We start from the raw sequence: 202,628 nt of genomic DNA on the forward strand, positions 1-202,628 counted from the left end.
TTTAACATGCAATATGCTTTACTGCCCAATTGTTTCTTAAACTTCGGTGTTAGAAATCTCCCAGAATGCAGCTCAAAGGAACCAAAAAAAAAAAAAAAGCAAAAAGTTGGAACAGGGTTTTGATTCTTCCTCAAGAATATAGATAAAGTTGGTAAAAATTACCAAAGAAATTAAATTTTCCCCTTCTTTAATAAAGAAAGGTTTTCAGGAAAGGCATTTCTTGACCACAAATATCCATTTAAGAGACAATGTGAAAAACTACTAAGTGTAAAATATTTCTTTCTCTCTTTTCTATAACTTCTATCAGCTGGAAATTAACCTCTGGAGATGCCCTTTCTATTGGTTATGTCTTATACAAGATCAGATTTTGAAAGTACCTTGTTCATTTGATGATGGTATCTCTGGAGGTTGGGTGGATTATCTATAATCTAAAGAAGACATTAATAGCATCTTAATCAAAGGCAATTTACAAAGGCAAACAAGCATGTTTTTTTGTTCATATATCATCATTTACATACAGCAAAGTGAAGCCTGTTACAGACACATTTCCCCTCCCACCCACAAGCTTGTGACACATATTACAGTAAGAATTACTTTTTTGTGCCTTCAAGTCAGTCTTGATTCCTAGTGAGTCAAGTCCCTGCAGTTTCCTTGGCAACATTTTTGGAACTGGTTTGCCACTGACTTCTTCCTAGGCCTGAGAGCGACTGGCCCCAATCACCCATCTGGTTTCTTACCTAAGGTGGGATGAGAACTCATGGTCCCCTGGTTTCTAGCCTGGTGCCTTAACTACTATACCACACTGGCTTTCTAATGGTTACATAGGAAGCTGCACATAGTAGAGTGCTATTCAGAGGAAACAAAGTTGCTTTGGTGATGTTCAAACAATGTATTATGAATTGTGGAGAAAGGATCCCTGAGTGTAGAGGTGTGTAGTTTCAGCAAGGGAGAGGATGTTATGGAAGGCACAAATATTGTCTTCCCAATAGTATGGTTTTATTGCACCTATCCAAGCTGTAAACTATGATCAGAAGCCACAGAGAGGCAGGTAACCCAAAGGAGCAACTGGCCATTCAATAAACAGTTTAAAAACTAGATCTGGGATTAGTGGATGTCTTAAGAGCAGTATTTGCTTACCTCAAGACAGCCACCATGTATTCTGATATTACTTGTTTTTTAAACAACAGCACTTACTAGAAACCCAAGTATTACTTGCTGGATCCTGCCTTAGTGGAATCAAGTTGATAGCATTCCTCTAAAATTAATATTAATTTCTGATGTATGCTATTCCAACCCAGCTCATTACCTGAGAGCATTTCAAGAGTGCATGGGCTTTTTTCAGACAGGCATTGCACTCAGGGTCATTTTGGACCCCAGCCTAGAAAATGAAAAAAATGATTATGCAATAGATCAATGCCAATACATTAAAGAAAATCCAGGTGACTTACAGAAAAGCAGAACCTTATATAGCTACTTAATGAAATCCATGTTTTTCAGTAATAACAAGAGAAGAGAGTAGCAACTATGAATGGAACCTTTTCTTTGTTAATGCCCTATTTATTGAATAAGATTCTCAGAAATACTTCTATATCAATAAGTTTACTATTTTTTAGATATTATGTAAAAGTGACATGACTATCATGGACTGGGACAATTCAAGGATAACTTGCAGATATTTGCATTGTGTATATCTGCCTTTCCCAACCAGATGCCTCCAGATATTGTTCAGACTGCAGCTCCTATAAACTCAGTCCACTGGACCAATGATCAAAGATTCTGGAAGTCCAAAACAGATGGAGGTCATCAGAATATTTCTTCCATAGCCATTTGAACAGCTCCGGCCCTTAAAGAGGTACCCTCCTTCCATTAATGCAATCTGGCCTGTTCTCTGGGCATTGTTTCCTGAGGCCAGAAACTGTGAAATATCCTGTTGGTCTCTTTAAACAGATCTAACATTGAAGATGAGATTGAGATATATTACACATGATGTTAATAGCCAGAAACCTAGAAAAGATGCCTTTTTAAAAACCAGCACTACAATTAAACAAGATTAAAATAGGAAAATATATCTCTAGAAAACCTTGAATTATAAATGTAGCATCCCAGGTTTGAGATCCCATGACCTTAGGTAAGAAAAGTAAGCACTGTTTAATTTTTTTAAAAGGCAAGTCTTCCTCCAGCCATGTACCAAAGAACATTGACATCATCAAGCCCAACCTGTCCATTCAATGCAAGAATCCAAACATCTAACTATTCTCTACTTCAGGGTTTCTCAACCTTGGCGACTTGAAGATGTGTGGACTTCAACCCACAGAATTCCCCAGCCAGTTCTGAATCAGGGTGTAATTCAAAATTTAGAGCGCTTCCACATTAATGTTGTATCAAACATCCACTCCTCTTCAAGTCTAGGCCTTTGTAAAGTAGGGACAAAGTCAAAGCAGAGCAAATGAAAATGGGAAGAGGACAGAATTCCATTTGGAATTCAGATGGGGCAAAGGTAACTTTCGCTTAGCTTACCTTGTGGGCAACTAGTGAGTCTTTCTTTTCCCCCCCCCCCCCACCAAAAGTGACTACACATGTTTGAATCAACATGTGTTTCCTCTTCCATCCTCCATCGTCCTCCTAGTTGGAAAATGGTCATAACAGTGCATGGACAGTGATCATTTTCTAACAAGGGAGAGAATAAAGGAAATAGCCATTCCTGCAGGCAGTTCAACAAGCAAATCTAGCAATTGGCAGATGGAAATTGTCTTCCAGGATGATTTAGAAAGGCAGTAACATGGCTGCAAACACAGGAGGTCTATACCTGGCCAGCCACAGGATTTTAAACACTCCAGCATTTGCACCTCTGCCTGACCCTGTCCTGCTGCTCCATGTATTCACTGCAGTACTTCAAACTGTTTCTTCCTGTCATTATCAATAATTACTCTCTGCTTCTTCAGCCAGGAGAAGACTGTACCAGGATAAAATTTGTTGCCTCAGTTGTCAATCCCTATCCTTCTGCAGGCCCACTGTCAGCAAATGATGCCAGATTATCAGATTTGAAACAATATTTCATTGTCTTCTGGGTTTAATGACCATAGAATAAATTCAAATAAGAAATGCAAATTAGAATAAAAACAGAAGCTGGTACTAACTCTGTTAAAATGAATCATGTGCCCCTTAAAAATCAAAAGGTTTGGATGCCAGTTTGGATGGGTTCGTTTCCACGTACCAAATCCACTGAGGATCCAACTAGTAGAACCATCAAAGCTACAATAGCCTTTGCTAAGGCCTAGGGCAACATCTGCGTTAATTATTTGTTTTTTCTCCCACACGACAGCCCATGGAGGAAGGAATCCAATATTTCTACCACAAAAGGAAATAATAGTACAACAAACTGGAGATGATGGGGTTAACAGGATTATGCTTCCTGCATGAAGTGGATTATGATTTGTGAAAGCTTCTGCAATACTAAATGTGCTCAGCTTTAAAATGTCACAAAGCCCTTTATTGTTTTCTTCAGAGAAGAGATGAACTAACCTGCTTTTTGTCCTGAGCTCACAGAAACACCTTCTAGTATCAGAGACATGCTTTTAAAATACAAAATAAGTATTTCAAAAGATTTTATTTTTAATGTTAAATTGTGTGCCTTAGTTAGAGATCTTTACTGAATCACAAAAAATGCTGATCCATCACAATCGCTTTGCATTACTCATCCACGATAGCTATAAAATAATCCGGGCACCCCCACAGCAGTAGGATTAATCACTGGGAGTTTTTTTTAAAGGGTTTAGGTTTAGGAAAATCTACTCACAGAGAAATTTAGAAAGTTTCCATCTGCAGAAACAGATACTAAATACTAAACCTCGTAATCAGTTGAAAGAAATTGATACTTCACTGGTAATTTAAGAGTGTAAGAAGAACTGAGGCCTGATCAGATCATAGGTCCATCTAGTCTAGCATTTGGTGGCACGTGGTGGACAACAGGGTGCAGTAGGGAAGTTCATAGGGCTTGAGTAGAAGGTAATAATTCCCTTCCACTCATTTCCCAGCGCAGGAGAATTCTTGAGTTTGTTTAAACCAGAGGTCACCACACCCTCAGTGAAGCACAAATTGATTTATTGGTCAGTACCAGAGGCAAAGACAAGCCTAAAGTGGTGGAGATTAGAGTCCCTCTTTATAGGTTTATAAAAATAAAATGCATTTAAGTTGCTGAGTAAGCCTCCAAAAGATTCCAACCCATTGAGTTCAATACTGTAGTTACTGTTGTGTAAAGCTATTTTTGTATCTCTATAAACCTGTTTGCAGATCTGAATTTGTATTGCTTCAGTGAAAGCAGCGAAGTCAAACTGTACTTTAATTCTGGTTCTATGCAAGTAACAAAGTAAAGCTTTTTGTCTGTTTGTAATTAGAAAATGAGCTTGGATTTTGTTGGGCTTGGCGGGGGGGCATCCTTTAGCTCCCGCTGTGGGTTGGAGAGTTATTGGTTCAAGAGTTAGCTTTGGTTCAAGGGTTTTTCATAGGAATTAGATAAGAAATTGACAGGGGCCCAATGGCTGCAAATTTCCCCTGGGAACAGATTTCTTGAACTAGCCAACGTGAGGGAAAAAAACCAAAGCTACTCCAAAAAGCAACATTTACCTAAGTTAATCATCTCTAGCTAACTCTGGGGGTTAAGACAGCTCTCTAAAATAGAGGTTGTGGGAAATATTTGTTTTTGAAGTATACGACAGAAAAAGGCAAAAGGAAATAAGGTGCAGTTCAAATTAAATGTTTCATTTGTTGAGGAAAGTCCCCTAGGACCATGTGGTATAGTTTCTCCACCAAAATCAAGTAGACACACAAAGGAACAACATTTGAAAATCTTATATCAAAAAACCTATTCATTTGGAAGTGCTAGCACACTGTAGACAAATATTTCCAGTTCAGTCTTTTCATGTCTTGTAAGTCTTCCACGTATCATGAAAGAGATTCCATACAAAAATCCTAAGTGTATCTATCTTAAGTAATATTATAGTCCTGTTTGGGTACACAATGAGTGAGAGAATATGTGAATATTGTTCTCTTACCTGCCTGAGACCAGTTCATCCTCTTCTGCATTCAAGTGGTTGACTTGGCAGTAGGTTGTTGCAAGCATAATATGGTGGGCATGGCACCAATAAGTGGAGGGATGGCCTGGCACCCAGGTAGGTAACAGCCTGCCTCAGAATGAGGGAAGCAACTAGATCATGAAGAGATAACAGGAATCCTAAATATAGTCGGTAAAACTGTTGCCTGGTTTGCAAACAAATCTCACAACATTTGATTTCTCCATGTTGCAATCCCTGGGCTTCATAAAAGTGTTCCAACAATTTAGAAAAACATTAAAAGAGAGCAGAGGCTCTAAGACAATTTGAAGGCTGTGGGTAAAGATGGACTTTATTCATCTATGGATATTGAGGCCTTTGCCAATGATACAGCTATGCTGAAGATGGAATCAGTAGGTATAAACAAGCTTGTGTTGAGTTTAGACCCTGATACCTGCATCCACAAAGTTTTCTTGGCAGAAGTATAAAAGCTGGAATTCTTAGGCAATCATGTATCCTTACATTACCCAAGCCAAATCTTGTTTAGCTTCTGACAGAAACTAAAGTTGGCTAAGTATTGTCAGCTGCTGAGGCAACAAATAACAAAAGTAGCATAATAAGTTTCAGTCTCTTACACCAAAACCATCACAGCATAGCCACTGTACATTAGTGCTCTAAAGAACAGCAATCACATCAAATGGAAGACATTATGAAATGTTCATTTGTGCAATGTAGTACAACCTGAATTTGAAGATGACTGAATATTCATGTTGTTAAAGTCAAGTTCCCATTTCCACCCAAGGCTGAATTGACTCTTTTATTAATTCATGGAATTGAACAGAAAGACCAGTCATTTTCAGCATTTGCCCCCCATTCTGAATAACTCCCCCAGTTATTAATTTATTAATTTATAGTAATCTTTTGTTCAAAGTAGTTAAACATTGGGCATTTTATTTAACATTTCTCAGTCTTGCTGGCCAGCATTAGAGAATTATTTGCTGACAATTTCTGCTTCACACCACGTGCCCCACCCAATATGCATGTTAATCATCAATCGGACTGAGCCATGCTAAGTTCTTCTGAATCTTCTAGCCTACTGCAATTTGACTCCTGAGTTAACTCTTATGAATTGAGAAACTTGTAAACAGAATCCTGAGAGAATCAAAACTGGGTCAAAAGCCAATATAAAGCTGCAAATATAATGCAGATATCTGATTCCAACTTGGCATCTGTTTAGAATCCTTCAGGGCTTTAAAGATTAGTCAGTGTAACATGGCATTGGCTAATTTTGTTCAATGGCTCACTGAAAACAAAACAAAATGCAACACAACTTTAGAGTGCATACCACAATTCAGAAAATGCTGCATTCAGTCCTTCCCAGCTGAACACGTTCATAATAGCCAACCAAACTTTCCCCAAATGTGGGGCTCCAAAAACACCACCTGGAAAGAGAATTGTCAATGGGGTGAGAGGGAAGCGGCATCCGCTCCTATTAGAATCAATACAAGAGCCACAAATCTTCATGAGTCTATAGATCTATTCAACTTGTTGATCTATTACTTGATTTGCTTTAATAATTGTGCATCTGGTTACTTTTTTACTATCCTATGGTTAATAAACCTTTATTTAGATTTTGACTATTAGGTTGGCTTTGTGCATTTAAAGACAATACATCTCTCTTATAGAGTTAGACAGCTAAAGACTGTTACGCTCTACGCTATAGGGAAGGGAAGGATAAGTAGGCTTATCTCAGAATGATCAACAGGGTTAGCATTTAGCTGGCCATCTCTCTACAGCCAAGAAAATGACCTTTAAACTAGCAGAAAAGTTGCCCATCTCCTCAGCTTCATTGGCTTGAAGCAAAAGGCATGTATACTCAATGGCTAACACATTGCCAATAACCCTCTGGCCTTGACAGAGATAAAGGGGATTCAGTGGCTTCAGACAGAATACAGGAACAGCAGCCACTATAAGAAAAATGTAAAGATTCTTACATATGCAAAGGCATAAAAGTTACATATGTGGGAGGCCTTCCACAACATATGGGGAGGGATCATTTTCATGGATAAATATCCCTCTGGATATTTCTGACTTGATTCTCACCTTTTTTACGGAGACAGATTCAAGTCTGCACTATATCTGGATGGTCAGGTCCGTATCCAAGGATTCGCAAAGCTACATAGTTGAGGGCTGTGCCAAAGATGGTTGGTTGTTGCCCCTTGAGATGGCTACCACAAAGAGATTTTTAAAAAGCCATTCAGAAAAGACACAAACGTCCTGGAAATCTAAAACCCCCGTCCGCAGACTAATATACAAATTGCCTGTCTTCTTTGGCCACGTTCTATCACTCTGAGAGTAGCTGCTTGTATCGTCTGACTAATGAACTACAATACCCAAGCTAGAATGTAGATGGAACAGGAGGGGAAACTTTAGAATTTAAAATGCTTTCAAAACTTTAACTACTGCTTTATTTGACAGTGTGAAATAAAATTTTACAGTGTAAATCTCTAGTGTGAAACCTACAAGGTCTCTCTAAGAACGCCTAAGTGGCCAATAAATGTTGAATTTTTTGAAAATAATGCAGCATTACAACAGTGAATCTAGCTGGGGAATTCTGGGAGTTGAAGTCCACACATCTTAAAGTTGCCAAATTTGAAAAACACTGATCTATTTGGAAAAAAAGTTTTATTTTCCATGTAACTCAGTTCCCTTTCTTGTTCCCTCGCACAGCTAGGCAGCAGCACCTTGCCAACTTTGGCTGATATTGATAAGGCTAAGCACAACTGGGCCTGGTTAGTGTTTGTATGTGAAAGCACCAGGAAATCCCAAAGCTGTGGTCAATGGCAAATCATTTCCACATCATTGCCAAAGAACCTACATGAACATGTCCATGGAGTCATCAGGAGTTTAGCTCCATATGAGGAAGACTTTACTTCTACCTGTTACCCGTATAGTTCCAGTGGTACCTGCCTGTTCAATAAGATCTGGAAGGGAGGGCTCCCTGTGGACCCTACACCAACAGAGTGCAATTGCCAGGGGCCACGGGGTATTTTCTCCATTAGTGACCCCCTTCTCTGGAACCCCATCCCCCCAAGATTAGACTGGCACCAATCAAGTTGGGGTTTAGGAAAGCCATTAAGACCTGATGTTCCAAGAGGCCTTTGTGACAACTCTTCCTGTATTTAGGTTTTTTGGTATGAATTTCTGGATTCTTCCTCCTTGCTGTTATACAATATTTGAGAATAGTTATTTTTGTTATGCTTATGGTTTTCAACTTTTTGCTGTAACTGGGAACATAAGCCTTTAAGAGTGGGTCACAATTGAAGCAACCTACAGTATAAGCCTAAGTAAAACAAAACAAAATAAAATAATTCAAGAACTAGCATGGGTAATTGTAGGTGCTGATAGAATAGCAGTAAGGGGCGTGGAAAGTTGCTAGCTGTTATTCCAAAGTTAAAGTTGCATTTAGGGCTATCCTTCGGCCATTGTCTTGATCTGGAAGTTATCAGAAATTATCCCCAGCTCAGGAAAAAGAAAATACAAAAAACCAATACAATCTTTTCACTTCACTCACAGACCCCAGCCACCATCTGGAAGCTGTTTTGAACGTATATATCGTAGTATTTCTTTCTTTACCCCTTCTGGCAGGGAGATCTTGGCAGCATAGCATGCAATCAAAAGACCCATTTGGTGAAAGAGCCATGAATAATGAATAACATCTGAGTTTTGATTTCTTGTGCTCACAAATGGTCTTCTTGGTCTGATAATCTAAGGGAAAATTTGTACTTTTATTCCCCTTTTTAAAAGGCCAATTAAGAAAAAAGAATATAGCAAGGTTTTGCTATCAAGATCAAGCAAAGAATCTGAGTTATCTCTTTTTACTAAAAGTTGCCATATCACCGTGTTGTGTTATTGAACATGTGGACAAAAGTTAAATTCTGACTCTTAAAAAAGCCTAATAGATAAACTGACATAGGCAAATGTCTACTTCATCAACTCAGGTAGTCCTCATTTAGCAAACACAACTGGGACTGGCAACTCGGTTGTTAAGCAAAGTGGCCACTAAGTGAAACTACGAGTCTGCTTATGATCTTACTTTAGCTTTTCTTTGCTTTACACATCTTCGAAGGTTGTAAATGCGAGGACTGGTTGCAAAGTTACTTTTCATCACTGTTGTAACTGCAAACGGTCACTAAACAAAGCAGTCACTAAATGAGGACTACCTGTAACAGATTTGTAATGGAAGGGCTGCCTATTTTACTGTCATTTAAGATACTCTTCTCTGCAATAGCAGCCCTGATGCAAGAAAGGCAAATAAAGCAAAATAAACCTTATTACAAGCAAACAGATTAAGAGGAGGGTTGTTAACGTCTTCCTAATGCACATTTCCTTGCTCCCATTTGCCACTTTGAGATCATTTGGAGTGGGAAAACAGCCAATCAGGTGAAATGCTCCTGCCATGTCTTCTTTACTTTTAACTGTTTGGTCTCAAAAAGACACCAACTTAACAGATGCACACTCAGTACAATGTGTAGCCTGATCCTGAAATGCATCGTATAGCTATCTACTAAAAAAAAAAAAAAACTTGCCTCTGTATTTTCTCAATAGTAAGTTCTCCAATATTCCTGGAATGTATTGCTTTTAAGTAAACAGACAAAAGTCTACAGAGAGATATCCATCATTCCAGCAGGAAAGAAGCAGACTGCCGTATCCAATTCCTCCTTAAATATTCTGTAACCTGCCAGAGACTGGAGGAAAGAATACTTTCTCCTTCTCAGAAGTCATCATCAACCTATTATTCTGGAATATCCTTTCCCTCTGTACTTCATATACAAAAGAACCCACATTTAAGATCCTAAGTTCAATCTTTGAAATTTCTAGGAAGAGTTAAATGAGAAAGGCTGGATACCACACGGCAGCCTTTCTTAGCCAGGTATTCTCCAAGTGAGGACTGTAACTCTGTGTATTGCCAGCAGATACTGGTTATGCTGGCTGGGAATTATGGGGGGTAAATTCCAACACAACTGGAGAATATCAGTTGGGAAAGATGGGCAACACCAAGCTAGCAGGACCCGTGGCCTAAGTTGGCCATGCATAGCTGAGGAAATTTCTCCCATTTTCCTACCCCTGTGTGCCTATCCCACCTGGTGAGAAGAGACATTAATTCACAGCACAGACATAATATTAACTGGTTGATTTACACAGAGTGAATTTATTGGCGACACCATGCCTGCAGCAAAGGTGAGCACCCCAGAGCACTCTGCAGGCTGATGGCCATCTTCAACTTATAGACCCAAAAAAACCTTCATTGCTTTCAGCACTGCTTCCTGGGCTGTGCTGGCTTTGGGCAAAAATGGTAAAAATGTACTCTATAAAATGAAACTGTGGAGATTAGACAAATATTTTGCATTCCTGCAGGGTTACATTTTTCAATACATTCACTATATTTCTCTCATGGACATTTTATCTAAATCAACAGAGAAGGCAATGAGGTCTGGAATTTTGGTAATTGGGAATAGAAATTAATGCTTTCCATTCTTGCTATATTCCCTTTCTAAAGCACTGGAGAGAAATATTTCTTACCCATCTTTCCAATTAAAATGCTTCAGGGAAATTTTCTACAACCAGATGGAAAATGTTACACTGTCAGCATCCCAGTCCAGTCTCAAGTTGGAAGGAGTCTTCATAAACTTGCTTTTTAAAAAACACAAGTCACATTACTTACAAACATTCATTTAACATTATCTATAGTCTATATGAGTTGAGAGAGAGAGAGAGAGAGAGAGAATATATGAGTTTTATATATATATATATATATAAATAAAGGTGGGGTTAAATATAATAATAATAATAATAATAATAATAATAATAATAATAATAATATAGTATGCCCCTAAGAATCACTTTCTGATTTATGGTTTGTAACCATGTCCTGATTCTGGCATGCATACATCTGACTGTCTAATGAATCGCAATTGTTTGGAAATAATAATAATAATAATAATTATTATTATTATTATAATTATTATTATAATTATAATAATTATTATTATTATTATTATATTGCCAGTCAAGAAACCTTCCGGGAGCACATTATTTGGGTGATTTGTTTGCCTGATATATTTTATACACATCAAAATGATTCAAGATATGCATTGCTCATGAGTCATGGAAGTGACTAGGGTTATCAGAGCTGTTGCACCAAGGAGCAATCATTTGACTGACTGTTGGCTGTTCATAGAAACCTGATATCTAAGCGTCCAGAAGATCATATAGGCTGATCAAAACTTAGGACAGATCCTCTTCTGCAAAGCTCTGGCCAACTCTAATCAAAATTCACTACAGAAGGTGCTATCCAAGCAAAATGTGTTTGAAAGCTTGCTGCAGCCTTCCCCAAACATATGCCTACCAGAAGTCTTAGACTACAGCTCCATCATTCCCACTGGCTAAGGTAGTTGCAGATGATAGGAACTGTAAACCAACACATCTCCTGAGACATAGGTTGAGAAAAGTTAGCTCAATGCAGGTGAGCTACACTATATACAGTACTGTTGAGAAGATAGATACTGGATGAAGTCAAATGGGGAAATTGCTTTGCCTACTCCAAATATGTTGACTAGCCATTCTGAATACTAATGACACTCACCCAAAAGACAAATGGTGTAACGGTATGTGGGAATGACCTTGGGAGACAGGGTAATGAGACACAGCCAAGGGAATGGTCAGATAAAAGGCAGCAGGAATGTGGGTGAGGCAGGAGGCTCAGAAAAGGCCCTCCCTAGTTGCTTGGGCTGTAAAGGGACAGCGGGAGAGAAGTACTTCCAGACTTGCAAGATTCTGTTAATGTAACCTTACAATAAAGCAGAATTAGATCATCTGGTTGAGTTTTCTGCTTGATCTACCTAATAAGGCTGACAAATAGGGAGAGGGGATCTTAGTATTTATGACAATTTGGTCCAGCTTGTGGTTCTAGTCAATGTGCAAGAAAAGAGACGTTGGGGTAGTATGTACACAAGACTGAGTTTCAAGGGCCAGAATCCTCTTTCTCACCATAAGAAACCCCAAACCATGTCAGAATGGAACCCACAAAGGGGAAAAAGACCCTCAGTGCTTGCTGAACTGCAGCAAGGCTGCCCTGCATTGGTAGCACTTATGCTTTTCTCTGCCCTGGTGGACATTTTGTGTGTACTTGTAATGATTGCCAACCACTACAGTGTTCAGTCCTAAAGTATATGCCCCAAGTGCATTCTGTTCCCGGGCACATTCCTCGTTTTTAGGCACATAATACCATTTCTGTCGCCCTTCCACAGTGCTCAGTCACCAGTGAGCCAGATCTGTCTCTGGTTCGATTTTATCTGCACCTTCTCCTTTGTGCAGAGGTTTACCAGAAAGCATGCTAAGACAGGAAAAAGTTTAAACAGTGGCATCATATCATCACTTTGTCATTCAAATTCAGGAAGGAACCCATTCTGAGCTTACTTAAGACAGCAAGATGCAAAATATATTAAACAGTAGAGCAAGTAAAATGGAAGCCTCTTTGGGCAAATAGGTTTAGGGAACCAGGATTTCTGTTTAAAGGCTTTTAAAACTATATTTTGATATCTTTAATTTATTTGTTTTATCAACCACCCCAATATTCTGAAAAACTATCATAATTATCAATATTATAAAACTGTTCAATAGTATCTATAGGATGATGAATCTATTCCCCTTTATTATAAACATGTAAAAACAAAATATATTACAAACAGAATGCTTAAATACCAATTTAATATATAATTTATATAAATAATCATAAAAAACAGCATCACTATAACATTCATCTTTCAAAATGTAATGTATGCAGCTCATTGGTTTCTTTAAATATTGACAGCAAGCTATGAGTCCACAATTATTATCTTTATTCCCTGTTTTTTAAAAGTACCCTTTTATCATTGCATCAGGCATTCATTCTATCCATAACTTATATGCTTAATACAAGTAAAATTCAATGATTTCACAAAGAATAGTCTACAGTTCTATATCTACAGACACTTACCTGATTTTCATCTCATCCTAAGCCATCATTTGTTTAATTGTAATTTCCTGAGTAATGCACCATTAGATGGATCCATATAACATGTTAAAACAAAATCAAACTAATTCCATAATGGCTTAGGGCAATGTGTAAACCCATCCAATTAGTAGACATTTGCATTCTTATAAGAAGTGGAATTTTAAGCGCAAAGTTTATATAACCATTCATTTCCTAATGGTGCAAAAAATTGCAATCCATTCTTCCCAACTGTTATTCTACATCAAGAAAAGTTCAAATTGCCTTCTTTGTACTTTTCCTATTTTTATAGTATACATTTATTCATTTGGGTTAATATGTTTCAAAATATATTCTTTAGTTAAGCTTGTTTGGTCCACCTTCAGCTGTATAACACCTGAGGACCTTTTAGATTTTAGCCACTCCAGATACACCTGCATTCTTTCAATCATAATATACAAAGAAATTGCGCTTACATGCCATCTGACATCTCTTTTGCTTGATTTTGAAATCACCTGTCTTGAATGATCTGAAGATGTTTTTTTGGACCGGTCAAGGTTGTCAAGCAAGACACTGGTGATTTAAAAGCTAGACTTGAGATGTGGCCTCTGAACCATCACAACTCCTAAAATACTCAAGTTCTCATCCATCAAAAATTTGAAGTTCACTTAAATGGATCAAGGTCAGGTGAACAACAAGGGGGGAGGATCCAAGAGGCACCTATTCAGTTTCAGACTGATGTGAACATGCCCTTCCTTCTGATCCCTGGACAGGTTTTTCTGCCATGATTCTGTTTTTGTCTCCCCAAAGAACTGGACACAGTCACTGGGATTTGGGTGGCATATACATTTAATATATTATTATTACTGGGAGCTGAGAAAGAAAAGTAAAGCTTTTTTTAAAAAAACAGAGATTCCTTTTGTCCTTCTCTGTCAGCTCTGCTCTAGCTAGCATGAACAGTTCCCTGCCACAAGCACACACCTATCCAATAGCACTGCATAACACAGATGTCACCACTTTACATCCTGCATGATGGAAGCAATGGCCAGCCAGTAAAATGAAGTCTATCAAAATAGCACTGGACTGTTCAGCGTAACTGCTTTAATTCTTACAGTTTAAAGCAAGACTGAAATAGTAAGAGAGTGGAATGACAGGACCAACCCTGATCTCTGTTGCCTCCTGAGCAGAACAGAGGAATTTGGAAGTCAGCCCTTGGTGCCTATGTAAGGGAAAATAAGGGGAAAGAAGTCCTAAATAAATATACTGCACGTGATTCATTTCTCTTCAATCTGTTTTTCTTTTTGTTTTAACTTCATTCAATTCCAGTCACAAGAAATGGGATGGAGGTTGAGGGGCACAAGGAGGAGCCTAGAAATGGGTGGACGCACTCTTGCAGTTAGACCTGCCCCGTTTCTGATGTGATCTGATGGACAGGTTTTTTTCCCCCCATCAGCTGGAAACGTGGGGAAGAGGAAGAGCAGCAAAGCCAGAAGAATCAACCAACCTCTTTGCCTATCACGCATTGTGCACACATAATCAGGACGGCACCATTCAGCAGTGACTCAGAACAGGCACCATACAGGCTGGATAATGAAGCCGCCAATCTCATGCGGCAATACTTTTCGGCTGATTCACAGATGAGCGGCTAGCCCTTCAATCATGGTTGTTAAAATTCAAGAATATTTGAATTTGCAATCTAATAGGCATAAAAACGAAGCCTCTTATAACCGGGAAACCTGGACGCAGGCATAACAGCATTTCGTTCTGACCCCGCATATGGAGTATTCTATCAAATAAGTTTAAAAAGCCTGGCAGAGGAGTGTGCTTTTGCCGACAAAATGAAACAAAAGAGCTTTTGCACTGCCTCCTTATATGTCGCATGAGGGAATGTGGATCAGAAGGATTTTCGTTATTCCTCCAAGAGTCTCAGACGCGAGAGAATTAAAAAACAAAAACAAAAAAAACCCCTTCCCGATTCTCTTGTTCCGGAAGCGTTCCGAAATCAAAAGGAAACTATTTCTGCGCACGCGTAGGTGCAATCGAATTTCTCGCGTGCTTTGCGCAAGAGCTGGAAGGCATCGGTGCCGTAAGTGAACGCTAGACGGAAGCGGGATGGATCATTCTCAGGGTGTTCGTAGCATGTTTGCTCACGGGCGTGTTGTTTTGTAGACACCGAGCCTTCTGTCTGCAATTCGGGGAGCGGTGCAATTTAAGCACACGATCTTCCGTGTCCGTTGCGTGCAGCGCGACTTATTTGCAAGTAAGGATTTCTCTCTTTGGGCGCTTGTCGCGGATGATCTTCACAAAAACGTCAGGATGCACTTAATGTTAAAACAAAGTAGGCACGGTACTAGCCTCCTCTAAATGTGTTAATACAGTGCTGCGCTCCCAAACTTTTCCAGAAAACTGGAAGGCACCAAGTTGGGAAAGGCTGTAATGGAGCAGAGGTAGAAAACCTGCATTATTCCAGATGTAGCTGACCTACAGTTCTCACTAGCCGTCACCACCGGCCATGCTGGCGGCGAGTTATAGCTGGTCAACAGGGCTGTGCAGCGCTTGATATCCAACACCCCCAAAGTGCTTGGAGTACACGAGGGGGTGAATGTAACACCTGTCTTTAAAGCAGCCCAGTCTTTTCCCTAGGAGCCTTGCAGCAGCAGTGGGAAAGACTGAGTCAATCCTGGGGTAAAAATGTGACTGTGAGTTACAGACAGGTGTTACATTCATGCCCTCATGTACTCCAAGCACTTTGGGGGCATTGAATACAAAGCAGTGCCCAGCCGTATTCAGCAGTATATGGAGAGCTTTGTTCCCTATTTGCACTTTACACAGTTGATTGATTTATGATGTTCCATCAAATCAGTGTTGACTCTTATCAACCACACAGACCAGTGTTTCTCAATCTCAGCAACTTTAAGATGTGTGGACATGCTGGCTGGGAAATTCTGGGACTTGAAGTCCACGTATCTTATAGTTGCTGAGGTTGAGAGACATTGACATAGACTTTCTCCAGGATGATCTGTCATCAATCTGGCCTTTCAGGTCTTCCAACAGTGTACCCATCACCGCTGTAATCAAGTCCATCCACCTTGCTGCTGGTTATCCTCATCTTCTCTTTCCTCCCACCTTTTCCAGCATTATGGACTTCTTAAGGGAGCCAGGTCTTTGCATAATGTGCCCAAAATATGATAATCTCTGCCTTGAGTGAGAATTCTGAACTGATTTACACAATTACCTCATCATTAATAATGTTTACTTGCTTACTTGTCCATACTATAGGATAACATTGTGAGCAGAATAATGAGTAGTATTAAATAACTCATGGTTTCTTTCTGCATCAAAATGATGCAAGACATAATATTACAAGAATTTTTTGCCATGTAAAAACAATTATGTATGTACAGAATAGTCAAGAAATGTAAACTTTTACCAACTTTTAGGTACATTTGAATGGACTAATGTTTAAATAGGAGTTAGGTTGTTTAATATTAAATATATTATTGTTAGATTTTATTTATTTCAGAGCTGCTTAAGGGAGGGTTGCCTTTCTTAATCGAACAGAACAAAGAAAAATAAAACAGTAGTGAAAGAGAAAGGAAAGGGGAAAAAAAGCAACACATCAGTCCAGAAATATATAGATACATAATACAATTTTACACCCAGTTTCAATAAAGGATTGCCATATTTTATTGTGCCCATCAGTGCATAATCTAGGTCTGTTCATAAGTTGAAAGTTATATCAATCCACTGAGTATTTTGGGCCATTAATGTATCTTTCCAGTGTTGAAGGACTCTTGGCAATCAGAAGGACATAGAGAATTCATTTCTATTGTCCAGCCATCAATTTCCATGTAATACATATGTAGTTTAAAAAAAAAGGATATCCAAAAATATTAAACCTTTACTCAAAGTCAAATTAATATATGTAATTTCTTAGGTCCTTTTGAAGTTAATTTTTTCTGCTACTTCGGCAGCTACAGAAGCTGGCTGATTCCTGCATTATGTTTTCCTTGGAGTCCTTACTCAATTTAGAACATCAGAATGTGGTTTGGGAGATCTGGATTTCTGTCTGTGTTGTTCAGTTGGAGTTCAGGATGGATCTAGTAAAACTAAACCACCAGCTATATTTTTAAGGTCCAAACTCTTACTTGGCTAAATAAGCAGAAGCTGTTGTAACAAGATTATACCATAAAATACAAAAGGAAAATTCCACTCCTCTTTACCCACTTTCTCTCTCTCCTGCATATTCCAGAAGGGTTTTTAGAAAAGAAAAATGTTTAAGAATTTTTGTTGTTGTTGTTTAGCTAAGAAGGTTAAGGATATACTTGGATTTCTTTCCATTTTTCCTATAGTCACCTGAAACACCAATTGGTTGGGGATCTTGAGAAAATTAGCCTCTATAGATATACTTAAACTCATGTGTAAGGATTTAACATGTCTATTTTGCTTATTGTATATGTATTTAGAAGGTGGTGGGTCACCTCTTCTTTGAGACAATCTCTGCAAACACATGCTTAGTTTGTAAGCTTTTTTCTACAAACATCTCATTTTCATACAACTCATCCAGAATAGTTCTTATTTACTTGTCATTCAGTGCAGTGTGGATTGTCTTTGTCATACAATGGCATACAGCATAGTGTAGCTTATAAATGTATTTATGTGAAATTAGTTTTTGTTACTTTCTCTTTTCCTGCAGATTTGGAGCTGAAGCTTCCTCTGTGAATCTTAAAATGGATCAACTTTTTAAAACAGGAAAAACAGTACTACCTAGTTTGGCTAATTGGGTTGTGTGCTGTCAAAGACAGAGTTACAGATCTTACTGCAATTTTCATAGAAAACAAACGCTTTTTCCACAAATGAACCTGCGGGATGACATTGTGGCATCCCAGGAGAGCAAATCTGGAGAACTGATGTGTAAAAGCCAAACATTGATGTTACAGACTGGACTGATTTGTCCTGCCAACCCTGGATGCTATTACTACATGCCTTATACTGTCCGAGCATTAGAGAAGCTTATCAAAGTGTTAGACCAAGAAATGCAGGCCATAGGTGGTCAAAAAGTGAATATGCCCACATTATGTTCAGGAAAGCTTTGGAAAGCCAGTGGAAGATGGGAACTGATGGGCAAAGAGCTTTTGCGAGTGACAGACAGGCATAGTCAAGAATATTGTTTAGGGCCTACCCATGAAGAGGCCATTACATACCTAGTAGCCTCTCAAGGCTCCTTGTCCTACAAACAGCTTCCTCTCTTGTTATATCAGGTAACAAGGAAGTTTCGAGATGAGCCGAGACCTCGTTTTGGGTTACTCCGTGGCCGAGAGTTCTATATGAAGGATATGTATACTTTTGATGCCTCTGAGGAGGCTGCCCTTCAGACCTATGCTCTTGTGTGTAAAGCTTACAGCAACATATTCAACCGGTTGGGGCTTCAGTTCCTGAAAGTCCAAGGAGCAACAGGAAGCATTGGAGGGACATTGTCTCATGAATTCCAGCTACCTTCTGATGTTGGTGAGGACCGATTGGTGATGTGTGCCAACTGTGACTTTTCAGCCAATCTAGAAATAGTAAAGTCAGATGAGATGCATTGCCCTATTTGCAAAGGAAGACTGGTAGAGAATAAAGGAATTGAAGTGGGCCACACATTCTTCTTGGGAACTAAATATTCTTCTGTTTTTAAAACTACTGTCCAAACTGCTGACAATCTGCCTGTTCTAGCTGAAATGGGATGCTATGGATTAGGTGTCACTCGTATCCTTGCGGCCTCCATTGAAATACTCTCAACAGAGAATGCCATTCGTTGGCCAAACCTCATAGCACCCTATCAAGTCTGCCTTATTCCCCCCAAAAGTGGCAGCAAGGCACACAAAATAGCAGAGCTTATAGAGGATTTACACAGGTGTATTGCTGAAGCTATACCCCAACTTAAAGAAGAACTTGTATTGGATGACCGGACCCAGTTCACCATTGGAAAAAGGTTAAAAGACGCTGACAAACTTGGCTACCCCTTTGTTATAATATGTGGGAAGAAGGCTTTGGATGAACCTCCTCTGTTTGAAGTGTGTAACCAAAACACTGGTGAAACCCTATTCCTTACCAAAGAGGCCACAATTGACTTGCTACATAAAGTCCAAATTCCCTAAGTGCTGGATTGTCAGCTTGGGGCTCTGAAATATTAAAAATTTTCATATGAAAACCTACAGTAATTTTGTTATATTGGATTTTTTATTGTTTTGATTTCTATTTTGTAACGCAAGCATTGCAATGAAGGTAGTATGGTGATGCCTCTCATTCTGAAGCCCTGTGTCTGTCAGCTTTACTAGGTAGACCAGACAGGAAACACGACCAGATAAGCTAATTCTACTTTATTGTAAGGTTACATTAACAGAATCCTGCAAGTTTGAAAGTACTTCTTCCCCCCACCCTGTCCCCTTTCCAGTTGAAAAACTAGGAGAGTCTCTTCTGAGCCTCCTGCCCTGCCCACATTCCTGCTGCAGGCTGAGCTGCCTTTTATCTGACCATTTCCTTGGCTGTGTCTCATTGCCCTGTCTCCAAAGGTCATTCCCAAATACCATTACAGTGTCAATGAACTTTTTCCACTGATTTTGATGCCATGGATCTCCCCCATCTTTGTCATCCAGCTGCATAACATGGAGATTGTCACTGAATGCAGCAGCTCAGTCTTTATTTGTGCAAAATAATGTGCTTCATTTAGGTGAATGGGATTAATATAAAAAAAAAAAATTAAATGTTTTTACTGCAGTAGTTTTGCTTCAACTGTTAGAAACAGTTCTAACACAAAAATGGGACACTTTTGTCTGATTGCAGCAGATAACCCAGTTTTCCTCAAGTTTTTTAATAACCTATCTTTGAAGGTTCACTTGATTTGTGTGCTAAACTACATCCCTCTGATTGTCCGTTGCCTTTTTCAGAAACTGTTACTTGTAGAATAATGGCGAGCCTCAATAATCTATCTGGAAACTACCTGAAAAGAAAAACCATGTCTTTTAAAGCTGTGGATATCCCAAGCTGTGTGTTGATTTGAAACAGATTTTCCACTTCTAGCTTTAGAATCAGCTTTTTAAGAATTGATTATCATGAAATGAATTTCAAACAATAGAATAGAAGAACATGAGTTGATGCTCTTTACGCCAGCCTTCTGAATGAAACGGTTAAATAAGTAGAAATCCTTACAGACTACTGCTGTTTCTCCCATTTTGGAAACTGTATACTTTAATCTGTGTAGTTCAGTGTTTATAAGAATAGCTGATGATGCTATAGAACATGGACCTCTAGGGAAACAAGCAGGGCATATCAACGCGATCAGGTTCAGTTCCCCATATCATTATCTTCAGTTTCTTGGGTGTTGTCATGAGCGCCTTGAGTGATGACATAAACATATCCATTATGACATTGCTACTGGGTCTTTTTCCTCATGACAGAAAAAGGAAGGTTAAACAAGTGAACAGCTGTGAGCTTCTCCCACAGAGTAAGCTAGTGAAATTATTTTCTTCTCTGAATTTTTCAGTGATGTCTCTTGAGGTTGAATCCATCCATTCTTGGTGTCACGTGGAGTTCTTTCATCAGCAAATATGGCAGGGTTATTGTGGCAAAACTGGCATGATTTGACACAATAAACATTGTCTTTAGCCCCAGTAAGATGTGCTAACATAGAATAGATAGTTTGAGGTGCAGTTCCTATAAGCTCCAGCTTGGTTGGGAATTCTGAGAATCATACCCCAAAACAAAGAGGGGAACAAGTTGACTACATTTGATATTCCATGTTTCAGTGTAATGCAATCCAGTTTCAAGTCTTCACTTAGCTAGGCACTTCACTGGATGTCCTTGTCGATGTAGCTTGCTTTCAGGCTGGTTCACAGAACTTCCGAAGCCCCCCCAAACTAATAAAACTGCATTCTTACAGGAAGAAAAACTGATTTGGTACTAAGCCATAACGTAATAATATGTTAATATGTTGAGTGAATTCAGCCATTGTGGTTTATAAACCATGGTTTATGGCTTACTGATGTGTGAATTTAATCAGTTGTGGTTTATATAACAAACCCTGAGTAAACTATTGCTTAGCCTACCAGAAATACTAATTTGTCATGGAGAGAAGGCTTCTTAGCATGTTTAAATATGGACTAGCTAGCTATTAGAAAACAAACTTTGTTCGCTACTCAATAAATGTATTAAAACCATGCATAGTAACACTGTCTCAAATGATCATTAGTCTGATAAACAAGCTCATCTCCTGGTCACTATGTGGATACGTACTTGTAGTCTTCTTGGCAACAATATGGAAGTGGTTTCCTTTTGGTCTGTGGGATAGTTCCCAGTCAACTTCCTAGTCTAGCCAACTTTCTGGTGGTTTCCCATCCAGGTGATCTTGCTTACCCAAAGTTGCGTAACTGCTTGCTGCTTGCTATAGAGCAGTGTTTCTCAACCTTAGCAACTTGAAGATGTGCGGACTTCAACTCTCAGAATTGCTTCTTCAAATTGCCAGGGTTGAGAAACACTGCTATAGAGAGTGGGTCAATTTTTTATATGATCTGTAAAGTCATTTTACTGGAAATAATATTCTGCATGCTTCCTACTGGTTTCCTAATACTTCTTCTCAATATATTAAATAGTAATTAAATAGATTTTTGTCAAACAGCAGATGGCCCTATGTTTTCTCTAAAAGGAATTATTGCTCTTCTGTTTGAGGAAGAGAGTATCATTTAAAGGTTGGAAGGGAACCATCATTTTCCATTATTGTCTTTTGAGATGAGGATTGGGGAAAATAATAGATTTATTTTGTGTTGGTAAATCTGCAAGGGCAAATGTTTTGAAGTCGTTGTGAAACAACATCATACAATTTTGGCCCATGTACAGGAATGCTTATCTAGTTATGAACATCTGCCTTCAAGACTTGGAGAAAGTGAATCCAGGGATCAAAAGATGGGACACCTTGTTTTGTGACTGAGCTAGAAAAGGAGGAAACATTCTCAGCTGGTAAATAATTAGATGCACTTTTGATAGTTCAAAAATCTCCCACACTAAATCTATGAATATATTTAAAACCACAAAAATCAGACAGCTAAAGTTCTGAAAACATAAGAGTGCTCTGAGAACAGAGAGTAGTATCAGAGCCTCTTATTGGACCACTGTATGCCATTAGCTTTTCCTGAAGGTGAAGAGTGGCCTTTAGGGTCTGGAAATTCAGAAGATACACAAATTACACATCTTAAAAATACATCTTTTATCAGTTGCCTTGCTGTTCATAGTCATAAGAGTTGGAAGGACCATTTAGGTCAAGTTCAACCCAGCTCCTTGCAAGAATCTATATTAAAGAAGCACAATAGATGCCTGTCCTCTCTGAGTGATTAGTTTCACTGTTCTTACTATTAGGGCAAAATTTACCTAACGTTTACCCAGAACCTGCTTTCCTGAAACTTAAAATCATGCTCTCTGGAATGACAGAAAACAGATTTTGACTTTCTCCATTCTTTTGGGTACCTATCATCATTCTTCTCAGTCTTCTCATGGCAAAACCTGTCCAGGTCCTCTGATCTCTCTTCATAGGACTTCATTTTTGGTAGAACTGTACAAACCATGCAAAAGATGCAGTCTATGTCAGTGTTTCTCAACCTTGGCAACTTTAAGATGTGTGGACTTCAAATCTCAGAATTCCCTAGCCGGCAAAGGGCATTCTGAGAGTTGAAGTCCACTCATCTTAAAGTTGCCAAGGTTGAGACACACTGGTCTATTAAAGTTATTATCCCAACTAACAGAGGGGAATTGTATACAGTCAGAGTCAGCTATAATTGGAGTGGTCCATAAACAAAAAGGGTGTTAGTATGAAGCTGTTCTTTGTTCTCTTTGAAGCAGCTACATCCTTTGCAAAGCTGCTTTGAAAGCTGCCCCAGTTATTTCTATATATGTGCCACTTAGCTTTGTTGGTGATCCCAGCAGAAGCGTTATCTGTATATGCAAAAGCAGCCATATTGCAAAGCTCCTTCAATACAGTACTTCAGAAACAGGTGCTTGCTTTGTGTCAATGCACTTTGTGAAGCTCAGATGCTCTGCATGCACTGGTTTCCAGCCTCTTGATCATCTTCAATGTCTTTCTCTTAACTTGTTCCAATATGTCTGAATCTTGAAAGTGTGGTGCCCAGAAGTAGACACAATATTCAAAGTAGAGTCTGGCCAGCACAAAATCAAGAGGAATGGTTATTTCTCATGTTTGAGAAACTGTACTTTTGATGAGGCAGCCTAAAACTGCATTCACACCGCTAACAAGTTCAGTGTGCAATCAACAACTATTCCAAGATCTGCATTAATGACATTGGTACTGGGTCTTTTTCCTCATGACAGAAAAAGGAAGGTGAAACAAGTGAACATCTGTGAGCTTCTCCCACCAGGCATTTCTCATTCTATACCTGTGTTTTTTATTTCTTTTTTCCGTGCATTTCTCTCAGTTACATTTTGTGCTGTTATTTTAAGCCCATTTTTAAATCTCAAAAGACTGCTATGAATTTTATTTCTGTCTTTGAAAAGTTTCAGGCTCAAAACAAGATGTTTAGACCTTGCAAGAAGTTTTCCAATGCTGTTCTGATTTTACTAGAAGTATTCCAGCTTGGGAATAGGACAGCCAATTTCAAACTTGAAACAAAATGGTCTGAGATCAAAACACTGGATTCAAACTCTTTTCTATTATTAGCTATCCCACCCATTTATTTATTTATTTATTTATTTATTTATTTATTTATTTCTATCTATCTATCTATCTATCTATCTATCTATCTATCTATCTATCTTTATTTAATGAAACAGAAGAGAAGAAATGCAAAAAAAAAAGTAAGAGAAATGCAATTGCAACAAGATACATTGGGACTTCTCATGCATATATAGGGGGTGTTTTTTGGTCAACCACAAATGTGATAAGTATTCCACCCCAGTTATCCAAGTCATTCATAAAAATAATAAAGAGTAGAAGGCCCAGGTCTAAACCTTGTGGTATCCCAGTTATTTGCCATGAGCTACTATCCACCGCTTTTCAATTGACTAGCTCTAGTCATGTAGACTGAGCAATTTTTCAGGAGCAAGACGGCTGCAGTAACTTCTGTGCACTCTGACCTTACAAAAACCAGCATAACATAGTGGCACAGCAGTGGGGAAACAGGCCAGGAGATAATGGAACTCCCTATACTCTTTGCAGTGGAACCAGAGTTCCCAGAGTTCCGGTGTGCATTATTTGGGGGTTCCAGCTCTATTCATTCTTTCCTGTCTTTCCAGATGTCTACTCTACTAGGTAGATCAGACCAGAAAATCAACTCCACAGGAAGGTTAACCTCTTAACAACTATTTTGTGAATGGCCACTACCAATAAGCTAATTATCATTGCCATATTGTATGCATTTCATTTCTTTCTAACTTTTGGTTTGCATTTCATATGCAAACACAATCTTAGAATAAAGCTTCATGCAACTAATGAAATGGATATTCACCCTAAATTAGAGCTACCATATCTGGCTGCAAAAGTCTGGATGTCCATTAGATGAGAGCAAAGATCTATTATGCCTACACACTTTATGCCATAGTAAATTAATTATTCTTCAGTCACTTTCATTGTCATATCCATTTGGCTAAATTCATTGTCTGAAGCAACTGTGCCAATGGATGCTATAAGTCCATTGAATCACTCCTCCAAGAATGCCATCCCATATTTCATTTGCTTGTCCTTCAAACTCTATTGGTTGTTTTTAGCAACTGGTGGGTAGTTCCCTCACAGCTTACTAGGCCTGGGGGAGGTGCAGTTCCGAAGTTTCCAGTCTTCAGACTTTCCCTTAAGTTATTCTTCATAATATTCTAATTATTCTGGTAATATTGTGACAAACTAAAAGGGCTATTTATCCCCTGGGAACTGGACTCTATAGTCCCCATTGAACTTTCTAAATGATTGGCTTCATGGAACTTCATGTACTTAATATTGCAGCCCTTATACGTCTGGAGGACATCAGGTTGCGAAAGACTGTTGTAGATTAGATGGCTCAACAGTTTGTCAGTGTAGGATAATTTCTTCTTCTATGCATAATCTTCTAGCCTCAAATTTCATTAAAACCATATGAAGTTTGGAGGTATCATCTACCCTGTATAATTCAAGAGTCTGATCTGGGGGATAAATTAAATTTTACCAGCTCATCAAATTCCCATAGATCTTACCAACAGAATGAAGTCAGATGAAGATTGCAGCTGTAAGTTCTCCTTGAATGCACAGAGAATCTCCTCGTAGCAGGTTTAACTTGTGCTGTGTTAAATTCACTGAACCCATGTTTTAACTTCTTCAACACTTACCTGAATGTTGGAGAAAGTGGAACTTAACCTAAATTGCCCTCAGACAACTGGCTGACTTCTAAGTCTTTAAAGAAATTAGTATAAACAGAAGCTTTTAGAATGTTGCTCACCTTTTCCCATCTAATCTACAGAGCTGCTGCGTAATCACAGAGACTGATTTCTCACTACATATTGTTCAAGAAGGTTAGCAGAAAGCAGGCCTTGAAGGAAGCAAAGTGAAAGTGCTGATTTTCAGTAAGTGTCCCTATTTCCACAACACACTTACCTGGTTTGTAAGGTATTATTATGTAAAGGGAAGACCAAAAAGGGATCAACTGTTTATACTAGGTCTGTGATCCAATCTTGTATAGATTTAACTCTTCTCCATCAATTTATCTTGGGTATTCCAACAGTCCCATTTTGTCAACCTAGTCCTCCAGGAGAAAACATGGCTAAAAAATCAATCCTCTCGATTTCAGAACACTGTGGCTCAGTGCTGTAGCAGCCAAATCATGCCTACTGCTGCTTGCCTGATCAAGGGGAAGAAATTTGTGATAGAATCCCATTGAAGCTCCTTATGCCAGGATACTAATGTCATAGCATCCTTATGATGGGGTTCTCCTGGCACAAGGCAATTCTGTGGAATTCTATATACTCCCTGGAGAAAATGGATCAGGACTTTATATTCCCCAAATGGTGATTTATAACCCAGTTTCTGTGCTGCTAGAAACAATAGTAAGAAGATTTAATGGGGTTTACTGCTTGGCTGGGTTAAGTGTGTTGTGGGAATGAGGCTAGTGAGTCCAAATTTTAACAAATTGTATTCTTCTTTCTATATAAGTTTTTTTTTCCCACATCACAATATTGGCTCACAGTCTGGCTATACCATGTATGTATATTTATTTATTTATTTTATTAGATTCAGGTGCTGCCTAAGACAAGTCAATCTTTTCATGCATTAATGGGCAGAACCTGGAGCAGTTGCCTGAGTGATGAAGACACCCACAAACTGCTATCCAACCAGCTGTTATAATATTTTGGCTGGGTTCATGTCATGCTAAATTATACCATGATTTGTTTTTTGTGCATCACTGGATTTTGTAATCAATTATTTATGGTTTAATATATTATAGAAACCTGGCCAATTGTGGTTTATTCTATTAACCACAACATTCTATTAAGCAAAACATGGCTTAGTGTAATTGGTAAACAGTCTTTTTGGAAGGCCATGGATCCTGGAAACTGATGCTGAGCCAGTAGAGTTACATGTATGCGTGCACCATAAAACCTTTCACTCTTTTCTTGCAGGTCTATAAAAAATCAGGTCAAACATGAGTGGGAAGACTCATGAAACCTCTAACCCAGGGAATGAAAAGTTACAGTTTGTTGACCAGATAATGGTAAGTCAGACATAACCATAACTTAAAGCTTTTAACTTGGCCAGACAGTCTTGGCTGAAACACACCTCCAGATAAACACACCATTGTCCCAAGAAAAACAGGACTAAAAGCCCAATCCTTTTATATGTTTATGGGGAATGCAGGGAGTCCCATTAGCAATGGGACCAAAGGGCCATCGCATTTAATAATAATAGCAGCAGTAGTAAGAGTAGTAGTAATAATGAAGTTTTGTATCATATGAACCACCTTGGCACTATTAGAGAAATCCTGATAAAAAACAGTCAGGATTGCATTTGTATTTATCTTTTTAAGTCCTTATAATACGTATTTTTCAATTATGACCAGGTTTTAAATGGATGTTCCCAGCAGCACCCCTGCTGTATTCTTTCTGTTATTATCTAGCTTTTTTTTTTTAACAAAGGAAGAGGAGGAAGAGAAGTTAATTGATTCAAAGGAGGACAGGATCTTCTAGGAAGGCTCTGCAACCAGCCTGTTGCAGAAATGAAGGAGGAACTCTGGGCTTGGTAGCAAAGGTTGATAGTCCCCCCAAAGGGAGGTATTTAAGACAGTGAAGGCAAGTTTATGTACACAGCTCAAATTATCTGTGGGACCTCTGGGAAGGGCAAGCAGGAAGGGAGCTAATGAGAAAGGACAGAGAGCAGTTTGCCTGGTTCCCCTATCCCCTTCTAAACCAACAACCAGCCTTTTCTGCACCTCTAACCCTTTGCAGTAGAAGTGATTTAATTAGACATACATTATTTCATCCTTGCCTCATGCAAATGAACCCTTGCTAAAATCCCCTTTTCCATTGTTGAAATGGCCTCAGTCCTCAAGTGACTAAGAGATAAAAGTTGTGATGAATAATTTAAGCTGGGTCTCACGTTTGTAGGGTAGGGTTAAAGGTGGGTGCTAGGTTTGACTAAGGTTGAGGACTGCTTTCCTAGAATGTAGAATGTGACCGCTAATTTGGTGACACATGGATTTCACAGCAAACTGCTGTTCTGCGGTTTTTATTTATCATTCTCCTGATGGGCAATATTAAGACTTTGTTTTCTTGCTTGTTTACCTAGGTGCAGGTTTCAAATTTGCCACTGGATTACCTAGACTCAGATACCATGGCTTTGCGCTGTCAGGCAATGCTTCTCATTGAGGACCTAAGGTATTTGGAATCTATACCCCAATATCCTCTCTCGTACAAATGTAAATCTACAAATATTAAAGAAACGCATAGACTTCTATGGATTCTTAGAATAAAGATAGATCATTTAATTCAGAAGGGGACAATCATCTGTCTAGAATTAATTATACAGGTAGAAAATCAGGATTTCTCTCAGCTCTCAGCTCTACCCCAAAATATTTATATTGCTAGACTTTTGAATTATCTTGCTGTGTTGTTTTATTGCATTCCTATTCATTCATTTAACAGATTTATTTATTGTGTGCTCTGAAGTGCTGCAGAATGGACTTGAGTGATAATGCAGTCACAGCTAGCAGCTAAGAGTAGTCTTATTTAATTCCCTTGTCCCATAATGACCTGTCTTATTGACCTATCTTATTAGGCACTTCCTACTTCTTTGTAACCATCCATGCATTCTTATACCAGTAGGTTATCTAACATTGCTCAGATCAGACATCATTTCCAGTCCTTCCCCATTATTCCAAATGGATAAATATTTAGCAAGGCATGCTACTTCCAAAGAGTGAATGGCATGTATGTCAAATGCTCTCTCTGCCTTTCTTCCATCTCCACTGCCCCTCAGTCAAGTGGAACCTTCTCTGTGGGCAAAAGACAAGTTGCTCTCCACCTGCGTTGCCAGCATCTTTGCCCTGCCTTCAGTTGATAACTTACAAAGTCAGGATGGAACCAACGTACAGGTATTTTGGGGACAGGGTGCTGGGAAGAACAGGGCCTCCTTTAAAAAAAAAAAAAAGATAAAAAGAAAACCACTATAGATACTTGAAACTCCATTCAGGTTTGTTACATTATGAGAAAAGTTATTTGTAGTAATTGTGTCAGATCAGGGGAATCCATTGGGAGAGGATGTCAGAAAAGTCAAGATGGTGGCTCCATGCAATCAAAGTCCAACCCTTTTTTATGTGCATTGCACATGCGCATGTAAAAAAAAGGAACAGGGTTTTGATTATGCAGTTGCAGCTGCTATCTTGACATTTTTTACCTCCTCCTGTGGTCAAAACCCTAACCTGAGACATATCTCAGCAGGTGCCAGCAACAGGTAGACCTTTTCTGGGTGTAGAAACTAAACAGGGTTGGGCCTCATTAGTATTTGGATGGGAGAACAGTTGGAAACCCCAATGCTATAGGCTAGACTGGAAAGTTGACAAAGATCCTGGAAGGAGGCAATGCAAATCACGTCAGTACCATTATAAGGAGAATTGCAAGAATGTGTCCATGTGGTCACCAGGAACTGAGCTTGGCTCAAGCAGTGTCTTCTAAACTGAGACACTGTTTGAGCAGGCCTGAATTCAATAAGTGTATCTTGTGCATACACAGTGCGTGTTAATGAGCATCAGGAGTAGAAATGGTGCCCAATTTTGAATCATCATTTATCACGTAAGTCATATGCCCTTTGTGTAACAGCACAATGATATAATGCTATGTACTACTACTACTTTTATTTCCTTCTCAGGAATTATATAGTGAGACTGTGGAAGCTATGGAAGCAATGCTGAAATGCTTGTTATCAGAGAGGCCAGACACAACTGAATTGCTTCTACTCTTAAATGTAAGCAATTATGATCAATTCATGCCATAAGAAACCTGTTTCTTCAGGTAAATAGAATTATAGCCTTTTCTCCTGAGAAGAAACCTATGACTTGGTACATGAGGTTCATGGCTAATTATTGTTAGCAAGCTTGTATTGTTTGCAAGATAGTCCAAGGTTACCCACTGAGTGTCCCGGTTGTGTGAGGATTTCACCCTGGGCCTTCCCTGTTGTAAACCTACATTCGAACCACAACCTACTAGTACAGATATGCGCTGCAGTAAATTAGCTTCTCCAAAGTGGCCAACAGGAAGATTATGGCAGTCACTGAAAAACCCAAAGACAAAAGCAGAGCAATGAAAAATGGCATTGTGATTTCCTGGAGATGGAGAACAGTTCTCATAGGAAACATTCCTTTCCTTGCTTCTTTAAACCTTAAAAACCAGGGAAGATGATTGGATACAGGAGTTAAAAAGATGTAGGCTCTCTATGTATCGTACTCCGTCTTTGTTGTTATGTAAGGCAGATAAGTTCCTGAAAGAAAACAAGCAAGGAGAATCAACAGAAGTTTGGTAGCAGAGATTGCTTAAGAGACCCTAACAGATTTTCCTTGTAAGTCAACAGGCTCAGCTGCAAGACCAAGAAAGGAACAAGAAGTAATAAAAGTCTTCTGTTAGTGGTGTCTTAAAAAGCAGGCGGCAATATGACTGAACAGAAATCTGCAGTTGTGCCTTGAAATGATTGTGGCATATTTTATACTTCTTCCTTTATGCTTTGCAGCAAGTGCAAGCTTGTAGCAGGGGTTGAAGAAAAAGCAACAGGAGCAGCAGGAGGACCACTGAAGAGAGAAGATGAAGATTTATCAGATCAAACAAAGGAGGCACTGCAATGGAAAATGACAGAAGAAGCAACTCTTCATATGGAAGGCAGTCAACCAAAGGAGCAAGTCCAGAGGTTGAACATGACAACCAGAAGCTGGAGATACTCTGCACCACTGGAACTCAGAAAAAACGCTCAGGCCCTGTGCACAAGACACAGGATCTGAGCCTTCAGAAAAAGAAAAGATACACTGCCGAAGAGGAGGCTGGAGGGTAGATCCCTGAGAAGGGGGGATACTTGACTTGATAATAGTACTTGTGAAAAAGAGCTTTGAATGGTCATTGATTAGAAACTGAATCTGAGCAATCGGGCTACAAAACATAAATTGCAGTTTTAGGTTTCATCTTTGAAAGTAAAACAGGACGTCATCGTTCCACTTCATTTTGCATTGGTCAGTCCCACCTTGAATATTGTGCCCATCACAATGAAGGAGGAGTCAGAGAAACTGGTTCAGAGAGCAGCAATGGGGAAGATCAGGGCAGTAGCGACTAATTTCTACGAAAAGAAAGGAAAGAAAATGGGAATGTTTGGTCTTGAGAAGGGAAGAGTGCAGATTTCTAATACATGAAAGGATATCACCCAAAAGAAGGTCAAGATTTGTTTTCTCTCGTTTCAGAATGCACAACCTGGAATGATGGATTTAAGTTACAAGCAGCCAGATTCCAACTGAGTGTTGTAAAAAAAATTCCTAGTAGCAGAAGCAGTTTGATAATGGATTGAATTATCCAGGGAGGTGGAAGACTCCCCTTTATTGCATGTGTTCAAATGTTAGCTCAGTGTTTCTCAACTGTGGCAACTTTAAGATGTGTGGACTTCAACTCCCAGATTTCCCCAGCCAGCCTTCTGGGCATTGAAGTCCACACATCTTAAAGTTGCCAAGGTTGAGAAATACTGTGTTAGCTAGATAGCCCTTGGTTTGGAATGCTTTCATTGGTTTCCTGAACTGGATTTGAGCAAAGGATTGGACTTCCTGACCTAGAGGGCTCCTCCCAACTCCGTGATTCCATGAAGTTGTGTAGTGGAATACTACTTTAAAAGGTATTACATCTGAATCAGGTAAAAGTGAGAGGAGTTACTTGTCATGTCTTGTTATTTATGAATAGAAAGCAAAACCTGATTACTTACAATTATTTAATTATTTATTTAAAAATTAGATTATTTTAAAAGCAGAGGTTATAAAGAAGAATCTCATTTTCATCTTAAAACCATAAAATGAAAGACAGGTGGGTCTTTTTCATTCCTACAATCATGGAATGATAACAAAGAGACAGAAATAAAAATTATTCCAGTAACCCAAGGGCATGTACCTTCCATCGGGTTACGCAGCATGTTGAGGGCCACACTCCAAAAATGGATAGGGCCAGGCCATTTTTAGCTTGGGGCGGGAGTTTGGGGATGAAATAAGGACTCTAAGTGTCTGCAAAGACTATGGCACCTATTATAGAACCACCTTTCCCTTCCTAAAGCGAACCAAACAAAGTAAAAAGCTGACATTTGGGGCCCTACTCACTTGGGGGAAACCTCTAGGGGCAAAAGTGATTCAGATGGGGTACAGGTGGCCCCTGAGCCACACTTTTTGCATCTTCATGGCTGCATGTACCTTCTCTTATCCTAGGTTAATCATTTATCTCAAATGTCTCTTCAGCACTTGACTCCCTGGATGACCTCAGGACAAGCTCATGAAAGAACAAGGGCAATGGACACCTATGTATTCCTATTAAAATTCGCAGCCACTTATCCCAGGTTTCAGGTGAGCATGATATGATTTGGGGATGAGAATAGGATATATTCTGGGAAATTTAAAAGTGCTGAGGTTGTGTTAGCTTTACAAATATTTCAGATAGAAAATGGAAGTAGAGGCTAAATGGACTTGTTTGATTAGGAAAGAATGGAAACCCTTTATCAACTTTTTGTTGAAAATGGAAAAAAATGAACTGGTGATCTCTGGATTTACTGATTTAAAAAGGCTATGTATGGGGAAAATGTTATGTAATGTGGGAGGGCGGAAACAGTATTAACTATGTCTATAACTGTTGTGAAGAAGAGCAGAAGCTACTTCTTTAAATATTTCTTTTTTTCTTTCTTTTTTCTGGATCCATACAATCATTCACTTTTTCTTCTATCTTTCTTTTTTCCCATCTTTCTTTCTGTATCTTTTTCACTTTTCTATATTCTTTTTTTATTTTTCTGTAGCTTTTAATTTTGTAAAAAAAATTGTTCAAATGTGTGTGTATAGGTGTGTATGTATAAATGGAAGTAGATATATGTGATTTCAACTTCTGTGTGACATTTTAACATTTGTTTCAGTGTTGTGAAAATCTGACTCCTTAGCCAAACTTTCAGAATTTAGGGTCTGCAGCTTGTTTTTAACTATGCTGTATTATTATTTTGATTTATTATTTATTATCTGTACCAGAACCAATGATACATATACTGTATAGGACTATAAAGATGAGAATTTTGAAAAGTGAATGAAACAGCTGTGGTGGTTGTTGTTCTCTCCCTTCAGTGTCAAAAGCCAACATTGTTGGTTTATCTCCATTCAGATGTCACATGAATTTCCTAGATTGGGGCTTCTGCTTGGTCAACTGTGCTTGCACCTCAATGACCCTAAAACAGAGATTGGTCAACAGACCATGAACGGCATCTATTGCCTCTACTCCCTTATACAGCAGCAGATGGGTAAGACAAACATACTCAGAACAGACAAACTATATAATTTATTAAATGAAATGTTACTGCAGCTGCTGTCTTTTCCATCACATTTTATTTCATTTTGGAATTTTATTATCCCGGCAACTGATAGTTTCTTTGAGATCATTCTTGTTGAAAGGTATAAATTCTAAAAAGGATAATTGTAAATGCATAAAAGATCATCCAGGATAATCCAAACTGTAATACAGGACATGCTGAGGGTGCAACCCTGAGCAAAGTCTGTTTATCTGAAGTCTATTCACCCAAAGAATGTTGTACAGGTAGTCCTCACTTAACTATGGTAATTGGGACCAGCAACTGTCTTGCTAAGTGATGTGGTCATAAAACACCAACTCACAATGGCAGTTGTGGCAGTTCCAGTTTTTGTGGAGTCCTTGGGGTTCTCTGAGCTTGGTTGTTTTCTTGCAAACATTTCATTACCTGGCTAGGTAACATCTTCAATACTAGAATGGAGTGGGGTTTGCTCTTTGTTTATATACAGTGGCTTGCCCTGCCAGTGTTGGGGGGGGGGGGTTGGGTTTTTCCCCCCCTTCTGGTAATTCTACCAGGAGAAGAAAAAACTAGGAACTACCAGGAGAAAACCACACACACCCCCGCCCCAACACTGGCAGGGCAGGACACTGTATATAAACAGAGAGCAAACCCCACTCCATTCTAGCACTGAAGATGTTACCTAGCCAGGTAACGAAACGTTTGCAAGAAAACAACCAAACTCAGAGAACTGCAAGGACTCCACAGTTCAACCCTAAGCTACATATATTCTCTTCTATTAGTTCCAGTTTTTATTTATTTTTTATTTATTGTATTTATATAGCCACCCATCTCACATAAAAGTAACTCTGGCCAGCGTCATTGCCATCCTTAAGAGAATCCCACACAGTCGCAGTGTCCCACAGTCACATGATTGGCATTTGCAACTTCCTGCCGGCTTCCCCGTTGACTTTGCTTGTTGGAAGCCAGCAGTGAAGGTCGCAAATTGTCAGCCTTCCTAGGTAGACCAGACAGGAAACACAACCAGATGAGCTAACTCTACTTTATTGTAAGGCTACAGTAACAGAATCTTGCAAGTCTGAAAATACAAATCTCCCACTGGCTCCTTTACAGCCTGGGAAGCTAGGAAGAGTCCCTTCTGAGCCTCTTTCTCTACCCATTATGCAGCTGTGGGCTATGCCCTCTCTTATCTGAGCATTCCCTAGGCAGCATCTCTTCACCCCATCTTTCAAGATCTTTCTCACATACCATTACACAAATGACAATCACGTAACCACAGGATGCTGTGACCGTTGTAATTGGCTGCAAGCTGGTTGCAAGTGCCCGAATCGTATCACATAACCATGGGGAACCTGCAATGGCCACAACTACAAGGAACAGTTATAAGTCCCCTCATTCAGTGCTGTCATAACTTCGAACAGTCACTGAACAAGTGGTTGCTGAACGAGGACTACCTGTATTTGCATTGTCTGGAACATCATGAGGCATGAGGGCAGAAAGCAAAGCATAGATAAAAAATTATTTAAAACAAATAGGCAGCTTTCTGACCTAAGATTTGTAATAAGTAGGCCCTTTAATAAAACACCTCCCAACAACCATAGGAGACATAGCCTGGATATTATTGGATTCTCTCTTTGAATTCAGATTTGCGATTGAATTCAGCAGAAGCCCTTGTTAGAGGATATACTCCTGAACATAAGCAGAGTGCTCAAAGAATACTGAATAGTCAAATACCAGAATGTCCCATTAAAAAATGTTCAAAATATAGATGCCTTGGATGCAAAGAACGTTAATAAACATTCATTATATTTGAAGTAAATGTTAGATTTATTAAGAAATACATGAGGATAGAAAAGTCTCACTTCTATCTCTAAAGAGAGAGAAATACAAGAAAGAGAGAGTGAAATAGGAAGTCCCCATCTCTCCTAAACACAGACTCATTTAACTAACAATAGGCCAGGTGAGAAACCATCACAGGGCAGTGTGTGAAGATTTTTTTACGTCTCTCACTATTTGTCCTACTAGTCAACTAGGTGCAGAGATACCACTGCCTCCAGCTTTGCAATACCAGTGCAACACTGAATTTAGGAAAACTTATAAATGGAATGTTCCTGATGCTACTAGAACAGATCAAAAGGAATTTTGCAGGTTTACCAAGCTGGTTATAAAAAAGATGGAAGAAGCCTTGGGTAAACATGGGGGCGGAATCTTCCAATCTGGAGAGAAGATAATAATTTCCCAGGAAGAATCTGTGAATGAAGAAGGCTGATTGCATGTTAAGTCTGAAGTATGCAAAGTATTCAGACAGAATTATCATTCTGATTAATTGGGTAATAAACAGAGGCCCTTAATGTGGATGGGAAACTAGATGTGGTTAGGAATTATTATTATTATTATTATTATTATTATTATTATTATTATTTTTATTATTACTATTATTGAATTCCAAGAACCAAAATACCCAGTTTTTCTAGCGTTCTAAAACCATTTTCACACTAACAATTTGTGGCATCATCCAGTCTTTGCTATGATGGTATGAAGCCAGCTTCATTAGGGATTTATCACCTCAGCTATGGCAGGATAACACTATAAACAGCTAATTCACTATAAACTCAGAAAACTTTATTCAATTACTTGCTGTTCTTTGTTATTCTTTTTCTGGAATTGTACTTCATTGTGAAATGGTATTAAGTAAAGATAACAAAAGGACCCATATAGCAATCAAATCAGATCACTAAAGAGAAATAATTCCATTGTTTTATTCTAATTGTCCCTCAAGCACATTGTCCCCCAAATATAAAAAGGATGTTACTAGTCAATGAAAGAGCCTTAAAAACAAATCCTTCTTTTTAGGCACTGAAATGAAAACTGACACCCTGAAAGCAGAACAGCACCAAATGTACCAAAAGATTTTGGGTATCTATGATCCTACTCAACCCCTGCAAAATATCACTCAAATTATTAAGGTAAATCTTCAGTGTCAGATGTGATCTGCAAATTATCATCAAATCTGTCATTGTTAAGGATCCTTTCCTTACTAATTCTGATAGCATATAAGGAGACACACAGATTATTTGTTTCTTTGAAATTATAGTTAGAGTGATTATTTCCGTCTGCTTTCTCTTATAATTTTAGGCACTAAGCCTTATAGAATCCAATAGCACTTCCTAGATATAGATGATAGATATAGATATACAGATATAGATACCGCCCAGAGTTGCTGGGAATTGGGCAGCATATACATTTAATAAATTATTATTATGATATAGACACGAAAAGATATTTACCTGCAGAGGGAGCATGTCTATTTTCAGTATTCTTAAATAAAAGCAAATGCTTATTTATTTTACAGTATTTATAGCCTGCCCCAGCCTGCCACACTTCGCTGCAGGTTGCAACAAAGGCTTTTTAAAAAAATAGCTTTAAAGCATATATAAATATAACAATCAACAATTAAAAAGAAGCAAATTAAAAACCCAGACATATCAAACACGTCATGCACTTAAGCCTGTTTTCAAAATACCTATAGAGTGAAGGCCATCCGTATCTCCTGGCGCAGATCATCCCATGCAGTGGAGGCCACGCAGAGAAGGCCTGTTGTCTAGCCCAGGAATCTGGCATCCGGAAAACCACCATTTGTTCCTTGCAGATTTTGGCGCACGTAAAAAAGGGGTAGAGCTTCAGCTGCATGCTTGTGACTGCTATTGTGACTTTCTTGACAAACATAACAAGAGCAGGGCTTTGATCTCATGGTTGTGGCTGCCATTGTGACTTTTTTAACCCCCCTCCCTCCAGACACTCCTGCTGGCTTGGCAGAGTTCCGCACAGTTCTGAAGATCACATTACTTGCCCACCAGCGCCTTAGGAAAAGGACCTTCAGGCTGAGCTTTCCTTACTGTTCCGCTTCAGAATCACATTGTGTCTCCTCTTTAGGAATTTGAGCCTCACCTCACCTCACCCCAGACGACAGAGCTTTTGTTAACTGCTCTGGGTGGCCTAAAGGAAGCAAATCGGAGCACCAGTGCAGCATCACATGCCATCTCATCTGCCATCCTAGAGAGTTACAGGCCCAGCTTACAAAAGCAGGTAAGAGACTATTTTTCAGAGACTTTTTTGCACATTCGTAGTCTTTGCAGATGTTTTGCTCCCTCAGGCAGAGCTGCAAATGGTACCTTTCCCCTTACCCCATCCCCAACTATCACCACTACAATGCCATCAACTAACTTGTAGTACTTAAAGCCAATCAAGTTATTTTGGCACTGAAGACAGAAAATCCATGCTCATTGGCAGTAAAACCACAAAAAAACTCAGTTAAATAACTAGACGCTTATGGCTTTTCATGACCTGGAAAATGTACTAGCTGAGGAAGCCACCTTACTCTGCTGGTGTCCTGGGAGTATAATTCTGCCTGTATAAACATGGCAATAAATCTGTTAAACCCCTGGAAAGGAGCATAGCCATCTCGTAAAATTTTCTCACTGTTTCTTCTATAATGGTTGCTAGTATCCCATTTAATTTGGCATTTCTTCCTTTTTCACATTCTGATGTGCACCTCGTTATGTGATGTCTCATACGCTATTTTCTCTTTTAGCACTTCATTTAAATATGGCTGTTTTCTTCCAGGTGCCTGAAATAGTGGGTAAGATTTACCAACAGCTTGGTTTCATCTACTATTTCCAAGATCGACAAATCATGATGAGGGTCATGTCCCAGTTGGCCCATTCTTACATGGCAGAAGTATGCAGTGCCCTTCTACAGTGTCCATTCCCACTGGACAGGTACATCGTGCCATGATCCAAAGGATGCAAAACAGCTTCATTCTGTTGATCAGCTTTGACTGTTTAGATCACACATAAAAATGGGGTGGGGCTTTGATTGCATGACTGTAGCCACATCTTGATTTTTTTCACACACACACAGCAGACACCCCTGGATCATGAACATTCATCCAGCTCAGCTCCAAAACCCAGAATAAAATACAAATATAGGAAAACATGCTGTTCCAGTCCAGTCAACACACAACCCTTTTTCATTGAGCTACGCCCAGACATGGGTAGAGAGCTGTTATCACACATCTTGCTGGTCACATCTAATTTATATACTACTTTGTCCATTTTACAGAAAGCAGATTAGGGCTTTCTCGTCATGTTGGATATCTTTTTCTTTGCTTCCCCCCTCCCACTTCCCTGCTAACATTCAGCTTAACAAGAAAATCTGGACATTCAGAAGCTCACTCAGAACTGTGTCTGTGGCTTCCTTTATTAGAAATGCTTTAACATGTGAGCTGGCTTTATAATGGTGTTGTGTTGCAGCGACTCCCATGTAGCATATCACTTATGATGAACTGTCATGCTATACTTCTGTCTCGGCTGCTATAGCCATTATTGTTCTATTGACTGCAGTTAGTGGGGAAGTGGAGATTTGTGACTGAATTACAAATGCATTTTCTAAAATGTATCTGTTCCCTCCCCTCCCATCCTAAACCTGCAGGTTTGGTGCTGAGATGTGGTATGCATTGACCAAATCATGTTCCCATTATGAATTAGATGTCCTTGTGAATGTACTCCTGAAAGAGCTGCAACTAAGTCCGAAGGCCACTGGAAACTATACCACACCTCTGGCTGTAAGGCTTGTTTGAGCATGCATTTCTTCCTTTCCAATAGAAAATAGCAAAATTGTTCCAGTAACTTTAAAAACTACTTTCCAAGGGAGAAAACAGGAAAAGGCACGTTGCAGAGCTTCTCATTGGTGGGAGTAACAAGAAGCTTATGTGTGATATTCCAGGCGACACACTGAGTGGGAATTACAGGAGTCAAAGCCAGACATACCTGCATAGTCTGGCTTGGAGAAGGATCAGCTTCATAATACATAATATTTGGGTATCCAGTTAACATTAATTATTCCATTTCTGTCTTTGACAATAAGAACAATGAATTCCATAATGACCCTTGATTTTATAAGGGTTCTAGATTTGGAATCCTCAGATAAAATAAATAACATTGTTTGCTTGCTTGCTTAACATGTATTTACATTTAGCTACTTCCCAGTAGAAGACCTCAGAGAGAATATAATCTCAGTGGGACCCTCTTGGACAGCTTGACCAGTTTACGTATATATAGAAATAAAGAAAGATCTGGCGCTTTTACTCTCTTCTATTTCTTAGTTGGGGATTTAGAAACTACCTAAATCAGTTCTGAGAGCTCTGTGTGACCAAGTCAAATCTGTTATTAAGTCCATATCATTAGTATCCTTTTCCTAGTAACATAGAATGCTAACATTATGTAACCTATATTCTTAGTTTCTGGATGAACTTTGTTTTAAAGTTTTGTATTGTCTTCTGTCATGTCCTTTATGATATGTTGTTCATCATTTAATACTTTAGCATTTTCTATAATTGGCATTCATTATCACATAAATAAGTAAAAATTTCTGAAACTGCAGACCTCAGTATATTTCACAGCAGTTGACCCCTTCAATTCAGAAAATGCTATTCCTAAATCTGCAAAATCAGATTTGATAGCATCCAGGAATGCCAGGGGTGGGAGTTGTCTTAACACATGCAAGATGATGGATGCCAGCTTGCTTTTTTTTGATACCCACACCCCACGGATGTTGCTGAACAGATGCACAGAGAGGAAAACATACAAAATTATCTTGTTCTCTCTTTTAGGCTGCCAGTGCCTTCTGCAAATTGTTGTCTATCCCCAAATGTTCTGAAGTGGCTCTCAGCATCTACCCCCGGCTGCTAATGTCACTGCTTGTTCAGGTGCACTATACCATCAGACATAAAGAAGGAGGAAACTCTGCTTTCCAGGAAGAATTTGAACCTGAGTGGTAAATATTAAAGTTGGGTGCCAATGGCCTTTTGAAATTCTCAACCAAATTTATGGGCAAGAAAATTGGCTGGACAATTTCTTCCATTTTCTTTAGGAGAAAGAGAAATTCCCCAGCCATTTCTCAAGGGTGGGTGTAATGGTATGTGGGAATGACCTTGGGAGACAGGAGCAAGAGCCACAGACTGGACAACTGGGTTGTAAAAGGTGTATCAGCCCACAGAAGGAGAGGGGCATGGGAAGTGTTTCAGAAATGACCCTCCCTAGTTCTCCGGAGAGTGAAAGGAGAGGAGGGGAGAAATACTTTCAATCTTGCAAGATTTTGTTAATGTAACCTTACGATAAAGATATTGCTGGTACTCCTGGTTGTACTTGTCTGGACTACCTGGAAGAGCTAACAGTGGGATTCCTTTGTAGTGTAGATAATACTCCACTTCCTCTGGAAACCCCTGCTTCCATGAACTTACACACATCTCTATATTCTTCTGTAAAAAATCCAGCTCTTGCACTCTCTTTAATTCTCTCTCTCACACATATTCACAGGCATATAGAGTAATTTACTGGTGGGAAAAAAATCTGGCCTAGCCTTGTATCCACACACGGGTCTGGAGCCCCAGCAAACCAAATCATTTTTTGTCCTTCCCCACTAAAAAAAGTGCCCAATTTAAGTACTCATAATACCTCTGACGTAGAGTTGCTCTAGGGCAATGCTTCTTAAAGCACTGCCCTGTGGTACAAAGACCCCATGAAATGAAAATTATTTGCCAGCCTATGTTGAAAAAAATAATACAATATTAAAATCCCATTGAACAATCATGAGAAGCAGTAGTGGCAGCAAATGTGTCAATTTTAATTTTTAATAGGTAAATATCGATAAATATAACCCATACAAACAAAAGCTCTTTTGGGGTCCTCCATAATTTTTAAAAGTAGGAAGGGGTCCTGAGAGAAAAAAGATTAAGAAACACTGCTCTAGGCATTGTTGGAAGTTGCAATCATTATCCCTAGTGATCCAGAGTGATGCTCCTGCTTCTGCTCCACTCTAAATCTGCCAATCCAAGTAGGACGGAGCTAACCAGGACAGCCTCTCAAACTGCAGCTGACAATGGGAATAGAATTGTTTTACAGGGCAGGACTGACTTGTCTTTTGCACCTGCAAAGAGAGTCCCTTAATAGGGTTCAGCTTTTGTGTGCATGCGATTCAAGTCAGTTTTTGACCCCGGCGACTGCCTGGACTTGTCCCTGCACTTTTCTTGGCAACATTTTTCGGAAGTGGCTTGCCATTGCCTCCTTCTTAGGGCTGAGAGAGTGACTGGTCCAAGGTAACCCAGGTGGCTTTGTGCCTAAGGCAGGACTAGAATTCATAGTCTCCTGGTTTCTAGCCTAGTGCCTTTAACCACTTCACCAAAGTGGCTCTTAAGGTTTGGCATAGTTGTACTTAATAGCAATTAAGTCCTAAGTATTGAAAATGCTTACCAAATTTATCTACAGGGTAGCCTGGTATTATTATTCCCTTATTGCAGAGGGAAGCTGAAGCTACAAGATCTGTGTTTTGCTTTACAGAGGTGATATTTAACTTGCAGGTTTCTCTGGATATGTCTCATTTTGCTTTATCCTCAACCCAGTTATGTTGTGATGGCCCTGAAGACACTTCTTCTAGCCATGAGATGCTACTGTGAGAATGCTATGACTGAAAAAGAACAAGGTTGGGAACTACTCACCAGCTGTGAAGATCATCATCGGGGGGTTGGCCTCCTTGCTAGGTGAGTATAACATTACATAAGACTGAGCACCAGTTGTTCAAAAACCTACCCAAGCACATCATTAACCAGTGACTATAATGAAATGCATCTATGTCCTCACCAGAGCCATGCTTCAGAGTTCCTATAGTTTTGACCTTCTGAGGATCTTATACCTCCTAGTTCCCTTCCTAGAGCGAGGTGATGAAGAACACCAGATCACAGCAACAGCTTTCTTCATTGAAGTAAGAACCACAGATTTAACTTCTGCTTTCTTAAATTATAGAAGTCTTTGCTGAGAATGGATGAAAGGAACTGGAAGTGTTTATATGAATAAACTGATAATATGAATCCATTGTACATTGCTAGGGACTTATTGCTAGAATGTGAGGGGCTTGAATTGGATGGACTGCATTGATTATTAAGGACAAGCTTTGTTCTTATTGTATTATATTGTAGGTAGGGATTCCAGATCATAACATTAAATTCACAAAATGAACATTAGCTGTAAGCAGTAAATAAATAATGTTTGGTCTGTGAAACTGATCACATCATTTGCAACAATCGGCTGTTGCAAAATACATAATAAACAATAAGAGAACGAGAAACATTTAAGAAAGCACAAATGTTCTCCTAGATGCCAAATCCTAGCTATCATTTTAATTTTAGCTAAAATTTTAAAAACATTGTTCCAATATCCAATATGTCTTTACACTAGAAGCATTGTGAGGTTAAATCCTTTCTAGCTTTGCTGCTGCTTTAGTAGTTAGTATCTGAAAAAACACCAATTTTATCCATGGATTTCAGGTTTTTTTAGTTATAGTATAGAAAAAATCATCCCAAATTTTTAAAAAACCCTAAATTATATACTGATACAATAAATCAAGATCTAGTTGATGAACATCATATGATAATTCTCTGGAAGAGACTATAGATGTCAAGAAGCAAGTGTTTTCAGATATTGGCTGAATGTACATATCAAGCAAAGCTGTAAGTTTTATTTATTAATTCAATTTATGTGACTGCTCATCTCAACAAGTAACTCTGGGTGGTGAATAGGATTAAAATAAAAACAATTATAAGCATTACAAAAATTAAAATACAAAGCAGCCAAGAAACATCAAACCCAAATTACTCATAAAACCAAGAAGCGGGTCCCTGCACACACTCAGGGCCCCAGACCCGGGCACAGAACCAGCTCTTTAGGGCCTTATATAAGGCTAGCAGGGTTGGGGCCATCCTGATCTCTGGAGAGAGAATGTTGGCTGGGTTTTACTTAGCAAGTTGTATGAACTGAGCTATTTTGGGTTGTCATGGTTATCACGTATCATGTGATTTATGGTTTGTTCAATAATTTATGGTTTGTTTAATAAACCAAAGTTAAGCAGGATATTATAGGGTACTGGGTTATTGTTACTGTTCATTCATTAAGATCTTGTATTGTTACTTGATTGCTTGCCTTGGCCTTCCTAATAAGTTGTAATTCTTGCAGACTCACTGGAGAACCTCTTCTAGAAGTTTCAGTAATGCAACCACCAGAAAAAAATACCCCTGACTCTAGTATTTATTGTTTGCTCAGTAGTAAAGATACAATAGATATGTAAACCCATAGTAAAATAACTATAGACTACAACCAGATTAAGTAAATCTTTCATAAAACTGGGTTGACTGTGAGTTTTTCAGCCCAGCTTTCAGATAGTTTGTTGTTGTTTTCAAGACAATGGACTAAGCTGTGTTACAACATTTCCTACCTCTGGCTCTGTATTCCAAACATGTGTGCATGTGTGTATATCAGGCTAAGCTAAAGTGTACATTAGAGCTGAATGTAACACAAAATATTACAAAGAAATTCCCCTGAAGACCAAGGAATGTTTGAATCTGCTCAACCATTCCTGGCTTTAACATGGCAACTTTAACATGGACCAAAGAACAGGTTGCAGGTTGACCGTTGTGTGGTACAAGTTTGGGTGGCATTAATGATCAAGTGCTGGAAGGAAAATCATGCTTTTTCAGCCTTCAAGTATTTTCTTGGGGATATTTCCCCTATAACAAATTGGACCAGGCAATTACTTACCACCAAGCTGTCCTTTACCCTACAGCTTCTTTGCATGCCAGAGGCCAAGAGACTTCCAGATCAATATGCCTTTCGACGTCTGAAGCGAGGATTAATTAATGAAAATCCAGTTCTCAGGGCATTGTGTATCAAAGGATTGGTTAACATGGCAGATTGGCCTGGGAAAGTAAGTGATAGTGTCCATTAAGTAATTTCACAAGCTTTTGTGAGATCCCTTCATAAATATTATCTTGGCACTAGCAGATGCTGGTGGACATGGTGAAGTTGCTCCAGATCTCATTCTTGCAAACCAGATCCAGCATTGGGACATGCCAATGCACATGAATCAAAGTGTGAAATCACAGACAGAAGGTAAGTGTGAATGCTGTGACCACCAAGAAAGGAATTAATCTGATCTGTATGCCTTGATATAAATTACTATTTAAATTATTACTGCCTTGATATAAATTACTATTTAAATTATACTTTATGTATCTAGTTCCTTAGGAAATATTCATGTAATCCTCAGTTTGCAGAGGCTGAGATTTTGGTCTCATGTTGTAGATATTACCCTCAATATACTCATGTTAATTGTGCTAGCTTGAGCAGCTAAACAGTGGAAGCCTTTTCGGTGTTCCCTTAGCATGATCTCCAGCCCATCTGGATAGACGAATTAGATAGACAGACAGACAGACAGACAATTGAGGCTATGAAAAACCCTTTTAGTGTGTATTTCTGTGCATGTTTATGTTTATCTGGGGCACATTACATTGAATTCAATTCAGTTTACCTTCTGAGTAGAGATGTACACAGTTACATTTTTAATCTATTTTCTCAGCTGGAGAAAGTGTATCCTTAGCTTTTGCCAAGAGTACAAAAATATACAAAGAGATCTCAAATTCCCAGCAATTTTCTGGAGTTCTACTGTCTTGTCTCAGAAATTTTGCATCTAAACTAGTTTCTCAGTGTTCCAACTTAATATCTGAATAGTTTATTAGTAGTGTGGTACATCAAGTAGATGACTAGAATTTCAATGACTCTCTCCTACACAGGAAGTAAAAATCTTATTGCCACTCATGACCAAAAGCCTGTCTGGAATGGATGGGAAGCTGTTTGTGGAGACAGTTGCTGAAATTGAGAAGATCCTTTCAGGCCCCGAAGGAGGAGATTGCATTTACAATATCATTCTTTCCCTTGAGGAGTTCTTCAGTGATGTAAGAAAATAGTGGAACAAAAGTCAACATTTGTTACAAGCCAGGAGACAGTCTTATCATTGGACTTGTTCATGCATAGCATTGAACTATAGTTTGTTGAATCACACATCACATTAAGCCATGCATCCTGGTTTACAAACCACAGCATGCTAATGTACTAAGAAGAACATGCACTAAGCTTTGTTTGGGAATCCTTCTACCATTAAGTCCACTAGGTGACCTTAGGACTCTCGGTGTGTCTTTCTCACACTTGGGAAAACCAGATGTGTCCCTTCTTATATGGAAAAGGATGAAATTTAATGAATAATTATCCTTTAGGGCTAAAACTGGAAAGGCTGGGGGTAGAGAGTCTGAAATGAGACAAGACCATTATCAAAGCATTGTGTAGGTACCTGGAGCATCCAAATCTGAGAAGGAGGTGGCTAAAAGTCTCTTATCAGCAGGAAAAAGAAACAAAGCTTGATCCCTGGAGCTGGCTTGTCAACATGGATAGATCCCTATATTCTGCAGTAGCTGATTATAAGAGCTTCTCTTGCATCTGCAATGAAAGCAGCTTATCTGAGAATTGTCCTTGAATCTTAAGCTGCTAAGATCAGGAGTGCATGTTTGTGTTCCTAGAGGGAAATTTATTGTTCTGCCAGCCTGAAACTTGGATGCTGTCTGGCGTAGCTTCAGTAAGAAAAAATAGAAATGGCTTGATATATCTTGAAACCTGAGATAGAAAAATGTTAAAGACATCATCCTCATCATCTAGTTTTATGCGAAAGGGGTCAGAGCTAATCAATGTATTTTAATCAGGCTTAGTATACATACTGCTCTCCACTAAGATTTATTTCCTTTCTTTGATTAGGAGAGAGAAAGTGTGCGTGCTTCTTCCATATACCTTTTTGGGAAAATGGTGAAAGTGGCCCAAAAAACCAAAAAGCATTTTATAAGACATCAGATACTAGAAAACATCATTCCGTTACTTCTGCATTTTCAGGAAGAAAACTCTGATGTCCCCAAGGCAAGTTCCTATCAACATAGATCACTTTGTTTAAAAAAAACAACTAGATAATTCCAAGAGAATCTGTAGTGTAGCTTCTTTCAACCCCTTACCCCCATTTGCTCTCTTCCATGTTTCCTTGAAAGGGAGTTTTCTCATCTTTTCTATCTGTAAGCAAAGCCTGTTCTTTCTAGGGAGTATTTCTGTATCACCACTGGTGCTTCTCCCCAATCTCTCAAAGCCTCAGTATGGCAGTTAGACGCCCTTGGCTAATCTCAGAAGGTAAAACAAGGTCAGCCCTAGTTAGTATTTGGATGAGGAACTACTTGGGAATTCCAGAACTGGGAAGTTGAAAAAGACATAGAAAGTAATAGCCTTTGTAACATAGCCAAGAAGGCTACATTCAAACATTCAGGAGCTGAATTTGCCTTGAAGGCATCTTTCCTTTTTTATAATCCCTCAGAAGCAATGTGAAGGCAATCTGTGATTATCTCCATTTCTGCTAGCCTTGAAACCCTGAAAACAATAGTATTGTGGCTGAACATCTATGGCAGGGAGAAAAAAGGAGCTGGGTGTGGGGTGAAGCAAGAGTTCCTGCCAATCAGAGAATAGACCATCCACAAGTGAAAAGATAAGGGCGACAGAATAGGGCAGTGTTTCTCAACCATGGCAAGAATTCTGGGAGTTGAAGTCCACTCATCTTAACGTTGCCACAGTTGAGAAACACTGGAATAGGGAATTGAAGCTACAGGAAAGTAGATTATGCATGTGCTGTGATTTCAGATGCACCAAAGCTGAGTCAGCAGTAAATCGACTCAGCTTCCAGACCCAGCTCATCATGTAAGAACGGACAAGTCTGGAGCTGATTCTGAACTGGGAGAAAGAGCACCCGGAAAGGGCTCTAAATTATTCAGCAGCTGCCTATGTTTGTTGGTGAATGGTGCAAAAGATCTCCTCATGTCTTGCAGAACTGTAAATATGCCTTGGAGAAATCCTTCCGATTCCTGGGATGGAAACTTCCAAAACAAATTGTTAGTGGAAAAACCTGGCATAAGCATGAAGAAATTTTGGATGAAATCTGCCAGTATCTTGTAAGTTGTCTATTAGATTACTAATAAACATCATCATGCAAAAATCACGTATTTGCAATTTTTTAAGAGGTGCCTTTTAAAAGAACCAGGCTAAACAAATTAATCAGAGGGCAAGTGTAGAAAAGATTTACATGTCTTTAGATCATCAAATTTACAATGACTGCTCACCCAGTGATGAGATTTCCATAGCCTGATCATGGCCACCCAAGCTGCATCATGCATGTACAACTTTCTTAATTTCATTTGCTGTAATCTTGGTAGTGGAACCTCTAAAAGCCAATGCTAAAAGTGAATACTGTATTTTTAAGCAGAACTTTTGCTAACTGTGCAGAATATTTCATATGCATGATCTGAATAGCCCTTATAACAGCCTTATTAGATAGATCGATATTATTCATTATCCCCCTATTAAAAATGTGGCAGTGGATTATCTAATGCCTTCTGGCATGTTCAGTGTCAAGGTAAGATTTGAACAAGGAGTAGTGCCCAGTTTATTTATCAAGAAAGTAAATCAGCTTAAAGTCTTGATTTATTTTTTGGATGAAGCTAGTTGTACATTTCAGGTACAGAAACAGCAGGCAAACCTACCAAGATTCTTGTACCAGGGCATTTTCTACACTGAGAGTGACCTCCTTCCTATAAAAAGGGCTTCCATCGCATTCCTAGGTAAATGAAAAAAAATCAGCTCCCCCCCCCTTTCTTGAATGAGAGTAGACTAGCTGTTTGTGTGGGTTGCCACAATGTTCTGAGTTCCATTTTTATTTTGGGAATAAAAACATCAAAAGGCACAAAGCTGCAAAAGGGATGCGGTAGAAATGCTTTGCATTTCCATTTGATCAAAGTTTCTGTGAGAGCTTTTGCTTACCATCCTCCATCATTAAAGGCAACTTCTTCATTTCCTTCAAAATGATCTGGTGGATGGCTTTTGTCATTAGTAGGTAAAATAAGGATGGGGAAGAACCCCCAAATAGCTGGAAGTACCCATTCTTTCTGGTACCCCCTTTTTATCACTCTGATTCACCTTCCCCTTTTTCCTCTTTTCTTCCTTCTCCCATAGGAAGCAGGAACTATCTGATCATTCCAGAAATCCAAACTAACCACTTATAGAAAATTAGTTTGAAGACCAAGTGAAATTAGTCTGAGGTCTCTTTGTGGCACTAAGGCCATCCTTGTTCTAGAGCTAAGACCCACCCCTGTTCTAGAACCTACCCATAAAGTTACGGTCTTAAATATGCTCCCTTGGAAATGCCACTGAAATCATTAGGGTTATTTTCCAAAATATACCCTAAGATCTACTATGAGAGTCTCTACTAAGAAGTGTTAATTAACTACTTGTCTGGTATCTTTAGGTTTCTTAGTCCTACATATGGACAGCAAGGCAAAAATAATAAATTTGGATATGATCTTTCAAAGTAAGTAACAAGAGAAAATGTAAGAACCTTGAAGTAAATGTATGTTCAGTGAAGATACGAATCCCTTAGTATGTTAACTACTCCCTTTCACTTTCAGCTCTTGAAGGCCTGATGCATAATCCTGATGCAGCTGTGTGCATAGCTGCAGTCCACACCCATGAGCTTGTTTCTGCTGTTCTCTCCAAGCAGAAGAACAGGCTGAGTGACAACAGCAAGTCAACAGTCAGGGATGCTCTGGTTGAAAGGCCTATCTGGAATTACAGAGACCAGCATGGTCTCCGCCGCGGCTCTTCCAGACTTTTTGGCATTATCAATCTCTGGAAGCTGGCCAACAGAAATTAATAGTTAGCTAGAGCAGGTGGGGAAAGGGAACTTGATTCACCAGTGATATAACACCCAGCTTCAGCAAGAACACAAAAACAGCTCACAAAAGGAAGTGTGGATTTACTGATTTCCAGGATAATAAACAACACTTGTTTCCTGCAGCTTCCAGCCTGTTGGACATTTCTTTCCTAGATTTTTATAAAGCGTTTTCCTGTACCAGAAATCAAGACACGCCCCAGCCATTTCTTAGCCTATGTATACCAATCCTGTATGGTCATTTTAAATAATAGCAAGCCATTTTGCTACACAGAGACATGTGTGGTATTGCCAGGGCTGTCCATGAGGAGGGTCAAAAAAGTCAGTATGGCTGCTGTGACTGTGCAGCTGAAGGCCTACCTCTTTTTTATGTGCATCACACAGTTGTGTCCATCTTGACTTTTTTGTCCCAGTACTGCAAACACAGACAACCCGACATACAGAGATGCCCCTTAGTGTATTCATGCCATACATTAAGCTTGGTTACCTTGAGGTTGAGTCTTTTGTGGCTCAGACTGATGTGCAAACCCAGACCTTTTTGGTGAGCTCATAATTCAATGTATTCTGGGAACTTAGATAACAAATTAATTTAGTAATAGAGCCAAATGTGTTGTGCAAATTATGCTGTACTTCTATCTTGATAAGCAATGCTGGAGAGAGAGAAAAAAATTCGCTTGAGTCACATTCAACTGCTGGTAACTACACGGACATGTTTTAGGCAACAATGTGGATTTGGCATTGTCACCTTCTGGTGATTTTTAAATTTTAATTTCACCTACAGCCCTGAGGTTTTCTGCTCGTCTCCCATCCTAGTAGTATTAGCCAAGGTGACCATGCTTCATTTTATGAAGTTAACCAAGGTTGTGGCTGCCACCTCGCTGCCGAGCAGAGCGAGAGCAGTCACACTGAAAAATCTTGCAGCCGTGAACAGACTCAAGAGTTCATGTACAACGACACTGGCACAGAGCTGTAATCTACCCCAATAGCAGAGCCGTTGGGCTGACGGATGAGGGAGGGAGGAATACTGCAATAGACAAGCGCTGGGCTAGGTGCGGCACGCTTAAGGATGGGGAGGCGGGTTATATAGCACTGTTTTCTTTAGCCAGGTGATTTCCAACTACGGCGAGCATCAAGGTAAGGATAATGGGAGCTGTAGTCCAGCGGCCCTGGCAACCGCGGGTCGGAAAAGGCGAGGAGGGAAACCGCGGCCTCGCACCCCAGTTTCACCGCAAGCCCAGAGAGCTCGCGCCCGCCTCTTTCGGCTGCAGAGCCGCCTCCGGAAGGGCGGAGCAGCCGAGCGGGACGGTAAACCTTTCACGCATGGCGGAAAGCGAAGAGGCGGATTTGGATGCCTTCCTCGACAAATTTCAGGGCCCGCAGCGCTACGAGGGGGCCTTCAATCCGACGACATGGGAGCAGGTGCGGCTGCGGGGCGGGGGGCCCCGGCGGAGGCTCTGCCCTCGCTAGGAAGGCGCCGCTTGGCTCGCGGACGTCTCGGGTCTCGGCGGGGCAGAGCGGGTTGGAAGGAGCGGGAGCCGGAGCAGCGACGCTGCGGGGTTGATCCGGGACAGGATCGCTCGCGGCGTCTCTCTCAGAGAGTTATCCAGTTCTTCCTCCGGAGGTCTCAAGGCGACGTTTTTACTCTTCCGAACAGCCCCGTGAAGTGGGCTGGGAGATAGGGACACGGCAGGCCGCCCTCTGATGAACCTTCCAAACCAGCATGGGCGCCACGGGCGGGATGCAATTCTCCAGCGATTCTTCCTGGTAATACCGCAAATTGGACGTGTGAGCGGCCTGTGCCCGGCGAACCCGGTCTGCAGGAAGCCTCGGTGGGGATTTAGGTCCATCTTTCCACCTATTACATCCTCTTGCGTGTCAGGCTAGTCTGATCACAGACCTGCTTCGTTTAACTGATTATTGATTATGGGGCCGCAAGTCGGTGTTGACTCTTAAAATAGATTTTCTCCATGACAGTTGTTTTAGGAAATGTAATATTTCTTAACAAAGGCTGTACTAATTCAGAAAGTAGTTGACAGCTGAAAACTTCAAATAAATAAAACTTCTTTTAAAAAAAATCAAGTGCATACTTAAATTCTTAGGCCAGGTGTGAAAAACCTATCATCCTCCGGGTGTTGCTTAATTGAAACCCACAGTATTGGCCATGCTTGCTGGATGAATTGCAACATCTGGAGGCCCCAAAATTTTCAGCATAAGCAGAACTTCCCTTCCTCTAGATCAGTGTTTCTCAACCTTGGTAACTTTAAGATGTATGGACTTCAACTCCCAGAATTCCCCATCCACATAGACCCTCATGGCTGGCTGGGGAATTCTGGGAGTTGAAGTCCACACATCTTAAAGTTGCCAAGGCTGAGAAACACTGATCTAGATATTTCAAATAAAAGGTGTATTTTCAAAATCACATAGAAATTTTGAATTCTTTATTTTCTTCCATTCCTGCACCTTGGATTACCTGCACCTGTTCATAGGAATTTGATCAGATTCCAATGTTCATGAAGGATGCTCCCTCTGAAATAAATCCTAAGCAGAACCCTGATCTGGCATGCCTTCAGTCTATCATTTTTGATGAAGAGCAGAGTCCTGAAGGTACTGTTTTATACTATTTATAATATTTGAATACTATGGGTGTTCTATTTTATTGTTTAGCCAGTGCAGAGCATTTGTGTCTTTGGATCTACATGGGTGGCTGGACCAACTCAGGCACTTTCTAAAAGTTGTGATGTCTGTTGTGTTTGCTTTTCTTACCAGAGCAATCTAAGACTTATAAGAATGAAGGTAATGATTATTTCAAAGAAAAGGATTATAAGAAGGCTGTGATATCTTATACAGAAGGACTAAAAAAGAAATGTAATGACCTGGAATTGAATACTGTACTTCATACAAACAGAGCAGCGGCCCACTTTTATCTGGGTAATGTGCTATATTCAAAGTTATACCTAGATTCTAGATTAAAAAATCAAAATATGTTTCTTTTTTTCATTTGTTCTAATACTCATTTACCTCTTCAGAGGATAAATTTTAATGCAGCTTGCTTTAGTAAAGTAGGCTGTAGTATTACAGTGGAAAATCAAAACATCAGAAACGGCCCTGAATTTCTGCTACAAAATCAAAGCGAGGCTTACAAAATATACCTTCCCCCAACGTTAACATGGGTAGTTGGGGGGAGGGGTCCATATCTTACTTTTAATAGTACTTTCTATTTTTTTCTGCCCTTATAAATTAAAATGATTGTGTTCCAATACTGAATCTGTCTTATAGCAGCATGCTTTAACTTTTCCTAATGAAGATCTCATTGCACGGGTGAAACTTAAATTCAGGGTATATTTTGTTTAGGTAACTATCGCTCTGCTCTGAATGATGCTATTGCAGCAAGAAAACTGAAACCCAGCCACCTCAAAGCAATAATAAGGGGTAAGAAACTCCACTCTTATTTTCATATCCAATTGTAGCAGTATAATAATAGTTTCCATTAATTAAGGGAGTTCTGTTATCAACATAAAAAAATATAGTGCATAAATACTTATAAATTGCTATGTGTTGTTTTGTGGAAAGTTAATAACTTTCAGATATTAACAATGCAGTTTAAAGGGCTGTGCTTATTTCTGATCAGCAGAAGGTGAAACAAATAGAACCATGATCATTTATGGTAGGTTAATGATGAAAAATAGTCCCTCTGGCTTGGATGAGTGGGTTTGGCCCCTCAATCATTGTGCCTTTTCATCCCATCATTTCTTTTTCTGATACTGCACTTCCATCATAAAAAAAAACCTGACCAACATAACTACATTGGCCTGCTTGAGTATATTGTTTGCTATTGAATGCAATTATAAAGAAATGTTGTATTTTATAGGAGCACTGTGCCATATGGAACTCAAGCATTTCTCTGAAGCTATGGCATGGTGCGAGGAGGGTCTGAAATTAGATCCAAAGGAAAAAAAACTTCTGGAAATAAGAACAAAAGCAGACAGATTTAAGGTTAGAAAGGATTAAAAATAAAACACACAGTTGTTCTGATACAGAGTTTGGTGAAGCATTGGCCTCCCCTACACAATTGCTACATAACTTTATTTGTCTTGCAGCGTACTGAAGAGCGAGATTTGAGAAAAGCAAAATTTCAGGAGAAGAGGGAACAGTCTCAGAAAGAGGCCTTATTTAAAGCTATTAAGGTAGCTGTGGTGAAAAGAAAGCAACCCTTGAAATATGAACACATCAAGATGTGTTTTAGGTCTTTGCCTCAAGCTGGATTGTTTTATTTTTCTGACATAGGATCGAAACATCAAACTGTCTCCAGTGCCCTCTAAAGATGAGATGGCAATATCTACAGACCTCGCGGAGATGTCTTTAGATGGACTTAGCTCGGAAAGTAGCATTGGGGCCAAAGTCTGTCTAGAAGACAACGGCAGCCTTACCTGGCCAGTGCTGTTCCTGTACCCTGAGCATGGACAAACTGACTTCATCTCTGCTTTTCATGAAGAATCCAGGTTAATGTTCTCAAAGAACAGGATAAATACAAAATAGCAGATTCAGTTGTAGGTCTAGTTTGTATGATTAATTCACAGTATTTTCCAGTCCAACACTGTTGAGTGGTTACTCCAAAGATACATAGAGGAGTGAGCTTATGCCTGCTGGCTTGACCTGCTACACATGTGGGAGTAATGGTGGAATAGCAAATGTAACCGGTTCTAAGAACTTCAACAACAATACTGTAGAAATAGAGTGGTTCTGATGAGCAGAGCAGTCCTGTCATTCTTGAGAAACTGAAAGGGAAAATGGAATGTTTTCTTGGATCATTTTCAGCCATAGGTTTTTGTTTGTTTGTGTTTTGGTCTGTTTAAAGTTGCATTTGGAACAAGATAAATTATGTCATTCGGGGCAACAGGAAGAGAAAACCTTTGTTCTTTAGGGTGAAGTTTTTTCCTCCATTCTGGGGAATGTCAGGGAAGCACTTTTAATCCTGTAAATCTCCCTTGTTTTTATGCTCTCTTCTATCAGAAAATGGTGAGGCAGTAGCCTTTTCCACCATACCGAACAAGCTGCCAAGATGAAACCTCATTTTGATGGATGATGCAGGAGTTCCACCATTTCTCTGATACTTAGGATACTTTTGACTTTAGTAACACAGCCTTAATCTCAAATTAAAGATTATGGGATTCTGATCTTTCCCTGAAATAATTAGTAGTGATAAAATATTGAAGAGTTTGGCACCAGTTATCAGCTTTTTATGAAATTATGTTGCTTAAAAGCATACACTGTTAAACATTATTCAAGTTGAACTGGAGAGCACTTTTAGTGACTAAAACAGTATTTTAATTTAATGCATTTTGTGTTTCAGATTTTCTGACCATTTAGTTGTCATGTTTGAAGAATCACCTGCCTGGGATATAGAAAGAAAATATATTCCTAAAGAACTAGAGGTACAAAGTACAGTCAGTAGTTGAACCTTTTTTTTTTTTTAAAGATATATTCTAATAATAGCCTTCTTTATTATGTGGGTTAGGATATTGTCATATTAATTTACCATGGCATTAGAATTACTTTGCATTTGTATATATGTATTATATTGTCTGGATTCCTTGCTTACTCTAGATTGAGATTTTTAGAGAAGGGATACTTTAAATTCTAGGGTTATATTGCACGATAGGCCCTAAAGAGAAAAATTTATAAAATAGCAATAATGTGGCATGTTAATTAACTTTGTATAAAGACTTCTAGGGCAGTTTCATAGCATGAACAGTTATTAAATCTTGGAAAAGCCAATATGGTGAATAGAATGTTTCTAAAAAATTCCTTCTTTGTCATAAATACCTTTTATTTCCAAAAAAAAAAATTAACCTTAGAAAAAATAACTCATTTTGAATTTGATGTATTTCAGTAGAGAAGTTCCAGGAAATAAAAAGTTCCCAGGGAAATGAACGGGTGGGATTTTCTGCCATCAGATGTGTGATAGCCACAAATTTGGGTGATTTTAAAAAGGAATCTGGGCAACTTCATGGAAGAATGAGCTATCAAAGACTGTTACATTCTGATGGCTGTGTGTTACCACCTGAATCATAGGTAGCCTACCTTCAATATCAACTACTAGGGACCAACCAGTGACAGAACAAAATAGTTAAAAGTCTTTGGTGTCTTATCAGATGATTAATTGCTTGTTAGTTTTTCAAGTAATTTCTGCCTCACCTATAGAATATGTCAACAAGTGTTTTGTTCATGTGTTAAATGCGTATGTTTCTCCTATTATAATGCACAGCTTTATTATGAGGATGAAGAAAGAGGAGATATATACCAGATAAACACGGAAACCACGTTGTTAGAAGTGCTGCAGCACAAAAGGTGAGATGTTGAACTATGACCTGTTTGTTTGTTTGTTTGTTTTTATTTATTTAAGTTTATTGGCCACCCAACTCCAAACTGGGCAACGTACAAAACTAGAAATAAACATAAAAACAACTAAAAACATGTTGTTAATCCTGACCCTCAAAGTGACAAGGAACTAATATTGAATGAATAGGGTCATGACTTCAAAAGAAAAATAATAAAATTTTATTCAGGTAAGAGCACTTTAATTACTGCCATTCAACACCCCTACTGTTGAGAAGCACAGAATTATCAACAGTATCTTATTAAAAGTAAAGGAATGGTACAGAACTGACCATGTGTTATTCACTTAGGTTAGACACTATGTACCAGCTCCAGTTTAGCTAATCTATTTCATTGTAGTTTTCTGGACATAGTATTGACTTAATGGTTGCATATCACAGCACTATAATGGCTGGGTGGTCTCCCAACAAGTCTTTAGTTGCAAATTAGATACAAACGTAAAAAAAGACCAAGAGAATCCTATAGTTTTGCCTACTTAAATTTCTGTAGGTAGACCTTGCCACACAAGGAATGGTGAGCAGCCCCTCCCTTTGTCAGCTGCATTGTGATGTCCAACACAAGCCTAGAGTGAGGAAGCTTTTGGGTAAAGGGCTATACGTGCAAATGCTTCCCTGTGATCTCACATTTTCATTGAAGACATTTATGCTATATTTGTGGATGACTAGCATGCCCAGGTGATTTACATAGGGGAGGAGTGCTCTCTTCACTTTTCACATGGTAAATCTCCACCTGAATGAAGCTATTGGACCCTCCAGATATACTGGACTGTAGCTCCCATCATTCTGCTGGCTGGGGGTTATAGGATTTGTAACCTAATTCATCCAATAGATAACTTTTCTGTCAAGAGGTGAGACATCTCTATATCCTGGGATAGCCTATTAGTTTCCTCCAAAAGGTGGAACCACTTGCTTATATTCTGAACTACGCTGTCAAAGCGGACTGAACATCTAGAGCAGGTTGAAAAGCAGATTTTCCCACACTAATGCCCCTTAGAAGTGTTGTAGTTAGGCTCCCATTATGCTGAAATCAACGCAGTCATACATCTTCGGGATGGGAGTTTATGGGAGCTGAAATTCTACACAATCTGGAGGCCATCCAGTTGGGAAAGGTCGATCTAACCTGTGAGATTGTAGTAGTGTCTACCAATTTTGAAATTAAAGAAGTTACATAAAGCAAACATGTTCAAACAATCTAGATTTTCTTGAATAATTATATATAATGTAACTAAGACTAGAACATGACTTTCTAAATAATATTTTGCAGGTACTTTATAAAAGCAGGGACTCCTGCCTTTTTAGTCCTGGTGAAAGATGCTCCTTTCTCTAAAAACTATTTATTTGGGAAGAAAGTTCATCAATTAAAGTGAATTAGGATGACCTCAGCAAGAAAGCCAAGATGAGCAATAACTCTCGTCTGTTGTACAGTTTATGCAGTGTCCTAAATTGGAATGTTTTCTGAGTACATATTTTTCTGTAACAATTAAGATTAATTTACTAGAGCTCTGCAGAGAAGATACACACATATATCAGGTGTACTAGGCCCAAGGACTTAAGGAGTTTTGTAATACTAGCAGTTATAGTTTTAACTTTCCTTTTGTATTTAAATCAATAAGCCACCTTATTCCTCCCTCTGTTTTCAGTAAATAAAAACAGTGAAAATAAATATGTTGCCCATGGTGTTTAAAGTATCAGCCTGTTTTCCTTGAGAGGCAACTTTTTGGATGGTAATAACTGACCTGTTGAAAATTCTCAGTATCAGAACTTACATTTATAGATTTATGAAACCATTTGGATCTGGGGGAACATTTTTCATACTTAAATTCAGTCTGCATCACTGGAAATAATAGACCCTTACTGCTTCCAGCCTTCCTCCTGTTACTATGTAGCAGATTCATGCTGATTAACAAAAGTCCACTTTCTTGTAATAGCAGGGATTAAGGTACAATTTATCCATGTCTGGCTTTTAAAAAGAAAACAAAATTTTATTGGATTTTTGCTCTGCTAAGGACAAATGAATATACTGCAAAAATATAGGTTTCAAAAAAGGATGGAGCGTAATAATTTATATGCCTCGTGGCTGCACTTGCGGCTCTAGGTGACTCACAATAATAAAATTCAAAGGAACAAATTACTAAAACCTATCTAAGAAACTTAAACCGTAAAAACTCTAGGTTAAAAGAAGCCTTTTAAATCTCCTCCTAAACTGCAACAAGGAAAGTCTCCGTTCCAAAGACAAACTGTTCCAGAGTTCTGAATTCTGCAGGAAGCTTGTTAGAGGATGTGCTCCTGAACATAAGCACTGAAAGAATCCCGAGTAAGTGAACAGCAGAGCATCCCATTGAAAAAGTAAAATAATACAGTTGTCTTGGATGCAGACTATTAGCTTAGCCGAGCTATCAAAAAATGCTAATATGTTTAAGAACGAGTTCTGTTCCCAAGGTCTGTCCTTAAGTCGAATTTGTATGTAAACCAGAACAGTATTATTGCATAATACTGTAAAGTAATAGTATGTAATTAACTCAAACCATCGTGTATGTAACTCGAATTATGCTACAGTAGGCTCCGTTCTTAACTACGGGTCATCTGTAACCCAGGCATTCTTAACCCAGGGACTACCTGTATTCATTATATCTGAAATAAAAGATGTATTAAGAAAAGCCTCTTTTTAAGAGAGGGACCAAGAGAGGAAAATCCGGAAGCTACTAACAGGCCAACAAGGTAGACCAGACTAAGAAACCAGTGCCGTGTAGGTCAGGACTACTTTTATTGTAAAGCTATAGTAACAGAATCTTGCAAATCTGGATGTGTTTCTTCCTCCCTCCCTTTATCTTCATGTGAACTAGGGAGGAATTCTGGTATCAGATGCTATGATCTGCTAAACTGACATGGGTGGGGCAAAAGTGATGGGTAAGGGGGATTTCTGTTGCCTCCCTGTGAGTGTGTGTTTTTTTACCCCCCTCCCCAATTGCAAACAATGAGAGAAAAAAATACATTAGAATCTGCATTCCCTAAACAGCTAAAAGGCAAATCAGCTGGAGCATTTTTCCTAGGTAAGAGGAATCATATCTGTAGGTATGATGCTTCAATATACATAATCATTTGCAAAGCCCTTGGTCAAACTTCATCCTGGGAAACTCTCTTACTTCGTCTGTTCAGAGCTATCAGTAGGAAAGACAAAATATTTTATCTTCTATATTCTGCACTGAAGCAACATTCCCCTCAGAATTCAGGTGACTGCTAGAAAAAAACCCAACATATTGACAGCAACATATTCTTTGAGGTACATGTTTCCTAAGGATCTGCAAATCCCTTGCTGGATGCTGAGCAGGAATTAAAACAAATCAGCTAATGGTGCTTAAGGAGGTTCAAGCACATGGCTCCCAAGAGAAGCCCATTCTGAGCCATCTGTGAAGAGTGACACAACCTCTCCTGAGTGAATTGATACAAAGATGGTTACAGCAACTCACCATATGTCACCATTAAGACAGGTTCAAGTTTTAGCGGCTTCAGGCAACATCTGGAGCCATTAACATCAATGAAAATTTAACCACTGGTTGCAGTAGGATGTGGATTGCATACTTAGAACCTACAAAATGAGAGATTACTTTTGTAGTATTTATCCCAGAGTACTTAAATGTACAATGGATGGACAGCTATTATATGTTCTTATCCTTAGTTAATTCTTGGACTAGGGAAAAGAGGATTATGTATATCGAAATCATATAGCTATTTTCCCATTTTACATATCACTAACTTCAATAAGTATTAAATGAACTTTTTACAGCTGTGCAGCCCTTTGGACTCAAAAGCAAAAATGTGCTTTGGAATGTGGGGGTGATAATGTAGCACCAGACTCTTTAAAGCAGCTGTGCCTTTCCCCAGGATAAGGTGAAAATTTGACTTTCATGTAGGGGAAGGGATGGGAAACCTGTAGTTCTTGAGATGTCATTGAACTACAATTCCCAGAATACCTCATTCTCATGCTGGCTGGAGCTCCTGGGAGTGTTAATTCAGCAATATCTGGAAAAATCACAAGTTCTCCATCGTTGGCAAAGAAAATGTGATCAAGTGGGGCCAGATGCTCTAATATAACTGTTAATATATGGATGAGAATTAACAGAACACTTAAGTTAACTATGGGTAAGCCAGTCATACAATCACAGCTGTCTGTAGTTTTCCAGGTGAAAATCTCACATGTCCTTTCCACAACTGGTAACAATAATTTCAACCCTTTAGTAAAGGTGGACAATCTTTTAGTGGTCAAGCGCCCCTCAATTTTTTTTAGAGCCCAGGCTACAATTTCATGTGTTTTCCATTCAAAATAATAGCAAATTGCCCCAGTAGCAAATTTCTCCTAACTGTGCTTATAGGGCTCCATTGGCTACAAAAAGGGGGTTGGGGAGCGAGTTGCCCACTACCTACTGCTTGCAGCAAAGAGGAGGCTGCAATTACAGTCTTGCAAAAGAAAATGCTTCTAGTCATCAAAATGTATTTGGGAACTATTTTCACCAAGATACTGCAATCCTTGGAGGTTTCAAACGATGCAACGTCCTGATTTGAATAGAACACAGTCAACGGGGAAGAGCAAGACAGGCTGGAATGGCAGCTTTTCAGGTTTTAAACATCAGAATGCCCCAAGGGAATTTTGTCTTTACCCTGAAACACAAAGTAAGCTGTGATGCATTTTCATATCCACTTTCCTGTTAGTCCTGCACAGGATTGTACTCCGAGAGATGAGCAAGAGAAGATAAACACAGCCTCTCCAAGGATTTCTCAGATAATAAACACATCCTGTTTGACAATTAGGAGGACCTGAACACTGCTGTCTGTGTGTGTGTTTTTTTCCTGGAAAAGTTATTTCAAAAGGACTGTAGTTCCTATTTCTGTAATAATACAAAAGTGAAGCATTCTAGTTTAATAAAAATACATTCAAAAGACAGAAATAATACCACACCAAAAGCCATTCATCTTTTTAGGACAAATATGCCCTCTTTGCTCAAAATGGGAATGGAGTCAAGCAGCACGACCAAATATGTTTTAAAATAAAAAGGCTTCAGTGACTGACAAGGAAGTATTTTAGCTTCAAAGCATTTCACTGCCACCAAGAAAAAAGCTCTACAGTATGTTTAACATACCTGTATTTTTCAGGGTGTAACTCAAAAACTTTCCAACCCAATACTGTAGAATAATCTGCAAAACCTTCAAAACACCGGCAGTATGCTGGCAAAATTATAAAATCTAATGTCCATACAAGGTAACTAAAGCTGTACTGTATTCACTCTCTAAGTAAGTGCATTCAAAGAATATATTCAAGAAGTACACATTCAACACCAAATATTTATATACTTTAATCCAGTGTTTTTCAAACTTGGCAACTTTAAGATGTGTGGACTTCAATTTCCAGAATTCCCCAGCCAGCATGCTGGCTGGGGAATTCTGGAAGTTGAAGTCCACACATCTTAAAGTTGCCAAGTTTGAAAAACACTGATTTAAATCATTAGCCAGATACTGGAAAAATAGAGAAAAACACATCCCAGTTACCCCATCCGTGCTGGGCTGGAAAATGCAAGTTTTTCTCTAATGCATTGAAAAGTTGCTTGTTTGAGGATCAGCTCCTATGCTAGCCTGCTTTAGTTGATTCAAACAAATGCCTTGATCCTTTGGGACCTCTGCATCACTTAAGCAGCCAGCTTTCTCTAGAGCAGGTATGTTTGGGCCAAAGGAGTTACAGGGACAAATCTTAACCCAACTTCGGCCTAGCAGGATTGTTATGAATTGGACAGCATTGGATGGGAAGCATTGAGTAACCCCCCTTCAATTTCAGGAGAAAGGCCAGGTATAAAGGTGAATAGTAACAGTAGAACATAATATTATAGGGGAGTTAACACTCAGAAGTGCTACCAATCAAAACGATTATGCAGAGATTCCATCTTGCTCTTCTTCACAAATTTTTTTCTGGTTAAAAAAAATATGCTAAGAAAACTCAAGAGGGTTGCAAATGGATAAGAACACCTGGGTCTTCTCTAAAATTCTGTGGATGCCGTAGGGTAATTACATAATCAAAACCTTGTCTAGAAGCACTGTTAAACTCACAAGTGCTGAGTTTTTCACCTGAAAATCTGTACGCTGTAAGTAGCTATGCTGTTCTAGTAGCACATAAGTATGCTATGGTGTATTATGCAGGTCCTCTCAGAGATCCAGAAAGACCTGGGCTACTTCCAGCTTTTAAGGCTCTAACTACAATAGAAGTAAGAAAAAAGGCAAAATATAGAAACAAAACAAGGCACTGCCCCCATCCTAAATGGGACTGAAGGCATTGGCTCCTGTAAATTCAGACTCCAGTTGACAATTTTCAAGTACCGAGGAGAAAAGTCCTACTGTAAGCCACTAATGCTCAAGTCATATTTCCTCCACTTCCTCTAAGTCAGATGTGGCATTCCTTGGCTCTGGGATGTGGGGAGATGTTTGAACCTAATCCAGTTCCCTGATCCTCCATCCTATGCTTCCCCTGCAGATGAAAATTTAAAATGTTGCTGTACTACCATTCTGGCTGGGCCTGCTGGGAGTTCAGAAGCATATGGAAAGCTATAGGTTAACCATATTTGGAGGGTGGTGGGGCTTTCTCCCAATCTGGCTGCAAACCTCTGAACAGCCACTAGATGGCAGCAAAGCAGTTGTCTGAATGTTTGCAGCTCAGATTGGGTAGCACTACCTATTCTTCCATCGATGAGGAGTCATTTATAAGAGGCAGGTCGCGTGGTAGGGATTTGATCAAATAATGTTAATATTTCTCAGTTATTAGGAATGTGCATGTTTCAAATATGATTTGGAGGAAATGCTCCAACCTTATGTGAAAAGAAACATCTCTCTTCTATTTGTCAAAGAAGCCCAACTTTTTTCAGATGCTTTAAAGAATTGCAACTGCTTCAGGCATGGTTCTTTGGAGAGCTTCCAAGAACAGAATCTAGAATCCTCTGCATGGAGAGCATGTGCTTTATCACAGACCTGTTATCATTTGCAATCATTCATATCTGGTAATTAGGAAGACACACAATGAAGGTTAATCCTTTGGCAGAACTCTCTGCTTCAGAACTTGAGAGAAACGTATTAAAGAGTTTTTTTTAGAAAGAACAACGTGCGGGGGAATTGGTCCATGCCAGTAGCTTGTCCCGATATGATTGCCAGAAGATGGCAGCATAAGGGAGCTTTTGGGATGCCTGGCAGTGCCGATGCATGGAGGGCTAGAAAATAAATTAAAACCAACCTGCTCAGGAGCCCTCTGCAGCCCATCAATCATGGATCAAGCTTCCTTTCCATTCCGTCTGATTGGGTGAAATGATGTCATTCCTCACCACATGCAGATCTACTTGTGATATAAATTAAGGGGCTAGGTGACAGCAGAGGAAAAAGATGTGTTGCAGTTTACGCCTGTCTCCTCTAGCTTGTGTGCATTAGTGAAGCTAACGATTGCTGGATCATTGATAATAACAGCAATATTAGAAGAGCAGAGAAGACTGGGTCAGGCAGGCACAGGACTAATTATTGGATTGTTAATGGATATTAATGTTGTCTCCAGCAATGAGTTGCTGCTTGTATTAGACACCAGTTCTATTGGCATTAAAATAATCAACTTGTTCTTTGTTCAATAGCCCTGCTGATACATACACCCACAATTTAGCTCTGATAGAGTAGAGGGAGGAAATGGAAGCAGGGCTATTTCATCATCTCTGCTGGGAGACCCCGTATCTTCCTGAGGTGTTATCAAGTGAGAGACGTTTTTTCAAGCTTCTGAATTGTTCCTCCTAGCTAGACCCTCTAAGTTTTAAGAAGGGAACCAGGGTTTGTTTTTAATATTCTTTCCCCCAGTTTCTTTCTCATTGTGAGTCATATCTTTCATGTTACAAGCTTAAGAGAAGAGTATTGCAATAAATTTGCTCTGGGATCCTTTGTGACTAAAGAGAAGGGAATGATAATGATGATGATGATGATGTTAACCATGCGGAAAATCTTTTATTGTAGGATGGGATTGTGTCAGTGCACTGTAAATTGAAAACAAATCTGGCACCCCAACAAAAGTGTGGTCAGATCAGTAATGATCTGGAAAACAGCGCAGAAATGTTCAGGAAGTACAAAATAAGGTGCTTAACGAGAAATTAGAACTGGACAAGGTGATCATACTATGCTGTATGCTTATTGTATCATTTTCCATGGCTCCCAGTTCATTTTGGAGTCCAATTCAAGTGCAGATACCAGTATCTGATGCCTCTTTTATATTTCTGCCCAAGCCCTGTGGTCATCAACAGAAACCCAGCTTAAATGTCAAGGTGGGGCAAGGAGTGGGCCTTTTCAGTTTTGACCCATATACATTTTCATTACCCAAATGCATATTTATTTTCCAGAACTTACATGTCCTGCCCTTTTGCTGTGTGTATTGTTTTAAGTTTGTTCCATTTTTAGCTGCTATTATATTTATAATTTTATTATGTTTTGTATTATTTACTTTTGCAGCATATCACCCTGACAACAATTCCTATACAGCGACTAACACATTTTGGGAGGGGAAAATAAAATAATTACAGAATCTACTTCACTGAACATGTGGCATATTCATAGCAGAGTAAAAACTGGTTCTGATATACTTGGATATAACTGATATACTTGGATATAACTATAGTGCTCTAGGCTTAATAATGGATCAAGTTTGTTTTTAGACCAGCTCAAAATAAGTATCATAGAATTCAGCTCTCTCTCACTGAAGGGGAAGCAGCAGGAACGTATGGAGGGGGAAACCAAAGAAACCAAGTTCTATCTTTGTGATCCTTAAGAGTTGACACCAACTTGATGGCACATGGTCAATGCAGCAGGTGAAGCATGTGGGATCTTTCATGATGCTCCTTTTTCATGTAACCTCCCTCTCTGCCTGTGACCTGACAGCTGGGCTACCATTGAATACAAATTTAGTGCTCTCAGAAGAATGCTAGACCCATTTTCAAAAACAGCCTAGTAGGTCACAGCCATGGAGCACTTCTGTGCCAGCAGAGTGGCTTAACCTGTCTTTATAAGCACCCAACCCCATACTACATATTAAGGAAAGCGGTGGTTTCTTCTGCTGGCACGTGATGCTTGGTGGGAGGAATAAAGCCAGAGGAATCCATCAGCTAATTTGTCCAATATTAAATCTATAAAGACAGGCACCAGTCACTGGCCTCATTTCTGTGTAAGAAGAGGGATTAGCAGCAATAAGGGCAGGACAATTTAGGCTGGCATACTTTTCTGCCAGATGATCAACTGGAGCATAGCAATTTAATATTGTCATCTGGCTGTGCCCTAAAACCCTTCCTCCATGACGCTCTTGTATGATTGCAATCTGGATCAGCTTGAGCTGGTTGCCATGGTTCTAACTTGACAAAAATGAGAGTGGGCTGAGGAGCTGGCCCAGTATATAAACTGTAAGCCCATCTTCACCTTGGGATATGCAAAGCCAGACAGATTCTTAAGGGCTTTATAGAGATTTGCTAAGGTTTGCCTCACGTCTCCTGTATGTACAGTGGGATAAGTTCAATTGTTATGAGATCTTGAACCTCTGCATTTCCCAGGGTACACATAGCTGTAGATTAATATGTTTTCTTAAGCTGGCAAGGATAGGAAAAATGAAGATGTGATAATATCAGTATTATTTCTAACTTGCTCATTTGAAAATGACAAAATTTTCTTTCTGCAAGATTTGATGGGACCCAATATTTGTACATGGAGTTTTGAAAAGCTGTCTGGAGTAAACTCTCAACCATAACTTTCACATGCATGGTGTCAGTGTAACAAATATTTGATAGGAAAATCTTCCATTTGCAGTTGTTGGAAAAATGGACTTTAAACTCAAAACACTGATGTGCTGATAGACATGGAACAAAGGAGGGGCACAAATTCCATATAGGCATAGCCTGAGGGACTTTCTGCATCATTCTTTCTGAGTCACAGAGCGTACAAGTCATTTTTGTTTGTGTTTTCCTTATGAGAAGATGTTCTGTGGCTACTCCAAGTTTTTCATTTTTAATTCTAGCATGATGGTCTATTATTACTAGGAAACACATCCTGCAAGGAATTGAGCATCTGTTAAAAAGAATTTTTCTGTGACAATGTCAGGTGATCAGAAGATTTTCAACCATGTTGTAATTCTTCAAGAAAGCATAGAAAAACTGACTGCACAATAGTGAAATAATATTGGAGTAGGATGAAAGTACAAGAAACTTGTTCAAGGGAATGCTCTATTATTAAAATTGTTCAAATAACTAAGAAAATATTCTAGATTTTAAAGAAGAGACTCCATCAAGAAAAGACTCACTCTGACTGTATCCTGGTTACTTTGTTTTGAATCCTGATTTCATCAACCAGGGTTTCTGGGTGGAATGTAATCCTTCAAAATCCCTTTCAACTTCCATTGATTTCTTGTCTTACACTGGAAAAGAAGGTGCCTTTTTTGAAACACAGATGCCAAGTATCTTTTGCATATCAAAAATATGATGATTTCCAAGATGGACTGTTCTTGTGGAAGAAAAGGAGCAGTTGCTGCTTTGATCAGTGCTGCGGCAGTGATTTCTGTTTGCGTAACTCTCATGGTGTCTCTAGCAGTCAGAAAACAATCTCTAGAAGGTAAGACGCCAAGCAAAACAAAGCTTTTTTGAATTGGGAGCCAACGTTTTGTACAAGTGTCTGGTTGCAGGGTTAGGAATTCATATTATTATTCGTGTTTGGATTAGTTTATTTTAAATATAATCTGACTTTTACTTTAGGTATTTTAATCCACTATGTTCTTTCTTATGCACAGTGTTTTTTATTATTGCAAATTGCCAGAGTCTGTGGTTGATTCAGCGGGTTATAAATGGGATTTTAAAAATTACATTTTTATAACATGTCAGTCCTATAAAAACAATGTAAGTAAGCCATTCCAAATCTTTTCCTGACAAAATCTTGGCACATAAGAATCAGTTGTGCTAATAAAGAGCAATGTAATACATACGTGTAATACTTTTACATAATTAATTCTGCTACAGATTATATATATCAAATAATTGTACAATATTAACTTTGCGAAGGTTCAGCTGAAGCTGGATTGATATATCGTTTTGTTTTCAAGAATTAGGTTTGGGTTGTGTTTCATTTATTTTTTCTAGCACTGATATTAGAGATTTATGCTTTTCTGTTGAATCTCAGTATTTTTATTAACTGTCAAATTGTTTTAATTTGCATCTTGTTCAGAGCCTGTGTGTTAAGATTCCTGTTTCACAGAACATTTCAATTAGCAGACGATTCTAAGCGAGAATTCTGTATGATATGAATGCTTGCACATTGTTTATTGGACTAAGCTGTTGGTCTAATAAAACATACCACTTAACTTTAAGTCTGGAATAGGATATTCCTATAAGGTGTTGGCATAAAAGTTTGCCCCATTGAGTGAAAGAATGCTTATTTCAGTTTAATGATATAGCTTCATAGAGACTGTCCTGGAGCTGAGTTCACGAACAAAATAATCAGTAAATGCAGAAAGTGCCTGGTGGTAGGAAATACAGACAGACTCAGCTACCAGCCATGGAGAAAGTTAACACAATATAAGTGATTCCAGATGGAGGGCTCCCATCAGAAGGTACCTGTACAATTCCATCTTTTCCTCCTTGAAATATTTTATCTGGAAACAAAAATGAGGGAATAACTGTATGTAAAGATTAGAGGGTTTCACATGAAGGACATACTGTAACCATTTTGATCTAATAACATTTTGCAAATAAAGCAAAGTGATTGCATGCAAACATCCTACTAGCTTATAATGCTACATTTGAGTTCCTTCTTTTCCTTTGCTCAGTCAATTCAATTTGCATATCACTCTGGGCTATATAGGCTCTGAAACTTTGCAATCTGAGGGCAGAAGAAACTGAAACCAAGTGCTTATGAAGCCAAGATTAGAATTCAAGCCTAGATCCATTTAAGCCACGTAATATTCCCGTTGTTAACACAGCTCTGTAATTTCTTCACACATTTGAGATCCATGACTAAATGCGTGCTCATTTCCAGAAAAATGTACCTAACTGAGGAAGAAAAAGTGTATTCTTTCCTGACCGAAGTGAATGAAATATGATGTGTTTCTATAACAAAGATAAGAAACTATGTGTTAATAGATCCCAAATATTGATGATATCATAGAGGTTGTAGTGTTCCTTAACTGTTTCTCATCTTGGTCTAGACCAGGGTTCCTCAACCTCAGCAACTTTAAGATGCGTGGACTTCAACTCCCAGAATTCCCCAGCCAGCATGTCTGGCTGGTCTAGACATTAGCGTGAGTTGCACGTATTTATTTCTTGTACAATGTCCTGATTGAATCTTTCAGACCTGGCACCAAGACCGTCCTTTTATTCAGGTGGAGACGTATTAGATTATTTGCTTAATCTGAGGAGAATAGACAGAAAAGATGGATTGTTGGTCACATGGTATCATGCTGCAAATAATAAGAGTTCCATGGAAGAGGCCTTAGAAGGTAAGATCTGTGTTTTCTTTCTAGTTTGGACATACATAGTAAAGAGCATAAGAATCAAAAGTAAATCCCAGTTAACTCAGTGAGATCTCTTCCTAAATACAGATGTGTATAGATTTGCAGACTAGATGCACCAGAGTAAGAGTGAGCATCAGTCTTTATATTTTAGGACAAACAACATTCTGAGTCTTGAAATTGCTTTAAAAACAAGCACAACAAAAGTCTCCCTCCAGAAAAATAAATCTTGCAACCAGAATAAATTATGTAAATTTTGCTCATATTTTTTCATTTTGCATTATCTATTATTGCCCAGTTTTTGTTCACGGGCATTTTGATTGTATTCACTGCATTTAAGGTAACTGCTATGCCAACAATGCTGTCAGAGCACTGGAAGCTCCCAGATGCTCTCCAGTTTCTTTCTCTGGTGTGCTTTCTATTTCCCACTCATTCCACTGCATATTCTCCCCAGCCCTCCCCCCTGCATTAGTTCTACCCACCTGCCACTTTCTTAGCAATTCCATCTTTTTCCATAGCCACCTACTTCAGTACTAGTTCTCGTTCCCTTTATCCTTCACTACACTTTTTCCAACCAGTCCCTATCTAGCATTTGCCCTACCTACCACAGTTCCCTCTGCCTAGCACCAACATGGGTCTCCTCTCTAATATGTTCTTTGTCCTGCTCTGATGGAGGTGGTCATGGAGACACTTACGTACATAGCAACTGTACTGGAGGACATTCCAAGATGAGGGGCTTAGATGTCTGTTAGATGGTTCAGATTTAGCAATGTCATTACAGTTCAACCAGGCTAGATGACATGGGTCAACCTGCCCTCCTCCTTCTTGTTCTCCTTCTCTCTCTGCCATGATATGCTTCATACTAAAATCTACTGTAAATCTATATAATCTTTTTTCCTGTTAGTCTAATGCCGCCACCAAACTCACATATTTTCCCTTGTGGGCAAATAATGTTCATAACTCTTAGCAGGAGTAAATCTACCATCTTCATTATAGCACTGAGGGAGGGAGGGCTGGCTCTACAATTTGGAAGAGTGATAAGGCTGTCTCAGGTAACAGTTGCAGACCCTGATGGTGATGGGATGTTGAGCATTCCACAAACTGTTGTCCAGCGCCAAATTAGACTATTCCCTCTATGCATAGTAGAGGGAACTGTTCCATTATCAGCCTGGAAGTAAGATACAGTAGATTGTCTAGTCAGTTCCTGAAAATGGAATAAAGAAAGGGCATGTTTTTGGCCAAATGTCTTGGGTCTGCCCTTATTGGCAGGAGATAGAGCTCTGAAATTAAAAATTGTGGTCACAACAGGCAGTTTCATCTTCTACTATATGACCTTGGCTTTACAAACTATTTACACACTACCATACTGGTAATTAGAGAGCCATGTGGTGTAGTATTTAAGGTGCTGGACTAGGAGCAAGAAAACCTAGGTCCTAGTCCTCTCTTAGGCATAGAAGCCAGCTAGGTGACCTTGGGTGAGTCATTCCTTTCTATCCTAATCAGTGTCAGGCTCTGTGACAAGCCAACTGGTAAACAAAACCTCTTATTGCATCATTCACTGATAAGCTTCATTGTAAGAATTGGCAAGTGCAGTGCAAAAATAAGTATTGTAGACCCTCAACTATTGGGATAAATGCTAAGAAAAATAATAGCAGCAACAACTTACTGGAAATCAAAGGTTAGACTGAACTGGCAGTCTTCCTTGTCCCACCCCTCCTTTAAGCAGGCTGTCCAATTCCATTTTCCCCCTAAAAGTGAAGTGATACATGGTCCATTTATTTTTGCATAATAAAATTTTTGCAGAATTGCTCCAGGGCTGAGGAAAAGGCTAGCAAATGATGTCACTTAGCACACACCAGCCAGCTGGCATAGTCAAACTCCACCATTTCCAAAAGTTACAGAACTTTTTATAGGAGAGAAGGGTAGATTTGCAATTAGGATTGTGAAGATGCTGCCAAACCTGTCCCACTGCTCTGCAGTTTGTAAGGCTGGGAGGATGAAGACAGATCTAACAGTTCAACAGAGCTGTTGAAAATAGCTGAAACCATCACTGTCTACATCGTATCCTTGATTTCAAATTTCTATTAATGAACCACAATGAAGAAGCCCACAGAAAGTGTAAAGAGGACATTGTATGGAAGCCTCTAAACCAGGGTTTCTCAACCTTCAACTTTAAAATGTGTGGACTTCAATTCCCAGAATTCCCCAGCTAGCCATGTAGCACCTTAGTAAGAAAGAGTAATAGCAGAAACTGGCAAGTTCACCTAGCTACAATTGCTTCTGATTGTATGTATAATTCTGGAAACAGATTATAAAAGAAATGCCTCCCTCACCATCAGGTGACCACACCTGAGTGGACAGGTTAGTGGCAGTAAGTAAGCAAGTTGTTGAAAGTGGTGTGATATTTTTCTACCTGCTTCCTGAAAAATAAATGCCCTTCCTCTTCTCTATCCAAAAAAAAAGAAGAGTCCAATGGAGGGCGGGAGAGGGGGGAACGACACCTTGAGTTGACACCTTGAGTTCCAAGATTAAGGCAGCCTTCAGTAATGTAAAGAGCAGTAGATATGTTGGACTGCAAATACCATGTTGGATTGGCATGATGAGAGATGCAGTTCAACAGATTTGGAGTACATGACATTACGGGAGGTTCCCTTCCTTGATTGTGCTGTTCACAGGAATGCATCTCAGGAAATCCATATTAAATTATTGTTGTAGAATTAGGAGTTATCAACTCATTAATGGGAATAAAAAATATAAATAAGCTTTAATTAATAGGCAAAATGCCTGCAATACTTTGCAAATTTTTCTCAGTGTGAGACAAGTCATTTCCTAACTTTCTGGTTTAATTTTAGCTTTAAAGATATCAATTTAAAATTTCTTCAGACAACCAAGAAGTAGTTTATAAACACCACAACTGAAAAATTCTGCTATACTTTAGCAGATGAACCACATTATTTTTTACAGTTAATCAAGGCCTTGAAATCTGTAGTGCAGATAGCTTAAACTGGAATGATAAAAATGAGTGAATGGTTTTAGTTGCATGAGAAAAGCAACTTCTAGAGTATAAAACACTGCATTTTGTATGGAATGGACAGGAGGGTAGAATCCTGCACTTTGTTTATCAAATTTATTTATACCACCTTTTTATGCACATCAACACTTTATTTGGGTGAGAGGAAAATCACATGTTTTATGAAGAACTGAAGAATTCAGGGGGGACAGGAGCAATTGAAATTCCCTCCTCACATAATAGACATGGTATAAAGAAAGTCTCACTGAGATGATGATTAGTTAGCAAGATTGCAGAGATGCCCAGTGTAGAAGAATCAAAAAGTCCACTCCAAGCAGAAAATCAATGTAATTCCACCTACTTAGGAAATGATTATCCTGCAGATTAAAACTATACTATGTAGTTTTTAGAATGAATTTTTAGTATTGTGTAAATAATCTTTAAATAGTCATACTTCTTCCTTTGTAATTTGGTTCCCCCCTCCCCCATGAAAAAAGTCCTTTGAAGGATTTGAAGAGCAAATTGAAGAGTTATATAAGACTGGCCAAACCTGGTTCCCAGATAGACCATAATTCCTAACATTTCTGATCATTGGCTATTCTGGTTGGAGATGATGGCTGTTATTAGCTCAGAACCACCTAGGAACACTGAAAAATTAAATGCTGATTTTAAAAAGTAGGAAGGTATCCATTCTGGGGAATAGTGAGATGTAATAAATGACAATATTACTGGACTGAAACTGTGACAATTTGGTTAAAAATAAAGACCAAATGTCAGAATGTGTGGCTGTGTAGTAAAAGCAACCAAGAGGCTTGTGTCATCGTCACAGCTTGTTAATGCTACTGTATTCACCCAAAAATCTGCCAGTCATTTTACTTAAGAAAATTGTGCCATCCTGTAGCCATATTTGCTGAATATTTTAATTTTAAAAATAGCCAAGAATAAAAGTTAAAAGAGAAGCACAGGCTTTTGACAGCATCTAGGAACACATAAGCAGCTACCTTAGAGTTGCTCATTGACTTATCTAGCTCATTGATTGACAGATGTTCTCAACAGTTTTTCCAGCCCTACTTGATGCTAATAACTGAACCTGGGATTTGATATGCCAAAATTTGCTTGCAATTTCTCAAAAGCCCCTCACACAAAAGAAACTTTCTGATTTTCTCTCTCTCTGTCCTGCTCAGGGTGTTTGAGAATATCCTCTGAATTTCTCTTGGTGGTGTTTTTGAGTTTATTGTTGGAGGTGGCTGAGAATATAGTTTAGCCCACATTACCAATATGAAAAAGACTGATGAGAAAGGTTTGTTCTTATGTCATCCCTTGAGATTTCAGTTGAAGCATGGAAGCCAAGGAGGCTACAGATTGTTGGAGAGATGTTGGTAGAACGTAATGAATTATTGGGCCCAATCATAACTAAATAAGTACAGAATCACCAGAATTCATCCTTGAGAATTTCACTGAGATTTCCTCTTCCTTTGAAAAAAATCTAAAGCAAATTCTCTTCCAGGGAATCACTGTACTATATACTAACAAAAATTACCGGATGTTTTTCTACACAGTACTACTTTAATCCTTGTTCCCATCCTTTCCCAGCTCCTCAAATCTGAAATGAAGCTGTTGGTAATTTCTATGCATATAAGATGTTCCACTGTGCCTACAGAGCTTCCATGAAAGGGCTCCCTTCATTTTCAATGTTCTCTCTTTGTCCCTCTGTCTGAGGACAGCTGATGTCATGGCACTGGAATCTGATGTCACCCTTGAAGGATACAATACACCCAATGAGACAGAGAAGCCCATTATGGCCCACCCTCCTGACGTGTACAGTGATAATACTCTTCAGGATTGGCTGAAGGCAGTGCTCAGGTTATCCAATAAAGGTATAATAATAAAAAAGAGACACACATTGTAATGAATGGGCAAGGGAAATAAAGCTTTCACAAGAATTTCTTGTTCTTCCAAATAGTGATCAAGCTGGATTTCAAAAACATCAGGACAGTGGGCCCATCTTTGGATATCTTAGTAAAAACATCTTCTGAGTTGATTATTGACCGACCTGTGTGGTTAAATGCAGATATTCTGAAAGGCCCAAATGTTCCTTTTGATATTGCAGTTAATGCAAGCCAGTGAGTAAAATGAACCTTTATTACATTCACATAAAAGTATATTTTACACTACTTATTTCCAAGGACCACAGAAAGCCACCTTAAGTCAAGACAAACCATTGGTTCATTGACCTTAGTTCTGTCTATGCCAGCCTTTTTCAATCTGGTTCCTCCTAGAATCTTTGGCTGGAGATAATAGGAGTCATAATCCAAATAGCTGACACTAAGTTAAAAAAAAGACTGGCTGACATTGAATGGCAGTAGCTTTCCCAAGCCTATCATGATATACCAGGATTGAATCCAGGATTCTTTACCACTGAGCTATGACCCCTCCTTCTCTGACACTATATATTAAGGAAACATTTCTTTTATAGAAGGCATTTATTTTTATTGTTGTGGCCCTTAGCTAAGATAAGAAGCTGAATATTGTGCTTACAGCTGATCGGTAATAGGATAACAAGCACAATCTATAATAAAGTTGTCCTAAAGATCTGAGATAGCAGTTTGATTAGAAGTTTACATGTGCAAGCATGTGCCAGACACTTTGGCTACCACAGACAGAAAGTCACATGTGATTCCCACAAAGCACATGCCAAGTCTATCTTTCCCTAATGAAATGGTGGATTTATCATGTGAGTAAGGTGTTCCTGATAAACTTTTCTACAGGGTTTTCTAGATTTTGGATTAGAACCAGGAAGATTTCAATTCAAGTCCTCACCCTGCTGTAGAAACTCACTGGGAGCCAGACTGAGTCTCTGGACATTAATTGCTATTTCTAAATCAAATTGTCCAACAGATATTCATCAAATCATACCTAGCCCAGTGTGGAGAAGATTTACAATGTCTTTCTTCTTCTAATGTGTGTGGAACTGTGACTGTATTGCTGTTACTGATTGTTTCTTAGATTCCTGACTCTCGTTCAAAAGAAGTTTCCAAACTGCACTATCTCCCCAGGATGGACAACCCTCTATTTACCTCTCTTTCCAAACAAGACTTATACACAGAATATGGTTGAAGAAATGCATACCCTTGTGGGAAAACTGCCTCAGCAAATCACTTTCCCAGTAAGAGCTGTCATGGCAAAACCAGCCTGGACTCATTTGAGTTGGCTTCTGAGTCAATCCAAAAGGTGAGAGTTTGACAGCACGCCATATCTTGATGTACTCAAACCAGCTTTCCTCACTCATGTATGTGCTCTGTGTGTAATTAAAGAACAGTTCTAAGAATTCTTAGCCAAATGACCATGTCGGCTGAGAGTTCTGGAAGAGGCAATCCCATCGCATCTGGTTTGACAGGGCCGATTCAGAACTGGTTTCTTCTTGAAACTTGCAGTAGAAATAAATAATAAATCAGAATTGACAGAACAAGCCATTATTACTTTCTCATCTGCAAGACTTACCTTGGTTTGTTCAATAAATCATGATTAAATCAAAATTTGGGTATGTGTGAAGACAGCAACTATGTAAGTTCTGCCTTTGACATCACAGTTTGAGAATCTCTGTTGAGACCCAAGTATCTGCTCTTTCTAGGTATAGTCTGACTTTGTGGCAAGGGAAGACTGATCCAGTTAGAGTGGAAGATCTCCTGTTTATTCGAAACAACAGCAAACCTGAACAAATCTATTATGACCTTTATGAGCCTGTTTTGTCTCAGTTCAAAAAAATAGCACGTGAGTATAAAAACTGTCCTTTTTTAAACAGCAAGCTTCAATGTCTCCAGCAAGATAAGAACATCTTGTAAGACATCAAGAACTTATTTGCACTTCATATAATCAAACACTATTACCCATTTCCCCTCTTCCAGACAGTTGATAAAAAAGCTTTGCAGTAACATACATTCCAGGAACCAAATAAGTGAAGCATTCCAAAATGTTATTTTTTAACTGTATTTAATCAATAAATGATGAAATCAGAATACTTGGGATGACTTCTGTGGGCTAATGATTCAGTCACAGAATTGTACATCAGAGAAATGCATATTTTAACTGGTATGGTTGATTTTCTTTTTCTTTTTCTTTTACTATAACCTCAAAGTCTACCAACCAGAGCCAAGTGCAAAATACGGATGGAGAAGCTAATGAAAAATGTTGGGAAAAAGAATGGAGCTAATTAATGTACTGCCAATTACAAGAACACAGGGAATGGTTGACAATTTAAACTGGACTTTTCTATTTAAAATTTTGGATTTTGGAGAAAACTTTATTATATGGGTGAAATCAATATATACTTCACAAATGGCACAAATAATTGTGAATGGGGAATTGACCAAGCCCTGTGAAATACAGAAAGGAACGAGGCAGGGACGTACATTTTCTCTATTGTTATTCATTCTGGCACTTGAAGTTTTGAATGGAGCCCTAAGACAAGTTGAGAAAATTGCTGGAAAGTTAAAAAAAAAAGTTTACAAATTAAAGGCATTCACCAATGATTTGGTTTTAATTCTGGAGAACCCCTTAGGAGGGATAGATGTATTAATGGGAAGACTAAGGGAATTTGGTGCATTGGGTGGATTTAAAATTAGTAAGGAAAAAACAAGGATGTTGACAAGAATATGAAGATGGAAGACCAAAAAGAATTTTCTGTAAGAACTAGATTTCAGAATGAGAAAATAGTGAAATATTTGAGTATTACTATAACTAACATGAATGGTATGTTATTTCAAAATAACTATGTTAAAGTATGGAATGAAATTAAGAAGGATTTATGATTTATCATTGTTGGGAAGAATTTATGTGATAAAAATGAATGTGTTATCTAGAATGTTGTTCTTATTTCAGACAATACCTGTTTTGAGAACCAATGTACCATTTAAACAGTGGAAAAAGCCATATCCAGATTTATATGGCAGGGGGGGAAAACCAAGAGTTAAATATAAGATTCTCCAAGATGCCAAGGAAAGAGGAGGACTGGATTACCTGATTTTAAATTGTATTTTGCTGCCTGTTTGGCTTGGATGAAGGAATGTCTGTTGTTAAGAAATAAGAGATTCCTAGTTTTAGGAATGGTCAGAGGTTTGGGTGGCATGGTTACTTATGGCATGATAAAGTTAAAGTAAATGTAGATTTTAAAAATCATTATATTAGGAATGCCATACTACAGATATAGAATTGATGCAGACCCAGGTTATGCTGAAAATACCTTTGTTGGCCTCAGCAAAGGAAAGGTTTTACAGAAAAGAAACAGCGGGCATGAGACAAATGGTTAACATATACAGATTTGTTAGTACAGGAAAACGGGGAGTTTAAGATGAAATCAAGAAAAGAATTGACTGCAGAGGGATTTAGTTTTCAATGGTTCTCATATGCAATATTAAGAGATTTATTATAGATAAGGAATAAAATATGATAAAACGGAATTTGAAAATGAACTGCGTACAAATGATGAACATGTGATTGATAAAATGTACAAACTTTTGCAGAGATTTGAAATGGAGGAAGAGCAAGTTAAAGAATGTATGTTAAAATGGGCCAAGAATTTTGGATATAATATTCAAATGGATTAATGGGGAGAATGTGCTTAAAAGGTCTGAAATTCACATTGTCTTACAACTTAAAAGAAAACTTTTTAAAAATAATGTATCGTTGGTGTATGACACCAGAGAAATTGTCTAAGATGAATAAAGGTACCTTTAATCATTGTTGGAAATGTGAAAAACATGAAGGGACATTTTATCATACATGGTGGACTTGTGAAAAAAAGCTAGAAGATATTGGATACAAATACATAAGATGTTGCAGGGAGTTCTAAAAATTAACTTTCAGATGAAACTGGAACTCTTCTTATTAGGACTTATGGACAGTCAACTAGAAAAGGCTCATGAACAATTGGTTGAATATGGTAACTGCAGCAAGGCAGTGTGCAAAGTTGGAAGATTATGAAGCACCAATAATGGAGGAATGGACTGTGAAGATGGCTGAGTTTGCCAAAATGGCTAAATTGTCTTGTTTGATTAAGGAGGGAACTACAACTATTTTTATAAAAGACTGGAAACCCTTTATGGACTTTTTGCTGGAAATGGATAAAAATGAACGTGATTTCAGGATTTATTGATTAAAAAGTTATTTAAAAAGTTTATCTATGGGAACAAGGGAACCATGACATGCAATATAAGAGGGTGGAGATAGTAATTGCTACGCTGGTAACTGCTGCAAAGAAGATAGGAAGTCGCTTCTTTAGATATCTTTTTCTTTCCTTTTTGTTTTGCTTCACTTTTCCTATTACCCTTTTGCAATTTCTTTCTTTTTCTACTTCTTCTTTTATGTTTCTGTAGTTTTTCAAATCTTTGCAAAATCTTCTTTTAATAAAAAATATTTTTAAAAAAAGGGGGGGGGGAAAGAACACAGTGAATGGGTGGTTGTAGAAATTTTAAGTTACTGAAGATTAGAAGGACCACAGATCTAACACAGCTTTAAACCTGGTTAGCAGAATTACACAAAGGCCCGATGAAAGGTAATAAACTTCTAAATAAGTAGCAGATTTCTCATCTGGGTAATACAGTGCAAATCTATCAGTAGACTACAATCTACTTCCTGACTACACGTATTGCATGAGTAAGTACGCATTTCCATTTGTAAGTGGGACAATACTATATATAAAGAGAACACAATGAACTTAAGCAATGCTGGTGAATGTTTAAACTTCCCATCAAGAGTTCTTATGACCATGAGTGTTTTTCAGAGAATTAATTTGTTCACCCAGTCAACATCAGAGCTGAAAGCCCATCTGCCTTTTGTTTAGAAAGTCATTCATTCCCCTAGTGACTCTAGAAATATCCAAATCTGTTTAAAATTACACAGGCTGATTCAAGACATGACTTAACTATGAACTTCTTATATGGCCATAAGCCACTGTCTCATAAGACCATACTGATTTACAAAATAGGAAAAATACCAGCACTGTACAGTTATTTCTAAGTATCCCTAAGGTCACCTATGCAAACTGCTTTAAATGCTGTAATGGATTTTATAAAAAGTACTAAAGATGCATCCTGTAAACGGGTAGATGATTTTGTGTATGCCGATGTAAAGCCAAACATATCAAGACAGAGTCATCCAACTAACTGGAAAGGTGGAGATGAAGTTCATATTCTAAAGCCTCAGAGACTGTTTCTTGCTTTCAAGCCTTTTTAATATCAGAGCAAGTGAGCCAATGCCAAGTCAAAGGATTCAGAAGCATCTTGAAAGCTTGGGCACTCTAAAACACAAACTGGATTTTCAGAGCCCAAGCCCACTCCAGGTGGCCATTTATTTAAGGGCTGATAACTTGGAGATTCACAAGATACCTATTCTGTATGCAGTTGTGTTGTATATTTATATATGTAAATATGAGTTGATACAGAATGCAGCAGCCCACTTGGCTGTGGGTAAGAACTGCTTCACTCAACTGTGTTGGTTGCCGGTATGTTTCTGAGTGCAGTGAAAGATGCTGCTATTAACCTTTACAGTCATATATGGCTTGAGTCCAGGTAACCATCTCCTCTAAACAGAAGACGACCATCTTGTTTGTGCAGCTTTGGAGGGAATGTCATAGGTCTCCCATCTTTTAAAGTGTAGGAGGATGGAAGCCCAGAAGCAGAATCCTTAAAGGGTGGGTCTCATCCTCTGGAATAATTTACTTACAAGATGGCCCCCACTTTGTTAGCATTTCAGAAAGTGGTGAAGACCTGACCAACTTTTAGGGCTTTAACTATCTGGAGCACAAGGCTACTTTAAAACTAGGTTTTAAAGTATGGGTTGATTTATATTTTTAGACAGCAATATAATGCGAGAGGCAGAGCTTGTTAAGTGATAGAAATGAATAAATTAAAAATTAAAATAATTACTTGATTTTAGCTAAATTTAATAAAAGGCAAAGCCAGCCAATTATCTGTCCAAATTATCCCTAATAAATAAATTATTATATTACTTTACAGCCCCACAAATATGAAAAAATGCAGAGAAAATAGTGTCTGTCCTTGCACAAAGCCCTAACAATGTCACCTTTTCTATCAAACTGAAACATCAAAGCTTAGCTAAGCACAAATCCAAAAGCAGGCAAAAGACAACTCAGGGAGTAATCTGTCATTTCTTTCCTAATTTCTAATGATAATAATAATTTATTAAACTTGTATGTCACCCAACTCTCAACAACTCTAAGTTTATGCTCCAGATTAATTCGCCAGTTTATTAGTTACCCAGTTTATTCATCATAATTACTCCATGAATTAAATGTAAACTAAAGTGTTGCAAAATTCCATTGTTTTGGAGAAGACCGTCATTCTTCCCGACTTCCTACTACACACACACAAAATAAGGTTGTAAAACACTCTCTCTAAAAGGTGCTCTGAAGCACACAGAAGCATGAATGTAACCCCTCTGTAACACCTTCATCGCACCAAACATATTTTTTCCTACTTTCCATTAGAGTGACTCCACACCTTCCTGTGGCCTTCTGTAGCAAGGTTCTTCTCACTATGGGTATATCTCAAAATGCTTCCATATCTTCTTTCTCTACACCCACTTTGTATTAAATCCAATATGATGATGATGATGATGATGATGTTGGAGGATTAATTTATCTTGAAATACTTTTTCATACACAGCTTCTATTTTCACTCGTTTCTTTCACATCTTTCTTTTTCTTTCATACTCATTCCCCCCCCCCCCAAAAGCCATTCTTGGCACTATCCAATTATAATTTCTCCCACATTCAGAACTTTTTATCACTCTTAAATCCTTCACTGATTCTTTTACTATTTCATCACAGATATGCCTTTTAATTAATTCCTTCTTCAGGTGCACATATGAAAGGAGTGCAGTTAGGCTTAAACCATGTTTTAGAAACAAACAGAAATTCAAATAGTCACCATTCTCATTCTTGAGTCTCCAAATAACTGAATTGTTTTTTCTGTATGTTTTCAACAAGTTCCCATTCATACCACCTAACAGAATGATTTTCCCTGGATTATATTAATTCAGAATGTTGCACATTTCTCCATCATTCATCCCTAGTTCTTCCATGATCATAATTCTCTGTGCGGCAAAACACAACTTTCACCAATCTGTGGATTTCTACTTTCCTACTTTGATACATGCTTACCTAGACGATAGAGTTTCATACTTCTGACCTACATACATACATTTAAGCCCGTTTATTCATTAAACCTGCACTTCTTTACATGTATTCACTCTACAAGATTATGCTACCTTCATTCACATCTATTAATCCTTGTCCTTTCATTTAGTTTCACAGACACAAAACTCTTTTTTCCCCCTTTTCCTTTTCTCGTGCCATTATTCCTCTTATATTCAAAATTGCAATCTTCCATGGGCTATGGTCATGGTGATTTTGGCCAATCCAGAGAAGGTATACCCTAGGTTAGTAGCATGTCACTTTCCATAATCAGTTTTGGCACATTTTGGCTAATAAAAGCACAAAGCAAGCCCACTTTTTTTTCCTAGCATGCTCATGTTATTCTATGCAAGCTAGGGTCTCTAACCTAGACTACTTGCAAGACAACATTCTGTTGTCCATACCCTATCAACTAGGAAGTACATGCAATGTACAGACGCACACTTGGGATACACTGATTTTTTAATAGTATGTTTTGAATTGTTTTCTTAAGTCACATTAGGTCCCTTTCTCTGTTGATGGCTGACATAGAATTTATTTTATAAAGAAAGAAAAATTAAGAGTATGTTTAGCCATTATGCCTCCTGTCTATCGTGCACTAATCTTTGGTCATTATTTCTTGACTGCCATACGTTACACTTAACCTGAATCTAGTCTTCAGTATTTCTTCTTCTGCGCTCATGTGTGGTTTCAGCCTGACTCTTTAAAGTGTTGATCTGTTTCTTTAAAACTGAAGGTAAAAACTTGATGTATGGAATGCATAGCATAGCAAATGAAATTTGGCAAAGGAGCCAGTATTCATTTTTAATCCTCATCTATTCTATTGAATTCACAAATAACACTAAGCAGTATTTTAACAAACCATGACAGCCAGATTTGTGCATATGTTGAGCCTTAATGCTGAGTTTGCATATTAGTCTAAGCTAAAAACAACCTACATGGTAACCTTAGTTTAATATGTGAGCCAGGTCAATCTATATACTACTAAAACTCTCATGTCTGTAACCATCTATTGGGTGAAATGGTGCATCATATGGCAACAATTTTTGTACCAAGGTACCTCAAATGGGCTTACTTACAGAATGCGTCCAAAATCTGGGGCCCACTACTCCCATGGGACTGAAATTTGGGAAATTTGTGGCTGCTTCAGCACTGCTGTGCTGCTGTGCCACCGTGGTCAGCCCAGGTCACATAATCATCATGGGCATATCCCTGAACTCTTTCCCACCTCCCTCTGTCCCCTGCACTCAATCGGCTGGCATCGAATTCTGACAGGCAAGTGGTGATTAGCTGCTTTGGAAACAAAGCTAAAATCTGAAATCTCTTAATGGCTGTGGGTGTTGAGGGAAGGACGAGGGAGTGACTTGGATGCCTGCTGGTGAGGTAGGGCTGGCTGGGGGGTGCCGGTGTTCGATGGGTGAGCCCTCTTCCTCCCTTGAGGGAGGGGACCCTTGGGGACATGCCAGAATGGAGAGCGGGGATGCAGTTTTCCTCATGGTCTACGGCTCCCTTAGTTCCACCTCCCCCCAGCAAAGTGGCAGACAATGTGCTGGTCAGCTGAGGAGGAGGCTGCTTCATCGGGGCTCTTCTGAGGGTTGTGAGGGGAGGACAAATGGCGCAATCCTATATTATATGGAGGGAGGGAGGGAGATTTCTGATGCTCCCTGCCAGCTTCCCACAAGCAAAGTCAATGGGGAAGCCAGCAGCACATTGCAAGTCGCTCACCCTCCCACTGCTTTTTGCCCTTGATCATTCTGTTTCTCTGTTAGGTAAGGAAATTTTATTTATTTATTTAACTTGTCCCTGCCCATCTCCCCACAACGGGGGACTCTGGGCGGCTTACAACAAACTAAAATCAGAAATACAATTATCAGAAATACAAATATCAGAAATATCTCTGAAACAATGACCCAACATGTCACGGGTTGCCTAGCAGGTTATATGAACACCATAGATCCATCCCAATAGATCTGCCACTGGAATTTACTCCAGTAATAGATTTACTGATAGACCACTTTGAATGGGATCAGAATCCAAGAATACATGGAGGAATATAAGCCAGGGATGGGGAGCTTACATCCTTGAGAGGTTGTCAGACTTTGATTAACAGGCTGGAAAGTCAATGTCCCTTATCCCTTTCCAGTTAAGCTGTATTTGTACTAAGAAAAAGAACATATGAATACTTGCCACTCTTTCCAGACCGCAAATAAGCAGATGCAAGATTCTTTTTCCTTTTACATATGCTTTTATTGCCGCTTATTTCAATAACCTTCCACAGCTGTAGAAGCCATTAAAAAATATGGGAAGCTGGGCATGGCAAAATTTGTGCAAAGCCTAAGAGAAAAGAACCATCTACCAAAACAGATAATGAGGTGATCAAAGAGGAGAAAATGTCTTCCAAAATACCAAAGATAAATCTGAAAGGTTGCAAAATAATCAAATCATGATAAAACATACCAAATTTCCTAACATTCAGTAAAAAATACTGTATGCACAAAGAATGTTTAAAATTTTTCCTTTACATGTGACATTATTTCAATACTTCGCTATATTTGTATAATTTGTATAATGTGCTTTGAAGTTCTATAGATATTTAATGGTATGATAATCCACCACCAATATTATGTTGTAGATTCTCCCATTAAAAATTTCTTCCTATGACTTTTCACTCTTTTGAATCTTATTCCCTTGATTAAAAGGCACTTTAAAATACATTTCACTTTTATAATTTGCCTAAGCTGAATTTAACACAAAATTGCAATCTGTGCTTTAATTCCTAGTGTCCTGAACAAGGCAAAAATGGTGACAGAGGACCCTCACCAAAAAGTATCAGCTTTGATGTCCTACTCTACATCAGATTTTTCTGACCATCATAAATATAGGACTTCAACAGAAGCCAACACAAAGGCAAATAAGGACTTGCAAAATCCTGGAAGAATCTTCATATGTTGCTCATATACACCATGATTACTAAAGCTTTCAACATTAAGTTGACCTGGACAGAAAAATCTGATTCAGATCATAAGCCACCATAAATGGGTTTTTTCTCTAAGACCGGGCTATATAAATTGATGCACTTGAACAGGTCTGTTTCAATCCTCCTCTCTTTTCACATACCCAATGGAATAATTTCTAACAGTATTTACAACAAAGTTCATAATGGGACAGTTTTTAAAAAGAGAAAAAAAGATTATGCAGCTAAAGGTTCTGAAGCCCAACTGAGACATTGTCTTTGTTCTTCTGGAGGAACTGTTCGCAGTCTTGAAATGTGCAATAGAAACTTGAAGACAGGCCAGCTACATTCGTTGTGATATAGGAGAGCACACCTGATGTGGCCTGATGATAGTATGACACCTAGAAACAAACATAGCTTATCAGCTCATGGTTTGGAAATTCTGGGCCCAAATAAACACTATCAATTTTGTCTCTCAATATAAGCATCAACTGTAATGCCAGAAGATTTATTTTCTGACTTAAGCACAAGAACATGCTTAGCCACCTCTGGAAACTGCAAATGTTTTGAAATAGCAGTGCTCAAGAGCGATCCATTATATTGGCAATGTGGTAGTGATCAAGAATTCAATTCATATAAGCATTTTGCCATATGTGAAACACTGCTTTTAACCTATTTTAACTACATATCCTAAATTTAGGAAAGAACTTTTGAAGTTAGGGATTTCACAGTTGATGCTTAGTCATAATGTGGCTGAAATGTTTTTGACTGGATGCAACATGCAAATGAGACCAATGAATAAATCATGGCATGCTTAAAACAATCATAGTTTGTTGTTGGCTTCTGCCATCCCTTAACAGTATCACTATAGCTTAGCAATAGTCATTGTCATTGGTTAAAAATATCTATAAAGCCACATGTTGCTCACCCCCAACTTTGAACGATATATACCCTTAGCAAATGAACAGACATTATCTGTAAACTCTTTTCTCTGCATAACTTATAGAGAAAAACATTAATTTAACTAATAACATTGAAATACTTTTAAGGACCGTAGAACCTGATAGCATTCTCATTATGAATTCATCCCATTAAGAATGCTCAGAAAATATCTATGGAATCTGAACAGATATTTTAATTATTGGAGAAATGTGGAAGGACTACAATGTCCAGTCAATCCTATACTGAATAGCAGAAGAATAAAAATAAAAATCGGAACAGGTAAAACTCATGAATAGAAAGGAAATCCCCAAGTAGTTCATTATTTAACGGAGTTCACTCTATGAAGAATATGCTAGGAAACTGAACTGAAATGCTTATATAAGTTGCAATCTACAGCACAGATATCAGTTCAGAGATTTGTTGGCTCAAAGCTTCCATACGCACCTCACCATTTATCCTCCACCTCACAATTCCTCCATCATTTCTAAACTTGACCAAACTTCACAGTTTACATACCTTATAACCATGGTATAAACAATAGAAAGTTATGTTTTCAGAACAACAGCTTGGAGGTTATCAGAAACTGTGGTTGGTCTGAATTTGGTGCTGCAGAAAGCCAGAATTAGACCAACTGGGAGTGTGAAAGGGTTTGCAAGTATGAAGAATTTCATGAGTGTCTAATATGCTATTGTTGTCTGCTACTAAGGTAAATGCTTACCTTGATAAGTTCATCTGTTTCCTGCCAAATACAGAAGCCAGAACATAAAGTCTCCCCTCGGGTATACTCTGGCTTTGCTGGGTGTGTTGGTAATGTGACTGATCTACATGCTAAAACATAGGGGTCCCTGGAAGAAAAAAAGAAAATGTGGTCAGAGCAAGCGAGGACAATCAATGCATCCTTACTCCATTTATCAAGTGGACTGGAACCTGACACATTTTTTTAAAAAAAGGTTTCTAGCAGATATCAAATGTTCAGCTTAGAACTAGCATAACATCTATAAATATGTGGGCACAACGCTTTGATTTGGAGAACTAGTGGCAATTCAACTGAATCTCAGAATTGAATCAACTTTTCAAAAAAGATTGACAATTCAGACTGAACTGTTGAACAGAATCAAATAATTTGGAAGGGATTTTGCACATGAGCAGCAGTCTTTGTTTTTCAGTTCAGAAAAGTGAAATGAACCAATTCAGTCCTTGAAACTGAAGTGTCTGTGAATCAAACTGATTTTCCATTGATTTTTTTAAAATTCAAATCAGATTGGAGCTGATCCATATACTCTGAGGTATACAACACTGAAGCCAAAGATAATTCCAACCTTCACAACCTGGTGCCCCAAATGTGTTTGGGACAATACCCAAGTGCAAATTCTGAAAGCTGTAGTCCAAATTCATCTAAAAGACACCAGACTGGCAAAGCTGCCATAAAAACTGGACTGTTGAGGAATTCCTAGCCAACATACCCTTTGCTGCAAGGTTTTCTTCGTGATACCAGGAGAACAAAGTCATGAGGCTTGTTTTCCTCACTGACAGTATGAGTAATTACATGATAAATCATGTCATCTTTGTCAACTTGCTGGACAAATTCACAGCTCCTACAAAAAGAATGCAGATGTATGAAATGTACATATTAACCCCAGGTATAATATTTGTACTTTTTGTTCCTTTAAAGGTTGAAAGATATGGATGTTTATTAACCTTTAACCACTACCAGGGGAAAAGCAATAATTTTTATTCTTGCCCTCTAATGAGTAAAAAATACTACTCCCACCCAAAATAAAAAAAAAGTTGCCTATCTCTGTTTTAGAATTACAATAATCACCAGCTCAGATACTTACTTACTTACTGATCTGCATCTTGAATTAACTCATTTTCTGGGTTGGCACAAAACATTAAACCAGAGATTAACCAAATGGCCTATGTTCACACAACATGCCAAGCCACAACAAACTAACCAATATTTCAGCTAAATAAACTTGACAAGTTGTGTAAATGCAACCAGTAGGTTTGTAATTGGCCTAATAAAGTGTGTTGCGTAAATACAGGCAATCAGATGTCCCCTGGGTTAGGATTCTGCCAAACACAAAAAAGTAATAGAATTGTAAGACACAGAATCTGGATTATGAGAAACTCAGATCTTTGCTGCTGCTATTAATTATTACTACTATGCATTTGGGCAGAAATGTCTGAGACAAAAAACTGAAGTCACAATCCCCAACTGAAAAAAGGTAAGACATCTTTTCTAAAGTACTTACGCACAATGTCTATCCCACTCGGGCCTGTTCCGCAGATCTGAGAGCAACAAGAAAGCCTGCAGCGCATCAAAGCAGATGGTCATCTCAATTCGGACAGAGAGAAACTTGTCCTCTTCCAGGATGTACATCTTGACCTTAAAATGACCAAGCTCAAAATGTTACTAGAGTATATCGCAAGTGTGAAAATATGCAATCATTGTTTTGTTATCCATGAAATGGATTAAAAAAAAGTAACATAACAAAAGCATCATCTGAATTCAACAAGGACCAGCATTTCTTGTCAAATAATGTCCCCTTTAAAGAATTCATCTCAACAGTAACAGATGCATTAGAGCAGTGTTTCTCAACCTTAGCAACTTTAAGATGAGTGGACTTCAACTCTCAGAATTCCCCAGCCAGCCATGATGAGTTGAAATCCACTCATCTTAAAGTTGCTAAGGTTGAGAAACACTGCATTAGAGGAAGAACATTAGAGAATCATTAGAATATCTTCAACGGCTATGTATTTCCATGATGGTTATTTAAAATGCTCACAGTTAAAGCACTACTGCCCTACCAGTTGCTATCAGGGCACTTCCATAATATCACCCTCACTTGTCCATTTTTCTCTGTCACTATTTAAATCAGGATATACACCCACAAGGATTCTCATCATTGCCTGAACACAGTCCTGAAGTGGAATGCAATAAGAAATGTTAGCAACTACTGCTAGAAATATGCAGCCAATCTTTCTCCATCTCACTGAAAATTAATGATTTCTATTGTTAAGGACATCACTTGTGTTCAACATGAATTTGATTGTTAGAAATGGAAAGAGAGGACTGGCTGTAGATATTCATGCAATGGGCATGAGATCTATGCAACCATAAAGCTCTCTAAGACAGTCAATGAAAACAATTAAAGACCAATTATCTGGATGTAAAATTAATTAAAACGAAGATAATAACAAGGTACCTAACTTCTAAAGATGATTTTGTGAAAAAAGAAACTGGCAGTGAGATAATGAAAGATCCAGTGAAATATTTAGGACCTTATTTGACAGGATGTAACAAAGACATATTTGAAAACAATTGTAATAAACTATGGGGGGAAAAAAACAAGATCTTGAAATGTGGAAAAACTTAATTCTTCTTTGGCTGGGAATTACAGCAACAATAAAAATGAACATACTGCCCAAGATGAACTTCCTATTATAAATGGCACCAATTCCAATTTCAGACAAAAGATTGCAGGACTGGTGAAGAACAAGTAACAGATTCATATGGAGTAGGAAAAAAATGAGAGTAAGAATCAACATTTTGCAAGACTCAAGAGAGGCGGACTTGCATTTCCAAACTTCAAATTATATTATTAAGCAAGCAATCTATCACAGACAACAGAACAGATACAATCTCTGAATCGCAGAACATCAGTTATAGTAGGAGTTGGCTTGGCCAATGGACTTCACAGGTATTTATGTTACAAAGAAACAAAAGAAGAAAAGAAGTTGAAGGGACATATTATAAGACAAATTGTCACCATGAGCATCACTGTCAAATGCTTTTTATTTCAAGGATAACTACAGTAAGAAAGATCTAATTATATATGCTAATATGAAGATTCGGAAAACAAGCTAAAAACATAGCAAGAATTGTTTACTGAAGGTAGGAATTTACCATAGCTAATGTCTTTACAAATCACTGGAATAATTAAAAAGTGTCTTGAAAAAAGGAGAGACTTTATGAAAGATGACACCATTTGAAACATGCATACAGAACCAAGATCACCTATTGGGTTGCATTTACAAATTGTTATTGAAATATATCACAGAGAGGGAACAATTTAAAAATTGCTTGATACAATGGATGCAAAATGTCAAACAAATAGTTATATTTGAACAATGGAAAGAACTACGGAAAAAATCAGTAAAATTCATTCCAAGCAATACTCTAAGGCAGGGTTCCTCAACCTCAGCAACTTTAAGATGGGTGGACTTCAACTCCCAGAATTCCCCATGCTGGCTGGGGAATTCTGGGAGTTGAAGTCCACCCATCTTAAAGTTGCTGAGGTTGAGGAACCCTGCTCTAAGGGAAAATTGGTATAAAATGTTTTACAGTTGGCGTATAACTTCATCAACGATTACCAGTATGGACAAATAATAACAAATGTTGGAAATGCCACAATTTGGAAGAAACATCACATGTGATAGTCACACAAAAAAATCAAGAAGTGTTAGAAAGAAATACATCATAATACTGAAGTCAGAAAACTTTAAAAATAAAACTTGAACTGAAACCACCAATATTTTTAATGGGAATAATTCCAGAAAACATAGATGAAAATTATCACAACTTATTAAGATATATGCTGACAGTGGCAAGAATGACTTTGGCACAACAATGGAAAGTGAAAGTCTGCTGAAAATACAAGACTGGAAGACCAAAACTGGTGAATATGCAGCAATGGCAAAACTGACATTATATATTCATAACAGAAAATTAACCACATGTTAAGCAGGAATGGCTCTCCTATATACAGCGTGCTACACAGCAAGGCAGATTTAGTCATTTGGAATACAGCTTCTAGGAAAAGAGTCAAGAGACTAAAAACAACAGATGAAATTACTTAAATGGATATAAGCAAAAATCTCTAACGTTTAACATTAAATATTAAAAACGTAGCCTAAATATTTAAGTACTGGTTAGTGGTTGGGGGAAAATAATGGAAGGGAAGGCGAGAATGTGTCACCAAATTCTCTTTCACCATGTTTTTATTTATGTTCTATTTTTCATTCTGCCTTTTGTATCTTTATTCTTCATTCTTTTGTACTCTTAAGCTTATGTGATATAATACATAAATAAATACTTTTTTTAAAAAAGGGATGGGGATGAAATGAAGTCAGTGTCATGGGAGTCCTACAGAAAAAAGATGTTGTCAAGGGATGTTGGTGTCAGATTAGGTGAAAGTGGGGAAAGGCCCTTTGAATGGAACATTGAAAGATTAAGGCTTCCATTCATGGAATGCGTGGGCAGACTTTAAGCAAAGTGAGAGCTTAGTTGTTGGGTGCAAAATCTGCCGTTTGTTTTGATTTTGCTTTCTAACTTGGCAACTAAAATCCAATTCACTGTGACCTCCAGTCAGCCTTGCAGAATTCAAAATGACAGTTAGGGATTATATGCTTGCACTAAAGTCGTTTAAAATAAGTTGACAAAACCTTTAATTAAAAAAAGTAAAGTTTTTATGTTTCCACTTCTGCTACTTAGCAATCTTTATGCATTAGCTACATCAAGCAGTGTTTCCAACAATAAAAGGGGACCGTGATGATCTTACTGATGGAAATAATGCTAGGTTTTGATTGTATAATGGGAGATACGCGCTCCATTAAAGCAAAACCAAATGCCAGTCTCTGTGGTGGGTACTGAGAAGAAAAAATCAGCCTGAAATACCAAAACAATACACAGAAAAAACTACAGCACTAAAATGTGTCACAATGTTTTCCAGGAGGCACAATGAGGTTAACACTCGTGCTCTCCTTCACTACTTTCAGCTGTTTACTAAGCAAAGATCACAGTATATCAGTCAACTCAATTTAGCAATCTAAATTTTTGGAAATCATTATCTCCCACAACGCTATTGCCATCTGGGCAACTGTCAACTAGGACAGTGGGGCGAGGAACCCACTGCTCTATAGATGTTTTGATTTGAATTCCAACCAGTTTCAGCCAATACAGCCCATAGCAAGAGTGGGTGGAAATGGTAGTCCAAACAATCTATAAGGTACCAAGTTGCCTTACCTTAAACTTGGACAACTTTCCCCAGCCTGATATCTTTAATCTCCAGAGTACAATCAAAATGGAGAATTCAGGTGGCTGTAATTTCAAGACACCTGGAAGGTACCCAGTTGTGGAAAGGTGATCTATGATGATATTCTGCACAGGGGAACTGCTGCATGGAAAGGCTCTGAGAGCCTAGACACTTGCTAATAGATTGTGCAACTGGGGCTGAACAGGGCTGCTTGAAGATGGGTTAATACCTTGTCTCGTTCAGACGCAAGTACCCAGTTGGCTTTAGCTACCAATGTCTTCAGTGCTGTAACGTTGTTGTAACTCAGATAAACCTGCATTGGATATATATTAAAAAAAAAACATAATGAACTTCTGGTTTTCTTCTGATTGTTTTTTAACACATTGAGCAATGCTACAAACTTCTTCAGTGTCTTCCCCTCATCAGTGCTTTGCCTGTATGAAATCAATGGACCATGGGCCCAACTGCACATTTTAATGAAAGCACTAAATACCTGTCAAGTGCTCTAGAAATAAGGTAACATTACATTCCCTGGAACAGTTGCAGTCTGGGGTTTTTGAGGTTCTAAAAATCCCAGAAAACTTCAGCAGAATGTGTCAGTGTTCTAAATTTCTAAAATGTCTTTATAAACTACAGGCAGTTGGATTCCAGGATTCAGTGTGCAAAACTAAAGTTATCTCTGCAATCATAATCCAGTGGGAAAGAAGTAAACTCTCCACTTCTGAATATTCAGTTTTGTGAGACATACGTACAAAGTTATGCCCGGCTCAGGTCAGCCTGCATTCTTGATAGCACCATTTCTAAGACACCAGAAAAAGCAACTTTCTTGGTTGATAAATAACAATTCTAGGGCCTTTACATCTATCTGTTGTGTGGAGCTCCGTACTGCTGGACTTGGACATTTTGTTGACAGCAGGCAATGTAGTGCATGACTTATCTTGAGACCCCCTACAAAAGTATGCTGTCCTAAGAGTATTTGAATATGTCATCCGATCAACTCCAAATCCAATCAGCCTCTGCATATGAAAGTGGCTTAGCAGCAAAATATCTGTAAGTATTTGAAGTTGAAGCTTCAAAGAGAGATGGACAGATGTTTGGATCACTGCAGTGTTTGAAAGGAATCGGATGGAATGGAATCCCCAAGTCTAAAACTTCTAAAACGGGCAAACACAATCAATTGGCAAGTCATACAGGCAGATGGAAGTTTACCTTGTTGCTCTGGTCCCAAGGCACAGATAAAGGTACTTCAGTATATTTGCAGGAAACAACATACTTTCTGTAGAAAGCAAATATAACATATTAATCGAATATGACTATGACAAAATGAATTAAGAACAGTTGCTCTTACATGTGGAAAACAACACACGTTTTGACTATCACTTTCCCAAAAACAATGTGTAAGAAAAGTCTTGTTTCCTTTAGGGAGCACTAAGGCAAGTTAAGTGAGCCCAACTGGTATAGTGGTTAAAGACACCAGGCTAGAAACTGGGAGTCCATGAGTTCTAGTCCTGCCTTAGGCACAAAGCCAGCTGGGTGACCCTGGGCCAGTCACTATCTCTTAGCCCTAGGAAGCAGGCAAGGGCAAACCACTTCCGAAAAGTGTTGCCAAGAAAACTGCAAGGGCTCGTCCAGGCAGTCTCCAGGAGTCAAGACTGACTCAAATGTATACACACACACACACGTGTTAAGATCTCAGATACCCACTTTTTATCTCTAGCATGGAGCTCAACTGCTGAAAGGAAATGGTATATTGTCTAATTAAATATACTCCTTCACTCTGGTGGAATGCATCTGATCTATAAGGTTTTGGTAGATTCTTCAAAGCAATTAGATAGGCAGAAACCTAGACAGAACTTAGTGTCACTCTGGTTCAACTTTACTCCAGTGTGTTGCAATGAATTCTACCACCTTTTCTTATGAATGATCAAAAGGCCCACCCTTGCACAAGGAACTACGGATGCAATTTCCTGTCACCTCTCCCCAGTCTATTGCATATCTTGGCACTGAAGATAACGTCACTGTAGAATCCTGCCCAAGAAGTAATCTTGAGGTTATATGCTGATTCCAAAAAAAGCGGACACCAGCTTAAAGACACTTAACTTCATCAGCTAGGGAAGCAATCCTGCAGATTTTCCACCCTTTTCAGCAACTGTGCTCATAGATATACTGTATGTAAATATATGCATCAGCCAGAGGCCAGGTGCCAAACAAGAGTGAGGTCAGGAGAAAAAGTTAAATTAATAATTGATGACTACTGGTTAAATAAAACAAGGCACCCTATTTGTAGAATTCATGGCTTTCCTGTCTGTATACATGCACACAAACTATTATTTCACAGACAAATGCACAAGTACAGACACATTCACACAGAGAAAAAGAATTTATTCTATATAAATTGAATGAATGAATGAATGGAGGGAGGGAGGGAGGGAGGGAGGGAGGGACTGACTGACTGACTGACTGACTGACTGACTGACTGACTGACTGACTGGAAATCTGGGCTTAGCAAGCATAAATGTGTGTATGCTTATTTACAGAAAGTCCCCCAGTATTCAATTACTCTTATGCCCAGTTAAGAGCACACAGGCAACAACTATGCTGTGGATGGATCTATTTATCCCAGCTTATTTCATGTAAGTTGGGGGGCAAACTGGTAAGACATCTTTAGTAAATCAAGCTGTATTTCCCTTTCCATGTGCAAAAATAAAATAAATGGATAAAAGCCTTTGTTTCGATTGAAGAGGATATATGTAGCTCAGGGTTGAACTGTGGAGTCCTTGGTACTCTCTGAGCTTGGTTGTTTGCTTGCAGACATTTCATTACCCAACTAGGTAACATCATCAGTGCTAGTGAGTATGGGGTTTGCTCCCTGTTTACGCAGCCCAGCATAAAGGCTGGGCTGCAGGCAAAAGGATGCTTACTCTGTAACAAGCCCCACTAAGTTTAGTAGCTCTTACTTCTAGATGCTTAGGAATTCTGTTCAGTATCCTCTTTTGAGGATCCTGATTTTCTACAATCTTCACTGTAGTTATTCTACACACAGGGTAGGTTCTCCACTGGAAACCCACACCTTCTATGCATGGAGGATGGCAAGAGAAGGGCAAAAGCTCAATTGCAAAGACAGCAGCTCCTGTCTTTCTTTTAACCACTGATTACATCTCCCAATCTCTGATCTTCCTCTATTGCCAAATTCTCAGCAAATGTAAGATGAACCCACTCTCCAACCCTTACAGATTTGGGTGAAATGTTTCATTATCCTTTCAGATAAATAAAGTCTTAATTTGGGGTTACTTCCAGACAGGATTTACTACATGAAAACAGAATCTAATGAGATTCCATTTGGCAACTAGAAGCAAAAGGAAACAGGCTGCATGCTGTGTGACTCAGTGCAAGAGTCCAGTAATAACCTTGGACTCAAGGAGCACAAAGTTGCACAGTCACAAGAGGCTCCTATTAACTGCTCAACCATCACTTCTTTACAATTTCATTCTTGGGTCTTAGATAAAAAAATGTGGATAAGGAGAGATCTGACTGATAACAGGTATCTATCACCTTCAAAAACAGCCATGGTAAATAACCAAGTCTCAACCTGGCAAACAACATCAACTAGACACTTTTTAAACTAAAGATCTTAAGAAGAGGGAAAGAGACAGGACAAAGTTCACAGGCAAGTTGAACAAAGAAAGGGATTAAGGTATGTGTGTGAACTGCATGCATCTATCTGGACACACTGGTTCTTAAGAAATATATATTACTTTCTGTTCCAATACAGAAAGCATTATTTAAGGATAACAGGACCTCAAAGTTATAGAACATGACCGTGTGCATGTGTCCCACAGCAGCTAGAGCAGTGTTGTCCAAACTTGGCCACTTTAAGATGAGTGGACTTCAACTCCCAGAATTCCCTAGCCAGCATGGCTGGCTGGGGAATTCTGGGAGTTGAAGTCCACTCATCTTAAAGTGGCCAAGTTTGGACAACGCTGAGCTAGAGGTATGGAATGACACAATTCAGACACTAATACACTACCACTGATACAGCAAACACAGACTCTCTCTCCTCCTCCTCCTCCCCCGCCCCGCCAAGGGCTAGATGTTTAAACTTTAAAGAACTATTGTCCCACATAGTGGCTACATGACAAAGACCAGAAGGACCACTGTCATATTTCTATGTCCATTTACCAAATCCAAAAGGCTTTTTACGGTGATTTACTTTTATCAGGGAAATCACTTTTGGGAAAAAAGAAGTGGGGAAGCAGAAAAGAGAATATTTGTAGAACAAGCTGAAGTGTCTGTTATGGTATACGGATATTTCCCTTTACAGGGAAGTTCTTTGTATAGAAAAGGAATGTTGGATCCTCCAGTGTTTCATCTTTGTCTCAGGTCATCACAAACATGAAGAGGCCACTTCAGGGAGGATCTGGCACTGCACTCTTGGGGGGATTACACATTTTCTGCTGAATCTCTCTTAGCAGGCAGGAACATCTGGTCCTGATACGGACTGTATCTGCATCCTCCCTCTTGGATTAATCCTGGGGCAAAGATTAGCCTGCAGCTGAGTTCTATGTGGCAGTATGTGGAGTGTTAATTTACTGGAAGAGATGCGGAAAAGCAAGCCACACCACTACAGTTTATAGACTTATCATATACAAATTACTGCTATTTGAAGTAAAGCATTTTCAATGTATCTTTGAGACAAACATCTTGCAAATACGCCATAAGCAGACAGCCTTATTCCTTTCTAATCCTCTGCTAGCACAGCAGAAAAATAAAGCTACTTTTTATATTAATTCTTCCCTTACAGTAGGTTTTTTTTTTTTTTTAAAGAAAAAGAAAAAGAAAGGAACTTTGAAAATTAGAAACTTTGAAAAATTAGAGAAGTGCTTCTTGGCACCACAAAGCCATTTCATGTATTCCCTCCTTAGTATTTATTTTGTGAAATGAAAAAGACATGGAAGAGCCAGTGCAAAATTAGAGGATATTTACAAATGGAAGACAATGACATCCAGATCTCTTGTAAAATGTGGTGAATGAGGCAGCATGGTGCTCAATAAAACCCCTACTAAAAAGCTGAGGGGAGAAAGAAAAAACCCTCACTTGGGGACACACCCGTTCATCATTTTTCTGAGAAATGCTGCAGCAATGTCTCTATAATATTTACAAAGTCCCTCATAGCATCAGTGTATCTGCAGACCCCTCACTTTGCACTCACCACCCCTTTACTTCCACTGATTAAAAAAACCAAAAAGTAACGTGGCAATTTGCAAACCAAACGCCACCTTTCAGCATCTTCTTTATTTCCAAGAATACTTCAGGTGCCACAAGCATTCTTGAAAAATAAAAATGATGGATGGCTTCAGAAAAATGTTTTGTAAATATGTCCAACTGGCTAGGAAAGACAAAAGTTGAGGTGGTGTGCCAGGAAGCAGCTAGGGGAGAAGGTCTAAAGCAGGGCTTCTCAACCTTAGCAACTTTAAGATGTGTGAATTTCCACTCTCAGAATTCCCAAGCTAGCATGCTGATTGGGGAAATCTGGGAATTGAAGTCCACATACCTAAAGTTAACAAAATTGAGAAACCCTGCTCTAGAGTATGGCAGTTTGCCTATGGGAAATGAGTTTTTGTGACTAGTCATTGAAGCCACTGAGTTGGCCAGGGCCCCAAGGCAGTGGTATAATGGTGAAGATACTGAACTCAGGAGACCCAGGTTCTAGTCCATTCTCAGTCATGGAAGCCTACTGGGTGACTTTGGGCCAGTCACTCTTTCTCAGTCCAATCTATCACATGGAGTTGTTCTTGTGGGGGAAAAAGGGGGAGAGGGATGGCTATGTACGTCCCCTTCTGCTCCTGAAAGAAAGCAGGATATACGTCTATAAACAATAAATAAATCTCCTGAGAGTGCCCATAATATTATCTCATGATTCTATCTGTCTGTGCTTAGCAGCTCCCGAAGACAGCAGACCCTCCGATTCCCTATTTAAATTTTGCCTATCTCAACCTCTGACTCCTCGTCACAAGTACATATTTCAGCCTAAGTGAAATATTAACAGCATTCTTCCTTATCCAGACACTCTGGATATTCGGGCAAACAATTAAGATAAAGGATTCTTTAGATTATTTTTATGGTTCAGCCTGCACCAGTTTCCCGATAGGCTGAGTACCCGCAATTCACAAGCTGGAGAATGACAGAAACAAATGATTAAGCCAGAGAGATGTCGAGAGAGAGAATTCTCAAGCTGAAGAAACCTGTGAACCCTTAAGTTAGAGCATCCTATTTAATATAGCAGTGCCTGTGATGTTCTCCCCGTGTATATTGTTCTCCATTTCTTCTCAAGCATGCTTTCTCTCACTGCTCACAAGAGGATGCATTGATCAGGCATTAATGCCCCAAGAGCTGTGGCCTCCAGGATAATGCAGGCTGTCTCTGTCCATGTTCCCGGATAAATTATATATGAGAGATAACAAACAGTAAGCTACAAATACACAATGAGGGCTTTGTGACATAACAAGAGGAACATGGGAGGGGGCTATGAGGTCACCATAAAGCAGAACAGGAAGCAGACAGAAAGAAAGAGGTTAAGAAGAGGAAATGTTGCAGCAGAATAAAAATATAAAAGAGAGAGAGATGAGCAAAGAGAGGGAAAATGCTGATCACCTACGTTCTTCACGCTTCCCTAGTTTCCTACCTTTTACTATCAGAATATTATAAGTTAGAGAAAATCCAGTACATCTGTACTGAGACCTTTGCCTACAATTCTCTTTCTGCTTTTCTGATCATTTTGATTAGTGGGGTTCAGTGGTGGGGCTTTTTTTCTTTTTCTTTTTGGTATGGGAAGATAGTAATTCATGTTCAATGTAGCTTCCTAAGCATTTTACATATAAATGTGTTTCCGTGTGTGTTTCAAGAAAACATGTTTCTGGACCCTGTTCCTATGAAAACATACTGGCGAGCATGCAAGCAGTGATCACAAACAGCTGCAGCAACACAAAACCAGGAGCATGCTTCTAAGATGTGCAACAGACTGGCCCCTTCCAAGGAAGCAGGGAAGAAAATCACAATAAATCCGCAATGTAGCAGGCCATTGAATGGGAGGTGGTAGCTGTTAAACCCAGTAGTTGCTTTTCCTGCTCACCATTCCAACTTTTGAAACCACAGTTGCAGCACTGAAGCTAATTCACTAACAAGAGCAAACAGCAATATGCTAAGATCACCAATGTAAGTGCAGAAGATAGAATGCTACTGCATGCGTAGAAGAAATAATACTAATGCATACACAGAAGCAAGAACTGTCTTGACCATTTGGGAAATAACAAACTTTGTCCATTAATTGCAGGCAGTGTCCAAACAAAGCACCCATCTAATACATCCGAAGTCCACTAAATTGAGATCTAAGCAGAAAAGCAAAAACACAAAAATCCCTGTCTCTTGTGGAACACTCACAAAGCCAGTCTGCAACTCATTAAAGCAGCCCAATTATTTTCAGGTGTCTGTGTGAGCCTGTGGGGAAAAAAAGCTGCCCTTGTTTTAAGGAATCCACTTATATGACTCTTAAAGCAGCAGCCCCTTTTTGTCAGGCTCAGCAGAAGCCAGTTTCCTCTAATGAACAGCAGCCAAATACTGTGTTTGCACAAGGTCTCAAGCACTTCTTCCAAATCATTTGCAAAGTGTGCACAGCTCTAACACTCAGCCTCCACTCCCCTGGGGGGTTAACTCACTGGCAAGTCTGAGTATGAAACCTATAGATAGGAATATTTAGTTATACATAAAGCATTTCATCCTCCTAAATATGCACATAATTCTATCCTAGGAATGTGCAGTAGGAAAAAAAATCATACTTGCTGTAATCAAAATTCTACACTCTCCCTTTCATTTACCAAACACAGAGTTGTAGGGAAGGAAAAGCGTGCTGGAAGAGTAAGAAAATGTTTCACCAACCTGTCTAGTCTAATTTTTTGCCTTGCACTAGCTTCTTTAAACCGTCTTTCTCCATCCTGTTAAAGGGAAACAAAAGGAGCAAGTTACGTTATACACACTGGCCCTTCAGGTCTTCCAAGAATGAACCTTTTGCCTCTGGATTACAGAGTCCATCCACCTTACTGCTGGTTGTCTCTTCTTTTTCTTCTCTTTCACCTTTCCCAGCATTATGGATTTTTCAAGGGAGCTGGGCCTTTGCATAATATGCCCTCTCATTTGACCATTCTGTTTAATTAAAGCCACACTTTGTCCTTGTCCATCCAAAACCACAGCAATAGTCGGGAGGGAAACTAGAGAGGCTTTATGCAGCCCATCCTGCAGTAAAATGGATGGCTCTTACTAAGATTGGTGCTGTTTGACTAAGGACCCAATGCAGTCATTATTGGTGGGATCTGCAATCAAATGTTAAAGGTGGAGAGTTTGTATTCACTGTCAGCTGTTCCCTCTTTCAAAATACTTAATTCTATTTCCCTTTCAATCTGTTTATCTAATCTCTTTCCTTCCGTAAGCCTTGAGTACGTGTAATCCTTGCTGGGCCTTAATAGGCTTCCTAAATAGCTTTGCACCTCTGAAAAACTTTGGGTCCGCCCAACTTTTCAAATACCTTTCTACTATGCAACATTGCTCCCAAGTGAACGTTGCAAATTCAGCCATCCTACTGGAAGCAGACTAGAACATGTCTGCATTGGGGAAGGCAACTCTAGAAGGATGAGGAGTGCAGCTAGCAGAAGAAGACCCTGAGGAAGAAACACAGCCATGCATGAAAAAATATCCTACTAGCTAATCAAGGCTGCTTCCATAGGGGTCTCTTATTGTGGTGAGGTACAAACAGAATTGCCAACACCTCCTACATTGGTTTTGTTAGTTTCATCTCACTATGTCCCATCTGCAAATGTAAGCACCATCCACTCTCAAGGTATATTGACTTTGTTTTTTCTTTGCTGTTATTTTGCTTTTAACAAAGGAAATCCAATGATATATAGGCTGTGTTTGTGCAGTACGCTGATCCATGCTTAATTTAGCTATGGTTTCTTGAATTAACCCAGCTGCCTGGATTTGCACATCCAGTGAGCTAAAGTACCAGCCAACCACGTTTTGGACTAACGTGTTGAAGCAACAGCATGTTTAAATCTAAAGCCAGAAAAGTAAGAAGACCTAGGACTGTCTGTCTACCATGCAACTGAAACTTTAGCTTAGTGGTACTTAAATATTCTTAGGCTAAGAGCTACTCTAAGTCTTTGAGTGCCATGGCAAGAGCTACATTTCACCAAATGGAACAAAAATATGTGGGAAAAAAATAATTAAATATAGTTAGAACATTACTCCATGCATATTTAACAGTTCTCCTCTTTTACCACATTAAAAATTACAGTTCAGTGACCACCTTTAAGTGGGTTCTGGGGCTCCACCCAAAACTTGGGGGAGAGGAGTAAGGTTTCAGATGTGCATCCCTGCTTTAAGTCGTAATCCTCATTCATTTTTTTCCATGTGAATCATGTTTTTAAAGTGGTTCCCAAACTGGAAATTTTGCACTGCAAATACCCTTCAGTCATACACCAAGTGAGTTTATGCTGGGCTGCCAGTTTAATTTCAAAGCCTTGCAATATCATTTTCGTCTTCTTACCCCTGGTTCTGGCTTCAGCACTGGAAGCGTGCGTGGCTGACCATCTTCATTCAAGACCACAAAAATCATGAAAGCACTATTTATGTGTCTTCGATTGACTTCCATTTCATGTCTATAGGCCTCTACACACACTCCAACCTCCATGCTGTAATTAAGAACAACATTTTAAAATGAGCAAACAAGTAAATGAATACATAAATCAGCTGGGATCACAACGTGTACAAAATTATGATAAACTGGAATGAATTCTAACCCATTTTGATTAACTATTTCTTTGAATTAATTTAAAAACACTTTCTAAAGAACACATGTTGTCTTAGATCTGTCTTTTGATTTATCTTAATGATGTCAACAAATTTTAGAAGTTACCCATTAATGAACTAAGAACTTGTGGCTTTCCAGACATTGCTAAACTACAATGTCCTGCATTGGGGTTGCTTGGAGTTGTAGCTCACCAACAACTGGAGGGATGTAGATGCCCCACTTCTTTTAGATACCTTATTTTTTTAAATCCTGTATCTTTCAAACTTCCTCTTCAATGCTTTTTATTAGGTGGATCATGAAATGGTCTAATTTTATACAACTCCACAGAATTTCTACTGATTTCTGGACCAAATCCACTAATCTCTGGAATGATGGCAGGAAGACATACCTGTACTTAAATGTATTGTTAACAATGGCCTTGAACAGAAGGCGGTCCCCAACTTGTGATGGTCCCCTGAAATGGAACATTTCAACTGTCTTCAGAGTGGGATGGGCATTGCACAATCGGCTAGGAGAAAACAGAAAAACAGAATCAAATCTGATCATTAAAAACATTGACCATTACCTGTAATACATGGGCTGTTGAACAAACTATCTATAAATACTGTTGCCAGTCAGTAACAGATCAGACTATAAAGTGACACCAAGATGGAAGTTATAAAATAACCCAAGTTTATTGTTACACTACAAGTGTCAAACCATGCCCAAGCTGGATTTCCACTAGCCTGTTGATAGGAAGGCTATTTGCCAGTTCAAGAGGGCCCCAGGTGCCCCAGCAATGAGAGAACATGGGAAAGTAGCAAAGCACAGATTGAACTTTCAATTTTCCTTCTTTTCCACACACTGATCATCCAAATCCCGAGAATTAATGGAGACACAGTGCCATCTAAAGGAAAACAGCTAGCTTGTCTGTAATATAAATGAAGGACAATCTGGCAGCATTCAAAGCTTCAAACAGACACACTTCCAGGAAAAAGGGAGTGAAGAAGAATGTATGCTACCAGATGAGGCAGTATGGAAGGGAGATGAATTTCTATAGCAGCCAGGCTGTGGTAACTTCTATTTTTCTTCATGAAGAGGACAGAATTTAGCTTTGGGAGTAGAAAAATCAACATCTCTTGAGAGGGGCTGTTTCTTTTTGTCCCAATGAAACTCCGATGAATCTCTAGCTAGCAGGGCCACACTTTAAAAAGATCTCTGCCTTGATTTGATAATAACTAAGGAAAATTTGATAGCCAAATCATAAAGATGAATTACTATTATCTTTGGAAATTAACCTCTTGCCTTCACAGAAATTGCAGAAATAGAGTAGAGCAGACAGGAGCTACAATTCCAGTTGCCTGGTTATGTACCAAACAAAAGATGGGGATATAAAAACCACACAGATAAATTCAAGTTAAACTAGGGTTAGAGTATGCTAGAAGTTTAGCTTTAACAAAGGCGGTAACAAGGCAGTATTGTTACCTCCATAGTTAAATGTAAATCAAGCGTAGGGGAAAATGCTGAACCATTAAGCCAGATCAACTGCAGCTAAACCTAAGGTAATGCATAGTTTCAAATGTGACCTTAAATGTGAATTTATTTCTATGGTATAAGGAATTATAACTGAAAACCTTAGAAAGGATTTAACATTTTAAAAATATTGAGTTCCAAAACTTAAGACCAGGGGTTCTCAAAGTTCGGCCCACGGGCCAGATACGGCCCGCCAGGGTCATTTATCCAGCCTGCCCTCCTGATTGGCTGCCGCTGCTGTCTGTCAGAAGCAGAAGTGTCGGGGCTGTGTCGGGAGCTGCAGGCAATGCACAAGGAGGGAGATCGCAGAGCCGGACTATTCTACATGACAGGTATGCCAGGTCCGGCGGCTCTCCTCCTCTCCTCATACTTCGCGGGAGGGATCCTCTGTGCGCATAGGAATTTGTTCATGTTTTTTTCAAACTATAGTCCGGCCCCCCAACATTCTGAGGGACCGTGAACTGGCCCCGTTTAAAAAGTTTGAGGACCCCTGATGTAGAGTAAGTAGACCAGCTGCTAATACAGCTCACGCAACTGGACCATGTCATCATCCATTTTTCAAACTTGCACAGATGCTCATCTTCTCTTGCTTACCTTTTTTTCCAGTGGTTGGGCACTGAATTCCCTTCATGACTGCAGGCTCGTTTACAAATTACACCCAAATATACACTCCCTCCCAATTCTTGTTTGATCCAGTTAGGGGGAAGCCCCCCCCCCCATTACTACTGAAACAAATACAGAAGATATATAGGATCAGGAAACCCAGATAAGGAATCTACAAGAAAAACAAATTAAGTGGGTAATCAAGAATTGATTTAGGTCCCATACTTTTCCCCTAGTTCCATGCCTCCTAGCAGACCTGGAAATTGAGAAAAATTATCCTAATACTACCTAATGATTTTAGGAAATTGTTACAATATAATTCGGAGTCTAAGAATGCAATGATACCATTTATTATCTCAACCATCAGACTGTAGTGGACAGAGAATATGTCCAAAGAAGAGCTATGTGACATAACCCTGAAATCTGTCCCAATTTCTCTGATGGCACGTGGGCCTCTCTGGGATCAGAAGAGCCTAATCCCCTCCAGATTAGCTCCATCTCCCTTCTTAAGCCCTGCGCTGCCTCTCTCATTCCTGTTTACACATTCACTACCACCTGGCAGTCAGCAGGACATCAAGCCTAGCAAAAACTGATATAGGTTATGTACTATGTTTCCACATTGCTGTCAATGGTATAACTATCAAATTTCAGTGGACTTAAATATACATTAAGCATATTTCTACCTAGGGTAGAAGGAAAGCTGGAATAGGGTAGAAAGGTAAAGGCTGGAATACTCATTTCCTATCAGTTGTCTCCAATTTTCAGAGAGCTGGAAGGAGCCCAGTGGTTAGGTAAACTCAACATTGTTCTACACCAGAAGAACCTAATATTCCTTCTGCTGACATTAGTGGCTCCAGTTGCACTTGTTTGCTTTATACTAGAAACATCTAGAGTACATGTAGACAAGCTTATTCTACAACTTTACTATGAAAAGGTTTATTAATCTGAAAACAGTGTGCTTGACAATTCCTTGTTCACTGTTGAGTTTCACATGCATTTGTGTTCCTAATATTAAAAATAACAAGTTCCAGAAGGCAATGTGCCCCATACTTCCTGAATAATAGTTCTGAAACTGTGCCATACAAAATAGTCTTTATCATCGAAGTATGATGGAACAAGAGTCCTTCAGTGAAAAAAGCAGGCCTCACAGTGTTAAATTCATCCGTTTAAATATACCTGTTTATATACATATAAAGCCAGAGTTAAGATTTTAAGCAACCACCATCATTCTATTTTTATCCCAAAAAGATACAAGCACACCACCTTGCAGCTATTGTAGCCACATTTTCCATCCATGCCATGATCTGCCCACCAAAGGTGTTTCCCTGATGGTTGGCATGTGGGGGTAAAATGAGTTCCACGCTTTCCACTCTGGTCTTTTCAGCAGGTACTGTTACATTGCATTCTCTGTTTTCAAGAACTGTTAGGAGAAAAAGATATGTTCTGTCAGAGGTGTATCTGGAGGGGGACAACCTTCTCATGATTAAACTACTAGGCAGCACTTGAAATAATGCCTAGGTCTCTTCCTCCATCCCCAATTTTATGCAAGCGGTTGCCCGGCAGAAGGGAAGAAAGAAACTGCTTTGTCATACATAGCAAGCAGTCAGTAGTATCTAAAGCATCCAACTTAGAGGTTGTGCACGTTCTATTCACTTAAGGAGTCACTGACACATACAATTGGACTAGAGATACCTAAACTTTTGCATGTGACTGTACTTAATCGTATCCTTCTATTCTCATGTTTAAATTACAATCTGGATTCAACTTGTGGTGGGATTCTGAGGCTCCATGTTGCTTCAAACTGCACGTATGTGACCTAAATGAAGCAAGCAACAAGCAAGAAAGTACCAAAAACATAAAGGGAGCTGTGACTATTGCTTCTTCTATAGCATGCTTCTCAAGCAGCTTCTCTTGCATGGCAACAGTCTGGTCAATTTCTTTCAGACACTGGATAAGCTAGAAGTCACCTCTGCTTATTTCTGTTTAGTGTTGCACCTTATGATTCTACGTGTTCCATTAGTTCCAACTCTCATAGCACCATAAGTGGAATTAATAGAACTAATAGTTTCTTGTACCTTCATGAATGAAAGTTACTGGCAATTAAGATCAGCTCTGCAGCTCAGTTGATACAAGGCATCTAACAGAGCTATTGGCACCATTGTTCACCTTCCTGAAATAGATTGTCAAGATCAGTGAATGGATTCCAGGCACATCCTCTCTATTATAACTGTGACCAGTTTCTGAAATGATGCTCTTTCAGACAAACAAGAGGCAATAAGGTCAAAGATTATCTCTGCAGTACAATTCAAGTGTATTCTTTTTTCTAGATACAAACATATACACACAGTTCCCTGTAATTACTATCACGGGAAAACTGAATGCACATCATGTATACATCGTAACTTGAAAAACAGCTGGTAGCGAGCTCTATTAGCCATACAAGCATGCATTTTGTAAAAACACATGTGTTTTGCAATGAGGTATCTGCCCTTTCTTGTGAGTCCAGAGTTTCAAGCACCAAATGATGGTAGAAGCAGTGCTATTTTCAAAGGATGAGGAATAAATACAATTTTATTTAGTTATGTATTTATTTATTGGTGCCTTTGAGTCAATGTTGACTCCTGGTGACTGCCTGGACAAATCCCTACAGTTTTCTTGGTAGGGTTTTTCAGAAGTGGTTTGCCATTGCCTGCTTCCTAGGGCTGAGAAAGAGTGACTGGCCCAAGGTCACCCAGCTGATTTTGTGCCTAAGGAGGGACTAGAACTCATGGTCTCCTTAACCACTGCACCAAACTGGTTAAATATAATTACCACCTGTACAAACTAGGAATATCCAACAAAGATTAGTTTAATATACTGCAATGAACCTACATAAACAGTGAATTCCCCATGTGACTGTGAGTGCTCCTCAATTATCAGTGAACGTCATGCTTTCCAAATGTCCAGCAGTGATAAGCTCATCTTTCAGCATTTTCAATTGCCCAGTTTTATTTCTGGAATTTGACAATTCAAATATTGACTGGATTGGCTCCCCTCTCAGGGATTTGTTCATGGCAATGAAAAGTGTTTTAAAATGTTAGAGATAAAGTAAAATCAAGCCAAGCCAAGGTAACCAGTGCCATGCAGCCAAAGCACCAGAAAGATGACCAGGGGATACTCTACCAGCCTGCACAGGGCTCTTAGTAAGCAGGTCTTTCATTATATCCGTGTGGGCCAGTCGCATACGACGACGTTCAGCAGCAATGCTATATTCAGTTTTCTCCTCTTCTGTTTGAGGATCCAGGGGCTTTAACTTTATCTAAGAGAAAGGAAAGAGAATATGTAACATGCCTTTACTCTAGACCATTTGCTTGTCTTAAGTATCACAGTCCAAATTTGCCTCATATTTATGCTAATTCAAGTAGGCAAATAACTGCCTTGCAGATTTGTTGAGCTTAGAATTTCAGAGCTTACACACATAGCCATTCAATGCACGTCCCCAACCACATTCTTTGGCTTTCACCCAGATTGGTTCTGTAGTTTGATTTCTCCCCATCTGCAAAAGTATGTGTGTGTGTGCGCGCGCGCATTTGTGTGTGTATAATTAAGTGTTAAAGAGAAGTAAAAACTAACAAAAACTAATATAAAGAGAAAAAAATGGAAAAGAAAGAAAAAAGAAGACAAAGGTGCAGGAAAAGAAGATAAAAAGATATAAAAAGAAGCAGCTTCCAATTTTCTTTGCAGCAAATACAAGTAAGATGACAAAGTTATCTCTTACTCTATGGTTACAAAAAACTCACTTTTTTCTATTATTTATTTTTTTTCTAGTCATCAAAACCACAAATCATAAGTACATTTTTTTTTGTTTCATGCAAAAAGTTTGTAAGGGGTTTCCAGTCAGCCGTAAATGTAAATTGTCTTTTCTCTAATCCAGGAAGTCAATTTTGCCATCTCTACAAGTTCCATCATCTTCACCAACCATTGGTCTATTGTGGGTAGTGGCGAACCATTCCACTTTTGAGGATACAATAATCTCGCTGCAGTTGTCATATATAAAAACAAAGTTCCATGACCTTTTTCTAGCTGTCTGTCCCATTAGTCCCAAAAGAAAAGTCTCTGGTTTCAATTGTACTTTATTCTTTAAAATCTTCTGAATTAGTGTATGTATTTGTGTCCAAAATTTTTTGGTTTTACACATCCACCAAACATGATAAAATGCCCCTTCCTGTTGTTCACATTTCCAGCATAAATTCAAAGACAATTTTTCTGGTGTCATATACCAACGGTACATCATTTTATAAAAATTCTCTTTAAGACTAGAACAATGTACATTTCAATCCTTTCAACCATATATTTACCAAGTGATCCATTTGTATATTGTAACCAAACTGTTAGCCTATTTTATCATATATTCTTTTACTTGTTCTTCTTCTGCCTCAGATTTCAACAAATGTTTATACATTTTACAAATAACACATTAATCATTTGTACATAATTCTATTTCAAACTCAGTCTTGTTCATAAAATCTTTTATCCACTTTAAACCTTTCTAATAGTTGTACATAGGAAAACTATTGACAAGTATATCCTTCTGTTATCAAATCTTCTCTTGATTTTATTTTACATTCCCCTTGAGAAAATTCTAGTATATCACAATAAGTTAACCATTTATGTTTACTTAACATTTTTCATCTATAAAATGCTTCTTATGCTGAGAGCCACAACCGTGTTTTCGGGCACAACCTGATTTGTATTTATTCCATATTCCATATTTGTATTTATTCCATATTCTCAAAATGGCACATCTAACATAATGATTTTTAAAATCTACATTAACCTTAGCTTTATCCATGCCACCCAAATCTCAGATCATGTCCTTCTAACTCCAATAGCCTTCTATTTCTCAGCAACATCCACTCTTTCATCCAAACTAAACAGCAGGCAGCAAAGTATAATTTCACATCTCATAGACCCAATCCTCCTCTTTCCTTTGTATCTTGTAATACCTTATATTTAACTCATGTTTTTTCCCCCGCCATACAAATTTCAATATATCTTTCTGCAATTGTTTAAATGGTACATCAGTTGTCAAAACAGGTATTGTCTGAAACAAATATAACATTCTAGGTAAAACATTAATCTTAATCAAAGAGATTCTCCAACAATGACACTTAACATATCTTTTTAAATTTAATTCCATATCTTAACATAATTATTTTGAAATAACATACGGTTCATATTTTTCATAGTGATACCCAAACATTTTACCTTCTTCTCAATCTTAAACCTGTTTTATTCATCAATTCTATCTGATCTTGTATTTTCATATTTTTATTAACATCTTTGTCTTCTGTTTATTATTCCTGAAACCTGCTAATACATCAAATTCTTTTAATTTACTCATTAATAAATAAGGGTCTTCCGGAACTAACACCAAATCCTCTGCAAAAGTCTTAAATTATATGTCTCTTTTTAAATCTTAATGCCCACAATCCTCTTGTCTTATGTCTCTATTCAATATTTCAAGAACTAAAATAAAAGAAGACAGGACAGCTTGTGAGATACAGAAAGGAACAAGACATGTTTTGCTTAAATCTCCATTAACAATTATTTGTGCTGTCTGCAAAGTATAAATTGATTTCACCCATTTTATAAAATTCTCTCCAAAATTCGTATCTTCCAAAAGTTTAAACAGAAAAGTCCAGTTCAAATTGTCAAAAGCCTTCTCTGCATCTAAAAAGATCAATGCAGCTTGTTTTCATTATGTTGTTCCAAATATTCCAAAATATCCAACACAATTCTAACATTATCCTTCAACTGTCTTTTGGGTAAAAACCCACATTGATCCTCATGAATAAATTCTTGCAAAATTATTTTCAGTCTTTCAGCTAGAATCGTTGTAAACAACTTATAATCAATATTCAAATAATGATATTGGTCTGTAGTTTCTTACTGAAGTCAAATCTTGTCCCTCTTTAGGTATTAATGTTATATTTGCCTCTTTCCAAGTCTCTGGCATCTTTCCTCCCTGTAAAATAGGGAAACTTTACAATCTTTAGAAGACATGTTTTCTAAAGATTGTAAAAGTTCATCTTCAAAGCACTTATAATACAGACCTGAGAGTCATCTGCTCCAAGCAACTTTCCTGGTTTACTGTTTTTAATAGTTTCTAAAACTTCCCTTATTGTTATAGGTCCATTCATAATTTGTCTTTGTCCTTCTGTAATTCTCAGTAAATTTTGTTTTCTAAGATATTCATCTATTTTCTCTAATGGAATATCATGTCCTTTATACAAATTAGAATAATATTGATACAATATTGTGTAGCCACATTGTCCATTAATATAGTATCTTCCTCTTGTAATTCCAGTATCATTTTCTTTTCTCTTTCTTCTCGCAATTTATATGCCAACCATTCCCCTGGTTTGTTTGCAAATTCAAAATTTGTTTTGCATAATTCAATTTTATTTCCATTTCTCTTATTGTTAACATGGATAGCTGTTGCTGTAAAATCTCAATTTGTTAAGAGATACTTTTATTCCCTGGAGAGTTCTTTAATTCTTCTTCTTATCTCATCCAAAATATTTTGTGTTTTCTCTTGCCTCTTCTTAAGTTCAGGATTGTGTTGTATCGGATAACCTCTAATAGAGGCTTTACTTGCATCCCAAACCATTTTGAAATTAGTATCTTTATTTAAATTAATTTTTTAAAATCTTAATTTTTTTTTACAGTCCTCAACAATCGCTTCTTTCTGTAACAATGCTTCATTTAATCTCCATCTAAAAGAGCTATATTTTCTTTTATAAACCAAACTCACAGGATTATGGTCTGAAAAGATCTTTGGTAAAATCTCTATTTTAGAAACTTTAGTAGCTAAGTCTCTTGAAATCCAAATCCTATCTATTTTTGAAAAAGATCTGTCTTTCTGAAAAATAAGTAAACTCTCTTGAACTACCATTTTTTTGTCTCCATATATCAACCAACCCTAAATTATCCATCAAATCAAAAAGGCTTTTGGTAATTTACCTTGAGTAATTTTAAGATTTTTCTCAGAAGTTCTGTCTAGTTGTGGGGAGATCACTCTATGCCAATCCCACATCAAACACCAACTTTCTTAAGAAAATTCTATTAGTCTGTCTATACGTTGTTTGTAAAACATCACTTTATTTTCATTTGGGGCATGGATTCCCAATACCATAGTCTCAACCCCTTATAAACTAACTTCTACTCCAACAAATCTGCCATGCTCATTAGTCAATACGAGTTTTGGTTTTAGTTGGAGGTTGATATACAAAACAACTCCATTTTCCTTTTTAATATCTGCTGAAATAAATTCTTCTCCCAAAGTTTTGTAAGTCAAATATTTTGGTTTTTTTCCCTAATATAAATCTCTTGTAGGCAAATAATGTCTTGTTTTAATTTTTTCGAATAATGACCTTTTTTTTCTCTTTTGAGGAGCATCTGCTCCATTTATATTCCATGTTCAACATTTGTAATCCATAATCAGGCCAAAAATTTTAAAAAGTCAATACCTGTAGCACCTAATTCAGTATCACCTTTTTCCAGTTCCTGTTGCATCTGTTGTGATTTTTGTGTAGTTTCCTCTGAAAGGTCCATTTGCATCTCCTCCAATTCTCCTTTAAAGTTTTCTAAAAATTCTCTTGCTTTTTCAATCTAAATCTCTGCTGTTTAAAAGTAAAAATCACATCTTCCAATTTATCCCATCAAAATGGGATCTTTTTCTGTTTTAATTTTTCAGCCAAGAAGACATTCTTTTCTCTTATATAAAATTCTACTAGGAATCACTTTCAAAACAGTTATATCTGTATTATCCATTTTCAATCTAGTATTAAAATGCTGCTGTAGAACTTAATCCCTTGTCTTCTTTCTAACAAAGTGCACCAAACTATCCCTTGGGACATTTCTTGTTCTAGCAAATCTTGAATTTATTCTATAAATTTTATCAATGTCTGTCTCCATATCTTCCTTTTCCCAATCCCAAAAATTTGCCAAGACTTTAATAATCCGTTCTCTAATATCTTCATCTGAAACCTCTGGAACAGCTCTAAATCTCAAACAAAATTCTTTCTCTCTCAGTTCCAATAAAGCCAGATTATCACATTCTCTTTCCAACTCTCTATCTATAACTTCTGTCTTATTCTCTAAAATTTCCACCTTATCATTGATTTGTTTTACTTCTCCAGATACTTGCTTTGTAGAATTTCCCATCTTTTTTACTTCTTTCACCTCCTCTTTCATCTTTGCAAGCCTTTCATCCATTCTTTTTTCAAAAGCTTCTATCTTATTGCCAATTTGTTCAAATAATTTGTGAAGCAAATCTGGTGTAATTGTCTTCTCTGTAGGCTACTCTAGCGATCCCCTCCTGCCCTCTATTGTCATTATTCTAGAAGTTGTCATTGTATATTATAATCCAAAAGTGAACATATCTTGAGCAAGCAAAAGGAAAAGGCAAGCCTCCCTTTTTTTCCCTTTCTATCTTTCTGTGGCTTTAACACTTTTGAACTCCATAACTTCAAGCCACAACACACACATCACATCACCATGGCAATGAAACATCACAATCCAGTTTATTACCTTATCTTTTGTTATGCAGAGTCCACCAATTAGATGCACTCTTTCACATTAAACAAAAAACATTCCCACGAAGGTCTGGTCTCTTTAACTGGCTTAGTGTAAATTTATATCAAAGCACTTTCACCAAAAGTAAAAATAATAAAAATGAAAAATAGAAAAATGACTGTCCCCTTTATCCATTTTAAAACTTCCTTAAATCTTCTTTTTGTTAAGCTTTTTGAAAAAAAATTCTTAAATCCATAAAGTCTCTCTCTCTTTTTGTAATCCTGAAAGAAGGTTTTACTCATCCCAAGGAATCGTATCTTTGCCACAAAGGAAATCTCTCTTTATCTGTAGATTAATTATTCCCTAAAGTGATTAAGAAATTAGGCTGGCAGCCATATAGGCTACACTGTTATAACTATGTGTATAGATGGAATCCCGGGACTCCTGGCTGCTCAACCCCAAAGCTGACTGCAAAAACTTCTGTTTCTGCAGTTTACCCATGGACAGCAGCTGTCCGGAGTGCAAGTGGGTTATCTCAAAATCTCCCTTTGATCCAGGGAGATTATGCTGGCCAGAATCTGCCTACCAGCTGATGTTCTTGACTGTGGCATCTCTCCGCTCCTTTGGAGACATCAGGCCACCATAATTCCACACCAGAAACTCCCCATCTGCAAAAACTTAATGAGATACAGAGAATTCTAGAGCTAGGCAGTGATCAGTGATATGGATTCAAAATGGAATATGTGATTTGAAACATGCATGGGTAGGCACCTAACACTGGTCAGCAGTACGTACTTAAATCAACTGTGTCGTTTTCTGGGATCACACAGGTCCCACTGTATGAGCCCAGAAAAAGCTACAGGTGATATTTGTATTCACAAATGTTTGAAATCACCTTTCTATCTTCAAATCTGGATCAATGCATAGTCCTAATAAATATTCTATTCTCTTAAATGGAGTAGAAGGCTGGAAATAATTTTCAAGAATCATCTTTGTGGGATGGAGGGATATCTTAGCAGGTAAATACCTGGAAAGATTAAATCCTCTTTCTGTACAACTGCTTTTTGTTAAGAAAAGGACATGCCCTGTCCTGAGCACAATATTAAAACTTGCTGCTAACATAATATGTAGTTTGGCTTTGGTATGCCCAGATATATTACTTAATGCAAGTTCAAAAAGAATTATTGATTTGGCTGCATATGAAAGTACACATTAATAATGATGGGATGACAGAAACACATCCAAGCAATTTGTGGACAGAAAAATCTGCCCTTGTAGAAGAGATATGGCTTACTTAAATCTTGAGAGGTCTACTTTGTATGTCTCCCCATGGTCTGCCAATGTATTTTAAATTCACAAATCAAGTTTATATAACCAGGACCCTTTTATAATTCAAGCATCATCACTGTTTGTAAGTGATCCTAGGTGAAGTAAAGCAAATATCTTTTGAGTCATGCCCAATTTGTGGTCACTTCATGGCACATCCATGTAGTTTTCCTTGTAAAATTACAAAAGTAATCTGCCAATCCCTTCTGGAACTCTTTTTGCTTTCCAAGTATAGCCTTAGCCTCCCTAGGATTCCTAATGATCTTCATCCAAGTATTAACCATATTTAACCTTTCAAGCTCAACCACGTTTGGGTAGGTACTTCCATCTAAGCTGGGCAAAGATTTGAGTCCAGCTTGACACCAGAAGACTATATGGACATGTCCATGTCATTTTTACCTAAAATTTGTAAGTGGGTTGCCATTGCTTTATTTGGAATCTTTTTTTTTTCCAACTTCCTGGTCTAATCTATAGCCCTAGGGTTTCCTGGTGGCCTCCAATGAAGTAGTAAACAGGTCTAGCTCAGCTTAGATTTTTTTCAAGGTCCAAGGTATGCCCCCTTAAAAATATACACACTCTGTAGGACCCACTCCTGAACCTTCTCTATTCTGTAAATATCTTTCTGGAAACATGGTGCCCAGAATCCTATGCTGTACTCCAGGTGTAGTCTCACCAATGCCAAGCAGAGAGGAATACTGATTTCACATTTCTTTGATACTCTAATGCATTTGATTCTCCCAGTACTGTGTTAGCCTTTCTAGCAGCTGTCTCACAGTGCTGATTCATCTTCAACTTTCAATGACCACACCAAAGTCCTTCTCAGATGCAATGTTTCCAAACCATGGATCCCCCTTCTTGCATGTGAGTCCTACATTTTCTCTCCCTAAATATAATACCTTAAAGGACAAATTGTTCCTCTCAGTCTTCCAGCCTGTCCAGATTAGACTGCAATCTTATTTTGTGGTCCTAGGTACTGGCCAATCATTCCAATGTTATATCATCCACAAATTTCATAAGCAGCCCATCAATCCCATCATCCAAATCATTAATAAAAAAAAATGTTGAATAATACTGGCCCCAAAACAGATCTCAGTGGAACCCTACTTGGTACTGTTCTCCAACTTGATGCAGAGTCATCAATGCTGATTCTGTTTAGTTTAGTTCCAAAAGGGATGTTTTTGCCTTTATTTACTAAAAAGGGGGGGGGGGAAAAACCAATGCATCAACAGCAATATATGTATATACACACACAGAGGTGGTCCTCACGTAATGACCACTCAATCAGCGACAGTTCAAACTTACACTGCTGAATGAGTGGTACTTACAACTGGTCCTCAGAGTTTGGCCATCACAGCATCCCCACAATCATGTGATCATGATCTGGGAGCTCAGAGACCAGCTCGCAATTACAACATCACAGTGTCCCGCAGTCACGTGATCACCATTTGTGATCTTGACTGCCAGCTTCCCACAAGCAAAATCAATAGGGAAGCTGGCAGGAGATCACAAATGGCGATCGTGTGACATCATGCTTAACAATGTCACAGGATTTGCTAAACGGAAGTGCTGGAACTGTCGTCACTAAGCAGCGTGGTCACATGATGTCACACTTCACAACCATATCGCTTACTGATGGAAATTCTGGTCCCAATTACTGTTGTTACATGAGGATTACCTGCATAGGCTTCTCATGCAATAAAAAACAGTTTCAATAAAGGATGACCATATTTTAATATAATTGTCCATACATATTCTATGTCTGAAAGTAACTTGTTCTATATAGGTAAACCTGCATAGCAGACAAAGCCACTGACATAAATAATCATGAACTGACCTCCCCATAAGACCCAAATATTATGCATGCTATGTGTTTCAGGTTTATCTCCAACAGATAAATGAAGCCAGCAATCTGCCCTCACAATGCCTGCAATGGCCTAGAACGGGGCACTCACTGTGGAGAATGACAACTGGTGCAGCTTACTACCTCCCACAGTAAATTCTGAAGAAAAAATAGTGATGTGTCTCCCTCTCCCCCAAGCTTCAGAATTTTTCTACCACTTGAGAAATTGGATGAACATGGCTTGCCCCAGTTGCACTCTCCAGAAAAATAGGACAGAATTTCAAGAAGCTATTTGTGTACAGCTCTACTGTTTTCACTGTAACCTTATACGCACTTATTCTGAATTCTCACCATGGCCAGACTTCCTCCTTCATAAAGATGCAAGCAGTTGCAATCTTGGTATAATTTTGTATCACATTTCATTTTGTATCACATCATCAATCAACTCACATTACCAATATGTTTGTCACTCTGCACCAACCTATATTTTTGGAAAATAAATGAGCCACAGCATCCTCTTTTAGTATTGCAGAACTCTTTTCAGAAATACATAAACAAAGCACCAAGCTCACCTTAGCTGATCTCAAAAAAGTGAGCAGGATCAGACCTGATTAACAAATGGATGGGAGACCTCAGGGAGATAAGCTAGGCTGGAAAATCAAAAAGCCTCTTGGGAGAAGTCAGTGAAGTATTCTGGTATACAGCCAAGAGAACTGTATGTCTGGGTCCATGGAGTCACCAGTAGTAAACTTGATCTGAGGGTATGTTTAATTTTATTTTTTTTTTACTTGAAGAGCTTATAAACCATGTATGAGTTTATACCCACTGCATCACAGCAGCGATGTTGCAAATAAATCAGGGCTTTAAGAAGGCCCTGAAGACCTGGTTCTTTGCCCAGGAACAGAGCCAGGAAGTCTGATGAGCCTGCTGTCTGAGTCATGGGTTTGGTCTGGTCTCTGGTGCAATGTTTTATGTTATTAGGTTTTATCGCTTTACCATTTTCCTTTTTCAATATTGTTAACTCTTTTAAGCCTTGATAGTTGTCCATAGTCCTGAGTGAGTGGGTGACTGTATGAACCGAGTAAATAAATAAAATGAAAACAAATATCGTGAAAAACCCCTGAAAGAATAAAAACGAATGTTATTTCTGCTAAATAGATGTTAAGGATCACAATGAATAGCTAGATGATTGACGTCTCTGTACTTTCTCCCAAAGAAAAAAAAGAGAGAGAGAAAAGAAAGCGGAGAGGGGAATTAAATACTTCCTTGGTTCTATGCCTACCTTGGCGGTTGGTTTGCCTTGAGCGACAAAAGTTGCATATGCCTTGCACACACTCCATTGCTCACCATTGCAGAGATCCTCATTGCTGACCTGCACACCAACCTGAAAACAATCACCAGGAGAAAGGAGGAAAACCCTCTATGAGAGAGGCTGATTCTTAAAAAAACAACAAAAAAAACTTCATCTATTACCTTTCCTCCATCCATCCATCCATCCATCCATCCATCCATCCATCCATCCATCAAAAAGAAACGGTACATTCCCCTTCCTCAAAGGACTACTTTGTAGCACCTGAAGGAATTGCATTGTGCAATAGCTCTGTGTTTTGTTCCAGCGTTTTGCACTGTGTTTTTCATCCTGCTTTGGCAATTCATACTTCTGAATATTTAAAGGAGAACAGGCAGTGCAATAACTGTGTTCTATACACTATCACTTTTTTAAGCAAATGAATCACAAAAGTTTGTTCCCTGAGGCAGCAAAACAAAACAAAACAAAACAAAAACTGACATCCCTTAGATCAAACTCTTCCCTTTGCTAACAAAGGAAGCCAAATTACAAATAAAAGGAGTGGAAATCATTATGCCCCCTTGGGCCTGCATAGACACTTGTGTATTATTACAAAAAAGCAATCAAAATTAAAAGAAAAATTAACATTAAGGGAGGGCTATGCATGTTCTATACCCTGCAAAGCACAATCTTTGGCATCCAGGGAAATGTTGCTTTTCTGTTTTACACTTTATCAAAGAACATTCTTAAAGTTCTAGCCCATATGGAGGATACAGGTAGTCGTCAACTTATGACCACAACTGGGACCAAAACTTCCATCACTAAGCAATCCAATTATTAAGTGAGTCGCACCCAATTTTATGACCTCTTTTGCTGCAATCATTAAGTAAATCCGACTTCCCCCATTGACTTTGCTTGTTGGAAGCCACCTGGGAAGGTCACAAATGGTGATCATGTGACCCCAGGATGCTGCAACTATCATAAATACACACTGATTGCCAAGCACCTGAATTTTGATCATATGACTGCAGGGAAGCTGCGAGGACTGGTCGTAACTTTTTTCAGCACTATTGTAACCTAGATCATTAAACGAATGGTCATAAGTCAAGGACTACCTGTACTATCACAACTCAAAAACTATGTCACATGTAGGACACTGGACTTTTACAGATGATATGAACACAAGTAAGAAAAAATGTTCTGGCCAGCTCCAGTGTTCCTGATAAGCAGTGCTTTAGGAGTAGATACCTGCACTAGCAGGGGGTTGGACAAGATGATCTCCAAGCTCCCTTCCAATCCTAACACAGAATGATTCTGCAGAGGGGCTTCTACTGGCATTATTCAGAACACAGTTTGTTTGCATGGTAATCTGTATTTGCCCTCAAGCAAATGCATACAAATTTAATAAATAAAATAAATAAATAAGCTAAAGTCTCCTTCCAGTCTCTCTGTTCAGAGAGAGCCAGAAAAGACACTGGAGGCAGAGCCAACACATTGAGCCTTGTGTCTGTGTGTGTGTGCTTGGGTGCCCTATTCAACCTGAAAAGGGCAAATAGAAACTATTTCCTACCAAAATGTGGACACCATTTTTGAAAGCCTCAAATCTTCTAATCCACTTGGGCAAGCAGAGTGTCTGTATTTGTTATATTACTGTTTCTTAAGTATTCCACAAAGTACTAACCTACTGATTTTGATTATACTCCAGGACTCACTGAAGCAAATCCCAAAAGCCAATTTTGATTAGATACAATGCCACTAAATGAATCTCAACAATTGGCTATGGGATTAGAAATACAGAAACTGTATTTAAACTACAGTGCGGTCACACACCAAGCAAAAATGGACAAGTCTGATCTACTTTCTGGCAAAACTTTTTTTTCCATTCACAGGATGCTTGATATGGAATACATATATTTGGACAATACTTTACAACTCTAAAGATGCCCATGAAGCTGCCAGACTATTGAGCGTTTCTGAGTCTGAACTTCTTCTATGACTTTGTCCCAGTTAGGTATCTCCTTCCCAAGAAACATTTCCTTGATCCTCTTCACTCAGGTTTTTGGCAATGAGGGTGAAGGGTGATGATTATATTATTTTAGTTATTCTTCTACTGCTGTTTTGAGGCTTACAAATCTGGGTTCCTTTTTCATTCTTCTGTTTGCTAGTAGTAGTGATTGTTAATGCTGTTTTTGTTTCATACAGTGTTGGTTTTACAAGTGTTCTTATAGAGTAACAAGTGCCTCAAACAATCTTTTTGTCTTAGATGGGGTGGGGGTCAGTGTAATCAATGCAATGCAATGCAATGAAATCAAATCAAATCAAATGAAAAAAAGGAAATGGCACGCAAGCAAACACTCTCTATGGGACAATCATCTCATAGAACAGTGTTGTCAGAAATAAAGTGGAATTTAAATGTACTTCTATAAGAAAATATAGACGCAGTGTAGCCAATTCCTCATTTCTGCAAAACAAAAACAAACAAATAAAAAAGCCACTGAACATCAGCAATTTGGTGCCAGCAAATCAACGAATACCTTGGAGCTGCAAAAATGGCACAGCATAGCCCAATGGTGAGTTTTCTGCTTCTGGCTTGAAGATGCAGCCTGTGTATAATCAACTCTAAGAGGACAATTTAGATGCATGCAGGAAAGAGTTTGGACACTTATGGAGCAAAAGATGCGCACTGTATCTGAAATACAGCTTCAAAAAATCAAAGCAAACAGTCATCCAAGACAGTGTTGAAGCATACATACCTCCATGCTAGAATTAAATGCTCGGTTCACTTTTGCTTTGATGTTGACAACCTGCCCGACACTAGGAATGGGGAGGAAAAAAAAGGTAAGATAAAATTTTCCAAAATGCCGTTGATAGAAAACACCTTGTAGTTCTAATATGTAGTTGATCTATCTCAGTGTTGTCCAAACTTGGCCACTTTAAGATGAGTGGACTTCAACTCCCAGAATTCCCCAGCCAGCCAACATTGATCTATCTGATTGGGAGGTACCACTTTACAAATACACTGGCAAGCTTCATTTGTTAAAAAAAGGCTGTGACTCTAAATGTTCCCAATGGCTGTCTAAAACCCACACACTTAAAACTAATTCCTGAAGTCATCTGGACAGTTCATAGAAGGATTAAGAGACCGCTCTGGACAGACAGGAGACTTATGGATAAATATTATTTATTTTTCCTTTCTCCCAAATGGAAGACTTTGGAAGCCAAGGTTTCAGCAGCTTTCAAGTTCACTGCTTAGGACATAGAGATAAGGTTTCACATGTGGCTAAATATACATTTAGTCATGTCTGCTACTCAGTAAATGAAAAGGAATGTACAGTCCCTCAAACAGTTATCTGCCAAGACTCATAGATGCTCAGGTTTCATGCAAACTCTCCTAACCAGTGTTGGCTTTCCCCCCACTTTCAGCTGCCTAGTGTGGAACTGAATGATGGGGACCTCCCACCTTCACGAAAAGGGTTCTTCAGAGTGGTGTTGGGACCTGCTTTAACATTTCATTTCAACACATTTTGTTACAGCAGTTAAGGTGTTGGACTGGAATCAGAGAGACCACGGGGTTCACCAGGTGAGTTTGGGTCAATCATGCTTGCATAGCCCAACCTGCCCTATAGGGTTGTAGGGATGGGGGTGGAGGGAAATATGAGGAAGGTATGCCACCTTGAGCTCCTGAATGAAAAGGTGGGATATAAATCTGGCAAATAAATAAATAGTTTTTAAAAAATCCTGATAAATCCTGAATTAATTCACAACATTCACTAAACACACCACAGACAATTGATACTGGAGAGTAAAGCTCCCCTCTTGTTCCATATTCATTGAAGAGCATGAAACCTGGCTTAATGTGTCCTCAAGTGAGGGTTAGGTACGGCCTTAAGAAGGATGAAGAACAGTATGCAGCATACAAAAATGTTTTAGATAATAAAGCTAAACAAAAAGTGGAACTACTGATGAAACCCAAAGGATTATTTAAAACACATACTGTATGATTTGAGCCAGAGTGTAAATTGAATTAATGGGACATAGAACAAAGCACTTTTACCTAGATATTAGCCATCACTGTATAAGAGCTGTTCCAGGTTTTGCCGAACACCTTCCACTTTAGCCTTAAATATTTTAAAAAGAGAGGATGCCCACTGAACACAAGTCAACAATGAAATAAGCCATTTAAAAAAAAAGACTAAACCAGATCTGAAGTGATCCAGACTGTAATTCCCCTAATAAGAGACTTCCTTCTATGCTGGTTGGGGCTTACAAGAAATGGAGTCCAAAATGCTAGCAGAGCAGCAGATTACCCATCCATATCCTAAACATTCAGAAGTGAAAAGCAAACAAGCTGTGTGTTTTGCAATGAAAGCTTCTGACTCAAAAGACACAAAAAATCATCATCATCATCATCATCATCATCATCATCAAAGGTCAAATCCATCCTATTAAGAGGTACTATTGTTTCCCCAAATAAATGTGTTTTGATAGGAAATAAAACAGAAGCTTTGGAGAGACTCTTGAACAAATTCCTTCTACTTAAGAATAGAAGAAAACTATATAACTCTCAACTGGATTGATCCCAAAAAAACAGACAAGAAAAATGGCTACATTAAAATAATTCAGACGTGTGTTAATAAAGTATTTGTGAATTACAAAGGATGACTGCAATCTCAAGAATTTTACCCAAAATAGTAAAATTAAATACTTTCTAATAGGATCTAGTACATCCCAACTGAATGCATGCTCATTAAGAAATGAAACAAAACATTTCCCTTATTCACACCAACTAATTCATACGTTGCACCAAACCCAGGGTAGGCAGCCTTTGACATTCCAACTATTACTGAAGTATACAGTAACTCCCAGCATCCTTAGGAAATGGCCAGTGTTGAGAGATGCTGTGAGTTGTACTATCAACAACATCTAGAGTACTATAGGTAGCCTATCCCTGTGCAATTGGTAGCCTATCCATAATGCAATTTGTTTGCTTTTATGTAGCACATTGAATAAACCCAGCAATGTGTTAACTCTTAAGGCTTAATTGACTATGCAACCCAGCCAACTGTAGTTTGTATAAAAAATCATGGGTTAGTGTGGGATGTTACCGTAGTCATAGTTTACTTAAGCAGAACTTACTCCCAGGAAAATGCACCAAACAAATCGGTCTCAGAAAAATTATGATACACATACACAATTTTTAATATTATTTCTATAAAATACATTAACTTCAGGGTTGAGGGAAGCTATTTCTAGATCCTTTTCACATGGCCAAAGCTGCAGGACATAATAACTGAGTTATGTTTCCATCAACTGACACTCAAGGAATACATTGATATGACAAACAGGTAGAAAATGTAATTCTCCATAATTGCACGTCAGCTGAGCAATGTAGATTCAAATCTAGTTTGGATGATTTGATCACTAAAAAAAATCCCAAATAGGTTTGCTTCTTCACTGGAGTTTGGAACATAAAAATGAACAACCATTGTGGGTCAACTGAATCATCCTTCTGATGTTTTAGCTGTAGTCCTAGAAAAAGGAAACCACTTCATTTTTAGAGCATCAAGAAGGAAGTTAAAGCTTATCTATAAAATGAGCTCCTCATTTGGCAACTGCCTGACTTCTAGAAGCTAAAATAGCAGATGGACAAAACAACCCTTAATTTTCCAAATAATAATTTCACAGTCACTTATGTGCCCCAAAACAGTCCATTTCTTTTAGAGCCTAGACTCAAGGAACATTAACAAGCTGCAGAAAATGAGTAGGGACATTCAACACCGCATCAGTCAAGTTAATGAGAACAGCCATGTCAGGACAACAGTGGGTTAGGAGACCAACAGCTTATTCTACTATACAAATGTGTCCTGCAAAGGTTCATACCAGACTTCATTCTTTCCATATGGGTACCAAGGAGAATCAATAAGCAGCTGTCTAACATAAAGTGGGAGGAGAAGAAAAAAGCAAAAGTGTGGGGTGAAAAAGAAGTCACCCATCATAATAAAAGGATACTTTCCATAAAACAGTTTCAGTAGGGTCCAAGGGATATAATATTTCATCAAGGAAGAATGTAATTCCATCCAAAGTTCTGAGACCATTATTAGGGGCTACGCTCTAAAGGTCCCACGTATCAGGTATGTTTTCTGAATGACACCCCTTCTTCCACTGTCCAATGTCCTCCCTTAAAGCTCTGTCCAGCAAATACTTGATCTTTTTCTTTCTTCAGGTGTTGTAACTTGTTTTGTTTTAGTGCCAGGCTATTAGTCAACAAGAACTAGTTGAATTTATGGAAGGGAACTTCATATTTTAAATTTGGAACAGTTTTTCCCAATTTGAACTATTTGAAAAAATATTTCCAAATATTTGTTGCTTTTAATATTCATTTTCTGCTTTGTAAACTGGGCTTCATGTGTATTATGCTTTATGACTGTCTATTTTCAGAGGTTACCCTGAAAGCTGGGGCACAGGATAACTCATAAATTAAAAGAAAAGAAAAAGAATGTACCAATTAAAAGAATGTGACCCATTCCTATAAGTGTATTACACCAGGCCATTCTTAAAACTATATTAGATTATTTCTGTAAAAAAAAAAAAAAGATGAGGAAGAAATTAAAAATACTGCAGAGAAAATGGTAGGAATGCCCCTTTCAATTTGGGTTGTGCTTAATCACATACCTATTCAAATAGCTACATCTTTTCATTTTTAATTATTTGTACATGCAACTTTCCCATACATACTGTTTTGGTATGCCAATTTACCCAATGTACACTAACCCTGTGCACATATTTCAACAAAGATCATCAGCATCATGAAATTTGGAGAATTCAATGGTCAGGGAACTGTAGATGAGGACTACTATTTTAACATGTAGACAAATAAAATACTCTAACAACTTGGAAAATAATAACAAGTACACCCCATGTTTTCTATTAATTTCCTACCTTAAAAGGGGGGGGGAACTACAATTAAAAAAAAAACTTAACTTCTATTATATACTTAGATTTAGATATAATAATATTTCAAAGCGACTGAAAGCTCCTGGTTGCATTCTTAACCTCTCTAATATGGTAGCTGGACACTGAAGGAGAACATAGGAGATAACTTTGGGGAATCAGACATGCCAGTTCAATACATCCAACACCCACAGCATGCTAGTCATAAAGGTAAATCTTGCTGAAGCAACCCTTAAGGTCCATTGACTCTAATAGTCTGGTTGTTTTTATACTGTTCTAAGTTATGGTGACCTGAGCAAGATACAACATAAGCCAAAACTCAAACAAACCACATTATGAGCCCCCCCTCCCCTCTATACCTATTTAATCCGCAGTGCATATCTGAGGCCAAATAGCTTTTATCTTGGGACAATCTTGCCTGAGGAATCAGAGACAGGAGGAGACAGATCTAGAATTGGGGGGGAACCCTCCCTGATCACATTTTCCAATTGCTTTGTGGAAATATTTGCATGCTTGCAGCTGTTCTGCAACAGAAAAAAAAGTGGGCCTATGCTTGTTCCTTCCATGCCTGTAGCAACAGAACAAAGCAGACCCTGTTTTCTGGATGTGATCAGGAACAACAAAATGTACACCAGCTACACTTTTCTCTCTACATTCCTCAGTGACTAGAGATGCGATCTGCAGGAGTGGGGTGTGCCTATATGTGGTGGGACACTCTCTCTCAGTGCCATGTGTGAGCCCAATCCACTTCCAGACGTATGCCCCTGGGAAGCATATAAATTGTTACCCCAGGAATTGTTACTGGTACTTAAAAATTCACTACTATACCTCTATCTATTAAGGTTCCATTCTTAGCTTTGTAACTTGTGTACCTTCATGCCTGAGGTTTGAGCATCTCCCATACTATTTACTGCATTTACTTGCAAGTAATAGTACAGGAAGATGCTGTTGAAAGGGAAGGTGAAAATAAAGGAAGGAAATGAAATCAAGGGAGATGAAAAAGTTATTGTTTTCATTTCAAGAATGGGGGCAAGCACACTAGCCCTGCTCTCATCTCACTTCCCTCCATCACAAGTTAGAGCTTGAGTGTCTGCAATGGAGAACAACATCCTTTGTCTAAAAAAGCTCTCCATGAAAATATGATCCTCAATGGGTGCACAGAAACAGACTCCATTGCAGACATTCACATTCTATTTGTGGACGGGAATGAAACTAAAATGCTGACCACACAGGGTTAGAAGTCCTAAAAATAGTTACCTATGAGTAAGAGCCACTGAACTCAATGGGCCTTACTACAAAATAAGCAGATCCAAACACCAAAACACCTATTTCCTTTACGCAAAAAGAAGGGGGGGAGATATCAATACCCCAAGAATTTCTTTCCTAATTTATACCTTAGTTAAGTGAAGTAAGCTGGACTAAACCAGTCTATTCCAGGACAGCGGGAGCCTGTGTTACCTGGGACAAATCACTGAATTCAATCAGACAAACCACAGAATAAGCATGCAACAGATTGCTGCTGAGCCCAGATTTCCACAGCCCCTCTGTATATACAATTTTGTATGCATGTGTGCAAGACAGAACTAAGCAAAAGAAGGGTTAGAATGGAGGAGCAATTAATTTTACAAATGCGGTGCTTTATTTAACAGGCAAGTAATCAGTAAGTAATTCATTTAATATTAATTTAAGAGCCAGTCTGGTGTAGTGGTTAAGGCATCAGGCTAGAAACCAGAAGACCATGAGGTCTAACCCCACCTTAGACACGAAGCCAGGGCAGTTGCCAGGAGTAAAAAAAAAACTGACTTGAAGGCAACAACAACAACAATCCCCCAGTAAGGCACTACCTTGACGTGGTTGTGGAGCTTGCATGCTGTGAGGAAGAACGGAGCTATGCCAGAGGTTCAACCTCTGTACAGGTCTCATCAGAGGAGCCGGATGAAGAGTGCCTCTCCCATAAACAACATGGTGAGACGTAATTTATAGAAACCTATACTGGATCGGTCGTCACCCGGGTCAACAAGGACTGCGCTAGGTGTTGGAGTTCCTGGACATCTGATGACAAGTGGGCTACCAGACTCAGGACTGTTGGCTGAGCAACCAGGGCCAGCAGCTGCAGGATTACTGGAAGAAAAGTTGCTTTACCCATCACAAATATACAAAGCCTGAAAACAAAGAAATAATGATCTGCTATTACAAATCAAGTCCAATGAGAAGAGGATATCTGAAAAGAATATACCAGTTCTGGAAAAACAACATCCAGAATCAGAAATGACAGAACAGAGGCTAGCAGATCAACATCAATTTATAATACAAAATAAAAGAATTCACAGAAGTAGAATTGGAAGAACTGCAAATGTCTATCCAGGACGAAGAAATTGAGGCCTTGCCAGAAGTAGCTCAGACAGTAGAGGCAAACCAGGGGGAGTTGGCAGCAGAAGAAGCCAGCATCACTACTGAACCATTCTCATTCCCAAAGCAGGCACCCTCTCCTCTGCCTTCACCTCAGAAAGAACAAAGTTTTCTAACTAAAAAACAAGAGGAACTGAAATGAAGAATATCTGAGCATCTAGAGTAGCACAAAACCAATAGAATAAGTTGTCTGCATTGAAGCTTCTTACAAAAAAACAGCTAGCACAAGTATTAAAAATTACCAATACTGTAATATCAAATATAAGCACCAGCTCACTGCAAGAAACAAACCAACTGATGTACAGCACAACTGCAGTTATAACTGAAGATCTTGGATGCAAAAGCAACAAACAAGAAAAAACAAAGAGTGCCTCACAAAAATGGAAGATTAGGTTGGAAAATAAGATCAGCACACTAAGATCAGATGCAAACAAGCTAGAACAGATGAAAGAAAAGAAGCTGAAGAACAAGAATACCTGATCAAAAATATCACCTATAGACAAGGAAGATCAAGGAAGCACTGGAAATAATAAAGCAGCAAACAACAGCCATAGCAAAGAAAATCAGCAAATATGAAGCTGAAATTGCACACTATAGGAAAAATCTCCAATTTCAGTTGAATCTGAAACGTTTCTACCAATCCATCAATGGAGAGGCTGCAATGAACCAGCCAACACCTGACGAAGAAGAAACAGTGCAGTTCTTGACACAGCTATGGGACAACCCAAAGAAATACAACAAGAATGCAGCTTGGATAAAGGAGATGGAGAAGGGGGGGGGGGAGCTGAAATGAAAGAACTTGTAATAACAGCAGAAATGGTGAAGAAAAGAGCAAGGAAGATCAAGAATTGGTCAGCACCAGGTGAAGATGAACTGCATGGTTTTGGGTTGAAACATCTGACTAGTCTGCACTCACTCACTGCCAAGCAATTTAACAACTTACTGCAAGGAGGTAAAATTGAAGATCGGTTAACATCTGGCAAAAACTACCTGATAATGAAAGACCCAACAAAAGGGGAAGCACCAGGCAACTACAGGCCAATTACCTGCTTACCAACAACTTTCAGATTGCTAACTGGTGTGGTAGCTGATGCAGTCCAACAGCATCTAGTTGAAAATAAGCTCTTTCCATCTGAGCAGAAAGGAAACCGCCCAAACAGCAGAGGAACAAAAGATCAGTTCCTAATTGACAAGATGATTTTGGAAAACTGTAAGAGAAGGAAGACCAACTTGAACGTAGCTTGAATTGATTACAAGAAGGCATTCAACTCCGTGCCACATGACTAGATAATCAAGTGCCTAGAAATAACGGGAGTCAGTAGAAACATCAGCTTTGTGCAAAGATCAATGACACAATGGAAGACACAGTTGCTGGTCAAGGGTGATACTGGGAGAGCTTAACATCAAGAGAGGAATCTTTCAAGGAGACTCACTATCACCACTATTGTTTGTCATTGCATTGATTCCTCTGTCAACAATACTGAACAAGTCAGGCCCTGGCTATCAAGCATCAAAAACATCTGCCAGGCTATCCCTTTACATGGGTGATCTGAAGCTGTATGGAAAAACACCATCTGAAATGGAATTGCTGCTCAGCACTGTCTGAAAATACTCCAAGATACTGCAGTGGAGTTTGGACTGGACAAATGTGCTACCCTTACCATCAACAGGGCAAAAACAGTGAAAACTGAAGGAATTAAGGTGCCTTATGGAAATCACATCAAGAGTCTGAATGAAGATGACCACTACAAATACCTGGGCATCCTGCAGTCTTACTACATCAAGCACATTGAAGTCAAGAAGAAAGTTAGTAGTGAATACATCAGAAGAGTGAAGAAGATCTTAAAGTCCAAACTCAGTGTCAGAAATACCATCAAGGCACTTAACATCTGGGCAATTCCAGTCATTAGATATACAGCTGGAATAGTGGACTGGACTCCAGCTGAACTAGAAGCCCTGGATAGGAAGACCAGAAAAATAATGACAATCAATCATGCCCTTCATCCATGTAGCAACGCTGACAGAATCTACTTACCAGAATCTACTTACTTACTACTTACCAAGGAGCATAGATGGGTGTGGAATGTTGCAAGTACACCAGACAGCTGAAGAAGAAAAAAGGGCATTGGAAGAATATCTGAAGGACAGTGAAGCACTGAATATAGTACACCATGAAGGCTTACTGAATACCAAAGAAACCTAATTGGCCTATAAGAAAGACCAAATGAAGAACAGAAAAGAGACATGGTAAAGCAAAGTATTACATGGCCAGTACACAAGAAAACTAACAGGCAAAGCAAATAACAAGACCTGAAAATGGCTAAGAGCAGGAAAGTTGAAGAAAGAGACAGAAGGGCTAATTCTGGCTGCACAAGACCGAGTTTAAGAACAAATGCATATAAAGCCAGAATTGAGAAGATAGCAACAGACAGCAAATGCTGTCTCTGCAAAGAAGCTGAAGAAACAGTGGATCACCTAGTTAGCTGCTGCAAGAAGATCACACAGACTGTCCACAAACAGCAGTATGACAAAGCAGCAACAATGGTGCATTGGAATATCTGCAAGAAATACCATTTGCCTGCAAGCAAGAACTGGTGGGACCACAAAATAGACAAAGTAATAGAAAACAAAGAAGCTAAAGTGCTTTGGAACTTTAGAATTCAAACAGACAAGCACCCGCCACACAACATCCTAGACTTAACAACTGTTGACAGGACAAAAAAGTCTGGATGGTGGATATAGCAGTACCTGGAGACAGCAGAATAGAAGAGAAAGAACTGAAGAAAATCACAAAATATAAAGACCTGCAAATAGAAGTAGAACGACTGTGGCAAAAGAAAGCAAAGATAGTACCAATAGTTGTAGGTGCCTTGGTGCAATCCCAAAACATCCGGAGCACCACTTGAAGACCATCAGCATTGACAAAATCACCATCAGTCAATTGCAAAAGGCAGCTTTACTTGGAACAGCTTACATCCTGCGACGATACTTTTAATATGATTAAACAACATCTGCCTATCCCAGGTCCTTGGGAAGGACTCGATAGGTGGACAAAAATGCCAAATCCAGTCTAAACATCTGGCTGACTGGGCAACCAACCATAATAATAATAAAAATAATTTAGTTTTTTGTCCTGCCCCTGCCCCTTTCTGAAATTGATATATACGTGTAGGAATGCATTGGTTAGATACAAGTATCACATATATTCACTGCTGGATTTCCAGGACTGGTTTCAACTGGAGCTGGCAACCCAAGCTGATGAGATGCCAGCTTCAGCTGAAACCTTGAAGTAGGCACAAACACATAATTTTTATGGGTGTTTGTAGTTGTTTTTTTCTCTCATCTTGGGGGAGGGGGACTGCCTTAACTTTAGAGTAACCTTCCTTTCAATAAATTGCTTATAATTCTTAATAAAGGATAGAAGTTATATATTCTCATTGTAAAGCAACCAACACTTCAGCAGCTACTGCTTCTGAAAGACATCCTTTATGAAATACACACGGCATTTGTTCACTGGTACAAGTATACCTAGCATGATGGAAACGGGTACTCAGGTTCTCTTTCAATTGTAGCACTAGAAGTTTAATCATAATCTATTTATTATTCAGAATATGTGTATCCTTTTCTCAACTGTCAAAATTAGTCAGGCTTAGCAACGAAACAGAGAATGACTACATAGTCTGGTTTCAATTAATCTAAGATATCCAGGATAAATTATGCAGCCTCTTGAAGCCTCATACAAGATTTCTCTGGCTTTTCATTTCACCTTGTACTAACCACTGGAAATGTAGCTGTTCTCATTCAACTAGCCTCTTTGTCCTAACTTTGGAAGGCAACATAGCAGAATGAATACGTGTCAAACCTATGGTTTTAGAATGGATTTTAGATGTAAGCGCTCAGAGTCTATGGCATATAAATGATGTTAAATAAATAAATAAAATTTCCAGCAGGACTTATATCAGTGTATCTGGGTTGTTTGGTCAACAGATTTTGTTTCCCTATTAATTTGTATTATTAGGAAGTTTCCAACCAATGAAATTTGCAAGCAAACTTGACAAGAGTTCAGGTTCAGCACGCCAATTTGGTTGGCAGTGGGCTTCAGGGTACCAGTCCCTACAAGTAACTCACATTCTGAACTAGTCACTGAGGTGAACTCAGCTATCTAAATCATCCAAGATGCTGTTATGCTTATTGAATTTAACCTCTCTTTTTCTCTTCCAGCAGAATATAGGCCTTCAAATAAGCAATTCTGGCTTATGCTGCTCAGTTGTTTTCCAAGTGCATGGAGAACTATGACAATAGCTTGGTACATGGATGGACTTTGGCTGATCATAGTTTGCTTGTTTTAAAGTGGCTATCGATGTTTTATATGTCTGTATATTGGTTTTTAACTTGTTTTTATTGGCTTGCTGTCTTAACTGCTGTGAGCTGCCCAGAGTCACTTAGGTGAGATGGGCAGCCATACAAGTTGAATAAATAAATAACACTAATATTATTGTTGTTGTTCTTAACATCCCAAATCAATTCACTGAAAGATGAAAAACTCTTTATTGAAGATTATGAACCATAATCTACCACGCTGGTCCAGTGCAGATTGATTGACAGATGTTCTTTGACTTCCCAGTCTACGGCTAAAAGTTCAAAGTCACCCAGCTGGCTTCCATACCTAAAGGAAGACCAGAACCTGGGTCTCCCCTCTTCTAATTCAGCACCTTAATCACTACACCACACTAGCTCTCATAATATTGTTTATATGTCCATAAATCTTTACCTTCCCGATTTCTTTTTGCTTGCCTTGTTTTCCATAAATGTGGAAAGGAGATCTATCACTGTCCAAGTCAGATGCCTTCTCCAACCCTCAGCTTTGAGAATCAGGTGTTGGAACTTGAGACAGGGCAATAATTCTCTGTTTACCTATTTACTTTCTTTTCTAAGGAACTGAAGATTCCATGGCTTTTAGCCTTGGGAATGTATATGTCAAGACCTGCTTGCCTGGGCACTTCAAGATTTAGGACCATTACAAAACCACAGGCTTCCTTCATTAGTTAACGTTATGCACAACACACATGCAGGATATACACTGGAATGCTGCACAGATCTATGGACAGCAAAGATGAAATTGCTTCTACTGTACCTGATTGAATTCAGCATATAGACTGCTGTTAGTTCAGACGTTATTTTCAAATGTCCAGTCAGAATTAAAAGAGATAAACAGCCCCACCTTCTTCTTGTCTAATATTTATATCTAGTGAAATAAGAAAGCGCCTCCATATTGAGAGCACAAATTTCTTCAATGGAACCCTGACTGTGTGTAAGCACTGAGACAGTCTCTTATGTTGCTAGCTATCATGTACCTTAATTATTGTGGGAGTCCTTTTCTTATTTTGTTTCTTCAAAATTATAGCATAATTCCATTAACTAAGAGATATTTCTAAAAGATCAACTGCTTTTCCTGTCACCACCAATCCCTTTTCTGGTTTGGAAATGATTCTGTTTTTTCTCCTCTATTTCTATATGATAATGGGAGTCGGTTGAACATAGGGAAGACAGAGAACACCACAGTCATTTGTTAATGTCTAAACAAGAATTGAATTTTTTGTAACTTAAAACTGGTTGTAAATAGGTCCCCATAAAAGTACAACACATCCTAGACTATTAGTCTTTGCCTTCCCTGGCACTAAATACATAAACACAAACATGTGGCTCTGACAGATGGAGGTTTTCATTGCTAGGATTTTGCAATCCCCCCAGACCCCTCTTCCATCTACAACTCCCAAATCCCTCTCCCTTCAGTTGCCTCTCTCTGGAATATAAACTGGGCGGAGGTGTCCTGTTTTGACTGACAGTTCTAATATCCTATCATCACACCAACACAGTTGGGAGGGGAAGGGCTGCTCATCACTCATCATGTGTTAGATCGAATAGAAAAAGGTAATGCTTGAATAGGGCTATAATTTTAAAGGAGCATGGAAATGACCTTGAAGAAGGAATTCAGCAGCCATTAGGTAAACACCTGCTTAGCCCTGGAAGAGCGAGAAATAAACTCAAGACTCCCCCACCTTGATTCTCTTGGGCGTGAGAGAGAAATGGTTAGGCTTCCATGAATCTGTTATTATATCCTTTAACAATAAAGTAGAATTGCAGTAGTTCTCTTGGTGTCTATTTCCTGACCAAAGGGCTGACAGCAGTCAATCTCCAATAGAATATAGCTTCCCAGGACTTTTTGGGAAAATTCTGCAGCTCTAGCCAACATGCTGCCAAGACTGCTCTCTGTTTAGAATGAGGATTTGAGCTATCTGTATACAGCTTCCAAATATCTTTTACACAAAAATACCGATGTATTAGCTCCTTGGTATTCTGGAAAACCAAGGAATAGACCAAGCATAGTGATAAAATCCAACTATTTAAAAGAATGTGTGCTCAAATGGTCAATATTTATTTTTTTAAAAAAGACAAAAAGACAAAATCTTACATTTACCAAATCTCCACTTGCAAAAATATGCCAACTCATTTGCATCAATCAGAAAAATTACACAGGATTGTACAGTTCGTATGAGTCTGGGTGTGTTGCATACATCTCTAAGAAAAGAGCCTAAATACACAGCAACAGCCAACTCTGGCTGATCTCAAAAATAAACAGAGTCACACTTGGATAGTACTTGGATTGGAGACCACTAGGAAGTATCAGGACTGTAAACTAGGCTGGGAAGCTGAAAAAAACATTCTAACAGAAGGCAATGGCAAAGTTGCCAGGAAAACTGCTTGGATGTGTCAATGAAGTCACCAGAAGTCAAGCTCAATTTAAAAGATGCTTTAGTTTTATCAGAAAAAGAATGTACTACTTTTTTTATCTTTCATTATATCCTGAAAGATGTTTTATAAAATTTGAAAGCCAACAGGCAAGTTGCAGATTTTAAACTTATTTGTAACTTATCAAATATACTCATGAGTAGTGGGATAACCACTATTCAGCACAATTATGAACTTTCCAAGAATCTACATCTAAATCTTAGCTGAATATTCAGAAGCCTATCAAAATAAGCAAAATACACTATGCAAAAGATGCACCACACAGGTGCCTCAAATGAATTGCCATCATTGGTCTGCAATCTTAAAAAAACTGCTGAATTGAACTGAAATTGAAATGTAAGTCATTTGGGGAAAACATGACAGAGTGCAAGCTTTGATTGCAGAAAGATTCCAGTTACGATTAAGAAAGATCATAAATGCAGTTTGTTGGTTTTGCTTTATTGTAATATGTAAACCCAACCATTCTACTTTGTAAACCATACACTGTAACATAGCATGTTTTACAAACCCAGTCAATTGTAGTTTATACATCATGGTTAAACAATCTGTAGCTTAATATGATATGCAAGTATAGCAATTCCTTCCTTATCTTACACTGAAAAGATGCAGAGAGGGACCCTAGATCAGATTTGCACGCAGAATGTTGCTGGTACAAGCCCTGGGTTTTCCAGTTAAAAAGTTCTCCAGTAACAGCAATAAATAATTCCAGACTAGATAAGTAAATAGTCTGACCTAAGAACAAACAGCTTCTTATGTCTCTTTTATGCTAGAATACATACAACTGCTTAATTGAGAAGAAAATGGACTCTGGTTAAAATGCATACATTACTCTCAGTATCACCAAAAACAACTGGAATTCCATATTTGGGCGTGGACTCAATGAGAAAAATACCAAGGCCGTATTCTATGTTCTAAAGTCATCCTTCTCTAGATGGGTGGTGCACAACAGCAAAGGTGGCATTTTGTCAATGGCCCAAAGCATTTTTCTTGGGAAGTAACTTAAACCATTCCAAAATAGATCTCTGTAGTTCAAAGCAAGATCCAGGACTGAGCTATGGTTCAAATTAAGCCCTGTTCTTGGGAGAAGCCCACCTGTATGCATTTCGATATTAAGAAAACACAAAGGCTATCATTATTTGCACAGTATTCTCAGTTAAGAGCATAAAATGCCACCACAGTTGAAATCCTGTCCCACCCTCCTGCTTAACTGATAGGTCACATGCACAATTTTTTCTTAATATTATTCATTGGCTCCATGACTGAGAATTGGCAAAGTTATCTGGACTATAAAAAGCTAATTAATGTGGCACAGATTTCTTCTGCGTTTGCTGAAAGCACCAGGAAACATCTATTTAAAAGCCAGTTGAACAGCAAAAGGCAAGGAAGTGAGGCAGTTACCTAATTGTGTGCTCAAAATAGATATCATCCACTGAAGCTGTGACGCAAGGGCAGCCTGCATGCCTCTCAGCTGAAAAGACAAACAAACCACATTAGTTATGTACATCATTGCACCAAAAAGCTCTTTTTCTTCACTGTAATTAGGCTTAGAATGGAAACAAGAAATCTTAATAGCTAGAAAACAATCTACCCCATGGTAGAAAGTGTAAGAACTATGGGGTAAGTACATGAGACTTCTACAGGACTGGGGAAAATTCCAGCCACATGAACCTGCTGTTGCCCAGAAAGCGTATTGATGAAAGGCCATTGAATCTGAAGAGATTGTTCAGCTTTTTGCAAAGCCAAGATTCATTGCTAGATTTCTACCACTCCCTTTACTAAAAGGTTACACGCGTCTTCTAATACAGTAATTACTTCTACAGTTTTATGGGCACTGCTAACCTACAAGCCCTAATTTCATTTTACAAGTGGTTGTATAAGAAGGATCATACAAGAAACTATGCAAGAAGGGCCTCTATCAACAGATGCATCAGATCACATTTAATTAGAGAACAGTTGTAAGCTATAATTATTTTAACTGACATGTTAAGGTTTAACTGATGAAACAGTAGGAGACAATTTTAATTAACAATGCCTTATTTTAGTTGGTGGGTAAAGAGGGCTTCCACACATACAATGTACCTGCTCTTCAGAAGGTTGCTAAACATGGCAGAACAGTAGGACTTTGTTCCTACCACCCCTTTCTGAAGTTATTCACCTGACAAATGTTGAAACAGAGTTCAGGAGGCAGGACAAAGAATCAATCTTGCTTTTAATCTCTGCTGTAATCCAAATACCAATTGCCAATTTCAGATTTTTTTTTTTTTTTTTTAGATTCTAGTGGCAAGTAGATGACTGAGTTTTGTACCTTTGGTTATAGTCCATCACCAGCTAATCAAATCAACTGGATCAATCAATTATAACCCTTTGGAGACAGGAGATGTGCCCAGGCTCTGATTAGACATGGAAGCTGGCAGAAATATTTGGGATATGGAAAACTGCAGTTAATGGAAAATGTTACAGAAAGCCTATTATGGCCAGATTTAATTTGAAAAGAAAGTACTTAATAGCAACAACAATGAAAGTATTTGTTTAGATGAAATCAAAAACAAAGAAAATCCTTTCAGGAAGATTGGAGGCTTATTTATTTAACTAAAATCACTGAGAAGGGATCTCAAGTATATACAGTATATATATTGTATATACCTAAGTGATATATACACACACACTGCTTAGAAAGGGTTCCAAAATCAATGTGGTTAAATAGTAACGTGAACAAAACTCATCAGTCAAATGCTGCTCAGATGTTTTCTTTCCAGGGATCAGTTTCTCTGGATCCTTATGCTACACAACTTTCCTCTACTACATTATGTAAGTATATAATTGTATATATAACTGTAAGGAAAAAGGAAGGGGCTTAAAAGACAAATAGTTCTGCACTTAACAGTTCCACTGGGGCTACTAACTATATTAACATGCTGTAATAAAATACAACCTGATCCCGTTAGATCCAGAACTCATCAAAATGACTAAGGGCTATGACATATCCAGAGCTTTTGGTCTGGAACTAGTAGGATTACCTTCCACTGATCCCATTTACTGAAATGCAATAGGGGGAAAATTATATATATCACTGTACTCTAAGCTTGCTATTGTATTATACCAACTGAGCAGCTTTTGCACACTCAGGCAAAAGAAATACAAGTTAGTCATAAGAGCAAAGAAAGAACATACAGATTAAATGGCTAATGGCATAAAAAAGTATGACAGACATTTCTTAATAGAATGGGGAGCCAAGAAGGTGTCAGGCCTGTAAAAGACAAATGACATGACAAGGAGTGGGAGGGAGGGACAGAGAGAATCAACAAAGCTAATTGAGTTCTTCATGTCAGTCTTCTGCATGAAAGGCATTTGTGAGATACCTACTAGAAACTATATCTGAACTACTGGTCTTGGCAGAACATCTGAGTAATCGTATCAAAAACTGAGGTATAGTCATATGACAATTCCTTAAAAAATAAATTGCTGAACTACTGATAAAATTTGCTATTTATCTTTTTTTTTTAAAGGAGCCTCTTTACTAGAATGGCCACCATATCGTGAGTTTTCAAATCCAGAGGGGAACCAGGAAATTAGAGATCTATATTCTTAACTTCCATTTCAGACACTCTAGTAGAAAGTGTTTTTCTAGAATGATGTTAGTATTTTTAAATATATAGAAGAAAAAGCCTTGCTGAGGAACAAATTAGTATGGCTTCTGCCCAGGGAATTTCTAAAAATAATTTCAAAGTGTCTAGCATGGAGATTATGAGCGACGGAGTATTTGCAGAAGGCTTTTTAACTCAAAAACCTTTGCAACCAGTTTTATTTATCTCATTCATAAGTGAACAGAAGTGATACAGCTAAATAAATATAAGATATTTCAAAGGGCTCTGTTTAAGCTGTTTGAACAGACAAAAAATAGCAATTATGACTTCCTGCATATATGTGTAATACACTGCATATTGAAGCAAAACATCCTGTGAGCGTGATATGATAATCAAGCAAAAAACTCAGATCTTGTCATGGTCACTCACTGAAAGAACACTTCGGTGCATGCAGTAAAAGAAATAAAACCAGGGTTGACAGCCAGTGACATTTTGGGTAAAGGTGCTGGACTGGGGTCGGGGAGACCCAGATTAAGTCTATCCTCAGATATGAAAACTCACTGGGTGATATTCAGCTAGCCATTCCCTCTCAGCTCAATGAATCTCACAGGGCTGATGTTGAGGGAAACAACTGGATAAGGGGGTACAGGCAGGTTGTAAATCTAACAACATATAATGTGAAGAATATGTTTGACATTAAAACTGGATATACCTTAATACTTTTCATTAATCAATGGTGCAATTGCATTTAAAAGATGTCCTACTAAAGTCTCGGTAAATTTTTTGTTGAGAAGAGATGATTAAGAGAGGTAATATGACAGAAGTAGGTAAAATGATGATGTGGGTAAAATGAATAGATTTCTATCCAGAGAAACTAAATGGCAATAAATTCAGGACGAAGAAATATACTGCTACCTAAAGTCACTACTATTGTGTCTGGTGATGGCCACTAGTTTAGGGCACTTTAAAAAAATGTAATAGCTTCAAGAAAGAGAAGTCCAGTACCCATCATTACTATGAGTAGCTAAAGTAAACCTCTATAGTCAAAATCAGTTTACCTTTGAATACTAGATACCAAGGAAGCTAAGAGTTGTAGCCTTCATATCCTAGCTGCAAGAAGATTGACTGGAAGCATCAATCTATTATTAAAAAATAGGATAGTTCCTAATGAGTCTGGCAGCTTTTATTCTCTTACAGATTAATCTGAAAAGAACCTCTCGGGTAGACCACCTTACTTAAGTCCTGACATGATAACGTTCAAGCGTTTGCAACCCTATGATTATTTAAAAAGTTGAGCTGGACTAGTAGAATTTGAATTCAATGTCTTTGAACTAATTGTCTTATAAATGCAGAAGCATGAAAGTTTTATGAAGCTATAAGAATCAATCCTTTGCAGGAAATCTGTGGTCCTTGAGAGTTCATCCAATTACAGCTTTCCATCATTTCTGGTTATGCTGGTTAGGACTATGGGAGTAGCTTAAAAGCAAAATGTCTACAAAAGCCACAACCAGTGACAGCTTTCTTCAATTGTTTCTGCATGCCCCACTAGATCTGGCAGAGTGGGCATGCTTTGGGTCCTGTTTATTAAGCAGGCCCACCTGGCAGGACCCATGAGGTGGGCCTTCTGTTGCAGCACCTGCCCTTTGAAACAACATTCACCCTGAGATTTGTTTGACCCTGACCCTGCTGGCATTTCATAAATCCTTGAAGACTGGATGCCCCAGACTTGGGGTTGGTAGGATGGGTGAGCCTATCGTTGTGGTCTTCTTTGATGTGACAGTGGTTGGATGGCTAAAGTGATTGACCCGAGGCACTACCGTGTTATTACTGATATGTTGCTAGACATCATTTTTGTTTTGTTGGTTTTTACTCCTATGTTCCCCATCCAGAGTTGAGATGCAGAGGTAGATGGGTGGCTGTATCAACTGATAGAATAAATAAATGCTCCCTCCAAAGATTTTGGACTACAAGCCTTATCAGGCCCATCCAGTAATACCAAAATCCAAGGATTATACACAGTAATCCAAAAATATTGGAAGAAACCAGATTGCCTATACAGCACTGTTTTCCTATTCCTATTTCTCCATCCATTGTGCTGTTTTATGGTTCTAACCTGGTGATGGTCAGAAAGCAAATGAACCGGAGGACAGAGGTAGACAGCCTATCCTCACTACCCACTCCTCCCAAATCTGGCTATAGTCATTATACTCATCACACATATAACCCCCAACTCGATCCTGAATTTGCCAACCAGGACCACGGCGCTCTTGGTCTAACCAGACCTTCGAGTGGCTAAGCCTTACGCTTGCTTTCCCAAACCTGAACTCTCCCACTGCCCGAATTACGATTTCCCTAATTCTCGCTCAGGTGACCGTGCACGCCGTTCATCGCGAAGCACGCCTGGAAATACCCAACCCTGTCCGGGGGCGGACCTCGGCGTGGCTCCCTCCCCGAGAGGGCTCTCGCCCAACTCGCTCGATCCACCTTAAGAGCGAAGCGCGGCCGCGCTCAGCCCACCCGCAGGCACACCCGTTTGATTCCGCCGAGGGAGGGTTGCCAAGAAACGCGTTCCGTTCCCGCCCCTCCGTCTGCCCGAGGCCAGGAGAGCACCCGCGGCTTACCCGAAAGACAGGCGGCCGTGTCGATCCATTTCAGCAGCTGCCCGATGCTGAGCTCCTGACGGTAGTTGGTGTGGCAGGGTTGCACCAGCTGGCTCATGTGCACCTCGGTGGCGTTCCGGTAGCGCTCCATGGCGCGCTGCGGGGGGTCCTCTCGGGGCAGCGCCGGGTTTGCTGCTGCCGCCGCCGCCGCCGCCGCCGCGGGAACCTGGAGGAGGGCGGCGCGAACGGGAGGCAGAGCCGGCCGGGAGAAAAAGAACAAAGCGAGTCACGACGGAGGAAAAGTGAACCGCGGCCAGGGCCGCCCAGCCGCCGAAGCCCCCTTGCTCGCGACTCCCGGCTGTCTCCGGGTCCAAGCCGGCCGCGAATATAAGCGCAGCACGCACCCCCTTCCGTAACGCTGCTACTGTTGCTCTCGTATTCTCGCCTCGGCAGAATCCGAGTCGAACGAAAGTCAAAACTTTGGGAATTGTCTTTTCCCAGGTTGGCCAGACCATTATTCGGCCAAGCCAGCAGAGGGGCTGGCAATTGTGGAAGTCAGATTCCAGTCCAAGGCGAGAATCCCCTCCGTCATCTCTTCCATTAGGAATGGCCCCCTACTTTATTTTTCCATGGGAAACCCTCGCTAGCCCTTTCTTGATTAATTCAAGCCAGCAGTTAAAATTACCCTGTCCATTCACAAATTTCAGGCAAAGGGAACTTCCATCTGCAGCCCTTCACCCAAAAGGCAAGATTAACCGCTCTGCGCTCGGATCCCCTTCCGGAGAGGGAATTTGCCAAACGACGACATGGGAACCTGAGCTGCTGCGGAAGTTCGGCTGTGAGCATGCAAGGAACGGAGTGGAAAAATTGAGCAAGCGGTGCTTGCTATCCAACATGTTCCTCCCGCCTTAAGAATTCTCCTGCTGAAGAGACAATCGATGCCACCCTTAATTCCACTGGAATTAATACTGGCCGAACCTGTCCTGGCTTAATCCTCCTGAGACTTTTAGGCAGGCTGCTCCTTATGCCCCTCCCACCAAAAAAACAAAACAAAAAACAAACCCATTCTGGCGATTATACACTACAGTACTTGGAACTTTTTTCACTTTTTCAGATGCCTGCATTTGTATACTGGGCGGTAACAAAGTTTTGTTAGATCCTAACGGAGGAGAATGTCACCCAAGCACTACTGAATTATTAAAAATTATCATCCCTCCCCCCCCCCCCCCCGCCACCCAAGAAGTATATATTGATGTGTTTGATTTTGACTCAAAGCACATTTAAGGTTCCTTCCTGGTCATAAGCCCAACTTGGAAAAACATGATGGATGAGAATGGAAGATTCTTTCTCCTCACATTTTATTGGTTAATGATGCTCGATACAGACTGTACAATTTCAGGAGTGTGAATGGTTAGCTCCCAGAAGACAGGTTTAACAATAGCACAACAATATTAAGAGCTTTTCTCACAATCCAGGGCACAACATATTTTCTATTTTGTGTCACAGAAGTGTGCGACCTGTGGCCAACAGCCTTGAGAATAAATTTCCAGAGTTGTTACCAGTTTGTAATGTAGCAGGAGCAGACCAAATTAAGAACCTGGCAGTCCCTCGGCACATTTATCTTTGTGGTAGTAACAAGAGCCTACAAAGCTCAGGGTTCTAAAAATATTGCCCGGATCTACATTCTTCAATACATTGTAGGGAACAAGTTGAAGTATACATATAATAAAGTAGCAATAATATCTTAAATATATTTAATTTGGAGATATGCAAATTTTTATTTTACTATTACAGTTCATATTTTCAGGGTTTATTTTTTTACTTAAAACATTTTCATAGGCCCCCAAAGTTTCATATGCCCTAAGCCCTGCACTTGTTGTGCCTAACGGATAACACAGGCAATGGATAAGAGGGGGAAATGGTAGGGCTGTGCAAACTGCTTCAATTCAATAAAAAATTGTGTAAAATATGCCTTCAAAACTGCTTTGCAACATGTGCCTCCATCTTCTAAAAGTGAAGCAAAGGAGCTGCATTGCTTTGCTGTAAAATATACACACAGTCTGGTGGTTTTAGTAACCTGCAGAGGCTGCAGTGTTGGAACAGCCAGGTAAGGATTAAATGTAACACAATGTGCCTTGACCAGGAAAACTATGTTGCCTTCCTGGTGTAAACTGCATAATTGGAATTAAGCGTAGCTTCTATTGGGGATAATTCTATATGTAAGATTAGTTAAATTTGTACATAAATAAAATGAAAGGAGGTTTTGTTTCTGTCCTGCCTCTATCCACTGTTTTTTGTTTGTTTCAGTGCAGTCCCTAATATGCCCTTCAGAGGGCAAGTTCCATCTTTGGCCTGGAAAATGTGACATCCCCTTCACCAAAAAAGTTCACAAGCACATGGTCAGATTAGATGTGCACAAAGCTTGGCACTTCCATCCACAAAAAACTGAAATTACAGATTGATCTGATACTCTAATTTCTAATATCTGCTAGTATTGTTACTCAATGTTTTTTCTTCCTAGCATTTTTCCCGCAGGTGCAGGGTCCACTTTTTCAGATCAACCAAATGTTGACCCTTTGGTTGCAACAGGAATTGACCAACCAGCTTGTCACTCGAGCCTGTTGTTGTGGGCTGAGAGAGAGTGACCGCCCCAAAGCCACTCAGCCATCATGCCTAAGGTGGGACTAGAACTCAGTCTCCTGCTTTCTAGCCTGGGGCCTTAACCACCAGACCAAACTGGCTCTCATCTGTTACTCAACTAGTGATTACTAATGGAGTACTAAACACCAGGCTAAACTGATAAACCAACTACTTTTCAGAATGAACAGTCTAGTAACTTTTTAATACTCTAACTACATTGACCAAGTAGAGCAACATTGAATGGGATTACACAACAAGCACACTGAAACCCAAACTGGGGAGGATTAAAAAGCAGTGTAAGAACATTGAGCAGCTAAACAGATTGGTCTAGGTTGGAATCAGATTAAAGAACATGGGTAGGATACTTGTTGTGTAATCCCATTCAATGGGGCAATAACAATCTATAATGATTGTGCTATCTGTAGGAGGAGGTGTCACCTTTGCTCTTTAACTATTTCAGAATGAGATAGCTTTGAAACAGTCACACTATTTCTCAGAAGGTTTGCTGACTATATGCAATGTGGCTAAAGTAAGTGTTTTTAATAGAATTGTGAAAATTACTTAATTTGTTAACAGCACAGCCAAACCTGGGCAAGGGGGGAGAGGCAAGTGAGAAAGCAAGGGTGCTTCATACAGTCTTTGTTGCATTCCTGTTGTTCAGAACCAACAAAGGTAGAGAAAAGAAGTATTTTCATGATGCTTGGGTGGGATTAAGGTAGTTTAATAGGTTACTTTTTCTCACTATCAGAGTTCGAAAAAGGGTGTGTCTTTTTGCACAAACATTGTTGGTTAAGAAGCTAAGTTTGCATATCAAACTAAGTTCATAGTATAGTTCCTTTCATTTGGGTATAGCGTGTTGCATTAACCCATGAAATGAATCCAGTTAATTCAGCAAACCATAGCTTACTGTGATAAATGAATCCAACCAGTAACCTCTTGTTCAGTATTGCAACATAATAATAAAAAGGTATTTGTTGTGTTATGTTTGGTACTATCAACAATATTGAGCTTTGTATCTGTATTTTAAAAAGCAGATTTAAAAAAAACAAACTATTTTAGGTTTCATGAACAGCAAACCTATGCCCTTCCCAAACATAAACAATTCCATTCCTGTTGAAACAGACTCCCTTTTCACATAAGCTAGGTCATGAGAAGCAAGCAATTATTTGCTTAGCTGAAAACACAAAAGCTGGGATTTACAGAGAGGTTTAGGTGCTCAACAGCCACTGACGTTCAGTGACCCTTGTAAGCCACAGACACACAAAACTGGGTCATTCTGGCTTAGAGTAATTCCATGGCATGGCCTAACTCATGGCATTTCTATAACACCTTGACTTTTAGAAGTGTTCTACAAAATGTGAATGAGCCCCATTGAGAAACAAATTAGGACCACACCATGCCATTTTAGAAACACCCTTATTTTCACTTTGCTTTTGCCTATGTGAATAAAGCGCTGGATCTTGGTTCATGAAATAAATGCTCCTTAACATTGTAGAAGGGTGTGCTTTTCCAGACATCACCTAAGGGTGAGCTTTTAAAGGTGGCTAATATTTTTAGTAGAACTATTAGAAGTTATTGGGAGTTGAGGGTACACTAACAATAACATCTTTGCTTATCTCTAAGCCTAGGATTAGAGGATTGCATCTCCAACCCTAGCTTTAAACATTTGAATAAATAGTTTAAATAGTCTGGGTGGCTACCTGTTAATAATAATAAAAAGTTAGCACAAACCATGCATAGTTTTATGTTGGTATTGAACTGCCTTAAAGGCTCCATGTGGTTAAAAAAATAGAATGAGTCTATGGAATCTGAGGTGATACATTAAAAATGTTTATTGAAACTATATGCAAAACACCCTTAAGAGATACTTGAGCAAAGGAGTCTGGAATGACTCATTTACTATTCAGTAAATAGTATGAGGCTGCTTGCCTAAAATCTTATTTCCTTTCTCGTTCTGTACAAGTTATCACCATACCCTTTGGACAATTAATAGGAAATGTATTTTTAAAAGACAATTTCTTCCTGAAAATTAAGACAACCCTACATATTGCTTCTCAGAAATAAGGCTCAATGAAGTCAACAGGGTTTAGCCCTATAGAAGCAGCTATAAAATTGCAGCCAGGATGGTTTAAAATTTGGCCACTAATCTCTTAGTGAACAGTCCTGTGGAAATGAAGTCACTTAACCACAGAGGATATGAGTTGTCATTTAAATTATTTTGGGGTCAAACACTATGGCAATGTCTACTCAAGATGGCAAAGAGTTACATACAATATGCAAACTTCACTTCCTCCTAGGCCAGTTATTAACCCAAAGAAAAATAACAACTTACCTATTTTCATCTCTTATGTCATGGTATCAGGATGTTTAAACTTAAGACCACACTATTCTGTCCCACTGAAGTAGTCATAAGTGTTCTACCCATGGACTGCCAGGAGGAGCCTTCTGAAGGGCATCAAGAGAGGGTCAAGGACTGGACTTCTGTGGAAGCAACAGGGAACTGAAGATGGCAATGCTGAGAGCAGAGCTGACAACCACAGCGGAATGAGGACCCGGTGTATGGACTGGCTTCTCGGAATTTCTCTCCAGACAAGGAGAAGACTCAGGATCGGCTGCATGTGCTCCAGAGAGCAGCTCCCCATGAAGAGACCGTAAAACAGCAGTCTCTGGCAGGTTTAGAACTCTGGGAGCTGAGGGATTGCTATCTTTGCCCAAGCCGCAGTCAGTACCTTTAAAAGGACACTGGGTTTGCATACTTCCTTTCTTAATCACTTCTGGAAATTACTTGTTAACATTTTTTTTTTTTTTTGACATTAAGAACCTTCAGAATGGCAAATTTCATTACACTGGGTGAGTTTCCTTCAATCCTTGGCGAAAGAAGTTTTATACAAGTTTAAGGACTTACAATTTTTTTACTATGGAATAAACAGCAAAAGGGTGATTAGGATGTTGGTTTTGGAAAGTTATAAATGGACTAAAGGGCCAGATGAATTTGAAATAAGATTTTGAAATTAATTATAAGAATCCTTCCTGTGAGTTGTTTAGAATTCTATAAAAAAAAATGAAGATTTTGAAATTAAGTATAAGAAACCTTCCCGCAGGAAAATGCTGTTGATTAGAAAAAAACATGATAAAATGGATCTTTGAAGGTTGGACACTAGAGGGAACCAGAAAGAACTAAAGATTATAATTAAAGGAGAAGAGACCCATTACATACAGAGTGAAGGAAAATACTCTACCTTTGGAAGAATTCAAGGATATTTGGAAACAATGCTCTCAGAAATTACTCTTAAGATTGTCTGCTATTATAAAAATGAATTTAAAAGAGGTTATAGAAGAGGAACAGGTTTTACTGGATAAAACAGAGACTGAGGCTGATTTGAATGTGGATTTAAAAATGACAGGTTACAAGAATTATATGGAAAAGATGTTACTTGGATTTACAAATGAAACCAGCTGATATCTTAATAATTAAAAGGGGTATACAAATAACAAATGAGAAGAGTAACTTGGATAACTTTCTTATTTTGGATTTGCAAAAGAGACATGTTAAAGTTTTGAAGGAGCTCCTGAGAAGAGACAAAGAGAAAATGAAAAGAAAACAAGTTCTGGGACACTAATTAAAGAGATTAAAGATCAAGATTGTTAAAAGCAAAGGGAAGGAATATAAAGTTGGTTTATTTGATCAAGGTTAAAATATATTTGTTGTTGTTTTTGGTAAGTCTTAATGGATTTTTGCTGATCAGGACTGAATGACGAGGCTTTAAAGATTTGTTTATAGACAAGAAATGAGATATGGGAAGAAGAGATTTTTTGTTGTATTTTCAGAGAAAGTGATAACTTACTATGTTAAAAGGAAAAGGAATACAAAGTTGGTTTATTTGATTGAGGTTAAATATATATATATATATATATATATATATATATATATATATATATATTGTTAATTCTGGTAACGTTTAATGGACTTTTGCTGATTAGGACTGAATGATAAGGCTTTAAGAATTTATTTATAGATAAGAGATAAGATATGGGAAGAAGACATCTTTTGTGGTAGTATCAGAGAAGGTGATAAGTTACTGACATTGTTTGTACTTGTCATGATGAGGGGGGAGTCATTTTTTTATATATTTCTTTTCTTTACTATATATTTTCTTTTCCTCTGCACTTTCTATTTTTTTTTTACTCTTTTATATTTTTCTTAGTTTCTATTAGTTTTTTTGCCTTTATATCTCTAAACTTTATTAAAAATTTTATAAAAAAAGAGAGAGTGAGTCAAGGACTCTCTGTCTTCTTTGACAAAGAGGTTTGTCCTCCTGTTCTCTTTAACAATCCACAAAGGTCCCATGACATCAGCTGCAGTATCAGGAGTGAAGCACCTTAAAGCTGCTGCCTGGGGTTTTACCACACAGGCCCCACAGGAGCAGTGAATCAGAACAAATTTCTGCTGTGCTCAGTTCAAACGAAAGGAGTAGCTAAATGTCCCTGCAATCACAAATTATGATCATCAAAGGCATTGTTTTTCTAAAATGAAGAACGTGGAGAGCATTTTAAAATACAAGAGAGATCAGGACCAATACTGAAATCTCAAGCCCATAGTTTTGCTTCCAACTGATTCAGAATCAGACATTTTCCTCAACTTGCTTTCCTCAGGCTGTGTTTTTTGAAAAGGGACTGTGAGTGCCAGAGGCAAAAATGTAGCAATGCATTAAAAGAAAGAGAGCCCGTGTTTATTTTCTGATCAGGCTCTCCTGAGTCCAAATGTCTCCTGGTTTCTTGCTAAATTCAATTTACCTCTGGAAGAAAAGTGTTCTTTAAACTAGTAGTATTAGCTCAAAAAAAAAAAAAAAAAAACAAGATAGAAAAGGTGGTATGGGGGAGGAGCAACTTGGGGAAATGTCTGGAAAGCAATTCTATCCCAACTTAGATAGTCAACTATCAACATGACTGCAGTCCACAATGAAATGTAACCATACAGTCAGCTGTAATGGCATTCCACAAATAACAGTGTGCCGCCCTTTCATTTTGCCACAAATCCAATCCAACAGTTGTGGATGATAAGGTAGCAATGTCTTGCATTCTTTGTTTGCTCTTTTCTAAGGTTTTGGCAATCTGGAATTGGGAAATACAAGAGCTCAATTTCAGGGCGTTCAGAAAAGGTACTTTGCAGGCATCCTGTCTCCCCTTCCTTAAGGAATTTTCTCTAGAAGGAAACGTTTTTAAAATGTAATAAAAAGGGCAGGAGGGTTATAAAGGGAAGATATAATCATCTGATGTTCCTATCAAATTCCATGAATAAAGCAGGGCAATTGTGCAAGGAAACCTTAATCTGGAAGGATGGATTGAAACAGTCTAACATCCACTTAACTACAGACAGATGCATTCCAAGTTTTACTTAGATATCCCCCCCCCCCCATTCCTACCCCACTGCCTGATCCTTTCAATTGCATTTGGGATTCATGAAAGGCTACAAGTAGTAGAGTTTGAAAGTCCATCTTCATTCCTTAGTAACGTGTGGGAATGTTCAAGGGGATTGAACTGCCTGAACAAAACTGCTCTTGTCACAAAAGCCAATGCTCATTTTGAAGCAAGCTTTCCCAGCTCATAACTGATAGGAAATGTGGTTCTACCAAGAAAAACGGTCACATCTTGAATCTGCAAAACATAGGGAAGAAACTTGCCTTAGGAAATGATGTATAATCAACTAGATACTTTTTACTGTGGATGTTAACATGGGGCATGACATAATATAACATCTGTTTCTCTCTGCTCTGAATGCTTAAGGGAAGGTGGACTATACATATATACCATTCTGGGAGCTTCTACAATCAAAGTGGTATATTTTCAACACATAACATATAGCAAAAACCATAAAACAAGGAAATTTGGGACACACTGCACTTAAGGCTGCAGCGATATGCACATTTACCTAAAAGTAAGCACCACTGAATATGGCCAATTTTACTTCCGGGTATATATAGTTCCATAGTTGAACCTGCACATTTGGAATGTGATTTCCCAAGGTAAATATCTTTCAATATGAGTTGGATTCCTGGTTCATGTAATAGCCAATCTAAAGTGCTAAACCTTAAGAGGCTGATTCTTCCCATAACAAAACAAAACAGTTATAAAGATACCTTCTCAGTAGGTGATTACACCTAACTGACATTGTCAAATCTAGGAAGTAGGCAGGAACAACCCTGGCTAGGAAATGGATGGGGAACCATTAGGGAATTCCAGGACTGTAGGTCCTAGAAGACAATGGCAAACTGCTTTTGTACTCTTCTCAAGAAATGTGCATGGATGTGTTCACCAGGAGCTGACCTCTAATCAAAGGTGACTTGACTTTTTTGCAGCATAACACATAGTTCTAGAAACTGGTCATGTAATTTGAACTGTATTTTTACCAAATAAATAAATATGTCAAGGCTTAAAGTAAATCACATAACCATCGTGAGAGGAGGGCATGCTGCAGTATAGCTACGTTTTGCCAGCTTCAGATTAATATGATGAATAAGTATGAGCTACTGCATCTGCGCAATAAATTGCATAAATTGTGTCTGCAATGGAATCACATGTCAAAGCTCAAGCACTTCACGTTTGCATAACTTCAGACATATTTTTAAGGGTACACACAACGGCTGCCATGTAGAATTACCAAGCTAGAAGGTGCCCTTCTACAAAGTCCATTCCTGCTCAGTACAGGAATTCAAATTAAAGAATTCCTGGCAGACAGCAGTTTAGCCACTCCATGAGTACATCCAATATGGAGCCTGCTACTTCTCTGGGATAACTGATTCACTGTTGACCTACTCCTACTATTAGGAAGATTTTAAGCAACAATTTTAGGACCCTTCAGCTTGGTTTGTGAAACCAACTGCAACTGCCATGTGGGTATTTAAAGCAGTACCACATGGCAGACATAACATATGTGCTTATCCTAAACCATATCTCATACAATCTTCACATCTTCCTACATAAATCACATTGCTGAACAATGTTATTTATGTAAAAACAACTCTATAATAATAACAGACTCTAACACAATCTAATACAGGCTTTTACAATCGATGGTAGAAGGCGGCATTTAGGCCACCAACTCCAACCCTCTAACTATATGATCCAACCATTCCCAGGACACCTTTAGATCCAACCTCTTGATTAGCCTATATAATGAGAAAGGTGGGTGGAAGCCCTTTACATAATTAAAAGTCAGATCTCTAATTCCTACCAAACTTAAATGTCACTGAAGGTCCCTGTTAGATCAGGTGACAATGGAATAATTTTCTGATTCTTGTTTGTTGGTGAATCTTCTTTGTGAAGCAATAAGGCCCTCTTCCTTTTCAGAGACCTTGTTGCTTTACTTTTGTCTGCTTCACAGTATCTCCTCAATCCAGCTTCTACAACTGTTACCAAGCTTTGGTGAGTGCTGTGGGAGAACTTGCCATTCAACTCCCCCAGCACCGTTTGCCAAAAGCACTGCAGCATGAATCTCTTTCTGGAGAGGCATCCAAATGGTATAATACAATCCTATCATGTACCTGCACAGCTTTCTGCCTTGTCTTCCAATACAGTGTTGGAACAGAGAAAGTTGGTTTTTATTTTTTATTTTTAATATTTGAATGATTGTGCTATTACATAACACACCTATGGATTTACACTGTTGCCGGCTTTTAAAAAAAAAATTACACGAAGAAACAGAAAGGGGAAATATATGAGAAATCAAGACCTCCAAGTACTTAAAGGATTAAAGGAAAACCTATTTCACGTGAAGGCAAATATCTGCTCCACTTTTGAGATTTTTTTAATGGGAACCATTGCAATCAGAGGAGGAACTCAGAGGAGATCAAGTATATGCCACTTGATCTTAGGACCTCACATGTTCACTATAGTCCTGTGCCGTAGTTCACATCTGCCTTGCCTGCTGCTTGTTAGGCCTTTGAAGGGCCAAAATCTTAAACAAGAGCTCTGAATGAACAGTACTGCTTCCAAAGATAAATAAGCTCAGTCTTTTATTTTAGTAACACAAGCCAGCAGGCCTTGCATTTTCCACTCTCAGTTTTTTTACTTACCAACCCGACCGTGCCTTTCCAAATCACCTGGCTCTTGCTGTTGTTATTTTTTTATCTAACATCTGTCTCCCTGCTCCCTGCCTAACTTCTGACCATTATGCAGCGATCAATTTCATGCTGTTCCTCTTTCTGCATCTCAGCAATACCAGTGTATAGCATATGTATTGAAATGATTCATTTGCAAGTATTTCCTAGATCAAAGATTGGCATAACAGTGCCCAGAGGCATCAATATATGACATCTGCAAAAAAAAAAAAAAAAACTTATGTAAAATTAAAAATAGTTGTTTAAAAAAGTTGTAGGAGATTTCAGGTGACCTTGCATGAAAGTATGGGGCTTTCAAATTGAGATCACATGACAGCTTGGCATTCTCAGGATTGAGACCAATAGAATCTCATGAGATTCAGCAACCTTGCAGAATTTTAGCCATTTTTTAAAAAGTCTTTTTTTAGATTTTAGCGGCAGAAAAAGTGTCATTCTGGTTTAGGCACTTAGCCAAGAATCCTCTGTGAGTTACGGCTATATGATGGCAAAGGCCTATCAGCCAAAGAGACAAGTCAGGGGCTTTTTAAATTACTCGTTTAAAATGTTTATTATGATTCAGAGCATCCCATAATGAAATGTTAAAAAACTGAGTACAATACTGTATTTTCAACTACATTAATAAAGAACACACACAGATAAATCTAACCAATTGTCATCATTTAACAACAATGTTGTGAGTTTGAAAATGCTAATGCAATAAAGTTTTCAGCATGGACCAGAATTGTATTAATGTTCAGCCAATATTATTTCTTGGATAGGGTGGTGAGAAGAGATATTACTGATAGTGAAACTTACCAGATAGCATAATTACTTCTGATTTTCAGGGTCTCCATACTCATATTTTTAAGCCAAAATACCAAAGAGGCAGTTCCAGTTCCCCTACCATATTGCAACTACCAAAAACACTCCTGAAAATTCATGTTGTATGTGTGAGAGAGATTTGAGTGGCAAGTAGATAGACTGCTTGATAGGTCTTAGGTAGCTCCATGATACCAGCTCCAAAGGTAAAAGAGAAATGCCCACCTACCAATAAAAATGGAAGAAATACAAAATGCTAATTTTTCCTGTCCAGGAATGAATTCTAACAGAGGTTTTGATCAGTGCTTGGAAGATAGGCTTTTGTTTACTTGCCCTTCAGGAAAGGAAAGCTAATGACACTAATAAATGACTATTCAATACGAACAATGTGACAGAGGAAAAGTGACAAGCTGTTAACTAGACAAGCTGTATAATTAAGGTGAAGCTGGTGGTGGAGGTTGATTTTTTCCCTTTCAGAGAACAAGGAATTTGGAGCTACAGGAAAATGTCTCAGTTCTGAAAATGAGGCTATAAAATGAAGAACATTTAATGTAATGAAGACAAACTTGACATCACCTTTGTTGTCATATTAAATTGCCATCTCCTCAATGTATTCAACTACATAAAAGGGAATTAAGGGACAGGTTCTAATTGCTTCAGCCTCCTGCAAGAAATTTCTTTTTCTTTCTTTCTAACAGTGATTATGTTGGACAAGATCTCTGCCATTAATCAGTTATCTTCTGAAGTTAACAAATCCTGCTTGGAGAATGGGTTCTAGTGTTAACATCGAGGGTGATTAGAAGGGATGCTAAACCTTTGATAGTCATTCTATTGAAATCTGGTCTACCTAAGCAGGAGTCAATCAGCTTTTTTCTTTTCTTTTTTTAAAAATAGTCACTTCATGCATGTCTCTGCAGAGAAGACATTAACAACCAGCCTACAAAATGCTGGAGAAGACACTGCAGGAGAGAACTTCGTATTCGTACCAGGAATCAGACATCTGAATGGACCTTTTTCCATCACTTGGTTTCAAGCACACGCAGGATCAGGGCAACAGACTCCCAATGTGCAGGAATGCAATTTAATATTCACGGTGCAGCATTCATAAGGAGTCGCAGCACGTCTGTGTCACCACACAAGGCCGGATATTTATGCATGGTCCTCTAAGTAATGTTGGGAGGGGGTGGGCTTCTTTGCTCATGGCTACTTTCAATTCTTCCCTGCCTAGGAGAGACAGCATGCAGATGCTGGCATTTGGGGGAGAAGAAAATGAAAGAAGATAAATGAGAATATAAAAAGCAATGCTGAAAAAACTAGTTCTCTAGTTTAGAAATTCCAGTATGCTTAACTCACACTACCCAAAATAAAAAATGTCAGAAGTCCAATTCACACATACAGATCAAAGGGAAGAGTAAGGGGGTGTAATAATATATGAAAAGTGGACTGATGTGCCCATTATCAAATTGTTACCTGTGAATATCGGATTACAGCAAGCACCCATACATTGTTGCTTCTAATATAGCCATTGTACCACAGTGTGTACACAGGATGAGAGTCCATATCAGGAAAGATGGATGTAATCTATCTTTAAATGTCTTTGGATAACCTTGAACCAATCACCATTGCTTTGGCTAAATTACCTTCATAGGATTATTGGTGAGTTAATGCTAGAAAGCCAGTTTGGTGTAATGGTTAAGGCATCAGGCTAGAAACTGGGAGACCGTGAGCTCTAGTCCCACCTTAGGCACAAAACCAGCTGGGTAACCTCGGGCCAGTCACACTCTCACAGCCCCAAGAAGGCGGCAACGGCAAACCACTTCTGAAAAACCTTGCCAGGAAAACTGCAGGGTCTTATCCAAGCAGTCGCCAGGAGTCAAGACTGACTTGAACCCCTCCACCCCCCGCAACATTAAGTCTGCCAGTTCTGTGCTACAAAAATCAGGCAGCAAGGTCTAGCTAAAAGGATTGCCTCAGGGTTCGTAGAAATGCAGATGAAGTTCCTTTCAATTCAAAGCAGATGCTGGTTGCAGAGAAATAGGAAATGATGAAATGATAAGAGGAATGTAAGAAATGATACAGTAAAAATGACTGTGATTTCAGCTGCTATAACAGCCCTGATGATGCTGGTAGATTACAGCTTCTGATGGAGAATTCCCCAGATGTCTGGTCCCTGCAGGGAATTCTGGGATCTTTCTCTCTGGATCAGGTCGCACCAAGACTTGGCTAAGAGTTAGATGATTTTAGGATTTATATGGCTGTGAATTGAATAGTTACTTCCATGTGGGTAAATAAGGCAACTGATGCTCAGCACATGAAGATGGACTGAAAGAGCTGGACCCTGCAGGATAACCCAAGGTACCTGGGACAGAACATCTGGGGGAGGGGTGGAACACAGCAGTATGCCTGTCACAGAAGGCTCTCTGGGCAGATATAAAGGAGAGATATTGTAAAAATATTAAATAAACAAACAAACACACACACACACACACTCAGTATTGAGTATGGAAAGCTGTACCGTGAAAAATTAATGCACATCTGTTTGCGGAAAGCAACATAAGTTAATAATAGGCTTTATCCTCCCACCACTACGCCTCAGTCACAGGAGAAGCCTCCTGGCTCTCTTTCAGAAGGCTCCGAGAGAAGGCTTTACAATGCCGAGAAAAGACAGACAGGAAAGGAGAACAGGGCTCACAGCTGCTGAAGGCTTTTCCTTTTTCTCCTTTCCTAGCTGCAGGCGGGCAAATTTTGGCACGGGTTGCAAATAAACAGCAGTTGTGCTTCAAGGAACGTACATAAGTAATTCCACAACAGCCAGCCTTTCTATTTCTGTGACTTGTTGAACAGTCTGCTTTGTGCGAGCAGCTTGCTGACAGAACAGTCTAAGCATTCAGTGTGTGTGTGTGTTCACGTGTGCAGGCATATACCACATACAGACACTCAGATCAAGCTAGACCCATTTTAGTTTCAAAACTTTCTTACTACAGGTTTCATTAAATCATTCTCCCTGGTATCTCTCATTAGAGCTCCTCTCCCCTTTAAAGGTTTTCCTTCCCTCAACACACACAATAAGTACAGTAGTCAGTCTTCCTTTATGCCAAATTTACCTTTTGGGACAAAAAGGAAGTCACATTCCTAACTTTACAACTCCCTCTAAAAAGTATTTGTTTGCATATCATTGTCACACATTGTAGTTAGAAAAAGAAAGTAGAAATAACATATTGTCATTATAATAATATGCAGAGTGTTCAATTTTCAGGCAGTACAGTAATACATCCAAGATTCGTTATTCTCTGATGCTTAGAATTATGCCAGCATTGTCCAGTTCACGTTCCATTCATTCTGATTTTTAAAAGGAATTTGCTGCTTTGGGAGCTGTAGAAGGACAAGACAATATAGAACTCCTCTTTGTGCACTGCAGATAAGATTGTCAGGCTTAAATGAATCAGGAGCAGTGAGGTCATGCTAGGACCTTCATCCTACAACTGCCTAATTTCCTAAGCCCTGTTGATTCATTAAATGTGGATATATTTGCAAAAGGAAGTGATTAGAGCTGAACACAAGTAGCCTTCCAAAATCCTCCACCAGAGTTAGGGTGGAAATTGGGTGAGTTCTTTCAATTTTTCAGGGAAAGGAGAAATTCTTCAACAGTTCCTAAAAAGCAGGACTCCCTTCAAGAATGACAGTAGCACTGCTACTGAAAAAGCCCAACAGGAGATATGCCAGATGCCTTCTAGTGGGTTTTACCAGGGAATCTGCAGATCGCTGAAGAGAAGACCATATAGTGAAAGTCTAGACATTCATACATGGACATATAGCAAAATGCAAGAATATCACTCCACCTGAGAGTGTCACTGAAAGCTTCTTCTCTGGAATAATTTCTAGGGTCAATTTTATTTCCTTATGGGGGAAAAAAGCAGGAGAACTTTCCTGCCCAGTACAGTTTTGAGAAAAAACTTTATTGCAGACATCCAGGCCTAACTGAAGGGTAACAGAACTATGAGACACAATGGGCAGTGCCACAAAAGTGAACTATTTTTGGTCTCCTGAGTGATTCTTATTAGCAATGAGTGAAAGAGATCTGTTTAATAGAGGATTATAGAAGCTGCTCCATTCTAGGTGACACTAACAAGCTCCAATGGCCCTGTTCCTACAACACTCTCAGACCAGGCAGCCATCAACCCAGTCCAGTTTCCTCATGGCAGTCTGGCAGCACAATTTACACTAACTGGGTCAAAAGTCATCATTTAGGGAATACAGTGTCTCTGCACATTTTCTCTAGGAATTCCCAAGGAGAGTACTGGCAAGCTTCATCGTAGCATTCTCTGATTCTTCAGAGAGGCAAAGTAGATGTTGCTTTGCCACTGCAGTCATTCAGGGTTTCAGATATAAGGTTTGTGCTGCCAGGTCTTCTTCTTTTACCTGGAGAAACAGGTATGCAAAAGAGATCAACTGACTACAGTGTTGTGAATAGGCAGGTGGCAAACTCTGAAATTATGTCTTTCGTTGGTTTTGCAGTTTGATTTTTTTTAATTGCCAGAAAGGTGAAAGCTTCTCTCACACACCAAGGATAGGGGGAAGACATCAGGGTGGAGAAGATGCTTGGAAGATTGGCGGCGGCAGCAGCTACCAAGATCCTACCCCAAAGCAAAAGATGGGGCCAGGATATGAAGACCCAGAAAATTTCTGAGAAAAGAGGGTTGAGACCTCCAGCCTTCTACTCTAGGGACAAGCCATTCCACTACAACTAAGTTTAGGTGTTCCCACAACACAAGTGACTGGGTGGGGTTAATTTAACCTTGGCCATTACTGGGTTTCTTTGGCCTTAAATATAACCCCCCTGGGGCTTATTTGACTGGATCAATTTGATCCTTTCTTACTGTTCTCACATTACGTTAATCCCCTGTTAACACAGTTAAGGATGTTGTAGGAATGTGGCCAATGACAAAAACCTAAAAAAAAACCCTGATAAATGAGAACTGGAACTGAAAAGTTCATTAAAACAAATTATTTTAGCTGTGATGAATGTTAAATGAGCTTTAAATCCAAACAGCTCCTAATGAAAAAGCATTCAGTGGCAATTTCATTGTTGAAACAGATTTCAGCACATCTCTCAGATTTGCCCAGGCCATAGGTTTAAACAATCTATGTTTTGTTTGAATTAATTAGAAAACGGAAACTACTGCTAACTTAATTAAATAGCCTCAAAAGAATTACTGGTATTGGGATATTACAGCATTGCTTTAGCCAATTAAAATAAGGCAGTGAAATGAATTTGTTTAATTGGTCAACAATCCTCTTTAATAGCTGTCGTTGCTCTTCGGAGGGGGCAGTAGGCCATCCAAGTATACAGATGAGGTCCAAAGTACTAAAATGTAAGAAAACACGGCTTGGTGGGTGCTATAATGCATTAACAATTAATATGAACGCCCAGGATAGTAAATGAGACAAAATAAAACCTGCAGTTAAAAACACCAATGTGGAACCAATTACATTACCTGCTCTGCTAGTGTAACAAAAAATACATCTACATTATCTCCAAAAGCAATGAAAAGGTAGGGCTCTTCCTGTACAAACAATCATTATTCTGAGAAGAAACAAAGAGGACCAGTAAAACACCATCTTATGACTTCCATCCAGGGTTTCATAACCAGAAGAAACTATTAAATGGTACAACACTATGTTGCTTAAATAATGTTGCTTCAGGCATCAGAAACTGCAGAGAGGGCATCTACATTATTAATTTATATTCTAGAAACATTAATAAAGTCAAAGAATATTTTCCAAGAAATTGATTATTGAAACTAACCATCCGTCTGTCCTCATTAAAACCTTCAATCTCAACCAGCTGTCAAAATGTTGAAAGCTTTGACTGATGCAGCCTTTAGGGACACCATGGCAACAAGATACATTACCTAGGTGATAGCGCTCTTATTCTGTCATCCCTTGAGTGACCTACTTCTAGCCCACCCCACTCAAAAAAGTTTGCATTATAGTTTGCATATATGCCTTCAAGTGGAATGTCCCCTACTCCAAACTGACATATTAGTTTTTCTTTGTAGTTAGAGATGTAATCCAATCCCAAATCCCTACAATGAGGAACAGGATAAAAAAAAAATACAAAGAACAGTCGTTTAATTTTTCAGGCCAACATAAAATGAATTTTTTTTTATCATTCTTGCTATATATCGTCTTGCTATGTGCATGTCTGATGAGTATGCAATAATTTAAACTTCCTATTGTGGCTTTCCACATTTCTTAGCAAATCTCTGTCATTTTCTACTTTCCTCCCAAGCCAGTAGGTCATGTAAAATTAAATGATCTTGATTACACCAGATACCCCAAAATAATCAGAAATCATCCTTTACAAGATATAACCTAGTTTACACATTGTACTAAGCTACTGATGACTTAACTATAGTTGTTGAATAAGCCACAAGTGGCTGAGTTCACACAACACACTAAGTCAAAATCAAATAATTTGCTATTTATTGTGATGTCTGATTCTTTTTCTGCATCATCTCCAAATGCATTTGGTAACTTTTTCTCACCTGGTATCTGTTGGGACTGCAATTCCCAGAATTCTCAGCCAGTGTCTATTCTGGAAGTCACAGTCCAAACATATCCAGAGGGCACCAAATCAGGGAAATCAAGCATATGTAACTGGTTTCTCTAATATGAAACTACATTTAAACAACATATTAAAGCCTTGTATGTTATTCCTATTGATTAGCAGCCCAGATGGGGAACATGGAGAGCAAAGGAGTAAATCATACCCATCAAGAATAACAAAGAAGGTATTTTCATGCTTAGAAGAACCAGACTTGCAGAAATAGAAAAAAATAAAGTAGCAAATATAGTCTAACAAAATATTCCCCAACTCACCCACCTGCAAAACAATAACAGACAAAACCATGAGGACTGAATATGCTTGGTAGCTATGAAGTACAGGTAGTCCTTGTTTAACGACTGTTCGAAGTTATGACGGCCTCGGAAAGGGTTCTTTATGGCCTGTAAAGCACTTCTGGCTTTACAGACCTCCCCCGCGGTCATGTGGCCGCATTTTGGGCACTTGGCAACCAGCTCGCATTTACGACCGGTTGCCAAGTGCCCCACAATCATGTGATCACCATTTGCAATCTTCTCTGCTGGCTTCCTCAGAAAGTCAATGGGGAAGCCAGCAAGGAAGGTTGCAGGTGGAGGGGACGGAGGGGAGCTGAAAGTTACAATGGTGCTGAAAAAGGAGATTTACAACCAGAGCTTGAAATTGCAGCTGTCGCAGCATCCCCAGAGTTACGTGATCGCTATTTAGGCACTTGGCAATTGGCATGCATTTACAGTGGTCGCAGCATCTCATGGTCCCATGATCGCCATTTGCAACTTTCATAGTTGGCTTCCGTCAATCAAAGTCAATAGGGAAGCCGGCAGGAACTTGCAAGTCGCAGTCACATAATGTCATCTTTAATGACTGCGGGTGATTCACTAACAACTGCAGCCAGAACTGCTGTTGTACGTCGGGCATAGCCACATGATGTTTCACTTTATGACCATGCTGCTTAGCAACAGAGTCGCCAATTCCCGTTGTGGTCGATGAGGAGTACCTGTAATCACCAGGAACTGAGCTGAATTTGAGGGAGTCTTATCTTTACCATTACCTTGGGAAAAAACGGTAGCTGCCAGGCTGGGCCAAACGAAGAAACAAACAAAAAGATCCTGCTTAGGCAAGGATGAGTCTATTCAGCCAGGTCCTCCATCTCAAGCGGCAGTCATTTTCAGCTGCTTTCCCTTTAGGAAACTCATCAGCAATATAGGCAATCTAAAACATTCCAGATGGCAGACGCTAATTCATTTCCTGCTATCGAAAATATATGGGCCCTCTACTCCAGAGAGGAGTCCGGCAATCTGTTTTGGAGAGCAAATTCCATAAGTCATAGCCACTGTCACAAATGGCAAAGATTGTGAAAACAATAGCCCAAAGCAACTGGTAGGGGCTGCTTTGACTACCCCAGCTCTACATACATGAGGGACCACCATTATTTCCCCAGAGCGTCCTGGAGTGACCCTTTGTCAAAGATATTTATAAAACATTAAAATGACAGTTGTACTGAAGTAAAGTATCTCTACTCCAGGCTCCTCAAACCCGGAGCCAGGTATAGGCTCAAAATCCAAAAATGTAGGATCAATGTAGGTATTTCCCCATTCCAAAACAATGGGTAGTTGTTTGATCTCCACCAGAGTCAACAGATGAGAGAATAGGGGTTGACATAAGAGACCAAAGCTTCTACAAATTTGTCACACATATTTTGTCCTATTTTAAGAGTGTGTATCTAAGCAAGTTATCTTGAAGGTCATATCTCCTTCAGATGTTACATTAGGATATTAAACAACCTTCCCGTATGGCTCCCTAAACACTTCTGGTTATAAAATGCTTCCCCAAATAGCTGTAAAAGAGCAAGCCGCTGTGGGATGCAGCAGGAGGAAGGCTGGGTCTGTTCTGGAAAAAAAAGTCCTAGACTTCCTATCTCTTTTGCTTGATATCACTGAACATTGCATCCATTCTCTTCAAAAAGGAGAATGCAGCAATCTCACAAAAAGGGGATACTGCCGAAAAAATCAGCTCACTAGCATTTGCACACTAAATGGATTGAACCTGAAGATTAAGTAGGCTAAGTCCTGGGACAAGAATGCCAGCCATTGAATATACATAGCAAGCTAGCCCACATAAGCACATTGATGGGAGACTTTAATCCAGCAGTTGTTGGGAGACAAACTCAGCCAAGCATGGTCCTTCCAGGAAATTCCAGACTTGTCTTGCTGACTTTATTTTTCAGAGGATGGAGGGAAGAGGTAGTTGAGGAAGTAGAAGTAGCAAGCACACTGAGTGGAAGTGACTATGTAACACTGAAGTTGTGGATTTTACACTAACACTGTAAAACACATATCTTGGACTTAAAAAATGTGCCTTTAATGAACTCAGAGCAATGCTAAATAAGATCCCATGGGGGAAACCCAATGGGAAAAGGAGCTCAAAATGGGCTGGCATTCCTAAAAGCGATACAAAACTCAGAACTGCAAATTTTTCCAATGAAGAGAAAAATGGAGGACAGCAAAAGAAACCAACGTGGCTATGCAAAAAAACCTTAGTGAAGATGTGAGAACAAAAAAGGATGCCAGCAGGAAATAGATGGTTTAGAGAGGTTGGAGGAGGCTGCTGGGCAGATGACTCCAGATTATAGGCAGATTGACCTGGATCATCTTTTCAGACTGGTCCAGTTCTGTGATTTCCATCACCCTTTCTGACAGAACAAAAATAAAAAATGGGGAGGGAAGGAGGTTTAAAATAGTCCAAGCAACCCTATTTGCCACCACTTGGGAGACTGTTGCTTTCCCACCTTACATCTCAACCTAGATTCTTCTTTGCTTCTTCTAATATATTCCCAATTTATACTTACTAGGAATATTTAAAAACAGAAAAAATGAGCAGCAATTGCGATATTCTCATGGGGGATTATTGGTGTATAATTAAGCAATATCCATAGTAACAAGTAAATCTGCATTAACCTGACCTACTTTGAAAACTTCCATCAGCTTTTGGGGGAATGACATGCAAACTGATAGTGTCTCCCCAATTCTGCATAACAAGGGCAGAGTGCTGAAGTATTTGGAGGCAACAAAATGCAAGAGACTAAGGACTCATTGGCACAAAAAATAGCATTGCAATTTTGGTAGCTTTATATTCATATTTACAAAGATAAAATGTTGACCTATGATGCAGGGAAACCCCACAGGGAGGGATCGAAGCAAGTGGATAAAGACTCAGATTTATATCATTTTAGATGATCAGAAAAGATGAGGTATACAAATAAATATTGCAAACCACCAACAAATAGTTTTCTGAGTTTGTTTCATAGGTAACATCATTGCATAAATGTTCAAAAGATTTAACTACTCTGCTAAAAATGCAATTACCAACAACCTTTCCAATAAATCAACCAAAGCCCATCAGCACGTTCTAGATACATCTCTCCATTTTACTTCAGCTTTTTTCTTCTTCCTCTTCCCCATAGATGAGGATTACCTTAATAATCTAGGAAGCACAGAGCAATAACATCTTGAGGAACCAAATACAAACATCATTCTGCTAAGAATGGTTCAAAGTCCCAGTTGTGTAAATGAGGGGTGGCCTGGTGCAGGGACAGGAGTTTCCTTGCATTAATGCTGAAAGAGTTTGGGCAATGACAGGATATAGGGTAAAGTTCATTGTCTGGCCAAAGTTGAGGAACATCTCTGCTTCCCATTAAGCTCCTGCATTTCTCCAGGAGGTGCTACTGAAGGGTCTTAGTTGTGTACTCAGAAACTAACTTTGCCAAATTTAGCTCTCTTCTGTGTGCTATCATTTATTCCCCCCCACCCCAAATTATGGCAGGGGTGGTTAAGGCATTCCATTTTTTAATTCTATATTTCTGTTACCATTCGCTGCCACAGGTCAAAGCTGTAATATCAATCAGTATGCAGAATTAAGATGGAGTTTTGTAGAAGTGTGTGCATGCATGTTTGGGGATGTGCTTGTTCTCACTTTTTAGATGGGTTGACTCTATTTAATGCTTTATTCTTTGTGTTTTATTTATAAAATCAATGGGAAAGTGGACTTCTTTGGTTTGGTGTTTTTCCATCAAATGTCAGTGGCACAACCTTTGAGGACTGCAAAAAGAGAGGTATGAGAGTCGGAGTCTGCCCCACTCTGGTGTATGATATGTAGACAGAATAATTGGCATTACAGCCTCTCCTTAAGCACCTCCAAGACTGAAAAAAAATGGGGAAAAGATGCCCAATTTGCATATTAACTCTCATTTTTAAACTAGGGTACATTCCATCTACACAAATCCAGAACAGAAAAGAATACCACAATGTAACATGTATATACTGGAAAGATTTTGTTTATCTGTTAAAGTTTGTAAGTGCTTTTAACCTGGTCTCAATTTTATGAAAAACCTCAGTGACTCAGAGAACTAATAGCCTAACCTGGACATCCCATATTTCCCCAGTATTAAAACAAATCCTATCAATATGCAATAGCAAGTTGGAGTTCAAATTAGTATAGGTATTCCTGTGATGGAATGGAATTATGAAGGCCAGGCTCAGAGAGATAAACATTTTCTTAGCTTCCCAGAAGAGTGTGGGAGGAACAAGAGGATGAGACTGGCACCTCCCTGAGGAATTCACACTGTTGTGGCTGGCTGACTTTGGGAGATGGGGTTTCAGTCTGGGAAAATTCTTGCTAGAGGTTGTAGCTAATAAACATAGCTGGATTGAATTTGCATTGTCTCTTGGAGTTCCTTGGGCTAGGCCTGACAAGTCCCCCATTAACAATGGCAATTGGAACTGGAATTTTTGTTACTAAGTGATACAGTTGTAAAGCACATCATGTGACCATGCCACTTAGCAACAGTTCCAGCACTTGATAAGCGAATCCTGCATCGTCGTTAAGCGCAATATCACATGGTCGCCTTTTGTGACCTCCTGCCAGCTTCCCCATTGACTTTGCTTGTGGGAAGCCAGCAGTGAAGGTTGCAAATGGTGATCATGTGACCATAATTGCAAGCTGAGTGCCCAGATTGCAATCACATGACCACAGGGACACTGCAACAGCCACAAATACGAGGACCAGTCGTAAGTACCACTTGTTCAGCACTGTCAGAAGTTTAGTCGCTGAACAAGTGGTCGTTAAGTGAGGAAGGCACTTAGAAATATGACAAATGGGGTAAGGAAAATAGAACATATATAGCACTTACAAAACAACAAATCCTTTTTTAAATAAGGAGTAGGGGAGATAAACTGTTCATGCTATTCCCAGCCACATTTAAAGCATGCTTATTGCAAGGAATCCATTAATTTATCTTCTTTGAATAGAAGCCATCCGTACTTTTCATTATTTTATCATTCACAATCACATATCTGCATATCTTATGGCAGGTACCTAAATAATGCTCCTTGAATGTCAAGTACTATTCTTTTGTGATTATCAAGATCCAAAGAAACAAGAAACAAATCACAGCTTTAAAAATCCACTCTAGAGGTCATGGCTCAGATCCTTGCTATCAATCAGCTGCAAACGGGGAAGGATCCTGAAAATATATATATTTCTGTTGTGGGATATTCAAAGTATTTGGAAACTGTTGCACAACTCCAAGAGAACATTCTGTCAAGTTTTCTTATTGCATCAAAGTTGAGGCTATGCCAAGAAACAACAGTGAAAAGGTTCACACACCTTTCAAACTCAAGTTGGCATTTTTTGTTTACAGAAGCTAGTTCTTAAAAAGAAAAGCAAAATTGCATGCCCGCCCCCCAAAAAATCTGTTTTAAGTCCTGTCCAAAGGGCCTCTCTATCAGAAAAAAATTATTTAGCCCCAATACGCAATATGTTCTTCTAGCAGTCCTCTGCCAGTAGCAGACTTTTAGAGGCAACTTTGAGGTCACCTTGCTATGCATCCTGAAATCGTAATCGTGGTAGTAAATTCATCAAAATCTAGCAGAACTGTTACTTCATAGTCTCCTTTTCTATTGCTCTCCCCCCATTCCCAGCTGCCCCCAGTCTCACCTTCAGCAGAAGCAGCTGAATATTGCAAAGAAGTTTTCTTGCGCAAGGGAGAAGTACTTGCAGTGAAGGCTCAAACCAAGCAATGGCTTTTGCCCAAGAAGAAACACCAAGTCATCTGCTTCCAGTACTGCACCATGGAAGTACTCAGCCTCAATTCACTCTCTCTGGTTCTCCCCCACCCCTGTGCGTGCCTCCCTAGAGGTTTCCAATTTCCAAGTGGAACTACAACAAGGTCTGCTTTTTGGATCTCTGGGGAGCGATATACCCGGAAGAGTTCCAGTTAGAAAAAAGCGTTTATTAAAGTCTTCTTAAGGTGGAACTTCCTATATAAACTTCTCATTAGCAATTTTGTAAAACCCTTTTACAAAAACTTGTTTCCTTCATAGATAAGAGAGATTTCTTTACCATTTTCAGAGATCTTGACCATTAGCCATGAATTCTGTTCTTATGTACTGCACTTGTTTAATTCATAGGCAGAAAGTAAAATTGACAACCTTGGTTTGGGAACTCCTGAGCACATTGCAGTTGCTGTTTCATTTTTTGCCCTTTTCGGCTCTTATTTTTTTGATTGATTATGTGCCATCAAGTAATTGTCAACTCTTAGTGACCACATAGATTGTTTCCATGATTTGGCTCTTACTAAGTTTCCCACATTTGGGATCAATCTTGTAAATCCTGTACAAAGGAAGAGGAATTTGATGATGGTAGGAGAAAGTAGACCATCTACTTCCATTTTTCCCACCTGGTATCCATAGATGTGGTTTAGGGTAAAATGCAGCGAAGGGGAAGAATTTTTTTCATTTTGATTGGGGAGAATGGAATAGGCTGACACACACCTTGCTTCTGATAAAAATTGGTGTAGGGCCTGCAATCACAGAAAAAAAAATAATATTATTGTACATAGGGCAATTCATTTGTTTGCACTTGGTCCTTTTGATCCAAATTGTACAGACAACTAAGGCATGCAGAATAAAAGACCCTCCAAATAGCCAGGGCTTGCTCCAAGCACATGCAATAAATGAGCAACAAAGGAGAGAGTAGAGGCCGCAGCTGTTGCACTTGCAGAATGATTGTGAATTCATGACTGCAGAGCTACATGAACAAGGATTCACTTGTCCCCACTTTGTGGAGCCATTGTGCAGTGTATTTTCTACACTGATTGGCAGAGGCTCTCCAGGGTAGCCAACAGGCCGGAGAAGGGGGTGGGTAAAACTGTCAACCGATCAATGATGTGCACAGCTGGCCTTGCATAAAAAAAAAAAAAAGGCAGAATCAGTGAAGGCAGGAGAGAATTGGGTTTATCATGCAAGCAGAACAGACAAGGGAACATTATCTAAAAAAAAATAATAAAGGTTGTGATATGAAGAATTGGTTTCATGGACTTTAGTGGTCCTTGTGAATACAGAAGGTGGTGCCCAAAATTGTTTCAAGCCAGGCGGTACGAAACAATTACAAAGTAGTCTGACAGTATCTAGCTGACTTTGGCTGGTTTCACGCAAGCGAAGCAAGGTTGGAATTGATTAATACTTGGATGGAAGGCCATCAGGAAATACCAAGAGTTTAGGTTAAAGTAGGAGATTGGGACAAGATTGTGCAAGCAAACAAAGGAAAGCTGCCCCATGCTGTCAGCAAGAAAACAACATGGATGTGCCCACAATAGTTAACAAAAGTCAAGCATGACTCAAAGATGATTGTACCTTTAATGATTTAATTGACTTGCCTCAAACCTTTCCAAACCAGCTTTTATTTTTAACTGAGTTCCAATTTCAAATTAAAGTAAGTGAGCTGTATCTCAGCAAGTATTCATTGCTGATCCCCATTTTGAAGGAACTAAAGGCTATTCTCCATGTCTCCCTAATCATGGCACAAACATGCCCCAGTAACTTGTTTTTTATGCCAAAGGTTCACAATACGTCTTCATTTATCCCCAGTCCAGTGCAAGTTGAAGTTATCACTTGAAGTTATCCATAGCTCTTCCTGTTTTAAAGTAATGTTTTCGTTCTTCTCCCGACAGTTTTGGCTGTGGGTATAATCTGGTTTCAGCGATGATATGGTTGCTGAGGCAGTTATCAGAGGTTAGAATATTGGCCCCTTGAAGTTTCTGTGGGCACGCCATGCCTCCAATCTGAGCACTGCTCTCTGCGGCCATTTTTGCTCGGGCTGCAGGAAAGGCTGGAAACCTGGCTTCCTCAGAGGCTGGTCAGGTCTAATGCAGGGCCCTTATGAAACACGGGTTTAGCACTCTTGAAAGAGCACTCAAACTGTTTTTTAAACATTGGAGTTAGTCCTACACTGCACAGAAGCCAGGAAGACAGCCAGGTTTTGACAGCAGCGTGTTGTTAATTCTGGCATTACTGAGCTTAAGTTTTCTGCTGCTGCTGCTAAAGGGTTTCAAGTGGCTATACTCTATTAGCGCCACAATAGCCAAAATGGAGTGCTATTGGCCATGAAGACAGAACCGGACTCCTTGATTACTCAATGCCAGCACTGCCATTCCCTTGCGTATTACTGTTACCTCTCACTTCACTCTGTGCCTCTCCTCCATGCCTGTTACCCATCAGCTGTGCCATTTATTGAACGTGGATTTAGCAGTCTTTTCAGACAAGTGGTAAGTCTGTATTCAGAAATAGCAGGCCATAAAAATGGAGGAACATTGATCCAAGCAGGAGCAATGGTGAAACTCCCTCCCAATGGTGGAGCACCCCTCAGTGCCTGCAACCTGTTAGGCAATTTGACAAGTAGCTAAACTTGCCATTTTTAACCCCCACCTACATTCTCCCAACACTCCCACTCCTCAAGACAGGGGGAGTGATTTATGCTCTAGCAGGTGGGGGCGAAAAGAAAGCGGGGGGAAACCCACCAATCCCTTTCCTTAACTTGGCCTACAAGTGATGTATTAAGGACTGCCCTCTTTAGTAGCCCAGCTACTGTTGCAAATTAGGGATGGAGAATAGGGGCAGCACAATTTTTGCTGGCTCAAGGACTGGCAGGTAGCCTTTTAACACAGCCATCTGGAAAGCCCACCCATAAGCGAGGTTCTGCTCCATTTTGCTCCTTATGCTTCCTGTGGTTTGCCAGTCCTGCAGATGTTTCAGAAGAGGGACACATTCTCCATCCAGAACCTGTACTTCCCATGTGCTGAGGCACTAGAAGAACAGAACTTGTCTGTTTGGGCTCTTGATTTTTTTTTTTTTGCTGGGGTTGGGAAGGCAAATATAAGGAAGAATTTCTGTCTGAAATTCTTATATGTATGTAATTTGTAGATACAGTGTTATATCCCTAGAACCACTCACCACCTGGATGATTACCAAAAGTTAACAATACTCAATTATTCCAACACTGAACAGAAAGTTGAGTTGAGGAGGGAAAAACTGCCCCAAATTCAGTAATTCATTCTTGAACATAAACATTTCATTTCTGTTGAGTGATGCAATAGTATTTTAAATTTCATGATTGTAATTATAATGCAAATAAAAAGTAAACTAAGTGATCTGCAATGCATCAAAAATTGTCTTTTAATAGCGCAGTGAGAATATACAGATGTCTTCCATTGCAGAGAAGTACAATGAACACACATTTTGTCTAGCCCTATGGATAAGACAGTATTTCACAATAAGTCTTGCTGGTGAACAAACCATCTTGCGAAGTATGAACTGGAGTGCTCTTTACTTTCATGCGCCATACTTCTGCTTCCTATTTTAAATACATTGTCACTGAGTTGAGTCAACGTCTGAATTCTTTAAGGAAGATTTGCAGACTTCAATTTAAAAACAATAGCCCAATGGAAGAGGATATAAGATTAGTTTTCAGCCACTCTTATGCACAAACAATTGAGTATCACTACATTAAACACGCACCCCTTTTACTATTATCTCTTGGAAATTAGAAGCAACAGTAAATGCTTTTCAAAAGTGTATGGGGAGGTTCAACCATTTCAATGGACTCTGCATAACATGGCCAATCTACCATCCCTGAGGAATCTTGAAATAGAGAAGAGATATTTTTGAGCCAAGTCATACTTCAGTTCAAGCCAGATGTAGATGTTGGAGGCAGTAATTCCTGGATAACGTTCTAAAGCCAAGCAGAACAGCTTCATCTGCCTTTGAAATCTGGATACTTTTGAGGAATTTTATTACAGCATATTTCAGTTACAGAAAAAGTTAAAAGGGAATTGAATAAAGCAATCACACCTTTTTGTCATGATTCACAGGTGGGTAAGGCCTTGGCTTTTAAAGCTTTGTGTTTATTATCCATATGCCTATATTTCTTTAGAGTTGTTCTTTCCCTCTATACTTGGATGTTTGCTCTCAACCCTGGAGACTTCCTGCTGGGTGTTGCCTGACTGCACATTTTTGGCATGAGTTTGAAGAGAGAGAGTAAATACAGGGTTACATAACCAGGAATGTGGATCCAAAAGACAATTGTGTCCAGATTAGAACAATCTGCAAAGAATTGCATTTGTTCATGTTTTTAACAACAGCTAAGTTAAAAAAAAAATCAAATTTACAAAGATGACAAGAAATGAAAAATATTTACGGATTGCAGGAGTTCATTTTGATGTACTTGAAATAACAATATCCAAGGCAGTTGGGTTCTCCACGCAGCTGATAAGAACTCAGAAATGTATATAATGTTCTATGGTCCTTAGTTGGCCTAATAAAGTTATTGCCCTAAAATGCATTTAGGGGCTTTTCCCCCCATATAACTAACTTGATTCTCTTTACTCTTCTATAATTTAGAGCAAATTTCTCCAACCTGGATGACTTCTTGATGTGTGGAGTTCAACTCCCAATATTCTCTGCCATGGCCAAGAACCACAATTCTGAGACTTAAAGTCCACACAACAAGAGGCTTAGAAAGTTGGGGAAGTTTGATATGCAAGATACTGAATTTCACGATTTAACAACTCTGGGTAAAGAGGATTTTACATCATTGGAAGCTGGAATTTTATTCTCTAGAAATACATCACCTCTAATTAGTAAACTAATTTGGCTGCTGCATTTTTTTTACCCAATCATATCCAGAGTTATCTCCAGCTTTGCTCATATAAAAACTTCCATTTTCTTTCTGGCTTAGTTTTATCTCTCTTCTATTATTTCCAACCTCATTTCCAGCAGCAGCCATAAGAACCATAGGAATGCACAGGGATATTTTTTTTCTGGAGTGTTTTTCTCCACAGGCCAGATCAGGCCCATGTTCAAACTTGCGCTTTCTTTTGCCAGTTTCTTCCCCCACATCAAATTTGGTCCCATTTTCTTTTGTTTTCAGAGAGCTGAAGGATGGACAGAGTCCTGACCACTGTTGTGCAATTGCTTTCCAACTTTCTGTTGGGTTGGAAAGAAGAAGAAAAAATTAACCATCCTTCCTTGCCAATATGAGATACCTTGCTCCCACATAGGGATCACCTGCAGGATTGCAGCATAGCTGGGACAGTAGTCAATATGGCAGATTAAGTAGTCAAGTGAAAATAGGTTAAGGAAAAACACTCCACGCTGCTGTCTCCGTTAATCCTCAATCAGAAGCAGTGCACTTGCATAAGAAAGGAAGAGCTATTTCTCATTTCCTTGGATTATAAGGTGCATTACACAAATCTACTCATCAACTTTTGGGCCAGGAGATAGGATAGAAGAAACGGTAATTACATAATGTTGCCATTTCTGGTAGATTGGCTATCTCAGAATATAGCTTAAAAACGGGAAAGAGCTTTTGACAAGAGGTAATGTAATCAAGGTGGGTTACAAGTGCTGGTTATCTTCTCAAGTATGGTTGTAATTTTTGCTGGGCAAAAATTATAGGTGCATGCATAATAGAAGAAAAGTTCTTGGCATTTTGCTAACAAGTTTTCTCTCTCCTGGCCAAGGTAGCTGGAGAGAGAACAAGCTGAGAGGACACATTCCTCTCCCAACACGGGAAAGGAGGGTCTCAGAGAAGAAATTCCTCTATCCAAGGAAAAGGAAAATGAAAAGCAGAATTCATAGTCACAGATATTCAATCATTAGAAATACTAGCTGAGTTCATACATTCTGTTATGCCGTTTGCTGCTTCTGGCTTAGTATCAAAACCTAGCTATGGTGATTTATAAAATCTTGCTTTATGGCTTAGCATTGTACATTAATCAAATTGCTATTAACAAACCAAGTATAAAGAAAATCATGGGTGGGTTCAATGAAGACAGTTTGGTAGATAGTACTGAGGTAGAATCTGCTATTGGCACCAAAGTAATCATGAGGTTAAATTTATATGTGTAAGTAGGGTCTGAAAGCCAAAATATTCAAGCTAGTTTTCCCTGAAGTGCTTTATCTTCCACGTATAGGGCCAGCTAATCAGGTAGAAGTTATTAATGCATGGACAAAATAGTGTTTTAGGAAGGGGACCTTCAGATATACAAGGAAGCATTTAGTACCACTAGGGACTAGAAACGTTTTATAACAATCAACATTTAAATATATGGATGAGCTTTATTTAAAGTGATCTTGAAATGGAGCATGAAATCAGGGAAGCATCCAAAAGACTGTGCAAATGATCACTGTCAATTCTCCTTACATGGATTGAATAAATGCATGTTCTGATCATGACAAACAGACAAAATCTCTAGATACCTAAATAAGGGATGAGCAGATTTTAGGTTCAAAGGATCCATGTGGCTTTTTTATCAGAACCCTGAGAACCACCATTCAGAGCCTTGTGAAAAAAGACTAAGCAATAATTAAGTCTGAGTCCAGAAATTTTGTTTTCAAACAAAACTAAGCAGAATTGATAGCCCATCATACAAGAATCTACACAAGAATGCCACAAGATTTCCTCAGATTGACAATAAGGGATGCAGAAAGAATTTTGAGGAATACATCACTATTATTTTTAATATCAATAATACAATATTATGTAGGTAAACAGAATAGGAAACCTATCAGATAATAAGGAAATTAAATGAGTACTAAAGGAGAATAAGGAAACTGTGTGTATGCAGGTGTGTGTACTCTTTGCATCTGCCTACACTGGGGAATATATACAGTACAGCATATGCTAAATTGATAAATTCAAGAAATTAGCCTGAGAAATTGAAACTAATGGTAGTGACAAGAGAGGAAATCTCTAGACCTTATCAATAGGCTAAAATGAACAGATCATTAGGACTAGATGGTATCTATCCAAGAGAAGTTCTAAAAAAAACTTAAATGTAAAATTGCTAGCAAAATAATTGTGTAAAATATTCCTAAGATTGTCTCTCCGCCATTTAACTGAAAAATAACCAATGTAATATCAGTTTCTAAAAAAACTCTGTATGAAATTAAAAGCTGGTTAATCAGATATTAAGAAGAATTAGTTTTGCTAAGATAAATGTTCATCACTAAAGATACCCAAGCATCCGTTGGTTGGGAAGAAAGGGGCAGATAATCCTATGAATCAATAACTGGGTAAAGAACAGAAAGCAGAGAGTAGGAATAAATGTACAGTTCTCTTAATAGAACTATCCAGTACATTCAACCCAGATTGGAATGTTACCTGCTCTTACTCCATAAGAAGTAAGGTGGGGACCAGAGAAACGTGTTTTCAGGGGGGTTATTAAACAGTCTCCCCCCCCCGGATCAAACTGGTGGCTATGCTGGTTTTATTTTTAAATTCGGTCAAAATGGAGTTATTCCAAATGGCCTTAAACTGAGGTCACCCTGTGTTGACTGATGCTGTCTGATGATTGAAACAATGGTGGAAATCAACCATTGTTTATATTTGTTTTTATCAGGGTTGTTTTATGTTTTAAAGGTCCTAAGTTGCCAGGAGTCTTTGGATTCTGGTGGTATATAAATACAAGAAATAGATATAAGTAAATTATGTAGACTTAAAGGTCCCTTGGGATGTCAGCAATGGAACAGAAGGTTTATGCAAAGCATACAAAAGACCTCCCTCACAAGAGATATCAGCATAAGTCAATCCTCCCTCCTCCTTGAAGCATTAAAGCAGCCATGCCCTTTGGAAGACTCACACAGCTGCTTTGACCTAGTGGCTGGTTGTCTACAATGTGTGTGCATCCCCAGACAACACTTAATGCTAGTGAAGTGAAACAGCTGTGCAAATACACTGACACCCAAGAACAGCTACAGCGTATGAAAGAGGAAAGGTGCTTCATTCACCCCTAATTTCCAAACATCTCTTTCAAAAATTAAAAATACAGTATATAAGTTCTAACCTTCAAAACACAAGCATAAGAGTTTGCCTCCAGGAAAATTAACCACTCTGGATTCTCTGATCTCCCCTTAATATGGTGGTTAGATTATAATGCTGGTCCATTTTAGTCTGATTACATTATACTAAAATGAAATACTCCCCCCTTGGGAGATTTTTTTTTTTACAACTAGCTATTCTTTTATTATAACATGCAATTAAAAAAAAACAAATTTAAAGGTTCATCAACATCTAGAGCACTGACCCAATTAGAATTTCAGCATTATTGCCCAGAAAAAGAGGGATAGCTCCACACTTTTCATTCTTGTGTAATCAATATTGAACAGAAAACCTGTTAAGCAAACACTGGCTTCACCACTGAAGATGAAGCACTTGAAGCAACTATATCAGAGTGTTTATGGCATGCCATCCATCTGGCTCAGATTCTATCTGGAATACATATCCAGCACATCTCCCCAGAGATGGCGTTTTCCAGAAGATTTTATAGTGTTGTTTTTCTTCACCCCCCCCCCCACCCTCCCAGGCTTGTTTACAGCATATATACTTTTATGGCTGAGGGGAAAAAACAACCTCTATAATCATACAAAGCAATCAACCCGCATTATTTACTCTTAATGATTTTACAGTAGTTTCACACTAGTCCCTGAGAAATTTTAGTCATCCCAAAGAGAACAGGTTGCTTGTAACCATTTGTTAATTGCACGTATGAATGTCAATTAATTCACTTAGCTAATTATCCACTCTATGAGCATCATGGCCCAAAGAACTGTAAAAAGACAGGCATATGGTAATAGATTTAGAATAGAATACAGCTTGTTGGTGTGTATTCATTCAGCAACTTAGAGTAAGACTGGAAGAAACCCATTAGCAACATGGAACTCATCATGACACAATTGATTTTAGCACTTTGCTCTCTAGAAGTCAGCGTATATGGAACTGTAAATCTCATGTATACTAAGGTGATTGACTAAAGCTCGGCGAAAGCTAGACTGTCTCTGTACAATAATGTGCAACTCCAGATTGGCAGTTCCAAATACTATTCGATCATTGCTTTTCTGCTATTAGCAAGATTGAGAACCACGACTGTTTTTCCTTACATTCGGAGTACAGCATTTTGCGTGCACAGGGATTCTGTTACGTTCTGTCCACACTAACAAGCATCATGACTGGGAAGGGGTTATACATCTGAGACTGCCAATTATAAGTTTTACCAGCTTTTTAAAAAAATTAAGATTAAGCATATGCTTACTGCAATATATGAAAAAAAACAGAGAGGGAGAAAGAGAATGGAAATGGCACATCCATGCTGTTTTCTTGGCAACAAAATGGAAATGCAACATTCTCTTGTATATCCCACATTGTATTAATATAATGAAAACAACAAAGATGTCTCTAGGGTTGTTTTTGTTTTAATAAGTACTTTTTCCCCAAGCACTTATTAGTTATCATTTGATTACTTGTGGCACATAAGTTTATCTGTCTGGTTCATCCTTTAATAAACTGAAAAAAAAAAAGATGTGCTCCTTCCTCTTGTAAACATACACATATACACATAACTTGAGCTGCAAATCCCTCACCAATATGAGTAAACCTATCTCACTGAGGGCTGTCAACATTTATGTACTTATTGGCAAAGATGCGCTTTAGAGATATTATTTCAGGCCTGGGCTACGCACTTAGTAGAAGTAGCAAAAAGCACTGATGAGAGAGTTGATCATTTAAAACTGCCTCACATCAATCTGTACAATGTACCAACAGATTATTGTTTTAATGCTTTCTCCCAAACCAACCATTCAATGGAAAAAAGGTTCTAGCTAAGTCATCTTTCCACTCTATAGGGTAACTTCAAAAGCCTCTCTTGAAAAACCTGAAGTAGTTTCAACCACTCCCTCACTTTGGAACTCTAGCACCTCACTCAGTCTCTACTTATTCTGTACATAAGTAGATTCAATTCTGTAAATACTACATTTATCTCAAGAGGAGACCTGTTTTATCATCTCTGGCTATTTCTCCTCTAGTCACTTATGGCATCTTCTAGTGGTACCCAGCCATCACTCAGGTGATACAAAGCCTCTCCTCATTACAGTTATATCAGTACAAAGATGATTGGATGGCCTCAGAAGATGCTATAAATCACTAATGAGGAAATGACCTAAATATAGGGTGGGAGAGGGTGCCTTCTCTGTCATGGTACTTGCCCTTCAGAATACCATCCCCTGGAGATTTGTATGACCCCTGCCTTGCTGCCTTTAAAAACATGGCTTTTCCCGCAGGCTTTGGGTTATGGGGCCTTTCTGTCTGTTTTTGCCTCTGCTAGTTGGTGGGAAAGAGTTTGATTGCTGTCCCTCTGTATGACACTATCTTTGGGGTTTTATTGTCACTTTTACTGTTTTTGTATATGTTAAGCTACTCAGAGTTGTTAGAGTTGGACAGTCTAAACATTTAATGAATGAATACATATATACATACATACATGTTAACACTCAAAGGGCTGGTTATCTAAGGCCACTCTATGAGCTCAAGATTTGAACTGGGAGTTTCTACCAGGGGTTCTTGAGTTTAACCTCCATGCTATACCATTAGCATAATGTCATTTTATACATTTATAAGAGAAGTTTAAGATGGGCTTGGGCAAACTCTTGAAAGCTGGACATAAACTTTAATCTTCTTTTACAGTTGAAGAGGAGCTGAACCATCACAATTGGTCTCAAGATGCAAGAACTCCAATTTACCGAAGGATGGATGCACAAGCTCTAACTGTGCTCTACAGAGAACGTTCTACAACCTGGAACTCTGTACTTCCATCTGCAAAGTGGATAATAAAAACTGTTTTGCAGACATCTCTAGTGGAAAAGGCTCATTATGAAATGGGAAAGAGGCACTAGCTGGCACATTAGCTTAATAAATCAAAACCTCATGGATTCTTTTGCATTAGCCAGCATAGCCTGTGGGAGAGCTTGAGTTTCTGGCAGAGAGATGGAAATCCTAACCACAGTATTAAACCTTTGTGGCTTTGCTAGCAAGCCATCTTCCTTCCCCCCTTCCATTCCCAGCTACAGCTGCCCTATTTCAACTCAGTTTCTTCTGAAATCCTTAGAAGCTCAAGGCAGGCCAACAGACTATGGTAAAGAAGGACCCTCTTCCAGTTAGGCAGACTTGGAACTGTCATTAGGTAAAAGTGTATTTGGCTGGGCCACATCACTCTCATCTATGTGTAAGCTTAAAAGTCCAGGGGATAGCCAAAAGCACAGGAACTGCATTTCTATAACTGAATAACAAAATAACTGAACATTTAGAGGGGGTGAGAAAATTAAGGCCAATGGTAGACACATAGCCCGCGCCCAGATTACAGGCTTCCCTATTGGCTGTTCTCTCTTCTCTTCCTCCAAATTGTCAAAGACAATGTATAAAAGTGAGTTTCTTTAGAAATCCCCCTCTGCTTCTTTGTGAGTTTGGCTTTGTAGTGCTTCATGAATGAGCTCTTCTGCTTCTCATGCCATTCAGGCTACCAGCAGCAGATAGGAAATAGCTACATCTACTGGGCCATGTACAGTACAAGAAGTTTTTGGAACTTGGAAGTCAGTTTTAGAAACTCTCAGAGAGTTCTAAAGAACTCAAAAATTTCCAATCTTTTGCAGCTCTATAGAAATTGCCCAGCTTTATGTTCTGGATCTCTTGTCCTTTACACATGAGCATTACTTTCTTTTTTTAATTTTGTTAAATAATTTGAAGATTCTATACAATGCCTATGAATTGTAATTCACTAGTTCGTTCAACCAACATGCCACTTATTCATGAATTACGAACTGAGACTAAAGAATTTCTGAATTATTCAAAATCATTACTACTACAGATCACCTGGAATTTCACAGCATGTATTCAACAAGTTTCTCAAAAATACTGAACTAACATTTTCAAAATGAATTGCAAGAACCAGCTTTCAAATAAGATGGATGATATAATTTTCAGGTAGCACAGACTGTTCTGCATGACATATTCATTCAGTAAACACGCCAACTTACAGGGACATGCTATCTGTGTCCTGAGAAAACATGTGCACTTGGAAAGAAGAGATGCAGAATATATATTGGTGTATACCAGTGCCTCTCAACCTCAGCAACTCTAAGATGTGTGGACTTCAACTCCCAGAATTTCCTGGCCAGCATGTTGAAGTCCACACACCTTAAAGCCACTGAGGTTGAGAAACACTGGTGTATATTGAACATTTATATACAGGGAGCTTAGATAAATGTTACAAAACAATAGCCTGCTGAGAATTCAGCTTGCAGTTTTTATATATGTGTAGTTCTACCTGTTGGTCAAAGATCTGGCCACTGTAAAATACACCCAATATCTCTGTTCCCCATGTTTTCCTCATATCTAAACCTATTCTTAAAATTTAAGAATTACCCCGCACAAGCTACTCTGTTTCTCTAGCATAAATTTAATTTGATATGTTGGAGGAGGCATGTAATGAAGTGAAGATCTTTAAAATCTTATCAAAATAATTACCACACTATTTTAGAAATGCAATGTTCTCCCTGTGGGTAAACAGCAGGGGTGTTTCTCCTGCCAATAACAACATTATTCAGTATATGCTAAATCAATAATACGATTGATCTGGAATGTACTCAGTTTGCAGCACAACCCATGTTTACAACACCAAGAAGTGGGCAAAGACAATTTATACGATCAATGCTTCTTAAACCATACAAACACTAATGTTCTTTTATTTTTCTATTGGTTTCTAAACATGGCAAGTTTTTGGCTTTTGCAGCAACTTAGTCTGTGCTCCTAATGTCTCAGTATCACTTATTTCACATTTCCTCTTGGGAGGTAAGAGAACTACCTAGCAGGTAGAGATGAAAAATTAATTTAAAAGGATTATTTGCATGGCTACATACATGAGATGTGTATCATATAAGCCCCCCCCAACCCTCCCAAATAACATATAGTGCCTTAAAGACCAACACATTTTTTACCCCCAAAGGTTTCATGGTCTATAACGCATCTCACCAGGTGCACAGACAATTATCTAAGTAGGATTATATTTAACATGGAAAAAGTAATAACACAGTAATTAAAAAGCAGCTTTCAGAGTTTACATTCACTGTTCTACGGGAAGCACTGATCACTTGTGCAATATAGTATACATTATAGTACTAAGGAAAAAAGAGGAAAGGACAAGTAAAGAAGTTTAAGAAGCTCAAACTTGTGCATGTAGTTCTGCCCTCTCCTGGAAGCAACTAACTACTGTATGTAGTGAACTGAGTTCTAGCACCATGTTCAGCTACACTAGCCTCTTATCCCACCACAGTGATATCTGTCTCACTTGCACAATACATTTCCCAACCAGTTTTCTAATGCTATTTCTCTCATATGAATTTTCCTCCTGAATGTATTTATTTCTGAAAATACCTGTAGGGCGGCTACTTCGGTGATTGCAGTTTCCTTATGCTTCCAAGGTACCCTGTAACTCAAACCACTGGAAGTTGATTTTCTTGTGCACCATCCCCTCCCCCCACTGTGTGCGCACACACGCGTGCACACGCCCCTCTTCTTCTGCATTCAGGCAGGAGAGGGATTAGTAGGCAGGAATTCCATGGTTGATTTCTCTGCCCAACCTCCATGCTATTTTTTTTTTAACTGCACACCTACACAACTGTGCCACAGTGAATAACCTACACAGTCATCCAACTGTGAATAACTATCCATTTCAGTGGGTTCCTCTGGAGCCTGAACTAACAGCATAAAGCCACCTGCGTAGCTGTGGAGGTACCTACGTAAAACAAGAAAACAATCTGAAATGACAGCATTGACTCCCACAATTACAATCCTAGAGGTGGCTTGTGGTATGCGCACGTAATAAAATACAAGTAATATACATAATCCTTCTAATTCCATCTTATTCCACACAACTAAAAGTCTACACATTGGTGAGCTCTAGGTCGAGTAGCACACTGCATTAACTAAAGAGTGCCTACCGAGCAACAATTAAATTTGGAGAAAAAATACCAACATAATCATGCCACAGAAACAGAAAGGTGTCCAGCACTGATCGTGCCAATGTTTACTCCAATTGTTACCCACTGGATAAGTGGTAAAAGCATCTTTGAGTCCACTGCTCATTATAGAATAGCAGGGCTATTAGAACTAGAACAGGGCAGACAAAATTTAAGGTGGCAGGATCATTTAAAAAAACAAAACAAAACTGGAGCTTAGAAGTTCACCACCCTAACCAAGTGCAATATAAGAAATAGGAAGATCTTTGTGCTTAGAATTTGTTTTCAGTGCCAGACTGGATTGTTTTCACTTTCACTACTAAAATGAGCCTAGGAATTTGTTTTCAGTCCTGTCACACAAAAACTCACACCTAGCTCTCGCTCCACACTTTCTTCCAGCTCACAGACTAATTAAGGAGGGGCATTTTTCTTGTTGCTTTTAAAAGTTAGGAGTCAGTCACTCCTAGATCATCCAGTGGGTCTTGATCTACCTTGATCCTGCAAAAGAGCTTGAATTACTTTTTGCCATACTGGAACAGATGCATTCAATTAACATAGTTTATTTCGGTTTACAGATGCTAGAAATGCAGAGACTTTAAAAAAAATCATTACAGAAAACATGCCTTTTCAATTTAAGTCTAAAATGACAGCTTAAATTCAAGATTTAAGTTTTAAAACTGCATAACTCTGCATTATACATTATATTTGTATGCGCATCTGTGAAATTTTCAAGCTAAACCTTAATTATCCTAAAATGACTGTACGGCAGAGTGCACTTTCAAAATGAGCATGTGGCAATGCTCTTGGACTGAGAATCACCTCCTCTCCTTTATTTCAGAAAATCTGGCCCTTATTTGAGCACTGTAGGCTACAGATGAAAATGACAAGTAGCCATTCTGTACAGTACTTAGAAGTTGATTCATCATTCCAATACAAATCACAGAGATGCATTAGTCAAGAATGGGGTGCCAGGTCCAGGCTTTGGGGAGCTCATGATCAAGGTACTCATGGTGAGTTCTCCCCTTACCACTCCAGCACTGCCCATTGGCATGCCTTTCTTTCTCTGGATTCAATTAGCGTAATCTCTTGGGGGAAGAAAGATGGGAACACAACATGGAGAAAAACCATGGCACTTTCTCCTGGTTGAGAAAACAGGGCATGCAAATTGGTGGTAATAGAACAGCAAAAATGGAAGGTTCCATCCACTGATGAAAGGCTCTCTAATCTGAGGTAGCTTTAACAACTGCCTCATGATTCCATTCCTCAGTGCCAACCCTGCGGTGACACTTGATTGCTTACTTGTTTTCAGCCACACACATACATGTACACGTGCCCAGCACCCAGATCCTGTCATCCAAATTGAGAGAGCTGCTAGACAGGCTCCAAATATTTCAAAGACTGCAGGATGGGTTAGCTGTAATGTGTTGTGAATATTGATCTAAACAGAAAATGTGGCTGATAAGTCTACAGCCAAGACGCCAAACTTGTAAGAACACACAATCCCATCCATTCTTTCAGAATGTTCTTTAATGATTAAAAAAAGTGTAGATTAATGTTAAAAGAACCAAGTTTCTTTCATTCACACCATTTCAAAACTTGGCATTATCCACTTCTGAGGATTTCTCACCCTTTTTTGCTTCATTTCCCCTACTGTAATGGTTAAGGTGTTGGAGTAGCATTGGACAGACTCGGGTTCGAGTCCATTCTCAGCCACAGATCAGGGGGTGACTTTGGGCCAGTCGTTCTCTCAGCCCAACCTACCTCACAGGATTCTTGTGGGGAAAAATGCTATGATAGATAGGTGGTCTTAAGCTCCTATACAAAAGGTGTGTGGGGTAGGTGGGATATAAATCTAATCAACCAATGAAAAAACCAAAATTTAGATAGATTGCTAAAGCATCTATTGCCACACAAGTACTACTGCCTTTCAGGACTACCCCCATTACAGTTACTGTCTTTTGGGTTTACGTGTAGTGGCTAAAGTTGCCACAGTAGTAACCAGGAGACCCTGAGTTCTACTCCTGCCTTAGAGATGAAGCCAGATGGGTGACTTTGGGCCAGTCATTTTGTTTTGGCCCTATGAAGAAGGCAATGGCACTTCTGAAAATATGGTCAAGAAAACTGCAGGGACTCATTCATCTGAAGGCACAAAAAATGGGCTATATACTGCTTTAGTCCGATGAGTCTCTCTTCCAGTAACAAAATTTAAAGACCTAAAGGTTCCAAAATGGTCATAGATTACAAAAAACTCCAGTGTGGAACTCCAAAGCATTCTACAGGAATTCATGGCAGAGGGCTCACCACTCCTAACAATTCTATGCTCTCTTGAAAAGACATGTCTTGCCGGGAAATGTCCAGTTATGCTTAATACATTCCTGAGATGGGACCAACACCACAGTAGAAAGAACTGGGTAGTCTAGCATGTTTTAGGAATGCTCCCAAATGCTACAGCTATCTGGGCCTTTACCTTGCAGCTCACTGGAACTGTTTGAGGTAATCACTCTCTCTCAGTCCAGTCTATTTCACAGGGATGTTGTGGGGATAAAAAGGAGGGGCTGAGCATGGTAAAGAAAGAAGAGAAAGGACTATTTCTCATAGGTGGAAGTTTCAAAGCCTACAGCTGCAACAGTAGAGACACAAGCTGAGAGGCATGAAAGGAAAATACAACGCATCTCCACTCAACCTGATCATTGGAAATCCTGGCTGAAGATGACAGTCATAGTCCAACATATCTAGAGGGCAAGTTAGGTAACACTAATACAATGTATGATCACCCAGGTCCTGCAGTCACTATGAATGTCAGGAAGGGGCCAGAGTTCATCAGGAGAGTCACTGCTACATATGCAGGTCAGGGGTATGTATTCCCAAGTGTAGGCTGGGAAATGGTCTGGCTTTCACTAAGAACACAATTCTGAATTAAATGAAGTCCCTGGTCTCCCTTATTCTAAAAGGATGTCTTATATTTCTCACGGAGCCAATAGGTTGAAGAAGCAAAATAAGAACCGTTTCAGAATTTAAAGTTTGACATATTCTCAAAAGCGCTCAAGAAAGTGATGTTGTTAATTGCATAGTCTGCAATTCTTTAGGCCAGCAGGGGCCACTCTGGCAGCCACAGAACGCCACTAATGATTATTATTACCAACTACCTCAAGTAGCTCTAAGCATATCCCACACAGATGAGAGAGGGGTGCTTTGCAGGGAAATCAGATGCCGATTTAAGGGGAGTGTGCAAATTCTGGCTCTCTCGTTAAACAGGCTGAATTGCTCACTACTAGGCACCCTGACACTCAGAGCACAAACCCCACAGCTGGGCAACAGCCTTTTGAGTTATCAGCCTTGATGCAACAGCACTGCTTCCTTCCTGGCATTGTACAAGGTCTCCCAGCAACTGGGGTACCTTCCCTTGACTATTCCCAAAGTGTTTTGTGGCCTGATATCATCATCATCATCATCATCATCATCATCATCTCGTGGTGCTAACATCCAGCAATCTCTTGCTTCTCTTGAATTAAATGACTGATGTAAGCTGGGATCAGTTGTATGATCCACACCATTTCTGCAAGACAAAGAAGTCTTCCTAGAGAGAATAAAGACCTGCTACACTGGATGCGTCTGCGCCCCCGCCTTCCCGTCCCCCAATCTCCAGGGGTCTATAAACCAGTTGAGGGAAGGACGGCGACTGCTCAGAAAGTCAAATTAGCGCGGCACCACATCGACTTGAAAGGGGCTCCCAGGGACACCCCGGCAAGGATTTTAGTTTGCGCTCTTCATCTCCCCTCGAGCTCAACGGCGAATCTTTCCCGCTCCCCAAATTAGGAAATGAAACGCATTTTCTTTGGGGGCGAACCCGCGGGTCCTGGGTGCAGGGCGGCGGGCAGGTCTCTAGGGGGCAGTGTTGCTCTGAGGTTTTTTTACGGCGAGTCCAGTTCGCAGAGAGAATATTCCTGTTCTCAGAAATATCCGCCGCCGCCGCCGCCGCCCCGCCTTTCATCCCCGGCTCTGCATCCTCTTTTCTCCCTCCCAAGTGCCAAATGTCAGCCTCAGGAGGAATTAGCCATTGCAAACCCCTAGGGAGGAGAAGAGAGCCGCTGTTACAAAGCAGAAAATGCCAGGGTTTTTCCACCGTCGAACCTGCCCTCTTCCCAGGCGGTGCGGTGAAGGAAATAGGGGGCAACAGAAAGGGTCTTGCGCACGATCCTTCCCATTCATTTGTATGTGATGTGTGTCTGCCTCACCTTGTCTGCAAGTTAAGATGCAACGAAAAAATACAGCAGGCGCAAAGCAACACACCTCTCACAGCAACACCGTTCCCCCTGCTATAGAGAAAAGATCAGAATCTCGGCACCAAGCCTGCAGGAAGTCATTTCTCTGAGATTTCCCAGCCCTCCCATATCCCTAACATTTAATTCCAGTAGAAGATACGCATAGCAAGTGGCGGACGAGCTTCTTAAGCGGGAGCGCGTGTGCGTGTGTATGCGCGCGCGTATTGAACCTCTCCAGATGAATGAACGTTTCTTCCCCTCGGAGGCGGCTGTGCAACTCAACGTTTGCAGTAGTCCAATGGAGGCGGGGAGGCAGGGAAGCGGGGGGGAGGCATGTTCTGCGTTACAGTTACCTCTCGCAGCATGGCGGGGGGGGGGGAGGAAGGAGCGTAGCAAACGCCCGCCTAACCCCACAATCTCGTTCCTATTGACACACATGAAAGTAAAAAATATAGGTTACGCCGAAAGGGGCTTTGCGTGTAAGCACCGAGGGGGGAACTTTACAAAAGAGGGAGCAAACTATATTCACAGAGCCCTTTAATTGAAACCATCTCTGCAGTGGGGTGGGGGGGAAGTATTCTCCCCCCCCCCCGCCCGGTATGGTATGAAATCATCATAAGGAGCGTGCGGGAAGAGGGATGAGGTTTCGAGATGCTGGCATAAAATTCTATAGGCGCTGGGATAGTTTTGATACTATGGTTACTTGATCTGACCAAAACACGCAGCAAAGAGCACTGACAACAACAATAGATCAAGCAGCAAAGGAAATTCCTTCCGGGATGGACAGAGTGGAGGGAGGAATGCTCCATGGCTGGAACGCTGAGACGCTCGTCTCGGCCAATCAGCAGACGGCAGCCAGCAGTTTCAAAATGCCCCTGCTTTCCCCCCTTCCCCTCCCTTTTCCCTGCTCTACACAAGAATTGCTGAGACGTTTCTCTACACACGTCTTTGTAACCCTGCGTGTGCTGCAGCAGGAATAGCAGCCGCAGTCGCGGGATTTGCGACTCCCCTCTCCAGACAAGCGCAGCGCCCGCATTCAACTTTGAATCAGACTTTTGTCTTCCGCCAGTTTTCTCTCCTGCGAAGCAGGAAAATAGATGTCCTGGCCCCACGTACCTGTATCCCTCCAAGCTAACTTTCCCTCTTGACTAGCATGAAGGGTTAATTCTGCAAGAAAGTACGGCTATTCATATTGTGAAGGCTTAACCAAGGAAGTATAATTTAGATAAATCAGCGAAAGCCAAGGATCCCAAAACAAGCAACAAAATAAAGAGTAATAAAGGAGGTTTCACAATTCTGCCTATCTTCAGAGATTACATAACTAGACGTTTTTTAGCTTCATGTGTGAGGTTCCACGGCATTTAGAGACAAATTTAAGTATTGCACGGGAAGAAAAAAAAACTGGTTCAACAATTCATTGAAAAATACAAGTATAGGGAGAAAAAAGAAACAATAAGAAGGCATCTGCTGTGGCCTAACCATGCTTGTTCCTAGGAATGTATTCCCTGGTGCAGCTTTTATAAATAGGTGACTAAGTTGTCATGACATATTGCTTACTTCTCAAGGTACTAAGATCACAATACCTCTGCACGCCAGTTGTAAGCCATTAGTTCATTATTTTTAAAAAGAAGCAACCCAATTCTCCTCTTTATGAATAACAAAACTGTATCAATTATGCATATATAGGAGCTGCAAGCAGATTGCTAGTTTCCTCCTCTGTAACCACTTAATTTTTTTTTTTTTAAGGCAAACAGACCATAGCATTTGCTACCCACTGCCAAAAACTTCAAGGACCCTACATTTTCTAAAGAGAAGGCATAAACATTTATGGGATCTTTCACCCGGGCTCTAGCAAAACAGAGGTTAAGACAGAACAAGAGGGGCACAGGAATGAGAAAAGATGTTCGGGGCTGCCTTGTGTTTACCATTAAGTGACTGGGCTTCCACCCCCCACCTCAGGTTCATAAAACTGTCCCTGCAGCTGCTCTAGTAAACAGGAAACTAGCAGTAGCTGGAGTGGGTAGCATTGCTGAGGATTGCTTTCCTTCTTGCCGATCCCTTGAACAAATTAACACAGAATATACACGTTAAGATTCTGTGGACTGCGAAGTCCACAGTCAGCTTCTGGTGAAATTTAAAAAAAAAATAATGTAAGAGCCATTTCGTTTCTCACCGTTTGCACATTCCTTCAAGAAGCAAGCAAAATGGGAATTGGCAGGGAGCAGGAATTTCAAAACTAGTAAATCAGGAAAGGTCTGGACTAGGCAGCTATGCTGTTAAGATTTCAGATGTACTCATCCAGCTTTTTCCAACCTAGATGTTCTTCCAGTGTGTGAACTTCCACCCGCAGAATGTTCAGCATGAGCTGGGATGGTTAGGGAATTCTGAGGGTGAAAGTCCACCCAGAATTTTTGTCCCACTGAAATCCACACAGCTGCCATGATCATCCTGCAGCACATCAAGAGGGGAGCATGGGGTGGAGAATAGAACTGTTCAGAGGAGATGCAGTATGGACATAAAATATGGAGCCATGCTTGGAATGCTTCCAGAAGGAGTCCTGATCCTACCCATCAAAATGCACTGAGTAGTTATTCCACCTTTTCTTGCTAAAGGGCAGAAAGGACAGCAGGTCTATAAATAAGGCATGGTGGTTGCCTTGTCTGGAGAACCAGCTGTCGTCTTCTCATAAAGTCTTCTCACATTCATGTATTACAGACATCAGATGGCAAGTTCCAGGCACTCTCCAAACAGAGGTGCTAAGAAAGAGGGAGGCATTCACATGCTCAAGGAAACCTCAAAGTTGGGTCAACTACATTTTAGAAAAGGAGAGAAAAATGACCATCTTAAGGACTAAGGTCAATAGTTATGGGAAATGTCATCAGGAAATGGTGGGGTATAAACAAAGGAAAGGAAAGGAAAGGAAAGGAAAGGAAAGGAAAGGAAAGGAAAGGAAAGGAAAGGAAAGGAAAGGAAAGGAAAGTCCCGTAGAAGTCATGTCTTTACCTCTACCAGATGGAAAATGAGAATACAATTCCACTATATGGTACAAGTCCCACTTATGTAAGTTCAGTACTAAAGTACTATGCCACAATTATGATACATTGGAATATAAGCTTAAGGCATTACATTGGGCAAATAGCTGCATGTCAGTGCATTTGCTACTACTTATCCTGAGCAAAAAAGAGAGAAGCATTCAAATACAGACACATCCTAAATTATCTGTATATCTGCATGCTCATTCCCTTTAGGGTTACCAGCATCAAAAAAAAACAAGGAATAGGCTGAGCTATTGGGCCTACACTTACAATGTTAAGTGGCGTCAAGATACTCAACAGATATCTGCATCAGTAATTATGCCCTATGAGGTTGAAAAATTGCTAGAGTTGTTCCAGATAAGTCTTACAAAGCCAGTTTTACCACTTGGTTTGCAGTTGTAAGTCAACTGGGACACAGATCTATATTCCAAGCTTTACTCTCACAATTACGAATCTCATTCAATGCACACTGGCCTAGTCAAGAAGCCCACACTAGAGATACCAGATCTGGGCTCCACAACTCCAATGGCCTCTGAATGAACAAAGTGCCACCTGGTGGGCACTGGGATTTTTGCAGCCCAGATCTGATAGCCCTATGGTGCACCCAAAAGGATTCATTTCTGACTGCATATGACTGAGATTTGGGGGGGATTTACAGCCCAATTTTCCAAGTCAACATTATTTCTGTTCGGTTAATTTTACCTAATGAGATGGGAATGAGGCCTTTTTATTTATCATACTTTAGAGTTGTCTGTCACAGAGAATTATTGCCTGAAACTTATCAAGAATAAAACAAATGGTTTGAAAGTAACTCTACAATTTCCATTCAAAAAATCATTTCTACTATAGATTACAGTAGTTCAACTTATGTTTCTGAATTCATCTGCCCTGCCACACAATTTGTGATGTGTATGTCCTTTGCTGGATAGCAATATATAGTAAATGTCATGTGACAAGAAAGGAATAATTAGATCATAACTGCCGTGTCCTAAGATTCTAGTCCTCAAGCCAATTATTTTCCAGTTAAATGTCCTACTGTCCTGAAAATGATAGCATATAAGTCACAGATGATCAATAATGCCTTTTTATATTCCATGCCTAAATAAAAGCTTGCTGTGGCACATAGAAGTTTGCCTGTTTGAAAAAAAAATTACCTTAATATGTTCATAGTTTAATTTTATGAAGTTGAAAATCCCTCTTTAAGTTGCACTGTGCTCTTTGTTCCCATGACAAAGCCTACCAACCCTGGACATAAAATCATGTGGACAAATAAAGTGCAGGAAGTGGGGAATCACATTCATTCCTAGGAAAAGCTACATCTGCACACCAGTGAAGGCCTAGTTCATGTTTCTTTTCTCTATGGAGTCAGTAATGACATGTTGTCCTTCACATAAAAATAGAGCACAAAGCATTAGTATTCTTATCTCGTCTGCTGATGGGTTCCCACATTACACAAAGCCATAAACCATGATTTAAAATTTAATTGGCTGGGCTCACACAATATTCTGAGAGGAAGTCATGCAGATATATTAGGGTTTAGTGTGAGATGTGAGCCTGTCTGTAACTTGCATAGCCATTCACGGTATTTCAACAACAGCAGCAAACTCTGAATTTTGGCCAAATTGCATAAGAAAAAAAATGGTACCACACAAACTTTTTAACAGGTAAAGCACAGCTCCTGGAGAGTCCATCACAACAAGAATTATAGTGAATAGGAGTACAATGTGGATTCAGAAAAAAACTCTGTCTCTTTTGGGGTTGGGGTGCCTTTGAGTCAGTATTGACTCCTGGCAACTGCCTGGACAAGTCCTTGCAGTCTTCTTGGCAAGATTTTGGAAGTGGTTTGCCATTGCCTTCTTCCTAGGACTGAGAGAGAGAGAGACTGGCCCAAGGTCACCCAGCTGGTTTTATGCCTAAAGCGGGACTAGAACTCAGGGTCTCCTGGTTACTACTTTGGCACCTTTAGCCACTATACCTAAACCCTCACGGTTTCACGGTTTCTAGCCTGGTGCCTTAACCATTACACCAAACTGGCTCTCACCCACCTCACCTACTGAAGCCCTAATTTTCATTATGCATCTGCATTAATAGCTGCTATTGGGTAAAGGCGAATGAAAAGGAGGAGGCATCCAGTGATAAGATACCTTTACAATCACAGGTAATTTGGCCTTTGGTCTGGGCTAAAGGTTGTTTAGCCTTTGGTTAATTTTTTGAGCGTTGTTTAAAAATGGGTACTCTTCCAATGTTCCATGCTCTGCCTTGAGGTGCTAATTAAACAAGTTGCTTATAACACAACACATGATCCACATACCTTTTATAATGATGTTCTCAGGATGTCAACTTGACAAGCCGGTTGACTAATTTCCAAACATAGCATCTAGAAAAGCAACCGCATGCACGAGACAAGTACGTTCAACCAGACACACTACAAGGAGTGGTCCGCATTGTTTAGGAGTCTTCATTGTTTGCAGACATCTGCTTGCGTAATTCCTGGTCTGTATCAACTCTCAGCCAGCAGTGAGTCACACGGGAGACCACTTTAAGCCTCCCACTCCTCCACCAAAGTGGTTGGTAGCATCTCTCCTTGTCCCTCCACTGCAGTGTTTCTCAACCTCAGCAACTGTAAGATGTGTGGACTTCAACTCCCAGAATTCCCCAGCCAGCATAGTTGGGGAATAGCTGGCTGGGGAGTTCTGGGAGTTGAAGTCCACACATCTTAAAGTTGCTGAGGTTGAGAAACATGGCTCCATTGCAACTTGCTTCGGAAAACTAGGAGACAGTAGCAGCACCAGAACCCTTCCAGAAGACAGATTTTACCCCATGCCTGCCAAGTCTTCATCCTTATCAATTCAAGATTTAAACTTTTTTTTTTTCAGAATGTGAATTTGTGAAGCAAATAGGCCACAGGAAGGCTACACCAAGCAGCTTTTTATAGGCCCAACAACAACTCGTAAACTCAGTTTGAGGGCTATGGCATGCTGCTTTCTAGCAGTCTCTTCTCTCTCCTTCTGAAAAGTGTGGGTCTCAAAAGACTTAGAAAGAGCCCAAGCCAACAGCTGCCAAATAATTTTCAGCATCCTCTCTTTGCCTCCATCATGAAATGTGATCACATTGTGTGTGCACTGCTAAGGGAGAGCTCAGGGCCAAATTGGGGCTCTGACCAAAAAAACACACCCTTTTTGCAGTGACCTGTCTGTTATCCTGCAAGTGGCAAATGCAGGAAGCAGCCCCACAAGGAAATTTGGAGGATTTTATATGGAGATTGGCTGCAACATGCATTGCCATGCTCAGCTTTACAACGGGATCACAATCTCTTAATGGTGAATAAGAAATGGGTTTCCTTCAGTATTACCAATAAGAGAGAACTCGAATTGTACGTAGGGAGGTTACTCCTAGTTCTGGATATTTTATCCTGAACTGCTTCCACCATTCATCTAGCCCTCTTGGGAGCAGTTCCCCAAAGCTATAAATCACACATCCCTACCAACCCACCCCCACCAGCTTGCCTGCATGCCTTTCCCAGACAAAGATTCAGGTTGCTTAAATAAAGAGCAGCCCTTGGTAATATGGTAGAGCATTTGCAGACATTTAGGAAATCAGGTAAAGATTTCAGTCTCTCCAGACAGCGTCTGGAACAACTCCTTTGCAAGACTTCATTTAAATGCAATCTGCACTCAGTATTTCCCTCTGCCGCTGAGGTGTGGAAGTCTCCCAGAGAACAGGAGTTGCAGACATTGTAAATGGTCCCAGCAAATCCTTAGGCAAAAGCAATGGAAACACTGATAGATGACAGACAAGCATGTGTATTTTTAGCCCGATGCATTTCCATGATGTATGTTTGTGGGGAGAGGGCAAGATGCTAGCGTTTTAAAATATTGTGTATTGAGGTGCATCAGGCTCAGCTTTGCGTTAAGCGTTAGCATAAGTGCAGATATTTGAGCCTGACAATGGTGATTATACTCTCAGTTCCAGCACCAAGCTTCCAGAACTAGGGTCTAATTCTAGAAAATATAAAAATAATCATAGTCTGAGTACAGCTTCTGCCAATCAGGGAGTAAAAGATGCAGGCTTGCACAGTCTGGCTTCCCGATATGTTTGAACCTGGTCTTTATTAAAAATTAACCATTGTTTCCCTTATAAAACCAGAACGTTCAAACCTATTCAGCTGAGTCCAAATTAACTCCTACAGCCTTTCTTGGGCCCTTAATCTATTTTCCTGAAACTGATCCTTTCTTGGTATGTCGATTCTTATATGTCATATGGTGTTTGGCTAGACAGAAATGATAGAAATAAAAGCCCAACATATCTGGTAATATTGGACTAATTTTTTGCATTTAAAAGTTGTTAATTAAAGATGGGTTGCACTCTGATTTGATCTATTCTATGCAGAGACCCATTCTGTTAAGCCTAGGGAGGAACTTCATTTCTAGCATCACTGTTCAGTGGTTCTTACCCAAATGAACAACAAAACAGGTACAGGATGAGAACAAATGGGATGGAACAAGAATGCTCAGCGACTGCTGCTTGTCTTTAATTACTTAAACATTTGGATGCTGTAACATGGTAAATAAGGATGAGTGCTATGATCATTGTAAGAAATAGCTCAAGAACTGGTAGAAGACAGGCAGAAAAGATGCAGTGTTAATGGATGGAAAATAAACCTGCCAATATCATAATGCCCTTAACAAAGATATAAATATGGCATGGCCAGATTTGGGACACTGTATAGAGCTCTTTAGATATATTTCACTGAACTAGAAAATGGTAAATAAAAATGATCATGGGTTGGTTCATTGTAGTAATATAAGGTTATATCATATGGAGATAGTTAGGGAAAGATGATAAACACTGGGGGAGATAATCAAGATTGATAAAAGTATGTAATATAATGTATAGGTTTGATAGGGAAAGGATTTTTCCACTTTCATTTAATATTACATCAAGTTTTCCTTGGCCTGCTGTAGCCAAATTCAGGGAGGGCATCAAAAGGAGGAGGAGGAAACATATTTGGAAGCAGAGAAAATTCGAAAGACTGCCTCCTAAGCTACAGCCCTGAATCGTCCTATCTTGGTACCCTGCAGTTGTGTTAAACTTCAAATTCCACTATCCTTAGCCAGCATGGTCATTGCTTGGACTAACTTGGATTTGATTGATTTGACTATGTGCCATCAAGTAGGTGTTGACTCTTAGCGATCGCATAAATAGATTTTCTCCATGAGAATCTGTCCCTAACCTAGTCCTTCAGGTCTTCCATCAGTGTACTCATTGCCACTGTAACTGAGTCCATCCACCTTGCTGCTGGTCATCCTCTCCTCTTTCCTTCTATCTTTCACCACATCTGAGCCCTCTCCAAAGAGCTAGGTCTTTGCCCAGTTAGGATTCATCTGAGTTGAAATCCAATACATCTGGAAAACACCCAATTGGGGAATGCTGATAGATCTCCAGAGCACCCAGTGAAACTGATTGGCAGAAGGATTATGACACACAAACAAAAGAAAACACCTATTCCACACATTTGATACATAACTAATCCATAGAATCTCCCACCACAAGATGTGGTGAAGGCCATTTGCTTAGATGTCTTCATAAGAGGATTAGCCAAATTCATGGAGGATCAATAGCCACAAGTAATGCTGGCCATATGGAAACTCCACATTCAGAGAAAATGTATCCCTGAATGCTGTTTGTAGGAGAGCCATGTGGGAGGCAGCTGTTAACCTCATCTTGTGCTTGCAGGTTTCCCAGGATTATCTGCAGGTTTGTTTGACTAGCTGAGACTGTGAAAGATCCAGCAGTCTGGTCCTATGTTCTTCAGACAAAGCTGGGGAGAAATTCAAAAAGATATTGCCATGAACCTAGACTAGCGTAACCAGAAACACAGCACTAGTCAGCTAAAAAAAAAAAACACAACCTAATCTTCCCTTAGGGTTTAAAATAACTGCAGGCTTAGACATAGTTTTTTGGCTATTCATCCAAGTTGTATGCAATGCCTTTTCATACTGTGTAAGGAATTAATCTCCTCATTTACATGACTATCTCAGTCTTCTCTGTGGCAAGATTCAGACCAGACCATGTATTCACTGAAATCTACTTTACTCATTCCTTGAGGTGTGTTAATGTCGATTTAAGGCTTTTAGTTTGCTAATTCTCAGTCTCCTGTATTTTTAATAGTATTGAGTTTGCTTATATTCACATATTTTTGTATTGCTTTCTGTTCAAAATGCAATACTCGCACACCTCTCCCTCCTTTTTCACATGACATTTCTGAACTAACCACAGCTCCTAGTGACATGCAGCCCACTCACTACCCATGGAACAATGGCTTCCATAATGAACAGTGGCCAGGAGCCTGTGAACTTACTCATGGTAGCAAACAGATTGGGGACTAATGATCCATGTTCCAAGAGCAGAAGGGACTGGTTTCTGTGTTCCTCAGTACTAGGTATCACCCGGCACTTGTAACTCCTACCATTTACTACTGCTTACAGTCTACAGTCTCCATTGTGACAATGACTTTGAACTGTAACTTCCTGGCTGAAACATCTAGCCTGATGTTTGGATTTTCTTCCTTCTTCTTCTGATGAGTTCTGGAGACTCTACAACTTGCATATTCTTCCGAGTTGTTTTGGCTTGCCTTATTATCCAACTATGGATTTGGATTTGTTTCCCTCTATGGACAAAGACAGCTAAAATTATTATTTGTTTAAATTGGAGGTAATAGCCTTGAATGTTTGGCTTGCAAGCATAAAAGATAAGGAGAGAGAGAGGAAACTTGACACTAGTAGTTTTCACCTAGTTGAAAATAATGATTTCCCAATACATGTGAATTGAGCCATTCTGAGCTTGCTTGATTGCTATATAAGTAATGGAAAGTAGGGTATTAGCTTCATAAATAGGCTGGTGAAGGAGGAGGGGGGATGAGAGGTGCTGGGAAGTGCAGGCGGGCAGATGTGCAGCATGCTAAAGGGGCAACTAAATTGGTGAAGGGAGACTGAGTAGACCATGTGAAGATAGGATAGGCAGCATAGTGGGAAGGCAGCAGCTGAATCAATGGATGGTTAGGATTAATCCAGGGAAGTTTAAACTAGGAAGGTGCTGGGAGGCTCAAGCAGGCAGGTGCTGCATTGAAACAGGGGGAGGGATGGGAGGTGCAAGGAAGATCAGTCAGTCAAACAAGTGGGCCAATGAGAAATGTGCTGGTGAAATAGCAGCAATGCCAGTTCCTCCCCCCATTCCTGCCCCAATCAATACGTCCTTGCTAACAGAGCAGTGTTTCTCAACCTTGGCAACTTTTAAGATGTCTGGACTTCAACTCCCAAAATTCCCCAGCCAGCCATGTTGCCAAGGTTGAGAAACATGGTAATAGAGCAATTGAAGAAAAAGAGTCCTTATAACAATCCCTAAGTCTAGCACCAAGAATGATATCCCTTAAAAAGGGATATCTTCAAATATGTCTTTCAGGAAGAGAAGAGAAGTGACGTCTGTCATTTCCTCAGCAAATTGGCCTTTCTGGAAACACAAGGTTGACATGTAGTTTATCTTAATCCCCCTAAATCCCTTTTCCCACCCCTTTGTCCCCAACTGGAGAAAAAGGAGAAGAGGAGTAGAAATACAGAAAGTTAGGAGGCAGCATCATGTATTTCTTTTCCATCACCTAAAACTAAGAATGGAAGCGATCCATCACCAGTGTCTTTCAGGCGCACAGCTTCAAGGATCCCTACATCATGCTTGTCTGTGACAACTCAAGAACACTTTACTCCTTTTTTAATTGAGATTATCAGCAGAGCTGGGCAACACAGCAGGTGACAAATATATAGGCTTCAATATGCAAGGAAGCCTTGTGAATTGATTAGCCTCAACAGGCCACAGTAGCAATTTGGCCAAGAAGCATCTTGTGCATTCACTCCACAATGATGATCTATTGCCTGTAGACCATCAGGCCATCCTTTATGGGAGACATTTTGCCCGATGATAGGTGTAGCCTGAATTGAGAAGAAATTCCCAAGAAACTCAAGCAAAGAGCCATGACTAAGATTTGTTGTATTAAACTGAGAACCAAACTGGAAAGGAATGGAACGTAACCAAGCTGCAAGGGAACGTAACATTTCAATCGAACAGAACATTTCATCCCTCAAACCAACTGTCCCTCTGATCCTTCATTTGACACCTTCTGTACTATGGTCTTGACCTGGTTTAGCAATTACTCCTATCAGGAGGGTTAGGAAGGTGTGTAGAATTCCTCCATATATGTGGTTTCTTCAAACTACAATTTCCCATTTTTTGTGAGAAGGTACAACAGTTCAAGTAGTGTTAAATCACCATGTGTTTGCTAGAGATACCTTGTTCAAAACAGAAGGCTAAAAATTCATCCTCTCTTACCTCCCCTATATTAGATTCTAGTAATGACAGTGTGGTAGACGGTCAGCTGCTAATAGCCAACAGTGAGACTAGGGCAATGCTGATAGATTCATATACTGTTATAAGATGAAAAATGTTGGCAACTGATCATAGAAGTTTTGAAACATTTTATGTACCGCAATATTAAGACAGTGACAAACCATGGCAATGCTTCCTTTCTATAACATCCTCACCAATATAATACAATTAGGAACATAATCTGGAAACTATTTGGAAACATTATACAGTATTCTATAGTAAGGGCACCATAGCACGCTTGATCCAAGGCAAATAGTAGTACTTTATAATGATGTTCAGTTTAGATATTTGTAGGGGGATTAAATTGAGGGTGGGAAATCAGCTCTTGCTTTTGGGCTAGCACGAAAAGAGTTGTATACAGTAAATGTGGCCACCTACCTCATTGCAACCTGTGACATCTATTGTCTGTGTCCAGAAAGATCCACACATCCTGTTCACACATATTGAGACATATACACAGTAACAATCCAGTCCTCTCTAAAGGGCCACTAGGCCTCTTCTGATATTGATGGAGGTTATTTTAAAGCCTCGCATTAGGGAAATATTTGGTCAACTGCTGATCAGAAAGGAGTTGAGGGGTGGATGCAGAACCTCCATAGGATTGCAGAGAGGAAGTTCCCCATGCCTTCATTAGCTACAAATGGCTTTGCAGTGAATAATCTCTTAGCTAATAGGGCAACATTGAGAATATGGATGAGCTAAAAATGCTGACAGTATCAATTTGCTCTTCCTAGGAAGTTTAATTTATTTTTCCGAACACTGAAGTATACCAGGCCGGTTTTGATTTCAGACAAACTTAAACCAGGGTGGACAACCTGAGAACCCTAAAAATCTTGGGCACAAACACCAAGAACTTAAACTGTTGTTATTCAACTGCAATATTTAATGTGACAGAAGCAGTTAATTGTTAAATACATGGTTGGAGAGTAATCATAACTATACTTAAATTTAAATATAATGAATCAAAATAAAACAGTTTTTGCCCTGGCCTAAGCCTCTTCTTGGGAAGGGGGGGGAGGTTTAAAGGCCAATGTGGCTGTTAGTTCCTCCCACTTACAATTGAACAGCCTTGCCTTAAAGTAATGATTACTGTGTGAACTGAGGCTTTTAAAAAAGTTAAAAGGAACTGCTCTGAATGAAGGAACTGAAGGAACTCTCTCTGAATCTGGCATTATGTTCTGCAGACTAGTGTCCTAAGGATACAAGTCAAACAGATGTTTATCAGATACCAGGAAGTTGTTTTAATTTTAACAACAAGAGACCACTCCCAGAGACAGGAATCTGGTTACAACATCTGGTCTATGTGCTGCAGTGTGGAAAGTGCTCAATGATTTTAGGTAAAGATGACAAGGCAGAATTAATGGCACCTTATTAAAAAATCAACATGGTTCTTTGGGAATTGGCAACCAGATTGAATAGATTGGGGAAATGAATTATAGTACTATATTAAGTAATAAGATTTGCATGCTGTGGTTTGGCCTCCATATTATCTTTTCCACAGGAACTGTAGCACTTCCATATATTGACCATGTTACATAATAATCCTTGTATTGGGATTATCATTTAAATCATAGGTGGGCAATTTGGGACCCTAGCACAAAAATGGTGCCCAGGTTCTATTTTCTGGCCTCCAGAATGCATTCTAAACATTGCCAAAACTGGCTCTTTTCTATTGTTCTAATAGACAAGGAAATGCAGGAAAACTGTAATATTAGTCTTAAAAATAGGGCTAACTTGTTTTAAAAACAAACAAAACTCCTTCAAAAAACCAGAGCACACAGAAAGCCCCAGTCCTATTCATGTGCCAGACAAAGTCTCACCCACTTTCCATTGTTACTCTGCCTATTGAAAATAATATTGGCTGATCTCAGAAACACTATCTGACTAAGAAATCCCAGGACTGTAGTCTAGATTGGGAAACTGGAAAAAAAAAAATCCTGGAAGAAGACAATGACAAACCATTTCTGTACTGTTGCCAATAAAAGTGCATGGAGTGCTTGTATACCACCAGAAGGGGAACTCAGCTGAAGGAAGTTGTTACCTTAATCATCTGGAAGTCAATAAACCATCTGCCTCCCTCCCCCCAAAAAAGGACATGAAAGTGGAAGATAAAATTCCCAGAATCCTGTGAGAAGTCAGTCCACATTCATAAACCATGGAAAGACCGTATAGAATAGCAGTTAAGGCAGTGTTTCTCAACCTTGGCCGCTTTAAGCTGTGTGGACTTCAACTCCCAGAATTCCCCAGCCAGAAATACTGGCTGTGGAATTCTGGAAGTTGAAGTCCACACAGCTTAAAGCGACCAAGGTTGAGAAACACTGAGTTAAGGACTAGAATTAGTTTAAGTTCACCCTCAGCCATAGAAACTCATTAGATGAGTTTGGGTCATTCACTGTGTCAGCCATCTACCCAACAAGTTTATTGTTGTGAAGTTAAAATGGAGATCATTTATAGCATCTTGAACTACCAAAGGAAAGAGGGGATATAAATCTAACAAGTAAGTAACTCCAAGACTGAGGAAGGCTGGATTACTTTCCCTTTTGTAAATCCTTTACAATCAAGCACTGGAGGAGAGACTGGGAGGGATTACAGACCCTTGAGCCAGCCTGGCAAAACCTGTGCCAAACTTAATAGCCCATACACCTTCGCAGTGTTTCTCAACCTTGACAACTTTAAGATGCGTGGACTTGAACTCCCAAAATACTGGGAGGGGATTGCTGGCTGGGGAATTCTGGGAGTTGAAGTCCACACATCTTAGAGTTGCCAAGGTTGAGAAACACTGCCTTAGAGTTTGTGTATGAGAGATTGTAGATAGAATTTCAGAGCTTTTTATTTCTTTCTTAAGCATCAAAGTCTGGAATAAGTCAGGTCATAAATATCCTACAGCACCAAAAATAAAAATCAATCAATAGTCAGGGAGGCTAAATACAGACTGAAGCCAAATTGTCATATTTCAATATATTTCTGATTAACACACTATTTCCCATTTGCTTCCCTTTCAGGAGATGAAACAGACCTGGGGGGAGAAGCAGGGGTTCAGAAACCAGCCACCCAAACCAACTTTTTGAAATACTATCTGAATTTGCTCTGACTTTATTTTTCAAGTTTGCTACCAATTTAAAGTTATCTTCCTGGGCTGCTTGAAAAGGTGACAGTTTGGAGGACAGGAACACATTTGACTGAATCCCCCAAATTTGTATGTTCCAGAAAAGCGGTCCCTTTCTTTTTGGTCAGATAGAATAGAGGCCATACATGTGAATTAACTTCAGTAACAGTAAAGGCAAGTAGTCTAGTAAATTATATCAGGTTCCCTTTGTTCCTAGGTGCTATGAAATTTTTGGCCATGCATCTTTTATACTTATTAAAGTGCCAGAGTGATGTCAGCATTAGCACGGAACAAGTGTACAAGCCACTGTAGTTGCAATTTCTCTTTGATGTCGAGTATCAACAGAGCCATCTGTACCTTTAGGATAAATGAAGCAATAGCTTCAGTCAGCAGACCCTGGGAGTGACGGTTTCCCTGTTTTTTGCAGAAGAATAAAATAGTCTGGGCCTCCTAAACTAGCTTTTTTATTATTATTTATTCTTTATTACACAAAAGGAAAAATACGTAAAGTGCTTTAACATAAAAACACTTTTATGTTAAAGGGCTTCCTAAACTAGCTGGGGTCAAGAATTTTTTTCCCCCATTTCCTAGTATTGAAATAAAACCCAACTGCCAGTTCATCCAGAATGGGAAAGGGTACCATATTGTTCTTCACTTCACACAGTAGAATGACTTGGACCATCTCTCAGTAGCAAAATAGAGAAGATTTTAAATTGTATGGTATTTGGAAATACCATTTGGAAATATTTTAGGAACTGTAAGCACCTTGGGTAGAACAGGAAGAGTTTTCAAGATGGTTTTGGATTTTCTAGTCTAGCCTACAGCCCTGTTACCTCTTTTGTTTTTTTATAATTCCATTGAGTTTTTGAAAAGTAGAAATGTCAGCAGTTGGAAAGAAGCTTATTAATTCCACTCCATACTATTAAATACACACACACACACACACACACACACACACACAGACTAAATAATGCAAGCTAAAAAGAAAAAAAGTATAAGAAAATATAAAAATAATTTTTCTCTACTTCTTTACAATACAAAAATAGTAATACCATGTTTATATGGATCATTGCAATTTATTTAAAAAAAACAAATTAAATCTAGTTATATGGCATCATATTGTCCAATCTTGGCTCTAAAGCCCTGCCATTTCTAACCAGCTATGACTCTGTTTAGCGTTTTTCAAGGTCACTCAGTGCACAAGTATTGTAAAACTGTGACTAATTTCACACAGTTGCTAATCCCTAACGTAATCCTATTGGTTTAGTGTGCTATATGAACCTTGCCATTGTGGCACATATGTGATCATCTATGGCAAAGCCAGCACATTTTGGTTTATTCAATAAATCATGTTTAGTGCAATGGTTCAGTTCCAGTCTCTGAATTTAAATTGATCAAGGCTTATTGGATTGCACCAATAAATTCTAATCTGCTTTCGGATCATGCCAAGACCCCACTCAGCATTGTTTGAACCTGTACATTGATTTAAATAGACTATCCACTTGCATCTACTAGGACCATTCACCATGGGACTGAAGCCTCAGCCACAGTCTTGGAATCATGCAGGCGAGAAAGTAGTATACAGTTATGGGTCAATAAACTTCCCAAGACTGTAATTTGCAAAGGTTTTTCGAGTTTGACATCATAATTCCAATTCCTGCAGGCCCTTGCTGCTTCTCTCTTGGGCACATTTCCTGCTCTCAGAGCTCCTCAAAGCATTTCCTTTTGTTGTGAAGTTTGCTTTAAGTGTGATAAGCACCAAACTGACAGCTCTGGAGACTGCAATCCTCTACCATAGAAAGGCAGCAGTGGGTGGTAGGAAGGCCATGTTCGTATGTATGTGGCAGGAAGCAAAATCTCAGCCCCTTGTGCATGTTTCCATTGAAATCTAGAGCTTCATTTCTACAGAAGGATATTCCACACTCTAAAACCAGAAAACAATAATGAAAAAGAAATAGTTTAGTCTGTTAGCTGTCATAGGTCTGAGAAGTTTGAAACATTTGACCTTCATGCTGAAGACTCCAAAGGAGTCTTCTAAGGATGAATTTTCAGCAACTGGAAGGAATGCCACACATCACACAGAATCTTTCCATTGTCTTTGACACTTTCATTATCTACATTGTCCCATCCTTTCCAAGACCAAACCTTCTGCTGTATAATAAATATTGGCAAAATTACTGTTTGAGTGTTACTATGCATTCCTCATTCTTCTTGCATAAACAAGGGACTACTTTTCATGGGGGCAAAGCACACAGACACAGAAGGTTTAGACCTGTTAGAATATAGTAATTTGTCAACTATCAACCTGTGAACTGGCTTTGTTTTGACCATGAGGAAAGATTAGACAATATGGTCTAGGTTTAAGTTGTTGTTTAAAAATAGAATTTTAATGATTTGAATACTGTAAAATTTAGGTTTTTGTATCAAAAAAAGGAGGGAAAACTGGAAACATTAATTGTTGTGCATTATTATTGAATTTATTTTTGATAAATTTCTTTTTTCTCTGTTTTCTTTTTCTTTATTTTTTATTCTTTTTATTACATTTGGTTTTGCTTTTTTTAGTTATCTTTATTTAGTTTCTTCTAAGCATATCTTTTTTTCATAATGTTTTAAAGTCTATATTTGTGTTACTAAGGATTATTAATGTTACTATTTAAAAATGAAGAACAGCAAAAAACAATCCTCACCTTCATGCCCTTCTGCCCCAAGAGAGGCAGAAACATACTATTTTTTAATCCCAATAAATAACAGAACATGTTAGAAATGGTGAGGGGAGGGGGAACAAAGTGAGAAAAAATATGGACCACCAATTATTTCTAAAGTAGAGAATAATTAGGTCAAGCAAGCGTTCATATCAATATTTTTAGGCTTTGTTTTTAAAACATGTATATAACAGGCTTGGTGGGTGTACCCATCCCCTAACATTTTGTGATTGGATGCTTCATCCTTCATAAATTATAATTTCAGCCTTTAAGGCCCACAGACAGAACACTGAGGAAGCAGCCAAACCAAGGGGAGGGGTATTAACTAAAAACAATTACATTAACTTAAGCTTTATGCAGCTATTTTAGGGTTATTTTGTAGAAAAATGGCAAAAAAATGTAACATTGGAGATCCGTTATTTGTTTCTGAATTTCAGTGGTGTGTGATTCTGGGAAACTTCAGTTCTACAAAAGTAGGGTTGGGGGCTACAACTCAAAGATGGAATTTGTTACAAAAACTTGAGAGGTGGTAAAAAAAATGTTGGGCCTCAGGCTGAAATAGACAAGTTGAGAGAGAGAAAGGAAAAAGAAACAATCCATAAGCAGCTGTAGATACCTCTTGTCCCAGGGAAAATAAAACACTTTCAGATCAGTCATAGGTTAAGTGGAATATTCATACTACATTCAGTTTGAGGGTATTAATTTAAAAAAAGCAAAGTCACAAATGGTTAGGCATATTTAGGGACTATTTTTCCCCTGAAACAGCTAACAGAGGACATACCAAAATATAATTCTAGTACAGCAAGCAGGGACACCAAAACAGGGAGACTTAGGCTAAGTCTTCACATTTTGCATAGGACATTTGGTAATCATCTCCTCCAGTTGTTTCCAGTTACTTGCTTGATACTTACACGAGCCTCAAAACTAGAAGTACAGAGGAAGTAACACTAAACATGGAAGTAAGGAGATCATAACTTTTGTCCTATCAGTTGTTCAACCAACCTTTGGACTCAACAATAGTTTTCTAAGGAGAAAAGTTTTATTTCTATACAATAAGGCAAAGAACTTTCTGAACAAATGAGGCACCAACACAACTGTATTCAAGAAGGTGGAGTCTGGCCCAGGAAAGGCAAGCTAGGTATCAGACTGGAAGTATCTTGGAGACCAAGGGAAGGCAAATTAAACTCAGAACTGAGAGTCAGAAATGTGCTGTGTGTCCGGGCAACAAGAAGATACAGATAACTTACACCCATAGTCAAGAGCCTTTAATGAGCGTAACAGACATAGTAGAAAGGTTGTGATCAGCATAGAACTAGACAAAAGGAGCAAATAAGGAATGAAATCTTGAACAGATTTAACTAAATCAAATTAAGTAAGAACTGATTGACTGAATAATAATAATACCACACTGTGGAAGCCAAATAGGAACTGGAACACAGAACACAAAGTTTTATAGGAAGTGACCTGGTAGATGCCCAGTGATCTCTCTTGGAGGTGGAAACATTTTAGGATTGAGTCATTTTTTCCCACCCAGGTGCTCAATTGGCCAATTTACAAACCTTCACAGCAGTTAGCTGGCTTGCAGTCAGATAGACCTTTTTCCATATCCGTGGCTCTCCAAGAGCATCTTATTTTAATTTAATCAATGGAGGAAATACAGAAGCCAATGCACTACAAACTGCCACTAGTATCAAATGAGAGGCAGCCAGTTTTAGGAGAGCCACTGAGGGGGCGGGCGGGGAGAGCAGGTAGGGACATTCTTGTACATCTGCTTCACAGCCCTACTGCTGAAGGGTGTGTTTTTTTCTCCTGCTAGAGAAAGCCAATGGCTATTAGTTCACAAATGCAAAATCCAAGCCTCCTGTTATCATTCTGGACTTTAGGGGTAGCAATAATCACATATTGTTCCTAGTCTAATGCAGGTAGGAGGCAGTCTTCATCACCCCAAGCCAGAAATTCTTAGGGCAATGAACATGTCTCTGCTTGCTGTAAGAAAGCAGTGTCACTCCCCTCATCCTTACATACCAATTAAGCAGAAACATGAAGAAGTGTGACTCCATTATTACGTCTACCTTGGTTCTCAGGGGCAAAAGAATTCTACTTCTTCTGCTCCTCTTCCCATCAAATGCTGATTTTATTTCAGTCTACAGCCAATTCCACTCTCAGGGTACTCTTCCTATATTTCTCAGGTTGCATATTGCTTTTCCTCCTCTTCTTTCAGATTATTGCTGTTATCTCTGCTATAGCCATGACCCGTATATTTTGTCACAAAATTCTACAATTCAGCTCTTTTCTCTGGCCTACTACTAAAACTAGTTAGAAGCAACATCCAATCTACCAGGAAGGACTGGGTATTCCTTTCCCTGCCAAGAAGAAAATTATCAGATGGAGACACACTGAGTTTTACTGATATGATAATCATGAGGGAGCTTAGTACCATGACTCACAATGCCTCTGGACAAATTCAACCTGGAATTTTACTCCCTTCTCTCTACATCTTTCCCACTGTCATGCAGCAAAAAAGGAAAGGAAAGGGAAAGGGAAAGGGAAAGGGAAGGAAAGGAAAGGAAAGGAAAGGAAAGGAAAGGAAAGGAAAGGAAAGGAAAGGAAAGGAAAGGGAAAGGGAAAGGGAAGGAAAGGAAAGGAAAGGAAAGGAAAGGAAAGGAAAGGAAAGGAAAATCAAAATGGCCAAAATTAAACCTTTCTATACTTTCTCAGAGCAACCCAAAATCTGCAGTGAAATCAAATTACATATACAATCTGGAATTGTTGGTTGTTGTTTTTATTTGTTTATAGAATTGTTATCTTTCTGGCAAGAGCTAAAATGTATGAAAAGTACCACCAGAAGGCCTTAAACTACTAAAGTGTGTCTGGATGAGGTACAGGGACTTGTAATCAAACATTTCTAGGAGAGTACCAGGTTGAAGAAAACTTGTGTAGCCACTTTTAGGCCAAGATTGGATTCAATTGCTAAGACAACATAAACTGGAGTTCTACAAGCATTGGAGAGCTAGAAATATATGAATTGCTGTTCTACAATCATTGCATGACTTCAACTGATACTTCATTTTGCAACTTACCCAAATGCTGGTTTTATGAGTTCTCACCAACTTTGCACCTTTTTTGCCCCAGAACCATCCATGTTTTCTGTTCGACTTATTCTGTGACATTTTGCTTCTTTCCCCCCTAGTGATTATCTGTAGACAAAAAGATAGGGGAATTTAGCACCATTTGGCCATTCCCTAATTTAAGTCTCAGCTGTCCTAACTGGACCTTCTCTTAGAGCCAGCTGTTTCAGCATTATGAGCACCACAATGCTTATCTAGCTAGTTATGTTACCAAGAATTAGGGAAAACATAATGCAGTTGCTAAGCAACATACATTTCACCCCCTAACCTACTAGAGAAGGCAATACTCCTAGGGGTACACCCATTTTCTCCAAAAATTATTCATGATCTGGGCAGCCTTATCTGTTGACAAGCAACAAGTGCTTTCAAAGTTGTTTCAACCAACCATACTAACCAGATGCAGACTTCCAATGTTTGTGGATTTAATAGATACATGTATGTATTAATTGCATATTGATGTTGTTTTAACTGTCAGTTGGGAGCCACCCAGAGTTCAATATAAGATGAGTGGCTATATAAATGTTTTAAATAAATAAATACTTGTGTGAACCTACAGAATTCTGGTTAGTCTCTACCTTATAATACTCCAGCCTTATCTGGATTAAGCGGAAGCTTGTTCATTTTCATTCCTCCCAAAACGATCTCAGAATTTCATTACTGTCCTGTAGGAGATTTATACTGGCCTGAGATGCTAAGGCTGAGAGAATCGTGGCTTAGCCTAAGACTTCCAAGGACGTTCATAACTTAAGTCGGCAAGACTTTAATCTAGGAGCATCCTGGCTCACCTTCTGTTAACCACAACACTGTTTTCCTGAATCACCTTTGAAATACAAGATAGGTAGTTAGAAGGGAGGCACAAGGCCTATGCTAATTGGGAGAGCAGTGTGGCAGATTAAAAACACTCGTTTTCCAAACTAGTGAACTCGAATCCTAGCTCTTTGTAACCTCCTGGGTTAAGGTGCTCCCTACAGAGAATGCAGCCATTTACCACTTTCTATTTTTTTAAATACCAGTGCATACGGAAATGGTGCCACCAGTTCAGCTGCAGACTTCTGGAAGTGGTTGCCACAACAGCATTCCATATCTTACTTATCCACGTTGCTCATAACTAGGTTTACTGTGCCTGCTATTTAACTAGGTGTACACAGAAACAATTCCAAGTAGGCATTCCACCAATTTGCCACAAGCAAAATGAAAACAAAATAAGAAAAAGTGTTATTAACTACAGGGAGCATATAATTAAGCAATGATCCAGAGGCATAATGTGAAAATTTTCCTAAAGAATATAGGTTAGGAAGATAAAATCAAAAGTAGCAGCAACAACTATACTTACCTAGGAATCCATCTGGAATATACAGTATATTGTTAGGTTAATATTTTTTTTTAAATGCACTACTTTTATTTATCCAGTTATGAACCATTTAAAGTATAGAACATTTCTGTATCATATGCAATGTAGTCAACTTTGTATCTCTTTCATTAGGATGGATAGTACAGAACATAAATGGTAGCATTAAAATGAGTGCTTCCTATAACAGTTTCATTGGATTAACTACCATTCAAGAACTCTATAAGGCTTGGAATGATATTCAAGGATTGTTTGCAGGCCACAAAAGTGGAGGTTTAATTTAAAGAAATAGCTGAACACCCAAGAGTCCTGTATTCTTACTACTACAAAGTAGAGAAATATAAAATAAGTTCCCAAGGCCATCCATGGGTCCTAAAAGTCTCTGAAAATAAATACCAAATAACAATTTTTAATGTGAAAGAAAAGATGAAGTCATAAAGCCACAACTGGAGATTAATTACACCCACTCCTCATTTAGCAACTACCTTGATTAGCGACCATTTGCAAATATGACAGTAATCAAAAAATCATTTTCCAACCAATATGCACATTTATGACCAAATTTCGGGCACCTGACAACAATGCACACCAGAGTGAGAGTAACACTGGTGTAGCTGTACAAGAGAATTTTATCTGAGATGGCAGCAACCAGTGATCTTCGCAGCATGCCTCTCTCTCTCTCTGTCATATGCTTACTTAGCGACCATTTCGCTTAATAACCTGGTTGCTGGAATGGAGCTCAGTTGCTAAACAAGGAGTGGGTGTGTTTTGATAATGTGTTCAGTGGATTAGCATTTATTTTTTGTTTTGGTTCCAACAATTACTATGTAAAGTACAGCCTATAGCATGTCAATAAAAGTTTCAGTGGCCCAGGTCCAACTATTAGCCTTGTGAGGTAAACCAGACAGGAAACATGGCCAGATGACCTAATTCTACTTCATTGTAAGGTTACATTAACAGATCTTGCAAGCCTGGAAGTCTATATCTCCCCCCCCTCCACACTTTACAGTCCAAGTAACTAGGGAGGGTCTCTTCTGAGCCTCTTGCCCCACCCACATTTCTG

General features: G+C 39.1%; 5 protein-coding genes and 1 long non-coding RNA gene across 8 annotated transcripts; 4 read left to right on the forward strand and 2 right to left on the reverse strand.

The window, feature by feature from the left end:
• Positions 1-5,062: 5,062 nt before the first annotated feature.
• Positions 5,063-7,264, reverse strand: LOC148214184 (uncharacterized). The gene is made up of 3 exons (XR_015798371.1): positions 7,152-7,264; positions 6,394-6,490; positions 5,063-5,203 (listed from the first exon to the last, which is right to left on the reverse strand). It is a non-coding gene; the product is annotated as an uncharacterized LOC148214184 (long non-coding RNA).
• Positions 7,265-15,101: 7,837 nt separating this feature from the next.
• PARS2 (prolyl-tRNA synthetase 2, mitochondrial) lies at positions 15,102-21,722 on the forward strand. Its single transcript, XM_007423898.4, has 2 exons — positions 15,102-15,340; positions 17,777-21,722. The coding sequence occupies exon 2, from the start codon at positions 17,811-17,813 to the stop codon at positions 19,218-19,220; it is 1,410 nt and encodes a 469-aa protein (XP_007423960.1). The 5' UTR covers positions 15,102-15,340; positions 17,777-17,810; the 3' UTR covers positions 19,221-21,722.
• A 5,004-nt stretch (positions 21,723-26,726) lies between these two features.
• MROH7 (maestro heat like repeat family member 7) lies at positions 26,727-48,772 on the forward strand. The gene is made up of 20 exons (XM_088153425.1): positions 26,727-26,795; positions 27,866-27,954; positions 28,556-28,670; positions 29,444-29,539; positions 32,043-32,147; positions 32,944-33,079; positions 35,957-36,069; positions 37,037-37,189; positions 37,727-37,881; positions 38,594-38,726; positions 39,774-39,937; positions 41,562-41,699; positions 41,803-41,920; positions 43,775-43,915; positions 44,781-44,942; positions 45,793-45,948; positions 46,896-47,018; positions 47,582-47,684; positions 48,368-48,430; positions 48,528-48,772. The coding sequence occupies exons 1-20, from the start codon at positions 26,727-26,729 to the stop codon at positions 48,770-48,772; spliced, it is 2,577 nt and encodes an 858-aa protein (XP_088009551.1).
• Positions 48,773-50,056: 1,284 nt separating this feature from the next.
• On the forward strand, positions 50,057-57,793 carry TTC4 (tetratricopeptide repeat domain 4). The gene is made up of 10 exons (XM_007423899.4): positions 50,057-50,209; positions 51,277-51,394; positions 51,557-51,718; positions 52,142-52,219; positions 52,659-52,783; positions 52,888-52,974; positions 53,075-53,289; positions 54,141-54,222; positions 55,056-55,138; positions 56,450-57,793. Exons 1-10 carry the CDS (start codon positions 50,111-50,113, stop codon positions 56,550-56,552), a joined length of 1,152 nt encoding a protein of 383 aa, XP_007423961.3. The 5' UTR covers positions 50,057-50,110; the 3' UTR covers positions 56,553-57,793.
• Positions 57,794-65,214: 7,421 nt separating this feature from the next.
• On the forward strand, positions 65,215-77,048 carry FAM151A (family with sequence similarity 151 member A). Of its 2 annotated transcripts, XM_025163898.2 has the most exons (7): positions 65,215-65,832; positions 67,562-67,708; positions 72,455-72,607; positions 72,694-72,853; positions 73,737-73,961; positions 74,362-74,501; positions 74,866-77,048. In XM_025163898.2, the coding sequence occupies exons 1-7, from the start codon at positions 65,700-65,702 to the stop codon at positions 74,907-74,909; spliced, it is 1,002 nt and encodes a 333-aa protein (XP_025019666.2). In that variant the 5' UTR covers positions 65,215-65,699; the 3' UTR covers positions 74,910-77,048. The 2 variants fall into 2 exon arrangements, with proteins under 2 accessions (XP_025019666.2, XP_088009539.1); XM_088153413.1 differs by having other exon boundaries at positions 74,362-77,048.
• Positions 77,049-82,163: 5,115 nt separating this feature from the next.
• On the reverse strand, positions 82,164-161,618 carry ACOT11 (acyl-CoA thioesterase 11). Of its 2 annotated transcripts, none has more exons than XM_007423902.3 (16): positions 161,366-161,618; positions 137,237-137,441; positions 132,430-132,499; positions 117,615-117,675; positions 114,856-114,957; positions 105,011-105,146; positions 103,112-103,268; positions 100,122-100,241; positions 99,470-99,614; positions 97,807-97,862; positions 91,084-91,150; positions 90,104-90,187; positions 86,092-86,225; positions 85,300-85,431; positions 84,555-84,681; positions 82,164-83,295 (listed from the first exon to the last, which is right to left on the reverse strand). In XM_007423902.3, exons 2-16 carry the CDS (start codon positions 137,364-137,366, stop codon positions 83,140-83,142), a joined length of 1,677 nt encoding a protein of 558 aa, XP_007423964.1. In that variant the 5' UTR covers positions 137,367-137,441; positions 161,366-161,618; the 3' UTR covers positions 82,164-83,139. The 2 variants fall into 2 exon arrangements, with proteins under 2 accessions (XP_007423964.1, XP_088010336.1); XM_088154210.1 differs by lacking the exon at positions 161,366-161,618 and adding an exon at positions 137,901-138,200.
• Between the last annotated feature and the right edge of the window lie 41,010 nt (positions 161,619-202,628).

This window comes from Python bivittatus, unplaced genomic scaffold (assembly GCF_059951505.1).
Source record: "Python bivittatus isolate LINGU-HERP-01145 unplaced genomic scaffold, Pbiv_v1 ctg000700_np1212, whole genome shotgun sequence".
NCBI lineage: Eukaryota > Metazoa > Chordata > Lepidosauria > Squamata > Pythonidae > Python > Python bivittatus.

Coding starts and splice junctions, on each gene's coding strand:
- PARS2 (XM_007423898.4), top strand. CDS start 17,811: ATGGATCAACTTTTTAAAACAGGAAAAACAGTACTACCTAGTTTGGCT.
- MROH7 (XM_088153425.1), top strand. CDS start 26,727: ATGAGTGGGAAGACTCATGAAACCTCTAACCCAGGGAATGAAAAGTTA. Junction 37,882..38,593: donor TGTCCATTCCCACTGGACAG/GTACATCGTGCC, acceptor CTAAACCTGCAG/GTTTGGTGCTGAGATGTGGT. Junction 38,727..39,773: donor ACTATACCACACCTCTGGCT/GTAAGGCTTGTT, acceptor TCTCTCTTTTAG/GCTGCCAGTGCCTTCTGCAA.
- TTC4 (XM_007423899.4), top strand. CDS start 50,111: ATGGCGGAAAGCGAAGAGGCGGATTTGGATGCCTTCCTCGACAAATTT. Junction 51,719..52,141: donor AGCGGCCCACTTTTATCTGG/GTAATGTGCTAT, acceptor TATTTTGTTTAG/GTAACTATCGCTCTGCTCTG. Junction 55,139..56,449: donor GAAGTGCTGCAGCACAAAAG/GTGAGATGTTGA, acceptor AATATTTTGCAG/GTACTTTATAAAAGCAGGGA.
- FAM151A (XM_088153413.1), top strand. CDS start 65,700: ATGATGATTTCCAAGATGGACTGTTCTTGTGGAAGAAAAGGAGCAGTT. Junction 67,709..72,454: donor CATGGAAGAGGCCTTAGAAG/GTAAGATCTGTG, acceptor GTCTGAGGACAG/CTGATGTCATGGCACTGGAA. Junction 72,608..72,693: donor GCTCAGGTTATCCAATAAAG/GTATAATAATAA, acceptor TCTTCCAAATAG/TGATCAAGCTGGATTTCAAA.
- ACOT11 (XM_088154210.1), bottom strand. Junction 91,151..97,806: donor CAAAAAATTAGACTAGACAG/GTTGGTGAAACA, acceptor TGCTTTCTACAG/AAAGTATGTTGTTTCCTGCA. Junction 85,432..86,091: donor GAGTGGGATAGACATTGTGC/GTAAGTACTTTA, acceptor TTCTTTTTGTAG/GAGCTGTGAATTTGTCCAGC.